Source organism: Sebastes umbrosus, chromosome 3 (genome assembly GCF_015220745.1).
Source record: "Sebastes umbrosus isolate fSebUmb1 chromosome 3, fSebUmb1.pri, whole genome shotgun sequence".
Taxonomy (NCBI): Eukaryota; Metazoa; Chordata; class Actinopteri; order Perciformes; family Sebastidae; genus Sebastes; species Sebastes umbrosus.
The window spans coordinates 10,003,865-10,292,222 of record NC_051271.1 but is presented as its reverse complement, the minus strand read 5'-3'; the positions used below and the strand labels follow the sequence as shown (position 1 = coordinate 10,292,222).

The window sequence follows — 288,358 nt, the reverse complement described above, 5'->3', positions numbered from 1 at the left end:
GTCTCCAGCTTGGTGACAAACGTTGCCTCTGGGTTCTACAGGCCTCTCTGGTCATTCAGAGGTACATCACTGCTTTGCATTTTTAATCCTTTAGCAGTGGTTGATGAACACATTAGAAGACAGGGAGAGAGAGAGAGAGAGAGAGAGAGAGAGTGAATAGAAGAGGAAGATATTAGCCTGCACTTCAGAGGCGGAGAGGGTGAATATTAGCTAGCTTTCATAGCAACCACAGGCTGCTATTCTGGGTGCCAGTGGCAGGCTGATACACAGCTCCACCGGCTGCCCACCCACATCACCCAGAATGCTCCCTCTCCTTATTCCTTCATCATCTTTTCTCTGTATTGCATCAGTACAGGACCTCACAGCTTCATCACACATGTCTCTTTTCTCCCTGCTGAGATCCTTTCAACTCCCTCCTTCCCCACATCCCCCCACCATCAGTCCCTCCCGCCTCCTCTCCATCTCTCTCCTCCTCACCCGTGCTTCAGACTGTACAGCGCCTCATCTACATTCTTCTGGTGGAAGCTGGTCATGTAAGTGTGCATGTCCCGGTAGTTGTTGCGGATGTTGCGCTCCGTACTCCCATTGGGCACCGTGCCAAACCGGAATGGCGGCGAGAATTCGTTAGGATTCTGGAACTGTGGCGGGGAAAAGAAACCACACAGAGAAAATGACAGAGGAGTGCTCGTTAGCATGATAAAAGGGACATGAGCCGCATCAAATAGCCGCTAATGCACTGTTGAGCACAGGGGCTATGCTTTTAGAAACTCAAAATTAATGAAATGCTTAGAGTTGCACTCAAAAAGACAGACAAACATGTAGCCTACTGTACACCAGATGAAGGTCAAAAATAAAGATCATATACAAGTGCTGAAACGATTAGTTAATAGCTGCAACTGATGATTGTTTTCATTACTGATTAATCTATTAAATTGCTGGATTAATCATTTGGTTTATAAAATGTTAGAAAAAACTGACAAGTTCCCATTAGATCTTCTAAAGCCCAAGCTGGCAGTTTTTTGTCTGAACAACTGTCAATCGATTAAAATATTTAATCGCAATTAACCACACGATAGCACATAGTTAATCGTGATTAATCACAAATTAATTGCACATTTTTTATCTGTTCAAAATGTACCTTAAAGGGGAGATTTGTCAGGTATTTCATACTCTAATCAACTTGGGAGTGGGCAAATATGCTGCTTTATGCAAATGTATGTATATATCTATTATTGGAAATCAATTAACAACACAAAACAATGACAAATATTGTCCAGAAACCCTCACAGGTACTGCATTTAGCATAACAAAATTTTCTCAAATCATAACATGACAAACTCAAGCCCAACAGGCAACAAAACTTGACTATGACTTGCCCAAAACTGCATGTGATTATTATAAAGTGGGCATGTCTGTAAAGGGGAGACTCGTGGGTACCCATAGAACCCATTTTTATTCACATATCTTGAGGTCAGAGGTCAAGGGACCCCTTTGAAAATGGCCATGCCAGTTTTTCCTCGGCAAAATGTAGCATAAGTTTGGAGCGTTATTTAGCCTCCTTCATGACAAGCCAGCATGACATGATTGGTACTAATGGATTCCTTAGGTTTTTCTAGTTTCATATGATGAAGTATCTTCACTCTAGCAAGTTGCGTTAATGCGTTACATAAGACAAAGAAAAGAAAGAAAAATAAAAAAGCAGCAGATTCCCACAATTTGTAACTGAGTAACATTTTGTTATTACTGCTTGGAAGTGATTTTAAATTGATGCACCTATTATCAAAACAGCAGCTGATTCGTTTTCTGTTGTTCGACTGATTGATTGATCAACAAATTATTTGGCTGCAAATCAATAGATAAAGTTCAAGTTCATTTGTGGTGCCCAATATTATAAAAAAGCATTTCAAAAAGCTTAGTCCACAACAATGTTGACAATCATTTAATCGTTGAAGTAATCTATTAAGCAAACATGACAAAACATTCTCAAATCTGAGGCTTAGCTGCTTTTCTTTGTCGTGTCTGTAAATAGAGGGGTTTGGACTGTTTGTTAAACAAAACAGGCAATTTCAAAACAATCAACCTGGACTCTTTATGAACTAAACCAATTATTCCCCACCAGGGGTACTTCAAAAGCTCCCTGTAGTATATTTATTGTCACAATAACCAATAAATTATGGGCTTCAACAGGCCGACCGCACAGGACTCTCCTCGCACCACCCTGAAAACCACCTGTTACGATTGAGAGTGCATGAAAACTAGTTAGCATTTTGAAACACGCAGCTCGTGCCATAAATAGTAGTCACACTGAACAAATACATTCATGACCAAACCTACCAAAACACTGATGATTCAAATGATAAAAAAATATTGTAACATTATACACTTTTATATAACTAATAGTGTTAAATAACACTTCAAAATTACTTTCAAATAACTGTAAATAAACATGATGAGTGGTGTCACTCACAGGGCACTTGAGCTCATCTAATTGTGTCTAATCGTAATACATATAAATAAAGTTTAAATAAAATAAAATACATAAAAAAGGTAAGTCATCTTTAGTGACAGTCCTAAATCGGGAACCCGCTCACAGACTCTAATTTACCCCACGTTACGTACTTTCACACACCTGCTCCTCCGCCCCACTACCCCTCACACTGCTTTGAATTCACACCTTTTTATCTGACAGGCCCGACACCTGGTCGACATACTCCTCCTGGATCATGAAGGCAGCCAGGTTGGCAGTGTAGGAGGCCAGGAAGATGACAGCGAAGAAGGCCCACACTGACACCATGATCTTACTTGTGGTACCTTTGGGATTCTGCACGGGTACAGAGTTGTTGAAGACCAGACCCCAAAGCAGCCAGATGGCCTTACCGATGGTGAAGGACGGACCGCCGGGCTCTGGGAGAGGCATAAAAGAAGAGGGAGGGAGGGAGGGAGGAGGGGTACAAAGAAAGATGACAGAGGGAAGAGGATGCAAGAAATCAGTTTCACAGATCCCAGGTGCTACTTCACTTTATCTGCATTTACTCATGACCGCCGTTGTGGGAGGCACTTGATGGATGGTGGTGACAAAGACTGGATTTTTTTCCCATCATTTAGTTTGTCAACGATCGCAGGATGTTGCCGCGCGGTCCACATCCGCTCTTCCAGCCGCTGCCGTGACAACCCACTGTTACAGACTACCTCAGATCCACCTACCTCGATGGCAGCATGACAAGGTAGCAGGATGGAAACACTACCTACTGTAGCTCCGTGGCATCAAAACCAGGGAGGAAGAGAGAGAAGGGGGGAGGGAGTAGATGGGCACACAGCAGCCTACAATTACGCTACAGCTGGAGCAGCAGTAAAGGACAACGGCCTTACGTTACCTAGCGATTAAACCATACATACTGTTGCTGTGACAGAAGACGTTCAGAAAACATAACTCCAAACCAAACACCATTACTCTTCTCCCCTCTGGTCCTTGATAAAAAAAGGCTGCGAGCGGTGATATAACACACCTCTGATTTTATCTTGAGTGGCTGCCGTTGAGGCAGGCTAATGCAATCCTGAGAGTCAAACAGAGCCGGGTGTATAAAACCTGGAGAAAAAAATAGATTGAATCTGAACCATTGATTTTGATGGGCAAATTGATTCGAACGGCCTGCTGCAACCGAATTTGATTCAACAGCGTAGTGTTGCTCCATACTGTCAGACACCATTAAACCTGACACATATTTTCAATGTATGGTAATAGATCTACTTAAGTGTACTCATCGGTTTTACAACCCTCGACGTGGCGGTGTAACAACGTTGCGTAATATTTGAGAATGGCACAATAAAAAAAAAAAAGCCGTTGTAATGCAAGAACAGAGGAGTCTTTGTTCACACAGAGACGCTAAGAATACTTAAGATCACCTATCTGGCTCTTGTCAATGATCCTTTTCATTAGTGAAAGAGCTTAAGTGACTGTAGATGGAGATAAGTACTCCACGGCATCGAGGAGAAAGTCCCAGCGCTCCAGTGGCACTCATTCAGAAGGGATTGTCAAAGTAATTTAGCGCAGGAGAGGCTTGGTTTGAATGGTGCATTCAAGGTAACAAAACGTGCCAACGAGGTCTTCATTTCAGCACATGAGAGCGCCTGAAAATCTACCTCATTGTCACCTTTTTTGGAACATGCATTTGTGTCTCAGCATGTGTGTGTGTGTGTGTATGTGTGTGTGTGTGTGTGTGTGTGTGCAATCCTCTCACCTCGCCCATCTGCCAGGCAGCGATTGAAACCCACCGGGCTGAAGTACTCAAACGCAAACACAGCCACGGCCGACACCAGGAGCAACATCACAAACATCATCACCCAGACGTCAGCACTGAAGGGCTCTAAAACACAGAGAGGAGGGGGAGAACAGGGTGCAGAGGAAGTGGAAAGGGAAAGGGAAGGGAGGGTTGTAGGGAAACAGAGAGAGGAAGTTCATTAAACCAAATTAAAGAAAATGATAAAATCACCCCCTGGTATCAACATGATTATTTGTATTCAGACGTTTATGTACTAGTCAGTGCGCTCACATTGCTGCACATTGATGGATTTGGTCTGCGTTTGTGTGAACACTAACGAGCACTTCTCAAGAGGGGAAACCGAGAGGGAAGTTGGTAGGTGTGAATGGACAGATGTACTCATTGAATTGGGCACATTTTCCACCACTTGCACTCCGCTTTGCAATTTTCACACACATAACAGCCTGTGACAAACACCATAGCACTGTAGCTAATAAAACAATCTCACTACAAGGTCCATTTAGTAGCTGCTCTGGAGCCACATGATCTGTATTGACCCATGTATGTTGATCTACCTCTGACTTTAACACCTCGCCTGCAGGTTTTTAAGCTGTGTGTATGGATCTGGTAAAGCTGCAAGATGAATTCACCCTTCTTGGGAAAAATAAAGATGTCTGAGCTGTAAATGTTCCAATTTTCATTTTACTGAGCACTAAAGTTAATAGTATTAATACTCGCTTTTGAAACTATTTATGCATTTTATTTTACTTTATTTACAATTACCTCTCTATATATTAGTTTTCATTGTTGGTGGCGAAGTCTGCTAATCCCGTGCTGGATTCAAATTGCCTTTACACGCACACGGGGGATTCAAAGGAAACAAAGCAGCGTTGCCGTTTGTAATTTCAGCTCACTGGTAACTGCCTCACTGTTTATACTGTTCACTCTCCTACAGACTTGTAGGATCAGAGCTCTATTAAGTTACTACTGTGGCTAGTTCACATTCAAATTTCATTTTGAAGCAGCGATCATTCATCAAAAATATGTCTACAAAACATTTTTTTTATCTATTTTAAATGTTACAGGGTGTAATTTATATAATTGACATGTACAGGGCGAGGTTATATGTATATTGTATGTGTTTGATGCACATATTTGTACAAAAGTCTTATATTTTTATTATTTATTTATATTTCTCTATATATATTGTGTTATATCGTAGCATTATGTACATAATTTACATGTTACATACAAATTTTCTTACATTTCTTTATGCTTATATATAAGCACAACTAATGTCCCAATTTCCCCACAGAGATCAATAAAATATTTCTGATTCTGATTCTGTAATGGAACAAGAAGGAGCAGCCACACTGAGCTGCGACGCCTCCATCTCCTCAGCAAGGTAACAAACTCTTCTAAGCCCAGCTGTTATCTGGAAAACATGAAATCACATTGCGATAGAAAAAAGGACAACAATTAACTAACCTCCTTATTACGTTTGGCTGCTCTGTAAACAAATAAAACAGCTGTTGTATTTCTGACAAAGTAGCTGCCCAACGAGTGTTTGCTGCCTCCAGTATTCTGGCACCTGTAGTGTCAAACCACACTTGCTGTTTCCACGGCAACAACAGGTGTCGCCAAATTAACAAGGACTGAAATCTTAAAGGGATAGTTCGGGTGTTTTCAAGTGGGGTTGTATGAGGTATTTATCCATAGTAGGTGTTTTACCTACAGTAGACAGCGTGTCCCCAGTTTAGAGAAACAGACAGGATCACCGACACATGAGCAAAACATTGTACTTTTACACATATTTTAGCCACCTAAAAGAAAGGTTCTCCTAAAAAAATCTGAATATTTTCACCACTTTATCTTGCAGTCAGACAGTCCTTTCCTTCTCCTTTCCGACGGGGAAGTGCCAGCAGACTCCGTTGACAAAAACAGTTTAGATATGTTTCATTTTCAGTTCAGTTCGCCGTCCAAAAGTATTCTAAATATAACGTACACTTAAACGGATATCCATTTTTTTAGGTTAACCTTTCTTTTAGGTGGCTAAAACACGCTTTGCTGCCGTCCCCGTCCACAGCACTTTATTGCTTTGCTCTGGTGTCGATGCTCCTGTCTGTTTCCCAATGCTGGGGGGCGTGCTGACCGTCATCTACTGTAGGTAATACACCGACTATGGATAAGCACGTCATAGAATACCACTTCAAAAAACCCAAACTACCCCTTTAAGGATTACAATGTTAAGGAATTTAAAACACTTTTTAAAGCAAAGAGACATCTTTAAAATGTTCAGAAAAGTGGAAATTTGAACATTGACAAGTCCATGACAACTTTTGTGTGTGATATGAATGAAAGCACCAGGACAGCCACTAAATGGACCTCGTGGTGAGACAATTAATGTCACCATGTAACCAAACTTGTTATGTTACGTGCTGCTGGAGCACACTGACAATTAAACAGTGTCATTGTTTTAGGAAAAAACCCGCTCTCACTCTGATTGTGCATGAATTATACAATGTAAGTGTGTTTGTGCATGTAAGTGTTCTCGATCGCGTTGTACATCTGCCAGAAGCACCAGGCGCGTTTTTTCCTCACCAAGAAAGGCAGAGGGGGACACGGTGCCGTTGCTACGGGAGACCATGACACTGATCCCCGTCTCAATGAAGGGCACAGAGAAGTCAATGACCTCTGACCTCTCCTCGTTGATGGTGAGCGAACCCACTGCCATGTGGGCATTCTTCAGCACCACCTGAGGGTCAACCACAGACAGACAGAGACAGACAGGAGGGGGAACGTGGAAGGTCAGTGCTGAATATTCCCAGGACGGCGGTGAAAACAGAGTGGTGAAAGAAACATGATGGGGAAAGAAATTCAGTGCTGCAGTTCATACACGAGCCACCATCTTTGCCACTTGTTTAACACGCTATTTCGGTAGAATGGAAGCAGGAGGAAAAGGGATAATTACTACACTGGGTCAGTATTCGACTCCCCACCAACCCAGCATCCCTCTGACTGTGTTCAGGTATATTTAGCCCGAAGTTTCTGGAGCCTCAGGCGATGAATAAAAACGGAGTACAAGAGACGGTGTTAATAAGGGATATGTATGCCGGAGTGAGCAGGAATCCTACTCTCTGTTTTTTTTCCTGTTTGCCACTCTTCTTCATAGAGGCCTCCTTTATTTCTCTCTCTCTTTCTCATTCAGTCTGTTGTTCTGTTCCCCACCCTATTTAAATTAAATCATTAGCTGCTTGCTTAAGCATTTCAGGACATGGACTAATGCATGCATGCACTGCACATTTGCTTAACCTTGCCTATGCTGATGTATATTTCAGGAATTTACAGTAGGTGGACGTAATATACTGTACTTTTTTTATATTACCCTGCACATCTTAACTCAACTACGTTTTTGAGATAATAATAAAGTCGCTCGTTCTATGCCATAATCAATTAAATTGGACATCACATCGATTTGTAAAGGTTTGTGCTGAATGTCTAATGTGTAACGTGTGCAGGAGAGAAGTGGGTCTTTCCCTGAGGCTGCTTTCTCCCTCTCGCCTTCGCTCCTCCAATCGCTTTCTCTTTCTCTATGTCTTTTTCTTACTCCATCTCTGATTAGGAGCCTCATTGTCCTCCTCCTGAGGGTTTTTTTTGCAGAGCTGATCATAGCTTCCCCCCCAGGCCAGGTTGTGGGGAACAAGTGCAGCTCGATGGCTGACAGAGACGGTGAGTTAGAGACATTCAGACAATATAATTAGCCCTATCGTAAAAATAAAATTCCTATGGGGACCAAAACACTCTCCGCGGTTGCAGTAGTGTTAGCATTAGTATTAAATTACATACTTACTTGCTTTATTAAATGATTTTGAAATTTTGAAAAGCAATTTACTCTGTGCACTGTATTCATATTATAAAGAATAGTGAATTAAAAACTGCTATAAGAGCAGCAAAAGTGATGAGCAAAGGAAAAGAAAGTGAAAAAACAAGAAATAGAACATACGTTGAGTAAATAAACATAAAGCATAATGAATAAATTAAAACGGATTAAATTTAAAACATGTTAATCCATAGCAGTAGACTCTGTGGTGGTGTGTTCTCACAGGAAATATGAAGCACTGCATTTTAGTTTGAATTGCCACATTCTTGTTTTGTTTTTTATGGTTAATATTCGTGTAACCTTGTTTGCTGCTCTCCAATATTCTACTTGTCAACATTAAGTGATTAGTTTCACATTCTAGTGTTAAAAATGTTATAATGACCTCCATCGGGCTCCATTAAACAAATGCAACGAGAGAGAGAGAAGCTTGGTAACCAAATTCTCCGTTACACTACATCTGAAATCACAACTTTTCTCACTTTACAAAAGAACAGATGCTAAATTTGACTCCTGCAACTTGAAGCAGATTATTTTTTTTAAATCACTTTTTCCACTGATTCATAAATAGAGTTGCATGTCTTCAGGGAGGCACACTGAATGCACTACGCTTTTAGGAAAATAGTTAAATGGTGGTAAGGATGCCACCAGTGACACAACACCCACAATGATGAGCTAAACAGATGCCAATTAATAAACAGACCCGCAGTCATAGTGAATGTACTGGTGTACTATACTGGTTCTGATGGAAGTCAGAGAAACACACTATTTTATTTTAAGTATACTGCTGTGTTTAATCACTCTGCTGGGTGAGTAACGGCTGCATGGCGAGGTCTCCAGCGTTCTGCCAGCTGTGAAATCCACGATCAGCTGATGTGCCAGCAGGTCCGTATGAAATCGACCAAACTGTCATTGTGAGTATTTTAAAGCTGTTTACAGCCGATGCAAAGCTGCTGCTTCCTTCTGGTCTGGGCTAAGCTTATAGTAACAAGATCCACCTTTCTTCTTCTGTACAACCTTATACAAAAACATCTGTCCACTACGGATGTTACTGGGGGTCACGACCCCCAATAGAGGTCGTCAAAACTTAACGGGGGGTGACGAGGCCTTCTTGATTTTAAGGGGTGTAAAACAACTTTTTAAAAAAAAATAAACAGTTGGCCTATAGCTCAGCATTTCAGTCATTTATGTGAAGAAAACTAAATTAAGTTGTTCTTTCTAAAGGAGAAGAAAACACTGAATTAGTCAAAAAAGAATCTTATTAAGTATGAATGATTGTTTAAAATAAAAAAAAATACATAATACAGACAGAGAATTGTATTTAAAGTTCCTAAAAATAAGAGGAAAACTCATCTCTGATGCAATATGCACAGGAAATAATCTGCTCAAAATTCCTCCAAATTGCTCGTTTTACAGCAGTTATTGCGTTCACTTTTTGAGTTAAATTGTACGGTTTATCAGTTGTTATGTATCGTTATTGTGATGCATTGAATATAATAAGAAATATCCATAAAATATCTCACTTAGTCAGGGGTCATCAGTTTACTTAAAACTGATAGAAAAGGGGTCCCTTAAGGAAAAAGGTTAGGAACCACTGCACTACAGACCAGTCAAACAGAATCAGAGCCAGTAATTCATCAAGAACATGTGGAATTAACGGAGTGATTGTGTTTATGTGTAAAATAACGAGGAATGTCCTCACCTCCCCAACCATGCCGTTCCAGGTCCCATTAACCTTCTTGCCATGTTTTCCGTTGGTGACCAGGTAGAGGTCGTAAGAAAACTTGACCGCCTTGGCGATCTTCTTCAGGATGTCAATACAGAAACCTTTGCAGCAGCGCTTGATGTAAATCCCTGAATCGCCTGTCTGATTGCTGGTAGGCGGTACAGAGAGGAAGAAAAGATAGGGGAACAGGTGTAAAAGTGTATTTGGGTTCAGGTACATAAAACTAGCAGATTTAAAAGAGAGAGAGGACAGCAGCGAGGATGAGATGAAATAAAAGTTAAAACAATCAGGTGACGTGTTGTTGAGTTTCAATCCAGGATCGGCTGCATTGATTGACGGAACATTAATTGACAAAAATTGTTGTTAATCGATCAATCGTTTCAGTAATTTTTTTAAGCAAAAATGCCAACCTTTACTGGTTGCAGCTTCTCAAATGTGTAGAAATGCTGCTGTTCTTTGTCATATATGATAATAAACAAAAGACCTTTGGGATTTGGGCTGATCTCGGGCTCTGGGATGGATGTTTTTTGGATTTTTTTAGACCAAATGATTAATCAAGAAAATAATCGGCAGATTAATTGATAATGAAAATAATGAAAGCCTTCATGATTACTGAGATAAAATACACTGTATAACATGAAATAGTGTAGGCCGTGTCCACATATTTCACAAATCTGCACAGCTCTGTCTATCAGGCTCATGGAGTATTTCTGGCTGGAGAGAAATCCCGCACATTCTCTGTGGCATATCGCTGCCTATCCCTGAAATGCCGTATGTGAGGCGTCTTTGAAGGAAGAGACGGACAGACGGACAGAGGGAACGAGAAAAGGGGAATAGGGGAATAGGAGAAATAGCGGGGTCGAAGATCAGTCAATGAAAAAACTACTGAGCCAGAAGACTTAGGACACCCTCAGGAGATTTCAGGTAGGCCACTGATAGAAAAGGAGGCCATTGAGAAAAATTCATTACCACACACCAAGGAGAAGTGGATAGAAGAAGCAGAGGGGGGGAGACAACAGTGACAGAAACCAAGACAATGATCTAGTTAGCAGTAGTAAAGCAAGCAGAGGTAATCAAATGACACTGAGTGATTGTGAAAGGATGAAAATCATATCTTTAAAGTCCAGCGAAGAACAAAAAGGAGATTCACTACAGCATGCAGCCGTGACGGAAAAATAATAAACAAAGGGAAAATGTACTCTAAATCATGGCGTACATGCATATTTTATTATAACACAGATTTGTTTCTTTATTTCCTTCGTTTACATTCACAGCTTGCATAATATTCTGCTAAACTACCGATGCTTTTTTATTATACTGGTGATTTGTTTGACTTTGAATACATGCAGACGGTTACACAGTATACCAGGAGAGTTTTAAATTATTCATTTTGCAGCCATATTGATGTATAAATCAATATGTCTCACACTAAGTTTCATTAAGAAAAAATGTTCTATTTTTTCGCATCTTGACTCTACAATATTCATCCTGGATTCACACAGTAAAAACAAATCAGATTTCTTTACTCCCCTGAGACAAAAATGTCTTTAGGAATGAAAGGAAACAAAACAATTTTTTTTCTTATGTCTTAATTCTCACCTGAGTTTGAGCTGTTTGCGGCACGGCACGGTGTTCCTCATGCAGGTCCCACTGAGTGGGTCCACGTCCTCCACGATGACAAACGGCGCCTCCTCCAGAGTCACGATGGACAGGTGGTCCTCATGCTCCTCCGCCGCAGAGTACAGCTCAAAGCGAGGCCACACATGGTACCTCATCGTCAAAGAGCCTCTCTCCCACTTGCCAACCTGCACGAGTGAGTGGGAGAAGGGCTGTGTGATGTACGGGCTACTGTAACAGGTAGTGACAGAGCGACACTCCAAACGGAGAAGTGACAGACACATCACAGAGGGTGAAAAATACTAAGCAGAAAAAATAGATTAGAGGGAGAGAGAAGGACAGGACAGGGCAGAAAGAAGATGACAGTAGAGCGAAGAAAAATAGAAGAGGAAAATAAAAAAGTGAAGAGATGAAGAAGTGGAGTGGAGAGGAGAGCAAGATATTCACCCTGTCCCATTGTCTGTCCTTGTCTAGAAGAATGATGACCAGTTTGGGGAACATCTGGTGACCCTCTTCGCTAAATGACAGGTTTCGGCCTTCAAATGTCACATTCATGAGGTACCTGAGAATGACAATTCAAGTCTGAGTCAGAGATACGAATATCCGTCTTGTAGAGTGAAAGCAAAATGTGCAGAATTTATACTTTAAACATTATTTCTTACCCACAATTTTACAAATACATAATGAATATTCATAATTAAAAGACCCCCCAACAAACTCAAGAGTGTGGTGATCATTTTAATTGATAAATTGATAAATGTTGCCAAACTTTCCATGTGTACCACATTATCTCCATCACTACAAAGAGGAACATGGGGGGTTAGGAAATACGGGTCTAGGATAACACTGTTTCAAACATGTAAAACACTGATTTCTTTATAGTTGTACTGCTTCATTATACTTTCTGTGGCAATACAATTTTTTAATATAAATTGATAAATGTTTCACAGCGCTGACATCAAGATGAACTGAAAATATAGACCGTTTCCACGGAATTGCGTTGCTAGGCAACAGCTTGGGTCCACGTTTACTTCCTGTCAGCTTGGTCACGTCTGAAATGTCATACTAACATACTATTTTGTAGGCTAAAACAATAGTAGGTGAATTGCATACTATTTCTGGTGGAATATTACAGTATGCAACGCTGGACGCTACAGCGGCATAAATATCCCACAATGCAATGTAGTAGTGACGACAATATTCATAACAGATGTTGACGGACGGCTCTGTAACATGAAAAAATGCTTCAATTTAATTTAATTTAATATAAGATTTCACTTTGCTAGGCATAATATATATATTTTAAATTAATTCAGATTAAGATTCTCACAAATCGTCATTTTGGTCACATAAGGTTGGCACGGGTTACCATGGTTACACGTCTCCAACCGGCAAGGAGGCTCTCAGGAAGTGACGACGTAAATTACTGCTCAGTGCGTCCGAAAAGATACACACTACTGTTTATTCGCACAAAAGTTTGTTGACGAAAGTACACCTGTTGAGTATGTAGTGCATAGTATGTGATTTCGGACAAAGCCATAGACATTGCGTTGCTAGGCAACAGCTTGGGTCCATGTTTACTTCCTGTCAGCTTATGTCATTCACATACACTGTAACAGGAAATAAACAGGGACACATCTGGAATGTTTACATTTACAACAAACGGTCTGTAGTCGATTTCTTTAAAACTGCATTCATTGATTTTTTTGGGCCTCTGGAGCAGCACAACAATCACAATGTAAACACCAAAGTTGTTGTGGCTACGTGTTAGCAAACAGCTGCTTATTTACACACCCAGCAGACACACATTAACATTCACATAGTCATCTATCTGGCCACCTGGTGAATGTAAGTCCAATATTTACTCTCCTGTTAGCTCTGTTTTGCTCTCCACCAACTCCTGAGGGAAATATCTGTCTCTTTAGCTGCTAAATGCTCCACTACAGTGTGTTCACCAGCTAGGCGCTAACTGGGTCTGTCTGCTGTTTGGTGCTGAGCAGGTAACGTACAGTAGAGCGGTTTCTAGAGCTCTTCTGATGCTGCTGAAAACAAGGTTCATGAGAGCAACAAACACGTCTGCTATCACAGTATAAGATGCTGCTGGTAACTTCTCTTGTCATAACTCTAACATGCTCACAGTTTAACACAGTGGGAGGGGTGGTGGGAGAAAGCACACACATAAAATCAAAGATATAAATATTCTCAAATGTCTTGAACTATTGAGCCAAAACATTTCAATCACAAACTGTACTTGGCCGGTATTTGTAATGACTCATTTGCGCTGTCGAATATTCAGTAGTGAAATACTAGTAATGTTCTTTTGTGAAATGTGTTATGTGGTTCAGAACATAATGTCTGGAGCTGGCTATGTATAGTATCTGACACCCACTGGTTTTACAGTATGCTTTTGCATTCATCTGCTTTGTTGATCTTTGATTAGACTCTTCGCATTTTATATATTTTTATGTATTTTATTTAGGGCTGTCATAGTTAACGCAATAATAACGTATTAACGCAAAATCGAATCACGCAATCAATCTTTAGGAGGTTGTAGTGGGCTCAGTTTTACAGCTAGAGTGAAGATACTGGTATCATTTGAAACTAAAAAACCTCAGGTTAAGGTTAGTACCAACCATGCCATACTAGCTTGTTGCGAAGGAGGTTAAGGGTGCTTTCACATCAGGGGCCTGGGCCCAGATCCGAGTACACTTGTCCCCAAAGTCCAGTTCGTTTAATTAGTGTGAACGCTCCGTGTCACCGTGTCCACTTGAAAAGGTGGTCTGGAGTACGGTTCATGTGTACTCGGGTACGATTCTCATCAGGTGTGAAAGCCAACCGTACCAAAACACGGAAGTGGAGTGCTAGTTAACGTGAGTAACGACCGAACCTCAGAAATCCGGATACATACAAAATTGTTTCATGTCTATGTCTGCATATGCGCGCATCATATGCCGATCTCATCCTCTGAACTGTATGGCCGTGGGTGACAAAGGAAGGAAGGCAGCTGAGAGGTTCCTTAAAATATAAACAATAGTAGGTATTCAGATTGCGTGATGTTTGTTATTTTATTTAGCTAATTTAATGGTCTGCCTCCAAAGAACGAGAAGTCAGCTGCTCAGCGGGCAGAGAGTGAGAGAGACAGCGGGGGAAACAGAGTGTAGAGCTGGTATATTTTAACATCAAACTCGCTGAAATAAGGGTTTATTTTGACCAAACAAGAGCTGGTGATTGTTGGAATGACTAACGACGATGGTTTTGGTGAGTTTCATTTTATTTCTGTGAAGTTTGAATGAAGTGTTTTACGATGCTCCGCCACTAGAACAGCTGATCTCAACATAAACAAATACACGTGGATGATGACACAAGTGTACTCGGGTATGGAACAACTTTAGTAATGTGAAAGCTGAGCGGCGGGGAAGTGGAGACGGGGGCCAATCGTACTCGGGCACGGTACAAATCAATCGAACCTAATATGTAAACGTCCTAAATAATGCTCCAAATTGTCATTTTTTCAATCATATTTGCCCACTCACATGTTGATAAGAGTACTAAAAACAAACAAAAAAACAAATCTCCCTTTAAGGTACATTTTGAACAGATAAAAATGTGCGATTAATTGTGATTAATTATGGACAATTATGTGATTAATCGCGATTAAATATTGTAATCGATTGACGGCCCTAATTTTATTATATGTCTGTGTTCTTGTTGTTATACCTTTAAAAGACTGATTTTGCAGGTTTGAGGTCTTAAGGTTCAGGACTGCTTGTTGTTGCCATAGTTAGATTTAGGACAAAAACAGGTTAAAACACCCACACTGTGGAATGACCTGCCAGAGGAACTCAGCATCTTCTTCTAAATCGCTCCTGCAAACCCACTTTAACCGAATCAAATGAATTTTTATTACTACTACTACTACTTTATATATAGGGACATTAATTATAGTGCTGCTGTTCTCCGCCTTAATTGACTCATTGTTGTAAAGGTTGCTTAATTTGCGTGTCATATGGCAAAGATGACCCAGTTTGAAGCTTGGTAAAACATATGGCAGCTGATAGACTGAGGGAGGAACGTTGAGGCTGTGAGAGTCAGTGTGAGCAGGGAGGGCGAAGAGAGCAACAAGAAACCAGCAGTGAGAGGTGGAAGAGAGAGGAAGGAGTAGAGAGTGTATTAACCGCCTGTATGAATACGCATCAGCAGCATATATGTGTGTCAACAAGTGCACAGCAGTGGCAGATAAGCTGGAATCATCTCTCTCTCTCTGCCGCCTCCTTCCCTCACTCTTCCTCGTCCTGATCTGTGGGCTGCCATCACCATGGAGACGCTCTGCCTCTGAAACAATCCACCGGAGAAATAAATATCTTGTCTGAATGCAAGGAGTGAGGGGCTGTGTGTGAGTGCAGACTTTTTTTAAAGGAGGTGCCGTGCACATTTTACCCGCCATCATCTCCAACCAACAGTGTGAAAAAACGACAATAAATCTATTCACGAGTGAATAAAAAAACGCAGACAACAGATGAGCAATGGGCCTGAAATTTACCCAAGATTTTATCGCAAGTACCTCCTACTAGAACATTCAGTACCTCTATCTGTAAGGTTTTGTATTTATATCCCACCTCTCACACACACAAACACACACACACACACACATACACAGACATAAGTAGGCTACATGCTTTGAGAAAGCCAATAATATGACTCAAGCCTCCATGAAATGCCTATTGCTGCATCCTGGCTGGCTAGCACACCAAAAGTGCTGTAATGCGCGTGTAACATGGGATTAGCCTCTTAAACATAATCTCAGATTGAATAGGGAACCAAAAAGATCAAGGCGGTGTGGGTGCAGGCTCAGGAGGTCCAACTTGTTGCCGCCCTGACGCCATGGCAACCCACGTGACCAGTAGCGGCATATGTTTGTGTCATCATGACGGGGTGACATGCAAGAAAACCGCAACATAGGGACGCATGCAAGGGAGGCTCTTAACACCAGTATAATGTAATGTGTTGCCATGGCACCCACAACCACAGCAATTTTCATGCAATCAGCTGCGTTGCCATGGGAACAGTAATCTCGCCCGAGAGAGGCTGGTTGAAAGAGAGAAAAAAGCAGTATTTTTCTGTCTAAACCTGAGTGTTTATCCACTTCCCCTCATGCTGTCTTTCACTTTCAGATCAATCTCTCCATCTCACCTGTGAGTAGCGCGTCGAATCACACATCAATAGGATTCATTTGCCCGTACATTAACCTGTGCCTTCACAAAGGCTGACGCACGCTGTGAATTTACAGCAGAGGAGGCTGCTCTGTTTATCATTGTGTATCCCTGTACTATTGATGTAGCTTTTATGTGCCGTTTGATCCCCTCTCATGTCAGAATTCCCCTCTGACTCTGCTGGAAGAGGAAGAAAAATAAAAAAATAAAAACTATTAGGATGGGCTACTAGCAGAGCCTCACGCGGCTTCAGCACAGCCATATGCAGCGCTTGTGTGCGCATTGCTCACCAACTGTTCCCCAACTAATCACTGGCTGTGAGGGGAATTTATTTTTTAGTTACAGAGACACTGAATCATCAATGGCATGGACACAATCCCTGTTTTTTTTTTCCTCTAAAATCTCTTCCAAGCGAATCTCAGAGACATTAAATATGACTTTCTTTTATCTCAGAGTGAAGCCGTACAGGGTCACAAATTCTCTCTGCACGCTGCAATGCAGGGATGCAAAAAAATATATCCCTGCTCTGCATGTGTGTAAGGAAGTGTGTGGTGCACATACACACACACGCATGTACATACTGTATCAGGTTTGGGTGGATGACTCATAATCTGGGATGACTGCAATAGACCTGCCTCTGAAGAGTTACCAGCTACTGATGAACTGCACATTACATTCCAGTGGGATAGAGGCAGTGTGTGAGGAGACTGTGTAATATGTACAACTAGAACAGGTTAAATTGTGGTGAGAATACGTATTACCCAACACAACACAAAAGTAACCATACTAATTAACTACCACAGTAATTGTTAACAAATTAATGAACATTGTCAAGTCATTAAAATTGCAACACCAAACCATCTTATTATTATATTTCTTTAAAAACACATCTGTGCAGCGTGGCACAACTGTTTCTCTTCAGGGCCTGCCAAATTAAGTTGAATTATGTGTTTTGAATCAGACTTTTATTTTTGCTTTTAGTTTGACGGTCTGGTTTGTTTGTGCATCATTGCAACTAAACATAATGATTCATATCTACTGAAAGTTCATTTGTATTTTCTAATATAAAGTTCATGTTTTTTCAAAAATCTAGTTTTGTCCCCTAAAATATGTTTTAAAATGTGTGTGTCATCATGTGTGACTGCAGATATAATGAAACTAAAAATGAGTCCATCATGGAAGAGTCTTAAAAGTAGAATATGAAGAATAATTGTAATAACTCGACTTGATAACTTACATGATCAGCATGAAATTGTTTTCTCTCCAGCATGTCATTATTACACATTTTGTATTATCTGCTTGTCAGCCAGTCAGTTTGATCAAATCTGCAGTCAACTGTCATCCACAAGTGCTCCAATGTAGCCACAAACTAAACTTTCTGCAAGATGATTTTGTGGCTTTTACTTGAATTTCCCCTGAAATAAAACAATAACGTTGGAATTATCCCTTATTGGGACTGAAACAGAATTTTGAAAAACATAAAAAAAAGAAATTAATTGTTTATTTATTGCCTCATTTATTGCTGGTGGCAGCACTGTGACAGCATAAATACAGAGTGATGTGGACTACACACAGGAAAGATGTAAGGCTCTGAGTCTCTTTGAGCCGCAGCCTTTAATAAGTGAGTCCACAGGAGCTCCATGTGATCTGGGCCCATGAGGACCCCTGTAGAGCAGGAGACATCAGACAGATACCTGCGGAGTCTGGAGAGACGTAGCCGTCTATCAGAGAGAGCCCTCTCTCATTTAAAATGTGAACAAGGGCTTAACAGGCAAGGACACTGACCTTCCACAGTCTGCAAACCTCAAATACTGATTTTTCTAGTGGTCGTCTCTAATCTCTGAAAAAATCCTATGATTTTTGTTTTCAAGGTAAAGCAAATGACACGAGTGTGTCCTCAACAGCACTTTACTAAAATATATTCATAGAGACAAGGAGGTAATTTGGGGCATGGTGAGATAGAAAAACGTTCTAATAATTGATCTGATGATCTCATCTTACTTGTGGCATCTTGCCAAGGCATACTTCAACCCAACAGGGAAACTCAAGCTACCTTTCTCCTGATTGGCTATTGTTACCTCTAGGGATGTCACGAGAACAGATACTTCGGTACCAAGTCAATACCAAAATTCAGAAAACGTGACAGTACTTGTTTTTCTACAGTACTGCAGGTACTGTAGGTACCATCAGGGCTGGAGACTAACGCCTTAACGGGATGTATGCCCATAAGAAAAGCCCACATTTCTGATCAGAAGGAGAAACACACCTACTTTTAAACATTATGAAAGACTTAGATATCAACAGGTTTTTGGATATACGCAAATATCACGACACACGAAGGAAAAATATCACCTTTTCAAGAAGGTGGTTGAAGGAATGAAAGACGGAGGCTGTGTTCGCACAGTCGAACATCCGTCACCAGTCACGTTAACCGGAGTATGCACAGCGGCATGTAACATTAGTGGAATATTCATTTTCATTAACCATGTAAACAGCTTAGTAGGATTATTGTCTTTTTCAGAATAAGGGCAAAAACTGGAATATTTTGTGCATGTAAACGTAGTCAACGTGCGGACATTCTTTCCTATAATGTGGGACTGTTTATCTTGGCTGCACACACCTGAAACGACCTCTTGAAAAACCTGGATTCAAGAGCGCAAACCCCCTTCAGGTTTGTCTAGACTCTAACAAGAGCCAAATCATTGACGGTTTGAAACTACTCTATGTTGTATTACTACATACAATGAATGGTTGGACTTAAACATGTTAACTCTAAAATGTTGAGTCAAAGTGGCTTAAAATGCTTAAATTAAAATGGAATTTATTTGAAGTTCCCCACATCTTTCTTTCTTAACTAACTAAGGTTATTATAAAAAAGTGAATTTATATTCCTACATCATAAAATGCATGTCAGTAACAGTCAAACATGTAATAATTCTCACATACGGTTCTGAACATGTAGTAACGATAGTGTTCACAGATCCAATAAGTAAAAGACCATATAACGTATTGATTGGTTATATCTGTGGCATTTAAATGTCCCTCACAGGAATTAGGAAGCGGACACAGTTGACAGAGTGAAATGAGCAAAATTGAATTCATGCTCAATATAAGTAATCCTGTCCTTAAACACACTAATCCTCCCTCCTTACAATGTATTTATAAATAGAAAATTAGGATCAACAGTTTTTGACAGAGGGAGAAAGAGAGAGGGGGGGGGTGGGGTGTGGGGTGGAAGAGAGCCATCGTTGCTCTCTGATTCAACGATTTAGATTCATTTAATTGAAAGAGCTTTTCAGTGAGAACAGACTGCTGTAGGAACATCGAAGAGCGAGAAAAGGAAAACAAAGAAGAACAAAGGGGTGAAAAGCAGAGAATACTCAGGATCAGAAAGTCATGTATCCACGTAATTCAGCAAGAGACCTCGGTGGAAAAGAGGTTAACAAAAGAAAAGAGAAGTCGGAGAGAAAAGAAACAGGAGCTGAGTGACACGAGAGACGGATGTGTAAATTACTGACCCACGTCCATGGAAAGGAAGGGTCTATGAAAAGAGGAGCGCTGAAGTCAACCAAGCAAAGAATCGATTGGTCGCTGAAGAAAAAAAAATCTATATCTCTAGTTATCTCTTGATTAACTAAATTGGCCATAGTGGGCTCTACCTGGTAGTCTAAATTAATTATAAATAAACAAACATAAAAAGCTATTTGCAGCATATTAAATTATTTTCAACCTAATTATTTTATACTTAAAGGTGCAGTGTGTAGGATTTGGCGGCATCTAGAGGTGTGGTTGTAGATTGCAACCACCTGACTACCCCTCCGCTCACTCCTCCCTTTCCAAGACTGATGTAACGTGACCCGCCGAGCGCAAAACCGTGGCAACGCCATTCACCTCGCTCAGAGGCCGTCCATACGATAATAACACTACTTTAGGCGCAACGGAAGTCAGACGGCGGCATCCCGGTTTTGCACTCTGCTTTCACAAGCGTGTTGGAGAACTATGGTGGCCTTCAGGTAACGTAAAAACATAAAAGGCCTTCGTTAGAACCAGTGTTTGGTTTGTATGTTCTGGGCTACTGTAGAAACATGGTGGAGAAACATGGTGGAGACTCCATGAAGAGGACCCGCTCCCTGTGTTGATATTAAGACTCATTCGTTTTTAAGCTAACAAAAACATGATTATTAGTTTCAGGTGATTATACACTAATGAAAATATAGTTATGTATATTATATTCCATTTCTGCTAATAGATCCCCCGGCATGTTACACACTGTTCCTTTAAATAATAACAACAGACTCAAAGCCAACCAGCGCCACCTGCCCAGATTCATATGATGTAGAAATAGAACAAGCCTTCGAAGCTGACGCAAGGGGATGCGCACAAAATGATTAGGCTATTTATTAAACCAAACATATTGAAATATGCCAATTCTGATATGTTCAAAGCCTATCAAGTAGTGACACACCCGCCTGACCCGTTATGATCCACACCACAAAAATATGCATTAATCAACCTCCCGAATCCGGTCCGCAAACCGCCAAATTTATGCATTATAGTAGCACAATGTCAGGACTGAGACAAGGACAGAGACAAGGACTGAGACAAGGACTGAGACAAGGACTCGGTGCTCGACGTGTGTGTGTGCACACGCTCCTTCTGACCCGAAAATAATGGTTTAAGAAAGTGCTTTTCTCCTTATGAATTAACACCAGCGATCATCCGACCAATGAGCTTTTGGTCGGACAGGAGCATATCGGCCGACCAACCAACCAACCAACCAACCAACCAGAAGGTGTCAGCCCTTGAAAGCAAACAACCATTTGTGCTTTGTGTGTGTTCTAGATGCCCCAAAGCACAATTAAATGTCCTGCTTGCCTTCTAATAACCAGAGCCAGGATTTATTAGACACTTTTATTGCACCCATTAAGAAATGCAATAACACCGCTCTACTTTAAAGGTGAAATAGGATGAGAGTAACCTGCTCGCCTTACATGCATGAGAGGCAGCACACGAGTCAATTGGCCCGCAGAAAAAGGGTTTTATATGAGCTCTACCGGACGGGCTCGCTCGGACTGAACGCGTGCAGTCAGCCCACAGACATGAAGACAAACGTCTCGTCAGATCACATGAAAGAGAACTCACTACAAAATATTAATCATCTCTTGCATCATATCTACCAGTGCGGCATTTCAATCAGCACGGGGATTTGAGAGAGAATTTGAACGCAAGTGCACAAACAAATAATAAAAACACATCCCTTTCCCTGCAACATCCACACACACAAAAACACACACACACAAATAAGCCCCTTAGCGCCTCATCCGAAACCACTTGGAGCACATTTTCTCATTATCCAAGCGCTCCTGTCCTCTCTGTCTGGCAGGATACAATGGATGGCCTCTAGAGCGCTGCGTGTGTGTGCTTCTTTATTTGTGTTGAAGCGTGCGGTGTATGCATGTATTTAGATATGCGTGTTTGTGTGTTTGTTGCCCCATAAGGTCAAGTAGCCCCTAAACAAATTTGAGAGCGTGACTCACTGGGGCCTCCCATCACCGTCCATCAGCGCTGACAGGATGGCATGCTTATCCAGCAAGCGTGCAGCCCACTGTGGCCTGTAGCTATACGGGACCACGCAGAGACATATGGTCTTATTACTGCTTTTGTCTCTGGGGGTGAGGGGAGGGAATAGGTGGAATTACTATATGTGTGTGTGTGTTAGGCTGCTTCTAGCCTCTGGGGTCACCACCAAAATCCACCGATCCAAAGTCTCTAGTTTTGCTCAGTCAAATGGAGAAAAATGGAACGGCTAGTAGGAAAACACACTCTCACAACACACACACACCACAGTAGCGTCCCAGGTGTATGGCTGAAGGATGATTGAGAGCTATCCCTGTGTCTGATAGCGCCCTTTGGGGACTGAAATATTCATGGCTGTGGTGTTATTGTTATCTCAGTCGTGTTGGTGGCGGAATGCTACACGGCACGGGTAAGTGCCCCTGATATTAAATACAGAAACACGGGTAAAGACAAGACCAAAATTTACAGTAATACATCAACCTCAACCTGGAGATTAATGCAACAGTGGCAGGGGAGGTTGCATAATGTTTCCCTTAGTTCTTCACATTCCTCAAATTCAAACTGACAGTGAAACAAACAAACAAAAACAGAGGACATATTAAATATTAGGGGGAAAAAAGGAGGGATGAAAGGCAGGCAGGCATAGTTTTGTAGGGGAATACATCTAATAAGGAATAACACCAGTAACTTCTAATCTTGTATTAGATTAAGCCCTAAAGAGCAGTTAAATGTCATGCTATAATAACACATGTATGTGTGTGTTTGCATGTGTTTCTGTGTGCTAGCAATAACCCCACGCCTGTTCTTTGGCTCTTTTTTTTTCATTAATCCGGTTGTCCCCGAGCATTCAATTAACTGTGGAATCTCTGATCAATGTGAACTGTAAAAGCATGCCCTATGAAGTTAAATGGGGATTAATTATTGAATACCAATGCTCCTGTTTGTACTGTTATGTGCCAAAAAGCGAAAAACAAGGAAGTTCAGAGGAAGAGGAAAAGAAGGATGTTTTCATTTAGAGATGGCTGTGGGTTAAGCTAAAGATAATACAAGATTGTTGTTATAAGTCTGAGAGCTAATGTCTCTGTTCATCTTGTGTTTTACGTTTTTATTGGCTAATTAAACAAATTCTGGTTCTCCTTAGGGAACGTGTCTTCATTTCTGTGTGTATTTGTAGCATGTGTGTGTGTGTGTATGTGTGTGGTCGCACATTTGCTGGATTTATTGTCATATTTTCAACCGCGCTTCAGCAACTGAAAACCAAACCACGCATTTTTTTCCCTGTGATTTCACCAGCCGGTACCTCGGGCTCTGACTCATATGAATAAAAAAAAAAAAAAAAAAAAGATTTCATCTGCTTTTGTTCAGCCCGTCTTTTTGCTTTGTGCATGTCGCCCTGCTCATCTTCTGTACCAAAATAAATTTCAAAGCTTATAAAACTAGGTGAACATGGCTCAAACTCAAAACAATATTTAATCAGAAGCACAGGTTGTTTATTTGAAGTCACAGCTTCAAAAGACAAAAGGATCTGTGCTGAAAATGTGATGTAAAAGCAAACCTGTTCAATTTGAGAGGCAACTGGCAGACAAAGCCTTGGACCCTTCCTTAAACTACCCATCACAAAGCCACACTCCACTTAGTGACTGTTGCTACATCTGTCAAGCTTTATGCCACATAAGCAGCGTACAGTGATAACGATGGCAGATTAACCATCAAAATTCCCAGTAATTTCTGAAACAATTGATTTCATACTGTGGTAAACAAAAGCAGCTTCTCTGGATTTTGTCGGCTGAAATGACAACTGCCACTAGCTGATTTTATCAGCTGTAGTTAACAAGTGTAAGCTAATGCTAACACTTAAAACCAGCATTGTCACCAGCTAATTAAAAAGAGCAGCATTGTTCATGTATTGCATATCAGAGCCTTCTGTCATTCACATGAATAAGGCGGCTGGGGTCTGAACATGATTATAGTGCAGTATTACAAATAAAATTGGAATTGAAATGTTTATCCTTGGGTGCTTACTATGAAACAACACATTTGGAGAAGCACCACAATGGTTAGATTTATGACTTATTGTTCATATTTTCAAACAGTGTGCTTCTCTTTTACAAGAGAAAAAGGGTTTGAGGAATCACTGATGAGTTTGGCAAACACAACAATATCTAACATAAATTTGGCTGGAGTTGAGCTGCGGTGTAAACTGCTATCGCTACTCTGATATAGTAACATCTTGGCTCCCACGCGGTAGATGCTCTAGCCCTGAACAGGTTTTTTTCACGTAACATATAACCTCACTAAATAACATAGTTGGCTAATGTCGTGGAAATTACCTGTAAGCACTCAAACACACATAAAACAATGCACAAAACACTAAAGTAAAACAATTATAATGTAATTACAATAGGACAGACCACGAACCGCATCCCAAGAGTCAGTAAGGGGTGTCTCAACAAAAAGTTGTGTACGGAACATTTTTATCGCACTCCGAGGACAAAGGAACCACAGGATTAGCCTCCTATACTGCTCACCCCAGGCGACCGCTGTTCGTGTCCCATGTGAAACTTAAAAGTCATCGTTCACGTACAGTACATTGTCATTTTAAACCAAACCATGATGCTATTTTACTAAACCTAACCAAGTGGTTTTGTTGCCTAAACCTAACCAAGTACTGCTGTTGTGTTTTTTTTTTTTCAATTTACAACTTTAAGCATGTGTTTAACATTGCGACCGTAATCCGGCAGAAATTACGTTTCCCTCAAAATGCAAATGAGAATGCAGTTAAATTGTACGGGATTGTAATTTTATAGGAGCCAGGGTTCTCCCTGTCCTTAGCCTTTACATCCTGCTCTTAAGGTTGACATACAGTGGCATGCCACACACACACACACAGTCAGTTTACTTTAATTACTTTGAATTGTTTTTAACATTGTTCTATTAATGTCTGGCTGATTGCGTCTTGTAATTCGTTAATTATGTTGTGTGTATTTATTCTGTTTTATTGTACTCACGACGTCATTGTAAATGAGGGCATGCTTTTAATAATTCCTCGAGATAAAAATAAACGTGGAATGAATGATTGAATGAAAAACTAATGACATCCACCTTGCCTTCGGAAAGCGAGTGGAAATAACGCTAGGTTACTACTGTAGGTAGTAAGCTAGATAGCCGGGCATGCCAATGATTGCAGTTTACGTTAGAGCAGTTAAACACACTGTTTAATCCATTCCTTGCACTTTTGCTCTTGTGTTTTTAGGATCACTTTAACTAGAGTGCAACAATTCAACAGGTAGAGAAATCCAAAGTTTGACAAGCCTGCCATGGTTCCTACTACAGTTGGCAAACTACGATTGGACAAACGCTGTTCGGGGGTGTAATTTTGCTTACTCATTTTACAGTCTACATTACTAATATTTGTATTTGTCTATCCCAGCCCCTCTGCCCTGCTTTCCGCTGACCGCCCATCCCACTAGCATTGACTCACTTCAGTATTTCCTTGGAGTGGCCGGTGTTGGAGCTCTTTTTGTCAGGTGTCCCGAGGCAGCTCGACTTCAACAGGGTGTGTGGCCCCCGGTCCAGCATCATGGTGGAGGTCGCCGTGGCAATGACAGCCACTGCATCACGTACCCTGGCCTCGATGTTGTAGTCCCATTCGTCATATGACACTGAGATAAGCCCTGGGAAAGAGAGAGAGAGATGGAGTGAGGTGAGAGAAAGGGGTGTATGGAAAGTGGGAAGTAAAAGCAGAAAGAAATATAGAGAATGATGAAAAGGAAGGAGAGAGAGACAGAAAAGTGTGAGAAAGAGAGGGAGGATACAAATCGGCAGGCAGAGGCAGAGTGTAATGTAATATAGCCGGAGGGGGGAATGAAATATAAAAATGAAAGCATTTTGAAGAGGCTGAAAAGTGGCAAAACACTGAGAACAAATCAAGAGTGCAATCATACCTACAACATCTTAATTTGGTTCAAGCCAGAGTGGAGCTGTTTCCTTTTTCTATTTTTAAAAATACAAATGCTCATACAGGTTGAAATCACATGGAAATAATAGCTGAATATGAGCGTCGGTCGAGACCACGGTCATCCCTCAACTCATTTTTGTTATGCTTGGCTTTCCAAGCATGAGGAACTGCTGGCTATCAGATGTCAGCATTCATTTCTTACGCCCATAAACAATGGCGCTTTCGGGTCATTTTTCGTGGCTGGTTGGGATTATGTGTTCACATTTGAAACCTGCACCGTAAATCTATTGGAAAAAGGCAAACCTGCATTTTCAGGCAGCCTCTGTGTTGTTACTGGTTTCACACACATGTTAAGATGTGGAACTACAGGAGTAAATTCTTCAAATAAGTTGTTTCAAACATGTTTGGTGAGGGGAAGGGAGATGCAAGATGACATAGAGGGTCTCTTTTCCTGCAGAGAATACTCTGAAAACAACATCACTGGAAATTCTCTTAATGATGGACTCCAGTGAGGCCATAGCTCAGACTATTATTAGAACTGATGGCCACAATATAATAGTAAAGCTTGTCAGTTCACATTAATCTCATATGTATGTGAGCTATTGCACAATAAATCGTCGTAAAATTTACAGATATGACCAAATGAACTCCCATATACCATTATATAGCGCCTTTCTCGTCTGAGAGGCTGCTATGCATCCTGCCCATCAGGATCTAATTGAAATACTAATTCACACACCGATGGCACAGCCTTCTGGAGAAATTCTGGGTTAGGTATCTTGCTCAAGGACACTTCGACAGAGAGGGGGTCGAACCGATTTTCCAATTGGTGGGCGACCCGCTCTACCTCTGAGCTACAGCATTACTATAAATATAAACTCACTCACCTGAGGTTAACAGAAATCAGTATGCATCCTACCACTGACTGGCACAGCGTAGAGCAAATACACAAGGAGAAACATTTGCATATATGCAAACAAGCCCATCTGTCACTTCTGCCCACATTTCAATACAAAGCTTTTTGAAAAAATACCACATAATAATGTAATACAGATTTTAGTGGCTTGCTCTACAGCACTAAGGAGAGGAGTTGCTTAAATTATTTCGAACCTGGCCCCTCTGGTTTTAAAGTCTGACCTCTGCACCTCTGATTGCCTGTCTACAGATTAGATGAGGTCAGTAAATTACATTCAGCAAAGGTGGAATACTTTAATTAAGTTACAGCATATGTTTAAATTAGTGCTGTCAATCGATTAAAATATTTAATTGTGATTAATCGTATGATTGTCCATGATTAATTGCGATTTAACGCAAATTAATCACACTTTTTTTTATGTGTTCAAAATGTACCTTGAAGGGAGATCAAGTATTTAATACTCTTATCAACATGGGGGTGGGCAAATATGCTTGCTTTATGCAAATGTATGTATAGATGTATTATCGGAAATTAATCAACAACACAAAACAATGAAACATATTGTCCAGAAACCCTCACAGGTACTGCATTTAGCATAAAAAATATGCTCAAATCATAACATGGTAAACTCAAGCCCAACACAACTTAACTAACTATTAGTTGTCTGTTGTGTGTATGGATATATGGACTGGGAATGCTACAAATGAATTGCCCCCTTGGGGATAAAAGAAGTTGTCTGAATCTGAATCTGAATTAACAGGCAACAACAGCTGTCAGTGTGTCAGTGTGCTGACTTGACTAAGACTTGCCCCAAACGGCATGTGATTATCATAAAGTGGGCATGTCTGTAAACAAGAGGCTCGTGGGTACCCATAGAACCCATTTTCATTCACATATCTTGACGACAGAGGTCAAGGGACCCCTTTTGAAAATGGATTTGCCAGTTTTTCCTCGCCAAAATTTAGTGCAAGTTTGGAGCGTTATTTAGCCTCCTTGGCAACAAGCCAGCATGACATAGTTGGTACCAATGGATTCATTAGGTTTTGTAGTTTCATATGCTGCCTTAATTAGCTCCAATTTTTATGTCAGCAATGGTATGAGGTTTCTATTTACCATGTCAGGGGGTGAGGGGGATGGTAAGACTGATGGTGTTTGGGTGTACCTGTAGGGAAGACATCGGGAACGTGGTCTGCATCTCCAGTCACCAACGAGGGCACGATCCAGGTGAAGCCATAACCTGTGAGGCCCACAGAGTGGGCCACTTCGAAGATAGTGGCAGCCTCCTCCTTTGTGCAGTAAAGCAAAATAACAGGACTCTGCAGTTTCTTCAGCTGGTTCTGGATCTTGGAGTCTCCATCGTCCACTGACATATCCAGTAGGAAGACTTCTTCTAGCTCCCAGCCCACGAAGCTGTTATCGATGGTACTTCGGACCTTGATAGGAAAGGGAGATGTGATTTAAAAGAGCGTAGGCTGCACACATACAGTCGAGTTGTTGAGAAGAGATACTGGAACAAAACTGACTGAGATGTCTCCTCCTCCAGCTCCCAGATTGCAAAACTGTTCTGTCTTTACACATCTCTTGGGAGTAGGACGCAGCGGTCGATTTTTTAATGTAACAAGAGCGAGATTAGGTAATCTCTTTTCCCAAATCTTGAGGCTATATCCTCATACACACAGAGGAAACTCTCATGGAGATAGTGTCCCAGAGCACAACACCATGGGGTTAATAGATTAGGTGTAGCAAGAAGTGTTTGTGGATATACTGTAGGTAGGGTTGGTAATTTTCTCCAAAAACATTTTTTGTTGAAATTCTCTGAAAAAAACTGAAAAAAAATCAGGTATCTGTGGCTGTCGCAGGACTGAAATAAGCCCATCCAATCATTTCATTTGTGCCTAATGAAATGATTGGATGTCTGCCTGCCTGCCTGCGCGCACTCTGCCCGTGCACTCACTGTGCGTTACGGGAGTTTTCCACAAGCTGCTACCTTGACAGCTGTGAGTACTAACAATAGCCATGTTGGTTGTTTACGTTCATTATGGTATGTTTATGTTCACTAAATGCGAGATTGGGAGCATTTCTATTGCAACATGGCGACAGCTGAGCCGGCGGCTTACAGCTAAATGTGCTAACAGTGCTAACAATGCAAACAACGACGACAGTGTGCTATATGTGTGCTTGATATTTGCTTGAGAGAGGACAGTAGGACAGAATGAGATTTATGCGCCTGGTAATAACTGGTTTAAGTTTTTCTAGATGCTTAATCAATTGGGGCTTTGAGTTGATTGTTTTCAAAATATTTTTAATATTTTTGCAGATATACAGTAGAGACAATAAACTATACCATGTGAATGAGACTCTATACATTCAACATAAAGCTAATGGACTATGGGCACTAAATGTCCTAATTCATAACCTCCATTTAGATGATTAAAATGTGATTTTTTTCCTTTTAAACCAGATTGTTACTCTAACTTTGTTCAAAGGAAAGACCCTGCCACTGTTGGAATATTATTAAGAAATATGATTAGCTGACTTTCAATAACTTTTTATTCTTTTCAGACGTGTGTCTGATGTTCAAAGTTATTCAGGATCTCATACCATCCCCTTTAAAGAGTCTGTTCTAAGCCCTGGAGATAAGGAGGCTGAAGCCTCACTGAGTGGCTGCATTCAAAAAGACATGCTCGGCCAATCTGCCTTTTCCATTAAAGCAATCAGAAAATGGAACTCGCTACCCACTTACATCAGACTCTGCCAAACCTTATCATTTTTGAAAGCTTGAAATTATGGCTGAAAACCAGACAATCATGTACTCAGAAATACCAGTAGTTGCTTTTGTTAGGATCATTTCATCAATAGTCCTAGCTAAATAAATACCAAAATAAACAAAACATAGAGAAGACACATCTTATCAAAGGATAAGAAAACAATATGAGAACTACAGTATTTGTCAGGCCTCTTATAATGGGTCCCCAAAAGACAAAAGTAATAATACCTAATGTGCCTGGGACCCAGAGCGAAAGTGAATCTCTCATTTGAAACCATGGTTGGAAAAGTTTACGGCCATTAGCTGTATAATAAGTATCCTGCTGCTTCTGGAGTCAGCTTTTATCAAAGGAATACATTTAGCAGATATTATTCGTCCTAATTTTTGGCCTCAACTTATTGCCAAGTGGTATATCATGTATGCCGGTAGTGCATACACAACTACTGCTATATGCCCATAAGTATACTGTATACAGCGCATACTGTATTTTACATGTATGTCTTTATCTAAGTGTCTGTAAAGTGTTTATTTACCTTGTTGACAAAGTCCTGGTAGCCCGGGTAGTACGAGGTGACTATGGAGAAGATATACCAGTCATACTCCTCCATGATGTTCAACATGACGGAGGCCTGCTGCTCGATGGACGGACCAAACTGGAAAAACATGGAGTGGTCGTCCTGGAAACCAGAGACAAGGAGCCAATCAGCAAACAAGGTCATGAGTCATGCAGCATAAGAGAGAACTGGAAGGTAGGGCACAGATGATTGTGGAGCGTGTCCAGCTACTGCAAGCCTCAGGAACAAATATAGTTCTGTTTATAGCTCAGAGTAATACTTTATTCATCTGTGTATGCTCTGTAACTGCAACAATATGACATATTTTTTAATTTATCTATTGTATTTATGATGTTTTAATCAGAGGCGTTTACTTCTTTGCAATGTCAAACAAGGTTTTTCCACTTGATATGAATATTCAAAACGGACAAGGTGAGTCATTCATTACCAACAAAGCTATGATTTAGTATGCTGCAGAGAGCACGACAGGTAGGATGGCCACCTGGTTCGATGATATTAATGTACGGTATCAAACGTGTGGTCAGACATCTCTGTCAAAACATTTTTCTCCAAGGACAGAGGAAGAAGGGACAAAATAAGAAGAGCTCTTGGCGCTCCAGGAGCCTGATGTCTGGTGCCATGGATTGGTCAAGGGCGGGTCGGTCACCCATGTAAAAACTGCCAAGCAACTCGTCAGGACACAGAAGTCAAGATGGATTATTCACAAGTGTTAGTGACTGGAGGCGACATCACAGAGGGGGTGTAATGAGAACAGCAACATGTCTGGGTCCAGAGTGAAATATACTGTTGGAAGGTGACTGAGATGACTGAAGGTGTTGGGTCATGCTTCAACATGGTCGCTGCTTCACTGTTTCATAGTCCACATTGCTCCAGAGGTCAAGTAAATGTTTATATTAAAGGAATAGTTCGACATTTTGGGAAATACGAAGAGTCAAATGATGAGATTGACACCACTCTCATGTTTGTGTGTTAAATACAGAGCTGCAGGATGTGGTTAGCCTAGCTTAGCATAAAGAAGCAGCTGCCCTAGTTCTGTCCAAAGTGAGGCATCTACAGCCATGCTAGCAGCTCTGTGAGGCTGTAAAAAGGCAAAGCCCTTCTTTGAGCTAAATGCTAATGTCAGTATGCTAACATGTTCACAATGACAATGTTAACAAGCTGATGTTTAACAAGTTAACCATGTTCACCATCTTAGTTTAGTTGTATTAGCATGCTAACATTTGGAAATTAGCATTAAACACAAAGTATTTGGTCATAAACTAAAGTATACGATACACTTTTACCTGATGACGTTAATAAAAAGTTAAGGTATCACCAAAGTCATTACAATTCATCCTCTGGAGAAGTCTGTACCCAATCTAATAGCAATCTATCCAAAAAGTTGCTGAGACATTTCACTCAAACCACAATTGTTAACCTCATGGTGACGCGAGGGGAAAGTCAGGGGAACATCAAAGTTATGAGGATTCATCCTCTGGGGAACAGGAATGTCTGTACAAGACGTTGAGATATTTCACTCTGGACCAAAGTAGTGGTGGACAGCCTGACTAACATTGCCATCCCTAGAGAAACGCCACTAGCCTGGCTAGAAATACCTAACCTGACGCGCCAGATGACTTGTTACACAGAACCATCTGAGAAGCAGACAGTCATTGGAAAGAGTTTAGAAAAGGGCAGGCACTTTAAAAAAAATACTTGGCAGGTGATTGGATGAACCATCTGTCAATCAAACTCTTGCTGAAGCCAGTCAGGAAAAGAGCATATTTTACTTTGAGAAAAGCTTTCAGTGCCGTTCTTTGCTCTTCTTTCAATGAATGAAGAAATACTCTCCAGTTCCGATATAACTGATGCTATTGCAGCATTTACATTAACCTCTTTAGGAGCCACCATTGTTGTTTTGAAAGAACAGTCGCCTCCCTGTGTCGCGTCACACACACCTAAACCACGCCTGTAGCTGCAGTAGCTCGTCACAGGACACCGATTGGTCCAGACACTGGTGGTCCGGACACAAACGCATTACTTGAAGCCTGACAAGATAGATTTACGTGTGATCTCTTGATCCTGTAAAGACCAAGGTAACACCTCCAAAGCTTACCTATTTAAACAATGTATAATGTGTAAATACGTCTGCCCATCACTTCTGTGCAACATCTCAGACTATAACTCTGGTTGCCAGATACGATCGGTAAGCAGGCACAGATTTTGGTGTGAGGTTGTGAAATCACAAATTGTCATGGTTGGATTTCTGTTTATGTACGGGTCAAACAAGCATACAACATGTTGATTAGTGAGATTAGAGGTGCTTGTGTGTGTCATTTTTTAACCTTGGAGAGAGCAGGGGTAGCTGTTTCCTCCTGCCTTCAGTCTTAATGTTAAACTAAGCTATCAGTTTATTATTTAATGCACAGACAGTGGTATCAATATTATATTTTAAAGCTGGGCCAACACTGTACGATTTTAGAAATGTTGTTGTGTAATTCCTACTTCTACTGTGCGAGTAGAACGTTTGCGATGTAAAACCAAATCTCACGATTTATGTGCTCACACTGTACGGTCCGATCGTCAGCCACAACCTGAGTGCTCACACTGTACGTGTAAATTAGAAAAACAAAAACACGGCCCGTTGGAAAAAAGAAAACAGGCACTGACATTCGACTCGTGGCTCTGTTTCAACTGTGCGAGAACCTGTGGACGGCCGACCTAAATTTCGGACATGTCAAAAATTCATCCGACTATCCGATGGCCAGTCGGGAGGAGTTAATCGGTCCTTGGTCCCCCCCGTACACTGCACGCCAAACGACGCCCGACGAAGCTGAAATTCGGTCCGACTCTAAAATGAGTCATGTGGCTCAAAGTTCGGGCCAGAAACAGGCTAAAATCGTACAGTGCATGCCCAGCTTAACTCGCCATTAAGTCCATCATCTTTGCTGTTTACTTAATCTGCTGTTTTGATACAGAATGTGATCAAAATCTAGGTGAAATCAAGGACCTTCCACACATCACAGCCTGATTAGTGAGGACTACACAGTAAATGCTTTCTAATCAATTATCTCACTTCACTTGTCTTGAACTTCAATTTAAAATGAAAAGCTAAAGTTCAAATATTCACTCCTCAGTGGTTGTTTACATATACCCCCCAGAGCAGCTTACACTTTCATGCACCGCTACACTCATGTTCACGTTCGTGTGCATTTATACACATGTGTGAACTACGTGTATCCATCCACGTGTGCAATCGGTCATACATGTTAGTCATACAGGAGGCGATCAGTCATCGAGTTACGTGCGCTAACTCCACTCCACATCAAAGCCCATCTCCCCCTTCCTCCACATTTTTTACCCACAGGGACAGAAGTGATCTGTTACCTACTTTTCACTGTAATGAGGTAATAACATTGCAGTGTCAAGTGATGGTAGAGGGATGTCAGTGGTGGAAACGCGGGGGGAAGGAGAGTGAGTGTGTGCGTGTGCGTGTGCGTGTGCGTGTGTGTGTGCAGGCTGAAATCTGACATTTTCCCTACGCTGACAGTAAATACACTCCGCTGTTCAGGAAGGTAATGAAGGTATTATCACGCATGAACGACAGCTAATGCACCATTCGCCTCTAACCTCACACTTCCATCATTGTTTGAGGTTTTCAGCTTCAACATGCATTTAAATGAATTGTCAAGATGAACGCTACATGTAATTTTCCTTGACATTGTTATTCCATCTGTGGATCCAGTCATTTTCTGTAACCATGTTCACCATCTGTCTGTTCACCACACAGACACCTCTTCCTGTCTTTAAAGGATGAAGCAGGTGGTGGTATTCTTTATTTTTCTTATTGTCAACAAATCCCTTGAAAAGACCAAAACCAACAATGAGTTGATCCTTCTAACATGTATTGTGAAGTCAAAGCCTGATATACCTTATTCCTCTGTGCCACAGACCTCCAATGACTATTTAAAATACATCAATGAGCCACACTGTTGAACTGGGTGACTCCTTCATTATGATGGCCACTGTAGCTTAGTTTGAGTCCCACATACACCATCCTGTTGCTGTGAGCACTGTAGTAGTGGAGCACTATGTGTATTAATCCGCGACTGAAAATAGTCCCAAGCAAATGTGCTATTTACTCCTGTTTGTAACATTTGCTAAAAACTACAGTGCCCTGCTGTTTTAGGGAGTAACTGAGCCTTTTTAAAAAACTAAATTAGATATTTATGACCCGTTTTTAAAGATTTGCGTCTTCAGTAGGAACAGATTAGCTTTGGGATGGGTGTCACAGACAGGTAGGTAGGTATGTAAGTTGAAAAGAGTGGACTGGTGGACTAGGTGGTTTCGGTCTTTTCATAGGATTTTTTAAAAGTATGAAAAATATCAAATAACACCAGCCTCATCCTTTAGAGGGTCGGTTCACATAAAGTAGAAAACATATTGTCTCATTTATTGTAGTTTGGGTTTTATTTGCCACAATTTCGAGATATTTCTGCCTCCACTCTTCTGTACAGTGGAGGTGAATGGACTTTGGTTTGTCACGCTCTCAGCAGTAAAACGTTATATTAAACAGTTCAGCAGCAACATCTCTAACCAGAAGGTTATTCTGGATAATAAATAGACCATACTGTTAGCTGTAACAGTTAACATAAGGACTATTTCTTCTGCAGAAGGCAAAAGCCACAATTGAGGACACTAACACATAATTAAAAACTAACACATGGTGGTTATTTTATAAGCTGTTTCCAGTATTCTTAGATTGAATATGTTTAAATTTGACTACTTTATACATTTATTTATGCATTTCTCCGCCAGTATTGTATTCCTGGCAGTGAGGATGACAGACTTTAATACAACATTTAGACTTTTATGTATAATTGAACAGCTAATTGAATGTATAAAATATGAACAATCCAAGTGTACAAAAAAACAAATGAAATGGCACCACTGTATAATTCTGAAAAAGTACACATTGCTCAGTTTTGATAGTTTTATCAAGTTTTCTTTTATCAAATTTATTTTTAAATGTGTCTCGCCCCAGCTGTACTTTGTACATATGTCACAAAAATAAATACCAATAGAAAAGCCACAAGGGGAACAAATGGTAACTGCAGAGTCAGTCATCTTTTTCACTAAAAAGGAGTACATTTTGGGAATGCCCTACCAACGGAAATAAAACTACAACCTGACCTGAAAACCTTCAATGAAAAGGTGAAACACTGGCTGAAACTAAACCAAACCTGTGATCACTGATTACTGATTGTAATGTACAATGTTGTAATATGTGATTTTATGTATGATGTTGTATTATGTTTATTTATTTTTTCCTAAAAGCCTAACCAGGGACAAGGCCTGTAAATTAGCTACGGCTAGAAGTCCTATATACACTGCATCAGTTGCACTTTAATTAAGTGTAACAATGCCTACATGTATGGTCCCTGTCAAATAAATAAATAAATAAATAATTTCAATAAAAGTTGAGACCTTGTTTTTAGTTTCTGATCATTATTGTCTGAGGGAGGTTTGGTGCGTGTTGGGGCGACTCGTGAGTATTTCTAAAATGCTATCTGCTACTGTAGTAAGTTGTTTGAATGAAAACCGCTTTGTTCTGTGGATTATCCAGGGTAACCAGGACACTGTTTTTTGGAAAGACACGTTAATGATGAATAATTTAAATGTAATTTTCCAAAGCTTTCAACCTCCCTTGTATTTGGGTGGCAGCAGAAATCTCAGAGACAAATCAAACCAGAACAATCTGCATGGCCAGATACCACTAGAGGCAACTGGGCGATTTTTATTTCTTATATGGGTGAACCGAAATTCCTCAGCTCGGCTTCAACTCTCTCTTCCATCATTGAGTTACTCTGCTGTTTTGGATCTTGCTTTTTTTCATTTCCTCCCACTTACTTACTCACACAGCATCCATTTCTCCTTCAACCTCCTAAACTCCCTCTTTGTCTTGTTATCGCTCTCTCCTGATTCTTTCTTTCTAAAAGGGGGCTCAGAGAGGTGTAATCACTTGTGAGACCAAACCTGCCATTCAGAGGGATGGTGAGGGCACTACTTACATCATTCTCTCCTTCTTAGATTACAGCTAATCATCACCTCATTCTACTTTCTCTTTCCTAATCACCCCTATTTAATTTCTGTCCTTTATTCACATGGCATTAGTGTCAGTTCTTCTCTCCGTCTGTCTTTCTCTTGACCCCCACCTTATCCTTTTCCTCTTTGTCCTCTGTTTTCTACATAATGTCCTGCAGCTCCATTAGTTCATATCATAGAGGTGTGAAGTGTCCTGCAGGGCGAAGTCTGTGTGTGTGTCATTACCAGAGCCACCCGTATCCCTGCCTGCTTGCTTTCCTGCCTGTCGTTTCACATCATACTTCTACTCAACCACGAGCCCAAGAAAGAGGTTTGTCACCTAATTTTCAAGCTCTGTTTTTGTGTCTCCTCTCTCAAAGTTGCAAGTTGCTGTCTGTGAGGTCGGTTGCATTTTGTAATGTGTGCTGTCAGCTGTGGTTAAAGAGGGGCTGCAGGATGGGCGGGTATGAACGGGCCTCTCTAGTTGTAATATACAGGAGTTTTAAAAAATAACTTATGACAAAAGCTAGTTTAAATGTTGAAGACGCATTTTACAACTCAAAATGTTTTGGTGTAAAGAAATTTAAGGTTATGTCTGAGACTTCTTCTATCTATCTTTGTTAACTGAGTGTTCGCTAAGCCCCGCCCTCCGTTGTTACTGTTGCTGTCAAACTTTACATTCTAGCAAGTATGTAGTTTGCAATAATGGATGCAGATTTCACATTTGCAATGCTTAGTAATTTTTTTTAACAATGAGTCATTGATTTCAAACAGCGGTAGACAAAAGCAGCTTTTCATTACCAGCCGTGACAGCGACGCTGGTATTGTTTGCACCTTGTGAGTCTGTGTGTGTCATCATGGTAAAATGTGGTCCTGGAGACACCTACTGTAGCGGGAACTAACACAGAAGAGGTTTTGAGTACTTTGCCAGGTGTTTTTATGTCTGTCTGTCTGTATTTAATATAGTCTGCGACCAACTATAGATGACAGATTTTATCAGCTCTAACCAACTAGCTAATTAAGCTAACATTAGCTCCATAACAAGACTGAAAAGGGCATGCACATGAGAGAAGTTAGTCTTCCGGGCTTTCTGCCAGAAATCTCCTTAGATTTAGGCAACAACACTAATTGGTTAGGTTTAGGAAAAGATCATGGTTTGGGTTAAAAGACACCCTTTCTGGCAAAAAGCCCTGAAGGTTAACTTCTCTCATGTGCAAATGTCATCTCCAGCTGACTTTTTAATGTTTGAATCTGAGTCGTTTTAAGACAAGAATCTTTTAAAAGATAATCAATTCAATTCAATTTATTTTACTTTTATATAGCGTCAAATCATAACAGAAGTTATCTTGAGACGCTTTTCATATAGAGCAGGTCGCGACCGTACTCTATAATATATGTAAGGGATAATGTACAGCTAGCGGGTCATTGTTGTGAAAGAATCCCTGACAGGTCATTGTTTTCTGTCACAACAATGACCCGCTGGCTTTACATTATCCCGCTTATTACACGGCTACTTACTGAAGAAATCAATATTTTGACACAAAAACGGACCGCCAGAGTCCGACATCTGAATTGCGCCCATAGCAACGGTCTGTTATACAGAAATTACAGACCACGAACATCGTGATTGACCAATCAGAATATAACACAGCCGTGTTATAAATATATATAATATTATGCTAAAAGCTGGTGTAAAGAGGGTAAAGCTGCATGTTCTAGGCAACCTCACCAGTTGATAAGATAACATAAGATACAACTTTATTTACTCTGAAGGGAATTATTTTGCAGCAGTTGCAGTACAAAATAGGAAAGAGTGCAAATACTTTATAAAGAGTGAAAATACAAAATGTCAATATAACTAGAGTTCCTACTACACTTCCTATCCCCCTATTTCCAGCGCCCTTGCTTGGACCACACCCATCTTCAAACTCGGCCTTCATTTTGATCTCAACTACACACCTGTACAATTTCGGAATGCCAAATCAGGCCAGGGCCGTAAAGTGCGGTGGCCAATGGCTGTTGCGGCTCGTAAATATAAATAAAGTGCAAATCCAAAATATACATAATGCCAAAAAAAAAAAAGGTTAAGTGTAAGGATCATAAAAACATAAACTGGTTAGCGATCCATATGGAAGACATGGAAAAAAAGAAGCATTGTTCTTGTATTGCACGGTACAACTAGTTAGTCCTCGAAGAAGTATAAGTTATAATGTAAGAGAACACATTGTTATTTTGTTCGTAACACTGTTTTGTTGCTTAGCTTACATACGTATTTTCTAATAGTATGTTTTCAGTTTTACAAGAGAAAGACTTTAAGATGAGGACTAACGCTGAGTTTGGCAAACGTAACTGTCACAACGTCAGTCAATTCCTAGTCTTATGTTCTCCTTGTGTTTTTTCCCTGCCAAGTACTAAGTCCACTGTCGTTTCAGATCCTGATACTCCCACCTGCCCTTCAGTAACCTCTGTGTTCTCCATCACCTGACCTCTCCCGCCCACCTGTGCCATCAGCCCAGTAGTATACATACCGGCCCACTTCCATTCACTCCCCGCCCGATTATGTACTGCGGTTCTGCCTTCTGCCATTTTCTCTGCCTCTTGACGTTTTCGACCTGGAGTAAACTTTAACTTTGTATTTTACCGACCTGGTCTCAGAGTCCTGCTTTCAGGTTCAAACCTGTTGTTTACTGAGCCTTTACAGTAACACTTTCAGAAATAACGTTTTCCGGAGTTGCTGGAGTGTGAACTTCCCCAAATCCAATAAAAAGCCTACTAAATATAAAAAGTGACCAGAAACAAGAAAAACAGTTGTTTTTCCAAGAGAGCATTAGCAGTCTGGAGTAAATGTTTGATGGGACTTTTTTGACCTTCTGTTAAAGATGTGGTTATGTTTGCTATCTGGTAATTTTTAATTCCATCAACAAAGCATGTAGACGTCCTACAGAATTGGTTGGGTAGATTGCTTTTTTCCCCTTTTCTGCTTTTTGCTTTGTTGTGTTTATTATGCTAAGACGACAGGGTGCAGGTAAATTCTACAAAGACTTGTATCGTGAGCATTTTAATATAAGAAATCATGTAAATTCATGACAAATGTTGAAAAGAGAGTCTCATCTTCCACTGCTGCACTTTCAAATCTCCTTTTTTTCACTGGCAGGTCACGACCAATTAATGTATTATAGTCTCTGTTTCTTTATATCACTAATCGCACCTCCCCTCTCGTATCTTCCCACTGTCTCTTTCTCACCCTGAGTCACATCAAACACCACTGTGGTGTTTCAGCCTCAGCACAGGAATCTCAAAATAGTCTAGGTGTAGTGGCACTGAATCTGCAACAGTTAGTTGTGTGAATTAGCCCCCCCAAAAAAAGTCTGGTAGAGGAATGAATCACTTGGGAGGCTTTATTCAACCTTTGTGCAGATATGGCACCAGAGAGCTAGCTTAGTAACACAAACCTCTGTGTCTCATTCCCGCTCCCTGAGGTACTATAGTGCTGAATAACATGTGAGTACAACCTCCAGTGAAGGCGGTGACTCCACACTCTCGGTGAACTCACCGGAGACCCAGCGGATGATGGAAACACGCAGTATGTTAATGCAGACGCTCATCTAAATAACACCACAAAGTTTTCTATTTTTTTCCACAGATTGATTCCCACAGTGCTGACGTCTCTCCCTCTCAGTGTCATATTTAAATGAAACATGTCTGCCAGTGAAGGGCCAGGGGCTGCTCCGTGATTTAAACCCATTATGACAATAAGTAATGGGTGCGTTTGATTTTGCTCAGATTGTCACGGACACTTCCCTGGATCCGTAGCCGGTGCTGAGCACTGCCTCTGCGGCTGCGGCTGCAGCTGCTGCGTCAGTGCGCAGTACCGTACGAGAGCTGAGGGGAGCGAGCCTCAAGCAGGAAGACTGAAAGGATTTGGAAACTCATCTCCATGTCATGCCAATGAAAGCCTGTCTCCAATTAGATTTGCAGAGGAAGAGCGACATATCGGCCCACTGCTCAACAAGCCCTGGTGGGAGAGGATTGGAGGATAGAGAGACAGAGTGAGAGAGAGGCAGACAAAGAAGAAAGAGAGAGTAGGGGGGGTTGGCTGTTAAGGCTGAGAGAGATAGCTAGGAGTCTCGCTTGAGAAAACAGGCGAACCCTCAGAACTCACAGAGACAGGGGCTCACAAACACACACGCATAAAAACACACACAAAAGTGGCAGTGTACACATCGTTCCCTCTAACACTCCGCTTTTTCCACTTCATCACACTCGTCTTTCTCCACCTTTCATCTTCCTCCCTCCGTCTATCTCTCCTGCTCGCAGTCTGAGCGCCGCCACTGCTGCTGTCAATCGTCCCCAGTTTGAGCCCAACGTGCTTCATCATCATATTTCTAATCAAACACACACAGTGTGTGTTAATTAATCTCATATTCGGCTGTTTAATTATCAATGACCCTGTTTCGACGTCTTTCTCCCGGCTTCATTCAGTACACTTCATTTTAAACATCCCATAATGTTCTGATTGAATTACTCTTGCTATTTTTGTCGAGGAAATGATTTCAGAAGCGCTGAAATATGATTCACTCCCACAGCAGCCAGTGGAGCGACAATGATGGCCGCAGCGCTCTCTATACAGGCCGATCTCATGGAAACAAAGCTGCTTTTGAGAACATAAAATATGGTGAGCAACAGCAAAAAGAGAATAGAAAGATTATTAATATTGAAGATATTAAATCACATCATTGACGATTGTTTTTAAATACAGTGGAAGCTGCTTATAGTGATCACGGTTACAGTGATCAACCGCTTATATGGATCAAAAAGCTTGGGACAGAATCATTTCTATACAGATGCTGTTTAAATAATTTGCTTTTAGTAATCATGTAGTCCGCTTACAGTGTTTATTTGGGATCTTTTCATACATGACAACATATGGAAAACATTTTAAAACTACTTTAGACTAACGCTAATTTAATTTTAGTTTAGTTCTTTACTTTAATACCTTGATACTTTGCCTCGCAGACGGTCCGTCTGCTTTCCGGCTGGATGCCTGAGGCTGATGCTGCGTGCACATTGATATCATAACGGGGAAAGGAAAATCATCTCTGAATGAAATATGAATGTGCACTGGGAAAGCACCCACGTCAAGAGGATTGATAATGCTTCGTCACGTAATACCCCCAAAGTGAAACTTTTTACGATCCTCACCCGGCTCTGCGTCACACATGCAGACCAGGCAAATGTCTCACCCTTGGTGAGGGAAAAGGCAGAAGAATTGGCAGCGAGCAAGTAAAAAGCAAAATGGTCTGTTTCATCACTTTGTATTCATGTAATAAATATAAAAATGTCAATTAGATGGTAATCTGCATGAGCAATGATGCACAACAACAGAAATTTGCTTATAATAATCATCCGCCTATGGTGATCAATTTGAACCGGACAGATGTGATCACTATAAGCTGTTTCCACTGTAGTATCATTTATGATAAAAGTCTGAATCTACTGATTAAGTGCTGCTGGTGTCTAAAATTGTCGTGTTGTGGGCAATACAGGCCGGAATGATAGGCTGTAATTTGCTAATTTTGAGATGAGTGTGTAAACATAATTTAACCCAGCAATAAACACATTCAGTCAGTGGTTTGCCTCTTGTAACATAATTGTAGTTGATGTTCATTCATGAGTACAGCTTGAATAATGTTGATATATTAGGATCAAGATACAGAAGTAGCATTTAGATGTGAGAGAAAAAGGAAAATCTGTAAATAATTGTGTTTGTTTCAGTAATTCAGTTGCTAATTTCATCAAAATTTCTATTTTGTTTCGGCGATAAATCAACTTTGCCAGTGGAGATGACCTTTAACAATCAAACAAGCAATGTTGTGAAGCGGAAATGTCTTTGTTGCATTTAATAGTGTGCTTTTACCTCCTGTTTGTGTAGCAACCCCATGTGAGAAAACAAGACAATAGTCCAGCCAAACCCAAATCCCCAGGACACAACCTGCACCTCTCTGTAGGATTGTAGGAACAGAGGCAACACAGTACAGAGATTAAAGGAAGCAAACCCATTACCAGTCCTAAAAATATCTATATAGAATTATATTCATACAGATTTTAATTTGTAAATTCACAAATATAATGTAACACAGTCATAACTGGCAAACACATTCATTCATACACAAACACACACAAATACTGCTAAGGGGGGAGGGGAAAAACTGAAACAGGCCTCTACCAGTTTACACAATAAAAACAACGCTCTTCAGCTCCAGCAGAGTTTTCACTGTCGGGGTCTGATTCTGACCCAAATTATTATTGAAAAATTCTAAATATTTCTTACACTATTTTTATTGCCCTGCCTTTTCCACTTTGACATTTCAGTACTCTAGGCTCAACAAAATATGTAGGCCAAAAAAAATTTAAAACGTTTTAATGGAAGCAGATTATTACGGTTAAATCTCAAGTGCATGAAATTACATTTTTTATTTAAACCTTTATTTACAATAATGTCCCGGAAAGTGTATCAAGACCTATACATATAATTATACGTTGATTCTCTCTGTAGTTACTGGAAGGCAGTTTTTTCTCGTTTCCTTCCCACCTGGTGAGTAAAGCTCACAAATCAAATCATGCAAATTATGTCCTAGCTACTTATAGTAGGCTCACTACATCAGTCCCCTGCAGAAAGCTGTTATTAGTTTAAAAGCAGCAGATTTCTGCCTATGCTGCTGACTGCCATCAATGTATTTGCATATTTGGTTATATGACTGCCTACTGGAAGATGTCTAATCAAAGTGGGAGATAAGACATGTTTTGTTTTTGTTTTTTGGGGGAGGGGGATGTTCATTATCATCCCAGAGCTTGAATTCTAAAGGCCCTGACACACCAAGCCGACGGTCGGCCGTCGGACAGTTTGTGGCCGTCGGTGAGCGTCCGTCGGCCGAGTTTTTTCGGTGTTTCCCGCACTGTCGGCTCTAGTCTGTCCTTGTTTTTTCGGCCAAATCAGCATGTTGAATTGGCGGCACCGCCCATCGTTGATAGAAATCACTCTGATTGGCAGTTCAGCTTAAACGAATAAGTGCACAAGAAGAGAAACGGAAGTGAGTAAAGCAAGCCAACGAGAAAAGTCAAGAGGAAAAACACAGAAGGCTCAGTTCTCATTTTTCATCTTCATCTCACTTGATCACTCCAACACACGTATATTTTCACAACGATACGTTCATCTGGAATGAAGCTAAGTGGTGAGTGAGAGTAGTGTTAAAATGGTCAGCTACGTCGCTTTGTTTCATGTACGTATCATAACAACGGCTTGTATATCCAGCATCCTCTGTCTTCCGGTTTCCCTTTCTGAATGTCGAATACAGTCTACCGCCACCTACTGATTCGAAGAGTCATTTCCTCTCACGCAGGCGCAGAACGTACGTGCTAACTGGCCATGGGCTGTAGTCTTTGCGGTGTGTTCGAGTGCAACTTTTCAGCCAAAACAAGCCCTTCATCGCCGCTAGGTCTCTGATGTCGGGTTGGTGTGTCCGGGGCTTAAGAGTTGTAGTGACCCTCTGGTCTTTCCCTTCGAACCACCATCAGGTCAAAGTTTACTCCCGGAAAAATATTAAGATCTAATGGGAAAACTGAAATTAAATTTATTGAGAATATTCCTGCTTCCTAGCAGATGAACGCTTTCCATTTTTAATTCTTTCCTATAGGTCCACTCAGCACAACATGTCAATGTCTAGGTCTAATAGGTAGATAGTATGAAAATTGCAGAGCGTAGATAAACCAGTTTGATTTTAATCTCCTCTATCACTAATGGGAGGATGAACAAGACTTCAATATGTTCAATATGTTGTTCAACACACTTTCTTATACTCCGTGATGTACTGCAGTAAATATTGCAACCTCTAGCAGGTCTTGTCTTGTTTAAAAGTAATTTAACACTTTTTGACAACATTTAGCAGCAAACTAGTAACAGTATCTATTACCCACAACCTATCTGACAGCTAGCAGCTAAGCCGCATGTTCACATGCTGTCTAGATGAGTCAACTTTATCCTGATTCATCAAGTTGATATGACACTTAGTAACAATGACATCATCTGCAAATCTCATACCAAGTGGGGAGAAATAAGGCTCAATCACTGGCTGAGGAAATGAACAAGGCAGAGTGCCACATGGCTTATACTTGGCTGAGCGAGCAGTGTTAGCCCACTGCTGACAGACTCGGAGGAGGCGGCTGCATTCAGTCGTCACTCAGGGAATAAAAGTCCCTTGTGTTTCACTCGATTTGAATGTTTTATGTTATGACTTCAAACTTCAAATTGTCACTTAAAAAGCCAATTATTAAATTATTGCGTTCAATACTTCCATTAATTTACTGCCCATTATGAAGTGCAAATATGCCTGCAGGAGGCATGCTGGAGCAAGGAAAGGGGCTCCTGGATGGGTACCAAAACTCTGTATTAAACGGGCACCGGTGCTAAATTATTAGAGACCGGAGAATTTATAAGCTACAACATTATCGGTTCTTTTATTGGTACTTTTTAACATTTCTTGTACCTCGTTATATCCATCCATCCATCCAGACTATCCAGACTATCACAGGGCTGACACATAGAGACAGACAACCATTCATGTTCACATTCACACCTACGGCCAATTTAGAGTCAACAACTAACCTGCATGTCTTTGAACTGTGGGAGGAAACCTGAGAACCCGGAGAAAACCCACGCTAACAAGGGGAGAACATGCAACCTCCACACAGAAGGGACCTTTCTCTCACATGGTTGATGTGGAAGTGTGCGACTGTAGGTTCTGACGTCACATGGTTTCCACAGTCAGGTGACGTGGGCCAGCTAAATACGTCACAGCTGTTTTGGCACAAACATTATACAAAGAAAAACGATTGGAAGTGACGCAGCCACCCACATAAGTATTTATATAATTTTATTATTGATATTTGCTTTTAAGTAATCAATACCAAATGAGTAGGTTCTGAGTATCGATACCACAATATTGATCCGCCCATCCCTAATTCACATTAGCAGAGGGAGGACAGAGGACAGGATGAACTGATACTGACTGATGTCTGTATTCTTCATTCTTTCTAAACTTCCCTCAGTATTGTGACGTCAGCAATATGATTTATTTCATTGAGATTTTAGATTTGTTTCCAGTGAGATATTAATGAGTTTATATAGTGACTTTGCCGTTGTAAACATTACTGTTGCTGCTCTAGAAACATTTAGTTATATTTAAAATATAAATAAATTCAAATCCTGTTCCGAATTATTTTTTTTTAAATAATATATAAAAAAAGAATGAAAAAGAACCAATAAGAATATCTATAAAGAAGCGATAAAAATGATACCCATCCCTAGCTGTACTTTGTTTAATGCAACTGAATACAATTGAAAAAGGTCACATGACAAACAGCTCTGGTAGGATTTCTGCCACACTAACAGGAGCACACAAAACCATCCAACAACCAAAAACATTTAATGACTTATTATGATGATTAATGTGAAATATTTAAGATTTTCGGTATCTTACAGCATTAACTACAGATCATTTTCATTAACCATGCATGCATATAGAGCTAGGACCATGCTCAATGTTAGTTCATCTGTAGATCATTTTCTCAATGAATCATTTGTTCAATGAAATGTCAGAATATAGTGAAAAATGGCACAAAATCACAATTTCCCACAGCCCAACGTGATATCTTCAAATGTCCCGTTTTGTCTGATCAACAGTCCAAACCCCCAAAAATATAAAATTTACTGTCATAGAAAAGCAAGCTGGAACCAGAGAAGCTGGAACCAGAGAAGTCTGGGCTTTTTTGCTTAAAAAATGACAAATGATTAATTATCAAAATTGACACATTAGTTTTCTTTTGATCCATTAGTCCATTAACTAGTCGGCATTAGGTTACAATCCATTAAAACACCAGAGAGTTTCTATTATCTTCTCTAAAAGACGCCATCATGTCTTCAATTCTGCACCACTACTGAAACGTAATCACCAATTGAATGTCTAATCAGAACAAATTAATCTCTTTGTCTAACAAACACATTCACTCTCAACACACACACACACATACACCCACAGGCATGCAATGCCAAGCAAACCCACGCACACACACACACATAAAGACTCCTCTGAAAGCACAAGAAACTAGTATTTGCCTCAAGCTTTCTCTACTACTCCGCCGCTATCGCCACTGTGTGCACCACGAGGAAGATACAATTAATTGTCTGATTCAATCTCCCACTGTTACATCTGACGCTCCGGCAGCACTCACATCATGTCAGTCAAGCCCAAAGCCTTGTTCTAACACAGAGTGGCAGAGATGAAGACGGAGAACAGCCGACAAAATCAAGTTCGCTGAGCAACTGGTAAGTAACAGACGTGAAACAGTTGTAAGTAATGGGGAAGAGCAGAAGAGAGAGGTAAGAATAGAAACCTATTAAAACACTTACACAGGGAAACTTGTCAGAAACAGCAAGCCCAGTAAGACCATGAAGGGAGGAGGGGGGTAGATGAGGGAGTCAATTTAGCACCACCTTTGGCCCAGCAAGTTAATGGAAAACTCCTTCACGAGGAGTTGATTAAGCTCGTTAGCACTGAAGAGAGCGCAGGTAATTAATCACATTAAGACACATGGGAGCTTTGCATGCTGATTGGGCCAGATCCCACCAATCCAAACGAGCCAGAGACCCAATTAGAACTGACCCCGGCTAACACATGACCTGGATAACCAACTGGTGTGCTCGCATCTGTATGTGTGTGTGTGAGAGAGAGAGAGAAAGAGGACACCAAGCCTAGATATAGACAATTAGATCGAATATTGATAAAAACTTGTTTTGCTTCCAGATAAATCCTTAAAGTAAACAGAGCTGCATTTTCTGTTGATTTTACAATTCGTTCAATTACTTTAATCTGTTTTTCAGCCTCACAGGTTTTCTATCAGGGCAGAAGCAGCGGAGGTTGAGATATTCTGACAGACCCAAGCACCAAAATCATTGAATCCTACATTTCCCATAATGCAACAAATAGCATAGTTTCTCCTCAGACTTTAGAGATCTCCTCAGAGCTGTAGACGACAAAATCCATTTCATTTGGTGCCACAACTCTTCATATGATGAGCACACAGGTTAAACCTGAGTATACCTGGTACCTGTTATGGTGCGTGCTTGTTTCCTGGAATGGCTAACTGAGACATCGTTATATGTTATTAGTTGCATCTGCTGCTTTTCCTGCAATGAGTCAAAATGTCTGCAATGAAAAGAAGTCTAACCTGAGACACGTGTCCTCTACTTTGCTCTCGCTGCACTAACTCACACGTTGTAGTAGTCATTATGACCGGGCTCCAGTCAGATGGGTTTCCTTCTCTCCAACTGGTGTGACGTTATTAAAATTACAAACACATCTAAACTACTACTACTACTGAATAACAGTTACTCCCACACAGAGTTTGCTAGCCTGCATGATGCAAACACACACACACAAATCCCTGTCCTGTAACTGTAGGCACTTTGTAAAATACCTGGATTTGTTAAGCTCTGTAGCCAACGAATCCTTCATTCATAATCTCTCTTAGAAAGTCTCTGTTGCCTCTTTCTGACACTACAGACATATGCAAAGAAAATAAAACCTGGTAACATATAAAAACTAGGGCTGTCAATCGATTAAAATATATAATCGTGATTAATCACATGACTGTTCATAGTTAATCGCGATTAATCACAATTAATCGTACATTATTTATCTGTTCAAAATGTACCTTAAAGGTAGATTTGTCACGTATTTAATACTCTTATCAACGTGGGAGTGGGCAAATATGCTGCTTTATGCAAATGTATGTATACATTTATTATCGGAAATTAATTAACAACACAAACAATGACTAATATTGTCCAGAAACCCTCACAGGTACTGCATTTAGTATTTAAAATATGCTCAAATCATAACATGGCAAACTGAAGCCCAACAGGCAACAACAGCTGTCAGTGTGTCAGTGTGCTGACTTGACTATGACTTGCCCAAAACTGCATGTGATTATCATAAAGTGGGCATGTCTGTAAAGGGGAGACTCGAGGGTACCCATAGAACCCATTTTCATTCACATGTCTGGAGGTCAGAGGTCAAGGGACCCCTTTGAAAATGGCCATGCCAGTTTTTCCTCGCCAAAGTTTTGCTTATGTTTGGAGCGTTATTTAGCCTCCTTCTCGATTTTCTAGTTTCATATGATACCAGAATCTTCACTCTAGCTTTAAAACTGAGCCCGCCACAACCTACAATGCGTTAATGCGTTGAAGAAATTAGTGACGTGCAAACGAATTTGTGTAAATGCTTTATTGCATTAACTTTGACAGCTCTAATAGAAACAAACAACATGAAGGATTGCCTTTACCTAAACGTTCCAAAAGTGTGGATACACTTTACTAAAATCAACCAAACAACTGAGAAATGAAACATTTTGCAGGAGGGTACTCATGACAAATGGGGGAACACCAAGTTTGCTTCAATATTTATCTACTTTTAAGTAAGTTATTTGATCATTTCAGAAGGATGAGTGTTCTGCCTCCGCATGCCGCCAGTGTTACACTGTATTCTGTGACCCATCAGGTTCAGTGACCTGTAGCAGTGCAACAATGATTTTGCCTTCAGGTAACCATATGTGCATCATGCATGCAGAAAAATCAGCGACCTATTTAGTTGATATTTGCTGAATGATAAAGTAGAATTAATAGAATTTCCCCTGTGTTGTTTTAACTTTAGCTTCTACAGCTGTAGCACAGCCCTGCAGTGAGGAGCTAACACCATGAGTCAGGAAGGGGTTAATGTTTTCATTTCATCTATAATTATTACCAATCAGTTTTGCTTTGCATTGCTGTTAAACTACCGTAAATGAAATTCAACCCTTCCTGAAGATGTTTCACATTAAAAAGCCTATCAGGAAAGGGAGGGATTATGCCTTTCGAGCTATCGTAAAGCATTTAATGTGACACATTTGTGCAGAAAGTGTTGCGTTTCAATAGCTGTGTTTCCATTCAATTGTCAAGCGAATTTTAACCAAACTATTGAAACGTTATAAAAAAAAAAAATGCGAATGAGGCACATTTTCATCAACTGGTTTGGAGCAAATAAACACGGCTACAACGTAGTTTGGTTGGCGCTATAGACCACGCATGGCTGTAATCTGCCAGTAAACAGAGTAGATGAGGCAGCAAACCGAAAACAAAACAAGTCACCTTGGTATTCTAACCATCTACGAGAGAAAATGGAGAGAAGTCTTCAGGAATTTGTTTCTATTGGGCAAGTTTGAATAGTTCTTTCATGTTAGCTAGTACTGGCCGTGGCCACTTTCATGTTGTCCACAGACGAAGACAAGCAGTCACACATTATGGGAATATCCGAGAACATGCTGACAGCAGAAACAGCTGATCAGTCATGAGTTAAATGTTCGCTACGTCAGAATTTATTCAGCAAAGGCATTTCCATAGTGCCTCATCTCTTTTTCGCTAAAGGTAAAAACCACCTCAAACCAGCCTTTTTTTCGCAATTGAGGAAGTTTTATCCGATCACCGCTTTTCTAATACGATGCTTCAAAATGTGCAAAGAAATATGTCAATGGAAACACAGCTACTGACAGTACATGCAGCTTAAAAAATAAAATGGAAAAGTGGAAACAACTATAAATAATTAATGAATGAAAACAGCATTTCTGCTAAAAAAAAAAGTAAATAAAATAGGGGTACAGGGGGGGTAAGTGTGACATGACTGATGTGCTGGTGGAATAAGTGCTGTGAAAATGTACATCATCCCAAATGTGTCACAACAGCAGGTAAAAGTGAGTTCACATTAACAGCAAATTAAATTCGGTAATAAGACATTAAGTTGTGCTGTGGAATCATTGTTGAAAATGTGAAAAAAAAGAGTATTATGTATGAGCTCGGGCAGTAAGAGTGAATTTAAGACAATGCTCTCCACTGTAGTGCATTAATACCTGTTCCTTTGTTGATCTACAGGTGTTTTTTTTATACAGGAGCTTTATGTCAGCCATTTATCGTGTCAAAACGTACGTTTGCCCTCTCTCCTCCCTCTGCCTCTCCCTCCCAGTTGCGTCTATCTTCCCTACATCTATACACCCGGCCTTTTCAATTCTGCTTCCCTCTCTAACAAGCACACGAGGTGAGAGTGCAGGCTGGAGTCAAGCGCAGCGTGGAATGAGAGACAAGCGGTTCAAAACCTTGTCATGATGCGCTTTTCTTCTGCACGTCTTGACTCGGTTTCCTTTTCTGTGTCTCCTCACGCCTTCCGCTTCCCTCGAAGCATTACTCTCATTCGCCCTCATTTAAACATTCATCAGCACCTGGGGAATGAGGGTGATTTTCTCCACATTTTCATTTGTACACTCAGCCCAATAACTCCCATTCTCTTCTATCTGTTTGCACTTTTTCTCCCCTCTTTTTCTGAAACTCTCTATCTCTGTATGCATGTATCTCTCGCTCTCTCTTCCCTTTATCGCGCCTGCTGTTAAATCAGATAGGCTGGATAAGTGTGGCAGCATGGTTACACAGATACCAGAGGCATCAGAGAGAGCAAAAATCAATCACATCTCCCCTTCCCTTTCATCAGCTATCTCTCTCTCCCTCTCTGTCTTTGTAGCCCTCCCTTTCCTCCTTCAATCTTCCCGCTCTTCTCTTCGCAGCATCCTCCTCGTCATCATTATCTTTTGAATGCCATTCAACATTTCCTTCCTATTTCAATATGTAGCTTTTGATTAAAAACCAAGTCCCCTCACCCTCTAAAAAAGATGCCCTCCCTCCTCTTTTTTTTTTTTTTTTTTTTTTTTCTTGGAGAGCACAGATGCCAAACCATCTTTCCCCCCGTTTCCTCCATTTGTGGTGCACATCTCCTTCGCACAAGATTTTTTGACTGACAGCAGCTGGCCTGTCAAAAGTCGGGGAAGTCAGGAAGAAGAGGAGGAGGAAGCAAAAAGTGAAGGAAAGACATACAGAGAAGGGAGGAGTGAGGGATAGAGAAAGACGTTTCTAATTCAAAGAGACATGCAGTGTTTCCGTGGCAACTCGGTTCCCATAGAAACGGTCTTGCTAAAGATGCCATTAGTATGAAAAAATACCTACTTACACTCTACTGCACTGTATGCACACAAATATAGAAACATATCCATTCTTACGCGTCAAGACTGCATTTGTAGCTGCCGATACAAGAGGAGACGCACATGACTGCATTCCTGCACTGAGTTTTAATCCGCTGACACACCTGAGGTCAATTATAATAGCTCAATTACAGGCCACTTATGTTGGTAGCTCAATTACAGGTTTGGCCCTTTGGGTGGAAGAAGTGACAAATTGTCTTGCTAATATTATTAACTGTACTTGTAGCTTTGAGTTTTGTTTTGACTTCACTCTTCAAATTACTTCCTTCAGATTAGGCTGCAGGGGCCAAGTTCTCCATATATTGTCTCATTGACCGTGACAGTCTGCAGGCTGGGACCACCCACTCGTCTACACACACACACACACATATACTATATATAACTAACACAAGCTAACCCGGGCTGACAGAAGCGGACTGTATATAAAGTCTTGCTTGCTGTGTGTGCTGGAGCAAGGGGGGGTGGGGCGTCATGCCTATAATGAACTGCATGTGCGAGTCGTGTGTGGATGTCCCTCAACCGTCTCCGCGGGTTTGTGGTACATGGCTGATGATTCAACATAATGAGGCCTCCTCACAACAACAAAGACAGATTTATGTCGCTGCTTCGTCAGAACAAAACGTTCCTGAACACCACCACACCCTCCCCTTAGGCACAATAACATACTATGTCCATCGTTTTCTTGATTAATAGTTGAATTGCTTTGAAAAATGCCTGTTACAGTTTTCTTACAGTCCAAGTAATTGACTGATCGCTGCAGCTCTGAAAGAAATATGTTGACTTGAAGCTGAAGTGGGAAGAAATGGAGCAAATCTGATTAAAAAAAAGTTATTTTTATAAAACGGTCACTATATCCTGACATTAGTGCATGAGACAGGTAATCTGAAAAAAAATCACGTGCCTCTGTGTCCTCCGGTGCTCCTAAAGGCAGGATTTCACAGACCGGAGGAAAACGACCAGTCAGAGCTGATCTGGAGTCTGCCGTCCAGCTTCCATCTATGAGAGCCGGCTGTCAATCACTTGCGAACTCTGATCAAACGGTCAAACTTGGCAGCGCTGATCAAATATGAATCAATATTCTGTTACTGTAATGCCTATTTCTCGCCTAAATGTTTTCAGAAACATCTTGTAGTGTACTGTTTAGCTGTAAAATGAGAAAAGTTGTGACCCGGCAGCCATGTTGAGATCTATTGAGGAAATACCAAGCAGCGCCCACCAGCCGGAGCACAGCCAATAGGAACGCTCTCTCTGAAATGACCTGTGATTGGCCAAAGTCTCCCGTCACAGGCTAGATTTTTTAAAGCCTGAAAACAGAGCCATGAGGAGGTGCAGAAGTCTAGTTATCTCTCAGAACACTTGAATTACAATATGCTGAAAGGTTATTATGGAATTTTTGCCCAGAGATGCCAAAAATATACTGCCTATACTGTCACTTAAAGAGTTATTTCTGTAAGTCAACTTACAACAACCTGTGCCGCTGTGTCGATCAAATCAACTCTTTTCAACATTTTTGTGGCAGTTTTTTCTGTTGCTATGTTTCCTGGATGTAGCTGCTGGCAAAGTAACTATCTATCTATGCAGGAAGATGACATCCCCACTCTCAAATAAAATTATAAAGCTCTGATTGGTCGATTTTTTTCTCCAACTGGGGCAAACAACTGTCAACGAGCACAACATCTGACCTATTTGAATCCCTAAACAAACTGATGATGTAGGTTGTGATCTGGAACAAGGCTGTCTGATTTGTACAATGGTCACATAGCCTTATCTGTGGTGGAATAACGTCTGCAATGTTTGTTTGTGTTTGATATATATACTTTATTTAAAAATGTTTTGGTACATCTGGTTACTGACTCTTCAGGGACAGGGACAGATGAAAAACAAGAAATCAGCTGACTTCAGAGATGGGAAACTTATAAGAGTCTCCTTTGTATGACACCTCAGCAGGTCACACATCCTCTGTATCAGTGTACAGCACATTTAGGTTTGTAATCTCCCTGTGATGTTTATCACCAACTGTGCTGTTCAAATATGCAGCAGACACGAGCTGCCTCCTTTTGAATTTGCCAACCAATTGCACAGATCTACTTCCTATTTTCTAGTACTTGATGTAAAGGAGGTCTGGCTTTGCAGAGCTATACAGTTCAACTCTGTATTGTGTGCAAGAAGAGAGAAAATGAACGCATCACCTGCTTTATAACGGCTAACACAATTTTCTGTTATTGTGTCCACTCAGTCATTGACTGAGGATGACTTCCATTCATATTATTCCGCGTTACGTTATGTGCATTTTATCTCAGCGTGTCAAAAATGTCAAATTACTTTTCATTTTTCTTCACTTACACACAAGCGGTGGCTTTGAAGGGTGAGAGGAATGTAAGCTCTGAGCCGGTGCTTGCCGGAAAGCGTTGGCTTACTTTGAGGCAGAACAGAAGAAGGGAAAAAGGGAAAGAGAGGGAGATTAGAGAGAAAAGCCGAGAGAGAGGGAGAGTGAGAGAGATGTGGCATAAAGATAGAGAAGACGGAGAGGTGAGGAATCCACAGAAACAGTGAGAAAATTAGAGAAAGACAGCTAAAAAAAAAAAGACAGGCAGCCCATATATACTGTACTGTAAAGATGAACATGTTGAGTCTGGCACTCCCCACCACTGTGTGTTGAATAAACAGGCCTGTGTGTGATAACACTCTGCAGGGGCTAACAGCTGCAGTGTCACATCACCTCTTGGCTTCGCCCCGGTATAATCAGCCTCAGCTAGTGTACACTCGTACGACCAGCTAACCTTCACAACTACAGCTCTCTCAAGCGGTGCTGCGTGAGAAGAGATCAATAAGATTGAAAATAAACACCAGGTTTCTTCATCAGGTCCAAAACAGGCTCTCATAACACCTACTCTCTGTTAGCATACCTCTGCAGTAGCTGACACTGACTGTAATTCAGGCTTTCCGTGCACTTGCGTTTCAAATCCCTTGTACTAAATATAGAAAGTAGCCCCCGGAGTTGAGAACCACTGATATTTAGTACATGATGTATTATGTGGTAGAGTCATTTCATAACTCCATCATTGTCATTGTTTAGCTGTGTCAGCGACAGGTTGGAGACTCAGTTCTCTGCAGAGTGACAGCTTGATGGCTCCGCGGCCGGCAACTGTGTCACAACGCTGTCCAGCCGAATGATGGAAGTTACCTCAAACACTATGCAGTGCACACACACTGTGTGTTTTCCACCTGAGAGGAATTAAGCAAAGCGAAGTTTACGCTCGTGGTCGACGGATGTTAGTTGTAAACCACAGCAGGAGGCCCGAGCGGTTGAGAATCAGGCCAAGGCTTATTAGAGAGCGAGCGAACGAGTGCCAGTGAAGGTGCCACTCATTGGGTGTCAGTCTCACCGAAGATAAAGACCACTGAGCCGGATGTGTCAGTCTTTGCTATACTGGAGAGACTCGCCAGCTGTCACCAACAGATATTACTTCCTCACTCCTCATCGCTAACACACATACTCATGGACACGGCATAAGAACACACATGGCCTTTAAGCACATTTAAAAAATAAAATAAATCAAAATCAAAATCAGCGCTTGTTTCCATCAACTGATCGAACACATTCAAGATGTGACACGATTACAAAATTATTCGGCGGTAGCTCAGGTGGTGGAGTTGGTTGGTCATTAATTGTAGGGTTGGTAATTCAATCTCTGATTCTTATTGTCCACATGTCCAAATGTCCCTGAGCAAGACCCTGAATACCAAATTGTCCCCAGACAAAATGTCACTTTGGACAAAAGCATCTGCCAAATCAATGCAATGTAATGGATTTGAACACTAGTAACTGGCATGCCATCGCTGCTTCCCAGCTGAGCATGAATTTCTTTCTGATCCACATGTACTAGGAGTTTTTAATAGACACCATGGTAATAGAGGGTGAGGGGGCGGGGGTGACGTGCAATAAGGGCACCCATCTGAACAGAAATCAAAACATTGCAGTTACACACACCCCCAAAATAACCCTGGTCTTATATTCTTTATCTTTTGGGCTTTTGGATGTAGTGGAGGTATGTAACAGAGTGGCAGCCTGACATGAAGGCTTTGGTTACAGCATCAACGTGTAATCAAAAACAAAATCTGTTTCCATCACAGTAAATAAAAAAAATATTTTTTGATATGCCAATTTTTTCACACTTCTTCCTTTCTTTTTTTTCTGGCATTTCTACTTAGGCTTTTTATTAGAGCTGGACTGATAAATCAGCCGGGCCAATATATCAATATATCAATATGCCCAAATATGTTTAAGTTAAAGTCCTGCTGAGTGCGTATCCTGGTCATAATTCTTTAAAAAATGAATTTAGGGAGCTGTCATCACAGATGTTTGTCAATGTTATGTGATAATGTAAAAATGACTACGGGCTATAGTATGTTGGTCCATAGTCATTTCAAAAATCAAGCATCGAAAACGTGCATAAGAACCGGTGGATAGAAATATAACTATGGACACATTGTGGAGGAGCCCTGGGATTGTGTTGATATAAGAACAAAACTTCCCTTCTGCACCAAAATGTGTCCTTCCTCTGCTTCCTGCATTGCTCCTCTCCCTCTTTCCTTATCTCAGTCACAACAAATGGAGGCTCACTGATGAATGTAAATGACTGGTCTCCCCAGCTCCATGCAATTAGAACAAACTCAACCTTTTCTGCCTGTTTGGGATTAAATACCCACAAGTCAGCCAAGCTCTCTCCGTATTTAACAGCCCTTCCTCAGTCTGACGCAAAACCATGAAAACCACCACATTATGTGACAGTTTTTTTTTCTGCACCGGCTCTTATCTTTGTATCTTTTATCTCTAGCTGACTGGTTCTTCTCTCTGTATTCCCTAAACGTAAAAAACACTACATGATGAAGCTCAAAGTCATGAGAGATGGCACCAGAGTTCCCTCTAATATGTACAGCTTCAGAAAAAAATGAATTTAATACAGCGAGAGTGCACTGTGCTCAGCGCTTTAAGTTTGAACCCCTAATGACACTGAATGGTGAAGATTGTAGGAGGGTCATCTTGAACTTTTTCAGGCAACGGCACTGTCTTGAGCACGGGGCTTTGGAAGCTGTGACAAATTAAATGTGCATGAATAGTCTGCTATAGCGGGAGGAAATTATAGCAGAGAGTACTGTTACTGGTGTGTATCGTGTACTATGTATTAGTTATGGCTTTTAGTATACTGCTGCTTGGTAATAAAACAAGATTTTGACTTTAAATTACTGTACAATAGCTTTAATATTGAGCACCTAGGCTTAATGCTCTATGATATCATAACTGAGACATCTGTCAGCATTAATATGTTCAATCCCACTGGCAAACACTTGATGTTCTGATTTGAAACCAACACAGACAGCTGCTGTGATTAGCACATAAACAGAATAGCACAGAACACAACAATCCATCACTCAATCTGATCAATGCTTGTTTTTAAAAGATCGTGGGAAGAAATTCTTTGTCAGTCATCGATCACAACAAATCCCCTAAACTGAACAACAAAATACGTTGGTTGTCATTGCCTTCCAAAACAACACATTTGAGCGTTTCCTAATTTAATATCCCTATTGGCATCATTTGAAGGTTCCTTATAAAGAAATTACCATTAAAAAAATTATTCACCACTATGGTTAAGGCTGCTATAACCAATATTTTACCATTGACAATGTGTCAAATGACTATGTATTAGAAGTCGACTGCTTTACAAACTATCGGCGGAGGTGGGCTCTGATAGTGGCCGATGGTTGCGCAGCCTCTACCGGTTACAAGGATACACAAAGTCAAAGTAGAGAGGAAGAAAAAAGTTATCCCTCGAATATATAACGCAACACTATCAGCTCTTTGTCCAACATACAAGACAGGGAGGGAGAAAAATAAATCATTCACTCTTACTTTAACATGCTTACCAATTTGGTGTTCTCTCTTTCAAATAATCCAGCCACGTAACATGTCGTATCATGAAATGAAATAGCACACTTTAGGGTCTTCCTTACCCCGGGAATACCGGGCACAAACATTAAGGGTTTGTAGGAGTGGCATGCAACAATGTACGAGACGTGCAACAGCAGTAATTCTGGCCAGTCATACTGTAAACCACAGAACGGTGCATCACCCATTGTAAATGAATAGAACATATTCCAATGATGTAATCCATCAAATCACACTTCAGAATAATCTCTTGCGAATGTCTAAATTCAGAGCGACAAAAAGATGATTGTTTATTTATTTATTATTATAAATAAATTATTTATTTATTTATTATATTATTAAAAACAGCATATGCAAAAGTAGTCTATTAGGCTGCTGTAGAAGTAATGATATCTGCTTTTTCCTGCTCCAAACTATCATTATTATATTGGCCTTTAAAAATCCACCATTGGTCGACCTCTACTATATACAGTATAATGTGAAAGGAGTCGCTCGTAGTGACAAACCCACGGAGAATCATCACCTGACTCTTCAGTTCCCCCTCAGCTTCCCCTCATAGTGTTTTTAGCATCTTTCAGCCAATTGTTTTGGTTTGGTGGCCCGCAACTTTAATGTTTGACTCAAGTCAAACCACTCTCATCAACTTTGTTTTTAGTGAAAAAGCTCTGATAAACCCCTTGTACACTACCTTCCCACCACCAAACAACAGAAAGACACAGTTAGCGAGAAGCTGGTGAACATAGTGAAGTATTTAACAGCTAAACAGCCAGATATTTCCCTCAGGAGTTGGCAGACACCAAAAAAACAGAGCTAAAAGGAAGAGTAAACATTGGATTTACATTCATCACGTTGCCAGAAAGACAACTCCAAATGAATGCTAATGTTGCTCCATATCTGCTGGATGTCTAAATAAGCAACTGTTTGTTAACAACAAGTCAACTTTATAAGGCGATAATATGTCAATGTTGTGTTTACAGCTTGTTGCGCCGCCTCCAAGTGGCCAAAAAAATCTATTAATGCAGGGTTAAAGTTTGGTTAAGTTTAGCCACACAAACTGCTTGGTTAAAGTTAGAGAAACATTGTGCTTTTGCGTTAGGAAATACTAATTGGTTAAAGGGACAGTTTGGGTGTTTTGAAGTGGTGTTGTATTAGGTACTTATCCATAGTCAGTGTAATACCTACAGTAGATGAAGGTAGGCACGCCTCCAGTTTGGAGAAACAGACATGGGTTACCGCATGAAAGCAAAGCAATGTACGGCTGTGGATGGGACGGCAGAAAAACGTATTTTAGCCACTGAAAAGGATAAAGATGAGAAAGAAAGGCTCACCTAAAAAAATCTATATCAGTTTAAGTGTACGCTATATTTAGAATATTTTCCAAAGGGGATCTGAACTGAATGTGAAACGTATCTATACTGTTTTTGTCACCAGAGTCAGGCTGCTTTCATAGATCATAGATAAGTTTCACTTTCAGTTCAGTTCACGTCGGAAATTGGTGTCTGACAGCAAGATAAAGCGGTGAAAATATTATAATTATAGCGTACACTTTTAACAGATATCGATTTTTTTACGTGAGCCTTTCTTTTAGGTAGCTAAAATACGGTTTGCTGCTGTTTCCATCCACAACAGTAGCTCCCGTGCCCGTATTCCTGTTTGCTTCTCCAAACTGGGGGCGCACCGACCATCATTTAATATACCGACTATGGATAAGTACCTCATACAACCTCACTGCAAAACAACCGAGCTATCCCTTTCAGGTTAGGGAACGACCATGGGCATGGTTAAAAGAAATCAATGCTTACTAACAAAGAGGATGTGAAAAGCGGTCTAAGTCAGAGTGCTTTGATGACCCCTAGAAGTCCTTGATAGGTAAAGTAAACATAAGTTTGAACAGACACTTAAGGCTGCAGTGGGTAGAAATGGAGCAAATATGATTTTAAAAAAGTTATTTTATAAAACGGTCACTATATCCTGACAGTAGTGCATGAGACATGTGCCTCTGTGTCCTCAGGTGCTCCTAATGGCATCTGCAAGATTTCACAGACTGGAGGAAAACAATCAATCAGAGCCGAGCTGGAGCCTGACATCACTGAGCAGCTGTCAATCACTAGCAAACTTCGATCAACCGGTTAAACTAGGCAGCGCTGATCAAATATGAATCAATATTCTGTTACTGTAATGCCTATTTCTCAACTCAAATGTTTTCAGAAACATCTTGTAGTGTACTGTTTAGCTGTAAAATGAGAAAGTTTGTGACCCGGCAGCCATGTTGAGATCAGCTGAGGAACTACCAAGCACCACCCACCAGCCGGAGCCAATAGGAATGCTCAATAGGAACGCTCTCTCTCTGAAATGACCTGTGATTGGATTAGATTTTTTAAAGCCTGAAAACAGAGCCATGAGGAGTTGCACAAGTCTAGTTTTCTCTCAGAGCACTTGAATTACAATATGCTGAAAGGTTATTAAGGAATATTTGCCCAATGATGCCAAAATCATTCTGCCTACTGCATGTTTAATGTTGTTGTTTTTCTTGTGAGGACAATCCCAGGAATAAATACTGTATGATCTAAATTGAATTTGTCTCAAACACATCAACTGGTGAGGAATCTGAAATAAAGTAGCTCCCTACTGTCATTCTGTGTCACAAAAGTTTAATCTCATTTAATTTGAATAATATGCCAACTTTAAATTACATAATGAGATTAGCTGGGTAATTAGGCCCCATATGCAGGAACGTTAAAAGGCCAGATAGTTACTGCTGGCAGGGAGAAGGCAAGAGACGCTCCCAAAGCCTTCTGACAACCTGTTGTAACCAAGTGCAATGCAGAGAAGCCTCCTGTGATCTCCAAAATTACTCATCCTGTCCACGCACAGCACAGCCGCTGATAAAACGAGCTCATTATATGGAGAGAAAGACGAGAGAGAGAAGGAGAGAAGAGAGAAGGAGAAGGGAGAGGAGAGGATGTGCAGCCCATTTGAAGGGTACAATTAAAATTTAGAAATTTATCAGGAAAAATTGTGAGTCGGAAAAAAGCTCATTGCGTGAGTGTGGACTGAATTCATGGGACGGCGAGGGCGGGACCACATTCATAAACAGTTTAGGGTGTCGTTTCAGAGGACAATGCAATAAAGAATTGAGGAGGAGAAGGAGGACAAAGGTAGGAAAAGGGTGACAAAAAAGTGCATGAGGACGTGTGTGTGTGTGTGTGTGTGTGTGTGTGTGTGTGTGTAGGACAGTATGATGAGCAAATCTGTCTCCTCCTGGGAGCACTCTGAAAACAATCTTACTGGCCTGCTCTCAGGGTGCAGGACTGCCATGACACATTTAGCTCCACAAACTAGCAACTTAAACCTGCTGTATACAGCTCTCTCTGTTGCTGCTGCTGTATACATATTGTAAGATAGAAGAACTGTTTATGCAATAATGAGCAATGGTAAAATCACTCACTCAATCAATCAACACACGATGAGAAGGAGTGAGATGTGAAATTACAACCCTGTCTCCTTGAAATTAATTATACACTACAGTACTAATTTATTTTCCCAAATACGTTTTTAAGGAGTAAAAGTAATTGCTGCATGGATTATGTTAACTGTTAACTATGTTTTACAGGGAAGAAAGTGCTACATTTTTTGTACTGTAGTCCTGAATATAGTTTGGTTTAGGCAACAAAAAGACTTTAGTTAAGGTTAGGGAAAGATCTGGGTTTGGGTTTTACATTGTCATGTTATAACATCGTCATGTTTTGTGCTTCAAGTTACTTCAGTAACTCGAGAGATGGCAATGTCTGGCCGTCGGTTGGTCCACCACTTTGGTCCAGACTGAAATATCTCAACAACTATTGGATGGATTGTAGGGCTGGGACGATTCACCTATCTCTCAATTTCGATGCTATCACGATACTTTGGTGCCGATTTTATATGTATTGCGATTCTACAAGTATTGCGATTCGATATTACGATTTATTGCGATTTTTGTTAACTTTTTTAACACTAGACCATGGGAAAAAGTTGAATCATACACTTCTAGAGACTTTTACTTTGGAAAGTATCTAAATTAATAGAGTAAGAATGTTTGATTTTCAGCATGTATGTAGTCAGAGATGTCCTGAAGTCAAATATATCAGTCATTGTCAGACATTATTTATAAAAAAATTCCAAAAATGTAAGAATAAAGACATTTCCCTCACAAATTAGTGGTATTTTCTTTTTGTATATACAGTTCCCTTTGTTAACATCAGAACATTTTGAACACCAGACGTAGTCGGACGTGAATACCTCCGCTAACATCGCCAAGTCTGTCGCTAGCTCGCCCGTCAGCTCCGTTGTCTTTATACATCCGTGGTCAGCTCCATCGGGGCCGTTTGAATGCATTTAACATAAAAGTCAGTATATGGGTGCTCTACAGTTGTAGCGTCGGCTGATTTGACCACGGAGACGCTGTGCTGCTGTCAGAAGAGCCACTGACTGAGTTTACTCTGAGCAGTAAGTCGCTAAAAGGGTCTGAAAAGTCCAGGGTTATTCATCAAACATTCGGGGTTATAGCCTTATGACGCTATTGTTCGACACTACTAAAATTTGTCGCTCCCCTTTCTGGAACTCCTCTACCGTGGAGCCAGTAGCTATTTCGCTTTAAGCCATACCTGTTGTTGCTGTGGGTAATGATATGATGTTATTACGCCAACAAGTCGGAATATTGCCATTATCACAATATGATTTGTTTTTTAATCATATTAAAAATCATTCCGGTGTTATCATGAACAATAGGATATGTGACACACCTACACATAATAGAAGGATTATATTTGAGGGCCTATTTTCTCCTAAATCCAGACTCCATCTGCTGGACTTTTAAAGGGTTAAATGTACGGCAAAGCCAGGAAAATGGGAACATCAATCAAATTCAGACTGCCACAGCATCTCACAAAGATAGAGTAGGTGAGAGAGAGAGGAAGTGAGTTTAAAGCTGTAATAGGATGGGATTAGTTTTACAGAGAGAGGATGAGCAGAGTAATCATTCCTGGAGCATGTCTGTTGTTTTAGTCCCATCAAATTCTGTCATTTTATTCACTGTTCATGCCTACAAAGTCATCTAAACATGTCCAATAAAGTACTCTAAAAGAAAAAAAGGTAGTCTTGTCATAAATGAAATGTGTGAGACTGATAACAACTGCTGTGTTATTTAGATGAGGGAAGGACCACCAGCCCAAACTGACAGCTTGTTCAGACTTTTCTTTGCTCTTGTCAACAAGCTATATTGTTGTTGTTCAAGTGTATCAGCATCAGCTGTGGAAGTTACATTTGACATATGGAGACGTTTTGTTGCAGTGACAATGCACGAATGGAGCAGACTCTCCCGTCAATGTAATTCCTGAGACCGATCACGGAGATCTCCTGCTGCGCAAATTGTCTTTTCACGTTCCACACATTTTCTTGAAAACTAATCCTGTCTAAATAGGACTTAAAGGAATACTCCACCCACAAAATGACCATTTGTTACCTTGAATTCTTGAAGAAACTCGTGAACAAATTATCATTAACAGCTAAACTACATCAAATCATCCATTTACAAACTCTCACACAACTCGTGATCCAAGTCTCATTTATCCAGTCATACGCTCACTACTTCCCAAACACATGTATCTTCTCTAAAACCTCACTATTTAAAATACTACGGACTTGCGCGGACGAGTAGCGCACCTGTGCAAGTTTGAGACTGTTTATGCAGAAGGGTTTTAAATAATAAGATGTTGCATTTACTTCAATTCATCAAGACTTTTCTCTTTTTTTTTCATTTAATTTCATTACACACCTGTCTAAAAGGAGCCGCAAAATGACCATTTGTATATCAATTACCCTGTGTTACCTTGAATTCTTGAAGAAAGCTTTGTTTTTCTGCACACCTCCACAGTGAACGAAGAATCAAAAAAACGTCTTACTATTTGAAACACTTGAAGCATAAGCAGTCTTGCAAGGGTGCGTTACTCGTCTGTGCATGTCTGTAGTATTTTACATGGTAAGGTTTTTAACGATGATGCGTGTGTTTGGGAAATAGTGAGCATACCACTGGATAAATGAGACTTGGATCATACTGCACGAGTTGTGTGAGAGTTTGTAAACGGATGATTTGATATAGTTTTGCTATTGTTAAACGCAGCCCCCATTAACTTCAATTCATCAAGGATTTACTCTGGTTTTTGATTCTTCGTTCACCGTGGAGGCATGCAAGAAAAACAAAGTTTTCTTCAAGAATTCGAGGTAACACGGAGTGAGTAACTGATATACAAATGGTCATTTTGTGGGTGAAGTATTCCTTTAAGAATGGGAGTGACAGAATATTAAAGAAGATTATCAGATAATAGCTGCATGAGGTGCAATATGATCATGTACAGTTTATTACTGTAGTTTGTTCCTTAATTCTCTTGTCTTTTGGGATTGGTCCTAATTGCAAAAGGGGGCATTACAGAGGCAGTCCATTATCCCTTCATGTACAACCAGCAAGCATAATGGGATACATGGTGCATGCAGGATGAAAGGAGGGGACTCATAAAACCGTAAATTGGGAATGAGGACAATAGGATGAGAAAATACTGTAAAGTGCACCCTTGGCTCAAACAATCATGTCGGCTGCGACAGATTAGCTGGACCTAATGTGTCACTGTACAGCTACTATAGCTGGTCCGGCTATTGTCAAATAATGTCGCTCTAAGTGGCCAAACAAGTCAGCGAAATAATTTACTCCCGTGGTCATGTCTGTCTTACAAGAAGGCCTCACACACTTCTGCGCAAATGATTCCTATTTAAAGACAGAGAGGGTGTATAATTGTAGTAATCAATCAACGGGTGGTGAATCAGTTTTCACTGACAGTGTTACGTCTGAAAAGAAAAAGGGAGTCTTTTCTAAAGCAACACAATGGCTGCTTGTTCTTCTACGCAGTATTTTGCCAAACTTTCGATTGGAGAAATCACACCACAAGAGAGCCACGGCACAGCGATCCATTCATCCATGAGTTTTATTACTAACCCCACCTGACAGACAGTTTTTTCCCCCCCAAGAGAGATTTATATTAAACAAGCAAGAACTTTAAGCCCCCCCTGCATGGTTAAAAGACTTGTAGGCATTTTTGAATGGAAAACCAAACTCCTGGGGGAAAAAAATCAACTTTAAGGAGAGCGGACGGTTTATGAGAAATGGTATCAGGAAGCTGTGCGCCTCTAGGTAGCTTGTTTGCAGTGAAAACAACAGCTGTAATCTCCCCAAAAACAGGCAAAGAGGCTATTATCATTGAACACCAGCATGCGCTACGTGTCCACACACGTGTGCACACACACACACTCGCACACAAAAAGCACGTATACACACAGCTTAAGTCCCAACAATAGATCTGGAAGACCTCATTAGTCTCCAGAGCCGGAGTCGAGTGTTGGCCGGGGCCAACTCTGTTGTCCTATTATGGCAATACCAACACATGGCACGGCGTGAATTAATGGCTAAATGGAAGCGTACAAATTGTTTGGTGCATAATGGGCCTACCTGCATCTGTCACTGATTCCTTATAATGGGGTACTGGAAAGGAAAATAAAGCCAGGAGTGCTGCCAGGAATCAGGCAGGTTTATTTGGTCGCACCATCTCCACTGAGATTGGGAAGTATGTCGAATAATGCGGTTTAAAGATCAAATGCCATAAAAAGGACACACGCGTTGTTCTAAATGGGAATCCAAATGCTCAGTGGCAAGATATAGAGAAATCAAGTGGTTTCCCCCACATAGAAGGACTTCAGGACACGGCACAATAGATTAGACATAATTGTGGACTGATAAGGAATGGACTTGGCAGCCTGAAGGGATTTGAGTTATTGATGCTGGAAAATCACTCTCGCTCTTTCGCAGACGTATGCACACACAGCATGTTCATACAACTCCCTGCCATGACTCTATAGGATTCATGTTCCACCTCATCCACACAGCTCTCTGCCTCTCCATCTGTCTGTCACTCTTTTCTACGCTCTTCAGTCTCCCTTATTTAAAACAGAAGATTGTCTTTAGCTCACAAGACATAAAATCAACATAAAAAGACCAGATCAAAGCATAGAGACAGTAACTGTCAATTGAAGACATCGCTTAATTCAATAAGAAGTGAATCATCACGTACTATTCTTAGATAAAACTACACACAATATATCATTAATCTTAAGGTGCAGGTCTTGTGAGGCGTCCCTAGATCACCAGCTTGGCTTTTTGTCCCATTAACCACAAAAGTTGGTCAGGTACCGGTATTCCAGTGATAAACAAATTCACCCACAATCCAGGAGGTTGTATTATTAGGTTATTCAGCAAAATTAGCAGACTCTATTTTTTGGGGGGGAAATTAGTCCTTATTGATTAATCGGCCAATTATTTTTTCAATTAATTGTTGGGTCAATAAAATGTTTGAAAATAGTGAAAATGGCCATCACCGTTTCCCAGAGCCCAAGTTGACACCTCTGAATGTCTTTTTTCCGATCAACAAAACCCAAAGATATTCAGTTTACAATGTTATAAAACAGAGTAAAAATAGAGAACAGGGCATTTTTTAAATCAATTATCAAAATTGTTGTTGATTGATTTTGACTAAGCGATTAATTGATTAATTGTTTCAGCTCTAGTGTTTAATACTATTTGTTTCTTAAAAATAACTGAATATTCTGCATTGCACTAAATGTGTCTATGTAGGGGTATTTATTAACTTTTGCTGGCTTTAGCTTTTATGCCCACTTTATGATAATCACATGCAGTTTTAGGCAAGTCATAGCCAAGTCAGCACACTGACACACTGACAGCTGTTGTTGAATGTTGGGCTGCAGTTTACCATGTTATGATTTAAACATATTGTTTATGCTAAATGCAGTACCTGTGAGGTACAAACTATTTGTCATTGTTTTGTGTTGTTAATTGATTACCAATAGTAAATATATACATACATTTCCATAAAGAAAGCATATGTGCCCACTCCCATGTTGATAAGAGTATTAAATACTTGACAAATCTCCTTTTAACGTACATTTTGAACAGATAAAAAATGTGCGATTAATTTGTAATTAATCAAGATTAATCATGAACAATCATGCAATTAAACGCAATTAAATATTTTAATCTATTGACAGCCCTAATAATAAAATAATAATTTGACATGTAACATTGCTTGTCATGAAGTATTTCTTTTCTCCTTTTTTATTTTGTTGCCATTTCTTCCCTCTCTTTGAATATTATATAGAGGTGCAACTAATAATTATTTTCATTATCGAGGAATTTCACAATTATTTTATTGATTAGGCAATAAATAGTTTGGTCTATAAAATGTCAGAAAGTAGTAAAAAAAAAAGAAAGAGCTCAAGATGGAGTCTTAAAAATAGTGTCCAAAATTCAAACATTCAATTTACTAATTGAAAAAAACAGCAAATATTTGCCTTTGAAGAGCTTGAATTTTTGACATTTTTACCTAAAAAGATTGATAAACAATCAAAGTTAGTAGTGAGTACTAGTTTTGTCTTGATTAGGTGTGGATATGGGTGCATTGATATCATTTGAAGGGTTTTGTCATGCTTTGATGTTTTTCTTGTTTGTGTGACTGAAAAACTATAAATAAACATTAAAAAACACAGCGACAGCGGCACAAAAAATCACTACTTCACCACTGTGAAATACAATTCACCTCTTCATCCTTCCCTCTCATCCTCACCACCCTATTTTTGATCCTCTTTCCCTGTTTCCACCTCTGTTTTTACGCTTTAATCTTATTCATTCATCTATTCAAAACCTCACCCCCACCCCTCTATGACTAGGGCGTTAAACCCTCTTCTCCTGCAGCACTGCTTTGTCAAACAAAGAAATAATCATTTCTCTTCTCCTTTCCTCTGTAACTGCTTTTTATACAGTATGTAGAGAGAAATATATAAGCATGTGGTTGCCATGCCAACCGTGTCCACACAGATTTCCTCAAGAATTGTGTTAACCACCAAATGATGTCTAATGCAGCCTCCCGCTCCACATACACACATCTTTTCTCTCATGTGCTGCAGCCTCAGCAGTGCTTTTACATGTCTGTTACACTCTTATCTACACTTTCCTCCTTGTCACTCAGAGTTTGTGCCCTCGGTCTCTCTGTCAGCTGTAAAATGTGTTAATTATATGTTGAGCAAAATCCTCTTCCTCCTTCGCACCCACACAAGTTGTGTTATTTCATAACCTTCTTCTACCCTCCCCCCCTCTCTCTCTCTTTCTCTCTCACTTGTTTATTCTCTTGTTTATTCTCTTTCCTTCTTTATCTCTTCAATAACATCACTCCATTGTTCTTTCCCAATCATCTCCACCTCCATCAAGTCCACAATTGGATTTTCTTATGCAACAGTCAGTGAAAACAGTGTTTCTTACACACAGTCTTAAGACCACTGGAGGGATCGCCTTGCTGTGTGGACATTAACGTAATTCTCTTTGAATTGGAGCTATACATTTATTAATTCTGTATTCAAGTTGATTTAAATGTCCTGTGAAGCAACAAGTAAAGCTGGTATATCAGATTTCCAGATTATAACAGTCTGTTATCAGGCAAATTGCTTATTATCCACCATAATCACTGCAATTTATCAAACATAACCAGTTTTTCCAATTAGGGCATTCAGTGAGCTGATAATGACATTTTGTAAATATGTTTGTTATGATACATGTCTTCACATTACACACAAATGTCATTAATGTGAAAGCTTTAACTACAGTAATTTCAAGAAACCACTTGGTCTAATTATCATGCAGATTTATGCAGCAAGGTCTTCCAAAATCTAATCATATCAGACTCAGGAAACGGAGGTGTGAGTTTGTGCTTGTGCTGGAATGCCTCCATACAATAACATAAAGTCCTCTGTAACATGTGTAATGTGTACCATGGTGGCTGGACAAAGTAAAGCCGACAATGACCAATATAATCAAGCAGATAATCCTACAGTGTTTCAATTAATACAGTGCACTTTGTGAAAAATCATTTATGATTTTCTTGTCAGAAGTCAGTGGTCCACTTTCTTTTTCAGAATAATTTCACATTAATTCCAACTGTCATTAACATTATAAACAAGCAGTGAAGAAACACGCATGCTAACACAAACACACATTATTTACTTTGCTTCTTCTTGAACAGCAATATCAACTCCATTTTGATCGAATATGTTTTCACTCTATGTGTTGTTGTTGTTATTTATAAGCCAAAGACAAATGTATGTAATAGAAAATTCAGTTTTTCAGAATCGGATTTACTTTTTACTCATTATTGAACCGCTGTAATTTAATTTAAATGTGTTTTAGTTTGGAGATTTTTTGTATTTGTACCCTGAAATCCATTGCTGTCAATGTAGATGCGTAGAAGGCACGCTCAAAAGCAAGAAAGACGCCATTGCAGCGCTGCATCGTTCCCAAGCGCCTATTTTTCGGGGAGAAATAGTTAAACTTTTGGAACGCTGCAGCGCGCATCGCATATCATGTGACGAGGAACAACCAATCACCACCTACGGTAAATATATGGAGGAAAAGGTAATCATTTTAGTGTAGGGCTACCCAAAGCTTTGCAATCCGTCCCACAGACTTCCGGTTGAAAGGTCAGCCAAATTAACAGAGAAATCGAGCGATAAAACTACTGTGAGGGATATACGGTGCTCGAAATCCATTCATCTTTGTATTTGACTGAGTTTAGTTTAGTCAGTGAGGCTTATATTGCTAAATAAACGCAACTTCATCATCATTGTCATTGCAGCACGCAGGTTTTGGTTGCTTGGTAACAGCAGGCGTGACAATTTTCTACGCGTTTTTTCGACAAATCATGTGAACAGACCCTAAGACGTTGGAGTATATTGAGGTGTTTCTACTGTTAAATATCTCTTTTTAACTCCTCACCAGCCTCCAGCTGCAGAAAATGTTTGACAAAAAATCTTTACTCAAGGTAAACTTACTAGCTTTAAAAAAAAAACTACTTACGTCTTTCCAAAGTGTCTAACCACATGAAGGTTGAACAAATAAGATAAGATAAGATTAGATAAGATAATAAGAGTCAATTTGCCAAACTACTATTTCAAAGGTCAAGAAAGAACTTTCAGACTCAAATATATTGGACCTTCTCAACCTATAATAAATCTACTAAATACTAAATACAGTATGTTACCGATGCCATTACCCATACCAAAAAACAACTGCAGAGCATCTCTAGTGCACGTCCCATTTTCTCCAAGAGGCAGGTTGCATCAAAAAGCTAACAAAAACCCAACCTCAGCATCGTATGGATTCTGTCATTCTTCTGTAGGACTTAAACACTGCTAAGCCTATTAACACGACATTATTTAAGGATATCATTTCAAAGCTATTGTTCCATTTCTGGATCATAGATTCTCCCTGTGCGGCCTGGTTTGTGCCAAATCTCTTGTATCCCGATCCCACAGAGATGTTTTTTTTGACTTGTTATATACTCTTTTGTTTCACGCTGTGAGTCCTTTCAGAGTTGAGTCGACTCGCTGTCAGGAGCTTCAATATGACGTCAGGCTCACAGAGGAGGTCAATTAACAGCAAAATCAATCAGCAGAGAGCCTGGGTTAGAATGAGAAGCAGCGCCGAGTGGTGGGAGGCTGATTTATCTTTAAAAATAGTGTGAAAGAAAGTTCTCCACTTTTCTCTCCATGTCCTTATTATCTTAAATGAAGCAAAAAACAAACTCATACTAATAATAATAGGGCTGTCAAAGTTAACGCTATAATAACGTGTTAATACAAATTCGTTTTAATGCCACTAATTTCTTTAACGCATTAAGGCAACTTACAATTTTTAGATTGTAGCGGGCTCAGTTTTAAAGCTGGATTGAAGATACTGGCATCATATGAAACTGGAAAACCTAAGAATCCATTGGTACCAATGAAAAATACTAGCTTGTCGGGAAGGAGGTTTAAAACACAATAATAAATATATACATACATTTGCATAAAGCATTTGTCCACTCCCGTGTTGATAAGAATATTAATTACTTGACAAATCTACCTTTAAGATACATTTTGAACAGAAAAAAAATGTGCGATTAATCACGATTAACTATGGACAATCATGCGATTAAATATATAATAATATAAATAATATTTCAATCGATTGACAGCCCTAATCTTAAACAAAACTATTATGACTTTTATGGATGAGTCACCCAAAAAACAAGTTGATTATCTTGGAAATAAATGATTCAGCTATTTGTTTTCTGTCAGCGAATCTTGATTAAAACTGTTGCAGTTAACATGATTTTGCAGGTTCTTGAAGGTGGCTGTTAAATTGAATGCAGAGACCCGCCCGTTTTAAAATATTCTAATATAGAAATCACGTCCAAGAAACATCATTGTAACTATCGCTGGATGAAGAAGCAACAAATAAAAAAAAAAATGTCTATTCCCGCTTCACAATTCACCATCAATATTTGGCCCTGGTGATTGTGCAGTGTGGTCAAATGATTGATGAGTGGTTCACAATTCAATGTTGTTTTTTTTCCTACCTTGGCAGCCATGACCATGGAGGAGCCTCCCCTGATGCCCAGGATGGGGATGTGTGTCTGGGCAGAAATGAAGTCCAGGATCTGAGCGATGGCCTCCTGGTCCGTGTCATCTCCGAACACTACGCCTTGCAGAGAGTTCCTCGTCATTTGCGCACAGATCCGATTGATGATGCTCTTCGGGTCGGTCTCATTCATGGTGACCACCTCGACTTTGGGAGGGTAAGGGATGTGGAGGAAGTCCTCTTTCTCAAGTCCAACCCCCAGGGCTACGTCACTAGAGTTGCCCACCAGGATGACGGCTATACTGAGTGAGTTGATCAGTTTGGGATTGATTGGGGGAAGAGCTGGTATGGCAGGAGAGTACTGAGGAGGGATGACAGCGCCCCTCTGGGTGCCGCCTCCCCTCTGGCCACCTTGTCCCCCTGGGGCACCTCCAGGCCCCGTACCTGGACCTCCAGCCCTGCGAGACGCGCAGATGGGCAAGAGGAGTATGGAGAGGAGGAGCAGAGAGACGGAGAGGGAGAGGAAGGGCAGGGTCAGCCGAGGCTGAGTATAAGGATGATGAGAGGGCTGGTCTGGAGGAGGAGGAGGCGGAGGAGGAGGATGGGGGGAGGAGGAGGGGGAGACGAAGCGCTTGTCCTGAAGACGGGAGGGAGAAGGGTGGAGGCTGACAAGCATTGTGGAGGAGTGTAAATGCCGTCCCTGGAGGGAGAGAGAGGGAAAGAGAAACAGAGAGATGATCAAAATAAAGTGTAAAAACACGAGTCCAACCTCTAAACTTCTTGGTTTAGCATTAGCATATCAGAGATATATCCATATAGGATTGTACCATATGTTGGCTGATAAATGACAAGAAATTGCAGTACAGGAATGGCAAAGACCAGAATAACCATTACACAGTTTGTCCACAGGAGAGCACTGACAACTAGGGTTGTGTAAAAGTGTTCAAACCGGTTTGATATTAAAGGTGCAATGTGTAAGATCTGACCAGAAGTTCAGTTTAAAACATTAAAAAAATGGGAACGGACCTTCAATTTGTGGTTAGCTCGCATTCAGCAAGCACAAACCCCAGCGTCGAGAGTCACAGCGGGCTGTCGCTGGTTCTAACCCGTGTAATGGCAGCAACAGAAAGTTTGCTGATCCTGGGAGGGGGGGTCGGGGCAGTCCCCTGGGATCAGACTCCCAGCACTGCGGTTTGCGCTGGCTGAATTTTACCACTAGGTGTCTCACGTGACATTATAAGTAATTCTCAGGCGGATTTCACTGTTTGTGTGCGGCAGTGGCACTGAAACGGGGGAGATGGAGACCGACAGACAGAAGAACATGGCAGCCTGCTGCGCTGCGCCGCAAAGCTTAGTTAGAATATTACTAAATATTACTTAATATTACTAACCGAAGCTTTGAAACTCAAAAAATGGTATTCGGGACAGCCCTAGTTATATTAAACAACAAAGTTGTAGTTGTAGTTTTTATTCACCGACTAATAAACTGTACACACACTGCTTCTGCTACGTTCCCAGCTATAACGCCACCGACAACCCCACACTCACCGCCACACACGCACGCACGCACGCACGCACGCACGCACGCACGCACGCACGCACGCACGCACGCACGCACGCACGCACGCACACACACACGCACACACACACACACACACACACACACGGTCTGTCGGACACTCGCTAAAGTTACGCCGGGCTGACAGACCTTATGTGTGTGACAATAGTGAGCACGAAGCCACCGGCAACGCTTCAGCTGTGAAAGTAGCACAAACACACACAGGGTTTGTCATTCACTCGCTATCGTTACGCCGGGCAGACACGCAGCTGACAACCTGCTAAACTAAACTAAATGATGCGGTGGAGACTTTGGGAAAGTGGCTGCATGTTGTCTGATAATACACGCAGCACTGTGGCTGCTAACTCTACCAGACGGGTGAACTGGGGACTCAGTTTTGCACATATACTGCAGCTGGCACACCGCTGCATGCAAGGCACTAATCTTCTAAAGTCGGTTAACGGTTAATAATCGGTTAACAAGGGTCAGTTATTATTATAAAAAAATACAGATGACTCAACCCCTTAATTGCCAAACCAAGTGACCCACATAGCCGGGTATCAAACCACACACTGAGAGAGGCCTGTAAGCTCTCATAGAGCATCAAGTGACAACGCCACATCCATTATACTGTGCTGTGACTTCCTTGGAGGAACCCTGTGGCACACATCAAAGACGGAGCGGGAAGGAGATTGCATGTGTGTGTGTGTGCATGTGTGTGTGTGTGTGTGTGTGTGTGTGTGTGTGTGTGTTTTGAGAGAGTCAGGACAGCACTCGGTGCATTTTGACAGATTGACAGCCTCACAGCTTCATGGACTAGCTGCCAGGCTAAGTGACCATTAGACACTCAGACCGGGCTCGACTGAGTCTCTCTCTCTCCTTTTTGTCTCTCTATCTCTCTCTCCCCCTCTCTCCCTCCCACACTACTTTCATTGCTTTTCTCCCTTTTACCCTCCAAACCTGTTTTCTTTCAGTTGTTCCCCCACAACCCTCCGAGATCCCTTCGCTGCTCTTTGAAGTCAACTGCAGACCTATTATTTACTATTATTGCTATTATTTACTGCTCCTCTATTAGCAGCCGTACAAAGAGCAGTGGAGTAGAGTTCAGAGGAGAAATGATGGAGGACAAAAAGAAAATGAGAGAGGAAGAGAGAGGCGGAGGGAAACATGTAAGCAGAGGGAGGTGACAGGCAGGGGAAACACAATTAGTCATAGCCTTATGTGAAAATTGTGGTTTCTTACTCCGTGTGTATGTGTGCGAGTTTATCGGGAGGACAAAATTGGATATATTTTCTGCATAGATAAGGACGTGGAATCTTAATGAGTATATGTTCATGCTCAGATCCTAAATTAGGCACGGAGGAGCACTTTAGGAGAGGGATAAATGAAGGGCAAAGTAAAAGGCTTGTTCCTCGTCTCCGCTCGCACAACATCTTTGCTAATCATTTATTTATCAAGCAGCACCCCGCGTGTTGAGGAGCACCAAATTCAGCACCAAAAGCAAAAGTCTAAAGAAAACAATGCAGAAAGAGAGAAGTTGAAATCTGACGGAGGTAGAAAACGGCAACGGAAAGCGAGGAGTAATCTGTGAAATAGGGCGAGCAGAAAGAGAAAAGGCCCAAAGAGTGTGGAAAATCAGAAGAGGAGGAAATGTGAGCTCCACATTAAAAAAAACTGTTTGTCTAAAAGGTCTAATTACCAGAGGTTTGTCAGGCTTAATTGCAGGTGCACATGCTAATTGTAAACTAGTTGAATTTTCCATGGAGGCGCCACAGTGGAGCCAAGAGAGAGAGAGAGAGAGAGAGAGAGAGAGAAAAGGAGGAGGAGGAAACGAGTGGGAGGAAGGCAGCAGAGAGAAGAGGAGAGAGAAGTGGGGCGAGGGAGAGAATAAATAGAGACATACACAAAAGAGATGGAGGTGGAGGAAGGAACAGCAATAAGAAACCCAGAGAGGAGGGAGGGAGGTGTGGAAGGGCAACACAGCTGAAAAAAAGAAAGATGAAAAGAGGACATGATTAGCACAGGATGATAAAAGAAGAGTCAGGGGTGGGGAGGAGGTTAAAGAAATCTTAAGGTAAAAAAAGGAAAACTCAGCAATGAAGAAGGAAATCATCTCAATCCTCAGTGCGTTGAGGAAAAAAGGATGGAAATTCTGCTAAAGGGCTGATGAATCTACTGAGATGAGGCACCGGAGGGAAACCATGAGAGAAAAATCTTTAAAAATAATGCAAGAAGTGTGACAGTGAACGAGGGAGGAGAGACAGAGACCCATTCGGCGTTTCTGTACAACAGCAGTGCTCGGTTTCCATAGTAACAATTCAAATATGCCTCCACATAACACCCTGATGGACAGGAAGATACACACAACTCGCACTAATTCATGCAGTGCGTGCCCCCTCCTAATAATACACAATTTACTTTTATCCAAGCCGGCGCATATTGCTGCGTCGACTCTCACTGACAAAAATAAAACGCTTGTAACATTGAATAAATAGCACGGTGCCTTCGCACAAAACCGTGTGCACGCACGCCCACGTACACACATGCGAAGTAAGTTAATGCACTCCTGCAGATAGAGATGATCCACTACTCCGCCTTTTAGTGTACCTCACATTAAAAATGAATCTCCAAAAGGGCTACAGGCAAATAAACAGAAATAACACGATGGAGGGAGCGCCCAGGCAGCAAACATGAGCTGCTATCAGACCTACATACAACAACTCCACGCTGTCATTAACAGCGTTTAAATGGAGGGTGTCAAGAGTGGATCATATACTCACAGCATAATAGAACAAAAGTAAACCACCTAACACTGCGAGGCAAAGTTGACATACGAATTTATATGCTCTTGTGCGCCCATTAAAGCACTCACACAGCAATTACAATAACATATGCAGCGCAGGGAAAACATGGATAAGTGGCGCCGAACAGCTACACAAAACACCCACATGTGTGCATTGCTCGTATCCAGTAATTTACTGCAGACGTGACTAACCCCCGGTGCAGATAAAGACACACATGCATGAACACCGAGCTGGTCGTGCAAATGGTTTGAGTGAATGCACTGCAGGTCAAGCACTGTTTGGGTCAGACATCTGAGACCTCCTGATGCGTATATGGCTTTTGTTTTTCCAATATGAGAAGTGCCCTTACATGCACTAAATACACACACACACACTAGGGCTGCAGAATTAATCAAATATTAATCGCAATCACGATTTGGGCTTCCCACGATTAAATGAACATGACCGACTGCCATATTGACGTAAAAATGCTCCACTCTGAAAACTCTGCTGCATAAATGAAGCGCTTCCTAAACTAAAAGCTTGAGATGTACCATCGATCAGCATCTGATTGGAAGTCGGACGGTTTTCAGCGGTCTCATATTCATATATCTGAGATTTTGCCGGTCACACACACACATGTGCAGCCACCACATGATGGTTTTGTGTCGGATCACAGCGGCACAGTCAGTAACGTCACACACACACAACACGTTGTCGGTGTGGAAGTTCTTCAGTGTGAAAAAGACATAAAGCTGCAATTTGTCACAACTGTAAGTCCAAAATAAGACGTGGAGGAACAACCTTAAAAACATTTGGAACAACTCACTTAATCAGACTCTTATTATATTGCAATTCATTCCCATGATGCTGCTCAAAAAAATCAGCGACCAGCTCGTCTGCAGACAGCACAGACAACATTATGGTGCATTCAAGCTCTACTCAGTAAAAATGGACGATGCTAAATTATAAGGCTATCATGATGCGTTCAAATATAATCTTGTAAAATGTAGTTTTTGGTGAGTAAGTTGAATTAATACAGATGTTTTCACAGCAATATAAAATAGATATTAGAGAGAGAAATATGATCTCTTTAACTTCCTAACACTAGCTCTAAGCAGCTTATAACATATAATTAGAACTACTAAAGCCAAGATTTTTTTTAATCAAAGTAAATATTTAAATAAAAATACAATCATTAATTGCCTAATCATTTGAATTGTGTGTTTATGCAAATAAGCACTATAGATGAGTTTTTAGCACAACATGGAAGTGAAAGCAGCACTCTGTTTTTTTTAAATGTGAAATTGCAATACAAAATATTTTGTCCCTAAAATCTATGAATAATCAAGATAATAATCGTGATCTCAATATTGATAAAAAATAATCGTGCTTATCATTTTGGCCATAATAGTGCAGCCCTAACACACACACACACAATCAGGTTCATGTGCATACAGCAGGCTCTGGGTTGAGCCGGATCATGCCAATAAGACAGAGGCGTCAGTCATAACGCACTTAACATTTACAAAGAGCATTGATCACAGAAGTCTGTCAAATGGCACAAGCCACCAATAGAATAACCAGAGCTGCTTGAAACGCGCAACTGCACGCGCTCACACTCGTGGACTTCCAATAGGCCAATAAAGAGTCGACACGGATCAATCAAGCCACGAACCGTGTGCCTCGATCAACTCGTCCTCCACAGTAATGAATATGTGTGGACTTTAACGGTCAGATGTTTTTCCTGAATATTGCCGGGGATTACAGACAATAGTGTTTATACTGCAGAGGCTTGAAGCAGCAGCCTGAGAGACATTAAAACTGAATCTGCCACGCTATTTAAAACACACGTAGGCCATCATTATCAGGCTCCACTATATCCCTTGAGACTTGATGGTGGTGGGCTGCGCTGTATAGCATTTGAAAGGCATTGTGGATAACATAAGCTGACAGGCATATCTATTAAGGAGCCCATTTACATTCAGTGGGTGGTCAGTTACAGGTAAGAGTGGTACTTTTGTCATCTCCACTAAAGCACACTCTACATCAGACATGATGTATAAATATAAACAAATCATACGAAACAGTGTGCTTTAATAAATTATAAAAATGCATGTTGGCACTACTATAGATTCAATGTATGCGTACAATGTGACCTGACAAGCGTAAAAAACAGAACAATCTTTGGAAATTGAATGTTTTCATTTCATTCATAGATCTAGATATCCCCTGGAGAGACGCCACAGCAGCTGACAATGTTTGACATTTCTGTTTACTGTTACATATCCAATATATCATAAATAATTCAAAAATGTACTTTATTTTACTAACTAGAGACTGGTTTTTCCTACACATCTACCCAACATGTTTCCTATGACAAATGCTTTGTGGGTATAAGACTCCAACTATTTCTGTTTTTTATTTAAAAAGAGGCAAACAAGTGACAAAATAAGGGCATTATCTGGTGTTAGCATGAGATTTATAATAGTCCTAGCTAGCGCTGTCAAAGTTAACGTGATAATAACGCGTTAGCGAAGATTTGTTTTAACGCCACTAGTTTCTTTAACGCATTAACGCAATCGATCTTCCGGAGGTTGTACCGGGCTCAGTTGGCATCATATGAAATTAAAACGGAAACCTAAGGAATCCATTGGTGCCAACCACGTCATACTAGCGTGTTCGAAGGAAGTTAAACAACGATCCAAACTTGCTAAATTTTGGTGAGGAAAAACTGGCATGGCCATTTTCAATGGGGTCCTTTGACCTCTGACCTCAAGACATGTGAATGAAAATGGGTTCTATGGGTACCCACGAGTCTCCCCTTTACAGACATGCCCACTTTATGATAATCACATGCAATTTGGGGCAAGTCATAGTCAAGTCAGCACACTGACACACTGACAGCTGTTGTTGCCTGTTGGGCTGCAGTTTACCATGTTATGATTTGAGCATATTTTTATGCTAAATGCAGTACCTGTGAGGGTTTCTGGACAATATTTGTCATTGTTTTGTTAATTGATTTCCAATAATAAATATATACATACATTTGTGTAAAGCAAGCATACAGTAGTTGCCCACTTCCATGTTGATACGAGTATTAAATACTTGACAAATCTCACCTTAAAGTACATTTGAACAGATACAATGTGCGATTAATTTGCGACAATCATGTAATTAATTGCGATTAAATATTTTAATCAATTGACAGCCCTAATCCGAGCGTAAAATGGTGTGAGGTCTTTATAATCAACATCTGTCCAGCTGTAGGGCCCTTTTAAAAACAACACACCTGACCTAAACTAACCTAAATATCACAGCAGCAAATGTCTCACACATGTCAGAGTCCAGATGGGCCTTGAAAACACAGTAAGAAGCTGCTATTGAAAATTTGATGCAGTTGACCTCTGCATACAATAAAAGGGAGCAGAGAAAAAGAAAATCAATTTTTGACATTTACATTTTGTTTACTCTGGGTTCAAGCAAAAACATTCTGTTATATCTGTAGCTGTGACAAAAAAATAGTGAGAGATGAAGAGATTTAAGCTCTCACTTATTCAAGAATGAATCAAAATCCTGCTGGTGGTGAGTGCACAGCCAAATGTACTTAGTATTCAAGTCAGCTGCACCAAAAAAGACTGGTGATTTTTTTGGTGAATGACGCTCTGATCAGTCAGTCTGAGCTGTGTGTCGTTGTGTTCAGGTAATCAGACACCATGCAGCTATAATGACTCCCCTGCAGGGGAGGAGGAAGTCAACAAAAGTTCTATTTACATCCTCTGTAATTATTCAATTCACTCTCAGAAAGTCAACTGTCACTGTGAGTTCAAGGTTTGCTGCAAAATATACTGACTCTCCACTATAATGTCCTAGTCAGAACTGAATAAAAAATATACTATACTGCTGTTGAACACGGCATCACATGTAAGTGATGCAAGTGGTGTTATTCTGTACTTTATACCACATATTTCTTATCAACAAAGACATAAAACAATGTGTTAGCAGGTGTTCAGACCAAAAACAGCTATGAAATATGATCCAGACAGACACATTTGAGTAACAGATCCTTGAGTTTCAAAGACTTATCAGAGCCAAAGCACTACACAGGGATTCATAATACTCTTAGACAGAATTTAACAACTCAAGAAAATGATTATGGCTGCAATCATTTTATCTTTCATCGGATGATGTTGCGTCACGGTCCGGCAAAAGCTGAGCCAACTTTTCTTCTAGACGACCCTATGTTTTCTTCTCTACTGTCCACATTCAGATGAATGAGGGGGCTTCTTTTTCACACAGGGCTTACTGTAAATCAATCTGAAAGAGGACTTAGTATGTCTCTCAATACTTTCCAATTTTCCCACCTTGTCTGTGGCTGTTAGCACCAAGCCCATTTGTTCCCACTGAGGATGTAAATCTTTAAAAATGGCTCATAAGTATCTAGTTTCAAAAATGCTCTGTAATTTCCACAAAAAAAAAACAGATGGTTACTAAAGTTTTTAGCAAAAGTTAGTCAAACATTTGTAAATAGAGCATATGTTGGGGACTATTTTCAGCTGTGGATTGACACACATTTGGTGGCCTTGTGAGTATTGACGGCAGCAGGACAGTCATTTTTAGATCAACTAGAAATAAACTCCTATTTTCATCGTAACGGAGGAACACGTCACCCACTGCAACAGTGTGCCTATTTGTTTTTAATAGTTTTTTGAACAACAATGGTAGAATAAACTATATCAGGCTTTTGCTACGCAGAAGATTCTCTTGTTTTGGTCTTATCGTGGGATTTACTGCCAGTGAGAAAAATATAGAATATCTCCCACTTTATCTTTTAAATCACGCTGATTCTTTTGGACGCTTATAGATTATTAATTTAGTAACAGGGTGGGATGAGAGAGTGCTGAGGGAAAAACACAGGAAGATGGAGATACTGGAATAGAATTAGCAGCAAAGCAGAGTAGGCAAAAGAAAACAGACACGGGGAATATAACGTACACACAAACGTGATAGCATTTGAGTAATCTTCTAATACAGTCTTCTCTATTGAATAATCTGTCACCTTGCTGCCGCCTGGAAGAAGGGCCAGAATGGCAGAAAAAAAAAATCACTAGTTTATTTAAGAGGGTCTTGGGTGTATTAAGTGCACTTTAGTCTGGTCAAGAATCCTCTCTCTGCTAATTGCATTTATAATGAGACGCACTATGGATCTCTCTACTGTCGTATCCAAGCTGCTTCAGCTCTCTAAATAACATTATATGGTCTCTTCATCAGAGGCAAATAAACTGACCGAGACAGAGAGCACTGCGAGCGCACACACATACACATGACCGCACCAGTGCAATACATACACACGCAAATATACACAACTAAATATACACATTCAGAGGCACGGGGATGAAGAAAAACGCAGGATTGAGAGTCAAGATCCATCTATCCTCGGGGGTCTTCATTACCTCATTGAAGCCATTTATTCCACCGAGGTTATGTCTCCTGCTCTGGACTTAATTTAGCAGCAAAGTGACGTGTCCCTCGCTGCAGCAACACAGCCTGGACCACCACTACACAGTGCATGTAGACCTATGTATCGTGAATGTTGTTACAATATGTCACAAGAGTCCATACTACAGGTTTCCAGCCTGTTTTTTTCCTTTTCTAAAGGGTATCATAACTCACTCTGATACAATACGTTACCCCTTTATATCTGAGGCAGCACAGCCTATAAAGAGTCGGTCACAAGCTCTCTTCAGCCTCAGCCGATAATGTATTTTCTTTCAGTGGCCTTTCTGAAAAGCTGAAACATGATGCTGGAGTTTTCTATCCTCATTCTAAGCCAATTTGGTATCTACTACTTTACTGGTGGCATTCAACAGCTACAGCTCTCTTGAGGTTTTGATAGCATGCCTGTGGCGCCTCGGTCTCACGAGAGTAGTTGTAATGAAAGACCTGCTATCCACTTTGTCTGTTTTATAATTCCTGTTAATTACCTCTGTAGTTCCCCACGAGGCGCCCTTACACCTCTGCCTACAAGCAAGCCCTCTGTGTCAGGACATGTCATTTTGTTGAAATAATTTCACCAATTTATTTATTTAATCTTAAGTAGGGCTGTCAATCGATTAAAATATTTAATCATGATTAACCGTTAGATTGTCCATGATTAATCGCGATTAATCGCAAATGAATCACACATTTTTGTATCTGTTTAAAATGTACCTTAAAGAGAGATTTGTCAAGTATTTAATACTCTTATCAACATGGGAGTGGGCAAATATACTTGCTTTATGCAAATGTATGTATATATTTTTTACTGGAAATCAAATAACAACACAAAACAATGACAAATATTGTCCAGAAACCCTCACAGGTACTGCATTTAGCATAGAAAATATGCTCAAATCATAGCATGGCAAACTGCAGCTCAACAGGCAACAACAGCTGTCAGCGTGTCAGTGTGCTGACTCGACTATGACTATTTTCTTTCACATATCTTGAGGTCAGAGGTCAAGGGACCCCTTTGAAAATGACCATGCCAGTTTTTCTTTTTTTTTAGCGTTTTTTAGCCTCTTACGCGACCAGCTAATATGACATGGTTGGTTAACAATGGATTCATTAAGTTTTCTAGTTTCATATGATACCAGTATCTTCACTCTAGCTTTAAAACTGAGCCCGCTACAACCTCCTCGAAAGATCGATTGCATTAATGCCTTAAAGAAATTAGTGGTAATTTGCGTTAACTTTGCCCTAATCCTAAAACATAATAACCCCTCTGTCTGCTAGTCACCAACCAAACAACATCCAGAAAACATCTGCTCTGACTTGGAGCCCAGTTTTCAGGAGGTAAACAAAGACACATTCCTGTTCTTGAAATGCGCTCCGTCCATTAGTTTGGTATTTTTGTGTCCTGCAGAGTGTGCATGGCACAAAAACGGTAATTCAAATAAGGTATTTTGTGATTTTTTGGACCAAGTCTGTTTTCAACACAACAGCTCATCATCACATCTTATCGTGATATTTTGATGATTCAAAATGATACAGAATAAAGTTGAATAAATATTACAATATATGTTATCGTCCAATCAGTGGATATATTTTGTCCTGCATCACAAATGAAAAATGTTACCATACTACAGATTCCAGTAAAGTCTGTACCGAGTAAAGATTAATGAAACATGTTTACCAGTATTTGTGCATCCACAACAACAAAGTATGTATCATTATGTATAGAAAACATGGTGACCAACATAGTCTGGCTTTAGCTACATATTTGTGCCGCTGTATATTCCTCTATTTTCTCTGACTCTGCCAGACAACTACATGATTTTCCTACTTGGAGAACCTGGTTTGCACTCTCCTCTCCGTCGGGTGAGCCAAGCATACAAAGCAGCATTATAATCTGCATGGCTGTTTAAAAAGGTGTGACAAGTAATGTGACTGGCTGAGCATTAATTATGAATAGTTACCACACCTTCCTATTTATATTCCATTTAAACCAACCCATTGTGTGCACAGCTTGATGTCTTTAAACAGAAATAGCAAATTTGTTCAGTTATGGTTTTATTGACTTTGAGCATGTGACTAATGCTGATTTATAAGGTTAAAAAAAAGAAAAAAAAAATAATTTCCTAAATTGTTAAGTGCAGTTTTCTACGATTATATACAGTATTTTATAAGTATTATTTTTTTTATTATTTATTACTTATTTAATTTACATCACTTAACATTCACGTCTATAAAACAAGCTCAATTGAATCATAGACTGTTTAAAATATGGACGTAATCTCCGTGATGTTGCCCATAGGTTTCTGAAGAGCAGTTGTGAAGCTCAACATGAGTGGCTCCGGCCGTCGCCATCTTTGCGGTGACGACACAGCTAATCCAAAAATAGGCAAATAGGTGGATCATTGGTGAAGCTGAGGCGCAGCGCAGTAAATAGCTAGCAGCTAAAAGAGGCCACACCCTCAATTATGCAGAACTTTAAGCCTTGATATAATTTAAACAGATGAGTTGTATAAGAATTCACCTCCCGTACAGTTGTAGTTGATATAGAGACCAAACCTGTTTTTGTACCAGGCTGTAAACATGTTTATTTCTGCTGTAAAGTTGGGCATTTTAACATGAGGGTCTATGGGGATTGACTCGCTTTTGGACCCTCAAGTGGTCATTTGAAGAACTGCAGTTTTTTGGCACTTCCCCGTTGGCTTCATTTCTCAGCATCGGAGGTTGCTGCCTAAATAAAATACATGAAACTGAGCACCTGAGCACAAGAGTTGTTTATCTGGACTGAATCAACGTCTCTACACAGCAGCTGGTCCCGGTTTCTCCACTCTTCATCAAGTCTCACAGATTATTAGCTGATGAAATCACTAACAATCTCATTCATTATCATCACGGCCTTACAAGATTATAGGAGCAGTGAATCATGCTATGATTTGCATTTAAATCTAAGTGGATCTACTGATACTATGGACTGCTTCCTCTAAAAAAAAATGTAAGGTTTGTTGCTGATAAACTGAGATTTACAATTGATTACATCCTCGACTTGTCAGTGATCGTCTCGTAAAATTCCTCAAGGTTTTGATGAAGAATTCAGTTCCAACTTTTTCAATTTTGTCAGAGATTCACATGATTATGCAACAAGACTGGGAGCTGAACTAATGTTTATCAGTTGATAATGTATGTAAACGGGGTTACAGACAGTCCAGCACAACACCACTGCAACCCCAATAATAGACACACAGTTTATTAATCACAGTGTCAATCAAACCTGATCATTATTGTCTTTGTAAATGTAGAATTCATGGCTGAGCTGTTGTATTGGGTTGCATTATTTTACAGGTTTTACAATAAAGTGGCCACTGCATGTGTGTGTGTCAGGACTGGGTGTTTGCAGTTTATTATTGTCAAATAAATCTGTCTAGCAAGCGATTTACAGTATCTACTTCAGAATACTACTAGTTTTGCTTTCTTGTCACCTACTGTGTTTGTCAGTAGGTAGAGTGTAAAATCATATTACAGCCTAATATCCACATATTCTTCACATGAACATTAAGTACTACACTGCCAACTAAATTCAAATCAAACTAACGTCTCTTCCCAACATACGGTGACCGAGCGAACTCTGGCAAATGGAGCGCGAAAAATAGTCCAGATGTACTACGAGCGATGTCACTCTCTATTACATAATGTAGATAGAGTGATATTGATTAACTGTCAGTTACTGTCAGTGAAATGTAAAATAGTTTGGAGGTGTGTAAAACGCATAAATAGAGCCAGGGCGAGCGTTTTTTCAAACAAGCGACACGTCGCTGACGCACAACTTAGGAGCAGGTTAGGTCATCTTCATCGGGAGAAACTGAAACAATCTGATGTTCGCTCGTTCGCATCGCTTACAGATAGGAAGAGGTATGAGGCTGCAACAAATGATTGGGTAACACTTCATTTTAAAAGGTCCACAAATTTCATGGTAATTAGGTGATAATTAGCAAGTAACCTATTTGAAATTTCTTTGGAATTACTGCCAAATTACCCCAATATTTACCTCAAAATGTATCGAAAATTACTTTATTATAAACATTATTTCATAATTATATGCTGAAATTTCATATAATCGTTGAGATAGGGCCCTTGGGCTTGAGAAGCGGCTGTGTGCTGCTCTTTATCGGAGGTGGAAAACCAAAACTAATAGAAGACACTTCTGATCAGGAAAAAATCTCACCATTGTGTGACTTACTGTCTACACAAATGAAACCTGGTAGCTAATGTAATGATTCAGGGAGTATTTTAAGAAATTTCAAATAAGTTATTTGCCAATTATCATATATTTACCAGCAGATATGGAAATAAAGCATATCAATTAACTTTGTATTCTTTTCCTGGAAATTAATTAAATTAATTACCAGCTATTGGGAAATATAGGGAATATAGTTATTAAATAATGTTTATAATAGAGTAATTTTTGATACATTTTGAGCTAAATATTGGGGTAATTTGGCAGTAATTCCAAAGAAATTTCAGATAGGTTACTTGCTAATTATCACCTAATTACAATGAAATTTACAGACCTGTAAAATGAAGTGTTACCGATGATTGTTTTCATTATTGATTGATCTGATGGTTATTTTCTCGATTATCGAGAAAAATATTCAATTTACAAGGATATCAAAACAGATAAGCTTGAACTAGGTAATAATGGATATTTTTGCTTGAAAAATGACTTAAATTATCACCAAAATAGTTGCCATCCAACCAGAGCCTGGAGCATTTATTTCAAGATCCAATCACAACTAATCCTACACAAATAAATCTGAGTAACACAAGCCCACACACTCCCCTCCACTTAGGCCTAAATGTGGCAGACACATGGTTACATGCCCTCTTTCTCTCTTTCCTCACCTTCCAATTTACCCCCTGAGAGGTTTGCTCTACCTTTCAGCCTCTCCTCTGTCTCACTGATCACCTGTTTGTCTGCTTCGTTAGAAATAAATAAAAAAAAGTCACTGATAACTGCAGCTCTTCCACAGCTGAGCTAGTGTTGTTCCTTCATGTTGAAGTCTGTGTATGTGGAGGGGCAATTTACTCCTCACCTCGGCAGATGTCTGCTCTCCAAACCCACTCCGAAGTCTCAAGTCACCGCTAATTAATTGACAAGTTGCCCCCACTGAGGGTCAAATGGAGACAGATTCATTGACACTTGGAACGGGTTAGCAAACACAGCCACTGGGGATGTCAAATGGCTGCCACCTGCTAATAACGCTGCAAAAAGGTTGTGAAATATCAACAAGACAAAATCTGGTTTTGACATCTCAGTTTTTCTAATGGTTCCCTTACAAAAGATAGAAATGAAAACAATAACTTCACCCTTACCTCCAACAGGTATTATTACTGGTGCATGGCTGTTTACACAGATGAATTACTTTGCCAACAAGATCCGAACCTGTCAAGATTTCCTGCTCATTAAAGTAAACTATCTCTGTTGATGAGTGGCATCACACAGACCTATTTCTTCTTCTAAGTATTTTTTTGTCCTTCTTCTTTCTCTTGTCATTTCCCTCTCTCTCTCTCTCTCTCTCTCTCTCTTTGAAGACATAATTATCATCTTATCATCCCCTCCAAGCAAAGCTATCAGCATAAGATGATTTCTTATGAGTCCTGATGTCTGTTTCTTGTGGGCCTTTTGAGGACAGTATCATCAAATATTACTCAATCTCATTCAGCTATCAAACACTCCATCAGCTCCTCTCATCTCCGCACCTCGACCCTTTTCCCAGCCAGTAGATCTTGTCTTTTGTTCTATCGGTCCCTTTCATCCGTCTGAAAAATGATGTGAATTACCGCCTCGTGGTTGTATGGCTCCCCCAAAACAGTCAGGTTGCAGTTTACAGCCACGTCTGTCCAAAATGTCACCATTTCATGATTTTATTGTATTAGACATTTCTGTGAAATTGTCATAATTAGCACATGAATTCTTGAGTTATGGCCAAAAACGTGTTTTTGTGTTTTTGTTTTGTTTTGTACCTTTAACCACCCAAATCTAATCAGGTCATCCTTGAGTTCAGGTGGAAGTTTGGGCCAAATTTAAAGAAATTCCCTCAAGGCGTTCCCAGATATCGCATTCACGAGAATGGGACGTACATACTAGGGATGCTAATTTAGAATTTTTTTTCTAACCGTTAACCGACCCTCGTTGACCGATTATTAACCGTTAACTGACAAGATTAGTGCGTTTTATGCAGCGGTGTTGTGGTTTTAGTGCCCAATAAGCCGCCCAGCTGCAAGCCGATGCACAAACAGGTTAAATCCATCATTTATCATCAGCTGTAGTGTATGTTCAAAACAGACAACTGAGCCCCAGTTCACCCGTCAGGGAGAGTTAGCAGCCACGATGCTGCGAGTATTGTCGTGGACACAAGCAGCCACTTTCCAGTAAAAGTCTCCACCGCATCATTTTGTTTAGTTTAAAGTGACAAGCCGCTCCTCACAGTTTTGCTCAGCTTTTAATTTAATTTTCAATAGTTCTTTTAACCGTTTAACCGACAGCATGAATCGGTAAAAATGCTTAATGTCGGATAATTATTAACATCCCTAATACATACAAATGGACGTACAGACAAACCAAAAACATAATGCCTCCAGCCACGGCTGTCGCCGGCATAAAAAATCTATGACTCTCTTCTCCGTCTGTCAGTGGAAGAGCTTCAAAAGGCCTCCCTTTGGCATGACATGAAAAAGTGACAGTTTCTGATGCAATGTCTTCATATGCCAGCCTAGACATTCTGATCATGTTATTAGTGAACATATACAGGGTGAAAGACAGATCTGTAGCTCCATTTCTGCATCAATGAAACATAAAATGACTTATGTATCACTAGCTACAGTTTGTATTGTGTTCAGTTTAAACAAAGCCTGCACAAACAGATCTGGTTGAATGCCTGCTGACTTCAGTAACAGAACAGCACACCAAGAAGCTGAGCAACGTGGGTAGAGGCGGCATCACAGCGTTGGGCCCCCTTTTCTCTATTCTTAGCTCTTCCTCCTTCTCTCACAGTCACACATGACTAGGTATGGAAGAGGAGAGGTAGAAGAGGCATCTTGAGTTTCTGTCTCTAACAAAAACGGGATGGCATCTATACTCCGTTTCCAGTTTATTCAACTACAGTCTGTCTGGACTTTATGTTTTTTCTAACTACCATTTAAATAAGGGGGAAAGAGGGGCAAAATGAACATTAAATCTGCAACCATCTGTTAGAATTCAAAATTCACAAAGTACATTATAAGTGCAACAGGCTGCGTTTTGTACTCTAGCAAGGGGGCGCTTGCATAATGTACTGTCCATGCTCGACCTCAACAAACTAGGTTATTGTTGCGCACACACCTGCACGTCACACAAGCTGACTGGCTGATCCAACGCCTGTCGAGAGGCAGTTTCAAAACAAGAGCAATATAAAATATAAGCGTTACACAAATTGTATGTATAAGTATAAAAGAAAGGGCCATCTGAATGAACGACCCCCGTGTCCTTCGGCTACGTGCAGTCCAGAGAAGCTTGTTTAAGATTTAGATTACATTAGTTTTAGTTACAACTGAGTTGATACTATATTCTTGTTTTTTATAGATTGTATTGCGTGGATCATTTCTTTAAAAAAAATCTGAAAATGCATGGATGATCGAGGCTTTTCTGAGGCATTGTGTAACTACTTTGCACTTCTCTCCCTCCCTCCCTCCCTCCCTCTCTCTCTCTCTCTCTCTCTCTCTCTGGCTCTGAGTAAACAATAAACAACACCAGGCTGCTCAGCACCTGTAATCCTTCAACGACTCAATCAACATTTGTAAAGCTGGTCACATCAGGCTTGCATCCAAAACTGAATCAGCCGGCTGTCTGTGAGTCCCAGCGTCAACATCTCGACGCCCATATATTCACTGCCGCCACGGTCTACCGATCAAAACGGGGACCGTGCTGCCCGCCTGACAAGAGAGCCAACGCTCTTTTCCAGTAATCCCCTCTACCCAACCCACTCTCCAAAAACATGCAGCATCACGACACTGCAACAACACGCCCCTCCTAGGCCTTGTTGCTTACGCACTCAGAGCTACATCTGTCTACAAAGCTGCCTCCTTCATCCACTGTCAGTGAAGCTCCCTCTGGATTTACCGCCTGCGCCTGGATCTTTGCCTGTCTGTCTCTTTTTCTGTCTGCCACGCCTTAACCCCTTGCTCACTCTGTCATGTTCTCTCCCCTCTTTTTTTTCAGATGGAAAATCTGCCCTAGAAACACAGTTCAGATTGCAGCCATTTCACGCCTGCAGTGTCAGCCAATACCCAATTGTCGAGGCGGAGGGTGAAGTTTAGATTGAAATATTGTGGTGAGGAATTCGGGAGCCGTAGAGTGCAGCGTGTGTGTGCAGCATATGTGAGAGAGGCGTTGAATGCAGTAGGTCTAACTCAGTGTTGAAGCTGTTGTGTTGCGAAGGAGGGACATAACCAGCTGTCGCACACCTCCTCTAAGTCACGCTTCAACAAAGAGGCGCATCATAATTAGATAGTTACATCAGATCCTATGAGTCGGTGAATGCAAATGTGGAAAAGCTCAGTTTAGATTTGCGAACATTAACTAGTCTCACCCAAAGCTAAAAAAAATCCTGCCAAGAATCGGATCCGCGATGCCACCAAGAGACAAATCCTGGACTTGCTCCATTGGCAGCAGCAGGACACTGTGACAGAACGTGGGATTTTGAGCATTTTCTGTAGCAAAAATGTTCAAACACACAATGAAAATGTCTGTAAACTGGTCTGAAAGTTAATTCTGTGCACATTAATGTCATGTGTAAACTCTCCTTTTGAGCTGATTTTACTTTTATCTCCTCTCTTGTACCCTTTTCCTCTTCGACAAGTCTTTCCATTATCTTTACACGCTCTTCCAACTTTTAAATGTGCCTTTTATCAGTCAAACTCCTGAGCGGCTGCTGAAAGGAGCACAAGCTCAGCAATAAAATAGGCTCCAGTTTCCCCATTCTTCTGCTTTATACAGTTACTATTGTCTGGACCTGTTTTCCCTTGTGAAGCAGCACAACGCGTCGTTTTGATGGGCTTATTGAAGCTGGCGCCTCGTTATCCGTTATCTCAACACTGGGCTCCCTCGCAATGCACTGCGAGAAAGAATGTGTGACTAAAAAAAAAAGACAATTTGTCCTTTCTTCTTTAGCACGATGAATGTTCTTCATCCTTCTTGTTCCTGTCCTCCGTTTGTCTTGCTCAAAATCAAGAGCTGCCATGAGCTTCTGCACAAGATGTGTGCACATACTGGGCTTTATTTGTCAAACAATTTACTGATTTTTTTTTTACAAACTTAAAAAAAACAATAAATACAAATCATTCCAATACAGATCCTTGAAAAGAAAAATGTTTTTGTTGACAGCCAATTTCTAGAATATATGATTATGAAGTGATGTGCAGGATCACTGTCACAAAATTGTACAGTCCAGCGAACTGCTCCCAGCTTTATTTATTTTCCGTTATGTGAAAAATAAAGCCCAGTCATTCCATAATTTGATCAAAACAAACCATAAGGCAGATCCTTGAGGCTATTATCTGAAGAAGCACCAGATGTGTCATCACAAATTACAAAATATTGTATGATCTAATATCCAACATTAAACATCTGGAGATGTGTTTCAGCCAATTATTTCCACCTCCTCTGATTTTTTACGCGACCTGTAATTATCACGAGTGAGGACGATTTCAGTTAAATTAGAGTCAAATTAACGGACACAGGAAACAAAACACAACTGTTGAATATTGTAATATTTCAGATTCTAGGACACAGTAAGGACTAGAGCTGAAACGATTAGTCAATTAATCGATCGATCAGTCAGTTGTCAGAAAAATATTAGGCAATTTTGATAATCGATTATCAAGCAGAAATTCCATCAATTCACCAACAAGCAATTTGAAGATGTCACCTTGGACTCTAGGCTACTGTGAAAGGCATTTTTCACTATTTTCTGGCGTTTTATAGACTAAATTGATTAATCAAAAACTGTCTATAATAGCCCCAGTTAGGACCATTTTTAATACAAGATTTTTTTAGCAAAAATTCAGCTGAAATCCACATCAGCAAATAAAAAGTGAGTGGATTTTGGGGGGTAAGCGTTTCATGTAGGGCTGTCAAAGTTAACGCAATAATAACGCCGGAGGTTGTAGCGGTCTCAGTTTTAAAGCTAGAGTGAAGATACTGGTATCATATGAAACTAGAAAACCTAGAGATTCCAATGATACCAACCAATAACACACGCTAAATTTTGGTGAGGAAAAACTGGCATGGCCATTTTCAAAGGGGTCCCTTGACCTCTGACCTCAAGATATGTGAATGAAAATGGGTTCTCTGGGTACCCACAAGTCTCCCCTTTATAGACATACCCACTTTATGATAATCACATGCAGTTTTGGGGCAAGTCATAGTCAAGTCAGCATACTGACACACTGACAGCTGTTGTTGCCTGTTGGGCTTGAGTTTGCCATGTTATGATTTGAGCATATTTTTTATGCTGAATGCAGTACCTGTGAGGGTTTCTGGACAATATTTGTCATTGTTTTGTGTTGTTAATTGATTTCCAATAATAAATATATAAATACGTTTGCATAAAGCAATTATATTTGCCCACTCCCATGTTGATAAGAGTATTAAATACTTGATAAATCTCCTTTTAAGGTACATTTTGAACAGATAAAAAATGTGCAATTAATCGCGATTAATCATGGACAATCATGTGATTAAATATTTAAAACGACTGACAGCCAGCCATTTCAGGACACACAAATACAATCGATTACTGGAATCACTGGCCTACCTTGAACATTGCCAGCCCGGATCTCCTCTCTACTCTTCAGAACTGGCATGATGGAGTGATCTGGGATTCGACTCCTCCTCTCATAGCCTCGGATGAAGGGATGGTAGACAGATGAAGTCACAGAAGACTGAGGTGGGTATCTTGCAGGGCGAGGGGTGAGCGTTCTTGGGTTGAGGTGGGCGATGTTGGGGAGTTATCAGTGTGGGGAAGTGGCAGGGGTGAAGATGACTGTTTTTAAAAGTGTAATAATATGTACAAAGGACACTTAATTGCTAAGAAACAATGATTTTTACATCTAAAGAGGTAAAAAAAAAAGATTAATCTGCTGTTCTAACCTGGTTGAAATAGGATTTTGACTCAGATCTTATAAGACTTTAAAAGTCGACCATCAACTCAAAATGTCAGCGTGCGTGTGAACTCAATAAAAGAAACTAAAAGATGATAGATGGTGAGTGATGAAGGGACGCGCTTTCATTCGTCTCTTTCCATCCGACTCTCTTTCCCCTTCCTCCAACGCTGGTGATGCAGCTCGCCAAGGTCTCCTCCCAGAAGTCTGCGAGCGTGTGAACACAGTTGCCGTGGAGATGAGGAGATGTGCAGCAGTGGGTGTGTACGTACTCCTCTTCTTCTTCCCTCCCTTCCTTCCTCTTCTTTGGCTTTCTTGCCTTCGCCTTGCTTTAGCCAGTCATGATGATCAGTTTTCCGGCCCGCTCCACGCTCTCCTCTATCTCAGTCTGAAGGGGAGAAGAAGAGAAGGACAGAGTCAGATGGCGGAGAACGGTTGTGGATGGATGTGTTGCTGGTGAAGGCTGAATGCCACTGGATACACAAGTCAATTGCCTCTGAGGTCGAGGCTTAACTCAGTCAAGCCGCTGTGTCTACATGCCCCCTTTCACTGCAATCTCAATGTGTTGAATGCTGTTGCCTAGTAATATCACTGTGCTATTTTCTTCATTGGAGATGCTCACTGCGCTTTTGTTTTATCATTGCTTTAATCTACTGTTTCTTAAACTATGTGGCTGACTCAAAGTGAGATTTTTGCCATACTGTTTATATGAAAATATTCTTCTTTAATATCTCTAGTTATATTGGAACACTTGTTGCAATATAAGGAGAACAACTGCGTTTATTAGCTTAATTGGCTTTTTATATGATTTGATGTGATGTTAAACTGTTTCTCAATTTAAAAGAGAAACTTTGCAGATTTTTAACTGGCTTGGTATCGTTGCAATGCGGAGTTCCCCGCTCACCTGCCGGCAAAAGCCCGCCAGATGACGCAGAATGACCTGTTTCACGTCATCTGGCGGACTCTCGATGGCCAATGAGCGGATGGAAGACGAACATCACGACGAACAACTTTCATTTGCACATAGCACATCACAACGATACAAAGCCAGTAGAAAATCTGCATCCCTTTAATTTTCGGATAATTTACTGTGTCACAATAAATATATATCAATATCACAATATATAATCACATACACTGTGATCGATTTTATCCACTCCACTCAATCTACTTTCACAGATTTCAAAATATGGCCCTCCCCTTGCACTGGTATCAGCTTATATTATGTGTTACTGGGACACTTTTTTCTAGGATTTTTCCCTTTAAGTTAATCATCGCACAAGGTTTGACATGCAAGATATTTAAATTTGCGTACTTTAATCAATATTTGTGCGTTTATTGATAGTAGGCTAATGTATATATTAAGGTAGTTACAATTTTGGGTCCCTAGATTAAAAAAAGTTTATGGAATTTAATCCAATGTGGAAAAAAACAACTTGAGTGTAAAGAATACATATAATTTGTTATTATTAAGTTAAAATCGGATGCTATTAAAGTATAAATGGATTTCACAATTTAACAGAGGTAGGAAGTAGAATTAGGCAACTTTATATTTGCTATGTTATCAAACATTTCAGGACTTTCTGTGGTAAGTGAAAATAACTTTGGTCTGGCACTGTAATCTCTCTCATGGAGCCGAAATGTTGAGTTGATAAATTGATCAGTCAATCGGCAGAAAATTAAACAGCAACTATTTTGATATTTGATTATTTAAGTAATTTTTCCTTAATTTTCTGGTTCCATCGTCTCAGAGGTGAATATTTGCTGGTGATATTAGACTTCTACAATAGTCAGTTCAGTTTTCAGGTTTTGGACTATTGGTCGGAGAAAAGAAAACATTTTAAGACGTCACCTTGAACTCTGGGATATTGTGACAGACATTTTTCTCTATTTTCTGATATTTTATAGACCACAAAATTAATTAAAAGAGAAAACAATCATCAGATTAATCAATAACGGAAATAATTGTTAGTTGCAGCCACAGTAATGTATGTTCTGTGTAATATTTCATCCTTTAAGTCTTTAACAGATCATTTTAACGTGTATATGCTCACAGGGATATGTCTGCATCTGTGTGCGTGTGTGTTTATCTGTATATTTTGAGGAAGTCGGATATGTAGGTAAACACAATTTAGCCTTAGGAAAATTGTCAGAGGATATCTGCATGTGTAGAATTTTAATCCTGTCTGGCAGTGTAATGAATTATTCATTCAACAAATTTTATTTACTAAAATCCATCTTTCTCTCTCTGACTCCTTCAAAGTCTAATTATCTCCGACTCTCAAAGTAGTATTAAAATGACACTGATAGCTTGACTCATGCAGAATAATACAGTATTTCCTTAAATAAACCACAGCCGAGAACAACCGAATAAGGCTTGTTTGTTTGTTGAGTTCCCTCGCTAGGTTTACGAATCAACAGCTTTTCAAAATGTTGAATAATGTTATTTGGTGCGAGTTTTTCCAGAAGACATTTTTACTGAAGCAAAGGTTTTAATGTGTGTATGTGTGTTACTCCTTACTTTTACTTCCTACTGCTAAATTCTTCGTGCAAATTAAACAAATATACTTCCTTCTATGTTTCGGTACAACGTTTCCTTTATGGACACCGACGTTTTGATGTGAAATCAACGAACATGTTCGTTCTTGATGTGCTCAGTATCTAAAGATCTCCACAATCTTAACGCAGTCTTAATGAGTCCTCTTTTGAACATAAATCCTTCATTAGCCTGAAACCCAAGAGGTGAGCATGCCCTTTTAAGCCTTTATATTTTAAACTACTGTGTGCTCACATCGAGGCAACATCACACCACTCTTTTTAAAGATGTCCTAAATCATTTAGACTGTTTGGGCTTAAAGACGCTGCGTTAAAATCTACTTGAAACTTTTAGTGCAGGGGGCCAACTCTTTCACTCTGTTAATGGTGAATATTTAAGAGGAAGCCGCCATAGTTATGTTTTAAGTTTGCATATTTTTAAATAAGTGACAGCTTAATGACGCAAATGTCTTTCGACACTGGAGTATTTTGTGTTGTTAAGGTCAAGTCCTGACTGACGGGAATCAACTAATTTACAAAGATTTTGAGGAGTCATACTTCAGTTTGGTTAATGTATAATGATTTGCTTTTTATGTGTAAACAGTTTGTTCTCGTTTTGTCTAATCATCTTTAGGATAATTACGCCGTTATTAAGTAGCTATTTAGCTGATTAGCTAGTCAATCAACATAATAAGACATCTGGTTGTAGAAAAGCTAAACACAGCATTGGCTCACTTATCCAATATATGATGCACTCTGAGAAATGCAGCCTAAGTATGTCATCTATAGTGTACAGTGTTCTCATTAAGGTCATGCTGAAGAGTCTGATACAGTAACGCTGGTGTATGAGTCACATTAGATTATATGTGATTCATTTCCAGAGATCTGGTCATTTTTAGAGATCTGTTGCAGATCCATCGAGCAGGAGAAAAGAAGAAATACGATGGAGGAGGAGGAGTAGGAGGAGGAAGAGGAGGAGGAGGAGGGCATCCACAAAGCATTGGTTAACAAACCTCAACCAACTAAAGTGCACAATAAGGAGGGGGAAAAGGGCTAAAATGAATGTAAATGCATGCACCTGCACACTGCACTGGACTAATTGAGTGAGTCAACTGGTGTAAGCCGATGAGGAGAGAGTCAACCAAATTAACAAGAGTATTTTGAGCCGGTTTCTGCCGTGAATAAGGAATCGTCCTTGAGTGGGGGAAATCTCTGTTGCTCAAAATCCCTATTGAGAGGAGTGATAATGCGTGAAATTCTTAGATAGAAGAGTACGTATATAGAAAATGGATAAAGATCAAAGGCATGGTCTGATAAACAACCAATTAGTCATAGCAGGGTGAAGAAAGGTTTAGCAGCACAAGCAAATGTGGTGGAAAAATATAAGAATACCCTTCACAGAGAACCTGCTGATTAAAGTTCATGCACAATACATTTCCATCAGGATCATGCAGACATTCAAATGCACACACGCGCGCACACACACACACACACACACACACACACACACACACACACACACACACACACACACACACACACATGCACACTCGATTAGCTGTAGTCTCGCACATTCATGTTCATGCATGTGCATACACTCAGTTGCGAGGAAGAAGTGAGTGCTATATTAATTCACTACTCACCTAATTAACTCTTTTCTGTAACACATAATTTATAGACTGTAGTGGAGATGTTTTACAGAGGAGCAGAGTTGAGACACAAAAGCAAAGACAGAGCAAAACGAGTGGTCCTTCATATTCCTTCATGACGACATCCCACTCTCAGAACAATCAAAGAAAGAGGTATTTATTAAGCCCCTTTATCAGTCCATAAGAAAGGGGGGAGGAAAAGGAGCCTAAAGTGGCTGGTGTGGGCCTACGCTACTGGGCGGAATATTTCACCTTAAGTGCACAGGTAGATGTCCGTGGATATAAATAGGCTAAAAACTTCTAGCAGTTAATGTAGGTAATGCTTTTAAAACAGCGCTCCCAAAACGGTGTGGCAGTGAGAAGAAGAGACGAAGCATCAAACACAACGTAAAGAAAGAAGGGAAATGTGACAGAGGGAAAGAGAAAGGTAGAGTGATGATATGGGATAATAACTTCTATCTATTTTTATCTGTCTATCAGTCTGTCTCTATCTTACAACCTGCACATCGTCTATTGCACCTCAAATCCACCGCAAGGCATTACCCACTTAATCCACCGTTCAACATCCAACTAATGCCAACCGGTCTCTCTTGCCTGACAAGAGGATGAGAATGAAGACAAGTGGAAAGGGAACGAGCTTCAGAAATGAAAAATGGCCAGTTCTGGATGAAAACCAATCGAGGCGAGGGAAGGGGAAATTGAAAACATGCGGAAGGATTCAATTCTGATAAATATTTTGATGATAATTTAAGGTTTTAAGATTGTGTACAGGGTGAGGTTGTATGAGGACTAATGGCAGAATGAAAATAAGCACAAATCAAGCATGAAATGGGATGCACTCTTGATGACTTGAGATGGCCATCAGCTCCCAACTTTGAATGCAGCTCAATAAATAGCATAAAGAGAGTATCATTTAGACTGAATATTCCCAACTTTGCCAAATTATAATCAAACATTAAAGGATGCCAAAGTGACAAGAAATGAATCTCATTCTCCCTTAGGACAACATTTTTTTTTCTCTTGTTAATTCACAACAGGTTGCAAAACAAATTGATCTCTTTATTAAATGTAAAAAGGGGGCATGACATGTACACACATGAAAAAGATTTCTCAGAGACAACAATTAAAAATGGGCGCACTTTGCCATGATGAGAAGAACGAGATGAGGAGGAGGGTGTGAAAACGGTGCGAGACCAGACCGATATCGACTCACTGTTGTTTTAGGCATAGTTTAGTGTGCGAGTGCATGTGTGTGTTAATGTGTGTTTTATGTATACGTAAAGCACACACAAATACACACAGACAGACAGATGGACAGACACTAAACGATAGTTAACCTACCTAGAGTAACATTTAAGAATCCCGCAAGAGTGTGATGCAAAGAAAATGGGTGTGGAGGGACCAAAAGAGAAGGAAAAGGGAAAAAAAAGAGTCATTCATGAGGAGTTTTTTAGTTGTCTTTGAAGAAAATTCATCCAAGTTCATATAACATCAGACTTTAGAGACAGAAAGAGGCGTAGGGTGGGGAATAATGAACTGATGGCAGCAGCTAGAAATGAGATGGCAAGGAGGGACTGACAGGTATGATATGGTTTGGTGAAAGGGAGGGAAGAGTGTAGAGAAGGAAAGAAAGGACAAAAAATGAAATCAAAACTCCTTCCTCCTTCCTCTCACTCATAGATAGAGGAAATTATACACCAGGTAGATGGAGAAATAGATGAGGAGGCAAATGACGGAGAGAGAGACTATATGAAAAGATGAAGCACCTCCCAGCAGCGCGATGAGGAATAAGAAAAATATAAAACGAAAGAAAAAATTGAATACTCCAAAGCCTTCCGTTTTTGCTCTGTTTAGTGATGCGAGGGGGGGATTGTCAGTTATATCCCCCCTCTCTCTGCAACTGGTCAGTCTTCTTTTATCTTCTGTCCTCCTCAAAGCAAGGTGCTACCTTCCCCTTCAGATGAGCTGTAACCCTTTGCCAACACAGCTGTTAGACATGGCACTCAGGCTGGCTGCACGGTGGGGTGCTGCTACCCAGAGATACTGAGAGTGGAGCCGAAAACACACCTCTGGCTGGCATAGAGCGCAGAGCACAACTCCAACTGCACACATTCGCTCTCCTCCCCCTCTGAGAGAGAGAGAGAGAGAGAGAGAGAGAGAGAGAGAGAGAGAGAGAGAGAGAGAGAGGGATGTGGAGGTGGGTCCCTCTATAGGATTGTAAATTGGAGAGATGCTACAGTAAAGAAGGGCTGCTGCAACAATTGTCAAGAAAAGTGTTTCTACAGAGAAAGCAATGGCTCCCTCTGTTGTTACACTGTGCTCATAGATGAAAATAAAAAGGAGGTTTAATTAGAGATTATCAATTTAGGAATAGCATCTCTGCAAACAATACATTTACCTAAAAGGCAGTAGGGCTGCACGCTTATGGTCAAAATGCTAATTATTTTGATCAATATTGATATCACGATTATTTATCATGATTATTTATTCATTTTAGCGACAACATATTTTTTATTGAGCTTTCACATTAAAATAAAGAGAGCACTGCTTTCACTTCCATGCTACATATTATTATATTATGTAAAAAATAAAGGCTGCACGATGTTGGAAAAAACTGACATTGCAATATATTTTTTCTGCTATAAATATTGCAATATGAAAAAATACAGGAATATTCACCCTACTCTTTTGTTGGCTACTTTTTAAAGTTAAATGCTTCAATCTGGTGCACTTCCAGAGCAAATTTAGCAACATTAAGAGCTAGATAAATAATGTTATGCTCTCAATTTAATTATAAACTTAAGACAAGACAAGACAAGTCAAGACAAGAAAAGTCAAGAAAAGTCAAGACAAGACAAGACAAGACAAGAAAAGTCAAGAAAAGTCAAGAGAAGACAAGACAAGACAAGACAAGTCAAGAAAAGTCAAGACAAGACAAGACAAGACAAGACAAGACAAGATAAGAAAAGACAAGACAAGTCAAGAAAAGTCAAGACAAGACAAGACAAGACAAGATAAGAAAAGACAAGACAAGTCAAGAAAAGTCAAGACAAGATAAGAAAAGACAAGACAAGACAAGACAAAACAAGAAAAGAAAAGTCAAGACAAGTCAAGACAAGTCAGGACAAGACAAGTCAAGACAAGAAAAGTCAAGAAAAGTCAAGACAAGACAAGACAAGTCAAGAAAAGTCAAGACAAGACAAGACAAGACAAGACAAGATAAGAAAAGACAAGACAAGACAAGACAAGACAAAACAAGAAAAGAAAAGTCAAGACAAGTCAAGACAAGTCAGGACAAGACAAGTCAAGACAAGAAAAGTCAAGAAAAGTCAAGACAAGACAAGTCAAGACAAGAAAAGTCAAGAAAAGTCAAGACAAGACAAGACAAGTCAAGAAAAGTCAAGACAAGACAAGATAAGACAAGACAAGACAACTTACCAAAGGCAAAAGGGACAATTCTGCATAACAAATATATTTTTTATACTTTCAGTGCATTTTTCTGCTAATATGTATGTACTTCTGAACATTTGAACGCAGTAGTTTTATTTGTCAGTATGTTTTCATCGTGGTACTAACCTAATAGTTTTATTGAAGTAACGTTAACTGACGTCACACAGGTTCATCACTTCCGGTTGACGTTAACGTTAGATATCATAAATAACGTTACACCATCTTTAGTGAACCTTTCCGCTGTGACAATAAGTTACAAGATTGGTTGAAATGCTAAAATTACTTAATACTCCTTAATTAAATCAAATGTCACAGAATTGTATTGTTTGTTGAACCGAAATATAAACAAACGCTTTGTAGTTTGTACAAGCTAACTAGCTACTTGCTAAGTTAGCTTTCAACTTTTCACAATTAGCTAGCTAACTGTTAGAAGTAGTAGTGATGTGTCGTCGCGAACGAGCCGGTTCAAAGAGCCAGCTCTTTTAAGTGAACGATAAGAGCCGGCTCCCGTCCGAGAGTCGTTTTTTTTGGGGGGGGGGTTTTATTAATTCAAGGCAGAATGATAGGACAATCTTCTCCGCACCACGGGCACTCCATGCACTGACTGTGACTGAATGTTGTGTTAATGACGTCCGTGCAACCAATCAGGTGATGACAGACAAGGATCATCACCATCAAGCAGGGAGGGGCGGGGGTTGCGCGGCGAGCTGACGGTCTACAGGTAAAGAGCAGGAGGGAGAGGAGGAGAGAAAGAGAGAGAGGATTGCAGTGTGCGAATAGCAGACAAGATGAGTGACAGTCGGAAACAATACAGCATGTAAAATTATGGTATTCTGGAAATTATAAGGTTTAGTATAATTATATTGAATAATTTAAGTGATATATGTGCACACATACTAATCATAGGTCAAAACAGCGCTAAATTTGGCTGAATTATAAAAGGCAGAAGTGTTAATAGGAAGAGCCGTTTGGGAGCCGAAAGAGCCGGCTCTTCTTGGTGAGCTGAGCCAAATGATCTGGATCACCAAAAAGAGACGGAATTCCCATCACTAAGAAGTACCGTTAGGTTACGTTAGAGGTTAGACACACGTGCAAAACAGACTTACTTTGTGTTGTTAATGGTCTTGAACGACGATGCGGTTCTGTTGGACACTCAGCATGATCCAGTTTTCCACCTAACACATCCCAAAATGATGAAAATAAGCCAGCTAGAGCTGTTAACTTGTAGAACAAACTGAGCTGAAAGTGACAGTTAGTGGGCAGAGCCGTTGCTGCTGGAGACGTTAGTGACGTATCGCTAACATCTAGCCCGTGACGGGAGACATTGACCAATCACAGGTCATTTCAGAGAGAGAGAGAGAGAGAGTTCCTATTGGCTGAGCTCCGGCTGGTGGGCGGGGCTTCTCCTCTACTGATCTCCACATGGCTGCTGGGTCACAAACAGCTAAACAGCTAACAACACTACAAGATGTTTCTGAAAACATTTGATGCTTCTGTGGAGCTGACACCAGAATAAATAGAGTTTACAATCAATTCATAACTTTACACTTTTAAAAAAGTTATTATAAATCTGTTATTGAAATAAAATTTACAACAGATATAAACATCATCAAATTATTATTAATATATTTTAATTAAATGTAATTTTCGTCTTAAAATTATTATTATAACTAAATATTATTATTACAACTGTCAAAAAGGCTTTCGAATGAGAAATTATTTTTATTTCATTATTTCATTCGTGTCTGATTAATGATTAGATCTAGAATCTATCATTAAAACTGAACTAAACCCTCTCACCATCAACACTTCCAGACGTGAACGCATCCCCCCGTACTTTACTCGCTCCATTGGCTTCCAGTTCGCTTTCGATCGAATCGATTTTAAGCTCTTGATGTTTGTTTTTAAAGCCATTAACGGCCTCGCCCCACATTATTTGTCCGAGATTTTAACTCTCCGCGAGCATAACGGGGCTTTGCAGTCATCGGGTAAACTTTTTTTAGAAGTCCCAAGGTCGAGGTATAAGCTGTGGGGTGATCGTGCTTTTGCTGTCGCTGCTCCTAAACTATGGAACAAGTTACCCCCTGATATACACACTGTCACTGACCTAGTGCTTTTTAAATCTAAGCTCAAGACTTTTTTATTTAGATTGGCTTTTAATACCTAGTAGCGCTCTGACATTTTTCCTGTGCTTTTTATGTCCCCTTTTATGATTTTACGATATGTTGTGTTTTTATTCCTGTTATTTCTTGATGTTAACGTAAAGCACTTTGGGTACCAACCACTCCATAGCCTTACTGTAGGTTGCACTGTCAATCATCCAGTTGGCCACCCCTGGCAGTCCTCCAGGTGGCCCTTTCTCCCTTGCTACCCAGTTGACTCTGCTTTATTGTCGGCTTGGTCTAATGCACTTCAACTCGTCAATAACAGGAACTGAACTTCTCTGTTACCTACCAGCTCAGATCCTCTAGGCTTCGACAGGTCCCTCAAATTGTGTTGCCCCCTCAGAGTCTCTCTCTCTGTTAGATCCTGTAACTTTACCACAGTCCGTGTTGCACCACTTCCCAATCTTCCCCTAAACCAGGTTCTCACCAGGGCTCCCAGTTTGTCCGTTGGTTTTGTTGGGGCTGTGTGATGATCTTCATTGACCCTTCTATGTATTATCAGGCCACCACCACCCCCACCCCCCTGAGCTAGTGCTGCCAGTGGTTCCATCTGTTTCTCATGACTCCTGGCGATCCTCCTGACAGATTCAGGTCAGGATGATGTGCCCCAATATATAACATGTTTAAATATTGGGGACACAATGTTGTTGCTTCAGCACCACCGTCAGACCAAACTCTAAATTGTCAATTGAACATGTTTTCTGTGCTTGCGCCACTATCAGGTCTACCTTTTGCTTTTCAAAGGACTGTATCATCCTACCTGTTGTCCATGAGCATGTGTATTTGCTGTGCACATTCATGCACATTCAACATGAATGGTCCTTTTGATTTTGGTGACCTAATGAACTTTTCTGTAGATCCACATTAAGGAAAATCTTTGAACGCTCTTATATAACTATACTTTATTCAACTAGTAGAATGTTGACTGTAAAAGTCAGAGCTATTTGTTATAGTTAAATTACTATCCATGTACTTTGCAGTACAATATTGACCACGAAAGGAAGGGCTATCTGGGTATTTGGCTTTTAGTATGAGTTCTGCAGATTTGTTTGATTTCATGCTTAACAATGTGCTTGCATTCTCCCCTGCTTCTGCAGTTGAAGCAACAAATGAGATGTGCACCAGTATGCTAGACACTGACGTCCTCTTGTGGTCTGTGTGCAGCAAATTAAAAGATGAGAACAGTAGTTAAAGGGGGCCTGTAGCGTTTTTATTGTGAACAAGCAAGTCATGTTTACATTGAGTGTTTCTCACCAAAACATATTGTTTGTCTTGTTGATATCAAACAAACATGTCAAGTGCTCATAAAACATTTGCAAATTACATTTTTTAACGGTGCTAAATTCAACATACAGAGCATTAATATAGCAACAAACAACTATTTGCTATTTAAAGATATAGAGGAGTAATGTCTATCTGAGCAGAGAACGAAGTCGCTCTCCCTCTGTGTGTATTGTAATCCGAGCTTCTCTGTGCTTTGTTGACAGCGCTAGGCCGGCCACGCATGCGTTTTAGTGCATGCTAGTGCATGTGAGTGTGCCCCTCTGGCTAGCTCAGCTGATAACGCCGTCCCAAACGACTTCGTCACGGAAGCGTAGCAACCACCCTCTGGTCCCCCCTCAGGCAAACACTGTTATCTCTGTCACCACTGTTAGCAGCCGTCACCATGTTGAGAGCCGTGCAGAGGCCATAGAAATGCTCTGAATTCCCAGCCTGTTCTCATTCCCATGCAGGGCGTCAAATACTGACGTCTTGTCACGGCCGTCGGCGTTCGATACCGCCGCACAAGGCACCCTTTCGTGGCGGTATTAGACGCAACAGGCTATCCATTAACCACAATGTAAATCCAGCCGCTGCAATAGTTAACGCACAGGCAAAGGGCTGCGGTGACATAGTTTAAGGAGGGAAAGAGACACACCGGGAGGCGGGAGTGGAGGTGGATGGGCCCAACAAACACAAGGCTTTCATCCAGGAGACCGCTGATTGTGTCCCATGTGTTACATTTCACTTTCACTTTACAATCAGCTTTTTGTTCTTGTCCCGTGTTCACGTAAAGTCACATTTACACTGTAATAACGAAGTAATTTTAAGCCCAACCATGTTATTTTTCCTAAACCTAACTAAGTGGTTTTGTTATCTAAACTTAAGCAAGTGTTTTTGTTTAATTCACAATGTTAAGCATGTGTTTACTGCGACCGAAAAGTGACGCTGAGGGGTCTGACAAAGGGTCAGTATGTAACGAGTTGAGTAGAATAGAGAATCTTTAACCATTGTTTACATGTTTACCAGCTTGTAGTCTTCTTCCCTGTCTTTGCTGGCGCATTGGTCACCATTGGTAGGACTGTGTATCAAGTCGTGATTGCACGGGAGTCCTCATGCGCATGTAAAAAGTAAACAAACAGGGAAACCACTCCTAGAAGAACTCCATAGAACCACTACAGTCTAAAACTCCACAGGGACCTTTAATTGTAACTACCAGTGTTGGCAGTTCTGCGGTTCATAATTGGCTGCCAGATATGTAGAGCAGCTTTGAGATTCCGGAGGAAAACAAGGCTGCAGCAGATCAGCTCAATTATCTGGATCACCATGCAAGGGGAATAAAAAGCCTTCAGTTCTTCTGTACAAAGTACTGTATATCCATTTGGAAGTAGTAAAACATGGGACTTCTGTCACAGACATCTCTGTATCCGGTTACCAAAGTGCCAATGTCTCTGTGGGGCTCTGTTGTATTCAAGGTTGTAGATTAGTGGTGTGTATAATTGCAGTGAATAGCTACGAACTGAAAACAGAAGATGAAATTTGTCACAAAATCAGTAAGCCAAGACTTTAATAAAACCTTTTATTGTGTTTGTCAAAGTCTGGTTGCCAGACAAAACTTACAAAAGTCATCATTCAGTTTCTACCACACATTTATACATTACTGTGCAATTCTGAGTTTACACGGATAATCCTGTCACCTATTCTCAAGTAATGCAAAAGTCATCCGAATCAGAGTAACAAGAGACAACAACATAAATATCTGACTTGGTAGAGGGGTAAAGTAATTCACTTATATACAACAGCTTGAGTCACAAAAAATACATTACGTACATTAACCAGACAAAACCAACCGTTCGCCTCTTCAATCCTCCAAACTCAGTCAGAAGTCCAGTTGTTATGCAGAGAGATATTTACAGATACTGTATGTTGTTCAATGCACAATATTTGAGTTCCTAACACAAAAAAAGAAGTAAAAGAAGTTATGAACTTTCAAATGCAAAAAATTGAATTCTTAACTGTTCAGCTAGAGCTGGGATTGATGACATTTGTGCACTGAGGTTCACAGAAGGAGCCAAAGCGCCCATAGATGTCTTTGGCTCGAACGGCGAAATGATAGGTGGAGCCGGACTGGAACTGGGTCAGCGTACAGGCCATAGGCAGAGGAAGGGCTTTGACCTCCCCAATCTTCTTCCAGTGCTGCTGCGCCGCGCTGCTGTTTGAGTTGTCTTGATGGAAGGCATAGAGGTGATAGCTGTCTACAACTGCACAGGTCCGATCGGTTTCTGCCACACACCAGGACAGCACTATACCGGTCTGACTTGGCACCAGCTTCAGCTGAGGCTGCTGAGGAGGTGAGGATCGCTCAGCCTCTGGGGGTAGGCGTGAAGCTGCGGGCGCAGCGGGGAGAGGGGGCAGTACCATGCTGGAGGCCCGTTGGGTTGGCGTACTATTGGTTACGGTGCGGGCTTTCACTGGAGAGTCCTAAAAAAAGACAAAACTGTTGTCACAAGTTGTTCCTCTAGCAAAATAGGCTAAATATGATAATGACCACTAATTCTTGAATAATATAAAAAAGCATCCAGTGAATAATTTATATAGAAACTGGGTCTAGGAAGGTGATGGAGAATGTTTTTCATATGCTGAGATAAATAAATGCTCAACTTCCAAACAGCTGTGAATTGAAGCTTTTTACAGTCAAAAATCTATTTAGTGGGCAAAGACAACAAGACTAGTGATAGCCTTGAAAGCAGCCTTGTCAGAATAAGAGCAACATATTTCACATTTCATACTATGTGCAAATACCAATTACCCAAGACTTATAAAAGTTATAGAAGTTATAGAATTACAAAACTACATTGGTGCAAAATATTTAAAATGCAGTTCTATCTCCTCACCAGTGGGGGGCGGTGGTGGACTGTCACCTGAGGATTGCTGGAAGAGTTCTGACTGCTTTGCGGGGACGACCTTGCTCCAGCACCTGAGGGCAGAGCACAAAGAAAAAAAACTACAGATCTACTTTATAGGTTGGATGTCAAACACAAAAGACATACATGTTATGACTTTAAAGGAGACCTATAATGCTTTTGTGCTTTTTCCCTTTCCTTTAGTGTGTTGTACAGATTTTTTGTGCATGTAAAAGTTACAAAGCCTAAAGTCCACTCCAAAGGGAGTTCCTCTCCTCCACAGAAATACTGCTCCTGAACTGCCTCGCTTGAAGTGAAGCCTTTTCTTCTCTAACGTTGTGATGTCACCAAGTAACACATTTGCATAATGGATAGTTTGGCACACCCTCAAACAAAGCTTGTTATAGCGGAGCTGGAGCGGAGTCTGAAGAGTTTGGTTCAGTTGACCAATCAGAGCAGACTGGGCTGCAGCACAGCCGGTATGAGAAAAGTAAAGCGTTTTTTGAACATTACAGCATTTAAACGTTTAAATGTTCTTTTAGATATCCAAAATACAAATATGAACCTGAAAATAAGCATAATAGGTCCTCTTTAATTACGTTTTTTCAAGTTTAAAACTTGATTTTACCATAATATTTCCCCATAGCCAGGATGAAGTGTAAAGCACTGGGTTATGTGTTTGTCACAGTATCACATGAAAGCACAAGATCACCCTTTCAAGCCTTCAATATAATGTGGTGGTCTTACTATTGGGAATGCTGGCGACTGGGTTAGGACGTTGGGTAGGTGAGGGAGCTGCAACGGTGGCGTTCTTCACTCCGGTCACTGGAGAACATGGAAGTAGAACATAATTAGACTAAGGGCTGCTTTTCATTTCAGTGTGTGACTTTGTTTTGTGTTGTTAATTGATTTCCAATAATAAATATATACATACATTTGCATAAAGCAAGCATATTTGTCAACTCCCAAGTTGATAAGAGTTTTAAATACTTGACAAATCTCCCTTTAAGATACATTTTGAACAGATAATGTGTAATAAATGTGTAATTAATTTGTGATTAATCACGATTAACTATGGACAATCATGCGATTAAGTATTTTAATCGATTGACAGGACCAATTTTATTATATGGGGAAAATAAAAGCAGTGCCCTTCAACCTTACCTTGTACATCATCGTCGTCCTCAGTGAGATCAATGACAGAGCCTTTGGGTCGTGCCCCTGGAGCAGCTGCTTTGGATGGAGTGGATCCTGTAGCTTGGTTGTCTGAGAAAAGAGAGAAAAAAAGATAGAGATAAATGTTGAGGTAACTTCCAAGAAAAGAAAAAGCCAAAACACCTGACTCTTCTTTGGCCAAGACAAGTTAACCAGTGAGATGACACACATAAAAAGTTGTTGAAACATTAATAATACACACAAGGGTCTTATGAAACAAGGAAGGTCATGTGTCTTTACATCCCATTCTTACATTTCTGGGACTAGCCGAATGACCAAAAACAAGCTGCTTATTGCAGCGGAGGTCTTTTAAACACCTCTAAAGACAACAGCCTCGTCACTCAAAGTACTACCCCACCTGTCTTTGATGTCAGAGACGTCCCTTGTGGCGGTCCTGGAGCGGTGGAACCTGTTGCTGCCGGCCCGGAGGTTGCAGGTGAAGAGGCTGAAGACAGAGCTCCTGCTACAGACACAGATTGAGCCGGCGTCCTGGCTGTGGTCACGGATACCCCAGCGTTGGGTGTAGTTATCCCCCCAGCGCCACCCTGGTACACAGCACGGGCAAGAGAGATCTGGGTAGAGGATATCTGGCCAGTGGAGGCCTGGAGCGCTGGGACAGTGGCAACAGCCGGGGCACAGAGTGGTGAAGTGGTCAGGGCGGGGGCAGGCTTGAGTATAAAAGTGGCGGTGGGAGTAGTGGTTTTGGCCTTGCTGAGTGAGCTGGCTGCAGACAAAGAGGAGACAGGGATGTTGACCAGCGTTCCTGCCTGGCCATTAGTCATTGATAAAGGCAGCTGGATGAGGAGCGGCTGGCCCGCAGCCATGATGCTGCTCCCGCAGGTCGTCTTCAGCAGCAGGGTGCCTGTGTGACTCTGGGTGGTGATGCCACCGGCCAAGGTGGAGCCAGCATTAGTGGTGGTGGTGGTGATCAGCTGGAGGATGGGGGCATGTGAAACCATGGCAGAGGAGGTGGGTGTATGGGCCAGAGCTGTGACGGTAGCTGGCGGACCTAGCGGGGGTGCATTTGCTGAGGAGAAATAGGAAAAATGGCTCAGGTTTCAGAACGTGACAGAAAGCGTCACTGAGATTTTCAAATGAACTGCATTTTGTTCTCCTTTACTCATCTGCTCCTTATTACTTAAAGTCAACAAAAGGGGGCAGGAGCAGATTAGTTGCATATATCTATGCATTGTTTATTGCTAGCGACGGTCATATCAAATGCAAACATGCAAACATGCAAACAAACACAACTTTAGGAGGTGACACTGCGTACCATTGTGTCTCTGGTTACTCCATTTAAAAGAAAAAGACCAACACCATAAAAGCATAAAGGAAATCCTGCTACTCACCAACCATGCCGGACGAAGAAACAGTTGTCGGAATCTGCTTTAGCTCCATGGAAGTACGGACTGGCCTGTTTAAAAAGATTGCTTATGCTTAGAGCTGTTTTTTGTCCACAAAAGGAAGGACGACTGAATGTGGTAAGGTGCTGACATGTCATTTTATTAAACTTGATACAGTCATAATTGGACAACTTGAAATGAGATTCCATCTCATAACTGAAGTACATGTCTGAGTTTTCATTAAAGCATTCATCAGTATATAAGTATAGTTCAACATATTCAAGTGCGGCGTCAATTTTTGCGTACAACTCACCAGGGATTCACATCCTTTTCAATATGAAATTAATTTCTAATGAACGCTGACGAGAAACTAAATGCAATGAGAATGATATTCAGACAAAATGTCTTGATAATTTCAATGACTCATAATGACAATTGTCCCAGTATGCTTCTGTTTCTGTAACGTAAGACTGTCAAAATGACGCACCAGTTCTTTCATCATACTCTCGAAAAAATTCCGGTCTTCTCTTCACTCGCAGTATTTCATTGATAACGTCACGGATCTCTCTCCAGCTCTCACAAGTTAGTACAGGGAATCGACGCTCGATGTACATCCTCATTGTTCTCCTCAAGTTCGCGGGCAGTGCCTCCTTGCCCATTAGTCCAACATAATTGACCTTTGCGACCCAGTCACAGTAGATGTCGTATGGGACTAGGTAGCGGAATATGTAAGATGCGTAGCGGTCAGGTCGGGGATTCCCTGAGCTTCTCTGGCAGTTGTGGTACAGCCCTTTCTCCAAGTTGGAAGTGATTGGGCGGAGTTTAATGTCTGCTCTGCATTTTCCCTCATTGTATTCTGCCAGTTTCTTTGCCATGGCAATATGACGTGACATATCTTTGTACTCTTCCTCCTCCATTTCCTCTTCTTCCTCCTCCTTCTTGACAGGCAGTACAGGCGTCTTACCAACAGGGGGAGCCACTCCCTCTCTGGCCACCTCAGGCTGTGGCTCTACTGTCTGCCGACGCAGCACGCTGTTGGGAGGAGAGGTGCAGTTTTAACTACACTCTGCACTGCCTGAGGAAACAGCTTCACATTGTAGAACGTCACAAGACTCAGGACCTGGACCCATGCAGGGTTACTTTGCAGGTGCAAAACACTGACATGTGTGTTTGATTATTCCAAACGAGTCTTAACGATTTGGAAGTCAAGAGTTTAACAAAAGTTGATCACGACAAACCGAACAAGGGACATGGAATCTTGGTTTCCAAAACGGTATGGATTTGGAGGATGTACGGATTCTTTATTCTGTCCATTAGTTTTAGATTCAGTCTCTAGTGATTACAGATAGCAACCCGGGACAATGTCAACTATTCACGCTGTGAACGGCTCCATGTGTAGTACTGGCTTCAGTCCGGTATTGTCACGTTCATACAAAGGCCAAATTATATTCACACAAAATACCAAAGTGCACAGACTGCTGTATGGTTCAAAGGTAACATGTTTTAATACATTTATGCTATGAATTTTGATAAATCTAAATATTTTGTCATAGGATGAAATGGTCAGGCAAACATGAGTTTGCAGTGAGGTGATAAAAATCACTTCCAAGAAACCCTGAGAACCTCATTTCTTAATTCAAAAATTAATATATATAGTATGACTGACTGGGATTTAGAGGAGAAATTGCACTGGGCATGGACACGCTTACCGAACTGTTATGGGGCTGTTTGCAGCAGTCGCAGTCTTGGAGGCGGCAGCAGCAGCAGTAGCAGCAGCAGTAGCAGCAGCAAGCGCCTGTGGAAATCAGACAGCATGCTGTCAGAACATTTTCAGACACAAGCACTTGCACACCAGGTACAAAGATTTTAGCATGTAACAGAAGGAAAAGCATTTCTTACCTCCTGTTTCCTTTTGTTCTCTGACGCCTGATTGGCCTCTCCAAACTTTTTTGTTAGTCGGTTTATCTTGGCCTAATCAAACGGTAGAGAGAGAGGGGGTCTTTAGATTTGGGCCTTGCCAACTGTGGGGAGTCAATTTTAGCAGTTCCTTAACGACATAATACTAATCATAGACTGTATAAAAAGATGGACGACATGACAGCTCCCCAATAGCGAAGCCAAAACATGTTGATCGCCCCCTGGTGGCTGGCTGCAGTATAGGTCTAAAAGCCCGTCCCCTCCATGTTAGCGGATGGGACATGAGCCAAACTAAAAAGTCAAAGTACACACCAAATAAATGTTTCCCAAAGATGGTTTCTTTCATTTTAGGTAGTTCTTATTACTCTTATGTATGTTCAAGTGTTCATTCTGATAAGTTTGGTTTTAATTAGTTATTTGATGCTATAAAAAGGGGGTGAGACGTCATGATTGACAGCTGCTCTTAGTGAAGTTACAGTCAAGCAGCCGTAGAGTTGGGAATAAGTGTTGTCATGATATTGTAATTTCTAACTTCGATACAATACCTAGGAAAATACTGATATTTTATACCATTTTCGATATCACAACATTGAGGGGACACTGGTACCCGTGTATCGATACTGTGGAAAATGAGGATTGAAACCGCTTCAAATTTTCAGTATCAATATGTATCGACACTTCAATATTTTTGACAACAATACTGGGGGATTGTACGAGGAAGGATGTAACTTTAACTTTCCATAACCGTCACGAGTCTGTGTAATAGAACATGTGTCATTTTGATCATAAATGTAGTTATAGAGATATTATGGTTAGTTGTTGTGTCTTTCTAGCCAAACAGCTACCATGGTGCTAACGCAGCAGCTAGGTGGCTCACGCTAGCAAGCTGCGGCCGTGCTTGGCTCGTGATTGGCTCGGTCTGTTGTGTGACCCAGATACCGCGGCTCCAGCCCCCCGATCACTACTGCACAGACTCTGGTTCCAAATTATGTCAAAATCTCAAGATGGCAGCTCCCGTAACCAGGGTATTTTGGCTTCATTTTTGTACAGTGGGAGGAAGTGCAGATGCGTCGTCCATCCATACACACAGTCTATGGTACTAATGAATATTAGATCATCTTCCAGTGCGTTCTCCTTATAAGCAAATTGACAATGTTACCGTCTACTTACTTGGAGTGTGGAAATGGAGGTTTGGTGTTTAGTGGCACAGTCGATCTTGTCTACTCTGTCCTTCAGCTCTTGGAAATGTTTTTCAAACATGGTCAGCTCCAGGACCCTCAACCGTTCATCTACTAGCTGTTGTACAATCTGAGAAAGCATATCAGGTAAAGGGGTAAAAAAGCAAGATTAAGTAACGAAATATCCATTGGTATTAGCGAGACAGACTTTGGGAAAAGATTCTGTGCTGCAGGATAGTTGCATACAAACCTTTTCAAGCTTATGGTGACTGCCAGCTTTTGCAGTAAATTTCAGTTCCAGTTGTGCCTCCAACTCCTGGCGCTCCACCTTGGGCCTCTTCCCCTCTCTCTTTATGGTTTGTCCGTCCTTTTCGAAACCCTCTGATAAAGTGCGCTTCAGTCCCGAGGTGGAGCTCTTCTCCTCTTGCACTCCTTGGGAAACAAAGACAAGAACAGACTTGTACCCCATGTGTGTGCCAGTCATTGCCCTGAATCTTTTATGCATAATATGCTTTCTGGCACTATTCTGTTTTAGGTCAGTCACTCTCTGTTGAAGCTAGATGAAACAGAACATGCAAAACAGATTTCTCAAACAACACTAATAGCTTTTAAGGATTTCTTGTGTCTAACTAAATGTTCATGTTTACAGTTGATGTCTTACTCTATACTTCACAATGTCACCTTTGTCATGGAAAACCAGTTAGCGTGACTGCATACAATCTTTAGTGATCTAAGTCCAATTATGTTTAAACTGAACCACTGGATGTGTAAGCAACAACAAATTGGGCCCCTATCAGAAACTATGAAGAAACATGAGTATAAACAAGATCTGTTTGTGGTTTGTGGTTTTTTGCCAAATCAAAATGTTGCAGTTTTTTCCAAAAGTGGTCAATATTGCTTTACACTTACGGTATAACTCAAATGAATAAAGTTCCCAACAACTTACACTCGGAGATGTTCTGTTACTGTTACTTTTCTATCAAATCTTAGCTATAACGCCATTTACATGAATACTGTACACATTAAATACACCAATTTTTCTAGTTCTAGTGTTCTAGTTCTAGTGCTTTGGGATGCTCTGGCCGAGATACATTTCTGAAGCTCAAGGTACATTTTCTGGCCATCATTTCAGTCTACCTTATTGTCTTGCACTGTGTAACACTTGCCGTTTAACATAACATGAAAGGTTTCTTAATATCCTTAAAGTGAGGCTCAATTTTACATGTCAAAATCAATTTACAAATCACAGTGGAGCCTGTGGAAACGGCTTTATCAAGTCTGTGTGGAGACTACAAATATTTGACAGAGAGCACTTTTTGACAAAGTGTGGGCATATAGTTTAAAGGTCAAGGCTATTTACCAGACAGGGGGGATCTAACAAAAATCGTTGTTTGAGTACTAATTTAAATGATAGCTTATTAACATGTAATACAGCATACAACTGTAAGCAGAGTCTGTCTGTAATAACTATGAAACATGACATTTCCATAGCTTTCCATTTCAGGTCAACATTGGTTTAACTAGAGAACATTAAGCTCTACATTAATACAATATTGAATGACATATCTTATATTAATGCTTTTAGTTAATTTCCTTTGGATTTCTACTGAACTTTATCAATATAAAGAAATTATCTTGAAGCTATCTGCCGCAATGTCCACTCTCACATACCTGTATTAGATGGCGGAGTGGAAGATGGCCGAGATGGCTTCTTTGTTTGTCCAACTTCAGTTTTTTCCTTTTTGATCGACTCCACCTCCATCTTTTCCTCATTTATTGATCCTTTCTTCACACCCTCTTTTTTACCCTCCTCTTCTTTTACGACCTCCTCTTTGATTTCCTTTTCTTGTTTTACATCTTTAGAAGAGGAAGCTGGATGAGACAAGGAAGGAGAAGGAAGAGAGGAATCGGAAGTGGTAGATTTGGGGCACGAAGGCTTTTCATCTTTTATTTTGGCTGTGGAGGCCTCAGGGTCCTTGGCCTTTGTAGTTTCACTATCTGTATCCATAGGTTCTGTGGAGTCAGATACCGGAGCTGGTACAGGTGAACATGGAGCCAAACCTTTTAAAGAACCCTTCGACAAATCCACAGCTGGGTCCTCTGTCGTAGTCTTGTCCTCCTGAGGAAGAGCATAATAGACTGTTGATTAATTAAAAGGTTTTTGGACTCTCAGTTTATCCACACTTCAACCTTCACACTGGCAGTCATATGTGACAATTTCTCAAAAGATTCTAAGAAATTACCTCTTTCTTTTCCGTCTCTGGGGTCACCTCAGTGTCTTTTTCGTGGTTTTCCTTGGCTTCTGTTGACGCTGGTGTAACAGACTCCTTTGACGAGGACAACGATGAACCTGTCTTCTCCTTCTTCCCCTTCTTCTCCTCCTCCTCCTCTTCTTCCTCCTCCTCCTTCTCCTCCATCTTTTTCAGTTCAAAGTTTAGAGAGTGGAATGGTGATGTGGGAGAAGAAGGATTTTCTTCCTTCCCTTCTTGACTTTGTGAGGAGGCCGGGGAAGGGGACAGATTTAGGGACAGGAAAGGAGTAGGAGAAGTAGGGGATGCAGCTTGGGGGGAGTTTGAGTCCGAGATGTTGTTTTGCTCTTTGTCCCCCGCTTTTGGTCCATCCTCCTTGTGCGTGCCATTCATCAGAGGTGGCGAAGATGCGTCGCCCATACCTGGAGCTGCTGTCAACAATGTGCTGTGAAGATTCTCCAGTTGCTGTCGATCACTGATCTTCATGGTTTTCCTAGCACGGAAAATTTTCTTCTTCTCCTCTGTCACAACAACTTCCATTGCTGCCTGTGAAGGAGAGATTAGATGTTATCAAAGGGCATGACGAATCTGGAAAAGATCTACAACACCCTTGTGAAAGCTACAAGAGTATGCAGCACAGTCTCTTCCGCTTATGAACCTGTCCTGGACTTTGCGCACTGCATGAAAGAAATAAGGAAATGGCTGCAGAGTTTCTGAACAAACACTAGGTGTCACTGTAGAGCCCTATGGCTTTCCTGTTTGTTCTTTTCTAGACGGTTCTTCTTTCACAGAGGTCTGCATACCAAACTGGTCGGTTCCCCGACTGCCTGTCTTTACTAAAATTTGACTCAGTATCCCAACCAAATCAGACAGATCCTTATTGCCCGATTACACATTGATGTATCTGTCCTACAGTGACAACAGTCAAGCTGCAGCTCAGTAAGCCAGAAAGGCTTTTTCATGTCAGTCAGAAAAGCTTTAACTGCTCTGACAATTTCCCCATTCCTTAATTTTCTGGTTAACCTATAGATTTCATGTTTACCAAAAGCCCCGATCCCGAGAACAGAAATGACATTGAAGTTAACAGCAGCAACCCAACCTTCCTCCCATCCCCCCACGTTCCTATTGGTTCAATCCTCAGCGAATCAGAACGGGCAAATCAAGGCTGTGTTGGCAGCAGTAAAGAGGTTATGCAAAACCTGAAGGATTTTTCCGTACATAGTTCTGATTGTTGCACACATTGTAGTGTTGAGGCTAGTTGTCATATTATTAAGTATTCTTTTCATGTATATTAATTTGATATGCATACATGCATGTGATGATTTAAACTTCTTTTTAAAGGAGTCAAACACAATTAGATATGCATTAAAGCTGTGTGCTGCACGAGACTGTGCTTAGCTGCAGTAAAAATCTAATTTTACATATAGTAGCAAACAAGAAATGTGCTATTATAATAAATAACATGTGACGCATACGCTAATCAAATAATCTATGAATAACTCACCTTCAACCCGAAAGGTCCTTGGTCATGGATTTACCACGGAATTCTTCGACAACCTGAGGGAAATAGAGATGGATTTTTTTTAGTAAATTTTATAATACTGCTTCAAACTAGGAAGACAACATCAACTATGTATGAAATCCACAGATGACGCATATGAAAGTGTAACCCTAATTTTAGCTCCTCTGAATTAAGCAGTGTATCTCCATCCCTTGAGCTGTAACTGAGCCCTTGGCTTCAAAAGTAGATATTTATTTGTGGGGTCACTAAGAATTTCATCAAACTGGAGGTACAATTATGTTGATGACCATCTGGACACAAAAGACTAGTATATATATATATATATATATATATATATATATATATCGGACAATGATATGATTCCTTAGAATTCATCTGACTACTTTTCTTTGCCTACAAATCTTTACAACAGGATACTTTTTTCTACTTTTTAAAACTAAAATGGATGTTTAAACAATGTATTTGCTGACTTCTAAGATATTTGCAGGCTAAGAGAACCCAATTAGAGACGTGACATGCTAACCAATGACATGAAAAGGTGAAGAAGAAAAAGATTCAAAACAGGGAAATGGTTTGCCAGAACAACGGACGGAGAGAGGCGTCAAACTGCAGGAAAGAGGCTTTCATACACTTTCCAAACCCTCTGCTTTACTGAAGATGAGCTCGAAAATATGCAGCCACAGGGGGTTCATTTTTCAGTTCTAGACATGTTGACAGTATTTCTAAGATCAATTAGTCTGTTAACATACCTCTTATATTATAACAAAAAGCAGACATATTCAAATGGTAGATACTGAGTGAAATTAAATCTGTCTGTTGGTTTCAACGCAGGAACCGAACACGAAGCCAGTTATCATTCAGGTAACCTTTAAAACCGTATCTGGTGAGAGCAATAAGCTGCTTCAGTTTAACTGTAAAGTTGGTTAGCTTTACCGTTACGGCATTGCTGGCCTGCAAGACTGCAGCTGACAGAGCCACCGGAAAAGGCCTCGATCTCCAACTATGTTTAATTTAGCCATGTGTATTTTGCAGCCTGGCAGGATGTCACATGTGTGGGGAAAAATGCAACTTCACAGATCTGGACTTAGTGTATACTTTACACTGTAAAGCTGAGCAGCACTCTGGGATACTGGCGCATAACTCCTACTCTGCCCTCATATCAGTAATCATGCTTCCTGCCATGATAATAAACTCCTAATGGTAAAAACAAGTGAGGAGATATTTCAGCATAATTGCTTTCAATGTAACCCGAGAAAAGCAGCAAGCAAAAAGTCAACATAAACAAGGTAACAATAAATAAATAAAGAGCGGTGTAAGTTGTAAGCACGATCACGGGTACCTCACATTCCAATGTTATTGCACACTGCGCAGAGCACAAACCCTCCCCTCCCCCATCCTACGGCCTCATTTACTGCGCCTGGATTCAGTGCAGAAACTCAAAATGGCCGTCAGCTGTGCTGTGTGCTGCCAGACGGGGCTCTCAGTAGCTAGCTGAACTGGATTCTCTATCAGACATATTAGGTTGCAGCATCACCCTGCTGAAAAACAATTTTCTGTTCAACCTGATGCTTCAGCAAGTTGGCAAAGTACACAAAATGTAGAATACATAAATGTGATTATGTTAAACAAAAATGTTACATAAGCAAAAGTTGAACATTATTAAAATGTTTATTTGTCCAACCCATCAACTCCTATAATACATGCTATAACTAATACTAGACCATTTTTATTGCACTGGGTGACCGTTTTAATATGTAGATCGTTATGGTTTAAGTCATGTTTTTTATGGTTTATACATTATATGTACATTAACTATAAAACCACTGCGGTAAATATAAGAACTCATCCTTTTATCGAGCTTATAGAAAGCTCATCAGCCCATATTTAGAAATAGGGCTATCTGCAGCTACGTCAGTGAGTGCACTGCTGAATCTGACTTGGAGAAATGCAGAAAACAATCATTACACGTGTCAGATGAGTATGCACGTGCTGGGTGTGGCATTTACTGCGCAACTCAAGTTAGGTCCTCAAAAGCTAAATATTAAAAAAAGGAAAAACAAGGAAAAACACCTACTCGGAGGTAAACGTGCATGGGTCTGAATCTACCCTCCATAATGCTGTTGCAGGCAAGTCACGTGTTTCCTGTGAGACTATCCACTGACTATTGACACAAAACAAATAGACTTTGACATTAATTCTGTTTTACTCTTTACAAAAAATGATGCATCCTCTGTCAAATTTATCCCTCGCAGGATTGCGTGTAACTGGAGACAACAATTCAACATGATCCGATTTTAACGCACAGAAAAGAGGGCTTAAACAACATCCAGCTCATTTTAATAATTCATTTTAAAATCTTTAAATTATTTCTTGACTAGATTGTGTTTATTGTTATGTCTTTGATAACTAAAGAATGAAATTTCCACATATGCCTTCATGTGACGCTGGAGGCATCAACAAGACGAGGCAAGGAGAAACGTCCACTGTCTCTCGCTGGGTTTTGACAACTGCTTTTCTCTCAAGTTGCAACATCGGTGCTTGTTGTTGATTCAGAACTTTGCCTCTGCAACCCACTGTTTCAATACCAGGCAACTAGCCATTCAATTGCTGGTCAAACGCCACAAAGCCGCAGCAGTAACTCTGTCGAACTAGACATGCAAGTCTCTCCAAATAATCAGAGAACAGGGTGACCAGGGAGTCAGTCAGGAGTCAGGAGTCAGGAGTTTAAGCCTCTGTGACGCCAAGCAAACAACGAACTCGGCATTCCTACCTCACAGTTCAGAGGAACATCAAACCTTTCTCTTTCACGACAAGCGGATCGAATTATTGGTTCAAATGTGGAAGATGCAACCATATTTCCACAGTATGACACTTTGCCCACCATGATTCATAGCTGTTTAGAAGACAATGGGAACGTTGATCACAAAACCAGAAGAACAAATAATTTCTGGTTGGGGTACAAGAACATGCATGTGCAACTTGCCAGAACATGTTGGCCTCCCAAGAACAGTATCCAGACTGTGATACATGCTTTAAATGAAGCATTGTTTATCCCTGAGAGCAGATATTCCTAAATATGTCCCTAGTTGAGAAACTAGACTGGAACAAATGCAAGCATCGTATCTGACGTACGGCTACCAATCCATTTCCAAAACTTTGTTTATTGCATACCACTTTGCTCTGGCTACACCAGCTTTTAAAAATGCATCATTGTGCTCCCATTAAAACACTGGAACCTATTCCTCAACACGCAAAACTGTATGCGAGTGAACCACAGAGTGGCATGAACAAATACACAGCAACAAGCAAGTTCAATTAAAGTGTTCACACTGACAGTGTGCATCAGCTACTGCAGCCGCGAGTAGGGCCACCATTTTACAGGTGCACTATGACTCCAACATGTTGTTGATTGAAAACTGTATATAAATGCTTCTAAAATGAGTTTGTGTCGGGGATGAGAGGATGCCCAAATCCTGTTTCTAAGCTTTCTGCCACAACAGCATACATGGATATTATATACTCAACACCATATGACCCACCATGGGACCCTAGTGGTAGCGATTGCACTTCTATCTGAACGAATGCGATCTTGTGGGTTTTATGTGCAGCCAGAAAGTGCTGCATGACGATAAAACAAACAAATAGAAAATGAATTATTAGCGATGGAGATGCTTTACACCTGTGTGACGGACCAAATATCGCACAACTACAAATGTGTTGACAGTGTACATGTACAGTAAATTGTGTGTATGGACACATGACGCAACTTCCGATACTGAGCCCAAAGATGCGAATGCAACCAGGAACAAACGATGTTTAAATAGCACGCGTACACCTGGTGTCGCGCTCAGTATTGCAGGTAACAAGGCATCTCTACCGATGTCAGCTACATTTGTGAAAATTTACAGCAAACTCGCTGACATATAAAGGATGTCTGCAATTAATGTTTCCTGTTAAAAAAACACAAACAACAAGCCAGAACTCGACCTACTTGAACTAGCATAGCACCCTCTACATTTATCAAAAGCTAACCTTGAGGAGAGTGCAAAACTGCAATGACAAAAACTGAGTTAGATTTAACCTGCAGAGAGAAATGTTAAACATGCTTTAAAACAAAAGACATATCAACCTTTAGCAGGATGCGTGGGATTGAGGCCTTCCATGTATTTGTTGATTGTGGGAGCAGGCTGAGAGGCCAGCAGGAGAACATAAAAGAAAGGAGGAGGGGCTCACTTAGGACTAGTCCATTTGTTCCTAGCAGGGGTATGTACTATAAAGGGTGTGTGCCCTACATGAGCCTATAATGTATATTAACTTTAAAAGGGGAAAGTCAGTTCTCCTGACACAGCAGTCTGCCATGAAGAATAATCTAAAACACAAAAAATACATATTTTTTCTTTCTGATGACACCTATCAAGTGCATGCTATTTCAGCAGGTACCACAAATGCAAATCAAATCTTGTGTCTACAACATTTTAAAGTACAGCGTGGTGATTATAAATACCAGCCCTAGCTAGCAGCGCACAGGCAGAGGGGAAGTACACGGCACAGACTGTTGCTTAGCAACACCCATCCCCCAACTCTAGCACAAACTAGTCCACAGTATGGAAATCTACAGCCAGCACGGACTAAACCATTCTGAAAAAGGGCAGGGGGGGACTCTCCTTTCTAGAATAACACCATAGGCAGAGAAAGGTTAATGATAAAGAAGGTCAAGGACAATAGTGTAACACACAGGAATACTACTGGAGTGCAGTATTTGACCTTTATTGTCATTCTATGTATGTTGAGGGTTAAAATGTAAAGCTGTGTTTCAATCCATTATTTCTATGTCATTGTTTTAAGATGGCTTCTGGTGCTACAATAGTTTATTTTCACCATAAACAAAAGACAAAACCCTGAATTCCTTACATAGCTGTAAATAAACTCCTTCAGTGAAATGTATATTGCCTCCCCTGGTCTTTGACAGATTTTGTCTGAACTGCATACATATGACATGGTCACTCGAGGCAATACGTGCAATAAACTGAGCACTCGCTGCCGCTGAGCACCACGTTAGCCTCAGCCAACTACTATTCCTCTAATGACTGGACCAGAGCTTCCTCAGGATGTAATATGAGCTCACATATCAGCTCTCTTATAGATCACGCTAAAGGGCTAACAAGACTCTGCTCTTAGTTAAACTGCAGAAATAATAAACAAGGAGGCTAAATAATATTCGTGAATGCTTTGTGTAACAGAAGCTCAATTATCAGGCCTTGATAGAAGGCATTTGACGGTTAGCATATATTTAAACACTAACTATAACTAGTTTAACCCCATTTATTTTAAACATTAGAAATGCTAATAAGGATCCCGTACTGGCTGTGTATCTCAGCAGTTTCAATCAAGAACTGAGGAAAATCAGTGGCCTCGATGGTTTTACAGTTTGCTTTAATGTTCTATTTGTAAAAACAGCACAAAACCACATCCTCCTTTATCTTCCTGAACCATCCCGTTACACATCCTAGCTTCTTACACTAATGTCTCTCGCTCTTTCTCCACTGTGTTACCACTTTCAAAAAAACGACATAGGTATGGAGAATTTATTTACACACCGGTATGTATATATACAGTAACAGGAAATTAACTAGACTAAACAAAGATTTTTGCAATATACTCTTAAGCAAATCCATCTCCCACTTCTTCCCACTTGTAATGGGAGCAAACTGGATGAACAGAAAACAGGTCTAACTAACATCTAACTAAAAAAACAGGATCTTTTTAAAGCAACTATACCTTCTATAAGACCTATCTGTGGCAACAATGACAAACCAAATAGTAAAAATCTATCATTACATGTGCAATCAAACAATAACTACTAAAACACATACAAAATAAATGAAGCCACTTTTACATGACATGGCAGCACAACGTGCACTTAAGTAAGGGCCTAGCTAGCCGCGTACAGACAGCGCTAAATTGCACACCCACAGCACACTCAACCGTGAGGCAGCTGCACCCACCCTCCCCCATCTCTCTCCATCTCTCTCACTCTCACACACACACATGCACGCACACACACACACACACACACACACTCACTCACTCTCTCTCTCTCAGCTTCTCCAAGTCAAACATGGACTGTACCATTCTGATGGCGGGAGGAAGTGGGGGTGGGGCGTTCACTACAATAGGGAAAAGGATAAAGTATTCAAGTAGTCAAACAGTTAATTTTCTCTGGTTTTCACAGAAAAAGTTATTTTTTGTTGTTTTTTTAAATGGAATTCCTTAAAACAACTTTTCTCAGAAACATGAATATAACTACTTCTCATGGTTAGCTACAATGACCGCATTGGAGATATTGGAATATTATCTCAGCAAAAACTGTACCAACAATATTTTTTGTTAAGCAAGATATGTCGCTTTTTAGCCACAGAGAGGCCCATGCTAGCTGCGCACAGCAAAAAAATTAGAGCACAGCTTGACACAGTAAAGCAGCCTCGATCCGCCCAGCCTCTCCCTCAGGAGGGAGGGCTGCTGTTAAACAGACTGAACCACTCCAACACGGGGGTGGATCTTTACTCAAGAGGAACAAAGAACACCCACCTAAAAACTAAAAAAATAAACTTTGAGCATTACTACTTCCCCTATTGAAGTTTTCACCAGTGGATTTTTCACAAAATAGTTGATTTAAAGTAATTTCCTGATTTGACTTTGAGACTCAAAACAGAGAAATGTATTGTTGAAGAAGTACTAGAAATGTAATGTGTAATTAATTACAATAAACTTTTGCAACCTTCAACGCTCTTCTTTAAAAAGCCCTGTTGTGAGAGTCAATAAAACCTTGCTGTGCGCTCTTTGACCAGCCCCCCTTTCTGCTACTGCAGAAACACAAAATGGCCACCAGCGCTGCTGCGAGCAGCATGCTGAGCACAGGCTTGAACAGATCCTATAACAAACTCCGCCTCCTAAAAAAAAAGCACAGTATCTGCAAAAATCTCCATACTCATACATGGATCTCGAGGGAAAACTGAACAAAAACGCAATTCTAAAACAGCTAATGTGACTTAATGATTTAATAATGTTATCTCTACATGTCATTGTGATCACCTCTAAATCCTGGTTTCACTGTTGTTGCAAAGAGCCCACATGTCTTGTGCTCACTGTTCAGCAACACACTAAGCTATGACTGAAGAGTTAACTGAAGCAATTCGTTTTTTTTTGTTTTTTTTACCTCACATGAGTTTTCTGCTAAATGTTTTATGAACCTAAGTCTAGATAACTGGGTAATAAAAATAATGCTTTTTCTCCTTCCCGGCTGCAGATGGTGCTTCAACCGATACGGCAAACAGTAAACCTGACACTTAGCTCAGTCACAGAGGACGCTGTTGGTCTTAATTTGAAAAAAAAGTTATCTAATATTAGACATTTTCTATGGAGGCTAAATACTGAGTGGAAAAAAAGCTGTCAGCCAGCGAGAGCAGAGCCTGCATTCCAACATTACTGCGCACTGTGCGCAGTCTTCCCCTCCTCCACCCACACTGCCTGCATCTGGATTCACTGAAACTCAAAATGGCCACCTGGTCTGCTGTGCGCAGCCACACAGAGCCCTTCGAGCCTGCTGTTATCTAGCACAACATCCTATCCTGTTGCGGCAGCACCACGTCATTACAAGTAATTCTTATGTGCATAATTCTCACCAAGACATTTAAGTTCAGTTGAATGGACCTACTAGAATATTTAGCTAAATGAAACAAAAGCAAATGTCGCACTATTATGCGAAAGCAGGTAGCATTCTTAGGAGGCTGTTACACATACCTGGCTTTCGGTCTATTTGAACTGTTTGCGAAGAGCTGAAGCAACTCGTGACACATTCACTTGCTGTGTGTGCTTTTAGACTGCTGTTTATATTTCCCATTTAGAACATCAAATTACTATTATTATTATTATACTGACTTATTGTACATAAACTGTTTCATGTCTCGACATGCTCAAAAACATGATTCCAGTCAGACTAGTCTCCCTTGATATTCCCTTGCTAAATGATTTTAAACCCCTCTGGTTACAAGCAGTGATTGTGTAATAAGGAAGGACGTCTTATCTGGAAAATCATTGTCAAAATACATGCAAGTCAGGTGGAAACTGCCTCTCCCCCATGCGTGCAATAGAGGCTGCGGTCTCCAGGGTGCGAGGGTTCAGGGTAAGAGGTACACAAAGTGTTTTGATGGATGCACGTAAATGTGAGATACCACAAGCAGTTTAACCGACAAATTTAAAACAGTTATAAATAGATACAGTGCAGTTATTGTATCTTAATAATATCACAATTTTCAGGGTTTTACATTAAAAGTAGGGCTGTCAACGTTAACGCAATAATAACGCGTTAACGCAAAATTGTTTTAACACCACAAATTTTTTTTAACGCATTAACTAGGGATGCTAATTTTGAAAAAAATTCTTAACCGATAAGCGACCCTTGTTAAACGATTATTAACCATTAACCGACAAGATAAGTGCCTCGCATGCAGCGGTGCGCTAGCTGAAGTGTATGGAGCACAACAGACAACTCCAGTTCACCATCAGGAGAGCTACAATAGCACCCACGGTGCTGCGCGTAGTGTCGCGGACATGCAGCCACGTTCCCAGTAAAAGCCTCAACCACACATTAAGTTAAGTTTAGCAGATTGTTCGCTGTGTCTGCCCGGCGTAACGATACTCTGTCTGCCTGGATTAACGATAGCGATTGTCCGACAAACAGAGTGTGATCTACGTTAGCAGCTGTAGCTCTGCTGGTAGCTTCGTGCTCGCCACCACTATGTCATTGCGGCGTAACTTTTGCGAGTGTGCGACAGACCGTGTGTGGCGGCGGGGAGTGTGGGTTTGTCGGTGTCGTTATAGCTGTGAACGTAGGTGTAGCAGACAGTGTGTGTACAGTTTATTTCTCGATAGATAAATACTACGAGCCTACAACTCGCTCCGCTCAAGCGAGCCAGAGACCAGAGTCAACTTTCTGTATTTTGCAACTCCGGCTCCGCCTCTTAAGGTGGACCAGCTTTTCTCCTTAAAGAGACGAACCGCTCCTGAGTTTTGCTCAGCTTTTTAAGTAATTATTAATATTTATTTTAACCGTTTTAAAGGATAGCGTTAATCGGTTAAAGTTCTTAACGTTAGTTAACGGTTAAACGGTTAATTATTACCATCCCTAGCATTAACGCAATCGATCTTTCGGAGGTTGTACCAGGTTCAGTTTTAAAGCTAGAGAGAAGATACTGGAATCCTATGAAACTAGAAAATCTAAGGGATCAATTGTCATCTTTGTCATACTAGCTTGTCGCAAAGGAGGCTAAATAACGCTCCAAACTTGCGCTAAATTTTGGCGAGGAAAAACTGGCATGGCCTTTTTCAAAGGGGTCTTTTGACCTCTGAGCTCAAGATGTGTAAATTAAAATGGGTTCTTTACAGACATGCCCACTTTATGATAATCGCATTCAGTTTGGGGCAAGTCATAGTCAAGTCAGCACACTGACACACTGACAGCTGTTGTTGCCTGTTGGGCTGCAGTTTGCGACGTTGTGATTTGAGCATATTTTTTATGCTGAATGCAGTACCTTTGAGGGTTTCTGGACAATATTTGTCATTGTTTTCTGTTGTTATTGATTTCAAATAATACATATATACATACATTTGCATAAAACAAGCATATTTGCCCACCCCCATGTAGAAAACACTTGACAAATGTCCCTTTAAGGGGATTAATCACGATTAATCATGGACAACCATGCGAATAATTATTTTCATCGATTGACAGCCCTAAATAAAAGATACTAAAAGTTTGTTGAACGGGAAACATTGTTCAAGTAGATGTAATCTTCTGATATTTCCAAGAGAGACATTAACTTATACAGGATTTTAACAGTGAAAATACATTCTAGATATGCTAGCAAGTGTCGACAATGCAGGCTGTCTCAGCGTGTAGCATAATCCTCAACAATTAATATACACAAACAAACAAAGTGAGCTGCCTGGCAAAGTAAATATTAATCAGACATTTGAATGTCTTGGTGAAGTGGAACTGCTCCCATTTCATTTGCACACACTGCACTTCAAATTAATCTCACTCATGGCCTGCAGAAAACTGAACACAATCCCAATACGCATCTTCATCTACCACCTACTGCTCTGCCATATGATCAGACAGTTTTACGTTTGCTGCTATTTGACAAGCAGGAAACCAGGGGGAGCAGAGACATTTCAAGTATTATTTTCTACATATTATTCAGAATTTTGATTCCAATAAAAGAGACACAAATTAATCTTCGCATCTTAATGAATTAACCTGTTGCTTTTACTTTAGGCTACTGTTAAATTCTGTAAAATCTAATAGTGTTTTAAGTAGAGAAATGACAAATGGAGGTAAGGGTTAACTTTTCAAAGCAAAATATTACTGTCAAAGGAAAGTTATTCTCCAAACATTGTTAACCTGTTCAGCAATATTGTATGAACACTGCTTCTTAGCCTGCCATTGCCCAAACATTGTACGCGTGATTTCTTATGTTTTTTTTTCTTTGCTTTTGAATACGTGGAGACTAGCAAGAGATGAAGGAAAAGAGGGAAGAAAAATACGGCGGGGGTGGGGGAGGGCAAAACCAGGAGTTTCCATGTGAATCAAGCAAGCACATGGTGATTATTCTCTAGCCATGCGCTGCTGAGGGAGGCTCCTGTCATGGCTACAAAAAAGCCAATAAATGTTGATTGGCATACCACAGAATAAACAAAAAACACCAGGTACAGAATAATTGTAACCTAGGTTCCCTGAAGACATAATAATAATAACACTTTGGTTAATTGCAGAACTGAAATATCTGCATGCAGTAGCTCCCTCCTTTTTCTGGTAAAACTCTGATAACCTAAACACATTATTTGGAGTAGCTACAGTTTAAATCAGATCCCATAAGCTATAGCTAGCACCACGCAGTCAGAGCTGAAGTCCACAGCCTTTCACAGAGCGCCAACACCCCTCCCCCACACCAGCAGTCTGCTCCAGTCTGGAGCATGGACTAAACCATTGCAGGAGAAGGGTGTTTTCACCAACAAGGGAGGGAGCTAGAGAGGTGAATGACAAATTCAAAGCTCCTTAAGCGATTCGAACTCTGTGGTTTGACGTTCAAAACTAAATTAGCCTATGTTGAACAGGAAAACACTCTTGGTGAGTTCTACTTACCCTAAATTGATAGAAAACCCTGGCCCTGAAAGAGCAGCTTATTCTCCTTGAGCTATCAAATTTTATTTTTGTCTCTGTAGCAACAACGCATCTTTGTTTATGTCTAAACATGGCACATTTCTCAGACGTTTGTTACATGAAAATCAACGCTAACATTATGATATTTTTATGGAAGGATAAATCCAGTGCTTTAAGCTGCTGTTTTCCTCTCTGCTAAAAACACACATTTGGGCATGAGTAGAAAGTAGCTATGAGAAAAATACAGATTGTTTTCTGTGAAAATCTGACATAACAAACAGCTAACATTAACTGAGCTTCATGATTTGAATTAGTCAACAAGCTAGCTACTCGACACTTTCCCCACCCCCACTCCTTTCCCTTTGATAGAGTGCTTGCAGTGAATGCTACAGCACAAAATGGCTGCTGCTGCTGCTGCTGTACGCAGTTACAGCAGAAACAATCCCTTTTATCAATAACACGACTGACTGGCTGCTTATGACTATTCTGCGTTACTCTAGATAAAAATACTGCTACTTGTCACCCTGCTGGTTTGTTCCCTTGAGATTTTTGATTAATTTGATCTGCAAAGAGTAACATACTGTATTTTTGTGTTTTGTATTTTAACCTGCAATGTTTATTATCATATTATTTAACACGTCTGTGTATTATGGGACTACCATGTTCTACACAATATTAACAAAAATCATTATTGTTATTATTAAAAATGTATAAAATACAACTTCACTGTGACTTAATAGTTACATTTGACCTTTTTTGTGGCAGTTACGTTAACAATTATATCACTAGTTAGCTCAGCTAAACCAGAACATCAGTCCGCACTCATTTTAGACACCACAAAACTAATCCAAAACATTGGAAATAGTATTACTGTATTTATCATAGTTTTAAATGTATCGTTAGGAAACCTTCTTGAAGCGGAGAGTTTTGTTGGCCATTAATTTATTTTAAGAGATGTGGCTTAAATGATTGAATGATCGCAGTGTTACTCAATTTATGGCCCGCAGGACAAATCTGGCCTGCGATTGGGTGCCGGGTGGCCCGCCGACCATTTTCTAATTTATAATGAAAATAAATTGATTCACAATGGGATTTTTCTTTTACTTTTAATGTAAATAAGATGCCAGAGTGCATAAATAGCATTGAAATAGACTCATAGAGCTTGTTTATCAAAAGAAAAGTGCCAGGGGAGGATCCTCCGACAGAGGTACGGCTAAAGGCCTTTACACACCGGGGGCGTGACGAATAAACAACACGAAAATGTTAAATACTCGCCTGCGAATATTATATTTCTAGGGCTTTCATTGTGAAAGGTAAGAACGGAAGGAGTGGATCTGGTCTGGGCTACCTTTGTCAAGGTTGTAAGCAGTACTAAAGTTTGCTGTTCTATTTCGGAATACAGAGCCTCCGTGTTGTTTCATAAATAAAGGCACAACTCAACCGGTTCCGCACAACTTGATTGGTTGATGCCTTCACTTGTGGTGCGAAAGCACAGAAAAATCGGCCTCGCTCCATACGAATGAAAAGTATGTGGCTTTTTGCCGCGTAATATTCATGATCTGTGTGAAATTTTCATTACAAAAACAACACTTTGAAAAAATATTGATGTGCCAATAGCGAACCAATCACATTAACTAGATATGGTTTCCATTTAAGATAGTTTTAATATGGACTTATTATGGACTATGTAACTAGGGCTGGGTATCATTTAAAAAAATACTATGCCAGTAACAATACCTCATTTGATAACCATCATGTGAATGAAAGCAGTGTGTCTATCCCACTGGCTAGCTAAGTGCCGCAGCACTGCACAGCGCTCATACATCGCTTACCGCTGATAATGCCGTCCCTCGACTAGGGGTGTGTGATATGACAATATTAGATCGTGAACGATTAAAATGTCTCTACGATCTGCCTTTACAGCAAGATCGTAGAACCGTGCTACAGTGTACATTCTACCAGTTGCCGTTGCTGGTAGTTTCAAGATGGCGGCGCGCCTCAGTGCAGCGGCTCTTTGCTTCCTAGTTTGGTGCTTAGTTGTGTGAATGCTGGATATGCTTGTAGAGTTGTGTCAGGCAAAGTATGTGTATAGTCGTCAAGACTTAATCAACGTCGAATTACAGCACAGTATCGCGGTTACAAGCGACTTTCAAAGGACTAGCAACATACCGGCGGACATGTCCGGATCACCGGGGTCTACGTGGATTGTTATCGGCTCCGAGAAGCGACGTAGGCGGCGTAGAGAGAAGAAGCAGAAATGGGGATGCTGGCCGGGGCTGCTGGCTAGGCTAAAGAAGCATCCACACAAACTACCGCTACCAAGCATCTTTCTCTCTAACGCCAGATCTATCGTTCACAAAATGGACGAATTGGAGCTACAGAAGGCAGCTAACAAGTCCATCAGGGACTGCTGCGTGATGTTAATAACAAAGACCTGGCTTCACCCGCTGATACCCGACGCTGCTGGTAGCAGGCCACACAATCCACCGACTGGACCGAAGCCAAGACTGGTACAGTAAAAGCAACGGGGGACAGACTCTGTATTTATGTGAATAATGGCTGGTGTACAAAAAGCAAAAGCCCACATTTGGTAATGTTTCGGATTTAAACTCAATGCTATAAGGGAACCATAATGTTAATGAGGCAATTGCTGTGCAGAGGACAAAGGGTTCAAAGCCGTTGTGCACGGCGCAGAGGCGCTAACTGGAAACCTGCGGCCATGCAAAGAAAGCTCGACCAGAGAGTCCAGACACACAGCAATCCGATCCGATCCGTTAAAGATCAAAGTAAGCTACATCGGTAGCACCGGTGTTGTCAGAAGTTTATTAACCAGTGGGAAAATTTCCTCATCGTGACATGCCTAACACCTGCCAAACGTGGGGAAATTGTTGGCAGTGGCGGGTAAAATCGTCAGCCCATCCGCCACTTTGGTGGACAGGGACAAAGCACCAAAGAAAGGCAAGTTTAGTAAGGTCAGCGTACGATTGGATAAAGCTAGGCATTTGAAAGTAACTTGCAACTACAATATAAAAGCAACGCTATTGGCTGTAGAACCTTATTCTTTTTGACTGACAGTTGAAGTTCACAGAATTCTGACCACAAATTTGAAAAGTGGCAGATAAAATATTAAAGACTTGCCAGTGAAAAAAGTTAATACCAGACCCTGCACACATCACTGCTTTCCTTGCAGGTTTCTCTGAGTGGATGCCAAGGTACCACCTGAATAAAACGGACATTGTGCTCCTTCAGGACAAAAGAATTCCTGCCGAGACCAATTATCACCATTAACAATATTGTGGTGATGCCAACTTGGACAGCAAACTGGGTGTGACCCTATCACAAATGACTGATTGCAGCAGAAGGCCGCTCTTGTAAATTCCTCCTGTACAAGGAGAATTCACTCCTCTTTATTATTGATGCGGCCCAAATGCAGGGGCTTGCTTTTGGTCTGAGCCACCACTTGGAGCAAGTCCAGATTTCTGCTACCCATCTCGAGTTTAACCTCCCAAAGTTTTCCCACACCACGCCATTTCTACAACAATGGCTTCCGGTTTCAACCAATATTCAGTTTAATACTCTTGGTGCTAACCTACGGGGAAGTGAAAGACACTGCTCCTTCCTACCGCCAAACCATGTTCAAACCCTCCTCTCCGTAGTGACAACTGCATTCCTCTGCCTTTGGGTGATTGGCCGCACTACCACTCAGAGGACCTTGTGGTCTAGCTCTGGTTCCAATCCTTTCCTATCTGTGAACACAGCAGAGTGCTCTGGTAGTGGTTTATTCTGCTTTGCCAAAAGTGTGCATCTTTCTCCTTATCAAACAGTGGCAGAATGACCACAGCAGGGCCAGTGAATCAGGCTCCTTGTCTTTATAGCTGTACTTACTGTGGCCATATCTTGCTATGCTAACATTTCGTCGTCAACTTTAAGCAAGAGACAGCAAGCATTTTACGTGACTGACAAAGAAGACACTTGCTTCCTCAAGATCAAGCTTATAACGTTCTTCATCATGAGTCAGCTTCAGTTTTGTTCTTGGCAAAGGTTTTCATTTAGCTCTGGTGAGTCACACTGATTCCAATACTCGATCAACGATGGAGAGCGAGAGCGCATTTGTTGCATTTGTCTAGTGTGGAGGTAGGCAGCGGTGATAGTCGCTAGTAGAACCCCTTATGGCCTTCACACACCGGCCGCAGCTAGGTACCCTGCGACACTTCACGCCACTGTCCTATTTCCAGCCCCGCTGCCCCTGAAAAAACACATTTTCCCCTACATTTTTGGAACAGGTAGGCCGTCGTAACAATGGGCAGTCTTCTTGGAGGTGTGCCTTTTTTAGGGCGGCACTTGACGCGCGTCATATGTGCGTTTTCGAATCAATCATCATCTCACGTAGGTGCAGGACGTACGTGCTAACTGGCCGTCGGCTGTAGTCTTTGTAGTGTGTTCAAATGCAACTTGTCGGCCAAGACAAAGGCAACATGAGGCGACGCAAAAGTCAGCCTTCATCACCTCTTGTTCTTTGATGTCGGCTTTGTGTGTCTGGGCCTTTAGGGAAGCGTCTACCAATATGACCCTTCACTTCCAGATCAAAGTGAATCATATGTTGACTTGCACACTGAGTAGCACTTTTGTCGTCAATTTAATTCCTTACATCACTATTACATTCAGTGTGCAAGACCACCATCACAAACATCGATTGACAAAGGCATAGAAATCTGCACACTTAAGACAGAAAGTTAAGCAAATTTTAGACAGCACAATGGCAGAGCCATTGCCACGCACACATCCACTCTACTCACTCTCTCACACACACACACACACACACACACACACACACACACACACACACACACACACACACACACACACACACACACACACACACACACACACACACACACACACACACACACACACCGTGCGTTGCTAGCTAGCTTACAGCTAATGTCTGTACTATTGGTACATTTGGTGTTTTGGACATATAAACATACTGCACAAACATTCCAGTGAACAAATTCGACTAAACAATGCGAGGCAAAAATTTCAGGCAAGGTTCCGTTGGATTGGTAACCTGATCCATCGGATGGTTTGTTACACAGAACCATCTGAGAAGCCGTCATTAGAAACTGTTTGGAAAAGGGCAGGCACTTTCAAACAAGACTTGGTCAAAACCGAGTATATGGCTGGACCGTGTATGGTCAGTATTTTAATTTGTGGCTAAATTGTTACACAAATAGTCAGTGGTCATGTCTATAATGTTAAAGCCAGGGGTACATGGCCACCAGATCCAGCGAGGAAACTAGGGGACGCGCTGCTCCACTCAACTGGCCGTTAAAGTGGTGACGTACCCTGTCGTAGAATGACCTGACTGGTCCCTGGTTTTCCTGCTTGCCATTTCAAACAGAAAACGATATTGCGGCCTGCTCGTAAACTTTCTGTTATTCCGTCTAAACAATCCACCAAAATCTACTTCTGAAAACATTTTAAGCCAGGAATAGGCTATGCCACTGCTGAATCTCGTTCATTTTAGAACTACATTGCCTAGTTTCACAGCTTGGTCCAAGTATTGTTACTTCATCACTCACTTTTTAGGGCTGACCCTCTGCGGTCCAGCCTAAAATTCTTGGCAGGTGATTGGATGAACCATCTGTCAATCAAACTCTTGCCAGTCAAGAGAAGAGCGAAAACATCTTGTCCATTGAAAAAAGCCTTCATTGCCGTTCTTTGCTCTTCTTTCAATGGAGAAATACTCTCCAGTTTTGATATAATTGATGCTATTGCAGAAGATATACCTCTGTTTGAGTGGCTAGAACTACAAAATCACTCAGACCACTCGTGATTGTACAGTTTTAGAGTTTCGTCTCTCACAAACAATCTTAGACCAAGTACTGCTGCAGAAAACACAAAAACCCGACTCATCATTTTAACTAGCGAAAGCGTTGCTCAGTGCCAGCTAAAAACCAGAAGTTTCTACCTGAATGTTTCGTACACTACTCTTTGCTAACAGATTTAGCGGATCTGTTAGTGTTGGAATTTACTGAATCTGTCTGCCAACCTTCACTCCCACTGGCATGCCCAAATAGTTTTTCACATTCACACACACTAATTTTCACTATTTAAGTAATGGCATATTGTAATTCACACGTGACACTTAATTGAAACACCACAGGATATTTAATCCCAATATAGCCAACGCTTACGCAATATTTAGCACATGTAGCACACTGCAGTAAGTTGGAAATAAATAAAGGAACAAGAGTGTTTTCTGTTCTTTCTCAGGCTGCATCAGTGATAGATTTTAAATCTTATTTTGTTATTGAAGATCTTAAATTATCACCATTGTGATGCATGAGGCACGCTCGCCCCTTCTCTTCTCACAGTGAATCCATAATGTATTTTTTCCATAATTTTAATCATTTATCATATAGGCTGGAGAAATTGTCTGTCTATTTTATAAAAAAACGACAGCACACATGCACAGAATGGCAAGATGCTAACTCTTGTTAAATACCTATTTGCTCAAATGCTGTATGTAACGCATTATGCTGGATATTCATTTAATCATCCATGCAGTTTGCATTAGTAGAAAGTGAAATTATTAGAAGGGAGTGTGATAAATGCTGTGGTTGTACGTGGATGTTTTTTTTCCTTCTTTTTCCTCACACTGCAAGAGGGGGGGGAAAAATCAATTTTAAAGACTGATCCGACATTAGAAGAATCTCCTCAACAACTTAAAATGGGCTCATTCACGGTGTTTCGTGGTTTATGAAACAAATTTTATTCTCTTTATGCAAAAAGGAGACGATAACTGAGTGATCATTTGTAAAGTGCTCTTGATAAGGCGAACAAGAAGAAGTGTGTTTCTTTCTGTGCATGTTTTACCTTGCGTTACTGTGGCCTTTACGTTAATGTAACAGCAATTCAGATTTGTGTCAGAAATAAGATTGCTGCCATGACTTGGGCACTTAATATGCCATCTTGTTCACATAAAGTACATGTCTGAAAGTGGCTAAATAGTTATAAATAGGGCAATATTGTGCAAAGGGGATCGCCTTAGCGCTACAAAATTCAGGCAGTGGGCTCCCACAACTAAAGCAGACACACTGAAACATAATGCACAAGTTAATGGGAGTGGGAGGAGACATTGCATAGGTGTATATATGTGCAAGCCTGAACATATGTGAGACATCTACTACTGTGCAAAGCTCTCACCAAAGCCTTAAACGCTGAAAAATTACTAACGTCTGTTAAAGTGGCAAATGAATATAACATTTTTTGAGTGGGGTTTTATTGAATCAAATAGATTTGAAAAGACATGATGAATTGTCAATGTATTGCATGTATAAACGTATGTGCACTAGTTTACTCCAGAAAAATGACAAACAAGGATAATGTTTGTAATAGGGCCCACTTACAATAGACACACAAGTGTGTAGGCCTGGCTAATTTATTATGGCCTATGTAAATGCAAAATACTAATTTAAAACAATGCCGTCTTTTTAATTATCAGCATGACAAGCCATACAGTATATGAATAATAAACACGAGGTATTTTGAGACTGAGCCAGGATCATATTTCTTATCACTCTCATTTACAGCCTGAAGCAAAGAAACCGGCTGTAACTGGTTGAAACCGGTTCTTATGGACTTGGTTTGAAAAACTTAAAAAACAATAGATACATTTTAGGTATGGACTTTTCCATTATCAAAAATATAGGATCGGAACCTGCTATCACTCCCAGATTGATTTAGCCTACATCAACAACATTTGTAAAAATGAAGCAGACATTTTCAATTATTGTTAGATGGGAAACTCACAACTGCAGATTTTTATGTTACAAACAAATCAATTCTGTATGTAAATTTACTCAAATCTATATGGTCAAAAAATATGGATTGGGTTGACATTTTAATCAATATTTACATGCTGATGGAAGCATTTCTATTTATGTATATATTATGTTACTTACATTCAGACCATTATGGTTTTTGAATCATTATCATCTCGAAAGAGCACTGCTAAATAAGTGTTTAAGTTGCATTGCATTAAGAGGCATGTTCACAGATGTTTACGCGCACTCAAGCTCTCTTCTAGTAATAGGAAATTGCTGTTTCTCATCCATGGTGAGGGATCATTTTTTAATAGTAAAAGTTAGAGGTAGGCTACAGAATATATTGCAAGTCGATTAGTCCACTAATCGGTCGTTTTGGTCTTTGTCAACTAAGATTTCTTTAGTTGATTAGTCTATTTGATATGCTTTTTTCATGCAGAATGACTTATTTCCGAGAAACTTATGAGCACATCTCTGGTTAACATAAGATTTAAAGTAGTGCTTTTGTGTGATTCTTTGTGGAGAAACTCTGTTTTACAGATCTGTCGATTACATCAACTAATCGTTTAGTCAACAAAATCACATGAGTGTTAGTCGACTAAGAATTTCTGCGACAGAGACGCATCTCAGCTGAAATGAATGTATTATAATCCCCTTTTTAATACTGCCTAGTGTGAGCAAATTTAACATTCACATGCATCTCATTTATGTGGTTGAATTCACTATAATGCATAACTGATAATACAGATGCAAAAGACTCAGTAGGGCTATGGTGGCTCATGAGCCAACAGCTGCACAGCACTGATTTACATTTGGCACCAAACCTGTATAAACCAGGACTGAGAAAGGTGCCACCGCCCAGCACATTAACTCCTATTTTTCTCCACATAAAGGACATTTGGAGATCTCATTTTTAAACTAAAGCTAGACAGAACCTCAAATTTTCCTACAATCTCATTTAGTATCAACTTGAATGTAGCTAGCCCTGCAAATTGTTGTGCGTAGCAGTTGTGCGATAAATAGTAAATTGTCATCGATTGTATTGGATGCAAGGTAAACTAATGTAGCCTTCTAACATCTACACGAAAGCTTCTGAAAAATGTAGGAGGAGCCTTTCAAAGCTGCTTCCTCTTCAGCAGAAAAAACACACAATGAATTGCAAGTGCACCATGTGAGCACTGCCACTGGGTGAAGTGGGGGAGGTGAAACCAGAGACAGGAACGTACCATGTTCCCAAAAGGTAAAAGCAAACCTGAAACCTCGCTTTGGATCGACTATATTGAGTCCATTTTTTTTTTAAACATCATGAATAAGATGAAACAGTCCAATTCTGCAGACTGCCAAATTCCCCAGACTGTGACTGATTTGTGGTTATCAGGTTCATAGAGGAAACACTCAGTTGGCCACTTATCTGTACATCACTTCACCTATATAAAAAAAGCTGATTTTTTTTCTCTTTTGGAAATCCACAGGACAGGGCAAAGAGGAAAAACTGCTAAACTCTTGTATTACCATTGACATTAAGCCACACCCACATCCTGGGACAGTGTGGTGCATGGAAAATTACTGGACTGTACCACTTTCGACCAGAGGGGGGTTTAACTGCACCCTGTACGTAATGCAGCAGTTTCCCCCTCACTGTAGCCCATTTTGTGTTCTGCGCTATTTAGGCCTCAATTTAATGTTGATTTTCAATTTGGGGATACTCTCTAATAATCTACATTGAATTATAGTTGTTTTTAAAAGAGGCAACAGACTTGTCATTAAAGCTCTACCAAGGTCAATAATTAAAGTGACAATGCTAAAATATTATTTTTCTATTACCCACAATACTTATTATCCCAGGGTAGACAACTTATCATTAAATCTGTCTTCCTTTTTGCCCCTCGGTCAAACTGTCACCTCTGGAGTATGCTGGACGTGCTTGCTGCTTGTTTTAGCACCAATATGGCATCGACGCTTCAGCGACTTGGTAGGACTTTAGTGAGGTACAAACACATCCAAGACATATATTTCCAGTTGCCAAATAGGGAAGTCACTTCATTACATTAAATAGTAGTTTGATTACTTGTATCAGTCAATGGGCAACATGAGTGGTATGAGGGCATATCAAACTTGAATCAACAAAGAACTGGGTCACCTTTTTTCTTTTTGTTCATATGCTTGTGTGTATTTGTGTACAAGCGTTCTTCAACCAAGTCACCACCGCTTAGTAGCAAGAAGAGTGTCACGATTTAAGAGTAGCTATGTGCAAAAGAGAGTTCATTTTCAAATAAAAAACAAACATACCTGTGTAATTAGTAAAAGTCATCTCAATGTAGTATTTATCAATCAGAATTCAATAATTTTACAAAAGCAATTTACGTAATTGCCAAACTCACGAGTGCTTTCACAAAAGAGAAAACCTCAGAGACGTCAGTTGTGATGTTTGTAAAAAAAAAACGTTCGACTGATAAAGTGAAAAGAAAAAACATTGTTAAAATGTCATCGATGTAGCCTATAATCCATGAAGCTGGCTTGCTAACTTTCCTTTCAACGCCCGCTAACGTTACAATCCCAACCCGTAGGGCTCACTATAAAATGTACCATACCACGTACCAAAAACAGAAAAAAATATTTTTTATAACTGGCGAGACTGCTTTCACAAAAGAGAACACCTCAGAGAGACGTCAGTTGTGATGTTTGTAAAAAAAAAACGTTCAACTGATAAAGTGAAAAGAAAAAACATTGTTAAAATGTCATCGATGTCGCCTATAATCCATGAAGCTAGCTTGCTAACTTTCCTTTCAATGCCCGCTAACGTTACAATCCAAACCTGTAGGAAAAATATTTTTTATAACTAGCGAGACTGTTTTCGCAAAAGAGAACACTTCAGAGAGACATCAGTTGTGATGTTTGTAAAAAAAAACTTATACTGTTAAAGTTAAAGAAAAAACATTGTTAAAATGTCATCGATGTAGCCTATTGTCCATGAAGCTGACTTTTCTACGCCCGCTAATGTTACAATCCTAACCTGTAGGATTCACTGTAAAAATGTGCCACCCACGTACCAAAAACAGAAAAGAATATTTTTTATAACTTTGTAAAAAAAACAAAACGTTCTACTGTTAAAGTTAAAAGAAAAAAACATCGTTAAAATGTCATCGATGTAGCCTATTATCCATGGAGCTAACTTGCTAACATTCCTTTCAACACTCGCTAACGTTACAATCCCAACCTGTAGGATTCGCTGTAAAAATGTGCCACCCATGTACCAAAAACAGAAAAAAATATTTTTTATAACTGAGACATCAGTTGTGATGTTTGTTAAAAAACAACAACTTTTTACTGTTAAAGTTAAAAGAAAAAACATTGTTAAAATGTCACCAATGTGGCCTATTATCCATGAGGCTAACTTGTTCCTTTCAATGCCCGCTAACGATACAATCCCAACCTGTAGGATTCACTGTAAAAAATATTTTTTGTAATTCATGACCAAATGTTTGTATTCATAAGTTCAAAAGATGCATATTTGTGTTAAATATAAATATATATATAAGTGCAGTGAGAACTACTTAGCTAGCATGCTAGTTGCAATACCACGACTCACCGACTCTTCGCGTTGCCAAGCGATACGTTCCCGCGATTATCAGTAGTCTCGGGTCTGTTGCAGACTGTCTCACTACTCCTCCTCTTCCTCCTTCTGCTGCTGCTGTCGAAATCTTCCAGGACGCTTTTGTGCAAGTTTTACAACCCGTTTGTGGTCTGGTGGTTTCAGTACACCGGTTTCAGCAGCATTCACAGGATAAAAACTAGGCTTTGAGCTTTGTGCCACAACAAACTGAGTAGTCGCGTCGCGTCGCGGAGGACTCAACCGACTGCTTCTACCCGTTGGTTCGCTCGCTCGCTCACAGATTAGACTCCTCCTCTTTCTCGCGCACGAAAAAAGAATCCTCTCGGAACGGTTGGTCGGCAAGATTCGGCACGTGACCAACCGTCGTGGTCCGAACGTTCTATCCGTTGTGTTTTAGTCGCTCTGCTGTTGAAGTCGGTAGCTTAAAGAGTCAGTAGTTTAAAGCCGGCAAAAAGGTAGGTTATGACCAGCTCCCAGGTTATGAACAGCTCCAGCTCCCAGTGTCTGGTAGGACTGACACTGTGAGTGTGTTTTAAAAGCAGCAGCAGCAACTACAACTCTTGCTTGGAGTAACTGCAGTGGGGTTCAAACTAGCTCACAGAGCCCACGGTTGGAAACAACAGGGAGCAGAACGTTAGCATGGAGAGGGAGGGGTTAGTGATTTGTGGAGAGAAACTGAGGGGGGAGGAGCCAAAATGGCGGAGGAGGAGTCAATAACAACAGTCTTGTCTGTAAACTGAACTACAGACCGTAGTGTCATTGTAGTTTATACCTTCATAGAAATGTTTTATTTGTACTGTATAAATACCCAGAATTTGAGTGAGCTTGAATAGTTTGCGCTTTGATTAATGATTATTTTTTAAATGGCACACATGAGATGAGAAAATAGTCCAAACCAAGGTTAAAGGAACATCCCAGCTAGAGACTGATCCTTTTTCTAACCTCAGGGGCTACAAATAATACATTTTTGCACTATGATTTTATACATTCTCACAACAACACAAGAAGATTTAATTTTTTTTAGCATCCACAAAATCTAATCCATTACATTAATATAGTTTTTTTTTTTTAAAGCTCTCTTCTGACATAATACAGCAGTCAGCCATTTTGTTGACTCACTGTGTTTGTGTAACTTGTAGTTCCCCAGGCGGCCAGCAGAGGGCGAGTTACAGTGATGTACTAATCATCAGCGGTTGAGATGTTCCTGTCTTCCATGGATAAATCCCTTGCACCTACTGGTGTCATAGTGAATCCCCTTAGAAGGTTTTATGTCCATATACTCCAAAATCCATGTGATGTGGAGTAGGAGTTGTGCTCCTTCATACCCTTCTGTCACACTCTTGCACACCAGACAAGCTCTGCAGTGCTAATGTAAAAGAAAGAAGCCTTGAGGTCAGGGTCAGCGCCAGAGCATTGGGAAAGGACGGGCAATCAACTTTGACAGGGAGGCATTTTCACCTCACATAACCTTTATTAAGTGTATAATTAACATTATCATGTTTCATGAAAGAAATAAACTATGACAAAGAGGCGTATACATAATGTCACTTTTGCGCACATGCATAGACATGCCATTACGTCCACATAACCAAAGGTTATAAACTCAGATATACAGCGGGAAATCTGTTAAATGTTTTGCATTAATAAACCTGTAACATTGGGCCACTTTCACCAGTTACACAACGAATTAAAGGATAAAACAACATCTTTAAGCCGCATCAAGAACCGGTTTGCAATCACAACAATATGCGCACTCATCCAGAAACGTGGGTACAATTACAAATTGAAAAATAATACCACTCACAGTGTAGCCTACTACAAAGCAGAGGAGATATTTTATCAAGGTGCATGGAGTCTCCAACTGTGAGCGCAGAATCTCCTCAACACAACTTCCTTCCATTCGTTTTGCAACTTTTTCCAAACTGTATGACTTAATTTTACTTGCAGCTGTAAAAGTATTTCAGTTTATTGTTTTTGTCAGGAGAGAATTCAGCTGAGGGGGCACAGTGACCTTTTTGGCCCGCCCCATAACACCGACACTGCTTGAGGTTTGGCACGTCTCTTTTGTCATCTACACGTGTGAACAAATCTAGCTAGGCTACATTGTAAGAGTGCCTCTACATTGACATGGAAGTGTTAAATTAATTGCCATTTTTCAATATGACAGTATGTTTAGGGAACACTGTATGCAGACCATAATGCTCCATTAGACAGCACACAAAGCAAGGATCGTCAGTAAGCGATGATAAACAAACAAGTAGAAAAATTCACACATACATTGCTGCACAAAAATGAGTACTCAGACATTTATTGTTTAATGCTTTTAAAAATGGAAAGTCTTTACTAGGGCTGTCCCGAATACAATTTTTTGGGCTTCGAAGCTTCGGTGAGAAATACTCGAAGGTATTTGAAACTTCGGGACGCTTCGGGACGCCCTGCGACATCTCCCCCCGTTTCAGTGCCGCTGCCGCACTACTGTACACACACACCTCTACACACAACAAACAGTGGTATCCGTCTAAGAATAACTAATAGTAATTAAGTTGGATATGAATAATGAATAATGTTGTGGGATTATTCCTCATTCCGTGGGCTATTTTTGGAGTTATACATTATTAATACATACAAAAACGAAGTATTTGAATAGTGATTTGGAGGTTGAATATCATGGCAACGGTCGGAGCTTCAAAGCATTCGGATCAGCCCTTGTCTTTATGTGCATTTTCAAATATTACATAAACACAATGCAGTCTTATTATTGTAAATTAACGCACCTGTGGAACAGATGAGCTACGTAAGCTCCTTATTATTATTTTTTTTGCATTTATTTGACAGCTCAATTTAGAGCTAGAATTCAACATGATGAATTAGCCAAAAGGCCACAGATAAGGGCAGACGAGTGCCAGACACTGGCGGGTGATAGTCAGCCACAGACACTTGTGGTGCGTCACGGCCTTTAGACTCTCAGTAAAACACAATTTAAGAGAAAACAACAAAGAGTTCCCCATCAGGGCAGCTGAGGGCGCAATAGTTCACAATAACAAATTGGACAATAATTTGGACAATGACAACAACAGGATGATAGTGACAACTAATAAAGAGAAACGCTTTTATGAATGTTGTCTGACTCATTTCAAGCAGGGCAGCACCCACCTCAACCGCATCGCTGTCAAAATGAGAGGTGAACACACCACACAACAAACAAGTGACATTAGCTCTGCCCGCTAACATACTGACTGACTATAACCACCACCAATTCTGTATTGTCCACATTAAGGAGGTTGTGAAAAATGTAGTGCTCCTCTACAGTAAACAGAACTAGCCTTAACTCAAAAACACAGCTCCGGGGTAGACTGATCAAATATACATTAGCCAAGTTTCTACAGGCAAGACACAAATAAGTGTGAAAGTAAAGGATTGAATGCATATACAGAAAAACTGATGACTGCAAATCCATTCTGCCCAAGCACGTAATCCCCACAGGGGATGTGGATCTCATGACGCGCCTCTCCATATTTGTAATGACCAGTAATCAAAAGCCAAAAACTCCTCTCAATATTCAGTGTTGAACCGACTCCAAAGCACACTGTATGGTCACTGAACTCTTTCTGCTTCCTTGTCAACATGTCAACCCGCAACTGTGAACACAGCAGCTGCACATAGCTCACGAGCACACGCCTAATTTTATGATTCTTCCACATCCTCTGCGCGCCAACATGCACAGTTTATCAGTAACAGGACTACGACACAAGTTAAACACAGGCTGCGTTCCAAAACGCATACTTTTTCTTTTTACTTTTAGTACGTACAGCAGCTGCCCGTACAAAGTACGTACTGTTGCATGCAGTATGCAAACAATTGGGACATACTACTTTGTCAAAACATTGCGCCTTGAACTATGAGGTCACCACAGGTCATTTTATACAGTGAGGTCAAATTTCAAAAAATTGTCTCACTATGTGAAATGGCTACTATGGAGACTAACACCATCACACGTGAATACAGAAGGGCTCATTGGATTCACACGAGTCTCAGCTTTCCAGTGATACCCTCATCTCCACCTGTCAGTGGATCACAAACTTCCTGACAGACCGGAGATGAGGCTGGGGGAAATCACATTCAGCACCCGGACCACCAGCACTGTCTGCTGTCAAAGCCTTCAGGTTTCTGGGATCCACCATCTCCCAGGACCTTAAGCTGGGACAGTGAGCTGGAGATGGGATGATGGTGTTGAACGCCGAGCTGAAGTCCACAAACAGGATCCTTGCATATGTCCCTGTGGAGTTGAGGTGTTGCAGGATGTAGTGTAGTCCCATGTTGACTGTGTCATCCACTGAGCTGTTTGCTCTGTTGGAAAGCTGCAGGGGGTCCAGCAGGGGTACTGGGATGGCCTTCAGATGGGTCAACAACAGTCTGTTGAAGGATTTCATGACCTGTGTGAAGATGGGGGCCAGCTGGTCAGCGCAGACGTTCAGGCATGATGAAGACACACCATCAAGGCCTGGTGCTTTCCTGATCTTCTGTCTAGCCCCGTTTCCACCGCAGTAACTTACCCCCGGAACTAGGAACCTTATGAGGAAGTCATTACGTGTCGACCGCAAGGACCAGGGTCTAAATTAAGTTCCAGGTACATTTTCCGGGGCCTTTTTAGCCCCCCAAAAGGTCCTGGTCAGGGGGTTATACTTTCTGAAAGCACCTGAACTTTCGGGGCGGGGTTTGTAGGGAAGAACGACATGGATTTGTCAAACACACACAAACACACAGCGCCGCTGCTTCAACTGTACCGCTTTATTCATAAAACAAGGAAATTCTCTAGTATCGATTTAGGATTTAATGAGAGAAAAATAAGTTATTTTCTAAATTGTTTCATGTTATAAAGCACAAATAAATAACCATCAAACACTCAACAGATGATTTACTGTGGAGACAGACGCTCTTAGTTTCATTTACCTCCTCTGCATTTCATTCATGACATCCAATGTGCATCAGTAAATATATGCAGCAGTGAATATCTTCGCAGTGAGACAAAACGTTTTTTTTTCCAGCGTGTTTTTTTTTTTTGATGAAACGGGCGGACACACTGAACTGCAGACTGCAGAGTGTGTTTACTGCTGTGACCACCAGCTGCCCTCATCACACGTCATGTTGCTTTTTCATACGTCAGCGGACTAATATGCCTAATCTTTGCAGGTCTTTAGACCGCGGTGGAAACGCACATAACAGTGGGCTGAAGGAACCTGGGTGTAGGCGGTTGTTTGATGTTGGAGTGGGTGAGGGGTGTGAAATGTGGGTTTATCAAACCTGCAGTAAAACACATTCAGGTCGTCGGCTAGTTGGTGATCCTCCAGTGTCGGGGGATGGTCCTCTGTAGCTGGTGTTGTCCTGCAGGCCCCTCCACACGCACAATTAATTATCAAAGTGTAACATTTTAACTTGTTAAACATATTGTTTATATTGTATTACCAATCATGATGTAGAGCGCCTTTTTTTTTTTAAAAATGCTCTATGTATGAAGATTAAAGCTCTATAAGAAACTTAGCTGGAATGGGAATAGAAAAAATACCCAGATGTCCTCAGTCTAGTGACATCTAGAGGCAGTGGTGGGCATTTTATATTGTTCCCTGTATGAGCATCACAGGCGCAGTTGGTTCAGGGGGCTCACTGAACCCCCTAGAAATACTTGCTCTCTTCCGACGTTTGTGTTTTTAAACAGAAAACACAGGTTTTATACTGTGATATATTTACTGAAAATGATACAATACAGCCAACAGTAGCTTCAGTAAATTTTCAGGTGATCTCCTAGCGATCTACCTCCAGCAAGCTGTCACCTTATTTAGGTGTTTGTAGTGAAATGAGGAGGTGTCGTGTCAGATCCTCATTTCAACTTCACCAATCAGCCATTCCTTATCCGTTGGAATAAGGACTAAATAGAAAGTGCCAGTTAGTTCATTCCAATAGAAAACAATGCAATCAAACTGATTTTGTCACTGACGCTCGCTCGCGTCACATTCTGTTTGTAGGCTGTAATATGTTGGCTACATACATCTCAATAAATTGGACCTCTCTGCGTTGTACACATTACATTCCCTCTAGATTTTTTTTATGAACCCCCAACCTTAAAGTTCAAACTGCGCCTTTGGTGAGTATGTGACTTTCTGTGGTATGATAAAAATTAGATTGAACAATGAAATTTAGTGTTAAGATGCTGCCCAGTAGTTTTGTGCTTCTGCAGAACTACGTTGTTGGGATTAGTAGTACTTGTTGTCCAGAAGAAGACAAAGCAGTCACTATCTCCAAGTTTCTTTTCCTCTTTTTCGTTCTCGGCAACACAAAAAAGCACCTGCCGTTTCTGTGAAAGAATGATTCAATAAGCATACAACGACATCTTACACATATGTTTTTCTTATGTCGTTATGATTACTGGGGTTAAAAAATGTAAAGGGTGTGTCCCCTTGGATCATGAACATGCTCGGCTACTTTTCTGGCAGTTTGCATGTTCATGTTTACTTGAATCAAGGAACAAGAGATAAGGGTCAAAACCAGGTAGGCTGTCTAACACGAAAACTTATCCAAAAGGTGGCAGGCAGATATTAAACCGTGCATCAGGAGAACAAATGCTGGAAAGGTAACGTGGATGCCAACTAGACAGCCTGACAGGGAATAAGTGGAGATGGGCCTGTATATGATCTACGAGGCTGATAAGGGTAATGGGAAGCTGGTGAGTAAGTGGGTGGGGAAGGTCATGTGATGTGAATGGCGGGAAAGCTTGCTGCTGCAGGGCAGGAGGGAGTGGCTGGATCTGAAATAAAAGGGAGTGTTAGTATGGGAAAGTAAACAGAGCAGGCAACTGATTGAATAGGGGCTGTCACTCAAACATGGATTGTAAATCTTACACTTACCAAAATTTAAAGTTGTAGAATAAAATTTACTTGTGCCACCTGTTTAGGAGGTTTGAGCCCTGCCCATTAAATTTGGTTGCTGTAGCGCTTGCTGCAGTTGCCAGAAAAAGAAAGATTGCTATAATAAAGAAAGGTGCCTGGACTCTAAAACCTTGCAAATTGGCCTTGGTTAATTTTTTTGATTGTCTGTGTAGATTAGATTTTGCTTCACTTTGCTTTCAATGTTTAAAAAAAAACCTTTGCAAATAATGTATGTCATTGCTCTCATAGGGCATATTAAAAATGACATTGAGTGGTAGGCATAGGAGGAAGCTACATTGTTTAATTATTTAATTTAATAGTCTGTATGCAACATACAACATCTGAAACACTGCTTATTGGATTTTCACAAACCTCAAGGGAAAGATATAACTCACAGACAAGATTTTGTAATTAAAGGCAGGGTTGGTGATCTTGGGAAACCAGCAAGAGTACACAAGATTTTAAAAAAAACGATACAACCGAAAAACCAAACCAAGTGTTGCCAACTATTTTCCAAAAAAAAAAGTAGCTAGCAGCTCTAGCCCCAAAAGTCCCTAAATCTAGAGAGAAAGTCATCAAGTCTGCAACACTGACAGTCCGTCGCTTCAGGCCTCCCTCCAAAGCCACTTACCCTTAATTATCATTATGAACGTAAACAACGAACATGGCTAATGTTAGTACAGCTTGTGGAAGACTCTGGTAATGTTCTATGAGTGCACGGGCAGAGTGCACACAGGTAGACAGGCAGGTCATCCAATCATTTCATTCGAGTCTATTACAGTCCTGTCACAGATACCAGATTTTCTTTTTTTTTGTCAGAGCATTTGATTTATTGATTGCTGTTTGAATTTAATGAGAATTTGAAGAAATATTTTCCTAAAATCTTTACCAACCCTACCTTTAAGCTGTTGTTTTTCTCAAATAACCTTTTTCTTATAATTAAACAATCGCAAATAATATGAGATTCATAATCCCAGCCTGAGACATCTGATACGACGATCGTATTATTTGTAACCTGTTTTTTGGCATAAAGACCTTTGCTTAAAGAAACTATGTTGTATTTTCCTGAGAACCAATGCAGAGCTCTGATGTCCAAAAATGTTTGCACTCTAGGGAGACATGACATTTAATGCAGCTAGCACCACAGCGCAGTACATCAACAGGCACACACTGAATATCAATCAAATCTCAAATATCAAAATTAAAATGCTTTATTTTAAAAGTTTCATATGTGTATTTAATTCCTGCTGTAAACTGACAAGACACAATGACTGTTGAGTGTAAAATGTTTTCAAATATGATGTAAAGAGTAAGAAGCATATATTCAGTGACAATCTAAGGATGATTAAAAGGTCATGGCCTGATAATGATGACGCTTTAATTAATTAAGTGTTTAATAATCTGCCCAAAGAGAAGCATGTATATTTGTAGACAAATGTGTAGGACCCAAAATGGAGCCCTGTGGCACACCACAAGACAGAGAAACACGTAATGACAGACGGACGTAAAACCCATTGGAGTGCCTTTCCAGAAATACTCCCCCACTGATCCAGGTAGTGAGCTGCACAGACACATGCGGTCAAACACCGATCAGTAATTTTTTTAAAGGATATCTAAAGTAATTTTCTGTACAATACCTGCTCTTTTCTTGACTGGCATTCCCACTGAGCTCTACAGTTTGTCCTTGACCCCGCGGAGGACTGGACCCATGGATGTATTAAGAGAATTGGATACAGCGTTTGAGGCGGGGCCTCGACTAACACCAGCTACGCCCCTGCACCATCAGTGTGGAGGAGCAGAAGGTCGTTTCCATCCTCTTCGAGCTACACCTGAGAAAAGCTTCCGGACCGGGCGGATTCAAGCATGTTGTACTGAAAGAGTGCGTGGCACAGCTGTTCCTGAACGCCAGCGTCGTCCCCAGGGCGTCATACCTGTTTCCAAAAAGCCCAATGCCAAAGCCATGAACGAATTCAGGCCTGTGGCACTCACCACTGAAAAAGCTCGGGGAGGGTGCTTGCTGGGGAATTTAGCACCATGGTGGATGAGAGTCTGGACCAGATCCAGTTGGCCTGAAGGCTAAACGGGGAGTTGATGAATGCCAGCCAATCTCTTCTGGATACAGTGGCGAGGCACCCTGACTCTACTACCTCATATGTCAAGATTTCTTTCATGGACTTTTAATCTGCTTTTAATACAGTAAACATAAACACACATCTCCACCGCCTCCAAGGACTACAAGTCAACACAACACTGGATTTATGGATTAAGGATTTTTTAAAGGATACACCCCAACATGTCAGAGTGAACGGTTTTAAATCCAGCAACATCACCCGGACATCATGGTCCTGAAGAGCTCCCTGGAACTGAACATCAGTAAGACCAAAGAGCTATGCTGCAGGGGGTGCCGTGACCCCTGACCTCCCCACACCCTCTCTCTGGACCCCTCTGACTGGAGGGGCAGGTGGTGGAACAGGTCGAGATCTTTAAGTGCCTGGATACTGAGATTGACCACCGCCTGTCCTTCACACATCATGCGGACGGGGTCGACAAAAAGGCCCAACAGTGCATGTTTCTCTTGAGGAAGCTGAAAAGTTTTAATGTCAGACAGGACATCTTAAAGCTGCAGTGGATAGAACTGGAGCAAATATGAATAAAAAAAGTTATTTTTATAAAACAGTCACTATATCCTGATAGTAGTGCATGAGACAGGTAATCTGAAAAACATCATTTGGCTCTGTGTCCTCCGGTGTCTCCGGCGTCCTAATGGTGTCTGCAGGATTTCACAGATCACAGGAAAACAACCAATCAGAGCCGAGCTGGAGTCTGCCGTCTATGAGAGCTGACTGTCAACCACTCGCGAACTCCGATCAAACTAGGCAGTGCTGATCAAATATGAATCAATATTCTGTTACTGTAATACCTATTTCTCGCCTCAAATGTTTTCAGAAACATCTGTTTAGCTGTAAAATCAGAAAGTTTGTGGCCCGGCAGCCATGTTGAGATCAGTTGAGGAAATATAGATTTTTTAATGCCTGAAAACAGAACCATGAGGAGGTGCAGAAGTCTGCAGAAGGGATAAGGGTTGGTTCAGGTTTATGTCGGGGGAAACACATATTGACAGGAAACAGTACTCAACATAACACCGGTCACTTGTCGTAATCAGTTCTCACATTCAAGATTGCATCCTGGTGCAACTTCCTCACTGAGGAAAGCAAGACAAAACTCACAAGAGTCATCAAGTATGCAACCAATATCACTGGCACCCCTCAAACCCAACTCTTTTCAGAGCACCTCTGGCCCACAAGAAAACCTCAAACTCTGTCATTCCCACTACAATATCCATTGTAAACAAGGCCAAATGCCACTGCATTTTAATGCAGCGTTGCACACCTGCTCTTATTTAAAACGAAATTGTTTGCGTTTTCATGTAATTTCATGGGTGTATAGATACCTGCAACTCACACTAACAGGAAATGATGCATATTACATTACATGAAGAGCTGTGGTTTTATATATTGACATTTTAAAAAGCTTGTCATGTGTTTTTCTTAAGATTTACTCACCACATAAGTCTCATATTCATGATATACTATCATTTCATTACACACCTGCAGGAATGTCCCTATTTACAATTGCGAGACAGTTCCACAACTGAGAGCCAAGTTTAAATCATTGAGTTTGAGGTGGCAATCTGTGTGTGCACAGCGTCTGGTTTACTAAGAGAGCAGCTCATTACGCTTTCAGCTGCTGGGACTGCCCTCCAGACGCACACTGTGAGTGAAGTAGAGGTCAGCAGACGCAGTTCAGCGGTGGGATGAGATCACTGCAGCCTGGAGTTATTTTACACTTCATTGTCAAATTCAAATTAAAGTTTGATTAAAGGAACAGTGTGTAACATTTCAGGGAATCTCTTAGCAGAAATTCTATATATATTATATATATATATATATATAATATATATTCATAACTATGTTTTCATTAGTGTATAATCACCCGAAACTAAGAATCGTTGTGTTTTCGTTAGCTTAGAATGAGCCCTTCTTATCTACATAGGGAGCGGGTCCTCTTGACGGAGTCCACCATGTTGCTCCGCCATGTTTCTACAGTAGCCCAGAATGAACAAACCAAACACTGGTTCTAGAGGGCGTCTTTCACATTTTCACGTTACCTTAAGGCCACCGTAGTTCTCTGAGCGAGACAAACGGCGTTACCGCGGTTTTGCACTCGGCGGCTCGCGTTACCACAGTCTTGGAAAGGGAGGAGTGAGCGGAGGGGTACTCAGTTGGTTGCAATCTGCGACCACACCACTAGATGCCGCCAAATCCTACACACTGTACCTTTAATTCAAACCAAAATTGTCCACTATTCGTCTGCGTGAGAGTAATCATATTTTATATTATTAATTAAAGCCTAATTGCCTCATTTTTGTTTTTAATAATCAGATTTAGTTATATACCAACCTATATTTAATTCACGTTTATTTCCTCCACTACAACCTTCCTTGTGGCTCTTGACTTTGGGACTCTTGAGGGTCATAAGTTCAATATGAGGTGTCCTAAACAACAACTACTACTACTACTACTACTACTACTACTGCTTCTACTACTACTGATAACAATAATAAAACTATTACAAATATTAATTTGAGCATTTTTGAGGGATATAAACCGTGTATTCATTGTTAGTACATTAATGAAAACAGCTCTTTCAAAAACAAACATGGGAATGTACTTTTATTAAATAAAGAATAAATTACAATAATAAGACATTAATGTATAAATAACTCAATATAACACTGTAAATTATATCTCAATGTGTCACAGCAACTTTGAGAAAAGTGGTTATTAAACAAATGTACACTGTGAAGTTCTACTGATTCAAAGGGATGAGTGATACGTGAATAGTGGGCTGTCAGTTTAGTTACAGGAGTTAAGACAGCAGCGTTTTTACTTCATGAAATAGCGATTTAACATACACACACATTCAGAAATGGTTGATAAGTTGATGTAAAGTTGCAGTGATGTGTGAACTGATCGCAATCAGGCGATATGGACACAAGCATGCACACATAAACACTGTTTCTGCTTGAAACCTGTGACTGCACTAAAACCACAGACAATAACTATCAGTTTGTTGCAGACGTCACATTTCATATCAAAATCGCACACGTGTATGATTGTATAAAATGATGATTCAACTTAAAACAAAAAAAGATTGATAGATATAAATTAGAAAGATTTAATTACTTGTAGTTTTGGCATATTTGTGCTCTACTGCAGACTTTGAGCTCCTGAAGAAAACTTGGTAAACATGTTTACGACTTAATAAATCAAATTGAATTGGAATAATCACACCAAAACTTTTAGTGCATACCATCAGGGTAATATAATTAAAGCTTCTTGTAAACCTGACCTGGAGAGATATATTAGTTTCACTGACAGCAGTGGAGGGTCCAAACTCTGTAAACGTCATCAGGAAATATCACTGGACTGTAAAAATATACCTTAAAATCCCAGCAGTCAGAACATCTGAGGACACAAAGCTGGTCCGGAGGGCCTATTTCTTGTTCTACAGACTCACTGCTTATACGTGGCAGAGTGCTGCCCTCAAGTGGCGAACAATATGAATTTAATTTTAAAATACACAAATACTGGGCACCACACCAGAGAAGTGTTATGTTCACAAAAAAAAAAAAAATTGCACAAGACATCAAACAAGTTTACTGTTCACCTATTATCAGCACCATGCCATTGGTCGGATTTCTTATGGGTCAGAAAATATTCTTTTTATGAATGCCCAGAGGAGAGAAATGCGTTAAATCTACCGAGTCCAACAAAAAACATGAGTTTTTTCTTTAAATGACATGCTGCAGGCTTTTATATTAACATTAAAATGGTGTGCATGTTGTCCAAAGTTAATCTGAATTCAGGACAAAAAATATGTAATATTTATTAAAACCACTGATCTGTTGTATAATTACCCTCCGGGGTCATTGCAAGAGCATACACAGCTAATGCACGTGAGCACAAATCCACTGGACCAAATTTGTTTCCTCTACACCCACTGTGGCGTATCAAAGCATGCTGAGCTGCAAGTGTGCAGCTTGTGTGCACTATTACGGTGAATCATGGAGTCACAGCATCTGCAGTTTGCATCTTGTGGACTCTTTAATTACACACACGCGCTGCCGCCCACAGAACTGCATTTCCTATGTGACTGATATGTGTCATTTTAGTATGCAGGTCTGTGCACGCAAACTATTTTCAAATGGAAAAACAAACATAATTGGGGTGGGGAACATTCGAGAGATTTGTTTTCTTTGTGAGGGTGGAGTATAAAAGAAGACAGCTCAGCTCGCACTGTTTTGTTAAGCCTTCCTGACAGTAACGCCATGGGGTTTCTTTCTTTGAATTAACAGTTTAAAAAAAGCTAATTTGCACAGAGTCAACTGCAGATCTGTCTCGAGCTTCACTACTGCACAGGAATTATGATTTTAATATTTTGAGCAGACATCATTTGCTACACACACTAAAACTTAAAAATTTGCCTCTTATAGACATAATAAAGTGGCACTTTCTAATCGTATACTACCCGCTTAATGATAAAAGACAAGGCATTGGCAGTTGATCAATTTTATAATGGCACTAGGTTATCTGTTTGGGGCTGCCCTTTCATCCAAACATTCATAGGGATGATTTGGAATGAAAGCAGAGGGGTCTGATATGTGTTTGCGGGGAAGAAAGTGTAGAAGACGATGAACGGTGGAGTTAGGAATCAGAAAAAAAATTTTTTGTTTAAATGACACCGATTTTTACAGATTTTAAATGTTTTCCAAGCATGCAGCGATGCCACGGTGACGATGATAATAGTATTCTGTAGATTCATCTATCAGCTTCATTTGCACTGTTTTCATTCTCACTGACTGGACTGACTACAGGTTGCTCTCTTGGGTGCCGTTGGAGGATATGGGGTGGAGACCTCCGTTGTCGTTCAGTCTCTTGGCACGATAGGTTTCATAGTGAATGTTGTGAGTGACCTCCTTCAAATCCTGGAGGTGAGACCTGAGAAAGAACACAGAGGGGACATGCTGCTAGTTAGGTATATATCTCTTTGACAGGGATGTATTGGCATTATTGTGTTTTTTTTAAATATGATTCTTATGTTTTGGTTTAATACAGCGCAAAGAATTATACAGAATATATACAATTCAAATCAAAATTTAAGTCTTTAAGTTAGTATATTTAAAAGACTATTTTACCTGATCAGGAAGTCTCTCAGCTGAGCAAACTCACAATGGTTGGGATTTTCAACTGCAACAAAAAAAATGGACAGAATCAAATGTCATATCTTGTCCTTTACCTGACACCATCATTATCTATATATTATGACTGGAAATGTTACTTATTAAGGAAGGCCATATTATCACTCACCTTCTACGATGCCCCACGCCGTCTTCCTCCCCAGAACCCGTTTGCTATTCACTTGATATTCTTTGTCGCTGCCCACCACAGCAAAGGGCATCGCCTCCTATGCACGGAGACATTTCAGCAGGGTTCAGTGTACCGAAGAGCACTGCACAAGGTTTATGAGATGAAACAAATACACAACATGCCCCAGTGCCCTGACATCCTGCTTGGAGGAGGGAAAGACTCATTGGACATAATGTGTGTGTGAAAGGAAGAACAGAACCACTTACTCTGATCTTGTCGTTGTCGTTCTTGTCCTCCATGTCCTCATCAAACTCTTTCTGTGGGTAAAACTCAATCCCGCCCATTTCCAACTCCTTCCTTACCTACAGAACAAAACAAGCCAGGAGACAACACACATCTGTGAAACACCTTCATCTGAGTAATGTCTTCAAATCACTCGTGTACCCAACACTCTGGAGAGGGTATTTATTAATAATCCATGATCTGATATCGGCTAATATAGTCTGCTTTTTTTTTTTACATAACATGAACATTTTTGGATCCCTGAAAATTTGAGTTTTTTTTTAACACTGCATTGTGATTTTTTGGCCACTTGGGGGCAGCAAAAACCAGCTGTAAACACTGACAGATGATCACCTTATAAAGCTGATGCACTAAAGTTGATAGCAAACAGCTGCTTATTTACACGTCCAGCAGACAGAAATCAACATTAGCATTCATTTATCATTCCTGTTTCTGGTCACCTGATGAATGTAATATTCATTCTCTTTTAGCTCTGTTTTTGGTCTCTACCAACTCCTGAGGGGAATATCTGACATAACATATCTTGTCACTACGAGCATTATCTTTCACACTACACATAGTCATTTCATCCATTGTTAATACAGATATATTTATAAATGCAGCTTTAAAGGGTGACCCTATTTTCTCATGTTTTTGTGTCCAAGTGACTAATGGGGACAACACTTTTTGAAATGGGTCCAGTATTGAGAGATAATGCTGTAACTGGCAGCCGTGTAAGGAGCTGTGAGGACAAGTGAGCAGCATCAGTGTAACGTTACGTCCACTAAAAGTGCTTGTTTTTTTTTGCCACTGATAGGCTCTGATTGTTATTATATGTGTCTGACAACATTATGGGATAGGACCCTACAGAGAAATAAAACACTTTTCGTACCTTTCGCTTGATCCGGTCTGTTTGTTATTGTGTCCAAGTCCCGCTCAAGAAGAAGTCTCGTTGTGAAATCTGAATATCCGTATTCTCTGGCTCAAATAAATACGGGCGGTCATCGAATTCAAAGACCTCATCCACATTGTCGAAATCATCTAAATATTCAGCCATGACATTGAAAATATTTAAGATAACACTAAGCTACGTTTTCTGTACTCCAACACAACAAACTCTGCCTGGTTGGCAGTCGCGTTTCCACCATGGATGTAATCCACTATTCCACCGTTGTCTTCTGACAACATGTCACCTCGCCAGATTTCAGAACGAGACTTCTCATTGAGCGAGACTCTTTCCATAATGTCAGACACTTATACTAACAATCAGGGCAGAAACAATCCCTTTTAGTGGACGTATGTGACGGTGCCAGCTTGCCCCAATAGCACCATATTGCAGCCCGTGAGCAGCTGCCGTCTACAGCGCTCTCCCTCCATACTGGACCAATTTCAGAAATTGTTAGTTAGACACAAAACATAGGAAAATTGGGTCCAGGTTGAAAAACACTGAAGTTACCCTTTAAAGGCCAAAATATGAACTGAGTAGGACATTTTGAAGTTGAAAAATAAACTTGTCTCTGTAAAGGACAACGATGTAATGGAAAATAACTTAAGCATATCTTTGGCATTTCTTGATAACTATAGGCATTGACATCGACATATAAATGAATACTGTTACATAGAAAATAAGCCTATATTGGCTGATATATAGGCCTGGCTGATTTATCAGCCGAGCTTTAGAGGGATTATCATTGACTCACCCGCTGTTTGAACTCCTGTCTCTCCTCAACGGTCATCGTGTCTGCCTTTGCTATGACGGGAATAATGTTGACCGAGTGACTTAAGTGCTTCATGAACTCGACGTCGATAGGCCGAAGACTGAAGGACAGACAGACAGAGAGAGAGAGAGAGAACAGAAAAGACAGAGAACGTAGGTTGATTTAGGAGCTGTGTGATTCTCCCAGAAGGCTCGTACGCGACAGTGAAAAGAGGATCAGGATAACAAATAGCAGAAAGAGCCACAGGGATTTTAGTTGTCATGTTTCATACGTCTTATTACCTTACCCGAGTCTTGTAGCAATTACAAAAGACTTACAGTGTGGATGCTATTTGAAAAGTGGGCTTATCATTGGACAAAGGTTGTGTCCCAGTTCTTGTTTGCCTGCACACAAAACACCCTGTCGGTCTCAATTACCTCGGCTAAGAAGGATGGGATACACTGGCTGTAATACACAAAAGACTGAATCCGTTTATCCATTAAAGAGCAATTTCACAGCTGTCAGCAGGAGCTAATTGTGAGGTGTTCAGAGGAGAGAGTGTTGTCTTCAATATAAAGTAGCTCCCTTGATTTAAGGCTTTGTTAATATGAAATGACATGTTTTTGGATAAAGGGACATGAACACTGTATGTATGCTGCTCTCTTTGCCAACAGATCACTGAAAGCACATTTAGATCAGATACTTAAAGACGGTTTGAGTGATTACTTTACTAATCTCTAGTTCACACAAAGATTAACTCACGAGTGTCCAGTAGGGGTGATGAAATACAGACAGCAGTGCACCCTGGTGTCAGGGATGCGCTTCTTTCTCGTGATGTTGACCTCCTCCTTCAGGAACTTCTCATACTGCTCATTGATGTACTTGGCAATGGGCTCCCAGCTGTGGATACGACAGAAGAGGTCAGCTTGAGAGAAATTGAATACTTGATCAAGAAAAGAGAAGGAGAAGAAGAAGACTTTACTTGAGTAGGACAATTTTCAATGTAATTTCGGGAGGAACTAAATAGATTGTCGCATTTTGTAAGGTGACAAGTGATAAATAGTTCATGGTAAGATAAGGCAGTAATGATTTATCATTCATGAGGCTTTAATGATGCTGGAGTTGGAAAACCCACCAGTTGTCATTATTGATTAGGTCTCCAAAGCCTGGAGTGTCGACGACTGTCAGCTTCATCTTCACACCCCCCTCCTCAAGGACTGTAAAAATAAGATGCACACACAAAGAAACAAACAACATAAACCACAGCTGTTGCTTTGTATTTGGAAACACTATCAATTCTATGCAACTGATGTGTATTTCATGTATATTATTTTCTATCTGAATATTCAACATATTGAATTTATGTTAGGAATAAACAGAGAAACAGTATTCAAGCTAGAAACACAGCAAAGTATAAATGATCTGACTGAGATATTTTTAACACATCTGCTGTGTCTCTCTGGCAACGCCGCTCTCTGGCAAGAGCGTAATAATGTCAGGTCACTGTCAACCGCAGGCGATTTGTGCGCGCAACCACTGAGCTCTGTCCAAGGGTCTGACATATCCCCACTGTTTCCCTGGTGCTGTTAAATCATCGAGGATGTAGATGAGTTCAGTCACTTCTCCAGTCCCAGATGCTATAATGAGCACACTGCTGAATGCTACATACTGAAGAGTCCCCGAATGAATCCATAAACAGCCCACAGAGCTGTCTGCCACAGCCACTGATTTGATACTAACACCGGGGGAGGGGCGCCAAAGTCAGATATTTTCAAATACCACACATAGTGGCTTTACATAGGAATAATCTGCTCTATTTTCTAGCTACTTAGGACTCTTTTCGAACCAAAATCATGGCTTATTCTCGCTGCTCAGTTGGGTTTATTCCAGCAGAAAGCTTCGGGAAGAATATCACAACATGGATGTTTCAGTAATGAGTGAAACAAGTCAAGACTCCTCACTCTAAGACATTGTTAGCAAACCACAAATTGAGCCATGTTTACCTCTTTGTGTCAGCAGGGGTCATTCATTGTTACCATGGAAACACAGCTCTCAGTTCAGAGACTGTCTGGCGTTATGGTAGCAAACTTTTTAGGCTTTAAATGAGATAATCTTTACCTTTATGCAACTGTCTAACTGGTGTTAGGCTAAATAATCTCTCATCTCTCTGTGAAAGTAGCACCTGATATTACCAACTCTAAAGCTAGTGTGTCTCGTCTGAGATGTCCTATTATAATGAAAATGTAACAGACAGAAAAAACATAGACTGGCTGTATAGCTGAAGTCTGAAGGTGGGAAGAATTCGAGACATTTTGTCCGAGGTTTGCGTGAGACAAAAGAGACCATTTCAAAAGCTCAGTTTATCTAACAAAAGTCAAATGAAAATGAAAAGAAGCTCTGATGCATCCACAGTATGTGTGTGAACAAATATTATCTGGGCTGAAGATCAACAAGTCTGTCGACAGGCCGTGCGTGACAGAAAAACACTTCCTCATAGTTACAGACATTACTCCAAGGACTGATGGATTTGTGTCAAGTAAAAGCTGTCAACGATCCAGTAGCAGATCGTAGGCCCAAGAACAATCTGTACTTGCCAATAATGTAGTCAGAGTTTTAGTCGTGTTACTTCAGTGGGCAACTCCAGGTCTGAGAAGTGAAACCAGTGCTGAAGTGCCTTAAACTTGCATTCTTTCTAACAGCCAGCAGGGGGCGACTCCTCTGGTTGCAAAAAGAAGTCTGATTGTATAGAAGTCTATGAGAAAATGAGCCTACTTCTCACTTGATTTATTACCTCAGTAAATATTGTAAACATGAGTTTATGGTCTCAATCGCTAGTTTCAAGTCTTCTTCAATACAGCATGATGTTCATTTAGTAAATTATTTAGAGTCAAATAGACCATAAAGCAGGGGATGATTTAGGGCGTGGCTACCTTGTGATTGACAGGTCGCTACCACGGCGTTGTCCGGTTTTCTGTCTTTTTGTCTTACAACTTTAACCCTTTCACAGTGTGTTTTCAGTTCATGAAAGTTAATTGTAAGATTTTGGTCACCTAAAAATGTGTTATTCAACATTCGGTTGTAGTTAGCTCCACCCTCTCGTGTCAAAAAAAAAAATTATGGCGACGGCCAAAATGCCGAACTTAAGGCTTCAAAATGGCAGTCCACAAACCAATAGGGTGACGTCACGATGACTACGTCCACTTCTTATATACAGTCTATATGTTACTTGTTCTTTTGGACCTTTTGCCTCCCTGCCTTGACCTTTTTGATTTGGTTGCCTGTCCTGACTGATCACCTTTAAACAAACTCCACTTTGTGCCATGGACACAATAAACTTCTAGAAATCCAGAATTTTTGAATTTATGTTGGCACATTGACACTGTCAGATTATCAGATTATCACAAAATCTAGTTACTTGATCCTTGAACAATCAGTAATCTGTCAGTGATCTGTCCACTAATTTCAGCCTAATCCATTTATTCATTTTTAGATATGTTGCAAACAGACAGATGAACACATAATCTTCCTCCTACTCTGTTGGTAGAGCTAACTACTCCAAATAGACACAAATCAGGCAGTTTTTTTATGATACATAAAGTATAAATATTCCAGAGCAATGTAACCAGGAGGAACATTCATTCTCAGTACCAGCTATGACAGTAAGTGAGCAGCCACAGTAAACAAATCATCAGAGCCTCTCACACAGAGTACCTGCAGAAGACATAGAAGTTGGCCCGTGCATTTGTAGCTCAACTAAAATAAATGGGAAAGCTCACTTGGCAGCTACCAGGGTGCACTGGGACTTTTAAGAACGCGGTCAAAGATCTTTAATTTCCTCTGTCAAATGAAATGCTGCTATAAATGTCTGGCTCTAGAGAAAGAACAGAAGCTCTCTCCCTGGACTCACCATGAGACACCGCCTTGATCTCCACAGTTTTGGGGATCTTGTCATCACGGCTCCATCCTGCACTCCTCCTGCTCACCTGGGACTTGAACAGGGTGTTCACCAGAGTCGACTTTCCAAGACCGCTGTGACCTGAGACGAGAGGGAGGGGGGAAAAAATGTAATGAACAAGGCCGAAGAGGGGGTAAAATTACAGAAAAAAAGAGAGACAGAAAGTGTCCAGGTATGAAAGAATTTAGATTGTTTCGCTTTGTCTTTCTGTGACTTACCGACGACCATGATATTAAAGTCAAAGCCCGCCTTCATGGTCTTCTTCCTCATCTGCTCAATGATAGTGTCAATACCAATATACCCCAGCAAAGTGGATCCGCCGCTGGAGCTGTGGGAGCCTCCATGAGCATGACCTCCATTATGTGCTGCAGTGTGACCCCCAACATGGCCCGCACCGTGGCCCACACCGTGACCCACATTATGACTCACACCGTGGCTGCCGTGACTGCCGATCGCGACTGGAATGGCACTCGGAGGAGGAGCTGAAACGCCGCCACCTCCGATGCCCGGGCCCTGGGGTGGGAAGGGGCTGGAGGGGGAAGGAGCCCCCACATTTGGGGGCTTGGCGGGGACGGCCGGTTTGGGTCTCACCTCTGGAGGAACTACGTCTGACATGTCTACAGGAGAAAAGGAGAGGAGGATATATAACACAAGTTCACATTGACAGGAAACACTGTCACATTAGGAAGTAGGCTAGTAGAGCAAGCTGGAGCCTCTACTCCCTTTCACTTGTTCTACATTGAATAAATGGGTCGTTACAGTAGTCTTAAAGGAACAGTGTGTAGCATGTCGGGGGATCTATTAGCAGAAATGGAATATAATATTCATAACTATGTTTTCATTTGTATATAATCACCTGAAACTAAGAATTTCGTTAGCTTAGAATGAATCCTTCATATCTATATAGGGAGTGGGTCCTCTTCACGGAGTCCACCATGTTGCTCCGCCATGTTTCTACAACGGACAAACCAAACACAGGCTCTAACGAAGGCCTGTCGTGTTTTTACGTTACCTGAAGGCCACCGTAGTTCTCCGACACACTTGTGAAACTGCTGTAACATGAGCCGCAGAGTGCAAAACCGTGGTACTGCCAGCCGCCATCTGACTTCTGTTGCTCCTAAGGTAGTGTTATTATGATAAGGATGGCCTCTTAGTGAGGCGAACGGCGTTACCACAGTTTTGCACTCCGGGGCTCACGTTACCGCAGTTGGAAAGGAAGGAGTGAGCGGAGTGGTACTCAGTTGGTTGCAATCAGCAACCACACCAATAAATGCTGCCAAATCCTACGCACTGTACCTTTAAAGGGTTAGTTCACCAAAAATACAACACAAATGTTTAATTTTTTCTTCACGTGCATAGGCACACAGAGTTTTAGCATTAAGATATCTGTCTTCAGACTAACTGTTGACCTTATTAAATGAATTGGGTATTGACCAGATCTCACACAGAAGACCTCAAACAGTTTCAGAAAGAGGGAGAAAAGAGGTGCTGCAGCACAGCCGGTATGAGAAAAGTAAAGTATTTTATGAACATTAAAGCATGCAAACATGTTCTAGTAGAATCCCCAAATTAGGGATGCTCATTTTGAAAAATGTAACCGACAAGATTTGTGCCTCGCATGCAGCGGTGTACCAGCTGCAGGTGACCAACAGATATTCGTTGACGGGAGTCCCCAGTTCTCCCGTCCGGGAGCGTTAACTTAGCAGCTACGATGCTGCGAGTAGTGTCGCGGACATGCAGCCACTTTCCCAGTAAAAGTCTCCACCGCACATTTAGTTTAGATTTGCAGGTTGTCAGCTGTGTGTCTGCTCGGCATAACTTTAGCGAGTGTCAAACAAACAGTGTGTGTATTTGTGCTACACTAGCAGCTCTAGCATCGCCGGAGGTTCGCTGCCACACATGTAGTCTGCGTAACTTTAGCGAGTTTCCAACAGACCGTGTGTGTGTGTGGGCGGTGAGTGTGAGGTTGTTGGTGGCGTTATAGCTGTGAACGTAGGTGTAGCAGCGTGTGTACAGTTTATTTGCCGGTGAATGAATGCTACGTAGCTACAACTCCTCCGCTCCGCTCAAGCGAGCTGGAGCTGTTCTTTTAATACATCCATGGAGAGACCGGAGCCGACTTCCTGTATCCTGCGACTCCGGCTATGCCTCTTAAGGTGGGCTGTTAAGGTGGACCAGCTTTTCTCCTTAAAGAGACGAAACGCTCCTCTGAGCTACTCTGCTTTTTAATTAATTATTAACATTTCTTTTAACCGTTTTAACCGATAGCGTTAATTGGTTAAAATGCTTAATGTCGGTTAACAGTTAAACGGTTAATTATGGACAAGTATGCACCTGAAAATAAGCATAATAGGTCCTCTCTAAGTTAATTGACATTAAACCTAGTGAACACCATAACTGAAACTATATTCACCTCTCTGGTATCAGCATAAATCTCAGAAATGGAAACTAAAAATCCCTATCTGCATGACTTGACACCACAAAATATGGTATGTTTTAGTGGACTGATCCTTTAAAGCTGAAGTAGGCGAGATTGGAGCAAATATGATTAAAACAGTCGCTGTATCGTGACAGTGGTACATGAAACAGGTAACCTGACAAAAATCATGTGCCTCTGTGTCCTCCGATGTTCCTAATGGCACCTGCAAGATTTCATTTACCGGAGGAAAACAAGCAGTAAGAGCTGATCTGAGGTCTGCTGTCCAGCTGCCGTCTATGAGAGCCGACTGTCAATCACTCGCGAACTCCGACCAAACGGTCAAACTGATCAAATATGAATCAATATTATTTTACGTTAATGCCTATTTCTCGCCTCAAATGTTTTCAGAATCATCTTGTAGTGCACGGTTTAGCTGTAAAATGAGAACGTTTGTGACGCTGCCGCCATTGTGAAATCTGGTGAAAGAACGCCAAGTTCCGGTCACATGACCGGAGCACAGCCAATAGGAACGCTCTCTCAATGAAATGACCTGTGATTGGTCAAAGTCTCCCGTCACGGGCTAGATTTTTTAAAGCCTGTAAACAGAGCCATGAGGAGGTGCAGAAGTCTAGTTATCTCTCAGAACACTTGAATTACAATATGCTGAAAGGTTATTATATTATTATATATTATTAATTATACATTTTTGCCCAATGATGCCAAAAATATACTGCCTACTGCCACTTTAAGTGAAGCAAGCAGTGCAGGCAGATGGTAACAGTAACAGTTACATGAGGATGAGCACCTCATCCCTGCAGGGTGTACACACATGGATCAGCCTGCTGCCATGCTTTATGTCATAAAGTGCATCCACAATGTGCCAGATACAGATGATACAGATGATACAGATGATACAGGTCACTGGGGCAGTGGCTGTCTCCTCCTGCCTCAACACATGAATACAGTCACGGATAAAAACAGAATTATTTCAGCATTAATGTGCAGGCAAATCACATTAGAAGACTGCTACCAGACAATAGCTGCTGACATGAAAGCTACGACCTGTTTCCTCACAAAGAAAAGCCTTTTACTGTTGTTCTGCGTGCAGCAGATTAAGAGACAAACACAACCTCTTCGTGTTTTAGCTGAACATATTTCATCTGCTTTAATACAACACGGCTATGTTATCTCCATCACAGCCCGTCGACCTCCTATTGTCTCTCTCTCTCTCTCTCTCCAGTCAGGCTAGCTGGTTAGCTGCTATCTTACAGCTCGTTAGAGGTTGTTGCTCGACGTCTGATGTAACCATCACAGTGTCACACTCACCGATTCCTGTTCAATTGACCCAAAAATCTGCTTTCAAGTTGACCGACTGATCAATTTGCTCGCTCTAGGTCCGAGAACAACCGACGTTTTATCCCAACCCAGAGGTACCAAGAAGAGGCCGGTCACGTGATGAGTGATGAGTGATGAGTCTGGGTACCTCTCCTCTCTGAGCCCCCCTCTGCTCTGCCGTTACCACGGCGACGAGAGGAGAGGGAGTGGGGAGATGATGCAGCGCGCATGCGCAGTACAACGATACCTCAAAGGGACTTTTTTTTGGTTCAGTGTCTTCTGTCAGTGATGCAGACTATTTTTAGGGAATATTTTGGATTGCATTATAATTAGATATGATGAAAATACAGTGATGAAAGCAGTATTCAGATCCTTTACTTAAAGTACTTCAATGTGAAATAACAATACACTATTACAAGTATAAGTTCTGCATTCCTAATTTTACTTAAAGGGACAGTTTGTAACTTCTTACATGTATAAATCACCCGGGTCGGTTTCCAATGCGCGCTCGCACGCATATGCGCGCTCGCGTGTGGCTACGCTGTTACAACAGGATTTACAGGGGTATAGCTTAACTTTAATCAGCCGTAATTAGAAGGGATGCATTGATCCGACTTTTTTAAGGCTCGATACCGATAGCGATACCTGGGCTTTGGGTATCGGCCGATACCGAGTACCGATCCGATACCAGTGTCTAATTAATAAGCTGTATGCCTCACTGTGTGGAAGTGACTGGGATCATTCATTTATGTGTTAGGCAACATCAGGCTTGACTTAAACATTGCTTTCCTACCTTTCTAAAACTAAATATAACAAATAAATACATAGATATAAATGTACTGAATTATTATTTATTATTAAAATAATAAGTCGTACACCAGAAACTTGGTAAAAAAACCTTCAAAATGAACTTTTATTATTAATAAAATGTACAATTCAGGTGTAAACCTTTTTCATGCAGCAAGAAATTGGTCAAAACTTAAAAAGGAATTAAAACTCCAGTATATTATGTATATAGTATATAAACATCAAATCAAATTGAATAGATCGGCCCCATTGTCAACGATATCCGATCCAGCTATTTGAGTCAGTATCGACCTGATATCCAATCTGGTATTGATGCATCCCTGGTAATTACACAGCATTTGCAATTGTTGTGATATTGTTTAGTAAAATTTTCCTTTAAAGTTTAACAGGAAGAGAACCTCAACTGCTCCACACTACTCACACTTTATCCCTGAGCTGCTCTCCTGTCGTCCTTCTTTCGTTTTCCTTTCTGCATGTTTCGGTTGTGTGCCTGTTTGTCTCTGTGGAGGGCTGTATTGACATGTCCTCCTGGACTACTCACTCTGATGGAGTCTGCTAACCAACGTTGCCGTGTCTATCTTCAGCATGTCTGTTACTCAACTGATAAGGAGCGGCGTCTTAAATCCCTCCGCTATCCTCTTTGACCACCCCCTCGTCTGACTTTCAACCCCCTTAGAGAGAAAATTATTGAACTCTAAAAAGATTAAAAACAAGAGATGAAAGAGTCCCTATCATGTGGGCTTTGAGGAATTTATTGACTTTGTTCAATTAAAGTTTTCCAAGTAGTTTGTGTATCTCTGTACTCACCCACGTACACTGAACCCGGGTAATACATGGTGACGTAATAGGGGTCCTCTGGCTCCTCCATGATAAATGCTCTGTCTGCTGGAGAGTAATGTGGTTGGTGTCGTGAAGGGGAAGCTGTTGTTGTTGTCTCGTCTGGTCTCTGGTTCACTCTGTGCTGTGGTCGGGATGGCAGGTCAAAGACCCCCTTTGAACTGATGCCAAAACTGTTTGTGTTGAATAGGCAGTATTTCTCTGAGGGATATTCTGGTAGCTTTGCCCCGTGATGGTCAGGTGGTGCAAAAATATCTGTTTGATCCATTCCTGTGTCACTGAGGTTCACCTCTTTGTGGCTTTTATTTTGTTTGTGATCGAACTGATGTTTGCGTGAGATAATATCAGGGTTTGAAAGGGCAGTTTTTGATGCGGCACACTCAACAGAAGCAGGTCGGGAGGCCTCCTGTGTCTGAGGTGCAACCAGACATGTCTTAAATCGATCTAATCTATGCGCACACTGAGTAGACTCTGTTTCACGATCAATGTCTCTTAACTGGCGGCTGTAATCCTTTGAAACACAGTCGGACTGTCTTAGTGGGGCCAGAGCCTTCGACCAGAATCTGTGTTTCTGAGGAGACTTGACGTTTTGAGAAGCGCTGGTTTGTTGAGAGACTTTAGACAGATTTCCTGTAATTGTCCGTATGCTGTTTTCTTCTTTAGGTCTCCTGAGATTTGATGGAAATGTTGTATCCATTTTTGCGTCATTGCTGAAGTCAAATCGTCGTCTCCTGGTCTCAATATTGGGTGACTGATTCAAGAGAGGTTCTGTGGAAAACGACATTTTGGGAGTCGTTGGTGAAGTTGCACTTCTCTCAGAATACATGTGTTCATACGATTGGGGACTGGAGGTATAATTCCTCCTCTGAGGGTAGTCTGTACGCTTCCTGTGAAGGTTCAGGCTCGACTGAGTAGCCAGTACATCAAACGCTGACTGAGACTCTCTCTGAACAACATTAGCAGACATAATCCCTTCAGACTCTGAGAGCGAGGTTTGTGTACCTGTCGTTCCACTTGGCACAAATTCCTGTTGCTGTTTGATGTTTGACTTTGGTTTAGGGATTGAAGTAGTGTCTATTTTCCTTGGGGGAGGCTTTGGTTTATCTTTTGCAATATTTTCTTCTTTTCTACTTAAACCAACTTTGCCTTGCATTAAGCAGGAGCCCTGAGACGTGACTGCTTGTCTCTGGGACTCAGTCTGATATCGAGACATGGAACAAGCTCTTCTCAACGCAGGATGAGTAAAGTCCAGTAAAGCTACTTGGTCAAGGATGTCATGCTTTGCCTCATTTGAAGACGTCTGTTTGATGGACTCAGGCTCAGCTTTAGTATTCGATATGGTGATCGATCTAGCGCGTCTTTCTTTAGCGACAGGAGACGGCTGCTTGTCACCTCGGCCATCCAAACTCATCCCTTGGCACAGGGAAGTCGGAGATGGACTCAGTCGAGGTGTTGGGACAGTCAGAGTTGGAGATACACTTGGCTTGGGCTGAGGCTGGTGCGGTAATGGAGGAGGATCAGTGAACTGTGAGATGGGGAGATGAAGAGAATCCTTTGGCTTTGGTTTCAGAGTGGGAGAGGAATTTGGCATTGGTGCAGGAAATATGGAGATGCTGGGCTTTGCAGGGAGAGTTGGAGAGCTGTATGTTTTGGGCTTGGCTCTTGGGAGGGTTGAAGCTCTTTCTCCATAGTTTCTCTGTGACTGCTGACATGATTTACTCCAAAAGGGCTGACTGGACGTCTTGGAGGAACATATTGGGAGAAAAGATCTGCAGCCATAAGCGGGAAAAGAAAGTGTAAATTCATTCAACACAATATCAAATATATTACATAAAGCTGCAAATACAAGCTTAATTTACCTGTCAGTGCTTTGTTTTGTGTTGTGCTTTTCATAGATGAGTCCCTTCTCATCAAATGATGGAATTTGAATAGCTTTCTTTTTGATGACAGGAGAAGAGAGGGACAGCGGAGGAGACAAACAGACTGGTGGATGTTCATCTGTTTGTCTGGAGGATGCAGATACGGGAGGGATCAAAGGTGCCGGACGGTCAAAAACACTCATTTCTGTTTTAAGTTATGCTGAAAGACATGAAAAGAAAGACGGATTCAATCGATGGGAGTGGAGAAATGAAGGAAAATCAGGGTTGTTATATATATTCCAAACATATATACCTTAATCTGACAATGGTGGTGGAAGCATTTAATCTTTTATTTGTGTAAAATACCACAATATAAAAGAGTTTCATTCAAAATCTTACTTGAGTTAAAGCACAGAAATATCTGCAAGTACTAACAGTGAAAGTACTCATTACACAAGAAATGCCCCCTGTGAGGGTTCTATTGCCATATTTAATATTATTAGATTATTAATAATAAATGTGTAGGAGGCATTTTACTGCTGCAGCTGGTTGAGAGGGAGCCAATTACTTTATATACTGTTGGGTTGTTTAAGCCATATGCATCATATTCTATAAATGTTTTATGTATTTTCTACATTTCAATCTGCAAAGTAACAAGTAACCATAGCTGTAAAGTGGAGTACAATATTTCCCTCTGAAATGTAGTGGAGTTAGTAGAAGTATAGCATAAAATGGAAATACTCAAGTTAAGTACAGCACTTAAATAAATGCACCACACTACGTTCAAACACTGCAGTCTGAAACCATCTGACAGCTATGCACCGACAAATAACAAACAACTTTTTAAAAGTCACAATGGAGGAAAACAAACACTAACCTGAAGCAACGTCTGTTGTCGACACACTGAGAGAGTAAATAAGTCCCAGAGTGTGAGACAGGGATTTCAGCAGTAGGAAGTAGTGGGCACAGAAGTGCCATTCTCTCCATTCCTCCACACTGAAGCTGCTCTGTTTCACTCCCACTCTTGTCTCTCTTTTTGTTTGGCTCATGGGAAGACGTCTGCAAAGTCTGAATGTGGTCTTATTGTAGTAGTCTGTCTGATTACAGTGCAGGTGGTAGAGTAGGTGGTGGAAGAAGTACTCAGATCCTTTAGTTTTTCAAGGAAATGCAATTAAAAGTCAAAGAACTGGGCCCTGATTTCACTATGTATCACATTATTAGATTGTTAATACTGATGCATCAAATAGTTGGCAGCATTTCACTGCTGTAGCTGGCCGAGATGGAGCTATATGTAGTTTATCTACTTTATATATACAGTAGTTTGAGTGGTTCTCAACATAGGGGTCGGGCCCCCTCCAAAGGGTCACGGAGTCGTGAGATGATTAATGGGGAAACAAAGAAAAATACAAGTTCTCCACACAAATTTGTATTATTTTTCACTGCTTTTTTGTGAAATATTGGGCCACTTTTAACTCTTCGGCCCTCAAACGGTTATTTAAAAAATAAAAATTTAAAGGGGAAATGTCTCTTTGGTGGAGCTGCCAGCAATGATTTTTTGTGAGGTGTTTTGTATTGTTTTTTTAGAAGCTTATCATGTTTTTAGTGTAAATTCTTCATTTGTAACTCGTAACTACAGCTGTCAGATAAATGTAGTGGAGTAGAAGTATAAAGTAGCGTAAAAAGGAAATACTCAAGTACAGTACAAGTAACCTTCACATTTTTACTTAAATACAGTACTTGCGTAAATATACTAAGGTACTTTCCACCACCGTTGTAGATATTATTTTAATCGGATATGATCAACTTCATAATAACACGCAGAGAGTAAATTGAGGATTAAACAGTTTTATTTTGTATCACCAAAGGAAGCATATGATCATCAAAAGAGGGTCGTTACACACCCACAGTTTCCTCACCATGCTGTCAAGTAAAAACAATGAAAACAAAAAAAATATACACTTTGAGTATTACCAAACACCAGCTTTCTTGTAATCTTGGTCCATCTCGGATAATCTTGGCACCTTGAATAAATCAGTTAGTATTTATTCAGCACATATTATTTTAATAATAAAGTCAACTACTAACACCATTTTGGCATATTGGCACTAACAATCCTCATGCTTCTCAGCAGCTGCCGTGCCGACATCACCAGAGAGAGAGAGGATTAAAAACCCTTCCCCGCTGGCAACAAATTCATTGCACTTCTGTCATTCACTTCACTAATTAAATGCACAATATAAGTAAACTTCATGATTCATGTAAAGTGATTGTCAAATTACAAAACGTATGTAAAAGTTGGCACGAGTATAAGATGGCGTGGAATTTACATCATGTTTTAATCACATTTCTAAAGGGCAACATGTCCTCCAACCGCCTCACAATCTCATCCTGCGTGAAGTCTTCTCCTCCTTGTGCATTTGGCTTCCTCCTCTGCTTCGCTTTTCCCTGATCTCGACACAAAGTGTGTTAAGAGATCAGAGAAAAGTTGGAATGATAGGACAGTGGCAGTCTCTCCTTCACCTTTCTCATCCCTCCTCTTCCATTTTTCTGTCTCCATCTTTAAGGTGTTGGCTCCCGACCCACCGGTGTCCTGGCAGCACCCCTGTCCAGATGGCCTCCCGCCCTGCTCCGCCTCGCCCTCTCTCCGTCTCTGTCTCCATCATATCAGGGCATTGCTATCGTCATCTCTGCAGTTCACACTGGCCACCAGCGGGTGATGCCGGACTGTTTTGTTGCTCCACTTGTGGGCATCCTGCAGCCCGGGCTCGAGGAAGTAAAGGCACGCTCCGAAGCCTGCCAGCACCAAAACCGACACCAGCAGGTAGAGGGGGACGAACCAGTCCAGGAACAGCCACGACATCACTGCTGTTGGACGGAGGGGAGGGATGGGAAGGGTGGATGGAGAATGGATGAGGAGGAAAGACATGATGGAGAAAGGGAAGGAAAGGAGGAGAGTTTTTCAGGTTTTAAAAAAAGTAATCCTTCAGGGTGAGATATCACGCATGACAGACTGCAGCATCTCGTCATTTCTTAGAAAGCCTTCATCATTACAATCACAGTCACACAGACATCACACAATCAGCTTCATGCAGACAGAACACTGTCTGTCACTGCTTCTGAGATGCACAATCATTTTTGTTGCACTCTAAAAATAGAGCTCAGTAGTAAATAAATGCTTACCTGCAGACGCTGCTGACTCAGTTGGTCTCTTGGTCGTAGATTGTACGTGATGTCAAATCAATCACCAGATTATTTCCAGCGCCGCAGCTCCGACCGTTGCATGTGCTCTCCGAGAGGCACAAGAGACAGAAGCTGCATGCATGCGGCTTCATCCTCCGAGCTCCTGGCTCTGACGTTCAAAAAAGGAGGGGTGGGTGTTGCTATGACAACACCCCTGCTGCTGATGGTGGAGAGGATGGAGGGAGTGGGAGGGAAACTTATATAACTATAATCATTTTTCTTTGCGGGGGGGGGCTTCAGATGTCTGTGGATGCTCGCCGCCTTGCTGCTCGCTGCGTAAAATCAATTCCACTCCATTTAACAGCAAGGCCATCACACAGTTTATGTGACATTGAGAGGAAGAGAAGGGGGCCATTTTTGTGTGAGCTGCACCTCTAATATCTGCTCTGACTGACGGCAGCTGCAGTGTTTTACGGAGTCACTCCCCCGAGTAAAAGTGGAGGCAAAAAGATTTTTTTTTTTTTGTCTTGCTGGCTCCAAGACAAAAGCTGAATACAGAGAGGATTGGCCTACATAATGAGAAGTTGTCAGAGGATGTCATCTCTTTTAATGACCGCCATTTTTAGCTCCGTTCCGCACAAGAAGTCAGATTCATGAAAAGCAGTCGAGTTAAACAGATCAGCTTCAAATGAAATGATGAAACCGTACAAGTTACATGAAGAAATAACAGATTATTTGAACAATGTGGGATTTTATTCAGTTTAGCACTTTTTACAAAATATGTTCTGTTCTGACAGCTGAAACTGATTTGAGTCAGATCTTGGTTTGGTTAATTGACAGCATTGTAATATATTTATTTACAATTAAATGTATTTATCATTTATCACACTTTGTCAGGGATCGAACTAGGACGTTTTTTTTATTTAATATTACAGAAAATGGTTTTGTTGATTTTAATTTACAGCCTTGACTGAAGCACTTTGTAACTTTGGTTTTGGAAAGATTATAATATTATAAATTATTTTTATGATTAAAGTCTTTTTACAGTCCACCAGTCTTTATCAAGATGCAGAACAGGCACTCAATGACTTAAAAAACATTAGAAAATAAGAACTACAACTAAGCAAAAATACATCATATGAACAAACAAGTCATCTTTTTTTTCAAGAGGCAGACAAGAAATAAGGTATCATAATGCAATCATTGTGAAATGATTTTAACTAAACCCAACTAAGCACAAAAACAACCTTGATGCGAGGAGGTCTTGCTAACTATAGATATATTTTGCTTCTATCTGTACGTGTAAAGTTTGCAAATGTTTAGTATTTCTAGTAAAAGCAGCAATTTCAGCAATTCAGTGGAGGTTTACACATTTAGATTATTCAAAGTCACTGAAGAAACTTTATAGCAGTGTTCAAATAATAACATAGAATTATGTAAATGACTTTTCTGCGAGAGATGAGAGCAGCGTACTGAGACTCGAAGTGTGACATTTCACAATGAAAATGTGTGTGTGTGTGTGTGTGTGTCCACTATGCCTGCAGCTGCTGTGGGAGCACTTTGGGCTGGAGGAAGTCAAAAACTAATGGAGCGACGACTTCAGGGTCGTTCAGATGGACGTGATGATCGCCTGGTACCATCACCACCGTGTGCTGAGAGAGAGAGAGAGAAATGATAATGAACATTTAATTAAGTATTACCACCAATTGCCAATTAAGAACGAAAGTTATCCAACCATGTAGAGGTGTTAATCTAGAAAGACTCTCACATGAAACTTATTGGATTTTCACATTAAATGTCTCCATCTAACTGAAACGAGGAAAGTCTCCTTTCCTGTAATGACTTGTAGAACATTTACATTTTCTCACACTGTGATTTCTCTTAAACTAGAATGACTCATGATGACCTGATGATGAATTTTCATTGTAGTGTACCACGGATATGTTTGTTCATAATTGTTTTGTTGTTGTTCATTTTAGTTTGACATTGCCCGTATGGTTCACATGAATATATGTTATTTATAGGGCTGTCAAAGTTGACGTGATAATAACACGTTAACACAAATTTGTTTTAACGTCACAAATTCTTTTAACACATTAACGCAATCGATATTTCAGAGGTTGTAGCTCAGTTTTAAAGTTAGAGTGAAGCTACTGGTATCGTATGAAAATAGACATAAACCTAAGGAATCCATGTCATACTAGCTTTTCACGAAGGAGGTTAAATAACGCTCCAAACTTGAGCTAAATTTTGGAGAAGTAAACCTGGTATGGTCATTTTCAAAGGGGTCGCTTGACCTCTGACCTCAAGATATGTGAATGAAAATGGGTTCTCTGGGTACCCACGAGTCTCACCTTTACAGACATGCCCCCTTTATGATAATCACATGCAGTTTGGGGCAAGTCATAGTCAAGTCAGCACACTGACACACTGACAGCTGTTGTTGCCTTCACTTTGCCATGTTATGATTTGAGCATATTTTTTATGCTGAATGCAGTACCTGTGAGGGTTTCTGGACAATATTGGTCATTGTATTGTGTTGTTAATTGATTTCCAAAAGTAAATATATACATATATTTGCATAAAGCAGCATATTTGCCCACTCCCATGTTGATAAGAGTATTAAATACTTGACAAATCGCCCTTTGAGGTACATTTTGAACAAATCAAAAATGTGCGATTAACTATGGACAATCATGCGATTAATCGGGACTAAATATTTGAATCGATTGACAGCCCTAATGTTAACATATGTTTGCTTGTATAATCTGTACATTGTTTTGTGAACGTATGTATATTTTGTTTTTTGGTTGATAAAGTTTGGTATTTAATGTTGGATAGGTTCCCTGTGAGGTTTGACTACAGGGAGCCACTTGTGCACCTGTTGGTAGTAAGGTTGGCTGACACTCTACATGAATTTTAAGGACTATAGACCTTTTTCACAGCTCACATCTTGACTTGTCATAGCAGGAAAAGCACAAGTAAAACTAATGTTGTTAACAGCGTCTCAGTAAGCCAGAGAGCCAGCATGCACAATACCAGGACCCTGAATGCAGTCATATATAACGTTATTAATGACACCTGTGCTTTTCCTGCTTTGACAAGCCAACATGTCTGCTGTGAAAATTGTACACTGAAGAGGGCACATCTGTGCATTTTATCCCCCTGTACTAAATTTTGACATTGAAAATTTAAGAAAAAAAGGAATCTGATTTGTTGTGTGAACTCTTTTTGCACTTTAATACTCACATCTATAAATATCTCTGCTCAGTCTGAGACAATGAGCTGGTAGTATGGAGCTACTTTTAGATCTGTGAAGCTGCCTGCCACAATAGGTTTTAATAGATCAACACACAGGCACAAACACAGCCGACCAAACAGTGTTTAAAGCACTAACATAGTGGGTTTAGGTTTGTCACAGTTTAGAGACTTCACTCCAAATGGATGATGTGTATTTTTACTGTCTGTATATGCTCAACACTCACCCGCCTGGTACTACGATAGTTAATTATCATCATAAACTTTTTCCAGCATATATTTTGATTTTTTCCCCCGAGATTCAAACTCACATTTCTGTCACGATATCCTTGGAGAAGCATGGAGCGCAATCTCTGTCGGATTGGGTCTGGAGATGTTGCACCAAAGCCTTTGTCTCCTCTGGAAACAAAACAGATTTTGAGGTTAAGTATGACATGCTTTGATAATTTTATTATTAAACATCCATTTCAGTGCAGTGATCAATATCTTACAGAATAACTAGAAGAGGGGCTTGAATCTTCGACTGCATCTCCAGAGCTTGCTCCAAACTGATGTGCATTATATTTATCTGAAAACATCAAATAAAACACATGTACTGCACCAGCTGAAAGCTAAAACATCTGGTGTAGAAAATGTAAGTTAACAGACAGGAGACGGTGAATGTGTAGGAAGGTCTGGGAAGTTAAAAGAGACTTACAGTATGAACTCCCAAGTCTCTGGAGAACACAAATCCTGCAGAAGAGAAACACATTCAGCTGAAAGCAAAGTGAGATTATTCCTCTCTGAGAGGAGGAAGAAGAGATGAAGACGTACCTCCTTCAACTTGAACTAGACCTCGCTCTAAAAGGATGTGCACCGACTGTTCAGACAGAGTCGGGTTTGCAGCCAACAGCCTGAAAGAAATAAAACACTGACTTTACTAGTAGAAATCTAATAGTCATATTTGTTTTGGTCTGTTGTATCTTTCTGTGTGATTTATTATATTAAAAACCTGGCGCCTACATTACCCACAATGCAATATGGACAGTTGGATCAGAGATTCGGGTCTATTGGTGCCTTCAAATGAAACTCGTGAGCTCGTGTTTACAACATGGGAAGTCGTGTACACAATATGCTTGGCGTTCAAGTGGTTAAGTCGTGAGAACACCGCTGCTAAGCAACGGCAATGTTAACGTAGCAAGCTAGCAAGCGGGTACCGTAATTCCAACTACACAAACAAACTTCGTAAGCCCCAATTGACACCGACTCAAGTGACATCACTTGAGGTAATTTATCAGATTTAACGCAGCTCCACAGGAGCCACATGTGCAGTAGTACTTTCCAATGCGTGTAAACAGTTCTGAGGTGTCAAATCATTTGAGTTCCCCCCTATAAACACTCTTCAAATTAGAACAAAATATCCTACACAAATGAAGGATTATTTCATTTGAATTGGCCATAAACTGGAAGATAGGCCATTTAGGCGGTCGCATAGGGCGCCACCTTCTGGGGGCCGCTGGTCGCCAGCTAAAAAAGAAATTATAATAAAAAAATTATAATAATTTAAAAAGAAATGCCTGTGGGCGCCCTTCCTCATTTTCTGCATTAAGGTAACAAATGAACAAATAAATAAAGAAAGAAAGAAATACACTTTTCACCCCTGTAACTCTCTTTCTCACAATTCCTCATCTGCCCGACAGCTAACAATATCAGGGACCAATTGTTTATTTCTATTATAATAAATACAGTATTTATGAAAATAAAAATCTTAATTTTTGTCTTAAAACCATCGTGATGTCTGATGTGTGTTGCGGAGGGGGCTCTAAATCTGAATTTCGCCTCGTGCACCGAAAGGGCTGGAGCCGGCCCTGGTAGTAGTACCTCTCAGCTGCCTTCTCAAAAGTGTAAACTTTTTGCTTCTCTTCTCTTTTTTTTTCAAACAGAAGCATCTCATCCATCGCCTTCCTCATGTCATGGGATGCTCCTTTCTGCAGGAAAAGAAACAGAAGCGTTATAAGAAGACAACCGAGGAATAATGCTATACTACTGCAGCAATCATGGACATTGTTACTATTAGACCATCTTCCATTTAAAAGGCTTGTCACATGTAATATAGTGATAATAAAAACTGCTGAAGTACCGGATCTATAGTTACAAATCCAAAGGAATCCAGCAGTACGACAACATCCACCATCTCAGGATACAGTGCACTGAACTGTGGATAACACAACATGGACCATGTATGACACCGTGCAAGAAAATACAGTGAAATATTCTCTGCACATTGTGTGAAAACAGTGATAAGTTGCATGTGATGAATCTAAGTTACCATTGCAGCCGTGTTGCCACCTGTAAGAGTAAAGAAACGATCATGCTCAAAGCTTTAAACACTCGTCAAAGTAAACTTTTATTGACTTACTTAAAACGTTGATTTGATTTGTTGAAACGTTTTTAGATTAATCAATTAGTCATTTAGTCTATAAAGTGCTGGGAAAAAAATGTGTCCAAGGTAGCATCTCCTAATTGTTTAGAGATATTTATTTTGCAATTATATAAAATGCAAAAAGATAGCAAATCCTCACATTTGAGCAGATAACTAATAAATGTTTCTTTATAGATGATTTAAATGTTTAAATCAATTACCAAAATAGTTGGTGATTCATTTTTTCTTAATCGATTAAATTATTTATTATTCCATAATTGTTTGATTGATCACTCAACACACAACACAGTATAATATAATTACACCCCAGTGGCAGATTTATTTATTTGCAGTTTTATGGTAGAAGATGTGAAAATGCACATTGTCACTAAATGTGAACCAGGTGTATTATATCTATATTTTGTGTCTGCACTCACCCATACTGTGGCCTATGATGGAGAATTTTGTCCACTGGAGACCTGTGGGAGTTATTTCATAGAAAACAGATCTGATTAAATCTAGTTTTTCACTTACAGCTGTACTTGAGATGCACCAGAGTCCTGATGAGATCCAACCTCTTGATACAGTCAGATTTGAGTGGCTAAAAAAGATCCTGCAACTTCCTGAGCTCACACACCGTCAACCACTCTGCGTACGTCCGCCACGTATGAAGGAATTGAATAAAACACTCCAGGGGGATAATGGGAGGACAAACCGTGACCTGCCATGTCCACCGCCACATATCTGCAATCTGAGAAGAAGTATAGAAAGAGAGGTTGAAATGAGCCAAACTGTAGAGAACTCCTGGAGGAGTGGAAACACCAACAGGCTTCAGTCTTGAATTCATCATCCGTTCAAAAGGTCATAAGTTTGGTTTGCGACCAAATTCCTGCAAAACTAATAACATTCCCTTCAGCCTCAGCTGTACTTTTAGTGTTAATTAGTTAATGTTAACATGCTAAACTAAGGTGGTGAACATGGTAAACATTATAGCTACCTGCATATATAAATATTAACATACTTTACCATTTTATACCTATACAGGAATGATATGTGTGCCATTTGGAAAGAAACCAAAGAGACATGAAAATGTTATTTGTAAGATTCAATACTCTTTTGGAGCTGTTTCCCAACCACCCACAATTTATCTTCATTTTGTCCAGCTGTGAGCTGCTCCTCCATTTCCTTTGTGTATTGCATTGTGGGAGAACAGTATGAAATGTCATTTCATTCATTGGGAGCATTTCTATCAAAGAGCGTATATTGCCAAGAAATAAAAGTCAATTGTTTGTTCCATTGCAACGTCAGCGCCCGGCAGTAGATCTATGCTTCCACCATTTTGGACTGACTCCAGTAAAACGTCCGCCTACAAAGTGCAGTACAAAAGTAAAACAAAATTATTTCGAAATGACCTTTGTCGAACAATCAAAAGAGCATAAATATAAGAGTTTCAGTCCAAAATGGTGGCAGCGGCTGTCAAAAAACCCCACAGAAGTTTTGTCTCTATGCTTCTATAGGCTTTGTTTCTATTGCCTCCATACGGCTCTCAACATGGCAACGGCTGAGCTGACAGCTCACAGCTAACGGTGCTAACAGTGCAAATGATGGCAACAGTGCTGAGAGCTGTCTGGGTTTATTTCACAACAATGACCCGCTACCTGTACATTATCCCGCTTATTACACGGCAACTTATTTAAGAAATCAATAATTTGACACAAAAATGGTCCTCCAGGGTCCGACATCAGAACTGCGTCATACATTTATACTATTTACACTATATATATATTTACACTTATTTATATATTTATTTCCTCGTTTATTTATTTCAGGATGTATCTTATAGGCCTATTTATTTATTTAATCCTGAATGACATATAATATATTATGCAGCACACTCAAAAGTCGACAATATTTAGTATGCATGCTGTCTGCTTTGAGTATTTTATTCTGTCACTTTTCTAGTGTGAAAACACAACCACCACATACTAAAAACCTGCTCAGACTCAGTGGGGTAGTGTGGATTTGAGACACAGCTTTAGTCTTGTTTAAATGGAGGTATAAGGTGGAGGGTGTTTGACTTAGTTTAATTACTCTCGTCTACTCTGTCATATTTTACCTTTGGGTAGAAGGGGAATGAGGGTGTTGAATGTCCCACAGTTGTCAGCCCTGCCATGCAGGCACAACACAGGACGACCGTGATCAGGACCCCAGACTTTCCCTATGATGTGCCCCCATGGCACCGGGAGAGAGAGCTCTGAAACTGGACACATTAGACAACAACACCTCAGAAAACAGGTAAAAAAACAAGGATCTGACAGACTGTTGATAATGAACAACTACAGGATTTAACTATGTCCATGACTCCTGAAAGTGGTAACATATTAAAACAAAGAGAGAGAGAGAGAGAGACCTTCTTGTTTCATTGTAGATGACATTACAGCATCTGGTGATCACCGGCAGAGATGAAACAAGGTGACTACAATAAAGTTAATCTAAACAAAGCTGCAAACAAATCCTGAAATGACTGTTTAACAAACGAAACATGAACTCTGACCTTTGGAACCTGAAGGCAACACAAATATTTCCTGCAACCAATGATTTGATTGGATATTCGTGATGACGGGCTGCTGTTATGGCCAATCATCACACTGCAGAGGGCGGCGGGTTAAACCAGGTGACAATGGAAAACCCTCTCCTCTGCTGTGTCTGTGTTCCCTCAGTAACACCTGTCAGACAGTCTCCTGCAAGGACAATAAATCTGGGAAAGAGTGACATATGTGTGGCCTTCACAGGCTCAACCACTCAGATGTTTTAGAGAATAATCAAAAGTAAAGAATAAACTTAAACCACACACACACAGTACAATCCAGCCCCTGTGCAATCACCTTGAATGCATTGTCTTTATTGTTTTTCTTTAAGGGATACTTTTATTGTTTATTATAATTTGGTATTATATTTTACATGTCTTTTTATATATACTATTTGTTTTCTTTTATGGAGCCCCCAAGGCGAAAGCATTTCATTTGATTGTATAACCGGAGTGACAATAAACATCTTGAGTGAATCTTCAATCTTTGACAGCACAATGTCATGTACTAGTTTATATGCTTGGTGCCCAGGATGTCAGTAAAACTGTCCACGTTGAGACAAGCTGCACTGCCCACACTTTTCTGAACCCAACGGTCGCCTCTGCGAGAGGAAAACTAATTTTGCCGTTAACATGCACAACACATTCTCCAGCGTTGTGTCAACATCTTTTAATGTTTCTTGTAATCTGTAACTAAGGTCTCTGAGAGATCAACTATCACAATGGTATGTGGTGTAACGTCCAAAGGTGTGTAATTTACAGCCAGTAATGTGATAAAAACCTGAAGCCAGGTTGAAAATATCTTCACATAAAGAACCTGTAAATGGATTCTGTAAGGTGAACATTAACTGGTGGCTCGGGGGTGTTTCTCAGCCTAAAGGGTTAAAGGGTTTAGTCGTTCATGTCACTTTTGTGCAACACAAAAACACCAGCAGCATTTCACACCTTTGGAAGTGTGTCGGATTAAATATAAAAGTTCATCTAAAGATGAAAGCGCTAAATTGGAAATTGGGAAATATACTTGTTTTCTTGCAATTAGATGAGAAAATTGACTCCACTCTCCAGTGCAGAAAATATGAAGCTACAGCCAGCAGACAGTTAGCTTAGCTTAGCATAAAGACTGGAAACAGGGGGGAAAGCTAGCTGGGCTCCGTCCTAAACTATGTATGGATAAGAAAAAGTCTGGCACTTAATAAGGGATACACAGATACCGGATCGGATATCGGGACGATACTGACTCAAATAGCTGGATCAGGTATCGGAGACAATGGGGCCGATCCATTCAATTCAGTTCTATGTTTATATACTATATATATATATATATTATATACTGGAATTTTAATTCCTGTTCAAGTTTTGACCAAATTGTTGCTGCAATAAAAAAGGTTTACACTTGAATTTTAATTCCTGTTAATTTTGAAGATCTTCTTACCAAGTTGCAGGTGTACGATTTATTATTTTAATAATAAATAACAATTAAATACATTTATATCTATGTATTTATTTGTCACATTTTGTTTTATAAAGTTAGGAAAGCAATGTTTAAGTCAAGCCTGATGTTGCCTTACACATAAAAGAATGAGCCCAGTTACTTCCACACAGTGAGGCATACAGCTTATTAATTAAACACTGATATCGGATCGGTACTCGCTATCGGCTGATACCCAAAGCCCAAGTATCTATCAGTATCGGGACTGAAAAATTCGGATCGTTCCATCCCTACACTTTATCCACCGTAAAACCACAATTTGTGAAGGGCAGAGTTGCTTGTTGAATCTCTTCATAAATGAACCACAGGCTTCATATTTTCTTTATATGTTGCTTTTTTTTATTTAAGCGAGCATGTTTGATGAAATATTCTTTTATGTTATATAACATTAACTTCACACATTGTGTTGTTAAGATCGTCATCTACAGACTAAAATGATGATGAGACGGGATGCATCAGGATCTGGGCAGCATACCTCCTCTGCTCAACCTGAAGGGAAACCCTGAAGAGGTCAAAACTCCAGAAACATTTGCAGTTATACATTAAATACAAGTATCAACCTGGAAATGAGCATGATATGTCCCCTTTAACTCTTACAAAACAGTGATTCTGCAGATCTCACTCTGCACTTATGGGAGAAACTAAAAAACGGGACAAACAAATTAAAAAAGTAAAAAACTGTATAGCCCATTGGTCTACACGCTGGCCACGCAGGACACGTGAGCAGCGTGTGACGGCTAGCTCCCTTAACGCGTCTCTCACGCGTGTGATGTCCACACCGACAGTGTTGTTGCTGCTGCGTTGCTGCTGTCAGCCCTTTCTTTCTACATAGAGTTTGCCTTTCACAATGGCCATTTAATTACATTAGAAATGTAAATTATACTTATTTTAGACAGATAAAGGTGAAGAAGCTTGTGCTCAATTGTAGATAATAGTAAAAATAATCCACGATTAAAAGCCGGTACTCTTTTAATTTATGGAGCCGTGCAAGTCACTACATATTCCACAACACTGTCTTGCAAATATTTCAGAATAAAAGCCTTGTGTTAACGAATGAAGGAATTTTGTCCACAGAAAAAATGCTAAAGGACTTTTATTTTGAAATGTAAATGGGAAATGTTGAGTAAAAAAATAAATGTTTACTTGTTTTCCTGTCTGTGACATATTCTATAGATGTAGACATTTAAACTATAGTAATATCGCTGGTATGATGTTAAACGATCAAAAGATCATTTTCACTGCGCCGCTCACGCATCCTGTGTGACCCGGGCGTTACAGTTAAGGCTTAAGATGCTATGTATGAGCAGAAGTGTGTCCGTCGCCTCCGATGTTCTGATTTGTCAATAAAGTTGTAAGGACCTTTACTAATATTGTTAATGTGAACATACAGTTTGCTCCTATAAACAGCACAATATGACTTCAGTGTGACAGTGCGAGTGTGTTCGTAGCTTATAACTTGTGCTTTCCGTTGTTTGACTGGGACAACACTTTGGTTCGCAGAAAGTCAGACACAAATGGAGCGACGACTTCAGGATTATTCAGATGAACGTGATGATGGCCTGGTACCGTCACCACCGTGTGCTGAAACCAACACAAACAGGGAGGGACATTAAGTGCAGTTATACACAATCAATAACCATGAAGATGTTTAAATAACAATTCAAACATGTTGGTTGTATTTTCATTCTGTCCTGAGTTGCAAACTCACGTTTCTCTCCTGGAAGCACTGGAGAAGTGCTGAAGTGAATTTTCTTTGAGCTGGTTCAACATATATTCTCTTGTAGCCTCGTTCTGCTCTGGAGAAAGAGATATTGAATATACAATGTGAGCAAAGACCATTTACTGTAAGTGGAAGAGTATGTTATTGATAGAAAGTTATGATATAGATTGACCTTTGTGGCAACACATCAGTGGGGCGGGTTATGATTTTCACAATGTTAGCTGTATTTCTGCTCAGACAGTGAGCTACTGTGCGTCAGTCAGCTGTTATAAAATGTCTCTGTCTGCTGTCACATAGTTATACTGCAGTCAAAACATAATGCAAACATCCATTTCAATGCAGTGATCAATATCTTACAGAACAACCAGAATAGAGGATTGAACCCTCAACTGCATCTCCAGACTCTGCTCCAAACTGAGCAGCAACATGTTTTTCTGAAAACATAAAATAAAACACATGTACTGCACAAGCTGAAAGCTAAAACCTCTGGTGGTAAAAAATTATAAGTTAACAGAGAGGAGGTGGTGAATGTGGGGGGGAGGTCTGGGAGGTTAAAATAGACTTACAAAATTAACTCGCAGGTCTCTGGAGAACACAAATCCTGCCGAAGAGAAACACATTCAGCTGAAAGCACAGTGAGATTATTCCTCTCTGAGAGGAGGAAGAAGAGATGAAGACGTACCTCCTTCTACTTGAACTAGACCTCGCTCTAAAAGGATGTGCACCGACTGTTCAGACAGAGTCGGGTTTGCAGCCATCAGCCTGAAAGAAATGAAACACTTTATCCGACAGCTGCCTATAGAGACAAAGTTACTAGAAATCTGAGAGAAATCTTTGAAAATGATACCTCTCAGCCGCCTTCTCATAAGTGTAAACTCTCTTCTGTTCGGTCTTCTTTTCAAACTGAAGCACCCCGTCCAACCCCTTCCTCGTCATTTGGCAAAGATCTTTCTGCAGGGAAAGAGACAGAAGCTACTGACACGGGTGGATAGCACAGCAGAGCTCGGTTTTATATGATATGAGAAACACAGTATATGAATAAAAAGACAGGATGGAAATGAAGATAATTGAAACACAATGTAAAAATATTTTTCACCACCTGAATGAAAATAATTTGAAGTTCTTTCTTTGATAGATATATTATACAGACATTTCATACATAGTCTACATTGAGGACACTGAGGTCAGGTCCTCTGTATTTGTCTGGGGAGTCGAGAGATTTAACAACCATGAGGGAGTTTTACATTCTGCAATCAATGAATTACAAATGGTGGGCATTAAACGGTTGGGAATCACCAGAGGCCCCATGATATGATATTATTACCATACTTAATCTTGATCTTATTGCGATTTTAAACATTTTGCGATACGCTGAGCATTGCGGTAAGATATATTGTGATATATTACCTTCTGTTCAACTGCAAATTATGCAGTTTGTCAAGATTTGTTTCATCTAAGAAGATATTATTTTTCCTTCTGTTCATTTCAGGGTTTCCATTCACATCTTGAGGTCAGAGGTGAAGGGACCCCTTTGAAAATGGCCATGCAAGTTTTTCCTCACCAAAATGTAGCACAACTTTGGAGTGTTATTTAGCTTTTCTTCCCGACAAGCTAACATGACATGGTTGGTAACAATTGATACCTCAGTTTTTATAGTTTCATATGATACCAGTATCTTCGCTCTAGCTTTAAGACTGAGCCCGCTACAACCTCTGAAAGACAGATTAGCAGACAGGCTCACCTTCAGATTGTTAAGAGGTTAATAGATTATATACTAAAAGATTGATACTTGACGTCTGTGTATCAATACAACATTGCCACGCAAAATATCGCAATACTATGCTGTATTGATTTTCCCCCCACCCCTATCAAACGGCCTGATTCTTGGATTTTTAGAGTCAAATTGTTTTGACTATTTACAGCCAACAAAATAAATAAAGAAGTAAATAAAGGAATCAATATCGCCCCTCAGAATGTTCTTCCTTGAAACAACATTTAGATCTGCTTTTTTTGTGAAATTAAATTTATAGAAACAGTTGAATAAATAAAATATGAAAGGCTTTTTCTTTTAGTGTCTTGGTCAGACTGTCCTAGCCGTACATTTAAACCATTAAAAGCTTCACAGTGAGTGTAATCTGGGGAGTCAAAATGATTCGTACTGAATCTGTAGGCAGGAATCCCAAAGAGTCCAGAAGCACGAGACCATCCACCATCTCCGGGTACAGCGCGCTGTACTGTGGAAGACACAATTTGGACCATGTGATGATACCCCAAACTCTGCAAAATGTATTTTAATTAAGAGAGGAAAGAGATAAGACAATGACACTCACTATTGCAGCAATGTCACCACCTGTAAATAAAAAGAAGCCGCATGTGATTAGCACTTTAAATGATTTTGTCGCACAGCAACACAGATAAAGATAATCCTGCTGTAAAGCTGCACTCACCCATACTGTGGCCTATGATGGAGAATTTGCTCAGCTGCAGAGCTGTGGGAGTTAATTTCACAGATCATCAACCGGGTTCAGTATCTCATCACAGAACACTGAGCTAGTTTTTTAGCTGCCATAGGAGCTTCTGTGGTTAACTTATATGCATAAATAGGAACATTAAGTCCTGTAGAGGTCTAAACTTACACTGATGTTTGGCAAAAAAACTACTGTATAACATTATGAGCTCACACGCACCATCAGCGACTCTGCGTACGTCCGCCACGTACTCGAGGCAAGAGTAGAAACCTCCTGGAGGACGGTGTGATGACAGACCGTGACCTGCCAAGTCCACCGCCACATATCTGCACTCTGAGAGGAAGTACAGAGAAGAGTTGTGTAAAATACTCACACAAGACACACCAAATCCCAAACACTTCCATCACAATCGTGGGTAATAATTTATTGGTGCCTTCAAATGTGGTCGTGTTTACCGTGTTCACGAGAAGAGTTCATATGAATGCCCCCCTCTTGAGGTATTCACAACCTCGTAAGTGGAAAGTTTTTTGAAAGCTCAGAGTTCACGAGTTGTGACTTGTTTGTTACGGGTCCATATTTTCTTAATTGTTTCCGAATAATTTCCAAGGAAGTTTCCTGGAAAGAGATCTAATTTGGTAGCCTACTGATTATATTAAAGAGATAGGGTTCTGAGATATTTATTTGAGTGTAGTGAGTTCAGTTGAGTTTATAAGCACTTGAAATAACTGCTTAATTGAAGCCAGAGTTAACACTAATTAATCATTAATTTATTAATGGAAACTTTATTATCCATGAGTGTCAAATTGTATGCTTGCATGTTCAGCTGACCTGCTCTGCACTGACTGAGCAGGTCAGCAACACCTGCTGGCACAGTTCTATAGCAGTTAAACCACAGATGTATAAAGAGATACGGCGTTGGGGGCGGGGCCCCGTTCATTCCTATGAAAGTTGCTCAGTGGCGCATGACGCCAAAATGGCTCGACTTCCGTGTGGAAAAGTACGGGGTCCCAACGTCACGCTGTCGTCACGGCTTGTGCTGTCGTCTCGGTCTAGGTCTCAGTCACATGAACGGAGGAAGGGAAATAAGTTGAGTTACAGACGTCTCTTTCCCTATGTAAAGCCTCCAAATATTATGACTTTTTTCCTCGTAACATTACGACTTTTTTCTCATAACATTACGATTTTATTCTTGTAATATTACGACTTTATTCTCGTAATATTACTACTTTATTCTTCTATTATTACGACTTTTTTGTAGTAAAATTACGACTTTATTCTCGTAATATTACGACTTTATTCTTGTAATATTACGACTTTTTTCTCATAAAATTACTACTTTATTCTTCTATTATTACGACTTTTTTGTAGTAAAATTACAACTTTATTCTCGTAATATTACGACTTTTTTCTTGTAAAATTACGACTTTTTTCTTGTAATATCACGACTTTTTTCTCGTAAAATTACGACTTTATTCTCATAATATTATGACTTTTTTCTAGTAAAATTATGACTTTATTCTCGTAATATTACGACTTTTTTCTTGTAAAATTACGACTTTATTCTTCTATTATTATGACTTTTTTCTTGTAAAATTACGACTTTTTTCTTGTAAAATTACGACTTTATTCTCGTAATATTATGACTTTTTTCTAGTAAAATTATGACTTTATTCTCGTAATATTACGACTTTTTTCTTGTAAAATTACGACTTTATTCTCGTAATATTATGACTTTTTTCTTGTAAAATTACGACTTTTTTCTTGTAAAATTATGACTTTATTCTCGTAATATTATGACTTTTTTCTTGTAAAATTACGACTTTATTCTCGTAATATCATGACTTTTTTCTTGTAAAATTACGACTTTTTTCTCGTAAAATTACAACTTTATTCTCGTAATATTACGAAATCTCAGATTTTTTTTCCCTCAATGTGGCCCTAATACTCTGTCGTATTTACTTAAGTTAGTTCGCTGATCATTACCAAATTACAAAACTCTGTCCAGGAAATGTCCTGGAAAGTTATTAGACATAAAATAAAGTGTTATTTTCTCCACAGAAACTAGTAAAGTCTTACCTTTGGGTAGAAGTGGAATAAGGGTGCTGAAGGAGCCACAGTTGTCCGCCCAGCCGTGCAGGCACATCAGAGGACGACCGTGATCAGGACCCCAGACTCTACCCGTTATCCGTCCCCATGGCACCGGGACCGAGAACTCTGAACCTGGACACATTATCATTATTATTATACAGTCTAAAGCTCAAAAACACAAGAATGACTGAGAAATAACAACACAAACTGTTAAAACTAACCACTATTATTAACATGATTTTATATTAGAGAACCAGGAGTAAGAAACTATTTGATTAATAACTTTATAACTAACTTATAAAGACCACATAAATGAACAGCAGCATTACAGACCAGAATATACATAAACATAGTCTGACTTTGTTACCTTCTTTAGCCATTGTAGTGGATGTTGCACAGTGTCTAACTCCTCGTAAAGTTTGCAGTAATGCTCGCAACTGTAAACAAACATAAACAAACACACCGTGAAGACATCCAACAGATCAATGACCAATGACAGGCAGTAAAACTAACTTCCGGGTTCTCTTCAAGGCCTATTAAAAGAGGATAGAAAGAGAAGACTCTACTGCGCATGTGCGGTACCCCGAGTATATAGTGCGCATTGATGACGCGCGACCCAACCTCCTTCAATAGGCCTTGGTTCTCTTGTTTTTTTTTAGTGGTTTCTTCCAAAACAAACCACCATAACTATCACCCCCCCCCCCACCACCACCAGCACCAATGTTAACCCATGATTACATTTAACTCCAGTTACAGTCCACACACCACATACAACCACATCATCCTTTTTTATCCATCATTCTCTTTTAAAACATCATCTTTTATCCATCACCCTATTAAACACCCTCCTTTTATCCATCATTCTGTTACTTCTATCTATCTACCTATTTATATTTATTTTACTTTATTTGATCTTTTTCTTTTTAATCTTGCCTTAATTTGATTTGCATCCTGACCGACAGCCAGCCACCCCCAACACTCCTCTCAAGCGCACTCACACACACAGTCACATATTGATCTTGCCCAGTTATGTTGGCTTTTTTAGAGTTTTCTTTATTTATTTGTTTATTTATTTGTTTATTTGTTTTTTCAAAATGTATTTTTCTCTCCATTTTGTTTTATCCATATTTCATTTTATTTTATTTTGTTATGAGGAAAAGAAAGAGGAAAATATATATATACTGTATATATATATACAGACGTAGGCAAAGTATATATATATACAGACGTAGGCAAAGTTGTTGGTACTATATACAAAACTCCTCAACTGGCCAGTCATGGGCCATGCTGCCTCAACACCAACTGGGCTCCTCCTCCATCTCCTCTCTCCTCCCTCCAATGATTGCCTATGGATAGGAAAGGGCATAAGCCTTGAGCTTTCAAACCAGGCTCACGAATTTACGATAAGTTTTCTAGTGGAGCAGTAGAACTGGACTTGTAATGAGACGTGTTATGATTTCCCTTTGTAGAGTCTGTCAGGCAGTGACACTATTAAAGCCACAGTCGGTAGAAATGGAGCAAATATGTTTTAAAAAAGTTATTTTTAATAAAACGGTCACTATATCCTGTCAGTAGTGCATGAGACAGGTAATCTGAAAAAAATCTGCCCTCCAGTGCTCCTAATGGCATTTGCAAGATTTCACAGACCGGAGGTAAACAACCAATCAGAGCCGAGCTGGAGCCTGCTGTCTCTGAGTAGCTGTCAATCACTCGTGAACTCCAATCAAACAGTCAAACTAGACCGCGCTGATCAAATATGAATCAATATTCTGTTACTGTAATGCCTATTTCTCACCTCAAATGTTTATAGAATCATCTTGTAGTGTACTGTTTAGCTGTAAAATGAGAAAGTTTGTGACCCGGCAGCCATGTTGAGATCAGTTGAGCAAATACCAAGCACCGCCCACCAGCTGGAGCACAGCCAATAGGAACGCTCTCTCTGAAATGACCTGTAATTGGCCAAAAATCTCCCATCATGGACTAGATTTTTTTAAAGCGTGAAAACAGAGCCGTGAGGAGGTGCAGAAGTCTAGTTTTCTCTCAGAACACTTGAATTACAATATGCTGAAATGTTATTATGGAACTTTTTCCCAGTGATGCCAAAAACATTCTGCCTAAACGGCAGGTTTCAGTGGACAGATGTTGTCACCTGTGGCTATTTTTCCCATGGAGAGGTTCATCTTCTAAACTGTCAATAATCTTTTAGCAAGTATCTCCGTCTGCATTTACCCAGCCTTTTGAATCTGGAGCTTTGGCTATTATCCAATGCAAATATATATATATATATTTTTTTAATTTAGATTATAATTTACCTGGAAAACAACAAAGGTACAACAATAACATTTCAGAGTAAATATTGACACCAGTTAGCCTGTAAAATACATTAAAATGCTTTTAATATTTAAAATTAGATCACAGAAAAAGCAACCATACAAAAGATGATGATGGTCTACATTAAAATGGTCAAAGATTAAATTATTAAGATTTAAGGATTTGTAGTTTCCAACGGATAATCCTCCAAAATAAACATTTAAATGCTGTATAACTGAAAACAAGCTGTAAACAAGATATTGTGTAACAGACGTTGTGAGTCCAGACTCATCCTCTGCTCTCACTGTGGCACTCGGGTACTCTTTTCTTCACAGCTCACTAACTTTTGAGATTAAACATGAGGATACACAAACTTCAGAAGACGTCGTGCAACTGCTAAAATATTAACAACAGTCAGCAGACTTCTGAGACGCCTGACCTGCCACATTGCATTTCAAACAACCCTCAAAGGCAGCAGCTTGGAGGTGATATAAATACTATGTGCATACACACTGCAGTCTGTACTGCAGGTTAGCAGGAAGTCAACAAGCTAAGAGGAGAGTTCAGCAGCCTGAATAACTCAAGAACTTTATCACCTGTACAATATAATGCAGTCCAATACAACAACTCAGCCATAGAGTTTTTGTTGACATTGTCGGAAATGTGTAAATTCAATTATATGTTATTAGTGAGGTCATAAGTAAAGGAGGTGTTGCATTGGACTACATTATAATGAGAGTTTTTTTCTCATGTTTTTGTCCTCCCAATTTAAAAACACGAGGGGGGCAAAATATCTCATTGTTTTTATTGTCATTTGTAGAGTGGCATCGATTAATTGGTAAGTTGTCAACTATTAAATTAATCGCCAACTGTTCTGATAATCGATTTGAGTAATCTTTTAAGAAAAAAAAGAGTAAAACTTCTCTGATTAAAGCTTCTTAAATGTGAATATTTCTGGTTTCTTTACTCCTCTATGACAGTAAACTGAATATCTTTGAGTTGTGGACAAAACAAGACATTTGAGGATATCATCTTAGGCTTTGGGAAACACTGATTGGCATTTTCACAATTTTCCGACATTTATAGACCAAACAACTAATCAAGAAAATAATCAACATATTAATCGTGCAATAAAGCACACTTCTGACCACACCCAACCACATCTGTCAGAGGTGAAACAGACTTTCAACATTCAACCAGAGGGCAGAGAAAGTCTGCTTTTTATCCTGGTATTACTTTTCTAAAAGTGTCTTTTTAAATGGCAATTTATCTATTTTTAAACATGAAACTGTGTCCATGTATGGATTATAAACTTGTCTTGCCTTAGATATATTTGTAGTCCCTAGAAGATGAAACCAAGAGGCTTAAATGACCCCGACTTTTAACCTAACACCAGGTTAAAATGTACCTGTCCAACACGTCAGTTCATGACGGGACACCTTGAACATTATTGACCAGATTCCCTTCATTGCCACCTCTACTATTAGATAGATAGATAGATAGATAGATAGATAGATAGATAGATAGATAGATAGATAGAAAGAAAGATAGATAGATAGTAACTTTATTGATATTAGTCCTACTGGCAAAGTTTGTTGTTCAACAAAACAATTTCATTCAACAAAAAGAACTGTCCGTGGTCAAGTTACATTGTGGGTAATGTAGGTGCCCGGTTTTGACAAGGAAGACGAATGAGTGGAATAGAGTAAAGATGATATCTCTGATTCTGCTGCATCAATTTTGATCCCTTTTTTTTTTTTTTTAAACTGTCAATCGTGAATCCAACTGTATTTTAGGAGTGCAATGCTAAATAGGTGGAGTACACTTTTGAGAAAATGTCTCTCTGTTACTTTTCACTGTTTCTTTGTGAAGTAAAGTGATGTGTTACATCATTGTCATTTCTGTTTAGGTACATACAACACCATATGAAAACATCTGACCAACACAGACTTCATATGAACTCACTGAATTGATTGAAACTGGTTGTGAATGATATATGTTTTGGCTGTTTTTTTACATTAGTTGATGCTACGATAGCTGGATGACAGATTTTAACACCGAAGGTATGTGTAAACAGTACAGTATGAATACAAACAATTTTTTAAAAAGTTATTAAAAATCAGCATTGTAATATGACTTAAGGCAAAACGGAAATATTTTTTGTGTCTTGGCTATAGCTTCGAGGTCTTTCCGTTGGTTAGTCATGCTGGCTGTGTCAACACTTTGGTCTGCAGGAAGTCAGACACAAGTGGAGCAACGACTTCGGGATCATTCAGATGGACGTGATGATCGCCTGGTACTTTCACCACCGTGTGCTGAAAGAAACAGACAGAGACAATTAGATGAGTGTGAAGGATTTAAATGTAACATTTTAACTTGCAATAACGGATTTATTTAAGGGGAAGCGGAAACAAGTTGTGAACACAACAATGACATATCATCACCTTTTAAGTTGATCTGGGGAATTTGTTAGCAAACAGTTATGGATCAACATTAGCATTCATTTAGAGTTGTGTTTATGGTCACGTGATAAATCTAATTCCGATATTCACTCTCTTTTAGCTCTGTTTTTGGTCTCCACCAACTCCTGAGGGGAATATCTGTCTCTTTGGCTGCTAAATGTTCCACTATGTTCACCAGCTCGTCGCTAACTGTGTCTGCCGTTTGTTGTAGGTAGTGTACAGCAGGTTTTTAGAGACACTATGAGAGCGGTGAGAGTGAACCAGAACAGTTGCAACAGCTAAACAAGGAGCTGAAAAACTATAAAAGCTGCGTAAAGCCGAGGGGAGCTGCAGATTCAGGTGATAATTCTCTGTTGGTTCATCATAAGGCTGGGCGATAAGGAGAAAATCTAATATCACAATATTTTTGACCTAATACCTCGATATCGATATTGCGATGATATTGTAGGGTTGACTATTGGTGCGTTCAAAAAAAGATCCTATTTACACAATGAGATTTTTCATGAATAATCATCAGTAAAACCAGGAAAAGACAATACTTATGCCATATTATGTTCCAAAATCTAAGAGGATATCTAGTCTCATATTACGATATCGATATAATATTGATATATTGCCCAGCCCTAGTTCATCACCACCAACGACCCCTTTCAAAAGGTCATTTGACACATTTTTTTATAGAAATATTGATTATAGCCACTTAGTATTCTGACATCCCGAGCTTCTCTTTTGTTGCACAGCAGCTGATTTTTTTGTGTGTCACCATCTCACTTGGAGAGAGATCCTCATTAGAGAGTTGATGCACATCTTCTGTTCTCTCTCTCTCTCTCTCTCTCTCTCTCATCAGCAGCACTTGACCAAGCTCCATTATGTAGGTCAGCGTTGAGGTTCACAGCTATAAAAGATTTCTGCTGCCTCTGAGACATTGAGCTCGTACTACGCAGCTACTTTTTGCATCTGTCTGTCTACTAGGCACAATTACACATAGAGGCTTAACGGCTAAAAATAAACACAACGATGCAAAGCATACCTACTTAACAGAAACACCCTGTAAAAACACACTCACATTTCTGTCCCTATAGGCCTGGAGGATTGCTGATGTAAATTTGTTATCTGGTTCAGCATATAGTTTATCAAAGCCGTCCTCTGCTCTGGAAAGACAAAGAAGAAAGAAAAGAAAAAGATTGTATGCATACTAAGTGAGGTACAATTTACTAGTGAGATTAGTACATGTAATAAGGAAGTGTGAGGTGGAGGAATAACTTACAGAACAACTAGAACGGGGGCTTGTATTGCCGACTGGAATTCCAGACTTTGCTCCAAACTGATGCGCACTATATTTTTCTGAAAAAAAAGACAAAACAATACAATGTACAATACTGTAAATGTGTTTTATGGGCTGCATACGACACCTGTGGGAGGGATGAAAAGGCAAAGTGTTGAGTTGGTGCAGTTCAGCAAAAACCTACCAGATTAATACGAACGTCTCGGGTAAACGCCACACCTGCAAGAGAGAAATACATTATATTTTCAGCATAAGAGCAAAAACGTGTTCAGAGAGTGAACTAATTTTGTTCTATGTGGAGCGTTCATGACAAGAGAAAGATAATGAGGTATAAGAAGATAATGACGTACCTCCTTCCACTTGAACTAGACCTCGCTCTAACAGGATGCTCACAGACCGTTCAGACAGAGTCGGGTTTGCAGTCGACAGCCTGAAAGACATAAAAGGCTCTTTTATAGTAAATGGACTTGCATTTATATAGCGCTTTTCTAGTCTTCCGACAACTCAAAGCACTTTACACTACATGTCAGCATTCACCCATTCATCCATTCACACACACATCTAAACACTCATTCACACACCGATGGCACAGACTTCAGAGGCAGTTTGGGGTTAAGTATCTTGCTCAAGGACACTTCGACATGTGACCGGAGGAGCCGGTGGGATCGAACCACCGACCTGCTCTTCCCTCTGAGCCACAGCCTCCCCCTTTTTTTTTTAGAAAACAGTTGTACAAACAACATTACTGGATGAGTGAATGTTCAATAGTGTGTTTAAAACATGAATAAGAAAGTGTCACACCTCTCTACTGCGTTTTCATACGAGTAAACTCTTCGCTTCTTCTCCTCCGTCGTTTTTTCAAACTGAACCATCTGATCGATCCCCTGCCTTGTCACTTTGGACATTTCTTTCTGCAAGAAAACACACATAAATGATGAGGGACGCAATTCAAAACTACTGACAAGAGTGGGTTGTACAGCACAGATCTTTGTGAAATATTATGGAGTCAGGCAAATAATATTATATGAATGCTTAGCACCGTCCCAAAGGACAAAACTGTGTCAGATTCAATTACTCTAGTGACTAAAAGCTTCACTTAAATGTGATGCCTTTCAAAATGTTAAACAACCTGTACAGTGTTGCCAGATCAGATTGACGGTTTCCAACCCAATCACTATTTAAAAACCAGCCCAATTCAATCAAACCTTGTCAGAAACCAGTATAAAATCGTAAAACCATAACTTGCGCACAGAAAACACATCATAGGCATACAAAGCTTCATATCTGCGTCAAATAATTAAAGATAAAATGTTAGATAAACAGGCTATCGCAACCCACAAAGAATGCAGTCAGACAACCAAATATAAAAAGTCCCATGTGAATGTCAATGATGATGACGTCGAGGTAACTAGTTCCTCCCTTATCCCTAAAGACGATTGAATACAACTCATTGAGACTTGAGATTTTTTAATATCTTCTGAGGCCTTTTTTCAGGAAGCTAAATTCAGTGATTTTTAAGAATTGTATTCCTGGAGAACAGCAGCTTTCTCCTTACAGATGAGACAGGAAGCCATGAAAAATATGTCTATTAAATCTGTCTGTGCTCGAGGCTTTAGGTTTGCCAAGAGACATTTTCGTGACTGGTAGTCGTGCAGATAGTTTGGTGTGAAATGTGAAATAAAAAGCCAACTTCTATGGTCTGATTTTAAATGATTACTTCTGTAGTAAAAGACTGGGGAAAACCTAAAATAACAATAAATTCTCAACATGAGAAGACTTATGAATATGTTCTGAAGCCTGGTGTAAATAAATGTAATGATATTTTGCATCACAACGTCAAAGTACATTGTATTTTTCTTCACCCTCAACAAACTACAACCCTGCAGTAACTGTAGTCTGGGATTTATAAACTGTTGAAGTACCAGATCTGTAGGTAAGAATCCATAAGAGTCCAGCAGTACGACACCATCCACCATCTCTGGATACAGAGCACTGAACTGTGGAAGACACAATACTGAATACCACACAGGAAAGCAAAACAGAGTCTCTACAGTCAGTATAAATATAAATAGTAGCCTGTCATGACACCGTCACTTACCATTCCTGCAATGTTACCACCTGAATTGGGGAAAAAAAAGAAAGTTTACATATAAATATAACAAACCACAAACATTTTAATTGCTCTAACTCTGCTGTAAAGCTGCACTCACCCATACTGTGGCCTATGATGGAGAACTGGCTCCACTGCAGAGCTGTGGGAGGAATTTCACAGATCATCAACTAGGTTCAGCATCTCATCACAGACAATACTGAGACTGTTTCTTAGTTGAAAGACAACAGCACTACTGTGGTTTAACTGCAATACAGATGCACCAGAGCTATAGATATATATTTAAAACACATCACAGTAATAATCAGTTTTTCTTTCAAATATTAATATATATTTGAATGGAAAATGTGTGCAAAATCACATAATATCTTTGATTTGACAAAAAAAAACGTCAATTTAAAATCAATATCTTAACAGGAGCTTTAAACTTCAGTCTTCAGAGTTTTATTGGACATCACTTGCCATCATCATCTTCGAAAAAACTGTAAGATGTGGTTGACAGCTCAAGAAAGAGTTAGTAAATGGACCTTGAGTTAATATTTTTTTTTGTCAAATTACTATTTTCAAGGTCATGAGTGAATTTTCACTCTAATTTAATGTTTGATGTATTAAACTGTGTTCAACTGTTACACATTAATCAGGCAAAGCTCTTAAAATCTGTAAAAGAAAACCCTTCAGTAACTAAATAACTCTCAGTTTATAATCAGAATCTGTTCAGAATCATTCATTTTGGTTCATATGTTCATATAATCAAGATATTTTGCCACTGAAAGTCAATGAATTATCACCGAGCCCCAGCACACACTATATCCCCACAGAGCTCTAGCTTGGCTGCCTGAATAAACACTGATGTTTGATTTGAATTAGTGGACTCACACACCGTCAATGACTCTGCGTACGTCCATCACATAATAAGGAAATGAGTAGAAAACTCCAGGATGACGATGTGATGACAGACCGTGACCTGCCAGGTCCACCGCCACATATTTGTACTCTGAGAGGAAGGACAGAGAGAAGAGCCGAGTGTCAACAAGTCATTGTCGCATTATTTCCTTAAAGCTTCAGTAGATTAACAAGTTTTTGGCATCACTGGGCAAAAATTCCATAACAACCTTTCAGCATATTTTAATTCAAGCGTTCTGAGAGAAAACTAGACTTCTGCACCTCCTCATGGCTCTGTTTACAGGCTTTAGATAAATCTAGTTAAATACGTAAGTAATGAATTGGTATTCTGGATTGATAATGAATTTGTATTTTGATAAGGATAATTATATCAGTAATTAATTTACATTTCTGTATGACGGAGATAAAAGGTAATAATTATAGTTAGACAAATTTAGGAAAATTAAATAGAGTATATGTATAGCTCAATAAGGAAGCTGGTTAATTATTAATGAATGATTTATGGAGAAGGGGTGGGATTAAATAACTTTGTAGTTCTTCTCACTCCTTTTCGAATATGTAAATCAAGGCATCAAGTGATTGACAATTTCTTTTTCTTATGCATTTCATTGTATGTAAATACTACTTCTTTCCGGCTGTCCACATGTTCGAAGTAAGTTTTGAAATGAAATGAAAAAAAAAAATACTACATTCCTGTTTACACTTCTGTGTACTTATAATACCTCTCATCATGCATATACATACTATATCCTGTTTACATTCAGTTTTCCCATCTGAAATACTGTCATCAACTAAATTACAAATTTACATTACTATCTTATATTTACTTATGTTTATATTTATTTTAACTGCACTATTTTATGCCTTAGATTATCATTTTGCTTTTACGTTTACTTGTGGGATTTCTCCTTTTTTATATGCTTATATTATGAGCATCGTTGAAGGAAACTGAGACCAAAGATTTTCATTGCCAACGACTGCTTTGCTGGAATTGACATAAGACAAATAAAGAACCTTGAACCAGAAAGAGAGGAGCAGTGTCGATGTATACTTCTGTATGTGTTCACATGAATTAAAGGAGAGAAAGTGATGAAAGGTTCAGACTTCAGTTTCAATGACATTGATTGAGAGTTTGTCTCTTAACAATTAAGGTATAAAGCGCCAAAACTGTGAGTTTTGTGGGTTAGATTTTTACTTTTTGAAATAAAAAAGAGACATGTGGCCAAAACTTTAGGGTACAATATCAGTATGAAGAGTTAAAACTGGGGTGTTGACAGTAGTGTTAGGTCTGACATGAACAACAATTACCTTTGGGTAGAAGGGGAATGAGGGTGTTAAATGTGCCACAATTGTCAGCCCAGCCGTGCAGGCACAGCACAGGACGGCCTTGATCAGGACCCCAGACTTTCCCTCTGATCTCTCCCCATGGGACCTGGATGGTGAGCTCTGAAACTGGAAGCACAATTAACACTCTGGTTTAGTGATACTCATGAACAGCTGGAACCACTTCTGTCGTCTACCCTCTGGAGACCCAGTCTGGTGGCAATATTAGTTTTCATCTTACCAGTAATATTAATAAATATTAATATACACTCACTTCTCCAAAAAGAAGAGGTTTGTGACCAATGTTTGCTTTTAGGAGCTTCTTTTGTTTACTGCTGAAACAATTAGCTGATTAAGTGATTAGTCAGCATACAGAAATTCATTATCAACGTTATTGTCATCAGGATTTGCTGCTTTTCTCTGTATATCTGTATATCTGTATGATTATATGAAATGTTCTGGGCTCAAATTATTTAGAAGGGCACAAGTTGTTGCCAACCCTCTTAAATTCAAAAATATGACTTTTGGATTCCCAAATTAGTGCTGCAGCAGATCAGAGGCCTGTACTACAAGGTGAGTTCAACATACCCAAGGTATCTTCTCGTTATCTGGCTTCACTTACCCTAACAAACGAGATCTCGCTAAACTGTACTACGAAGCTGGTTATCAACTCGGTAAGTCAACCAAGAGTTTCTCTGTCTCGTTACTAGCGCGTTCACATGAACGAGGAGGTGTTTGCAGCATCTGAACAATCACAGACATGAACAAGACTACTGACAGACAGGCAGAGCGACACATTTAACAGAGAGTGAACTATATTAGACAAATACGAAGAAATTAAACACATAATCCAGACTAATAGTAACACAGTTGAAGCTGCCAAATGCAGGAAGAACAGCTGGTAAAAGAAAAAACTCCAGATGTGTGAATGCACTAATTAACAGATTTATTAATTTAACGGGATACTCAAAAATAAAGTGTACTTATCTAAATATAAATATCTTTTACGAGAATAATAGAATACTTCTTTTTAATCTACGCATTTCTACTAGCGTCTATGAGTATTTAAACATCCTTTCCCCTGCTTTCCCCTCTCTGACGGTGTGAAACGGACTCAAGAGCAAGTACAAATAAATACATATAAAAACATAATTCAAAGCGGTAAACACCCCCAGCATAAAGCCAGCTGTCCTTCCTGTATTTGTCAGTTTAAACTGTGTTGTTTTTAGTCTAAACTTCTTCATATGTGTGTGATATTATCATGCAATCACCGCACAGAGCTCTGATTGGTCAACAGGAAGTGCTTTCATGGGAGTTCATCTCTTATCTGGAACATGACCTTTAGCCGTTGAGCATCAGTAACCATGGTGATCTACCTCGATAAGAAGTGAACCAGCTTCGTAGTACTGAAAACCCAAAGTTAACCCTGAAGTTACCTCGATAACCGCAAATCCTGCTTCGTAGTACAGACCTCTGCTCTTACTGCTTGTTTTCCTGCGGTCTGTGAAATCTTGCAGATGCCATTAGGAGCACCGGAGGACACAGAGGATCATGATTTGTTTCAGGTTACCTGTCTCATGTACTACTAAAGTGACCATTTGTCACATTTGCTCCAATCTCGCCTACTTCAGCTTTAATATGTATACACTGGTGCTATTTCTCTATCCTCATAATAATAATAATAATTAACAGTCTGTATCTGTCTATAGTGTTCACTGTGTGTCCTGTATCATTAGTTTGAAGTTGCCTCAGTCTGCAGCTCACACAGAGGCATGTATAAAACTACTACTAACAACTCCAATTCAACCTACATTAAGCTACACACGAGTTTTATCTTGTCTGTAACAGTCAAACAGTCTGCTAGCTAACAATCACTCCTCTGTTACAGATATATACAGATAAACATTAGTTACCTGCTTGTTTCATTGCACTGGTTTGCAGGTGTCTGACTCCTTTCAAAGCCTGTAGCATGTTGGAGAACACCTCTGCTGAACAACGGATGTAATTTAAACCTATAAAAGTAAGAATATGTTAAAACTTGGAGCTTAAATAACCTTATTTAACAGCTTTGTTTTGAAGGGTGAAGCTCAACGCCGGTTTTCCGGGTGTTGAAAGCCCACGTGACGCTTCCTAAAGATCCTATTGGATAAACGGAAATCTCGAACTCCTGTCTGGACCAATCAGCGTTAAGAAGAGGCGGGACTTACCTTTCACACTAGAATACCAACAGAACTTATTTTATTTTAATACAATTTATTTCAAAAGTTCAATACAGTAGATTCAGAAATATTTTCAGATTTATCATTACGATTCTGCAAATATATTTTACAGAATTAAAATAATAAAAAAATAGAATAAATTATACAACAAATAAAATATAAGGAAAGGAAAAAAATGAATAAAATAAAAAATATATATATATATTTGTTTATTTCAAAAATAAATTTGAAATGTCTAAACAATCTAATAGTTTTTGCCAATTTAGAATTTTTTAGTTTTAGGTTTTCAATTATAGTCAAATATGTTTTTAAAACAGTATCTTTAAAAATATAAAAGTAGTAGTAATATAAAAGGAGGGTGTTCTTTTAAGACATATCATTTGATGAATATAATATTTTGCAAATTAATTATATAAATCTCATCTGCCGAAAAACTGTGATTGTTCAAAGTGAGTCATATTTCAATTACATGTTCACATGTGTTTTTTCTTCAATTCTTTTTAATTTTCTTCCTCAGTTTTTCTTCAATTCTTCTGTCTGAGAGTCACTTTACTTCTCCAAGTTCAGATAGCTCAGCTGATAGAAAAGCTGCTCCATGATGGTCTGAAGGTTGTTAGTTTCAAATGTGCATTAATTATAGAAGCAGTCATTGTCAATAAAAATCTTGGGTCTCAAGCTCCCCCCAACATTGCTAATTAAAATATGTATAAAAGAAAATCACATAAGTAAAAACAAAATGAGAATCTAAGACATAAAATAGTGCAAGTTAGAATATAGAGATAACATAAAATGTATTCACCAATCTTATTAGTTTTAAGATAAATGTGTTCCTTACAGCTTCTACTTTGCACCTAAAGAGGTGTATAGCTGAATATCATTAAAGTTTTGGTGTATTTGGGTTGTTACTGACCCTTTCATTTTAAGTTTATAAAGTATAAAAAGCTATCACTTCTATCCATTATTACTACCATGACATCAGCATTATGTTATCAGCTGTGTGCATCTGTATATCTTGCCCTTTGTCACCTTTCTGTATCTATAATAAGCCATGAAACAATGGTTGTACTACATATTACAGTTAACAATATAGTTACCATGAAGTACTTACTGTAAGTAGTAAAACCTTGGTCAAAGTCAAACAGGCCTTATGAATTATCAGTAGTGCAAAATACTGTACATACACCTGCACAACATTATAACATAAAGAAGTATTTAATCAATGTTCAGTAGCTGGTATACTTGGTGAAACAATAACAACATCTAGTATTAATGTATGTGCTAATGATTAAAAAGAGATAAAGATTTATATTTAGTAAGTTATGTCTTTCTTTTATGCTCAGTAGCCAGTCTAGATCAAGCTAAAAGTGACATAGCTTTATTAATATAAATGTTATAGACAAAATATTAGAAATTCCTCTTTGAATGTCTTTAACACAAAACAATTCAACAGCACCACAAACTACAACAACCTCCGAGTTGACCAAGAAAGTTGACACTATGCTCTTTAAAATGGTTTCAACAAAAACATTATAATATATAATAATACATTTAAAAAAAAGTAGGATTTACTGTATTGCAGGACTGTTATATTAGACTGCATTAGTTTCAGCTAGTAGTTTAGTACAGTCAGTACAGTCAAACCACTTCACAACACTTTCGATCTATCTCCTTTATTCAGAAGAAATCAGATGAGATTTTGGACACATAAAGGCTCAGTGAGGTGCAACAGAAAATAAAAAAGATTCACCAGAGTGACACATAATCATATCAGAGACGAAGTGAAGAGACGTGCGGTAAGAGAGGTAGATGGACAGGAGGGAGGGCTGGAATAATTTGGTGACAGGACGGAGAGAGGGCGTATAAAAGGTCAGCTTTGAGGGGGGAAGTCAGACAAAGAATAATTTAGTTTAATCACACAGGATATTTTACATCTTGGCAGGTAGGTACTGTCTTTCTTTTTAGTTGTTTCATAATTGAATCTTAGAATAATTCCCATTTATTGATCAAAATGTGTTGATTTAGGTTATACTTACATAGGATAAAGCTGATAAAAAAGTAAATATAACTGGAAAAAAACACAATAATGGGTTCATTAAAGCAGAATTTGATTATAATTTGACATATAATGCTTCTTTGGTTATTTATCACACATTCAGGATGCAGAGAAATGTTTTTGAAGAAATACAGCAGTTTTTAAAGTCCAAGGTCATCACATCAGACCTAGTATAAACAAGAAAAATACTGTTTGGAGAAAGAAACTGTATATTGAAGAGAAAATATGACATGCCCTTTATTACCATATGATAGTGGGCAGCTGAGGTAATGTATTTTTCTAGTTAGGACATGTCCTTAAAATAAGTGGTTCATGGCTGCTGGCTTATCTGATCCAAAAGGAGAAATACTGGAACAACAGGTGTATAATCATGTGTTCACTTTGTTTGTCTTAGATTGATTGGTAGACTTTTGTGTACTGTGACAGGAACTGTTTTTACTCCTCCAATCAGTGTTTTTGTGACCCGTTTCTTGATCTCCACAGATCATGACTGACTTTGACATGGTGCTGAAGTGCTGGGGTCCAGTGGAGGCAGACTACACTGCACATGGGGGCCTGGTACTGACCCGGTAAGTGCCTCTGACAAGAAAAGATAACTCTTTCCGGTTGGCTAGGTGGTTCTCAGCGCTGTAGAAAGTATTTTGGAAACCTCCCTTAACTGTTTAATCATGTTTTGTATTCAGTTTTATTTCACAATGTGAGGACGTGACAGTGTGCTCAGTGGTTGAGTGTGTTATCTTCACAGTTTGTTCACAGAGCACCCGGACACCCTGAAGCTGTTCCCAAAGTTTGCCGGCATCGCCCAGGGTGACCTGGCTGCTAACCCGGCTATTTCTGCCCACGGTGCCACTGTGCTGAAGAAATTGGGTGAGCTGCTGAAGGCCAAAGGCTCCCACGCTGCAATCCTCAAACCTCTGTCCAAAAGCCACGCCACTAAGCACAAGATCGCCATTAATAACTTCAAGGTGAGCCGGATGTACATGAGGAAATGTTTTAGTGGTTTGATCGATCCTCAGATAGTCTTTTTAACAGGAAGTCCCATCTGTTGCGTCTCATCTTTTGTTTCCTCCAACCTGATTTTAAACTAGTTTGTGTGATTTTTCTCTGTATTTTCTCTTCAGCTGATTACAGAGGTCATTGTTAAAGTCATGGAAGAGAAGGCCGGACTCGATGCCGCCGGACAGCAAGCCCTGAGGAACGTGATGGCTGCCGTTATCGCTGACATTGAGGCGGACTACAAAGAGCTGGGCTTCACCGGCTGATATCACACAAAGTCATGCCAACGTCAGATGAAAGACGAGAAAATGGCCTCAGATATTACTGTAGAGTTCATAGGAAACATAATGTATGTTTTATTGCAGCCTGATTGTGTTAGATTGTGTTTGATGGTGCTGTTGTGTCCACCTCTATAGCTGCTCAGTAATAAACATTTTTTTGTTTCAGTTAAATGAGATTGATCTTTTGTCCAGGATTCTTGACTAACAACAAACTTCTCATATATGACCAATAACAAATCTGTTGCTCTACTCTGCTCATTATTTTTTAGTCACATTTACGAGGGTAATAGAGTTGTAAATCAGTTCTGTTAAAACTAAATGCTACTCATTATAAATAATAAAGGGTGACTTCATTAAAACATGTACTCTTAAAGCCAATCCAGCGTCCGACAGATAGGAATAAGGTCAAATCTAAAACTCTTAACGTCAAGTGTCTGGACACACACACACTCTCAACCTAATACACTTCATTATCTTTAGTCACCTGATCCAATGTGGACATGACTCCCGCTGCTGCTGCTCATCTTTTAGATGATATTACAGTCCTATATGAAGCCAGTCAATGTGAGGTTGTAACCCCCTGAAAACAAAGCAGCGTCTACTTGTAACCCCTCGTCACAGATGGCATGAGACTATTCATTTTGTCTATTAGTTGTGAGTTTTGTGCAGGTCAAAGAGATATTTTTCCTTCACACGTTTCAAATAAGAGGCCTAAAGAAGTGAAAGGATCCAGTATTTCACATAAAAACACACACAAATAACATGATTAGTTTCAGTCATCTCATGACCCATCAGGTTTATTTTGGGATCCCTCTTTTTCAGCGGTGAGAGGTTAATCTGATAATGAGTGCCATCGAATATGTGGGCGGTGATTAAAGCTTCAGTTGGCAGAACGTTTTTGGCATCATTGGGCAAACTTTCCATGATAACCTTTTAGCATATTGTAAGTCAAGTGTTCTGAGTGATAACTAGATAACTTAAATGTGTAAAAGAGGGTGAAAGATGTTATCTTTGACATTCACATCCCGCTGACCCCTTGTTGTCCTTAAAGTTTCTGACTTGATGCCATAACAATGTTTGGTTGGATGATGGATGATTGCCATGATGATAATCTAACTATTAATAGTGTTTGTGTGTGTGCAGACGTGACTCCAGGCACAGAGCCTCTGATCACGCTCTGGAGGGACACACCTCTGCCTCCCAAACTCCCCCCCTCCCCTCTGAAGACTGAACAACAGAGGTCAAACACCTACTGGTATTCAACAGGACAGAGGACTCAGGTCCAATCTGTGACAAACACAACATTTATTTTTTCTTTAAATGAGCATTAGTCAAAGGGCTGGGACCACATGTACTCTAGATTATTTTTAAATATAGAAAGTGATATTTTAATATATTTTTCGTATCATAAATGTTTAGTTTCTTTAGCTTGGTTCTCCACTGTTGCTACAGTTGAGAGTGGGACTGGGTAAGAAATCATTATTCTATCATTATTATTATTATATCATCACTATTTTGACAGATATTTTGCAATGTCCATGCATCACAATGTGATAAATTTATAAAAAGAAATTCCACATTAAATAATCAAACTGAGGTTTGAAGTAACTTAAACATCAGTACCTTATACCAGTGGTTCTCAACCTTTTTCGTGCCAAGGACCCCTCAATTGAGACACATTAGGTCACGGACCCCCACTTGATAAGATTTTGCTGCAGGGACCTCCAACTGAAAAGATTTTGGTTGCCTATGATCAGAATAGTCACTCTTATGACTCACACTGGACTCACTTCTATTGTGAATAAAATAGTTTCATAACATGAGACACAATTATTCATATAAAACAAAAAATGTAAATAATAGTGTATTCATTAGCTCGCTCAGGAGCAGCCGGTAGATACAGTATATAACATTCAGCCATCAAAGAGTACATTTAAATAAACTGTAAATTCAAAAATTCCATAAATATAACTTTCTTCAATTCAAAGTTTTATAAAAAAGATAAATGATCAGTCCGGCTTTTATTGATCATAGACATCTTTAATTTCCTTGTATTGACACTCCTGTTAAAAGCATCCAGTAGATGAATCAAATGTCTGTGAACCATAAACAAACACACACTATATACATAGAAATCATTGTACTGTATTATAATTATATACACTATGCAATACAGAAATATTCTGAATGAAGCTGTGCAGCATCATGTTCTTATTGGCCCTGATATACAACAATGAGCAGACTGATACTTGTTGATACCACTGATAGCGCAGTAGGCTATATACTGTAAAGGCCCTGCACACCCACACAGGTGTTTTCAATCTGGCTGATTAGACCTCTGTTTAGGTTGAAGGTAAGCGGAGCTGTGTAGTCATTGAGGGAGACAGACTGTAAACACCCACGCAGTCCAGAGAAGAGATCTAATCAGCCAAAATCATTAACATCACCTGTGCGGGTGCACTATGAGTCTTTAAATGATGAATTATACACAAAGAAATGTAGCTATAAGCCAGTCCATTAGATGACTGTTACAGTTACAGTTCAAAAGGTCACTGTATCGGTTAAAATACTCTGCTTCATGTCAAACTGTCAAAAACTGAACAGAGTTTAGTTGGTCATTTGCTGCAGAGAGGCCTTTTGATTCACCATAACAGGAACAGCACAGGTGTTATTAATAACATTAATGATAGCTCTGTTCTATTCAAGTGTCCCAGTGAGCCATGACAGTGTGCCAGCATGAACAATGGCTGTATCCGTAACCGCCTCCTACATACTACATACTACTGATGAATGCAGTATGCAGTAATGTAAAACTACAAATAATCATATAGATGAAAAAGTCAGACAAGACTAGCCTCCGGAGAAAACAGCGAACAGGAACTAATCGAAGCTCGGCTGGTCGATGTCTGGGGGCACAGTGCAGCGAGTCAGGTTGGACAGGTAGAGAGCCGTAGCCATGGGAACAAGGCCGCCTGCCACCTTCAGGATGGTCAGCAGCCTCTCTGTAGCTTTGCTCACATCATCTGGTGTCTGGAGGGAAGAACATCACACAAGGCTGCTTTTAAAGACACACAGAAACACACTATAGATAGACTTTTCAAGACCTGCAGATAACCCGTTTCCACTGTGGCCATCAATAGCAAAAATAGATATCTTCTCTCATGCTACACATTACTGTGTCTCTGAAAGGATGTATTAGGCTTAAACCATCATCAATGTTTTGACAAAAATTGATACCAACCTGATCCTCTGCAAACAGCAAGGGGCAGTGCAGCGATGCAGCCAGTTTTCTGACAGCGTCCAGGCGCTTCATGGGGACCAAGGCGTTACGAGCTACAAGAGACAGATTCATAAGAGGGCAGCCAATCAGAGAGAGACACAGAAGCTGAGCTAAAAGTCATTTTCCAACAATATAGGGAGGGATGTGGCACATAAATATTGACAAATTATCCATCTCAGAGAATTTATGCTCCATTTCATCCCTTTTGCTCCCGTTCTGTCCTTCATGTGATTCAAAGGCGAACAAACACTTAAAGAACTGAACTCGTTGCCATACCATTAGTGACCATGAAGCAGACTTTTCCAAGGAAATAGCCAGGGTCCAGATATTTCAGGGAAGCTTCTGCTGACTGGAAACTATGACAAAACAAAATAATACATGTCACACAATTAACTATTATATCATATATTTGAACATTTTAATAATATTTGGAGAGCACAGTAATTATTACTAATAAAATACATAGACCAAACCATGCTAGAGAAATTATCTTCTACATAATGATAGAATCAGGCCTTAGGTAGTTTAATACTAGTGTAAAAGTATGTGTTGACATCACATTTTGATTTTAAAAGAGAATAATCAAGAAGCACTGGATAGTTCTAGTTAACAAAGCTGTGGATGCCATGCTACTGATTTCAAATGTATCTAATAATCAAATAACAGATGGAGTACGTTTTACACATATATATGTGTGTGGTTTAAAGGGTAACTTCGGTATTTTTCAACCTGGACATGTGTTTGTGTCTAACTGACTGATAGGGACAACAATTTCTGAAACTGGTCCAGTATTGAGGGAGAGCGCCATAGACGGCAACTGCTCATGGAAGACAACGGTGGAATAGTGGAATACATCCATGGTGGATGTACTGGACACAATAACAAACAGCCCGGATCAAGCAAAAGGTAAGAATAATTTTATATTTCTCTGTAGGGGCCTTTCCATAATGTTGTCAGACGTTTATAATAACAATCTGAGCCTGTCAGTGGCAAAAACAAGTACTTTTAGCTGACGCAATGTTATATTGACTCTCCTCAACTGCCCTTGTTTTGCGGCTGCCACTCTTCCTCAATACTGGACCAATTAAAAAAATTGTTGTCCCCATTAGTCACTTTAGTTAAACAAAAAAACATGGGAAAATAGGGTACAAGTTGAAAAATACAGAAGTTACCCTTTAAGAAAAAGACAAAATAATTATTAGTGGAAAAAATACACCTGTGACTGAGAGACTTATTTGACATACAAGTAGAATTCACTGAGTTTCATTGAGGCAAACTAAAACTACAATGCAGAGTAGATATTTATACATATAATTGAAAGATAAGGATTTTAAAGATACCTGAGCTCTGAGGTCAGGTTGATGATGAACACCACCAGGTCTATCCTCGGACGGCTCTCCTCATTCTCCATGGGCAGAGGCAGACTCTTTGCTAGTCTCCTGATGGGTACAATAAACATTATTGTCAGACTGAATATGGTCACAGATATATAGCAAACAGAGGTGGTAATTCTGTGTTCACGTCACATAGGATGGATGGTACAGATGTCTACGACTTGCATGCGTTCATGTCACTACACAAATCAAGACGGTTGAATGACGGTTCCAGGGTGTACCCCGCTTTCACCCAATGTCAGCTGGGATCAGCTCCAGCCCCCCAGCGACCCCACACGGGATAAGCGGTTACAGATAATGGATGTATGGAATAACGACTTGATGTGATAAATTGGTACAGTTGCATTGGTTAAACATAGTATATATAAAATAAATGTAGTTCCAATAGCAGATGGTGTTTCCAGTTGGGTGCTTAATGACCATTTCCTCTAACACACAGCTCAGCTGACCTCAGCAGTTTATAAGGACCAAGCAGTACTCACACATTCACAGTGACGGCGGTCTCCTCCATCAGAGCATCTGCTAAACTCTGCTGAAACTGCTCCTCGCTCTCCACCAGCTGCAGGGAAAACACTTCAGGTCAGCACAAAACTGGATCATGACACTTAGCACTATAACACTGCCATAAAAAAAATGAGTATAAAGGAATACTACATCTAAAGATGTATTTTAAAAACATGGCTTCATATGTACATGTGGTGGAAAGTAACACAGTAGCCTAAATTTACTCAAGTAGGTGCTGGTACTTTTCTTAAGTGTTTACCTGGTGTGCAACTTACTCCTACTCCACTATATGTCAGAGAGATATTATTTTTGACTTCATCTGACAGCATACAACTTCATTAAATTTAATGTATTGGTATTATTATTTATTTGTTGTATTTTACCATGCACTTTAACCTGACAGCAATTGCACTTTGAACTGCATTTGTTTATGATAATGCACATGCCGACTGATTATACTATTTATCATGTATTTAATTATGTATTATAATCATTGTCTTTTATATTGTTTTAGATTGTCTACTTACTTTTACTGCCCTTTATGACAGTTTGCACATACGACACTGGTCACTAACCTCATAGCTGTCTTTATATAATACCCTATATTTATAGACTGTCTTTTAATGCATCATGTATGTGATGGAGAGTTGCAACCTCAATTTCGTTGTACCTGTGCATCTAATCTAATCTAATCTAATTAGGGGTGTAAGAAATTATCGAAAAAATATTGAGTATTGCGATATCATGCGTTGTGATACTGTATTTTTTTCCTCAGAAACACTATATTGATTTTTAATTAATAGTTTACATGCAAAAATCAACTCAGAAAATACTTAATTTCATTTGCAAAGATACACGCGCTCTCAGTGTATGCGCCTCTCAAAGTAGTGCTATGATGTTGGGTGTGTGCAAATGCAAATGTTTTGATTGCATAAAAAAGTTTTTACTCAAATTGTATGCATATGGCGGTGTGATGTTTATACAATGACAGTTTTCCTAAAATTAGATTTTTTGAAATTGCAATATATCGCCTTGCCTTACAGTATCGCAACATATCGACTAGTAACCCCTCGTAACTTGCTGCTTTGTTTGTCTCAGCAGCTGTCAACAGATAATAATGAAGCACAAACTCACCAAGATGCTCGTTGTGTTCAAACCAGGCAGCTTACTAAACGGCTTCAGCAGCGACATCCTCATATAATCACTTTAAACAGCCTCCCTGTTTCATAAATGTAGTAAACTAATAACCCAGTCTCTGGTTCATTTCAGACATGTATTCATGTTTACTCGTCGCGCTTCTTTTCCGAACGTGCGTCTGACGTCATGACGTTTTCACTACATGTGCAGTTGACGTCGTGACGCTTTCTCTCAGTTGACGTCGTGACGTTTCCCCTACAAAAGCAGCTGTTTACTGCCCCCTATAGGCTACTGGGTATGTGAGCACAGATTGCGCTTTTGACTTGAATGCAGCTGGTCTTCCTCTCCACAAGGAGTCACAACAGCAACTGTACTTAAGTACTAATTTTGAGATACTTGTACTTTTTATTTTCCATTTTATGTACTTTAAGCTTTACTTCTACACTTCCTGCAGCTGTCAGACTCCACAACCACCACTACTCCCAGTAGACCACTTACACTTACACACCAAAAAACTCACAATAACCTGATATTTTCAGGTGGAATTTCATTTCATTCTCACTGTGCAATATAATTTTCCACTTGTGCAATTTTGTTAATAGTCTGTTTATTGTCAATACTGTATATACTGCTCCTATTTTTATACTTCTTTCTATTTAAATGGTTCATATTTTGTTACACTTTGTTTAGCTCTTTTTTACTGTGTTAGCTGATGCATCTTGTTTTTTGCACTATCCCCTTTGCTGCTGTACACTGCAAATTTCCCCACTGCGTGACTAATAAAGGAAGATCTTATCTTATCTTACATCTTGGAGGCAAATATTGCACTTTTGAATTCACTACATTTATTTTGACAGCTTAACTTACTAGCTACTTACTACAGATTCATATTATTAATGCAAAATAAAATCAACTAATGCATTTTTATGTATTTTCATGGATATTAAGTCACCTGGCAGTACATAAAGTAGTTAGCCCCACCTTTACCAGCTGCCACATTAGTGATGCTTTCATAATAAATTCCTATAATAAATATATTATTCTGAAATGGGCTGTTCTGCACGAGTACTTACACATTTGGTATTTTAGTATTTTTAGTATTAACACTTTTGTATTTTTGCGTTAGTAAAGTTTTGAATGGAGGACTTTTACTTATAGAGTATTTCTACCCTGTGGTAATGCTACTTTTACAGTTAAAAGAGTACATCTGAGTACGTCTTCTACCACTGCACGGATGATTTGTGCCATGATCCTATACGATTCATTTTCTGGTCGTATCGGGACGATTTTTTATAAACTAAATAGCCAAAAATATATATATATTTGTTCGCATGTTCATATTATTAATGCAAAATAAAAATAAACTAATGCATTTTGATGGATATTAGGCCACCTGGCAGTACATAAAGTAGTTAGCCCTGCCTTTACCAGCTGCAACGTTAGTGATGCTTTCATAAAGCATCAATAATTATAATCCTATAACATATATTATTCTGAAATAAACTGTTAAAGTCAATTTATATAAAATAAAATCACAAATTTCCCTAATTTGAAAAAGTACTTTTACTGTTGGTACTTTCAACTATATTTGAATGCCAATACACACACATCTATTTATTAACAGCTACCTCCTAAATGTGTAAATTCATATTTAAATTAACTAGCTCGATCTTTTTGCTGCTATTACTGTTTTTATCTCTGCTTTTATTTGTTTTTTATTCTTAACTACAACGAGAGAAGCTTGCAAAATGTTATTGTACCCGAGTATGACAATACAGATCACTGTTATTCTAATACTTTTGTATTTTTACTTAAGTAAAGTTTTGAATGCAGGACTTTTACTTATAACAGAGTATTTTTTACCCCCATGGTATTGCTATTTTTTACTTGAGGAGATACATTTTGTGTGTAAAACTAAATGGCCAACAAGCCAAAACTGACATCAATAAAGCTAAAATAATACAGGATGCTTAATTTGTCCAAACTGTATGCATAAAGAGGAGGCGAAGTTAAAGAGACATTTGTATAAACACACTGTATTTGAATAGAAGCAGAACATTTTATTCACTTAATGGTGGCACAGCAAAGTAGATTTTCCCCAGTACATCCAGGTTGTATCACAGCAAACAGGACACAAGTCCCTGGGTCTTTTAAGTGTCGGTATGTAAATATGAACGTCATCTATATGCATTCACATGTCAGGAACTGAGTGGAAATATTTGGATGACTTCTTTCAGGGGGGACAAGTGAGTTTATTTTCAAAATACGAGCTCATCACTGCATCCTGGATTAAAGGCGGGCTCGGGGATGTGTGTCGGATTTCCCAAATGAGATTGTTATGGCAGCAAATAAAACACAAACATCAGAAGTGCCTTCAGTCGTTCACAGCTCATTTCAAACATGACTGCAAGGGACGCCACATTAATGAGTCCAACCCGAGTAAATGAATCCACAGCTACTGAAACGGATTGATTCCTAATGGAAGAGGAAAAGCAGTTATCAACACTGAAGGTCACACTAAAGATAAAAAAATAACAGCACTTTATGTGAGTAAAATAAAAACAGACTAAAAAGTAGGACTGCTGTCTCATCACTGTCAAAACAACTGTACATAAGATCGACAAGATGGCATAAAAAATGACCGTACTGTTTTCCAGCCTCACAATTCAGTCTTATAAAAGTAGGTTTTGCATGTTTTCCTTTACCGCCACCGCTGAAGTTGTTCCCTCATCCCCCATGTTAAGTTTGCACCATCCACCCCCGTTAATGTACCACTTTTAACATGAACACACATACAAAGCCGACACACTCATTCGCACCAACACACACTCGTCTCTCCATGCTCCTTTTAGTAATTAATATATCCAAATCAAAGACTTTGGAGGCGTCCACTCCTGTTCATATCTCCCCGGACTCTCGCTCCCCCGAGCTGGAGCGCCGGTCTCGCTCGAACGACAGGGATCTCTCTCGTTCCCTGCCCCTGGCTGTGTCCGCGGAGGGGGACTTCTGCCTGTCCTGCCTGTCCTCCCAGTCTCCGCACTCCGGCCTGTCCTCACGCCAACCCTCTCCTGCTGCACCCTCTCTACTCCTCTCCTGGGACGGCGAGGGCTCTCTGTCGCGAGTGGTAGATGATCTCTCTGTGGAGGACCTGAGGAAAAAAACAATCAGCCACAGATTGATCATCATCATCATCATCATCATCATCATCATCATCATCATCATCATCATCATCATAAATAGTACGCTTCCAGCACAAGATCGAGGACCTGATGTCCTTGATTTGAGTTTGACATTTTGTTTTTGCGACAGGGACTGAGAGCTAAGAGTTATTGTCCACATCTAGAAAGATGGTTCTCACTATCTGGGAGCAAATCAGACTAGCAGGGGTGTAGCCAGTGAAAGTTCAATTTGTGAAAACTGGATATATTTTCAGTGCAACAAAAATAAGGAGTTCATGATAATGTCCCTCACATGTCCATATTCAACTATATTGTAAAACTATATTTTAAATTTTTGGATGCTAGTCGGTAGCTGTTGCGTTAGCGCTACAGTAGTGATGTTAAAATTAGTTATTAGATTAATTTATAAATTAAATTAATCTAATAACTAGATTATTAGTTATTCATTTATAAATTATTAATTTATAACTTAATCTAAAGCTGAGCTATGATTATTTTAACTATTGATTAATGTGTGGAATATTTGTGTACTTAATTGATTATTTAGCTCAAATAAATAGCAGAGATTTGTGGAAAAATGCACAATTTATAATTGGACAGAAGGACATATTCAAATTGCTTTTTTGTCCAAACAGTCTAAAACTTAAAGATATTCGATAATAATGATAATGATAGAATTATAAATGATATAAGGCTGCAACTAACAAATATTTTCACTGTTGATTAATCTGTTGAATAGGTTCTTGATTAATCAATTAGTTTCATTGTTCTATAAAATGTCAGAATACGGTGTCAGTGTTTCCCAAAGCCAAAGATGACATACTGTCATAGAGGAGTAAAGAAACAAGAAAATATTCACATTTAAGAAGCTGGAATCACAGAATTTTAACTTTTGTTCCTTAGAAAATTACTCAAACCGATTAATCACTGTTGAAATGACCTCAAGGTTTCATTCCATTATGTAAATAGCTTTTGATTAATATTCTGATTATCGGCTAATTAATCAATTGTTTCAGCAACAAATTAATTTATAAGCCCCTGATCAGAGTCCTGCTTGCAGCTGATTCCATTTTGCTTTGCATGTCAGATGAATCTCTTAAAATATTAGCATCAGTTGACACTGCTGTATCCAACCAACTTCATCACTTCCTATTGATTGCATCACTTGGTTCATGTGCTGTGAATGAATGTGACAGCTGATATCTAATCACTGGTTACATGATGAGTTTAATGTTAGTTAAGGAGGTGCACTCTCAGATCACTCATCCTGTCCTGATGATGCTTTATGTTAAGTTTCTGTGATAGATAAAAAGTCACACCTCTTCCTTTTGCGCCTGTGAGAGTGGGAGCGTGAGCGATGCCTCTCCTTGTGTCGATGTTTCCTCTCTCTCTCCCGATCCCGATCCCGATCTCCACCTCCACCTCCGCCTCCACTTGCGCCTCCGCCTCCAACTCCAACTCCACCTCCACCTCCGCCGCCACCGCCACCGCCACCTTCTTCTCTGGAACGAGACGAGCGGTGGCGTCTTGAACGATGAGAGGACGAAGTCGAAGTGCCTCCGTCCCTAGAAAAATGAGTTTATGGAGAAAAACAGATTTTAAGGTTTAAGTAAAACAAATCCAAAAAAGGTAGGCTACACTGTTATAAGCTATAAATTCTTGATCAAGACTTTATACTGATGCATCCTGATCATCTTGTCTTGTAATCAATTCAGTTGGTAGATGACGGCCAACACAATCAGTCACTTTTCAAGGCATTTGCTGTGTGACATAGCACTGCTGCTCTTTTTCAGATTAAGTTTTATTTAATAAAATTATAATATTTTTGTATGATGTTAGAGGTCTTCATTTCAGGCAAAGTAAACCAGTAGTCGTTTTCTTTCAGGTCCTCTACTGTGACCATTTTTGTAACTGATACCCCAGTAACACTATTACCACAGACAATACTCCCTTTTGATTAAGCCGATGGGTGCATTATTTTTTTGTATGAATCTGAACAGCAGCCTCATTACATTACTAAATTAATGTTCACAGCTTTTACTTCAACAGCTTCTACTCAAACTACATAACGTGTGCCGTTGCAACTCATGCATCATACCTGTGTAGACCTCTGAAATATCAAATATATCGAGACTGCTGTATCACAGCTGGCTTTGTATACCATTACAACCATGTGTTAATATTTTTGTATTGCTAAAAGTACTTCAAATAATTTAAGACTGTATTCTTAATAAAACCACATCATGGCTAACAACTAGCCTAAAACTACGATACAAAAACACTACATGCCCGATCTTGTGTGGAGTTTACACAAATGTTTAATGTGTGAGAAGTTTTTTCAGCTAAAGTGTGAAATTATAAGTCACTCTGACAGACAAAACTTATAAAGTGATTCTGGTCGAAGCAGACATACCTGTATCGTTCTCCACTTCTAGATCTCGACCTAAGACAGAAACACAAATCAGACAGTTTCCAGATGTGACACTGAACTTTTTCTTTGTACTCAGTAACAACGGAGTAGGGATGTCACGATACCAGAAATTTAGTAGTCGATACCGTTAACAGTGAAATTCCACGATTCTCGATCCGATACCACAGTAAAAAACAAAACAATAAACCCCATGTACTTCAACATATACCCAATATCAATCATTTTTTACTCAATAGAGATTGAACGCATCATAATGTAACTCAATGCAACCTCTGCACGTTAGCTGTTAGCTCCGTTATTTAGCCAAGCAGGACTGTGCTGCCCACTGGCTGCTTACAGCTAACGTTACTAGCTCTCCTCCTGCGAGTTTCAACACAGATTTGTGGTTCACAATGTAGTATTATCAGGATATTTCCTACCTTCCCCGGGACAACAGCGATGCTGTTCGTCTTGAACCCTGATCCCCGGTGTCTGTGGTACTGTAGAAAAACGAGTACCGTCACGTTTTCAGAATTTCGGCATCGACTTGGTACCTAAGTATCAGTTCTCGTGACATCCCTACAATGGAAGTCGGACTGTTTCTTACCTCCTACGCTCCCTCTCCCGTTCTCGTTCTCTCTCCCATTCCCGCTCTCTTTCCCGTTCTCGTTCCTGCTCTCTTTCTCCCTCTCTTTCCCGTTCTCGCTCCACTTCCCACTCCCGCTCTCTCTCGTCATCTCTTTCACGTTCCTCTCGTCTTCTCGTTCGCATTCTTTCTTGCTTCTCCACAACTGCTTTCTGGAGGAAACAAAAATAGCACAAAACTGAAAAATGCCAGCAGCTGATTCTGTTCTACGTTCATACATCACAAATAATGGTAACATAACTGAAATTTCTTTCTGAACAATAATGGTGCAAATTAAAGTAGTTCTCTACGTGCTCGTTCCAGTGCAGTCCTTACCCTTAGCCTGTCGAGCTTCTCGCGGATTTCAATGAAGCCGATGTGCAGTTTGCCCCCAAAGTGGTCAGCTAGACGCCGATCGTTGTCGTGAAGACCCAAGTAGGCAGAGCACACCTCGCACACCCGTAGTTTTTGTTGTTGAAAGCTGGAGGCTGGCATTGAATTTCTGTATACATCCTACAAAAACAAAAGGTTATGAGACTCTAGAGCAAATTCACTAAAGACACTGTAAAAAAACAACAGATTTTAGCTGGTATTTCATCTATCTACATGATCGAGTCTGGACTTGAGCGTAAGCTTTGTAGGGAATTACAACACCTAATAAAAGCTCTTTGTCAACTCAAATTATTGATATCCATCTTATCCATTTTGAGAAGAGATTGTGTGTTTAACTGCCTCTGGTTACTGTTAACGAGTCACTGATGAAATTTTTTACTAATGAATTTAGTAGACGAGTAAACCTGGTTTGAAACTAATATTTCAGGTCTAGTTGGTGACATGCAAGTAAAAACATGTATTTATTCTAACACAATAAACTAGTCACAACAAAGCAGTTATCAACTTTCTGACCTCTGCTTCTTTCTTCAAGCCTCGTGTCTTCTCCACCATTTCCAGCAGTTGCTGTGCTTCGTCTACATTCCCCTCGCCCCCGAGCTGCTCCGCCCGGGCAAGCAGCTTCCCGATCTCTTCGTTCAGCTCGTGGACACGTTCAGCCTTTTCATAGCAGGAGAAACAGACACAAAAAAATGAGCTCTAGGCTGTTTGCTGTAGGCTTTGCTCAGATTCATGATAACCACATGGTGTGATTGTGCTTTTTTTCCAGGAGATTAACTATTCCGTTACAAAGGGCACAGAATTCATAAAGACCGGATGATAATCTCATTATTAGCAACAGTGACTTTATCACCTTTGCAGCCACTTCAGCGCTGATCTCATCCTGCGTCTCGGCTAGTCGCTTCTTGGCCAGCTCAGTCCTGCGGTCGCAGTCAGCGATGAAAGACTGAAGGTGTTCAGCAGCCTGCGAGCAAACACATGAGATAAATGAGTTTTTGTGTGTGTAAAATATATAAATTTAATTTACCAGATTAAATTTAAACTAAACTTATTTTCAAGATAAATCTGATATGCATGCATCTTTTTACAAAACGTTCTTAAAGTGACTGTTTGTAACTTTTTAAGCGTATAAATGTAGTGGGTCGGCACACATGCGCGTTCGCATATGCGCGCTCGCGTGTGGCCGGACCCTCGTCTCCGCTGCCTGCTCTCTCTCTCTCACCTCTAGACGTGAACGCGCGCTTAGTTTAGAGTTAGTTTAGCTCTGAGAATATCTAGTGAATGCACAGTGGACGTTTGTGCAGAAATAAATGCTGCAGCTCCTCCAGACCAACAGAGGTTTTCCGTGTCTTGTGAAGTGACGGAGCTCTTCAGAGAGTTACGTTGTCTTCTCGTTACCGACCGGGTGCCGGTGTCTCCTCTGCTCTCTCCGGCTGCGGGCAGAGAGAGCAGGGAGACACGCTGCAGAGCCCCGCTGCCTCAGTCTGCACTTAGGCAGGAAAAGCCAACACTAGGATCAGATCTAAATCATGTTCATGGAGAGACCTTCATCTGGTCAGCTAACATTACTGCCAAGCAGCTGAAATATAGAGTGATATTGTGGTTTTAGCTGACGTGTGTCGCCTCACTGTTTTGAGCGACGCTCGTTCAGGTATATTTAGAGCGAGCAAGCGCGAGCCCGACGCTGACTTTCGTTGATTTCACGGCCACAGGTGTCGCTGTTAACAAGCATTTCTGAAAGTTACAAATAGTCCCTTTAAACAACAAACTCTTTGGGAATTTCTTTAATACTTTGTAGAATTCTTAATTTAAAATGTATTGCTAGTACTAAATATATATATGCACAGTTTCTGCCTGTTATTAAGTGTGTGACAACAAGGTTTATCTGCTCTCAATCATCCTATAAATTAGACCTCCAACTTCTGCGCACAATTCAACAGTACCACTTAGACCAAACTGTAGAAAGTCAGAGTTTGTCTTACTTATAAATTAGACCCTTAGACTAGTCAAATCAATTTCATTGCCAAAAATCAAAAGTGTGTCACAGACGGCTTTACAATCTGTAAATCATACAACAACACTGATCTTTACACTCTCGATTTGGGCGAGGATAAACTCTAGGGCTATAGCTAAGGATTATTTTTATTGTCGATCATTTTCTTGATAAATTGATTAATAAAATGTTAGAAAAAATGTGAAAAATGTCGATCATTGTTTCCCAAAGCCAAAGATGACGTCCTTAAATGTCGTGTTTTGTCCACAACTCAAAGATATTCAGTTTATGTCATAGAGGAGTAAAGAAACCAGAAAATATTCACATTTAAGAAGCTGGAATCAGAGAATTTTTACTTTTTTAAAAAAGGACTCAAACCGATATATCAATTATCCAAATAATATCATATAAAGAGTTGTATTACTCAGTGACTGAGTACAGTGGAATCATAGAAAACGACTACTACTTTCTCGAGAGCTTTACATGATGGTGTGTGTGTGTGTGTGTGTGTGTGTGTGTGTGTACTACTCACATCCAGTTCGAAGAAGTACTCCTGCTCTTTAGAGGCAATCTCGTAGTCTGCTCTGAGGGCCAAGTCGTGGACTTTCATACACTCTCCCAGATCCATTCTCTGCAGAAATGAGAAAGACATCCATGTACTGTGTTCGCTTCATCATTTCACTCATCTTGACAGATTTGTCAAGCCAGCAATTCCCTAATGTTAAAATATCACCCTGTCTTAGAGCGTTTTAAATGGCATCACATTAGGGACAGTAAATGTGATATCATTTGAATCAGTGCTAAAAGGCCAGGTCTTTGACACGGACTGTATTTCTTTACCGCATCCATACTATATGGAGACAAAAGCACCTTTTTTTATTAACAGTCTCCCAGTTTGAGGGGACAGAAAGTAATTGGACAAGTTAAAAGTTGCATTCAATTCTTTACAGACAAAATCTGGCTGCAGTCCGTGACCCAAACCGTAGCTGACACTTGATACTGTTCCTACTGATTCTATGTCAGGCCTACTGTAGCTAACTTCCCTTCTCATTATCAGGGCTTTTTGCCTTCAATCTGATCCTGAGACAGTGAAACATTTGAATGGGGGGTAAGATGTGTCCAACACTGCTCACACAATATAAATGTACACCCTGAAAGCATATTGACATTGTGTCATTATGTGCTGGAGAAGACCCAAAACCAATGACAACAGCTGTCCTAATACTTTCTGTCTGCAGTGTATGATAGATGCTTTCTCTGTACAGATGTGTGTGTGTGTGTGTAAACAACATTGTACTCACGGTGCCAGACAGAATATCATGAGGACATGAATCCAGGAGGTGACTTTTGCAGACTCGCTCATCTGTGAATTTGATTCTCTGCCTCATGGTATCTCCTTGAAAATAGAAAACACACAAGAGCAGAAAGAACATGTTAACTTGTCAGAAACATGGTAGAAGATCATTGAGGGGCCATTAATGAGTCAGACACATCTGTTACCTTACACCAGTATAAATCCTAAAAAAAAGTTAGCTGCTCTCTAAGATAGAGTCTGATAAAATGCCAACATCTGGAGCCAAGTAGAAAACAGCACATGATCAAAATAAACAGCTCAAATGTTATTTGTGGGGTATGTTGGCAAACAACTTAACTTGCCATGAATAAGTCACACACATCTGTTACCTTACACCAGTATAAATCCTAAAAAAGTTAGTTACTCTCTAATCAGATAGAGTCTGATAAAATGACAACATCTGGAGCCAGGAAGAAAAACAGCACATGATCAAATACTTGTTATTTGTGGTGGTATGTTAGCAAACAACTAAACTTGCCATGAATGAGTTCCACACATCTGTTACCTTACACCAGTAAATCCTTAATAAAGTTAGCTGCTCTCTAAGATATAGTCTGATAAAATGACAACATCTGGTGGCAAGAAGAAAACAGCACACTGACCCATGATCAAATACACAGCTCAAATGTTATTTGTGGGGTATGTTAGCAAAAACTTTACTTGCCATGAATAAGTCACACATCTGTAACATTACACCAGTATAAATCCTAAAAGAGTTAGCTGCTCTCTAATCAGATAGAGTCTGATAAAATGAGAACATCTGGAGCCAGGAAGAAAACAGCACACTGACCATGACCCATGATCAAATACACAGCTCACATGTTATCTGTGGGGTATGTTAGCAACAACTTAACTTGCCATGTGCACTCAAACTCAAACACAACAGGTAGCTAGCCGGCTAGCTCTATCCTCATGTTAGCTACCCTCACTGTCACAGACTGGCATATTAGAGGTTAGCTTTCCCTGCTAATGTTAATAATGTTGACTTGTAGTAGATCATTGAGGTGCAGCAGACTTGCTATGAATGAGTCACACACACATCTGTTACCTTACACCAGTATAAATCCTAAAAACAAAGTTAGCTGCTCTCTAATCAGATATAATCTGATAAAATGACAACATCTGGAGCCAGGCAGAAAACAGCACATGATCAAAAACATGTTATTTGTGGTGGTATGTTAGCAAACAACTTAACTTGCCATGTGCACTCAAACACAACAGGTAGCTAGCCGGCTAGCTCTATCCTCATGTTAGCTAGCCTCACCTCACTGACTGGCATTAGCTTCCATGCTAATGCTAACCACACTAACTCATGCCTGCTCTGTGTATCCAGATCCGATTCAGACATATAGATATCTCCACCACACAGCCTCCGTCCTCACCGTCTCTCCCCGTCCCCATGAGCTGGTCCAGCATGGCTCTCATCTGAGCCTGGGCCGACATGTTTTGAAGCTAGCTTAGTGTGAGTCACTCCTCTCCAGCAACAGTCTTCTTCTCCTCACACCATGCAGCAGCAGCAGCCTCCTCCTCGACGGCAGGCCTCGTCGCCTCCTCCAACACACAAACCCGCGGTTAACTTTCTACTTAAAGGAGAGTAAACCCAGTCCAGGCTGAGAGCTCAGCAGCAGCGAGCTGGGTGTGTTGGTAGAACTGGCTGGTTGTAACAGCACTTTAACAACCGGCTGGATGTGAGTTTGTAACGGTTAACGGTTGGCTGTTGGTCGGTTCGGCTAACGTCTGTTTGAACCGTTGAGTCCCGTGTGTCGGTGGTGTGTCGAGTTAAAGCGGGACTGACTGAATATGAGGTATGTTGGTGGGTTAGCTGGATCAATCTGTGTACAGTTCTTAACATAGCCTCTGTAGCGGTGTATGTTTCTAGCCAGTCAGGCTAGAAGTTGGCAAGTTTTATTCAACGTCCTCGTTTCTTCCGCCTTTTCCACTTCCTCCCCCCTCTCTCTCTCTCTCTCTCTCTCTCTCACTCTCTCTCTCCGTCCTCCGTGCGCGTACCCGCCGTGGAGTCAGAGCGCGCTCTCGTCACCTCCGCCGCCTCGAGGAAGAAGAAAGTGCGGCAGTCAGCCTCCTCGCGCGCTGCTGGCATTTTTTGGTAACGTTACACACGTCACTATGAAAATGTTAGGAAATATATGTTTTTTGTTATCAAGAGACAGTTGATATGTACAAATTAGCTTGAGATGAGCCCTGTTTCTTTTATTTAATGTGATATATATATATATTGACTTTTTTTATTCATAATTTTTGTATTCACATATATATATATATGTATTTTTTTAACTTTTATATATATATATATATGTGTGTGTGAATGAAAAAAAATATGAATAAAAAAGTCAATATATATATATTTTTACTTGTATATATATATATTTTTTTATATTTATATATATATTTTATATATATATATATTCTTTTCTTTTTTTATTCATTTATTATTATTATTTTTTATTACTTTCTCCTAGACCAGTTTTACTTCATTTCTATTTACTTTTAATGTTAGTTTTGATACATGTTGTTGCCCATGCTCAACCTAAAGTTGTTTTTCTTACTGTTATGATAATTTACAGTGCCTTGTTTTGTGTATATTGTATTTTTATATCTGGTATATTTTTTTGTACTTAGTACTTTGCACTACTAACTTTTTTATTGCCTTTTTACTAAGATGTTTTTGCACTATGGAACTGTGATGCTGGAAACTTGAATTTCCCTCGGGATTAATAAAGTTACTATCTATCTATCTATCTATCTATCTATCTATCTATCTATCTATCTATCTGTCTATCTATCTATCTATGTCTTCAAAAAACAAAAAACAATAAAAAAGATTTGAAAAAAAGAAAAACAACAACAACAAAAGAAACCTTTGAAGTTGTTTTAATTTGATTAATGGATAATTTACTTCCCTGATACAAAATTGCATTGTTTTCACTATGTTTTTTGTTGTTGATGTTGTACTTCTTTGTTGTTAATAAATAGTACTTTTTACATTTTTTTTGTGTGAAAACTTGTTTAATTTAACAATGTCTTTATTGTTTTTTTTTGTTATACAAACATCAGCATTATTATGCAATATATTCAATACAGGATTGACTTTAACAAACATAACATACCCCACAAACCCACCCGTTCTCTCTCAACCTTTCCCTTTCTTCCAGGGCCAAAATCAATATACAGCTTCACAGTATCAATCATACAGTTAAATGGCACCTCTAACAAAATGAAGATACACATAAACAGAAAAAAATATATATATGAAAATAAATAATAAATAAAATAAAAGATTTTCAAAAAACAAGAGTCCATTCCCTTCTGAGGGTCTACCATTATTGTGAATTTTTACGTAACCTATCTTAATTATTCCTCCTGTAGAAGCTCACCAATATCACTACTTTTTCTGAAATCATTATCCATATTCCCTCATAAACTTTGTGTGAAAACTTTATTTAAATGACATAGCAGTTGGTGAAGTCACCTGTGTATGGCTACTTGAATTTAAATGAGGTCATAACGTCTACAGATGTAATAGTTACAGGAAACAGACACATATTTTAATTTTCACTATATAACTAATTAATTCAATTAATGCACCACAATTATTTATTTCTGTTGGTCATACGTCACGTCGTGCCCATATAAGGCGTCCCGGTCCCGCCCATAGCAACGCCAGCCTTCCCCCTCTACCTCTATCACATTACTGGAGAGAAAAATGGCGAGTATACTGCGGCTCCCGCTGCGACTTTTCACCCAAAATGCGGCGAAAATGAGCCGAAACACGGGCTCTAAAACATCCAACATATCCAGGACGACTCAAAGCAGGACGTTAGTATCAACGGCGTCGGGGGCAATCCTACCGAAACCGGATAAAGTGAGTTTTTACTCTGCCTTCGGTTACCGAGTAGAAAAACTGACAAGAAATATGAGTGACAGCGTGGGCGGGACTTAAAGCTGGATTGACAGCAGCTGTAGCCAATAGAAAGACAGAAGACGCGCTGGGGTTAGTCCAGTCAGCCAATCAAACGCATGTTTACACCAATGTAGGTGCACTTTCAGGAAGTAAAACCTCTTATTTGATCAGTTCAGTGGATTCAAGTGGACATTTTATGTTAGAAACTGTGTATTTAGAACATGAAACTCTGATGAATTGTTTAGTTTGAGCTAGCCAAACACTACATATCTTGGTGTCTGTTGTTGTCAAGGTAAGAAAGGTCGAGGATAATGTTATACAGTATGTTTTTGAAGCTGTAATGATGTCCAATACACATAACATTTACACAGTCAACATTAGCTCTAAGTCTCCCTAACATCTGAATGTTATGATGTGTTGATCAAGTTGACTTATTTGACCTTTCTCAGATATTCAATGCAATTGGAACAAAACTGGAAAAATCCCCCTCAAGGCCATGATAAAGGGCCAGATTGAAAGAAATATGTTGTCCAAAACAACATAAGAAATGCTCAGTTCATGGCTGGATAAAACCGGCGGTGGGGCCCGAGGACAAAAATGAGTTGATGGCCCCCCATTTACCCCATATTCCTCCCATCCTCTCTGCAAGGTTTTCTATCTTTCTCTGCTAGAATACTAGCTGGTCCACGATTTGCTGTGGTTTATTTGATTAAGTGCATTAATGTAGGAATATACACTGGGACAATGAATGATTTTAACACAGGGCCCCTCTTCAAAACAGGGCCTCTTCAAGTTAGTAATTAGGTAATAAATCAGGAACAATCATAAAGCGATATTGTGCTTTAATTAAACGTTTTTCCAATAAATATACTTAGAAATACTGTTTTGAACTTGAAAATGTATATAAATGCAGCACACTACTTTTGTAAGATGTTTTGCCCAGCCTTATGACAAATTTTGGCTTTAGTACACCCGATGTCAAGTCAAAAAAGGGAAAACGTCCAGAGTGCTCGGAGGTTCAAATCAGTGTGATGAAGGTGCTCTTTGGTACACAAAGGTCAAAAAAAGGGGGAGTCCAAAGCACTCTTCTGGCAAAAAATGAAAAGCCTTTATTCAAATTGCTATGAAATGCTAAAAACAATGCCGGTACATGTTCAGATTGGGTAACAACCCACGCGTAGCGGCACAAACAGCCTTCTTCAAGGTGTGTTCAAGTCATGTCAATTTCATTTATACAGCCCAATATCACAAATCGGCCTCAAGTTGCTTTACAATCTGTACAGCATACGACACCCTCTGTACTTTGACTCATGATTCGGATAAGGAAAAACTGACCCCCAAAAACCTCTTTAATGGGGAAAAATGGAAGAAGCCTCAGGAAGAGCAACTAGGGAAACTACTGGATCCGGCTGCCCGACAATCCACTGCAATTTTTGTCAATATCCACCAACCCAGTGAGCAAGGCATCTTTTCTCTGCTATAGTAACTCTGGAGATTAGATTTTTAGTATTTGTCTTACGGAGAAACAGTTGTCCAAAATCCCAAATCTGGACCAAAATATCCTAGAGCAAACTGAGGTGGGGATTAATATTGTTTGTAATCTGAATAGCTCATGTGTCACACCTTAATTAAACTAATTTTCAAGTCACTTGACTATTCCTCTTTATGTTTTCCAGACACCATTTGGTCTTATCCGCATGACAATAGTGGTGGTGCCTTTCCTGTATGTGGGAACTCTGATCAGCAAGAACTTTGCCGCTCTCTTGGAGGAGCACGACATCTTTGTCCCTGAAGACGACGATGACGACGACTGAGCCAACTCCAGAAAATGAATGGTAAAGTCAAAGTGTACATTAGCCGCACCTTTTTTAACCCTTTCAACACTGTTGCTTGGACCTTTTTATGCACAATCGTGTCCACGTGTAAAGGGTGTGTAAGGGTGAAGTTGCAGTGATGACAATAAGTAGAAACAGTAGAAAGCTGATGACTTTTTTTTTTTATTCACATCCACAGGGTGCTTTGCAATATTGAATGAGAGCACACCAGCCGGCTCAAGGAAGAAGGGGAAGATGGGGCACTTTGACATCTAAACACATCCACCCATCTCCTCCCTCTCTCGTCTGCTATTTAGGTTGTTTTCGCTGAATTCATTTTTTTGGAAATCTCATATCATGTGAGGCTATCAAAACTTATAGTTATGCCTTCACTCTTGTTTGCATGTTTGTCTGTCAACTCAATAAAGGGAGTCGATTACACATGGATAAACACTTGTTATTGTTTAATCTTCGCACAGTGGTTTCCAAGTACACAATAGTTGCCATAATTCGCATTCTGACTCTTCTAAGTCATATCCAGTCATAATAACAGCACATGTTGTTATTGTAATGTCTTGATTTTGTTGTTGTTTGCTGTCATTATTCTTCAAGGTAAGTTTTTAGCAGTTGTCCTCATTGGTCAGGTCTGTCTCGCCCCCTCCTGAAGTGCAGCGTCGGCCAGTCTCAGGTGTTCGTTGAGGGAGCTCGTCTCCAACTGGCTACGACCCCTCATGTCACTTAGCTCTACATAGGCCTCCTTATAACGCTCATAAGCTGCTTCTTTCTCCTAGGGAAACAAATATGGAAGAGGCATCAAAGTCAAGCAGGGGGGACAGTTTACATCAACGTTGTAAATGTTCAACATGTAAGATTGTATTAATTTTGAGAGGCCAGATCATAAAACATACCTTTGTAAGAGACTGCACTTCATTCTGCAGACAGCTGATTTCTTTTTTAAGATATTGCACCTCGTTGTCTTTTGCTCTTAGTAATGTCTGAAAAACAAAATGTGACATCTGACTGCTGCCATTTTAAAAAGATATATTATGGAAAGTCACAATGTATGTGGGACAGTGGTGGAGAGTAACTAATAGAGCTGCAACATTTAATCGATTAGTTCAATTGGGAACTATTTTGATAATTGGTAAGTTTGAGTATTTTTTTAAAGAAAAGTCAAAATTCTCTGATTCCAGCTTCTTAAATATGAATATTTTCTGGTTTCTTTACTCCTCTATAAGAGGAAACTGAATATCTTTGAGTTGTGGACAAAACAAGACATTTGAGGACGTCATCTTGGGCTTTGGGAAACACTAATCATCATTTTTCACCATTTTATGACATTATAGAGCAAACAACTAATCAATCAATCATTTGAAATATCGTTAGTTACAGCCCTAGTAACTTAAGTACAATTACTCAAGCACAGTAAGTACCATTTTGAGGTACTTGTACTTTGCTTGAGTGCTTCCTTTTCATGTTACTTCATACTTTACTCCAGTACATTTCAGAGGGAACATTGGTGTTTTTTACTTTACTACATTTATTTGATCGCTACTGTTAAGTTACTTTGCTGATTACGATTTTACGTACAAGAAATATGATCATCTTATAAAATATGATGCATTTTTATAGATTAAACTACTCAACATCATACAATGCAGTTAAAAGCGACCACCCAAAAGAGTAAAATGCTACTTGCACATTAATGCATCAGTAACAATAATCCAATAATAACAAATATAACAATTACAGGGACAATTTCTCTGCATAACAAAAACGTACATTTTGCAGATAATACTTTGAATGCAGGACTTTTATTACCCTGGTGTAAGAAATTATCTGAATACATCCTCCACCACTGAAGCCATGCTGGTATTCAGGCAGTAGATGGCAGTATGTGCTTCACTATAATGTGACCAACCACAGATGCTCAACACAAATGAGGCCACCAAAAAAAAAACAGCAGGTGACAATGTTGCTATGGGGAGCTATTACTGTGTACGCGAGAAAAAACAGTAAAAATGCTATGATCAATTTGTTTTTATTAAAGTGGGTTGAAAATCCCACAGCACATTTGTCAAATGTCGCTTTCTGCTTCCCCCATGATGACAGTAATGTCAACATTTTTGTCCTTCAAGCCCAAATTAATACTTCAGGTGCAATAAATGAAACTGGGTTGGGATGCAGCGATAAGTTAAGATGTTTTAGTATTGCCTACTTTCACATGAGTTGACGTAGAATCTAATTTAGTCACAACTTATTGCTATCAATACCTCTACTTCTGACGCAGTGCGCTCAGCGTTGCCAAGAGACGCCGTGTCCGACCTCTGCCCTGTGATGAAATAACGCATGCGGCTCATCTCTTCCGCCAGTTTGGCCTTAAGCTCCTGAAAAGAGATTTTTAGCTCAAGTTACGTCATGGAGAAATAATGTGAACTAGTATGCTTATGAAAGTTTCCTTATTAGTTTAACCCTATAAGAACAAGGAGAAACAGAATTTTCATTATTTTAAACAATTAATAAGGTGGTATGGTGCTGTATTAAAACAGAATCAAATCAGACGTGTGTATAAACCTGGTTCTCTCTTCTGAGCTGCTCCAGCTCTCTCTCCTTGTGACTGAGCTCCGTCTCTCGGCCCAGGCTGCTCTGCTCGGTGCGGCTCAGCTCCAGGCACTTCTGAGAGTAGCGCTCTGACAGCTCATCTAACTCACTGTGCAAGACGTCCGCCTGTGGCCTGACACACACAAACACACGAGATATGGTGTAAATTATAATGCAAGGAGATGGGGGAGAGGTGTCACGGTCGAATGTAGAACATCTTAAGCCTCCAGTGAGATGGAGAACACTTTCAGTATGACAACTGTAATAAACTTACATGTGGCCTCTGTGTGAAGCATCCACGTGTGCAGCTCCTCCAGCCAACCTCCTGGCCTTCTCCACCTCTCTTTCCAGCTCCTCCCTGTGAGCTGCTCTCAGCGCCTCCACAGCTTTGATGAACAAGTAGTTAATTTTTTATTTAAAGGTCCCATATCATGCTCATTTTCAGGTTCATAACTTGTATTTTGTGTTTCTACTAGAACATGTTAACATGCTTAAGTATAAAAAAACTCTTAATTTTCCTCAAACTGTCTGCCTGAATATGCCTGTATTCACTTTCTGTCTGAAACGGTCTGTTTTAGCTCATTTCAATGAAATTGCAAAGGAATTGCGCTGCTCAGCAACAACTTGGGTCCATGTTTACTTCCTGTCATTGACTTCGTCCGAAATCGCATATTATGCACTATATACTCAATATGTGCACTATCGTTCAACAACTTTTCAACTTTTGTGTGAATAAACAGTAGTATGTATCTTTTCGGACGCACTGAGCAGTAATGTACGTCGTCACTTCCTGAGAGCCTCCTTGCCAGTTGGTGACGTGTAACCATGGTAACCTGTACCAACCTCGTGACCAAAACGACGGTTTGTCAGAATTAATTCAAAATATATATCACGCTTAGCAAAGTAAAATCTTATACTATAAAGTGTTATTGATGTTACAGAGCTGTCCGTCCACATCTGTTGAACGTTGTCGTCACTACCGCATTGCATTGTGAGATATTTATGCCACCGTAGTGTCCAGCATTGCATACTGTAATATTTCACCGGAGATAGGATGCAATTTGTATACTATTGGTTTCATACTAAGGTTTCGGACATACAAAAAAATCTGACGATGAGGTCGTTGGGAATATCAACATTTTCCTCAGACATATTATAAAATGACCAAGAAAAACAATATAAGTCTAAAATTACAATATATTTACTTATTACTCACCAAAAAATGTACGTCCATAGGCTCTGCTATTTCTCACAACGTCAACAAACACGTCACGAGTCGTGAACTCTGAGCTTTCAGAAACTTTCCACTTTCCAAGGTTGTGAATACAACATGAGGGGGGCGTTCATATGGACTCATCTCATAAACACGGTAAACACGACCCCATCTGAAGGCACCATTAAACTGGTACACATTTAGGATGTTTACGTTTAAAACTATATAATATTGTATATTTGTGACATCACAAAATTATAAAAATCCTGACAGCTTGTTTCAACGGCACAATTTCTGAAAACGGTCTGTGTGTATTTCTCCATGGATTGAGGGTTTCGATACTTTCACAGTATTTATATAACACTTAAATCTGCTTTATAATAAAAAAAAACAACATGAAAATCTAACTTTTCACAATATGGGACCTTTAATTTGTCTTCACCACACGGCATTAAAAACAACGCAAGACAGTTAATTGAGAACAGGCATCAAGACATAGCATAAACAAACATGATCTTAAAAGACACAAATATAGTTATAAAATCATTAAGAATACAGAGAGGCACTGGTTGCAAGAAATATTTAACTAAAGAGGCATAACAAGGAAGAAATGCAAACTGCCTCCAGGATACTGTTATACTTCATGCTTTACCTTTAGCAGTTGCCTGGCTCTCCTCCTGCAGCATCCTGTCTCTCTGCTCCTCCAGCTCCCCGATCTCTCTCGCGTGTTTCTCCTGCAGCTCCTGCAGTGCTTTCCGATGGGCTACTTCCATGGCTTCTAGTCTGGCCCTGCAGGGGGCCCCGGGGCCACACGGGCTGTCCACCTCGATCCCCATGGCTGCACGCTCCTTCTTAATGCTCTCCACTTGCTTCCGAAGAGAGAGGGCCTGATAGATGGATTTATAGAGAGTGTAATGGGGAGGGAAAAGATTGAAATGTACACCATTTCCTTGCATTGAAAACACTTTAAAGGTGTTGCTAGTGTTTCTGCTCATCACTTTTTAAACTTTTTTAATGGAGTGAAGTTCTTTCTTACCTCCTTTTGAAGTGCTTCCGCTTTATTTGTTTGAATGGTTTGAGCTCCATTTATAGATGGAAGAGCCCCCTTTGAGCTCGATATATCAGTTTGTGAACCGGTGACAGGGTGTTCAGCCTCTTCGGGGCTCGATTGATACGCCTGGGAGCTAACGAGAGACTGCGATGCCTCCGGGGTGCTTGACTGATAAGCCTGGGCTCCAATGAGAGACTGCGCGCTCATGTCCCTAAATGACAGCGTCTCAAATTCTACCCACTTCCTGTTGACCTCTGAGTCCAAGGTTTCAATAACAGGCACAGGTACACTCCCCCTTTTCAGCTCCATTGAGTCCCACCTGCTGCCCATCTCACCGAGAGGGACCCCCTCCTCAAACCACTTGTTCCTCTCCTCCAATCGCTTGGCTTGCTCGCGGTCCCAGCCCTCCCCTTCTTCTCTCTGACTGGACGGAGATAAGTCCAGGTCTACACCTTGGTGGTGGCGGTGGTCGGCTTGATGGGAGTTTGCAGCTGCGGCGTTGGAGTTGGAAGCGGTCGGTTCATAGCCGGAGTCCTTGCAGGTGAACCAAGCAGGGGGTTGGCATGACGACGGTCTCCGGGAGAGGGGGTTCTCTTTCTCGCTGCCGGTGTGTGATTGGCTGAGGTCAGCATGAGGGAAAGACAGGGGGATAGTGTTACACATCAGAAGAAAGATGATAGAGGGGGCTCGCTACAGACGGACCACCCAATCACATTGTCTGCATTTCCTCACAGTGTTCAGGAATTTTCAGGTCAATAAGACGCCTGTTTTTTAAAACCAGATGGAGAATTTTATCAGATTTTGCTGGAATAACATGATAAACATCAAGTATTCACCATGAAGGATGTCCTGAATTGTAATTTGTACACATATATTATGATATATATTATGATTCGGTAAGCATTGTCAGCCAAAGTAGAAGTTTTATAAAAGTATTTTACTTTTGATTAAAGGCTCCGGAATAACTACTAAAAGGACCTTAAATTAAGTGAGATTATTTAGTCTGTTTCGCAGATCAAGAATGAACTTTGTACCTCAACAATCTTAATTTAATTCAGGATTTTTTGGCTTCATTCTCTCTTTCTCATACATATATTACATTGATTTGATTCCAGAAGCCATTAAGAGTGAACAGCCAAAGTAAATAGCAAGTTTAGTCTGTGTATAGAATAATAGAATTCAAAATAATGAATGTACTTGCATTTTTTTTTACATTGCGTGTCCTTGTAGTATTGGGCAATGTTGGTCAGCTATAGATTGGTCACTGCTTTTAACTCTTGTGTCTTTTACATTTGTATTGTTTATATTGAATTGATTTTATCTTTATATGAATATATTTGGTATTTTTACGTTATTTTGTGCGTGATTGGCATGATCTTATATTTATATATTTGCAAACTAGCTTCAAATTGCCCCATTCACTGTGTTATGTTCTATGTTTGTGACTGTTCTTGTATGTCTGTGTTTGCACCTTTCTGATTGTAGTAAACAGTAGTCTCTCAGCAGGAGTTGATTGTATCTAAGTACATTTACCAGTAAAGTAATGTGCTTCAGTGCAAATTTTAGGCACTTTAATTGAGTATTTACTATTCATGCCACTTTATACTTCTACTCTAATACAATGCAGATGGATACTGTACAGTGGGAAAAATGTTAATTTTAATCCACTACATTTATCTGACAGCTTTAATTACTGGTTGCTTTACAAATTAAGTATGACACAATGTTATTTAACTACCCAACAGTAGTACATTTTTAAAGGCATCAGCAATAATAATCTTATAATTTATTATATAATAATATAATTTTTATCTGCACTGAGTACTTTTAATTTCTATACTTAAGGTAGATTTCGCTAATAACACCTATGCAATTTTACTAAAAGGAGAAGTGTGTAGGATCTGGCGGTATCTAGCGGTGAGGTTGAGACTGCAACCAATTGAAATGGCTCCGTGTGCCAAGCGTGTAGAAAAACTACGGTATGCAACGCAAAAATGCATGTATGCAAATGTAAAAGTAGTGAGGGCATTTGGAGCAGAGCCAGTGCGTTGAGTGTGTGTGTACGAGGGAAGTGAGTAGTGAAGAAAGATGGGAGCGAGTAAAGTTATTGACTCCGGCCCAAGCCGTTCTGGGCTACTGTAGAAACATGGCGATGCAACGTGGCGGACTCCGTGGAGAGGGGACCTGCTCCCTATGTAGATATAAACGACTCATTCTAAGGTAACGAAAACCCAACGATTCTTATTATCAGGTAATTATACACTGAAGAAACCATACTTATTAATATTCACTTCCATTTCTGCCGATAGATCCCGCTAATTGCTACACATCGGTCCTTTTAACATTTTCAATGTAGGACTTTTACTTGTAACAGAGTATTTTTACAGTGTGATATTGCTACTTGAGTAAAGGATGTGAATACTTCCTCCACCACTGTCTCCCAGTATAAAGTCAGACTCACTGCGTGTTGTTCTGGATCGCCTGCTTTAGTAACTTCACCCAGTTCCGTCGTATTCTGGAGGTCATAACAGAGAGGGTGAACACTGCTCTCTTTGTCTGGACGAGATCAAAAGACAGACACACACACACACACACACACACACACACACGCTGTTAAACAGGAAGCAGCCAAACATGTAATTGATGTGGAAACGGGGGTTAGTGTGGGGGGTGTCTGACTGTCCATCTGTCTGATGGTGTACTGTATGACACAAGAGCAAAACACAAGTACAGTAAATACGTACTTGTAGCTGGAGTCCATAGTTCTTCTCTACATCACAGTCTGACACGTTCACACAGGACGTCAGGTTGATCTCTCCGTCCAGATCATCGGACTGCAGCACAAATAATACGTATTTATCCCAAACAACAAACATCCCAAGACGGATGAATTGGTTCCATAGAATCATTTTAGGAAAACCGATGATATTGGTCATGTTATGGTTGCAAAATGTGCACAAAACCCTTTCAACTTCCTGTATGGTTGAAATGAAGTGCTATAGATTAACATGAAATAAATGTTCTTACAAATCAGGAATTACTTTAATGTCACACATCAGCTCCTACCTCCTCAGCCTCCGAGTCTCTGTAGTACCTCAGCGAAGTATCACCCAGAACAAACCAGTGTTTCCTCCACTGAGCAAAAACACAGTAAACATGGACAACATTAAATAGTATGTGGACGTCTTTATAGATAGTTTCTGGGTCAGTTTTGTGCCCTCTTTCTGGTGTATGAGATTGTGGTAACAACAGGAATTAGAATAGAAAATGACAATAACTTTTATTAAAAAAAAATATTAGAATAACTTAAAAATTAAAAATGTACCTTGCCATGCTCATCCAGTCTGGACATCCACCCCTTCCAGTATCAAAACCTGTAATTAAAGCATAACGATGAAGCTCTTTGAAAGCATTCTGCAGCGGTTTCTGTCTCACGCATGGTTGTGAAATATAGAGGAAACGGAAACTGTCAGAACAGACGAACGTGTCTGTGTGAGATAACGACATCATTCTGAAGCACGCATACAGAGGGGGCGGCAGGCAAAACTTTAAAGCACGAAAAATGGGAAACATGGTGCAGAATGGGAACATAAAAAAGGAAGAGGTGTAAACTGTGATTGTCATTGTTAAACAGTGGGAAAGAGGAAGAGAAAGAGGAACTGATGAGCATTATTAGACTGACTTGAGAGTAAACAGGTGCTATTAAAGCATAAAATAACATACTTACCATGCATGCATCATATTGTGCGAGTATATATTGTGAGGAGGAGAGAAAGAAAGAGAAAATGCATGATGTGAGATGAAATGGGGAAGTCACAAACTTGAGATCACATGTAGCTCTTAGTCATGTCATGTCAAGCTTTCTGAAGTAGAAAATGGTTTCTGTGGTTAGTATTGGATTCAAAGCATTGAAATAACATTTTGAATGTTTCATTGACTCAGCAGTTTTAGGCATGACACTGTAGCGCTGACACTGCAGGATGCATTGGCTTGAACCATCCTAGAAACTATTAATATATAAATGATAAATCATATGAACATGCTGCCCTAAAACATAGAGTGCTAACGAATGGCTTTTTTCTCCCTGCAAGGTGCTTCTGTGAGAGAGGAGCCTGAGGTAAAAGACTTGAAATAAATATCAGGGATCTACTTTAGAATGAATGTATGAATGACCCATTTTCCTCCAAACACTCGTGTGATTTATGCAGATGCAGAAAAGTCACGGGACCGTGCTCACCTGTGTCTGCGGGAGTTCAGGAGGAGCTCGCTCCTTCACCTTTGAAGATCTGTGTTTCCCACTTTGATTATCTGAACTCTTTGGTAGAATAAACACACAGGGGTTACAAGCTCTGTTGTTTCAACGTTTAGATTTCCTTGTTTATTGCTTCGTACCTGTGAATGAAGAGATGCAACTGACTGTCTTCGAGACAATCGTCCGTTCTCAGAGTCCCGACATTTCTCTCGTCTGTCTCTGCCTCTCTCTCGGCCTCTCCCCCTCTCGTCTGACTCGAGCCGTGAACTGTAGATGTCTATTTCATCTTGGCACCTTCAGAGAAATTAAATTAAAGTGCAGAGAATGATCTGACAGACACATAAATTCACCATATGCACAATTTATATCCTTTTTTTTTCTTACTGTACTGTCACATTCCTCTGCAAAGGCTACTAGAGTACTCCTCTTTTCTTTGACCATAACTAAGGCAATTACATATGGTCAGATGAAAAGATATCTTCAAAGTCTTTTTTATACTCGCTACACTACTTTTTTTTACGAATCTTCCAAAGGAACAGTTTAAAGAAACACATGCACTAAGAATGCAGACTCGATGCATGGTCATGGGACTATCTGTTATGGCTATCCAAACACCATACGGAACCACCAACCTGTAAGTCTTAAGCCTCTGTTCCCTGCACGGGCTGGGACTCTGGTTCCTCCTCCTCATCCCTGGCAACTCTTCCTCCGACTCCAGCTGGATAGTTGGAATATTAGCCAGGACGATGTAGTCGTCTATGGTCATCACCACCTTCAGATTCATAAAGATTGATCAACATTTACATGTTATGCGGTAGTAAGAGTTGTCTCTGACACGAAACATACCAAGAGTCTACATCATGCTAGCAGCTCTGTGAGGCTGCACCATACACTGTATATATAGATGGACAACGCGTCTCCACATCCTCTCACTGTACAAAAGTGAAGGCAAAATGTCCCGATACTGGAGCTGACATCTTAAGATTTTGAATCCGCGGTATCGTCATCGCGTCCACACACCTGCCCGGTCCAATCACGAGCAGGGCAGGGCCGCAACTTGTTAGCGTGAGCCACTTAGCTGCTACGTTAGCACCACGGTAGCTGATTGGCTAGGCACAACAACTAACCATAATATCTCTATATATAATTATGATCAAATTGTCTTATTACGCAGACTTGTGACGGTTATGGAAAGTTAAAGTTACATCTCCTCTACTACTTCACTCAGAGCAGCTGTCAATCATGACGTCTCACCCCCCTTTTATAGCATCAAATAACTCATTAAAACCAAATTTATCAGAAAAATGAACACTTGAACATACATCAGCCTGATAACAACAACCTGAAAAATATATTTGACGTGTAGTTTTGACTTCTTAGTTTGGCTCACGTCCCATCCGCTAACATGGAGGAGGCGGGATTTATGACCTATACTGCAGCCAGCCACCAGGGGGCGATCAAGATGTTTTGGCTTCACTTTTGGGGAGCTGTCATGTCGCCCATCTTTATATACAGTCTATTCTTCATATGTGGGCTGTACTTAGGCACAGTGGTGCTTTGAGCTAAATGCAAACGTTAGCAAGCTAACATGTTCACAAAATAGACTGTATGGTTCACAATGACAATGCTAATATGCTGGTGTTTGGCAGGCATAATGCTCACTATGTTCATCAACTTACTTTAGCGTGTTAGCATGCTAACATTTGCTAATTAGCACTAAACACAAAGTACAGTTAAGGCTGATGGGAATTTCATTAATTTTGCAGGTGATCAGTCGTAAACAAAAGTATTAAACAAATTGAAATTTTGACCTGATGATGGCGCCAGATGAAAGGTCAGATAAAAGGTCAGAGGATCACTAAAGTTATTATCCTGAAGAGCTCACAAATGTGTGAATCAATATTCATGGCAATCCATCCAATAGGCCCTTTTCACAGCATGGCATCACAGGGTAAACACAGCTGTAATTGATAAAATGAATGATGGTCCCTGTCTATTTAGTGTGTCACATTCCAGTGAGCCAGCATGCACAATACCAGGGCCACAATTAATGTTATTAATTACACCTGTTTACCCTGCAATGATATGTCAAAATGGCTGCTGTGAAAAGGGCCAATAATTGTGGAAACATTTGACTCTAGGCTTCATCCTCTGGGGATCATGAATGTCTGAACAAAACTTCATGACAATCCATCTAACCGAGTGACAGACAGACTGACATGAGCATCCATAGAGCCACGCCGCTAGTTGGCTGCTCCCTGATATACGTACCTCTTCCGCTTCTACTGCAGCCTTCTTGGGTTCAGAGATCAGTAAGGCCTCCATGCCTCGCCTTATGTTGCTCCTGCTTCTGTCGCCACTGACCTGCGTATTCCCCTCATCATGGCCTTTGTCAGTTTCTGTGATTGCAACATGTGACAGTGAACCACCAAGCGTCTGAGAGTCCGCACCTCGTCTTGATGTGGAGGAACCACGAGAGGGTGGGAGGCTGAGTACAGAGTGTGAGGACCCCTGCCAGGAGCCTTGAGAAGGACTCAGTCTGCTGTCTCTGGAGTGCGGCTCCCTTTGTGGGGTGTGGCTGTGCGTACTGTAGCCGTTCCTGGTCGGTGATATTTCGCGGCTGTTGCGTGTGCGAGTGTCGGCCGAGCTGTTGACGGTTGTTCTGGTTCGAGGAGATGCTTGAGATCCCTCATATGAGTTTTGCTGGACGGCTGAGGAGCCGCGGCGGGAGATGGACTCCAGATTCCTGTACAGCTTCTCAGAGTCCAAACTGTGTTTGTTTGAAGCTTGCGATGTACTCCTCGAGTCTCGGCTGCACCTCTTTTGAGCATCGTATTCACCGTTCTGTAAATGGGAAGAGTCTGTGCGCCTGTGAGAAGGGGTGGCTCTAGAGGGCGAGACGGTCCGAGAGGCGATGGACCCCCTCCTGCGGGATGGACTGGACCTGCCGGATGTGTGCCGAGAAAGACCGTGTGATGGAAGCGGAGAGGTGGCATGAGACGAGGCATGAGACCGAGCCTGACTCCTAGAGAGGGAGCTTTTACGTGGAGGTTCAGTTAACTTGTAGCGATCTGGGCTCACAGAGCTGTGACGTGTTGGTGAGTTATTCTGTGAATCAGCTCCCCGTCTGAAGTTGGAGTGGTACGTGTACCTCTCTGGGGATTCACTTCTCCACATTTCCTGCATATACGTCTCCTGGTTCCTCCTCTGGGAGGGCACGCCAAGGCTGATGTTCCTGTAGGGGACGCAGGCTTTGGGCTCAGGAACATAGTTGCTGGGAAGAGGATGCCCCCTCTCGTAGTAACGATACGACCGTTTGTTGACTTCCTCCGTCGGCCGCTCACCATCACCTCTTCTGTCTGGAGAGAAGTAGCCGCTCTCTTGTTCCCTGTCTCCTCTGGACTCTGAAAATCATACAAGCCTGAGGTCAATGTAGCCCGTAAGAGAGCATGAGATGTTTAATGGTGCAGTATGTCTGACTGTACCTGATGTCCGTTGGGACCTGTCTCTGCCCCTCCTCTCATCCATCCAGGTGCTGTCGGCTTTGGACGGGTCCAACCGGGTCATATCTCTTTGGGCCACACAGTGCCTCTCTGAGCTGAGGGATCTGCTCCTCTCTGGACAGTCCCACTGATTTGGAGAGCTGGGGGAGGCGGGAAGCACAAGGTCATCACAGATATATGGACAAGGAAGCTGGTGCAAAACACCGAGTTGTCAGTTGTGTTTACTAGAAAGTCGCCTACAAATTCTATAAGGAGTTTGAAAGATAATAGTGTAATGCTGTTAACTACAACATATTTTCTGTTCGCAGGTGAAAGTAAAATCACAGGATCAGCTTCTTTAGTGCAACTTGGCCTACTTTAATACTTCTGACTCAAACATAATACTTCACTCTCTTCTAACTTGCTGCATATCACTCCGCCAGCTTAACATAACCTGCCCATTCTCATTGTCAGAGTGTCAAATACATCCCAACTCGTCACGTACCGACGCTTTGTCACGCCCCTTTGTGTCATTTTATTTTTCAGCATCAAAACCACTATAGTTAGGTTTAGGAAAAACAAATGGTTGGGCTTAAAACTACTGCGTTTGTACAGTGTGAATGACACTGAACGTTGTGAACATGAGACACGAGCGAACCGCTGATTGTAACGTGACGCACAGGATACGAACAGTGGCCTCCTGGATGAAAGCCTTGTGTTTGTTGGACCCATCCACCTCCACTCACACCCTACCTGCCCATCCGCCCGCTGTGTTATGCCGCGGGTGGGTTCATACAATGTAAACCAATCCGGCAATAGTAAACGCTCCGAGAAAGTGGGCCGGGAGTGACTGTGGTGACGTAGTTTAAAGCCCAATCATGTACTTTTATCCTAAACCTAAATAAGTGGTTTTGTTGCCTAAACCTAAATTGACACCAAAGGACGTGACAAAGCGACACTACGTCACAAGTTGGGATGAGAACGTGTTGCAGCAACACTGCAGGTGTGCCAAGTGTTATGTAGTTCCTATCTAAAGACAAAAATAAGGGTATCTTAAACTTTGCAATGATATAGTTACCATTCCTTCTGTCATCATGATAAATTAATTAAGAGAAGTTAATCTACAAAATAAATCTTCACAAAAATAAATCTCAATTTACAACAGGATGCGATGATGAAAATATATATATATATGTTTTAAATTTTATGGCAGCACAAGGAAACATTTTACAGCCAATAAAGCCAGTAAAAATACAGCCAATCTGATTAATCAAAAGTAAGGCTGCAACAGAAAAGAGTACAACAGAGATCCATTAGATTTGCCCTGTTTGCCCAAATGAAACACAAACAGTCACGTGAATGCCAGCGAGTGTGCAGTCCATCAAAAGAGAGCTGGAGTTACAAACATTAGATCGTGCCTCTGAAATCCTTTCATATACAGCATCACAAACCAGCTCTATTGGTAGAAATGAGCGTAATGTGTTCAGCTTGCAGACGAAACTTTCCATGATTTCTGGGTATTGAAAAGAGAAACATTCAAACATTCTTCTTCCTGCTACTGGGTTTAGAGGATTGTTAATTTCCCTATAATGCAAGCTTTGTACTGATTATTCTACTGCAACATGATATGAGCAGGGTTTTTTAGGATGAATTGTTGCCAAACAGTTGCTTATTTACACAGCCAGCAGACACGAAGCAACATCAGCATTCATTTGGAGTCGTCTTTCTGGCCACCTGATGAATGGGAGTCCAATATTCTGTCCTTTTACCTCTGTGTTTTTGGTTTCCACCAACTCCTGAGGGAAATATCTGGCTCTTTAGCTCCTAAATGCTCCATTAAGTTCACCAGCTAGTTGCTAACTATCTGGTGCTGACTGGGCAGGTAACATACAGTAGGTTTATTAGAGGTTTTTCCGCTGAAAACCCTATGAGAGGGGTGAGAGCGAACCAGAACAGTGAAGTTGTGGGCCATAAAATAAAACCAAGAGGAAGATGCTCACATGCTCTGTCGAGGGTGATAAGTCGTCACTGGGGCTGCAACTAATGATTGTTTTCATTGTTGATTAATCTGACGATTATTTTCTTGATTAATTCGATTGATTAATCGTTGCAGCTCTAGTCGTCACTCTGAGCGACCTCTTTCAAAATACAGTCATTTAATCCATTGTTTATCTAAAAATACGGAGCTCTAAGCTTATTTTAGATGAAACTAATTTAGATCCTTGAAAGATAGGTTAAGCAGCTCATTCATTGATAGGCAAGAATGTTCTTGGTAAAAAAAAAACTAAAGTGGTTTCTAAAATCAGGTTACAGGATACAGTCACCTGGGTTGTATGTCAGTGTCACAGATATTAAGTTCCCACTCAGGACTCAGACTGCGGACCAGACTCCACTCGTAGGTCCAACCACCGCTGACGTCATCACTACTGCCACTTGTGGACACCTCATACAGGGCGCGAGTATCATCATCTGCGTCCTAGTCGGTGCAGCACAGAAACACAATTTTTAAGCATTTGGATAATTCAGGGAAAGTTAAACTATTAGAGTATTTCAAACAAAAGAAATTAGGTCAAATTTGAAGAGTCAGAATAGTGAAGTTGTTCCTAGAGGGAATCTTCGTGGCACTGTTTCATTTGATTGTGTCTGTAAATTAGATATTTATTGAGATTTCTTATCACCTGCTTTCAAAAGAGAATGTTTTGATGCTTTTACATTTGATAATTTATATTATAGAGCAACAAAATCACTTACATTACATTATGAGCCTGACAAAAGTACAGTCTGGTGTCTTTTATCCCATACATTTTAAAGAACAAACTTGCTCTGTAGGCACTAACATAGAGCCAACTAACACCCCGAGTCTAAACACAACACACATTTCACTTACTGTGACTGCTCGCTGTCCTTCAGCTAAATCTGCCGTTGAAGCTTTCAGCAGCTCTCCTCCTTCCCTCCTTCTTTCTCTCCCTTCGTTCTTCTAGCTAAGCCAATACATTTAGACTGCACAGGACGTAACTCAAGCTAGTCTCTGGCCATGCTCATCATTATTTCATTGCTCTAGTGCTTTTGCATTACCAGAACCGCCCACTCAACTTCTTTTCTCATCATTATCTTGATCCCTCCTTCAGTTCTACCTCTCATTAACAGGCAGACGCCAAAAGTTTTGCTCGTCTTGATCTCTTGACTGGATGCAGGTTTAAAGAGTGTAAAGTTTCGTCTTTTGTTTCCAGTTCAAAATATAGTCCACATTACAGTAATAACTTTTTAAATAAAGACCTTTCTTGACTTTATTCCCCCGTATAGATGACCTTGAGTGGGCCAGCGCTGTGTGAGGGGGCATGTTTGAATGTGTCATATGGGCATATCAGATTACAACCCATTCCCTGAGGATTGTAATGAGCTTTCATTAATTAATGATACAGAATCAAATGCCACCTTGTTGTATTATCCTTCCCCCACCTCCACAGTAGTTTCACTTGGTGATGCTGTTATAAGTTGACTTCATGACCTTAGTGTGCAACTTGTGGGGCAGTTTTAACAAACCCGTCAGTATTGAATGGAAGCAAGTCATTAAAAAACAACTGACCCTAATGTCAATAGAGTTTGACCTCAATATGTAACTTGTAATCTTGATGTACATATATATTTGTGTTTCTATTAAAACATGTTTACATGCTGTAATGTAAAAAAAAACCACTTTATTTTCCTCGTACTGTCTGCCTGAATATACCTGTATTTACTCTCTGTCTGAAACGCTCCGTTTTAGTGCATTTCAATGGAATTGCAACGGAATTGCGTTGCTAGGCAACAGTTTGGGTCCATGTTTACTTCCTGTCAGCTGATGTTATATACATACACCGCAACAGGAAATAAACTGGGACACATTTAGAATGTTTATGTTTAAAACCGTGTAATGGTCTAAATATTGTATATTTGTGACATCACAAATGGACAGAAATCCTAACGGCTTGTTTCAAACGCACAATTTCTGAATACGGGCTGTGTGTATCTCTCCGTATATATTGAGCTTTTTGATAGTTTAACAGTATTTTTATAGCAGTTAAACCTGCTTTATAATGTAAAAGACCTGAAAATCTCACTTTTTTTTTACAATATGGGACCAATGACAATGATCACTGGTCACATAAACGTGACTGTTGCTGATTGTGAGCATCAGGGAATTTATCATAATCTGCTACAAGCGAAATTTTGGACAATGATAAAAGCAAAATCTTCACTTCTAGCAAATTTACGATTGAGCTACAATCAAATAGCTCTACCCTGAAATGCACAAACAATGTTGTTTCTTTGGTATTCTTTAAAGCCATATCATTTTATGTATATAATATTTTGCCTGGATAATAATCAAATTAATTATGTAAATCTCATCTGCCGAAAAACTAGACCCCTGCTGCCACTCGCAGGTCATTCTTTCCACTAGTCTGTGTTAGCATTATCGCTGCTACTAGCTAGCTGCTTTTTCTTACTGCAAAATGTGTCATGTTAGATTGACTAGCAAAACTATTGAATGATTCATGTACATAGTCTACATACCCTCTCTTGTGACTCGTTGTGTTGTGCATCAGTAGTAACGTTAGTAGTGTTGGTGTTGAGGTGCATGTGATCGGGCCTCAGGCAGGAGCTGCAGCGGGAGAGGTCAAAGGTGTTGGGCTGGAACTGACGGCAGTAGCGGTCCTCAGCAGGGAGTGCCATGTCCATCTCTCATCCAAGGTGTTTGGCTGGGTCTCCTCAGGTACCTTAGCACTAAAATAGCCTTTATTTTCATTAGATCTGGTGTGGTTATTTCCCAGGAGGCTCTTGGTCATTAGCATGATATGAATAACAACTATCATCAAAACAATTAGTTTTGATTAGGCAGGCTCTTGGAGATTAAAGCTTAATTCTTTAGATATCTATATTTGAATTGCATATAAGCATAATAATACTAATATACATTGTTAAAAGTATGTTCTTACTATAAATAGAACTCAATGAGTCAGGCCTCCATGTCACTAACAATGTAATATCTCAATTAGCAAAGAAATACTTTTATGCATTTTAGTTCATGAAAGTATACTTTAACTTATAGTACTTAGCCAATGATTTATGTATTACATAAAGAGACTTGCTCCTTTTGCTATTTGATTTGATGATATGTGATGAGATTAAAAAAATAATAATAAAATGCATTGTGCTCACATGCCTCTACGGTGAACGGATAATCCAAAAACTTGATGAATTGAAGTAAATTCATATCAAAACATCCTTTTACAAACTTTCACACACTTTAATAGGCTACTTGATCAAAAAAGTAAGCACAACTACAAGGAAAGTAGTCTTTTCTGTAGACCTATAAGGCAAGAATACTTAATTATACTTTTCTTAAGTATATCTTGATCAAAAGATTAAGTAAGTATAATATAAGTATACTTAGACTTTTCTGTATACTTGTTAGTATGAGGTAAGTATACTTAGACTTTTCTGGATACTTGTCAGTACAAGTCAAGTATACTTAAACTTTTCTGTGTACTTGTCAGTACAAGTCAAGTATACTTAAACTTTTCTGTATACTTGTCAGTATAAGCCAAGTATACTTAAACTTTTCTGTATACTTGTCAGTACAAGTCAAGTATACTTAAACTTTTCTGTATACTTGTCAGTATAAACCAAGTATACCTAGACTTTTCTGTATACTTGTCAGTATAAACCAAGTATACTTAGACTTTTCTGTATACTTTTCAGTATAAACCAAGTATACTTAGACTTTTCTGTATTCTTGTCAGTATGAGCCAAGTATACTAAGACTTTTCTGTATTCTTGTCAGTATGAGCCAAGTATACTAAGACTTTTCTGTATACTTGTCAGTATAAGCCAAGTATACTTTTAAGTATACTTGTCAGTATGAGCCAAATATACTTAAGATAAGGTATCTATAGATGCACATGGACAAAAGCCTATCTAATTGTATATGACAAGCCACTCTACCTCATGAATGCGGTCCAAGGTCGTCATGTTCACCGAGAAAAGTGTTGTAAGTTTTATTTCCAAGAGAAGATCCTTCACTGAAAGCTCAGTTTCTTCACACCAGGATGGGAATAGTCTGGAGTAATCATGGAGGCTATAGAGGCTGGGGTCCTTTATCAGAACAACAAACATTCATTGGTTCTCACATTGGCTCAATATGGTGACAGTGTCCTATCAAATATCATCGCCTTTAGAAAGTGAAACGTAGCGCTGACTCCTCTTGACAGGTGTCTAATGGACGGTAGTGGGCATCCTGCACAGATGGTTACTGACAGTGCAGTCACAAAAAGGAGAGATAAAAGAGATGGGTTCACTTCTCACTACACATCTCTTCTCTGCTCTATAACGTCTGGGATGCTGTCAGGCTGTATGTAACAGAGGGTAGTAATATAACAATACTGAGGATATATTGGTTTTATGTTGTTACAGAGCTGAAATGTAAAGTGCTAAATTCAATAGCTCTACTTTATTTTCTGTACCAAACTCCTCTGAGCAAGTAGAGTGTGTTTCTGAAAACTGTCGGCATCATTAGTTGGGTTCATTCCCAGCGGGGGACAAAGTGCTGAGGCTGTTTTTCAGTGTTTGAATGAGCCACAAGAGGGGGCCTTTTGTCTCAACAGAGCCATCGGTGTCTGTGTGTGTTCAATCATAGATACAGTACAGGAAGATACACAAACTGAGGACAAACATGCACATTTGAATGTTCACAAAGACAACCTCTGCTTCCCTCTCTGCTCATCAAACCTCCACAGATAGTAAAGTGTACTTTACTCTGACGCTTTAGAGAATTGAGTGCTAAGGCCCAGTTTACTGCCTCTCTGTGTGTGTAAACATATAACATGTCCTTAGTTTGTGATGATTAATTACAGTTTTGTAAGCCTACATTTTGTCACGCAACGCTATCAAATGAACCTTCAAGACGAGGGAGTATAATTAAACTTTTTTGGCAAAGTCAAATGACAATTAAGGGAGGTATATTTTTGTCTTCTGCTGTGTGCCACGTGGTCACCGGAGCTACATTCAGCTTCCCTGGCAGCCGTTGCTATAATGAGCGAGTAGAGCTCAGTATCCATGGAAATGCAGACCGAAAAGTTCAGCTGACACAACTTAAAACAAACATTTTAATGACTGTATTGAAGCTACTTGGACATTTTGTCATCACTGCGAAACTGTCAGAGCTCCACTTTTTTCTGTTTTTTGCTGATGTGAAAATTAAATTGCTCCAGATTGCTTTTATATATAACTGATAGGGAAATGAGGTCACCATGTACTGACGTCATCACCTTCAAAACTAAGTCTGAAATCACTCCCTCGTTCACTCTTTCACTCCCTGTAGACGATCAATAGTGAGACATCTATCAATTGTCGTCATTTTGCATCATCACTGATTAGTTTGGTGTCACATGACTGTAATTTTTGCATCTATAAAACGCATTGCATTGTGGGACTTTTAGAAGAAAGTACTTTTTCTCTTCCTATATTGTAATTTTGAAGGCTCTATATATAGTGGATAGATTTACACATTTACAATTTACAATATCAAAAGATTTACAACAGAATTGCAACAGAATTGTGTTGCTTGGCAACAGTTTGGGTCCATGTTTACTTCCTGTCAGCTGATGTTATTTACATACACTGCAACAGGAAATAAACTGGGACACATTTAGAATGTTTACGTTTAAAACCGTGTAATGTATATTGAGCGTTTTGATAGTTTAACAGTATTTACAAAGCACTTAAACCTGTTTTATAATATAAAAGACATGGAAATCTCACTTTTTACAATACGGGACCTTTAAGTGTCAAATAAATGTAGTGAAATAAAAAAGTACTAATTTCCCTATGAGATGCAGTGGAGTAGAAGTATTACATAGCATGAGTAGAAATACTCAAGTAAAGTACTTTAAAATTGTAATTAGGTACAGTATTTGAGTAAATGAAGAATGAAAGAATGAATCAATGACTGGGTGTTATATGAAAGATGTCTCTCATCGAGGATTATCACCTGATTCTGCAACTCCTCTCAGCTCGGTGGAGAGTTGTAGCATGTTTCAGCTCATTGTTTTGGTTTTACAGTTCACAACTTTATTGCTTTCTCATCATTCTTCATCCAAAATACAACAGTTTTTGAGTATGGGTTGTAAACCGTGTTCGACAATGTCCACATATTAACATTTCTGGATGTAGGAAAACTCATCACTTAACAGGTTATGTTACTTTTCATGATAGCCAGAGAGGCGATGCTTTTCCTTTCCGTAACCTGCTGGGGATTTACTAGTGCAGCTGCACATTATGATTTACTTTTATGCCATGTTATTTTTCTGATAATTCAAATTAAATATGGAATCATTTTGTGAGCTATAGTGGGAAATTAATTTCAACCACCTGGCCTGTTAGGAACTTGTGATTTTAAAGCTGGTACATCACGCTGCTACTTGATAATTAACTGTGCAGGTGTATTTTTTTTAACTGAGTCATCTAAAAGTCTTTCTGTTTTTCTTCAGTTAAACTGATTTTGTCCACCTCTCAGCTTCATGGACATGTGAGGTCACATGCTGTGTGCTAAGCTTTTAGTGTTGTGGCTTTTACGTCAGAGTTACAAACGTTATCACGTGTGATTGATTATTCCTCTCTGCATCACTCTGTTTGGAAATAACATGGAAATAGGTCCACTTTGATAGAAAAACAGAGAAACTATCTCTGTAACAGAGCCTCTCATAATAAGACCAATCATGATGGATGATTAATTAAATCCACATCAGCAATCACATCAGTATAAAGGGCAAAAATTGATCCAGCACTCCTAACCTTGATCCTACGCCCGTCACCCAGGGCAAGTATTGATCGTTACTAGTATTCCTGCTCAGAACAACTTTCTGAACACAACAACTTGAACAGCGTGTACATTCAAGTTTTACATAGAAACATATATTCTCTATTCCTTAAACGCTTCTTTTGAGCCATGCTTTGACTAAGATAATTATCAACAATTAAAAAGCCAAACCATTAAACTGTTGCAAGGTTTACATTTTTCACATTTGATTGCGATATCACTTTAACCATCCCATTTATAAGCAGTATATAGACAAGTCACACATAATGAGATTGTGAACACATGTAAGGACAGTTTTAAGTGTTCATTTATGCGTTATTTGTCAAAAGTTTTCCTATGAGGAATCCACAGCTGGTGTATAAACAGTTAATGAATAAATTACCTTTTATAACATAGCTGCAATCATATTTATTTTTACATAATCACACACATTATCAAATTCTTATTAAACACTTATTAACTGTTTTTTTTTTGTACAAATCATTCACAGGCAGGTTTAAAACTGTTTGCAGATGTGTTCATAAACCAAAGTCTTCATCAGCGAATGGAGTTTGCTCAGTTGTCATGGAGAGTATTTATAAATTAATTAATTATTTTAATATATTTCATTCATGTTTCAATGTTTAAATTAAACATAAAAATATTTAGATTAAAACTATTAAGATAAATTTTATTGTCACTCATGTCTGTTATGTATGCTTCTCAAGAGGAGTTAATAATAATAATAATAATAATATTAATAATAATAATATTAATATTATTATTATTATTATTAATAATAATAATAATAATAATAATAATAATAATAATAATAATAATAATAATAATAATAATAAACTTGATTTACAAAGCACTTTTAAAATTAAATATATTTAATTTAAATATAAAAAATATAAATTAAAAATATCAAGACATATTTTATTGTCACTCTGTTACGGATGCTTCTCAAGAGGAATTGATAAAAATAATAATAATAATAATAATAATAAAAAAAACAACTTTATTTATAAATTGCTTTTCAAAGCAAAGTTACAAAGTGCTTTACATGATTGAATCAGGATTAAAACATTTCAGGACTTTAGGCAAATAAACAAATAAGACAAGTTGAAAATAAAACAGTGTGCTAAAATTAATAAAAGGCTTTTTGAAAAAGATACATTTTGACACATTAATAAAGACTTGAACATAACCTTATATCTGCTTACAACAACATTATGATTGCTTATAAATATTAAATAGCGAGGGAAAAATAAAGTGTTACCGCATATAAATCAAGTTAAGGATAGGTGTTTTAAATCACTGTGTAGGAACACAGTGTGCAAAGTTGGTAAATGTCATCACAGATATTTCTCTGTTTCAACAAGAAATGCTTCAGTCTGGTCCTTTGTGTTGTGAATAATAGTTTCATTATGTAAGTCTGTCTGGGGAGAAATTAAAGTACTGCTTGCAGCACTTTATTTATACAAAACCTGCCAACAATGAGTGCACATTATTGGAGTTGTTTTGTGTTAATTTCATAAATTGTTCAAGAAGTCTCTGTTGAGCAAAAGCCACAGGTTGAAAACAAGATACACAAAACAATAAAGTGTATACGTGGCATGTTGGTGTTTCTAATGCACAGAGCGTCACTGTATACAGTTCTTATTTAGAGTAAATTTATTCATCCGCTGGGAATGACAGCCCCCCCTTCGCCCTCCTCCCGCCCCCATTGGCCTGCTTTTCTAAAAACATGTTGACCTGAATCAGCTCTCACGGTGAGAAATGAGGCGTCCGCCTGCTTCTGAGTAAATTGGCTCTCGTGGCATTCGAGGGGGAGTCATCAAGCGGGGCCACAGAGACGGCCGGCACTACAGAAAATAGATCCCATCATCTGCTTATCACATTTGAGTTATTAGAATAATGTTTTCTGTCATTGACCTCCTCAAAGAGGTTTGCTCTGAGGAAAAAAAACGCACTGTAGGTGTCTAAGTGTGTATGCATGTGTGTTTTTATACGTGTGATAAGGAGAAATGATGGATGCTCCCGATGGAGACAGAAATACAGGAGCGCCTCCAGCAAAATATGCCGCTAAAATGCTTTAATATCTCACTGCCACCTAGATCAGAGCTATTTCTATACACAGATGGCGGTGTTGGCAGTGAGAATGGTCTTACCTTCACCTCAGTTTCACGTCCTGATGCATGTTTTAACACTTAGAGGGTTTTCTATGTAGACACCACAGTGTGCTGAAACACAGCTATCTTTGTGCTTCTGCAGTATTAATTTATTATTTTTACATATTGTACTATCATGTGTGAAACCCGCTTTTCTCAAGTGTAAGTGTCACCTCGTATTTTATTGTAAAACTTTACATGAATCATCAAACTGCTGCCTTCACCAAACACAACAACGGTAACAACTCTTTCATTCAGACGTGTCATGGAGGACATTGTGTTCCTTCGACTGTGAGTTATAGTCAGCCCACTCATTCCCACTGTGTGCCCACTTAGTTAATCCCCTATAACCTCTGATCTGTGCCCACACTGATCAGACCTACAGTATATTATTATTATTGTACCCACACCTCCTCCCCTCCTACGCAAATACAACACCCACCTGTTGTCTCATGAAGCTAAAAAGAAAGGAGGTTTAAAAATAAACCACGTGGAGAGAGAGAGGGAGTGTATTTATATGCGAGAGAAAGAACAGAAAGAAGAGAGAAATAAGGTTCCCATGGAAACTAAAGAGTTGTGTCTAATTGGCAATAACACCTCAAAGAGGTCTGAAATAAGAAACCATAAAGTCGCCCTCAGTCGCGCTACCGTGCTCAATCAACATTTCCTTTCTTATTTATTAATGCTTTTTAAATTTATTGACTGATGGTTTTCAATCTGTGAAACAAGTACAAAAATGGTTTTGGCCGCAGCAGCAGCCATTTCTCTGTTCAGTCTATTTCTGGGATGAATGGTTATCAGAAACTAAAGCAGGAGAGATTATTTTGGCTCCCCCCCACACACACACACAAGCAAACAAATCAAACGTCAACCAGGCTGCCAAAAGAAAATCCCTCTTTTTCTGAGAGATATTAAGACCGGAGGGACTTAAACCTGCAGTAGGCAGAATGTTTTTGGCATCATTGGGCAACAATTCCATAATAACCTTTCAGGATATTGTAATTCAAGTTTTCTGAGAGATAACTAGACTTCTGCACCTCCTCATGGCTCTGTTTTCAGGCTTTAGAAAATCTAGCTGTGACGGTAGACTTTGGCCAATCACAGGTCATTTCAGAGAGAGAGAGAGCATTACTAATGAGCGTTCAATCAACGAAGGTAGCTGTCAATGACTCGCAAACTCCGATCAAATGGTCAAACTGGGCAGCGCTGATCAAATATTAATCAATATTCTGTTACTGTAATGCCTATTTCTCTCCTCAAATGTTTTCAGAAACATCTTGTAGTGTACTGTCTAGCTGTAAAATTAGAAAGTTTGCTCCGGCTGGTGGGCGGTGCTTGGTATTTCCTCAACCAAGCACAAACTTTATCATTTTACAGCTACAAGATGTTTCTGAAAACATTTGAGGTGAGAAATAGTCATTACAGTAACAGAATTTTGATTCATATTTGATCAGCGCTGCCTAGTTTGACCGTTTGATCGGAGTTCGCGAGTGATTGACAGCTGCTCAGAGATGGCAGGCTCCAGCTCGGCTCTGATTAGTTGTTTTCCTCCGGTCTGTGAAATCTTGCTGATGCCATTAGGAGCACCGAAGGACACAGAGACACATGATTATTTTCAGATTACCTGTCTTATGCACTACTGTCAGGATATAGTGACCGTTTTATAAAAAAATACTTTTTTAAATCATATTTGCTCCATTTCTACCCACTGCAGATATCCACTCGTCATCTCAGTGAAAAACGCTTCTCTCAACATCCCAGAGCCAGAAAGTGACGTCCTTAATAATCATCACATTTGAGAAGCTGTAAGCAGCAAATATGTGTCATTTTTGCTCAAAAAAAAAAAAAAATGACTTAAACAAATAATTATCAAAACACGTTCTCATCCCAACTCGTCATATAGTGGCGCTTTGTCAGACCCCTCGGCGTCACTTTTTGGTTTCAGTAAATACGTGCTTAATGTTGTGAATTAAATAAAACATTTGCTTAGGTTCAGGCAATACTCATCCACCAAAACCTCCCACCCGCCCTGTGTGTCTCTTTCGCTCTTACGTCACCAAAGCAGCAACACTTTCCCTGAGCGTTTTATATTGACGCGAATGGCTTTACATTGTTGTTAATGGAAAGCCCGGTGCGTCTCAAACTGACGCTAAAGGGTGCCTTGTGCGGTGGTATTGAACGCAGATGGCCATGACAAAGCGTTGGTATTTGACGCCCTAGGGAATGAGAACAGGGTAAAATAGTAGCTGATTAATTCTCTTCCTATAGACTATTTGATTAATCGACTTATCGCTTCAGCTCTGGATTCTCTGAAAATTGCAGGTCAACAACGGATGTTTTAATTCCTCATTTTAAGAGTTACTCACCAAATTAAATTTCCAGTAATTGCAACAGAAAGTAAATACAAATCACTATTATGTAACCTGTGTTTAACGAGACGTAACACATGACTTAATCACCTCCCTTGGCATGGGATTACATCTAAATGAGACGGATGACAATGAGCTGAGATTAAAGTTCACCACCATTTAACCTCTCAGTAAAAAGCACCGCTAATGTTAGATGTAATTTTTACTTTTCATCACAACTATTCGTGTAATGAGAAGTAAAAAATTAGATAAGAGCTGAGTTGAAAAAAAGTAAGCAGTGCAGTTGTTGGTTGGGTGCTGCTGCTCGAGGTGAAGATGCAGGACAGAGGAGGAAGAGGAAGAGGAAGAGGAGGAGGAGGAAGCAGTGAACTGGTGGAAGTTGCAGAGATTGGAGCAATTACTCTCTTCCGCCTCTCTGATTATCTTCAGGAGACTGGCGATTCACTCATCATGGTTGACAGCGCAAGTAATCTGTGTCTTTAAAAAAATGCTAAATTGCGAAATCCTCTACTGGACTCTGTAGGATTAAGTCAGCATTGATTAACATTTTAACAATGGTGAGAATATTGTAATTATGTAGAGAATTGAGCAGAGGTGGAACAACCCCGGTCAAGACGTCACAAGTCAAAGTCCTAAACTTTGTGTTTTCAGTCCTAAATAAGTGCCTTTAAACTATCACTCTTTCAAATTACTTCCAAATAAACATTATAACATATAAAGTCAAACTGATCAGCTGTTTTCCCAGGTGGTAGTCTTGTGTCACAGTTTAAATGTTGACCGCAGCAGAGTCTTTAAATCCAAATGTGACAATCTGATGCCTGTCTGGTCTGTAACTGACAAACACATCTGAACGTGATCGGCTGCTGCTGGATTGATTCAAACTTTATCCATTATCAGGAAAATTAAAAGTTGATTGTCTTTAAACAGTTTTTAAAGGGGACATATCATGAAAAATTTACTTTTTCAGTGCTTGTGCACATCCATCTGGGTATGTGGAGAGAAATATGACAACCATGTCAGTTTTTTTGTGGGCTGTCTAGATCAGAAAACATGTGATTCAACAACATTCAGATTTGGCTCCTCTTCCAATGTCACATAGGCTCATTAGAATATATCACCCTCAGCTTGAGAACGACCTTTGCAAAGGTGCACCATATTTTTCTCACAAGCCAATCAGAGCAGACTTGGCTTTTTCAGGAGGGGCTCTTAAAAAGACAGACGCTAAAACGGAGCGTTTCAGACAGAGGCTGAATACAGGTATATTCAGACAGAAAATATGAGGAAAATAATGTGTTTTTTGAACATTAAAGCATGTAAACATGTTCTAGTAGAAACACAAAATACAAGTATGAACATTAAAAATATTTGGGTTTTATTTGGTTAAAGGGGCACTCCACTAATTTTACACTTGAAGTTCAGTTTACTGATCATGGAGAGTACTACTCCATTATATCAGAAGGAGTTTTCTAGTCTAAAAAAAACAAACTCTGGTGTGGATATTTATCATTTATAACAGATGTCTAATAGAAGATGCTATGGATGTGCATTATGGGAAATGTAGGATCCAACGTTTTTGTAGCTTTACAGAAAACTCGGGAATAAAAGTCAGGATAGCCCCCCAAAATCACTGGAATGCCCTTTAAAGTCAAAGCCGAGTTGCAAGTCCAAATTCATGATTTGAGTCTGACTCAACTTTAAGTCATGTGATGCAAGTTCACACCTCTGGAATTGGGTACCAATACAAGTCTCTCTTTGGAATATACTGTATATCTTAAAGTATAATCTTGAACATTTTCATTTTAATAAATACCTGTTAAGTAACACAATGGTGATTGAGCCTATGGCCCACTGATGAAAGCCCTTGCAGTATTATCAGTGTCTGTGGCGACAAAGACGACACTGTTTGGGTCTCTGGGAAGTGAGATCCAAAAACACACCTGCAATTACCACTAATCACCATAAATGCTGCCAAACAGAACGAAACGGAGGACATCAAGATTGTAACTTTAAATAAAAAGAGACATAAAATAAAAACAATTCTCTCCATAAGAAGGCTGGATTACGTCACCATACAGAGCACCATTATGTCACCATATAGAGCACCAATGACGCATGACCTCTCTGTCCAAGCCAGCTGTCTTACCTGATGATCTGAAACCATCAAAATCTAAACTAAAATCAGTCAGCTTTTGTATGAAAAAGGAAAAACTCAAGCCTCAACTGTTGATCAACGGCTGAAGAGCCTCTCCCCTATTGTTTGGTCATGGAAAAGCTGACGTAAGGCCACCAACAAACACTTTATGATTAAGAAATGCAGCTTTTTATATATATATTTTTAAAACATTACATTCAAAATCATTATTAACTTACTGTAGATTGCCACAGTTATACACTAAGTATATTTAATACTTGTCATAATGCAATATGAGACCAGAATAAACCCCATTTTGTACCATAGAGAGTCAATACAAACACTCTGTAAAATGCCTCAGAAACACTCCTACAGAGTCTTGTAGGATTACAATAGTCTTCACTGGTGTGTTTTGTTGGATGTCAGAGCAAGTCTGAGTGGGCTAAAGTCTAAATTATACAATCCACATCTCCACACTCTGGGGAAAACAATAGCATATATATAAATAGGAACATAATCAGAGCGCTCACTCTCTCTCTCTCTCTATCTCTCTCTCCCTCTCTCTCCCTGTCTCTCTCTCTCCCACACACACACACACACACACTCACACACACACACACACTGGCAGGGATCGGAGCAGATGCACAACCATCACCACCACCAGGCAGGAGCGACTCTGTTCAGCCACTATGGAGCAACAAGACAAAGCTCACACTGGAGACATGTACAAGTTTGTGCAACAGAAATCTGGGAGCACATTTATGGAAAAGCTGTTTGTTTATTGAAGGAAAAAACAAGGAGGAAAAGAAGAGGAGACAACAACTCAAACATCTTTATTATGAGGATGAAACCAATGTTAGTCTCCGAGTGATTCAGTCTACTGTAACACCAAGGTAAGAGTTTACAGCTTCATATTCTTATTTTTTATTTGTGGTAACATCTGTTGGCTCTACGGGGAAGATTTGAAAATACTTATAACCCCAAAAAGGCATTTTTTATTTTGTTATGATGAAGAATTATAACTTGTTTACTTTCCTGAATCCACTTTAAACTGCAATAATAAGAACCCTCCACCTCAGTAAGTCCTGCACTAGTTTGTGCGTCCCTGTTCTTTCTAACTAACTCAGAAAACACAATCAATGCTTAAACAAAACGTTCATGTGGCTGAGTAAGTCGACTGTAAAAAAAAATCTGGGGAGTGTAAACAAATAAAGGAAAAGATTTTAAAGGCCAAAATCATTTTCAAGGTTAGGGTAGTACTCGGCTCCTCTCCCGACCCCCACCACCTCTCCGCTCCGAGCTGTCGATTATTCCTGCAGGCTTTGGATTGATTTTCAGCACTGGACAGCTCCTGTGGCCTCAATGAAACCAACACACACGTCACAGCTGCTGCTGCTGTTTATAGTGTGCAAACTTGCCCCGTCATAACTTCTGGTTGCACCATTGACTTCCTGGAAACGTCACTTTTATCCATATTATTTTAAATCAGTAATCAGGGTCCACATCCAAATCTCAAAACACCTTTTAGAACTGCTTTTAATTTGTAATTAATATTTATATTTACGTTGTTTTATGACAATTTTTACTCACGTAAAGTGTTTAGGGAAAAGAACTCTATAAATAAAATGTATTATTATAACATATTTTGGGGCTGAGGCAGCTACTTGTGACCCAAATTCATAGTGTGGCTCAGAATATCTTCTATCAAACTGATTTGAACATATGCATAACTCATTTTTTGCAGTGGTGCAAGAAGAATTAAGATCTTTTACTTCAGTAAAAGCAGCAATACCACACAGTATTTATCATTAAGCAGATCTATCTGACAGGAGTTTCATTTTGTTTTCTGTTTTTCGCTTTATTAGGAACTACACAATAATTTGTTTTGTACAATAACAACACGATGTTGTACATATAGATGATGCACAAAGACTATATAAGTATTAAGCATTCAAATAAAAAAATTAAAAGTACTCATTATGCAAACAGTCCCTATTCAGAGTGTCATATGCATAGATTTAAAACAGTTTTTTATAATATAAAACTGTATATGTATCATATATGTTTTACAGGAATGTTATTATTACCTATGTAATAACATGCAAGCACATTTTTAAGGAGAAACTAATTTAACAACTGGATTCTTTAATCAATAACAATGCATCACATTTCATTCACAAAACATATGTTTTACATGTAAAGTCTTAATCTGAAAAGTGGCGTAAGAAGAAGTGCAGTATTTATTTGCACCTGGACTTTAGTGCAGCAGAAGTATAAAGTAGCAGAAACTAAAAATACTCCAGTAAAGTTCCTCAAGTAAGTTTTATTAAGTAAGTTAAGTACAACACTTGAGTAAATGTACTTAGTAACATACCACATGATTGTTTTTGCCCTGTGAAGAGAACTCTCCATTGTTCATCTATTACTGTTTAATGTTATTTGTGGTGTGTGTGTGTGTGTGTGTGTGTGTATATGAAATTCTCCTAGTTATAAATGCCTGTTACGCACACAGGTCCCTATTTTTACTGTGGGACACTGTGTGTGGATCCACTGCCGTCCTTAGGGACATGTAGGCCCAGAAATCGCCTCCGAAAAACTCACACATTTTCACTCGTTCCTTTGTCTTTTAGAAAGATATTTACACTTTTGGTGTGTGTGTGTGTGTGTGTGTGTAAATCTACTTTTCTGTAAATGGCATTACACGTTGTAGTAACATTATCTGACGTCATAATCTCTTCATCTTAATCTGTATTTTTTTCTCACACTCTGTCCAACATGGAGGACCTCACAACCTTTCTGTCTTTCTCTCCTTATCCCTCCCTCCCCTCTTCATATCATCAGATCTCAGATTACACAAAAGGGCTTAAACCGGGTCACACAGCAACTACCATCCACCTTTCATATTGTTGTTTGGATTGGGAGATTAAGGGACATAGTAATCTGGTATTTGACAGCGTCTCCCTCCCATCCTTTTCCTTTGCGTGGGATTATGTTGTAATAACGGTTCCTCTGACGTACCTGAATAAGAGCTACGTCAGAGTCTTCGTAATAATGATAATCTTTATCTGTAGAGCACTGTGGTGTACTGCAGGTCTCGGTGCTTCTTTATGAGTACAGGTGGTTAATTTAAAGGACCAGTGTGTAGGATTAATGGCATCTAGTGGTGTGGTTGCAGATTGCAACTAACTGAATAACCCTCCGCTCACACAGCTCGTTCTCATCATCAAATACCGACGCTTTGTCATGCCCCTTGGCCTTTAGCGCTTGTATGAAACACACCGGGCGTTCAATTCATCATGGCAACAGTAGATGCTCGAAGAAAGTGCGCTGGTAGTGTGATGACGTAGTTTAAAGAGTGAAAAGACACACACTGAAGTGGGTTGGTGGATGAAACAAATACAGCACAACACAAGGCTTTAATCCAGGAGACCGCTGTTTGTGTCCCGAGCGTTAAGTTTCACTTTAATGTTACAATCAGCTGTTAGTTTGCTTTCCAAGCGTGTCGGAGCGCCACGGTGGCCTTCAGGTAACGTAAAAAAGATAAAGTCTCTCTCTAGAGCCAGTGTTTGGTTTGTCTGTTCTGGGCTACCGTAGAAACATGGCAGAGCAACATGGCGGACTCCGTGAAGAGGACCCTCTCCCTATGTAGATACAAACGGCTCATTCTATGTTAACAAAAACACAACGATTCTTATTATCATGTGATATATACACTAAAAAAAAAACAGAGTTTATGTAGCCAAAGAAACTGACCTCGAGTAAAAGTACTGTGACTTTGCTCGGCTCTCTGATGTACTGACTTCAGACCAACCGTTCACAACCGGAGCCCGCCGCACTGTGCGCTGTTAGCTGCTAGCGCTATTTGAAAGCCATAACATTAACGGTACTTCCTGCTGTAGCTTCAGCCATGCTGCTTTGAACGGAGTCACGTGAAGGTGCGGCTGCCTCTTAACGGATCATGAATGCATACAAATAATAAATAAAAGTAGCGTGATGAGTAAAAGTAATGATTTTTCTCTAAAAATCTACTCAAGTAAGAGTAAAAAGTATATGCTGCATTAAAACTACTACTATGACAAGTACAATTTACTCCAAAAGGTTACTTGAGTGACCTGTCCAGGGTGTACCCCGCCTTCGCCCAATGTCAGCTGGGATCGGCTCCAGCTCCGCCACAACTCTGACTAGGATATGCGGTTACAGATAATGGATGGATGGTACTTGATGGAGTAATGTAACTTGTTACTACCCATCTCTGGTAATGAATATTATATTCCATTTCAGCCAATAAATCATCCTAAATCCTACACACTGGTCCTTAAGGAAAAGCCTTTTTACCCCTTTCCTCTCGTCTCCTCTCGTCTCCTCACAAGTTGTCTCACATGATAAACCATCACCACACACACAGTAAATCAGCCCCATAGAGAGAGAGAGGAGAGATGTTCCTATGGAGACGGCTAATACAGTAACTATGATCAACCGTTACTGTGATTACTGCCGCTCTCCCCCAGGGATCCCTTCAGCTGAGGAGTTAAGATATCATAATGACAACAGGTGGCTTCATTAGTGGAAATATTGAGTTAATGACGTATTTCAGGCATACAGTTATTCATCCATGTACAGTTTTGGCAGATTCACACAAGATATTTACAATCATCAGCATTTATTAAACAGCATTTAGAGCCACAAACATGAAAAGCTAATTTTAGCTTCTACATACTGGCAGCTCTTTTGTTTTCGTTCTCATAAAATTACAATGTAGACGAAGCGTGAACTCGTTTCACTGGGGAGGCATGAAGCAGATATATGGATTAGGTCTCTGATGAGTCACAGATACTAAAACAATAACATGAAACCAGTAAAATGAACCAGTATAATGCAACACATGCTACATAATGTTATGAAGCTTTAAGATGGAGTTTGCTTGGTTGTCATGGAGATGAATCACAACATGATTTCACACATAGGACTTTTAGCAGTGGTGAAATGTAAATAAGTACATTTACTCAAGTACTGTACTTGAGTAAAATTATGAGGTACTTGTACTTTACTTGAATATTTACATTTTATGTTACTTTATACTTTTACTTCACTCCATTTTGAAAGCAAATATTGTACTTTTTATTCCACTATATTTATTTGACAGCTTTAGTTACTAGTTACTTTGCATTTTCAGATTATTAATAGAAAATAATAATAAAAAAAGTACTTCAAATTAGCTCAACCGTTAGCAGCTCCAACATTAGTGATGAACATATTAATGCATCACTAGTAGAGTACTTTTGATACTTTAAGAATATTTTAATGCTAATACTTTTGTACTTTTTAAATAAGACTTTGAACGTGGGACTTTTACTTGTAACAATGTATTTTTACAGTGTAGTATTTCTACTTTTACTTAAATAAAAGGTCTTGATACTTCTTCCACCACTGACTTTTAGGACTTCATGTCCACGTGGGCCCAAAAGCCAAGCCAGTAAGTGGGCATTGAGTGTGGATGGTTTTGTCTTGGTATTTTTTTTTGTTTGTATAAAATACTGTAAACCTGATGGTCACCATGGCAACAACATTATACTATACTGCGTTATATTATCCGGTATCACCCCTATTTTGACCAACAGGTAGACAAAACAGTTTCAAATTGAAACAGTTCAATCAACACCTCTCTGACATTTCATTTCATTACATATTACAGTCAGCTTTACAAAGGTAGTATTTGTTACAGTATAACTATAGCGTGCTGCAGGGATGACGTATTTTTGTAGGCCAACCAGGAAATTAGCATCGCCCTGGTTCCCTCAACAAAAAGCCAATGGGACTTTTCCATACGGTTTTGCATTGTTGCAGAAACTGAGCTCTGTGGCGAACACACGTTTATGATACTTATACGTTTCGTTCAGCAAATGAACAAGACTTTTTATTTTTTTATTTATTTATTGATGTATTTTATGTCGTAGAACAAAACGTTAAAATCTCTTAAGCTTGTGTTAACCAGAGACCTTATTTCAGGCATCCAACTAAAAACCCATTAAAAAAAACCCATTGACTTCCAGACGAGGGAACCAGAAGTGCTAAAATGCTAACTCATCTCCAGGTTTTAGGACTCATTCCTGTAGCACTCTATCATATGAATTTTGAATCATGAAACTACTGATGACAAACATTAATATCATTCTTCAGAATGAACACTGACTTATTCTTGGAAAAATACAACAAAACTTTATTGACCACACCTTTGTCCAATGAGCCATTTCAAATATATAATAAATCCAGTTCCATTTGGTTTTCTATTTCCCTCTCTCTGGGAATGACGCAATGCTTTGTTTAGTAAGGTAAAAACAGAAATTGATTTTGTGAATATGAAGAAAAAAAAAACATATCAGGATGAACTTTAGGCTTGTAGCATTTCTTTTCTTTCTTCTGCTATTCGGTGCGCAACTTATTTTAAAATGTTATCATAAACATGTTATTCAAAATTATATAGAAGTACATTTAATGTTGTAACTGATGGTTTTTACTTTTGGTCTTGCATACCAGAAGAGGCATGTTATATGTTTTTGATGTTTAATTCATAGCTGTGTCTTGTAATTCCATGTGGGATGAACCAAATGTTTGGCATGACACGGAAACAAACAAACAACATTAAGACATAGAACATTAGATAAAACTCCAACATGTAAAACAACAAAAATAAAATAAAATAAAATATAATAAAACTAAATTAAATTAAATTAAATTAAATTAAATTAAATTAAATTAAATTAAATTAAATTAATTAAATTAAAATAAAATAAAAGTAAATGTAAACTTCAGCAGCGCTACACCAGAACAATGTAGTCTGACATGTGAACTGTGTTGTTCTGTCCTGATCCCACACATAACGCTGCTGCTGGCGCTGACGTAGGACTGACCTACATGACCATATTGACATATTGGCAGGCGTCTTTAAGGACTCTATAAGAAACTTCATGTAGAGGACACTCTACTCCAGCTGTGGGAGTTATCGAGTTGATGTAATCATCTGCCCTTTTGGGATTATCCAGTCGAAAATCACTCTTCATCCAGCCAATCAGCAGCCAGTTCTCAACATCTGTCCTTGGTGTAACAGGAAAAAGAGTCTGGAAGCATCACACACACACAAGGGTTGCACAGCACGGCACATTACATGACATCAAATCCCATCAAAATCTGACTGTGTGTGTTTATGTGCATAAGTGTGTTTCTGTTTGCGTGTACTTGTTATTGACGGCGATATTGAACAAAGGCGTTTAAACTGCAGTTATCAGAGATTTTTCCATGACTATCTTTCATTGTCAACTAATTTATATCAGCCAAAGTGATTCACATACAATAAAACATAAACTACTGTTGCCTTTTTGTATTGCGTACGATTGGCCGTGTATTGGTTACGCAACCCGTTGCTTTTTGGTTCTCTTGATTCCCAGCTTGCTGACATAATAAGCCGGGCAAAATCGCCCTCCAACCTTGTCATCAGGCCAAACAGCAGATCAATTGTTCCTCTAACAGTAGATTACCACTGATTCATGTCTTTTTTAGACCTTTGTCCCTTCCACTGCCTGTCTGGTTTTCCACCGCTGGTTGGCCTGAAGGTCCCTACGGCTAATCACTAGCAGTGACCTGATCAATAAGCTTTCATTACACAAAACTGTCTGGTCTGCTCCGCGCATTAGGGCAAGGCCAAAATTTGCAGGGAGAGATATTTGATTCTTCAGATTTTTAGCCACGCTAGCGGCGTGGCACTATGGATGACAGCGTCAGTTGATCCAGAAATGAAAACTGAAATATCTCATCAACTATTGGATGACATTTGGTCCAGTTATTCAGGTCACATTTTCAATTCAACCAATACTTTGGTTTGTGGCCAAATTATAAAAAATGAATGCCATTCCCATCAGCCTCAGCTGTAGGCGACTGCTGCTTATTATCAAATGTTAACATGCTAACATGCTAAACAAAGGTGACCATGGTAAACACTACCTGCGCTGTAAACATCAACATGTTAACATTGCCATGGAGTGATGCAGGAATAAGTCCTAAAACCCATAAATTAATTAACATTTTAGCACTTCCGATTCCCTCGTCTGGAAGTCGATGGGTTGTTTGAATGGGTTTTTTGTTAGATGCCTGAAATAAGATCTGTGGTTAACACAAGCTTAAGAGAATTTAACGCTTTGTTCTACGACATAAAATCAGTAAATACCCCAATCATAAATTTTGAAGATTTAACGTGTCTTAAAAAAGGCAGTTGCTAAGAAGCGGCTAAATGGGACTACTAAACGTCATCACACCGACTCGTTCATCTTTACAGCCTCTTTGTGTTTATACTCGCGCTCAAGCGACCGTGGTGTAGTTCGTTTATAGCTTCTTCTTTTTTTATAACGTTAGCTTTTTACTTCTGCCGATTCCATTTACACTTTAAAAAATTATAAAAGTGGTGTTCATTTTCCCAATGGAAAAATCCCATTGGCTTTTTATCGAGGGAACCCGTGCGATTCTAACTTCTGGGTTGGCCAACAAAAATTCGTCATCCCTGCACCACTCTATTGTGAAAGCATGTTGACGCATTTAGCTCAAAGCACCACCGTGTAAGTACGACCTCACAGAGCTACTAGCATGGCTCTAGACTCTTAGCATTGTTGATTTTTTTGGCGGGGTCCAGGAATTAGCCATCTTTGTTAAACAGTTTTCTTTTGTCACCATTCTGATGATTAAACTTATGTCTCCTTTGTTCACAGAAGATGTATCATGAGAAGGCAGCGCTGATACCGAATGCCAGACAGACCTGAGCTCATACTGCCTCCCTGTCCAGCAACAGTACTTTAATGGTTGGAACTGCCCGCCCCAACCTACATTACTGCCCTCGCAGACACAGCCTGATGATCACCGGTGCCATGGGAGCGGTGCGAGTCAATAGGTAAGAGAGGATGGTGGAATCAACTCTGTCAATGGCCACAACTGCTTTATTGAAGAAAAGAAAAATACATTTTAAGTTATTTCTGTTCTTTTCACGTCATGAATTACTGCTGCGATCACAAAATTACCGCATATATTAAAAATATCTGTATCACTTTTATATCAGACCCTTAATAAAGGGTTTATAATGGTAAATATATTGTTAACTAATGCTTAATAGATCAATTATAAGCCATTTTTTAGAACAGCATTTGGGTTGCCAGGTTATGAAAAATGTATACTCTGTAGTTCATCAGGTAGACCTTCAATTAGACCATTTAACCTCTCTGACCTTATGGAACCGGCTGCAGGGCCTCTGGATGACAACCCATTTATTAACTAACTATTTATGAACATTTACAACTGCAGATTTGATGGATTATCACAAAAAAACTTTATCAATAACATATATACTTCTATGCAGATGACTTACTAACTTTTACCTATCTTTTATTGAGTTTAGTGTTAGTAGTGCTAGTTTATTATGCTTTATAAATAGCTTATTAAAATGTATTTCTGCAGATTTTATAATGATTTACAACTGATCAATAAAGCATAAAGTAAATGGTTTATAAACCTTAGTTAAAATGTATAAACCCTTTATAAAATGTGACCTATGAGAAAGGGGTACCAAAACATCCAATTGACTGTTTGCTATCGTAGCTTAGCAACCGTATCTAGGCAATGCAGGCCTGTCAAGCGATGGATTTCTCCACATGTTGAAGCAATGTGCATGGAGCAGTAGGAAGAGAAATACTCTATATTTAAAGAGTTTGGAGGGTAATGTATATTTTTCAAAACCAAAAACACAGTGGCGAAAGTGTAAAGAATGAATTATACAGTGTGTTTGTCTGATATAACATAGCAGCAACTGTTAGCATGTCCAGTAGTAGTAGTCCAATACTAGCTTGCTGCCAACATACGTTTGTTAAAAGCTCTGTTCACCAGTAGTACACACATGGTGTAGTATTTCCCCCATTGTGTGCAAGCCAATCCTTCGGCTGATGTTGGTGGCTCTGTCGTGTTCTTTATTGGATTTGGGAAAGTTTACACCCCAGCAACCCCAACCCAATGTTACCCAAGATGGCGTTATGTTCACCAAACACATGGGTTAGTTATAAACTGTAGGCCTGTAGTTATAAACTGTAGGCCTATATAAGAAGTGGACGTAGTCATTGTGACTTCACCCATGGCCATTTGTTTCTAGACTGCCATTTTGAAGCCTCAAGTTTGGTGTTTTGGCCGTCGCCATCTTGGTTTTTTGCTACCAGAAGTGACAGGAGAGGGTGGAGCTAAGTACAACCAAACGCTCAATAAGACTTTTTAGGTGACCAAAACGTTTCAATTAACTTTCATTTACTGAAAACACACTGTGAAAGGGTTAAAGTTGTAAGACAATAACACGGACAACGCCGTGGTAGCGACTTGTCAGTCAATAGGTAGCCACGCTATCCTGCTTTATGGTCTATTTGACTCTAATTTTGACCATAATTTACTAAATGAACATCATGCTGTATTGAAGAAGACTTGAAACTAACAATTGAGACCATAAACTCATGTTTACAATGTTTACTGAGGTAATAAATCAAGTGAGAAGTAGGGTCATTTTCTCATAGATTTCTATACAATCAGACTTCTTTTTGCAACCAGAGGAGTCGCCCCCTGCTGGCCATTAGAAAGAATGCAGGTTTAAGGCACTTCAGCATTGGCTTCACTCTTCAGACCTTCTCATCCTAAAAGCCTTTTCTCTTGTAAGTCAAACATGTTAGCTAAGCAGCCAAACAGGTCTGATGTTAATTTTTTTTTTCTTATCATACTTATAAGAACGGGGAGTTTGACAGTGGTGGCAATAGTGACCGGCTTTATAATCTGCCAATGCCCCTGAACTAATCCCCCCCCCCCTTCTGTTCTTCCAGATACAGCATCGTTGCCACAGATGAAGATGCCCTGAAGATCTCTAGCCTGGGCCTCCACAATGGCCACAGTCCTCTGACCCAGCAGACGCTGTCGGGGGTTTGTATGCGGGGTGAAGAAGGAGGAGGAGAGTGTCCAGGAAGTGATGAAGGAAGAGGGGCTTTGTCTTTGAGAGTCACAAATGAGCCCATCAACCACAACAGCTGTCGTGCTTCACCTTCATGTCGTCTGGGCCTGGATCTGGGCGTTGGCCGCCTGCGCAGCCGCTTCGTGAAGAAGAACGGCCAGTGCAATGTGGTGTTCAACAATATGGAAGATAAACCGCGACGATACCTGGCTGACATTTTCACCACCTGTGTGGACATACGCTGGCGCTACCTGTTGCTCATTTTCACCACCACCTTCCTTCTGTCTTGGCTGGTGTTCGGCCTGATCTTCTGGGGAGTGGCGCTCATTCACGGAGATTTTAACTTTCGAATTCCTGTGAAAGAAGGGGATCCTCGAAAAAACATAGAGAATGGAAAAGACGAATGGCGGCCATGTATTCTGCACATACAAGGTTTCATTGGGGCGTTCCTCTTCTCCATAGAGACCCAGACCACCATTGGATACGGTTTCCGGTGTGTCACTGAAGAGTGCCCAGTCGCCGTGGCGACTGTGGTGGTCCAGTCCATCGTGGGCTGCATCATTGACTCCTTCATGATCGGCACCATCATGGCAAAGATGGTGCGGCCCAAGAAGCGGGCGCAGACCTTGCTGTTCTCGCATCATGCCGTCATAGCTCTGCGAGATGGTAAGTTGTGCCTCATGTGGCGCCTGGGGAACATGCGAAAGAGCCACATCGTCGAGGCACACGTGCGTGCTCAGCTCATTAAGCCGCATGTGACGGCGGAGGGCGAGTACCTCCCTTTGGAGCAAACAGACATTGACGTCGGCTACGACGACGGGCTGGATCGGCTGTTTCTGGTGTCGCCGCTGGTGGTGGTCCACAAGATCAACAAGAGCAGTCCTCTGTATGATCTGAGCCGCAACGACCTACTCAAGGAGGACTTTGAGATCGTGGTCATCCTGGAGGGGATGGTGGAGGCCACCGCTATGACCACTCAGGCCCGTAGCTCCTACTTAGCCAAGGAGATCCTGTGGGGTCACCGCTTTGAGCCTGTGGTCTTTGAGAAGGGTGAACGCTACCAGGTGGACTACTCCCGCTTCCATAAATCCTACGAAGTGCCATCTACGCCTCATTGCAGTGCGAGGGAACTGAGTCAGATGACGGGTCATGGCGGGCAGTCCTCATCCTCCAGCTCGAGCTACTCTCGGTCTCCATCACCATTCGCCCCGAGGGCAGCCCGCCACCTCCTGGGCCCTCACTCCCCCAGCGCTTTCTGCTACGAGAACGAGGTAGCTTTGTGCTGCGGGGACGACGAGGACGAGGAGGATGTGAAAGAGGAGGCGGTGAGCCTGAATGTAAGAAGTGACAGAGAGGTAACGATGAGAGATGACATTCACTTGGGTTTCAAAGAGACATTTGTGGAGGAGCAGACGTTGGAGATGCTGTGTGTTCTGGACACAGAGAATCAGATCAGCCTTGACAGACTACCGCCCACCCTACCTTTATACATCAGCAGAGAGTCAGGAGTTTAATCAATGGTAATGGCTGCCCTTCCATTTGTTTCCTCTCTTTGTCTGTGTGCATCCAACCAAATACTGATAGTTTAAATATAAAAGATGGAGGACACAATTTAAACTGTACATCTGAAGGAAGAAAATGTTTGTCACAGAATCCACTCAGCTTTAGATCATAACTTGCTATGGTTTCAAGTGTTGTACCCTTTAAGTTGTAACGTCAGCATCTAAACAACGCACAGCTCGTCTACTTTTAAACATGGCGACCGGGTATTTCTCTCAAATCATGAGGTATCTTGAAAACTTGTGTTATTCAATATGATAGTGTGATCATCAAGTTGTTTTTTCTGGATTTCCATTAAGTTTTTGTAAATATGATATGCTTTTGTTTTAATTTTAAAATGATTATGCATCAGATAAATGTTATGAGATTTATTTTAAGGGAGGCATAACACAAATGCACAACTTCAACACTCTTATTTTCTCTGTGTAAAAATAAATGATTTCTGTATTTTGAACTTCTGTCTTCCTGCCTGAGTTCTGTTACTTTTCACATTTGATTCCATGATAGACAACAAGTTCAAATAAATTGAATGAGCCGTGAAACAGAATTCAAACGACTAGTCCAACATGTACAGTTGAAGAACAAGCACTTTATTCTTACTTTTATCAATAGATACAAACACTTTGCAACAGTGTGTTGTTTTGTATGAACAAAGCACCTAATAAACAACACTATATACTGTTAACGCTTGAATTGTCTCTGTTGAGTCTCTATTGCACATTTTCTCACAGGTTCAACAGCCCAGCCATGCTAATTACCACCCGTTTCTTATCACACAAGATCTCTTCACTTTGGATCAAAACATGGGTGGTTGCTCTTTCTCTGTAACGAGCATGGCTGTACTACCAACCGGGCCTGCTCCGAGTCCCCAGACCTCCAGGAGTCCTAAAAGCCCCGGCAACACAGTCGCTCGCAAGATGGATAAGGTTAGGCATTGACCTTGAATGGTTAAGGTTAAGATAGGTCGTCAGGCAGCAAGTCTCGCGAGAGTTTTTGCAAGTTGTCGTAATTTGAAGGTTACCTTCTAGGCACGACCCGGGTACACTTGGTGTCAGTTGGTTTTGGCTGCTCAAGGGATGGCAAATTCCGTCAATCGGTGTGTTGGTTGGTTGGTTGGTCCACCACTTTGGTCCAGACTGAAATATCTTATTAACAACTATTGGATGAATTGTCTGTCATGAGACTTTCTACAGACATTCATCCTCAGGATGAATTGTGATACCTTATTGTCATTCTTTATATTTTCATCTGCCGCCATTGTTCAAAATCTCAAGCCTGCAGTCAATCCTGTGAGACCAGGTAGAGGGAGCAGAGTCACCTTAATCACAAGGGGAGGAGTCTAGAGAAGAGGAGGCTATATAAAGGCTGGGTGTGTTCTGTTCAGATCCCTTTTGGCTGAGACCATGCTGCCACACCAGCAAATTGTTTGCACAAATCCGTTTGTTTGAGACCATGCTTCCAACCCAGTAAGTTGTTCACAATGATTTTGATAATTTGATTTTGGACAACATATGGTCTATTTTTTATTTCAACATATTCTCTATCTTAATTTAATGTGTGTATTCACCTTCTTGATAGATCTTGTTACTGTTCTGGAGCAGTGTAATATAGGCCACTTACCTGTGAGTTTAAGTCAGATTGAGTAAGTAAGTCAATCTGTTAATTTTGAGAAGGAAGTGTTTGTATATTTTGTTAAATTGTATTAACTTGTTTGTTATAATTGGGTTCCAGATGGAGAATGTTAAAGTCTTTCACCTTTAAGAAGCCGATGCATTAATAATGTAAGATGACTACGTACCTCTTATTTTTATTACAAATTGTGGTAAGCATGGTACTATATTGAATTAATGTGTTTATTGCACAGAACAATCAACAACATCCACATCTTCATCCCTTATCCATCCTTCAACCTTCAACCTCCACCCATTAACCTCTCTGAATAAATGGTTAACTGGCTCTTGGATCCTGGTGTTTAATGTGCATCTCAGCTAGAAGTTAAATGGTCCAGCATTAATACTCTCAAACAAGGCAACAATGATCTAACTTAGGCCTAGATTATTAAGTCTTTTTTTTCAGCCATCATAAGGTCAAAATTTGAATTTGTCCAATATTTTGGTTTATGACCAAAAATCTGCAAACTAATGACAATCCCTTCAGCCTCAGCTGTACTTGTGTTGGACCATCGGCCATTCTGGGACGTCCTTCTGCCTCTCCTGGCTGTGGTGCCTCATTCCACATGATGGACCTGGACCTCCGTCCTCCAGGAGATTCAGCCTCTCTATCAATGTAATTCAGTCCAAAGGGGGCTTACTGGCATGGGAAACATACGTTTGCATTAACAAGCAACTGTGAACTAAAAAAAAAAATCTGGTCCTCTCTATAGGTTCCATTTGTGGAGAGGAGGTCGTGTTGCTCAGACTCTATCTGTTTGGCGATGCCAGAAAGCTGCTTGACATCCTCCTGGATCCACCTTCTCACATATGTTCACATTATATGTATTCATTTTTGTCATATGGATTGTCTATGTTGTATTTTCATTATGTTACTCTGTACACACGACATCTATTGCACGTCGGTCCATCCTGGAAGGGGGATCCCTCCTCTGTTGCTCTTCCTGCCATTTTTTTTCTGTTTTACCTGTTAAAAGGGTTGTTTTGGGGGGAGTTTTTCCTTATCCAATGAGAGGTTCGCACTGTAAAGGACAGAGGATGTCGTATCCTGTACAGATTGTAAAGCCCCCTGCCAAGGCAAATTTGTGATTTTGGGCAATACAAATAAAATTTACTTGACTTGACTTTGTATTTAGAGCTAATTAGCAAATGCTAACACACTAAACTAAAGGCCTTTACACACCGGGGTGCGTGACAAATAAACAACCCAAAAATGCAAATTACTTGCCTATGAATATTTTGCATCAAAGCTATTCGTACCGGAAGCAATGCTAATATGCGACAGTTGCATCACTTTTTCAATTTCAGTGAATGGGAGGTGAACGTTAATTTTGTGCATGTGTGATTGTGCCTTTAGATACGTATTCGCTCAGGGTGGCATTTGAAAATGTTTCAACTTGAGCAAAAATTCACATATTATTCTGCTGCTTTCTGAATCTGCTTCAAAAGACAAAGGAGAGTGACTGGTGAGCTATTTATTTTAATTTTCTTATTCACAACATAACATTGGGCAGTGAGATATGATACAAAGATGCATATTTTTTTAGGGGATTTTTTTTTTTTTTCAGGCATTTTCACCGTTATTACCCTGAGACAGGAAACAAGGGGAGTGCAAAGGGTATTGCATGCAACAGAATCAAGCATTGTGGTTACATGGCGTGCACTGTAACCATGAGTATGCACCATGAGTCGTGCATTTCTAATGTCATTGAGAAATCCTTGGAAAAGATGGTCAGAACTCAATAAGCCTTTCAGATGAGAGTTAGTGTCTCCAAGAACTTAAAGCTCCCATTGATCTACTTATATATAGATATCTTTCTGATTTCCTGTTGCTATGGGAAATGGATCCCCCCATGAACTCTGTTGCTCAGCAACCATGACAACACATTATACAAAATGTCATGAAGCTGACCTTTGTAGCGTGCGCTGTCTACTGTACTTGAAAGGAAGTTGGACACAGCGGGGGCCAAACAGCTAATTTTTGCCCTGGGGCTCCTAAACATGTTAATCCGGCCATGGAAACAAGGACAAACACTACAACGTCCATCACACAGACACGCTGGGCGGACGGGGATGAAAGGAGGAATGTTTTGGCAGGAATAATAAGAAAGACAAAACGAGAAGTGTAGAGGACAGAGGGAGAGGCACTTATTACAAAAACACCATCAGGAGGCACTGATGTCCATGTAACTGTAATGTGGAGGACAGAGTGTTTCTGGCTGTTGTACAAGCTCCCCCATGTGGTTGAACAGCGACACCACACTGAGCAGCAGAGCCACAGGACCGTATGATGCTGCTGTATTGATCACTGAACTAGTCTCTGTGGGTTTGTTGATTTTGATTATACTTCCCTGTACCACAATCAGCATCAGGATGTTGGAAATATGACTGATATTCAAATTTTACTAGTTTCAAGAACTTTGGAGATTTTTCTGGTTAATGGGCACTTTGAGTACTTCAGGACAGCGGGTCCCAAACCTCTCCAAGAGGCTGCAAGATTGGATAAGAAAAAGAACATTTTGACAGACTGCCTTTTTCAGGATGAGTGAAAACTGCAAATTTGCAACATCAAATTATGTGTATCATGTTTTGAAATCCGTAATCCTTCCTTTTTATAATGAATTATTGTATAGTTTTTCCCATAGACTGTATATAAAGATGAACGACATGACAGCTGCCCAAACTCGAAGCCAAAACATCTCAATCGCCCCCTGGTGGCTGGCTGCAGTATAGGTCGTAAAGCCCGCCCAAGCCAGCCCACTCTGCTCCAAACTAAGAAGTCAAAAGTACACGTCAAACAGATTCTTCCCAAAGATGGTTTCTGTCATTTTAGGTAGTTCGTATCACGCTGATGTATGTTCAAGTGTTCATTTGTCTGATGAGTTTGGTTTTAATTAGTTATTTGATGCTATAAAAAGGGGGGTGAGACGTCATGATTGACGGCTGTGATTCTCTCTCGTTGACAAACTGCGGCCGGGCTTGGCTCACGACTGGTTCGGGCGGTTGACCTCAATACCGAGGTACCAGACTCTGGCTCCAAATGATGTCAAAATCTCAAGATGGCTGCTCCCGTATCCGGGATATTCTGGCTTCACTTCTGCACAGTGGGAGGAAGTGGAGATGCGTCGTCCATCTATATCTAAACTGTATGGTTTTACCACGCCAGGCTCCTAACAGTTATTCAATAAACAATTTAAGATGGTTTAGAACAGGGGTTCCCAAAGTTGGGCCCGCGGACCAAAGGTTGTCCGCCATAAGGTTCGATTTGGCCTGCCAGATATTTCTAGCGAAAAAATATAGAAAAAAATAAGCAGTTTTATTATTTTTTGAGGTGAAAATGCTCTTTAAATATGTACGATCCCTAATTAATAATTATTTTTCATAATCTGAGTGATACTTTGCACAGGGAGTCAGTTTGGTAAAAACAAAAATGGAGAGGCAGAGGCAGTAGCACGCGGACAAAAGGCATTTCAATAAAGGGAACTTGGGACCTTAGTACGCTTTTCCATCTTAACAATACAATTAAATACAGTAGGTGTTTACTTTTGGCCCGTGGTCCAGCATTAAGTTTCAGTTATGACCATCAAGGGGCAAAAGTTTGGCCACCCCTGGATTAGAGGGTAAAATCACATAGATTTATGCAACCACGCAAGCAGACACTGCTTTGTTTTAAAGGGATCACGCACCATAATAAACTGGGAACCACAGCTTAATGATATAAACCCAAAAGATATCACAACATAATTTTGATTTAACGACAGGGGTGGTGGACAGGGAACTCATATTCCTTCACATTTTGAGTAATGTTCTTGTACTTTACAGGTAATAGAGGACAAACTTATCAACTTTAATAATCCTCTTTGGAGAAATGAGTCCAGTCAAACTATTTAGGAGCACAGCACACAGGGAGACCAAGTCCAGATCTGAGGCCAGCGCCTTGGTACGGCTACTAATACGTAGACTAGAAGGAAACACCTGGAGGAAAGCCACACCTCCACGCAGGAAGTACCAGTGCTGAGACTCATATCCAGGACTGTGAGGTGACAGTACTAACCTCTGACTGTTCCTCATTAACATGATTGATAATTAGAGCGATGTCACGCTCTAATGTCCCCTGCTGCTCTTTACAATCCGTCCCAAGACCAAACCAGGTGAGAACTTCTTGGCTGAAATCGTTGGAGGGAAACTCCTTAATTTTTTATGTGTTTAAACATCGTCTCCTGGCGACTATAACAGGTCATTTCCCCTCCCATTAATCTGCCGCTCTCCCTGCTGTCATCCCATCCTTCTCTCTTTCTGATGCTGGTTAATTAACCGGACCGTCACACCCCCCTGTCAACAGCGTCCGTGAGGCAGAGCAGCTGGGCGACCTCAATGACCTCTGTTAAGACTTCTAATGGCCGACTTGGATCTCGCCTAATAAGGTGCTGTGTGTTCATCCTCATGTAGGTTAAGTGGGTGAGTGTGTGCGCGGGCTTTCATGTGTGTGACACCCCGTATATCTACGTGCCCTCTCCCGGCCTCACTGGCTGTTTGTGGCCTCGGGCTGTGCGACCAGAGCCGGTGACGGTGTGTGTGTGCTCAGCAGGGGACAGTATTTAGGCACTGGGAGCTGTGGCCGGGGGATCTCTGGCTCCATAATGAGCTGTTGTGTGTTGTGGAGCTGTGAAGCAGCTCGCTGGGGGGGACAGAGGAGCATTGTGCGCTGCTCGACACAGCTCCGCTCAGCAGAGGAGGCCTGACTGATCGAGGCTGGGAAGCACCACAGGGCAAACATCTTCTGGATACTTCTGTCTGTCTGTCTGCTGCTTCTTCTATCTTGTCTTTTTTTGTCTATCTTGTTTTTTCGATTACAGACTGACGTCAACGCAGTCAGTCACATTTCAACAGCTAAAGAAAGAAAAAATATCTAAAAACTATTTTGATAATCGATCAATCAACTAATGCCAAATATTTTCTGATTCCAGCTTCTTCAATGAGAGAATTGGTTGCTTTTCTTTGTCATATATCATTGTAAACTAAATCTTTGGGTGTTGGACTGTTGGTCAAACAAAACAAGATATTTGAAGATGTCTCCTCGGACTCTGGATGTTTTAATGGGCTTTTTTTTACCGTTTTTTTGACAATCCGATAGACTAAACAATGAATCGATGAATCAATAAAATTATCAGACGATTGATCGATAATGAAAATCAGGGCTGCAACTAACGATTATTTTCATCGTCGATTAATCGATTAGTTGTTTCGTTTATAAAATGTCAGAAAATGGTGAAAAATGTCGATCAGTGTTTCCCAAAGCCCAAGATGACGTGCTCAAATGTCTTGTTTTGTCCACAACTCAAAGACATTCAGTTTACTGTCACAGAGAAGTAAAGAAACCAGAAAATATTCACATTTAAGAAGCTGGAATCAGAGAATTTTTACTTTTTTTTTTCTTAAAAAATGACTCAATGCAATTAATCGATTATCAAAATAGTTGGCGATTCATTTGTAGCTGACAACTAGTTGATTAATCGATTGATCGTTGTAGCGCTAATGAAAATAATGGTTTGTAGTGGTGGTAGTAGTAGTTACTAGTGTTATGTCCTATACTGTAAGTCTTAGATGAAGCTGTCTGCAGTCTCTCATCAGTTGGACTGTGATTGAAGGCCTGGGAGTTCACCTGGGTTCATATTATTTTACTTGACTTTTGCTTACTTTACTTTATTCTAATGTATAATAAAGAATCACAGAGAGACACTTGAGCAATCCAGGCAAGAAGATATACAACTCAGGAATATCTGAAAATGTACAATTTCCACACGTTCAACAGAACAATTTCACATGAATTGTCTCAATGAATTGAATTTTTCACAGTTTTTTGACAATCTGATTAACTAAACAATGAATCGATTAATCGATAAAATAATCAGCCGATTTATCGATAATGAAAATCAAGGCTGCAACTAACGATTATTTTCATCGTCGATTAGTTGTTGTCAGAAAATGGTGAGAAATGACCTGACATCAGCGCAGTCAGTGACGCAGGCAACTGACCAGAAGTTCCAGCTTTTTAGTGTTTGTGTTATAAAACACTACAACACAATATTATATTTGGGGAAATATGTTTCTTCACTCACCCACGTAAAACCACGTCATTGTTACACTTTGATTTTTATACAATAAGACACAATGCATTAATTATGAACTTTAGAGATGTTTATTTGTTTCACACCCAAAAAAGACAGTAAAATACCATTCACATGAAAGAAATATAAAATACGTGTGAGGGTGTGGTAGAAACCTATAATGGCTTATATAAAAAACACACCCAAAGGACATACAGTAGGTAAAAATATGATCATGACAGATATATTGATAGATATTAGTGTTCCAAACATTTCACATATAAAAGTATACAGTGTAAAGTGTAGGACTAAAGTTCAAACAAAACAAAAAATACAGAGAAGCAGGAGTAATTGCCATATTTACAATTTCTAAGAGGAATCTTTTTTTCCAAATCAAACGTTTTTGTCAGCAGTGCATTTCTAATTCTCTTTTTATACATAGACAATGACACAGAGGAATCTATTAAATGGACATTTTCTTTCAAATCTTTTTTTATTTTTTATTGTAGACATAGCAAAAGTCATTTTAACAAATGTAGAACGTAACACATTGTCCTTAACATGAAATAAAAACAGAAAAGGGACCACCCCTCCCCCCATCCCATGTTGGTCTTGATAATATGAAAGGGAAAAAAATTCAAATTAAAAAATTAAAAAATTAAATAATTAAATAAATAAATAAATATAATAAGTAAATAAATAGAACAATTTAATTAAATAATAAGAGAGAAAAAAAAGTAGATGAAATCAGATAATGGACTTAGAAAAAAAAATAAAAGTAAAAACAGTAAAATAAATACAAAATAAAGTGAAATATGGAAATAAAGAGGGTTGTAGAAAAGGTGTAGTGAGAATGGACATTTTCATTCCATAAGATAGCTCCATGAAATTTTATAGAAAACAACAAAATAATATCTAAAACAATGAGGTAAATCTGCATCCTTATATCTCGCCTTAAAGACAAATGTACAGATTTGAAGAATGTTGATGTCAAATATAGTCAAAGAAGAAAAAAAAAAAAGGAATAAGGTGGATTTGTTGAAGAGTGTGTAATTGTAGCCATATAGAAAGTATGACAGTCCTGCTATTCTTATCTGTATTATTGATTGATAAATGTTTGTATATGCATTTTTGTATACATTGTTGTGTGTTTTTCTTAATATACATGTAAAGTTACCTGTGTGTTTATATGTGGGATATTTGGGTCACTGTCGGGATCATGTGACTATCATGTGACCAGAGGTTTACCTTTCAAGATGGCTTCTCTGTGTGAAGAAGAGCATGCTGGAAACATCACTAACTAAAATACAACTTTCACACCTGAGGACTCAACCAGGGTGGAACCAGGGTAAGGTTACCTTTTAAAAAGATATCTGTCGCCTGTTTTATCTGCTATAAAGTAACAAACCCAGTCCAAGTTCATTACATTATCAAACAATTAGCAAAATAAATTAAATATAAACTCATTTTATTACATTTGGAAAAGTTCACAGTTGAACAGCAGTTAACTTTTTCTGGGATGGTGGAGTGAGTGAAATAAACATTTCAGTCTTCAGAAGTTTCTGTAATACTTTTGTAAATAGCCTATATTATCATATTAGACAGCACGATGTAGTCTAATAGATGATAAATGGGTACCGCAGGTAGACAGAAGAAAAAGGTTCATGTCGATGAATACTGTAAATCTGTATGTTTTTTGCAAACATTACAGCTCCATACATACAACAAAGTTAAACATTTTATAAAGCTAAAAATGCTGTATGTATTATATTTACACTGTGTCCCAGAAACATGCATCATTCTGTGACATTTTATGTTTTTGCACACATTGATGATGTCACTATCATCCTCCTCTCTCTGTAATCCTCCAGACCTGTAACCCTCCGCCCATTCCTAACACCTGAGCTCATTAGTATGCTAAGCTAATTGGCTGCTGGTTAGGTTACAGCCTTATGTTGAATAGATATGAGATAAGAGAGAGGTCTCCATCGTCTCATCTACTCATGGCAGGAAAACAAATCAGCTGATTTCCAAAATAACCTGTTATATTATCTAGAGACTATACTGGTGCAACAACGGTTCAACGAGCTGCACGGTTCGGTTTGTATCGCGGTTTTTGGGGTCATGGTTCCAGTTTCAGTTTGGTTTGTTTTGCACATTAGAGAGAAGAAAAACATAACCATTTCCAATGTGTTTGAACTCCAAAATAGATAGATAGATAGATAGATAGATAGATCGATAGTAATGAATGATGAAGCCATAACACGGATTGCATGAAATAAGGCAGGCTACTTCATGGTCCAGTAGGCCTATGTTCAGATAATTGCCTCTTGTATGTCTCTGGAACCTCATCAAATAATTAGCAAGCCTGCGGTTCGGTTTGTACGTCATTGAACGATTCACTTCTTTTACGGTTCTACTAGAGACCCTATAGCTGTCTCGAAGAGGGGCCCGGTGTCGAAATCTTGTTTTGAGACTTTCATCGTTTCAGTTTTGTGCCTATATGTTGCATATTCAGTCGAGGCACAGCATTTCATTTTTGACTGTGTAGCAGATGAATCCAGTTCTGTGAAATATTTGTTTCAGTTTTCAGAGTTTTGCTGAAAGAGTGCAATTTGTAAACAAGTTTTTTTTTACTTCAAAATGTAATCTCTTTTTTGCATGTGTGTAAACAAATAATTTCAAAATGTCCTGCTATGTCTCTCTGTTCATTTTATTTTCCTCCATTTCTCTCTCTGAGGCTCAAGTTGTGGCAAAGAGATGTGAACAATAGGCCTTTCATGACGCCCTGCAATTCAACGATGATTCCTTACCTGGAATTTTTAAGCTTTTTAATTTTCTTTAATACAAAATTTCACATTTAATCACGAAACATTAAATTTTTTACTACCTCTTACATACAAATTCGGGATGTAGGCCTAAGCTATAATTCAGGTTTTACACCATATTTTATGGAGATTTCAAAATTTTGTATTTGTAACGTGACCAAAGCGAGCAGCCCACCAAGCCGAATGCATTACACTGACTGTGATTAAGATTATCACACGCTTTCCACTTGTCTGTCCGTTCGTCTGTCTGTCTGCACGCCATCCTGTCTGTCTGCTCTGAGCCTGAACACCTGTGTGTGCTCCTCTCTGCCTGTCGCCCTTTCAGCTCGTCTTAATGTATGTATGTATGTTGAAACCATTTCTTTGTGAATCTGACCAACAGAGAGCTCTCTAAGCTGTGTGATATACATTCATCTACTATTGTCACACAACAGGAAAAATCAAGTTGCACATGTTCATTCATGTCCACAAGAAACAAACAACATAAATAAATAATAAATACAAATGGCAGGCATGAGTGAAGTCATAAATCAGCATACTTCTCACTCTCTGCTCCCTAATGTCCCATCCATCTCTCTTGTCTTGTTGCCTTTTATGTCTCCCTCTGCTCCGACAACAACAGAGCCTTTCATGTAGACATCTTTCCCTCCGACCCCTCAGGCCCTCTCCCTCTTTCTCTTTCCTTCACACAGACTAATTAAATGTTCTGACAAGAACTCATGATTGCAAAGTCTGCACTACTTTCTCTCTGTCTGTCTCTCTCTCGCCCTCTTCCTCATAAAATATCTCATAAAATCCATATACTTGAGTTATTACACCTTGATTGAAAATCAAAGTTGTTTTAAAATCAAGACACAGATTTTTTGTTTTCATAAAAATATATATCGCTTTATTTGTGGTGTTAGATCAGTTCGCCACACACAAATACAATACCATAGCAGAAAATGTTTTACATCAGAGTTATTTCCATGTTTACAATCGTCTTAAACGTTGAGGAGAGCGTACAGTCGACAGGTGAAAGGTTAATTCTTTATATAATAACAGTTCTTGTAGATTGCCTGTGCTTCACTTTTTAAAAAAGTTACAAAGAGCTTTAGAGGAGGAAGAAAAGAGACTAAAAGAGGCAGAGAAAGCAAAGTATAAAAACAAGGAGAACTAGATGTACAGCCCATGAATAAATTGTTAGAAAATCAATAGAAAGCTAAAGAGAACAAATTAGTTTTAAGATGCTTTGTAAAGATCCAGAGTCCCACAAAGTAAAGCACAAATATTCATAAACAACAATTCATGTCAATGTAGTTCAACACACACTGTGTTGTTAATATTTTCTACCAAAGACGTCACACTGAGTACCAGAATAAGAAGGCATAAGTGATGCCAGCTCCTCAGACAGGTCGGTCGATCAGTGAATCAGTCAATTAATGAATTAGTCAATCGAAAGAAAAATAATCTAAAACTATTTTGATAATCAATCAATCGTTTCAGTCATTTTTCAAGCAAAGAAAATGTGAAAATAATGCCAAACATTCTACGATTCCAGCTTCTCCAATGAGAGAATTGGTTGCTTTTCTTTGTCATATATCATTATAATCTAAATATCTTTGGGTGTTGGACTGTTGGTCAAACAAAACAAGATATTTGAAGATGTCTCCTTGGACTCTGGATGTTTTGATGGGCATTTTTTTCACAGTTTTTTGGCAATCCGATGCATAAAAAATTAATCGACAAATTGAAAAAATAATCAGCAGATTAATCGATAATGAAAATTAGGGCTGTAACTAACGATTATTTTCTTGTCGATTATTTTTCTTGATTAATCGATTAGTTATTTCGTTTATAAAATGTCAGAAAATGGTGAAAAATGTCGATCAGTGTTTCCCAAAGCCCAAAATGACGTCCTCAAATGTCTTGTTTTGTCCACAACTCAAAGATATTCAGTTTACTGTCATAGAGGAGGAAAAAACAATCTGAAAACCAGAAAATATTCACATTTAAGAAGCTGGAATCAGAGAGTTTTTACTTTTTTTTCTTAAAAGATTACTGAAACCGATTAATCGATTATTAGAATAGTTGGCGATTAATTTTATAGTTGATAACTAATCGATTAATCGTTGCAGCTCTAGTGAAAGTAATGGTTAGTTGCAGCCATAGTGTTATGTCTTATAGGTCTTAGATGAAGCTGTCTGCAGCCCCTCATCTGTTGAACTCTGATTGAAGACCTGGCTTCATATCTCCTCTTTATTTTACTTTTGTTTACTTTACTTTATCCTAATGTATAAAAAAAGAGTCACATAGAGACACTCGAGCAATCCAGGCAACAAGTTATAAGACGACAACTCAGGAATATCTGAAAATGTACAATTTCCACATGTTTAACGTCACAATTTCATATGAATTGTTTCAATGAATTGAATCTGACAGAAACACAATATTAGTGGAATCATATTCTCACAATTAAAAGAGTAAACTTTTCCAACTGTGGATTTTATCTTTGCACCACTGCAGGGAATAAAGTGTAGCTAACAGCCGACATATATGCATGACTAAACAGCGTGCTGGCACGTATGACTGAGGGGCAAAACCGTCATAGAGTCCCAATATGAATGCCACCATTGTCCATGTCACCATCATCACCATCTTCATCATCACCATCACACTCTGAGTCTCAACATCCTCCTGCATCTGAGTCACAAATATGAGGTCTATTTCTGTTTTGTTTTTTAAATTCTCTTGCTCTGTTTTTTTCCTCTCCATGTGCTACTCATCTCTCTTTTATATTTATACCACCAATTACTTCTAAATTTATTTCTTTATCTCTCTGTTCATTTTATTTTTTGCTCCATTTCTCTCTCTAAGGGCTGAAGTTGTGGCGAAGAGATGCGGACACAGCAAACTGGCGAACAATAGGCCATTCATGATGCCCTGCAATGCAATGATGATCCTGCTCTGCCCTCCACCCCCCACCCTGCACCAGCCTCCACAGCTGCACAAGAATGTGGTCCAACAAGTTACCCGCTCCCCTCCTCCTCCTCTTCCACACCGCCCGCCACCATCGCTACCACCACCACCACTTCACCAGTGGCTGCGGCCATCGCAACCGAAGCCCCTCTTCTCCCAAATAAAAAAGACGAAGAAGGCAAGAAACTATAGAGGGGGGAAACTCTGCAGACGGAGCACAAAGAGAGGATTCATGGTGGGTCACATACACTCCCACAGAAAAAAAGAGGGGGACCCATTTAAGTGTGGTGCAGCTGCACTAATTTACTGGGTGAAAATGGGAAAAAAAAGAAGGAGTGACAGAGGTCAGATAGCAGAATCATTTTTTATTCATCCCCATGGATGGCGTGTCACTGCATCATCAACACTTGCAAAGTCTGCATGATGCATAAATCAAGGGATGAACCCAGAAAACACCTGCTGCCCTCAGTGTGAACAAATCCACCAGTTTCTTCCAAGCATCATTTCAAAATAAAAGACTTTGAGCCACTCAACTGTTCACTAAACGTATCTCATGAGCTGTTAGAAGTCCCAACACAACATCTTTTCATTCCCTGTGAAAATACTTAATCCAGCCCTTATATAGTCACAGCACCTATCACTGCTCTTGACACACAAAACCCGCGAGATGGAAGAAACGTTGTCTCCCTTTTTCGAGGATGTCTTGTGAAATCACAACCCGGCTCTCAGATGTCAGCTGGAAGAGACGTTCTTAATCAGATGTACAGCACAGTGTGAAAGTCTGAGTCAAAATATTTGAGTCACATGAGGTTCAGTTTTATTGATAGTCTCGTTTCAGAGCTGGAATTCCCCTCGGAAAAAGCACTGACCTCAACTGTTTCTCACACACAAACCCTGAGAGGAAATGGCGTTTATGAATTAAGTGCAGTGTTTTAACGTAAAAGGAAGGCCAAAGCATGAGAAGGGCCCCACAGATATACATTTCCAATCTAACAGGGACATTTTGTGATGAAATCTGAGACTTAAAAAAAGAAGAAAACACGCCTCTGCTCCAATCCTCGCCATTTCTGACCTAAAATTTCAGACCCTTTTGTCGAGTTCGTCATCATTCGGAACAAATGACGGCATTCATGTCGGGCCAAAATGTGCCTATTGACATGGGAATGAATGTTTTCCACCAATTATACATCAGTTTAATGCAGAATGTGACCCAGCATGTGAATATTTGACCGCTGTGCATGCTTCTCTTATCTGCATCCCTCTCACTCTCTCTCTCTCTCTCTCTCACACAGACTATCTGCATCTCTCTGTTTTTCCCTCTCTTGCCTTTTCTCTCCATCCATCGTCAGATTTCAGGAATTTCCCCCCGGGGGTTGTTCAAGTATTAAGGCCAAAGCAAAAAGGGCGTTCTCCTTTTCTTTCCTCTCCTACTTTTCTTTGTCCTCCCGCCACCTGATCACCTAACTTTCCATCTGAAAACATCTGTAATATAAAATATTCTTCAGTAAACCATGAACTCTTCCTTTAAGATGACTCAATTTCAACGTCTGTCCATGACTAAGTGTGCACCTGAAGTGTGACTCTTTGACCTCCCTGCTGATCATGGGACCTCGTCCTCCCATCCTCTCCCCCAGAAGCCGCAGGAAACGGGCTTCTTGTGATCCAGTGGTCTATGCAGCCATGGAGAGGCCTATTACAGCAGTCACATGGCAGGTTAGCGCAGGGACTGATGCAACCATGTGAGCTCTATTTTCTAACAAGCTACAGCTGCCCCGAGGGCCCATGATAGTTTCACACAGGACATGCAAAATGTCTGAAAATGCATGGAGAGTTTAGACTCCAAGCAAAAATGCGAGATCACTGTTCAGCTTTAAGTAACAAACAGATGATTTTTCTTAGTTTACATTTGGGTAACAGGTGGAATATGAGTTGTATCTTTTCAGTTGGCTACATTATCTTTAAAAAAGAGATTACTATGAGTTTGAAATGAGCTTTTTAGCTTTGAGATATTGATCATTAAGCTGTTACATCTATCCTGTCAACTATACTTTTAAAAATCTTTTTGGAGTATTCAATGATAGAACAAAACGTTTTTTAAAACTTCTAAAGCACATTCAAAGAATCATGAATATGCACAAAACACCTGTGTGATTGTCAAAATCTCATATTGAAGCATATGATTTTAAATTGTGCCAGAGGAAGAAATGTGGAGGTTATCAATGATATTAAATAAATAAATGAGTTATGCCTTTTATATTAAATCAGTGCTGGGTGCTCATATCACTAGGCTACTGTGTGTTAAACTGGAGAAGTTTGACATCCACTTTTTCATTTTAGTTTTAACCCAGACTGGCTAGTTTCAAGTTCATAATTTTTAAATAGTCAAATTGTTCACAATCACTGAACATTAATAATACAATTAGGCCGAAAATAAGGTAGAATAGGCCATTTGTCTAAAAGTCTAAAGAAAATGTGAAAATATAAAGTCATTTGAAATTAAAATATTTCTCAGACAAGTATCTGAAAAATGAAAAAAGACAAAACTCAGCTGAATTAGAGAATATTTCAGGCCTATTTTGGCTGAACTCCAGCTGAAGAACAAAGACCTGCAGACGAACAACGAGGAGGAAGTGGCAAAATACTGTAATCCCAAAACCACATACAGTCTTTATCAAAATTAACATCTTCAAAGATTAATCAGGATTGTCAGTCAGCAACGAAAATATGACACTATGAGCACTTCACGACTATCTGAGGCCTCTTGAGACACATGTATAATCACTAGTGATTAAAAAACTGACCGTTTCATCGCCTCTTTCTTCGCATTTCATTCGTTAAAATAAATAGATTTCAATGCGTAAAATAACATTTTTAACACAATTCAAGACATTGGATAGAAAAAATGATAAATAGTGAAGGACAGCGGACATCTCGTTTAGACGATATTTATTTTAAAGGCCACTTTATTTTCTTCTGTTTGTTCGATTATTGGACTACATATTTCAATATGTGTAAATTACATTGTAGCTACATTAATGGTATATACACACGCATACATAATAAAATGACAATCTCATATAGCTCCAGTTTTGAATATTTTGCATGGTAGTCCGTTTGAGCAAATAAAACGTTTAAAGAAGTTCGTTTGATTATTTTGTCTCAGTTACAAACATTTGATCTTTTTTTTAGCACACAATAATAATTATGAAAAATAAAGAAATATGGCCAGAATACAAATTCTAATGTCTTTCAAAACCATAAACAGTGGCTGCATATTATTGTTTTCAATTTGAACTATTTTTTCAAATATAAAAAAAAGGATTCTAACTTTCTAAACCTCTTTTTTTTCCAAAACACTTTCTTTAATTTCCAACATCTCCAACCAAACTAATTTAATATGAAACGGAACAACTATAATCACTATTGTAAAAAAAATGTACAGCAACAATACAGTAACCACCACGAGAAATAAATAATAGTCAATAGTGAGGCGATAAGAAATAATAATGTCACAGAATTGTGCATCATTAAGCATTGGCACATATAATAATAATAATAATAATAATAATAATAATAATAATAATAATAATAAGTTTATTTGCAGGCCACTTTTTAAGCACAAAGCACAAAGTGCTTTCCAAGGAAAATCACATAATGTACAACAGAATACACTGAAACATAAATGATTAAATAAAAAACAATAGAATGGGAAAATAAAGACACATATACCATAAAGATTATAACGCCTTATGATGAAGTTATTAATAAGTCGAGGAATATACCCTTTATTATAAGGCTATTTTACTCAGTAGATTAAATGCTATAATTAAGAGATTTTTTAAAAATAATTAAATGTGATGTATTTCTTCAGTAGAGACTCTCTGATGGTCTAAACGTGTCTCGGTTTGACAGCCTCCCTGGGGGGCCACATTACAGCTGCACTAACTAAACAGTCTGCGTAAAACCACAGCTTCCTGCAGCCCTCCAGTCTGCTCCAACCTACTGCTCCACCTTCCACATCGGTCTGCATATGATGTAGGCCTATAGGCCCAATAACAACCTTAAACTGGTTAAACTGGTGATTTCTAAAATGCTGACTAACTCTGCAGGACTTCCGCAGCTGTGGGACATTTAAGCATCTCATTGTTTTTGCCATTTGACTCACTGGAACCAATAATTCTAGGCTACATTTTTCTTTAAAACACTATAGCCTATACCTATTACAGCTGCACTAACCAAACAGTCTGTGCGTAAAACCGCAGCTTCCTCCAGTCTGCTCCAATCTACTGGACGACATAAACACATATTCCTGCAAAACAATCCTCCTCATATGGACTAGTACAGAATAAAACACTCACTTGGAGAGCCTCGAAAGGCCTCATGAAGGATCCCAGTGGTGCTGGTTGGTCGGTGGGATGCAGCATGGAGGTGCCCCCCCCCCACCTCCTCATCCATCCTCCTCCTCCACCACCATCCCATCATCCCCAAACACGACCCCCCAGATCCAGGTGTATTTTAGAGACAGAAAAAGTGTCTTGAGCTTCCAGAAACAAGAGAGATCCGTCTGCTGCTGCTGCAGAGGGGTTTTCTCTATGTGTGCTCTGACTGGTGTCTTTGCTCGGACATAAGGCTGAGAAAGAAAGACGCACACATCGCTCTCTGTTATCAATTTTTTCCATGTTTGTTGCAGCACAAAACTGCTTTTTGTTCCCCCATTTTTTTTTCATTTACGAGGGTTAATGGATAGAGGCTTGGGCGTTTGATCACATGGCTACAATTCACCTGAGATGGAGACAAAGAGAGCAAAGAGAGAGGAGAGAGAGAGAGAGAGAGAGGGAGAGAAACCCAGAGTCCGGCTCAACATGAGAGGCTGCGGACACACAGGGGTTATTGTTGCATTCATTTTCACTGTGTGTGTGTGTGTGTGTGTGTGTGTGTGTGTGAGTGTGTCCATCAGATGTTGCTGAAGTCGATTCTCTTCCTTCCCATCAGGCCATGCTTTAACGGCACAAATCAAGCATGTAGCACAAATCAACTATTTGCAGTCTTGGCTTTTACGCACAAAAACATGACGACAGGGAAAAAAGTTCTTAGACGGATTTATCATTAAATTTATTTTTAAGAAAAAAAGTGACTTGTATTTGTTTTTAGAAACATTTTCAAGCTGAAAGAGCCACTTTACTGTTTTTATCTACATGTCTTCATCTCTTCCAGCAGTTTGTATTCAGAAAGCAGCTATAGGTTAGACTATTATAGGCTAAATCAGAATCAGAATCGGAATTGGAATCGGAATCAGAATTAGAATCAGAATCAGAATCGTGTTTATTGCCAGGTGTAAGAGGGATACACTAGGAATTTGCTTTGTTTTTGTTGGTGCAAGTAAACAGTATAATAACAAAAGAATAGATAAAAACGTTAGAATAAAATAAGAATAAAAAATGGAACGTCTACCAATATACAATATACAAAATAAGCTATAAACAAAAATAAACATGATAGATTTAATTATTGATGAATTAATTCTGGTTTCATTTGCATTGAACAATTCCACATTGGTCTGCATGCTGTATAGGCCTATAGGCCTGATAACAACCTAAAACTGGTTAAACTGGTGATTTCTAAAACGCTGACTAACTCTGCAGGACTTCAGCAGCTGTGGGGCATTTAAGCATCTCATTGTTTTGCCATTGACTTACTGGAACCAATAATTCTAGGCTACATTTTGTCTTTAAAACACTATAGCCTATACCTGTCACTTAATTATTTTTTTTACCTGTGTGACATCACCATTGTGGGCGTGGTTGAAAGTCAAACAGAAACTGATTGGCATGTGTTCAGGAGCCTAAAAACACAAGTGTATTTAAGTTTGCTAGCTGTTTTAAACATTAAATAATGTCATGTTGTCTCTGATCACGTTTCAAAATAAAAGTAACACAACGTGATCTTCTTGGGTATCATACTGCAGTGAACAGTAAACAGTGTTTCCAGGAAAAGTGGAACACTTCTCTAAGTATGTTTACATCATGCATAAACATAGGCTACATAATAATTCAATAATGTAGATGGACGTAGGTGGCTCAAGATGTTAAAGCTGCAATCTTGAGGTTGGTAGTTCACATCTGATCAAGGATGTCAAAATCATTGATTTTCTGAATAAATATTCTGATACAGTTCATAAAGAAACAATGTGTGTTAGTGAATATTTGTTTTAGTAATGCACGAATCGGACTTTGGCTGAACCTATCCTTTCAAATCAAAACTGCTTAAAAGATTATATTATTATTTGGTCAAATAGAAAAATACTGATGCTGGATTAATTATCATCGACTTTATGACGACATCACTAACCCAAATATAGCCTTTCCTACATAACTGATTAATTATTATTTATTTATTAGCCTACATTTTCTTTTGAAAAATAAGATCTTTTAATTAACTTGATTTTATTTTTATATAAAGATTATAGCTCAAAGCTTTATTTCCTGTATCAAACTGCTTAAATCAGAGCTGAACTTCAGATTTTTTTTTTTTTTTTAGAGGAACGTGACCACACGAGGCAATAACTCTCCTCATGATTGTTTATTTGTTTGATATAACATGTCAACACGTCCAACAACGCTGGCCTTCTCCTGCCTCTAAATGGGCGCACTGTAGAGTCATTTAAGCCACTCCGATGTAAAAATCTCACCTCTTCTCTGTTGGAAATGCTGCAGTGATGGACAAGACGCGCATTAAACAGTGCGTTGCTCTCGTCCAATCAGAGAGTAGCGGGATAATTAGCGGACCAATCAGAGCGCGGTGCGCAGCCCGAGGGGGCGGGGCTTACTGTGTGCTGGAATGCTGCCTCTCTGGGAATGTTTTCCACTTTCAATCACTTTTTTTTTCTCCCAGTCCTCCTCACAAGGCGCTCTTTAAGCTCCGGTGTTGCCACACAGAGCAGCCATTCATCGGCTCTACAGTCAGCCACACACACTCCCAATGTTGAACCACTGGACATCTAAATTGGTAAGTTATGTAATTTTTTTTTTTTTTTTAAAACAAAATTTATATCAGAAAATGAAATATTTCATATCAGTATATCTTGTGCCAGGTGTATTATTTTTAAATTGGAGGAGGTTTGTTAATTTGGCTTCGATGAAAATGTATTTTCTGGATGCGGTTCGTCCAAATAGCATTATCATTATTAGGCTATATTAATATTATTATTGGCTAGAGATACGCAGTATGGTCACATTTAATCCGCTAACTCTCTTTATCTGTTAAGTAAACCGGGCTTAATTCACAGGAAAACTACAATTATATTTGTTTTTCCTTATTTGTGGACTTAATTAGTACTGAATTGTTTGTATTATACTTAATATGTCTTTTAGGTGTAACTACTTTTTGCTGAATCGGATTTGCAGCCGACGGTGGAAAAGGATTTGGACACTTTTTACGCATCAGTATGGCTTTGCCTGAGAAGAGTCAGCAATAACTGGAACAGACGTCTTATTCAGAAAATAATTAATTAAAACTGAATAGTTTGGACTCTCTCTTTAAAAAAAAAATCATTTGACATTCATTGGTTGTCTTCTTATTAGTTGAAAGTTAAAAAAAAAAAAAAAAAAAAAAATGTCCGGTGAGGATCACAGCCTGTCCGAGGCGGAACTGAGTCCCGGAGGTTCAGACGACGGTCACTCTCTGTCACCGACTCAACCCGGAGCTCCTCCACCCGGCCAGGAGTCACCTCTGAGCGGACCTCCGCCGCAGCTCACCTCGCTCTGCGCCGCGGACGGCAGCGAGGAGGATGGAGATGGAGAGGGAGGCGACGTGGCCAAATCGGAGATAGAAGACGATCGATTCCCGATTGGCATCAGAGAAGCGGTCAGTCAGGTGCTGGACGGATACGACTGGACTCTCGTGCCCATGCCGGTGCGCGTTAACAACGGAAACAAAGCGAAGCCCCACGTGAAGAGGCCCATGAACGCCTTCATGGTTTGGGCTCAAGCTGCGAGGAGGAAACTGGCCGATCAGTATCCACACCTGCACAACGCCGAGCTCAGCAAGACTCTGGGCAAACTGTGGAGGTTTGTATGGATGGAGGGGGGTGGTGGTTGTTTTCCACAGAGAAGAACAGAACAGTGTGGCCTTACATACAGTGGCACGTTTCCTCCTGTGTCGCCTGTGCGTAAAGGATAAGTGGGGGAAGTAGATGTGGAACTCAAAAAAAGTAGAAAGTGGGCAAATTATAAACTCAAACTGGTGATTGACACATAGAAACAGAAATCATGCTTTTTTTGTTGTGTTCTTTTTATATAATGTCATGTAATATGAGCCTAAATGGCGAGTTTTAGATTCAAGATTCAAGAGTTTTATTTGCCATTTGCACCTAATATAAGTACATTGGAATTCTGAGCAGTTTACACCGAGTCAGCTTTAAGAAAAGAAAAATCAGAATACAAATATACAGTATATATGCTCCATGACCATGTTCCACAGAGAAGAACAGAACAGTGTGGCCATACAGTGGTGCACGTTTCCTGTGTCGCCTGTGCGTAAAGGATAAGTGGGAGTGGAACTCAGAAAAAGTAGAAAATTGACAAATTATAAACTCAAGCTAGTGATTGTAAACAAAGAAAACACCTTGAAACAGAAATCATGCTTTTTTTGTTGAGCTCTTTTAATATAATGTAATGTAATATCAGCCTAAATGGCGAGTTTTGCCCTCCATATGCAACACACACATACACACACACACACACACACACACACACACTCACACACACACATACACACACACACTTATCTTATAGATGTGTAACTCAAAAAAAGTAGAAAGTGGGCACATTATAACCTCAAGCTGGTGATTGTAAACAAAGAAAACACATAGAAATAGAAATCAAAACACCGAGTCAGCTTTAAGAAAATAAAAAAGGTAGAAAAAAGCACAAGATAATTACAGTACAAAAGAGTAGCACATCCAACTCAACACAATAAATAAATAATTATTTAAATATAAAACGCCCTCAGTGTAGTCAATAAATAAACTAAACTACCCTCTGCATAGGAACGATACCCCCAGAATACAAATATACAGTATATATATGCTCCATGACCATGTTAAAAGAACTTGTAACTAAAAAAATATTTTAAAAAAGAAATAATTAATATATTTCAGACAATTACACAGTGGAAGGCAGCATATTGCACAGCATTACAGTCCATTCAGTTCAGGTGTACTGTGTGTCAATAATGGTATGGAGGTGAGGTGTGGGGTATTTGTGTCCCTCTTTAACGTCCTTCACCCTCCATATCCTCTGCGCACGGTGCTTGAATGCCACAATATTTATAATTATCACACATATTCTAAGAAAATACTTTAACATTAATTCATTAGGCTAAACTCAGTCCTTGTTTTTCTCCCCTCCAGGCTGCTGAATGAGAGCGACAAGAGGCCATTCATCGAGGAGGCGGAGAGGCTGAGGAAGCAGCACAAGAAGGACTACCCGGAGTACAAGTACCAGCCCAGGAGACGCAAAAACGGCAAACTAGCTACTACTGGTGACGCGGACAGCCAGGGGGAAGGGGAGGCCAGCCACTCCCAGTCCCACTACAAGACCCTGCATCTGGAGCACAACGGCGGGGCTGGGTCTCCACTGGGTGACCTGCACCACCACCACCATCACCACCACCATCCTGCTGGTATATAATCCTTTCAGATTTCAAGAGATATTTGGTCAAGAAAAAAAACATAAAACTAGTTTGATTTAAATCAAAGTAACACTAAAAGGAGAGGTCAAAGTTCACCTGACCATGTTGTCCCTTCTCCTCTTTCCTCTAGGTCAGGGTCACAGCCCGCCCACACCTCCCACCACCCCAAAGACAGAGCTCCAGTCTGGGAAACTGTCAGATGCCAAGAGGGAGGGGGCAGCAGGAGCGGCCGGAGGATCAGGGGGGTCCAGGGGAGGCCTCGGGGTCGGAGCTGAGGGGGCATCCGGCGGTCCGTCATCATCGAGCGCTAAACCCCACATCGACTTTGGCACCATGGACATCGGCGAGATCAGCCACGAGGTGATGTCCAACATCGAGCCGTTTGACGTGAACGAGTTCGACCAGTACCTTCCTCCGAACGGCCACCCGCAGAGCGCAACCGGGGCCTCTGCGGCCGGATCCTCGGCCTCGTCTTACGCCTACGCCCTGGCTGCTGCTAGTGGGCACTCCGCGTGGCTCTCCAAACAGCAGCAGCAGCAGCCCCAAGCCTCTCCGTCGTCCTCCGACCCCTCCAAGGCCCAGATCAAGAGCGAGTCTGCGGCCGGGAGCCACTACGCCGAGGCCTCGTCCTCTCCCTCCTCAGGCACCCATGTCACTTACACCCCGCTCAGCCTCCCCCATTATGGCTCTGCTTTCCCCTCGCTGGCCTCCAGGGCTCAGTTCGAGTACGGAGAGCACCAGGCCCCCGGGGCGTACTATGCCCACTCCAGCCAGGCCCCGGGGCTGTATTCAGCCTTCTCCTACATGGGCCCTACACAGAGGCCTCTGTACACTACCATCGGAGACCCCTCCAGCGTGGCCCCCTCTCACAGCCCCACGCACTGGGAGCAGCCTGTTTACACCACACTCACAAGACCTTGAGGGAGACCAGCTGAGCAGAGGGAAATATGGGAAGTGTGTGAGTGGATCTGTGTGTCTGTGGGTGCGCAAATATGTGAGCGTGTGATTGTGTATGTGTGTTTGTGTGTGTGCGCCCGTGCCATATTGATGTTACATTAGAGGTTTTTACTTTTTTAGCCAATATAATGCAAGACGCATCCACGGGGCCTTACAGAGTAAAAACAAAAAAAAAACAGCCACAAACTCACACAATATAAAGTGTGAATCAACTGCCAATCAGAAATGAAATTAACAAACGTGTGCCATCATAAAATTGTATAAGTTGGGATGTACATACATGAGGTAGAGGAGTGAGACACTGAGAGTGAACAGATGTTGCATTGATGAGTGACTCTGATTTGACCCAGACAAACGACGGGTTTAGACTGACATAATCAGATTTTATTAACCAAACTAAAGCAGATGTTTTTGATGTTATTGTGTTATTTTATATGAGTAGTAAGTTTATTGTTGATATCCTAGGGTGTAACTTTATTGTGACTGATTTGATATTACACTAATACATCT

The 288,358-nt window shown here is 40.0% G+C and overlaps 13 protein-coding genes and 2 long non-coding RNA genes across 33 annotated transcripts in view; 6 read left to right on the top strand and 9 right to left on the bottom strand.

Moving 5' to 3' along the window:
- grin2bb (glutamate receptor, ionotropic, N-methyl D-aspartate 2B, genome duplicate b) overlaps window positions 1-101,132 on the bottom strand; it is a 122,012-nt gene extending 20,880 nt beyond the window's left edge. The window contains exons 1-14 of one of the 2 annotated variants that reach the window (XM_037763870.1): window positions 100,977-101,132; window positions 97,762-98,546; window positions 91,891-92,624; window positions 71,208-71,909; window positions 30,441-30,584; window positions 28,303-28,573; window positions 25,748-25,940; window positions 11,927-12,041; window positions 11,462-11,667; window positions 9,839-10,010; window positions 6,861-7,014; window positions 4,239-4,364; window positions 2,675-2,904; window positions 478-638 (exon numbers count right to left, since the gene is read on the bottom strand). In XM_037763870.1, the coding sequence (XP_037619798.1) occupies window positions 478-638; window positions 2,675-2,904; window positions 4,239-4,364; window positions 6,861-7,014; window positions 9,839-10,010; window positions 11,462-11,667; window positions 11,927-12,041; window positions 25,748-25,940; window positions 28,303-28,573; window positions 30,441-30,584; window positions 71,208-71,909; window positions 91,891-91,899 (2,483 nt within the window). In that variant the 5' untranslated portion in view covers window positions 91,900-92,624; window positions 97,762-98,546; window positions 100,977-101,132. Of the gene's footprint in view, window positions 1-477; window positions 639-2,674; window positions 2,905-4,238; window positions 4,365-6,860; window positions 7,015-9,838; window positions 10,011-11,461; window positions 11,668-11,926; window positions 12,042-25,747; window positions 25,941-28,302; window positions 28,574-30,440; window positions 30,585-47,010; window positions 47,269-71,207; window positions 71,910-91,890; window positions 92,625-97,761; window positions 98,547-100,976 lie in introns of those variants that run through there. The other variant, XM_037763871.1, reaches the window with a different exon arrangement.
- Window positions 101,133-104,860: 3,728 nt separating this feature from the next.
- LOC119484881 (activating transcription factor 7 interacting protein) lies at window positions 104,861-138,927 on the bottom strand. Of its 4 annotated transcripts, XM_037764055.1 has the most exons (15): window positions 138,262-138,927; window positions 115,605-115,657; window positions 114,095-114,646; window positions 113,913-113,970; window positions 113,523-113,723; window positions 112,102-112,283; window positions 111,844-111,981; window positions 110,656-110,727; window positions 110,466-110,551; window positions 108,763-108,827; window positions 107,772-108,440; window positions 107,363-107,464; window positions 106,946-107,023; window positions 106,190-106,299; window positions 104,861-105,776 (listed from the first exon to the last, which is right to left on the bottom strand). In XM_037764055.1, exons 3-15 carry the CDS (start codon window positions 114,638-114,640, stop codon window positions 105,315-105,317), a joined length of 2,769 nt encoding a protein of 922 aa, XP_037619983.1. In that variant the 5' UTR covers window positions 114,641-114,646; window positions 115,605-115,657; window positions 138,262-138,927; the 3' UTR covers window positions 104,861-105,314. The 4 variants fall into 4 exon arrangements, with proteins under 4 accessions (XP_037619983.1, XP_037619980.1, XP_037619982.1 ...); XM_037764052.1 differs by having other exon boundaries at window positions 113,523-113,970; window positions 138,262-138,926; XM_037764054.1 differs by having other exon boundaries at window positions 106,190-106,272; window positions 113,523-113,970; window positions 138,262-138,920.
- A 10,994-nt stretch (window positions 138,928-149,921) lies between these two features.
- Window positions 149,922-164,500, bottom strand: sept3 (septin 3). 3 transcript variants are annotated; one of them, XM_037764930.1, is made up of 10 exons: window positions 163,938-164,500; window positions 158,788-159,186; window positions 158,522-158,650; window positions 155,750-155,831; window positions 155,377-155,514; window positions 154,618-154,735; window positions 152,902-152,997; window positions 152,636-152,732; window positions 152,464-152,515; window positions 149,922-152,266 (listed from the first exon to the last, which is right to left on the bottom strand). In XM_037764930.1, exons 1-10 carry the CDS (start codon window positions 164,233-164,235, stop codon window positions 152,137-152,139), a joined length of 1,539 nt encoding a protein of 512 aa, XP_037620858.1. In that variant the 5' UTR covers window positions 164,236-164,500; the 3' UTR covers window positions 149,922-152,136. The 3 variants fall into 3 exon arrangements, with proteins under 3 accessions (XP_037620858.1, XP_037620861.1, XP_037620860.1); XM_037764933.1 differs by lacking the exon at window positions 163,938-164,500 and adding an exon at window positions 163,552-163,666; XM_037764932.1 differs by lacking the exon at window positions 163,938-164,500 and adding an exon at window positions 162,315-162,492.
- A 3,155-nt stretch (window positions 164,501-167,655) lies between these two features.
- LOC119485374 (serine hydrolase-like protein) lies at window positions 167,656-178,748 on the bottom strand. 2 transcript variants are annotated; one of them, XM_037764934.1, is made up of 13 exons: window positions 177,076-178,748; window positions 176,782-176,925; window positions 175,303-175,416; window positions 175,103-175,144; window positions 174,573-174,592; window positions 174,384-174,458; window positions 174,125-174,231; window positions 173,078-173,157; window positions 172,962-172,996; window positions 172,756-172,832; window positions 172,576-172,663; window positions 169,007-170,658; window positions 167,656-168,691 (listed from the first exon to the last, which is right to left on the bottom strand). In XM_037764934.1, exons 1-12 carry the CDS (start codon window positions 177,098-177,100, stop codon window positions 170,539-170,541), a joined length of 927 nt encoding a protein of 308 aa, XP_037620862.1. In that variant the 5' UTR covers window positions 177,101-178,748; the 3' UTR covers window positions 167,656-168,691; window positions 169,007-170,538. The 2 variants fall into 2 exon arrangements, with proteins under 2 accessions (XP_037620862.1, XP_037620863.1); XM_037764935.1 differs by having other exon boundaries at window positions 167,656-168,688.
- A 309-nt stretch (window positions 178,749-179,057) lies between these two features.
- Window positions 179,058-185,529, bottom strand: LOC119485340 (serine hydrolase-like protein). The gene is made up of 12 exons (XM_037764869.1): window positions 185,385-185,529; window positions 185,006-185,149; window positions 183,149-183,262; window positions 182,909-182,950; window positions 182,792-182,811; window positions 182,621-182,695; window positions 181,309-181,412; window positions 181,144-181,223; window positions 181,028-181,062; window positions 180,819-180,895; window positions 180,450-180,537; window positions 179,058-180,322 (listed from the first exon to the last, which is right to left on the bottom strand). Exons 1-12 carry the CDS (start codon window positions 185,395-185,397, stop codon window positions 180,191-180,193), a joined length of 924 nt encoding a protein of 307 aa, XP_037620797.1. The 5' UTR covers window positions 185,398-185,529; the 3' UTR covers window positions 179,058-180,190.
- A 3,344-nt stretch (window positions 185,530-188,873) lies between these two features.
- LOC119485339 (serine hydrolase-like protein) lies at window positions 188,874-197,531 on the bottom strand. Its single transcript, XM_037764868.1, has 12 exons — window positions 197,324-197,531; window positions 195,396-195,539; window positions 194,065-194,178; window positions 193,285-193,326; window positions 193,173-193,192; window positions 192,997-193,071; window positions 191,876-191,985; window positions 191,425-191,504; window positions 191,259-191,293; window positions 191,057-191,133; window positions 190,856-190,940; window positions 188,874-189,642 (listed from the first exon to the last, which is right to left on the bottom strand). The coding sequence occupies exons 1-12, from the start codon at window positions 197,379-197,381 to the stop codon at window positions 189,529-189,531; spliced, it is 954 nt and encodes a 317-aa protein (XP_037620796.1). The 5' UTR covers window positions 197,382-197,531; the 3' UTR covers window positions 188,874-189,528.
- Window positions 195,391-201,135, top strand: mb (myoglobin). Of its 5 annotated transcripts, XM_037764874.1 has the most exons (5): window positions 195,546-195,701; window positions 195,952-195,983; window positions 200,166-200,251; window positions 200,428-200,647; window positions 200,804-201,135. In XM_037764874.1, exons 3-5 carry the CDS (start codon window positions 200,169-200,171, stop codon window positions 200,942-200,944), a joined length of 444 nt encoding a protein of 147 aa, XP_037620802.1. In that variant the 5' UTR covers window positions 195,546-195,701; window positions 195,952-195,983; window positions 200,166-200,168; the 3' UTR covers window positions 200,945-201,135. The 5 variants fall into 5 exon arrangements, with proteins under 5 accessions (XP_037620800.1, XP_037620799.1, XP_037620802.1 ...); XM_037764872.1 differs by lacking the exons at window positions 195,546-195,701; window positions 195,952-195,983 and adding an exon at window positions 195,391-195,526; XM_037764871.1 differs by lacking the exons at window positions 195,546-195,701; window positions 195,952-195,983 and adding an exon at window positions 195,471-195,520 and having other exon boundaries at window positions 200,165-200,251.
- Window positions 201,136-202,963: 1,828 nt separating this feature from the next.
- Window positions 202,964-207,496, bottom strand: pane1 (proliferation associated nuclear element). The gene is made up of 6 exons (XM_037764870.1): window positions 207,272-207,496; window positions 206,116-206,192; window positions 205,580-205,678; window positions 204,516-204,595; window positions 204,201-204,292; window positions 202,964-203,989 (listed from the first exon to the last, which is right to left on the bottom strand). Exons 1-6 carry the CDS (start codon window positions 207,332-207,334, stop codon window positions 203,840-203,842), a joined length of 561 nt encoding a protein of 186 aa, XP_037620798.1. The 5' UTR covers window positions 207,335-207,496; the 3' UTR covers window positions 202,964-203,839.
- A 1,798-nt stretch (window positions 207,497-209,294) lies between these two features.
- On the bottom strand, window positions 209,295-219,228 carry zgc:158803 (LUC7 domain-containing protein). 7 transcript variants are annotated; one of them, XM_037764733.1, is made up of 12 exons: window positions 218,608-219,227; window positions 217,173-217,267; window positions 216,404-216,502; window positions 214,732-214,842; window positions 214,395-214,538; window positions 213,825-214,001; window positions 213,471-213,661; window positions 213,304-213,363; window positions 212,867-212,896; window positions 211,942-212,018; window positions 211,773-211,911; window positions 209,295-210,422 (listed from the first exon to the last, which is right to left on the bottom strand). In XM_037764733.1, exons 1-12 carry the CDS (start codon window positions 218,666-218,668, stop codon window positions 210,173-210,175), a joined length of 1,434 nt encoding a protein of 477 aa, XP_037620661.1. In that variant the 5' UTR covers window positions 218,669-219,227; the 3' UTR covers window positions 209,295-210,172. The 7 variants fall into 7 exon arrangements, with proteins under 7 accessions (XP_037620661.1, XP_037620662.1, XP_037620660.1 ...); XM_037764734.1 differs by having other exon boundaries at window positions 211,773-211,905; XM_037764732.1 differs by having other exon boundaries at window positions 211,773-212,018; window positions 218,608-219,228.
- A 1,689-nt stretch (window positions 219,229-220,917) lies between these two features.
- Window positions 220,918-223,409, top strand: smdt1b (single-pass membrane protein with aspartate-rich tail 1b). Its single transcript, XM_037764739.1, has 3 exons — window positions 220,918-221,105; window positions 222,821-222,979; window positions 223,158-223,409. The coding sequence occupies exons 1-2, from the start codon at window positions 220,947-220,949 to the stop codon at window positions 222,956-222,958; spliced, it is 297 nt and encodes a 98-aa protein (XP_037620667.1). The 5' UTR covers window positions 220,918-220,946; the 3' UTR covers window positions 222,959-222,979; window positions 223,158-223,409.
- LOC119485271 (TRIO and F-actin-binding protein-like) lies at window positions 223,400-235,390 on the bottom strand. The gene is made up of 15 exons (XM_037764731.1): window positions 234,347-235,390; window positions 232,708-232,847; window positions 232,216-232,369; window positions 232,061-232,138; window positions 231,149-231,181; window positions 230,890-230,958; window positions 230,568-230,657; window positions 230,285-230,379; window positions 227,809-228,442; window positions 227,425-227,659; window positions 225,834-225,945; window positions 225,533-225,692; window positions 225,232-225,345; window positions 223,867-223,953; window positions 223,400-223,745 (listed from the first exon to the last, which is right to left on the bottom strand). Exons 1-15 carry the CDS (start codon window positions 235,259-235,261, stop codon window positions 223,599-223,601), a joined length of 3,063 nt encoding a protein of 1,020 aa, XP_037620659.1. The 5' UTR covers window positions 235,262-235,390; the 3' UTR covers window positions 223,400-223,598.
- Window positions 235,391-251,635: 16,245 nt separating this feature from the next.
- LOC119485877 (ATP-sensitive inward rectifier potassium channel 12-like) lies at window positions 251,636-264,092 on the top strand. 2 transcript variants are annotated; one of them, XM_037765696.1, is made up of 3 exons: window positions 251,636-251,960; window positions 259,821-259,999; window positions 261,954-264,092. In XM_037765696.1, the coding sequence occupies exons 2-3, from the start codon at window positions 259,908-259,910 to the stop codon at window positions 263,590-263,592; spliced, it is 1,731 nt and encodes a 576-aa protein (XP_037621624.1). In that variant the 5' UTR covers window positions 251,636-251,960; window positions 259,821-259,907; the 3' UTR covers window positions 263,593-264,092. The 2 variants fall into 2 exon arrangements, with proteins under 2 accessions (XP_037621624.1, XP_037621625.1); XM_037765697.1 differs by lacking the exons at window positions 251,636-251,960; window positions 259,821-259,999 and adding an exon at window positions 260,705-260,817.
- On the top strand, window positions 259,536-283,057 carry LOC119485879. Its single transcript, XR_005206394.1, has 3 exons — window positions 259,536-259,630; window positions 264,173-264,174; window positions 283,043-283,057. It is a non-coding gene; the product is annotated as an uncharacterized LOC119485879 (long non-coding RNA).
- Window positions 264,930-266,079, top strand: LOC119485878. Its single transcript, XR_005206393.1, has 3 exons — window positions 264,930-265,104; window positions 265,217-265,280; window positions 266,022-266,079. It is a non-coding gene; the product is annotated as an uncharacterized LOC119485878 (long non-coding RNA).
- Window positions 283,058-283,756: 699 nt separating the features above from the next.
- LOC119485691 (transcription factor Sox-10-like) lies at window positions 283,757-288,117 on the top strand. The gene is made up of 4 exons (XM_037765418.1): window positions 283,757-284,206; window positions 284,572-285,267; window positions 286,611-286,882; window positions 287,022-288,117. Exons 2-4 carry the CDS (start codon window positions 284,813-284,815, stop codon window positions 287,810-287,812), a joined length of 1,518 nt encoding a protein of 505 aa, XP_037621346.1. The 5' UTR covers window positions 283,757-284,206; window positions 284,572-284,812; the 3' UTR covers window positions 287,813-288,117.
- Window positions 288,118-288,358: the final 241 nt, after the last annotated feature.

What these genes read in the sequence shown, in the direction of transcription:
- sept3 (XM_037764930.1), bottom strand. Translation starts at nt 164,235, where the DNA reads ATGGATCAAACAGATATTTTTGCACCACCTGACCATCACGGGGCAAAG. An exon ending in CTTTAATATCATGGTCGTCG is followed by an intron (nt 158,651 to 158,787) that starts GTAAGTCACAGA and finishes CTCTCGTCTCAG; the next exon opens with GTCACAGCGGTCTTGGAAAG. An exon ending in GGCGTGGGGCATCGTAGAAG is followed by an intron (nt 152,516 to 152,635) that starts GTGAGTGATAAT and finishes TTTTTGTTGCAG; the next exon opens with TTGAAAATCCCAACCATTGT.
- LOC119485339 (XM_037764868.1), bottom strand. Translation starts at nt 197,381, where the DNA reads ATGCTACAGGCTTTGAAAGGAGTCAGACACCTGCAAACCAGTGCAATG. An exon ending in TATGAAAACGCAGTAGAGAG is followed by an intron (nt 191,505 to 191,875) that starts GTGTGACACTTT and finishes TATGTCTTTCAG; the next exon opens with GCTGTCGACTGCAAACCCGA. An exon ending in GCCCCCGTTCTAGTTGTTCT is followed by an intron (nt 190,941 to 191,056) that starts GTAAGTTATTCC and finishes TTGTCTTTCCAG; the next exon opens with AGCAGAGGACGGCTTTGATA.
- LOC119484881 (XM_037764052.1), bottom strand. Translation starts at nt 114,640, where the DNA reads ATGGAAGTTGTTGTGACAGAGGAGAAGAAGAAAATTTTCCGTGCTAGG. An exon ending in GTCACCATAAGCTTGAAAAG is followed by an intron (nt 111,982 to 112,101) that starts GTTTGTATGCAA and finishes ATGCTTTCTCAG; the next exon opens with ATTGTACAACAGCTAGTAGA. An exon ending in GGACGACGATGATGTACAAG is followed by an intron (nt 107,024 to 107,362) that starts GTAAGGTTGAAG and finishes CATGTTCTCCAG; the next exon opens with TGACCGGAGTGAAGAACGCC.
- zgc:158803 (XM_037764732.1), bottom strand. Translation starts at nt 218,668, where the DNA reads ATGTCGGCCCAGGCTCAGATGAGAGCCATGCTGGACCAGCTCATGGGG. An exon ending in GCTTGAAGAAAGAAGCAGAG is followed by an intron (nt 214,002 to 214,394) that starts GTCAGAAAGTTG and finishes TTGTTTTTGTAG; the next exon opens with GATGTATACAGAAATTCAAT. An exon ending in CACAGGCGCAAAAGGAAGAG is followed by an intron (nt 210,423 to 211,772) that starts GTGTGACTTTTT and finishes TTTTTTCCTCAG; the next exon opens with GTCCTCCACAGAGAGATCAT.
- LOC119485271 (XM_037764731.1), bottom strand. Translation starts at nt 235,261, where the DNA reads ATGCAGGAAATGTGGAGAAGTGAATCCCCAGAGAGGTACACGTACCAC. An exon ending in GAGCCAGGCAACTGCTAAAG is followed by an intron (nt 225,946 to 227,424) that starts GTAAAGCATGAA and finishes TGTTCATCAAAG; the next exon opens with CTGTGGAGGCGCTGAGAGCA. An exon ending in AGCTCAGAAGAGAGAACCAG is followed by an intron (nt 225,346 to 225,532) that starts GTTTATACACAC and finishes ATCTCTTTTCAG; the next exon opens with GAGCTTAAGGCCAAACTGGC.
- LOC119485340 (XM_037764869.1), bottom strand. An exon ending in TATTCCACTTCTACCCAAAG is followed by an intron (nt 183,263 to 185,005) that starts GTAAGACTTTAC and finishes ACTTCCTCTCAG; the next exon opens with AGTGCAGATATGTGGCGGTG. An exon ending in TATGAGAAGGCGGCTGAGAG is followed by an intron (nt 181,224 to 181,308) that starts GTATCATTTTCA and finishes CATTTCTTTCAG; the next exon opens with GCTGATGGCTGCAAACCCGA.
- pane1 (XM_037764870.1), bottom strand. Translation starts at nt 207,334, where the DNA reads ATGAGGATGTCGCTGCTGAAGCCGTTTAGTAAGCTGCCTGGTTTGAAC. An exon ending in AACCTGACCTCAGAGCTCAG is followed by an intron (nt 204,596 to 205,579) that starts GTATCTTTAAAA and finishes GTTTTGTCATAG; the next exon opens with TTTCCAGTCAGCAGAAGCTT. An exon ending in CTGCTTCATGGTCACTAATG is followed by an intron (nt 204,293 to 204,515) that starts GTATGGCAACGA and finishes TGTCTCTTGTAG; the next exon opens with CTCGTAACGCCTTGGTCCCC.
- mb (XM_037764871.1), top strand. An exon ending in GGGGGCCTGGTACTGACCCG is followed by an intron (nt 200,252 to 200,427) that starts GTAAGTGCCTCT and finishes TTATCTTCACAG; the next exon opens with TTTGTTCACAGAGCACCCGG. An exon ending in TCGCCATTAATAACTTCAAG is followed by an intron (nt 200,648 to 200,803) that starts GTGAGCCGGATG and finishes TTTTCTCTTCAG; the next exon opens with CTGATTACAGAGGTCATTGT.
- LOC119485374 (XM_037764934.1), bottom strand. Translation starts at nt 177,100, where the DNA reads ATGTCATCTACAATGAAACAAGAAG. An exon ending in CATTCCCCTTCTACCCAAAG is followed by an intron (nt 175,417 to 176,781) that starts GTAAAATATGAC and finishes ACTTCTTCTCAG; the next exon opens with ATTGCAGATATGTGGCGGTG. An exon ending in GAGACTTGGGAGTTCATACT is followed by an intron (nt 172,833 to 172,961) that starts GTAAGTCTCTTT and finishes TGATGTTTTCAG; the next exon opens with ATAAATATAATGCACATCAG.
- smdt1b (XM_037764739.1), top strand. Translation starts at nt 220,947, where the DNA reads ATGGCGAGTATACTGCGGCTCCCGCTGCGACTTTTCACCCAAAATGCG. An exon ending in TCCTACCGAAACCGGATAAA is followed by an intron (nt 221,106 to 222,820) that starts GTGAGTTTTTAC and finishes TATGTTTTCCAG; the next exon opens with ACACCATTTGGTCTTATCCG.
- LOC119485691 (XM_037765418.1), top strand. Translation starts at nt 284,813, where the DNA reads ATGTCCGGTGAGGATCACAGCCTGTCCGAGGCGGAACTGAGTCCCGGA. An exon ending in ACTCTGGGCAAACTGTGGAG is followed by an intron (nt 285,268 to 286,610) that starts GTTTGTATGGAT and finishes TCTCCCCTCCAG; the next exon opens with GCTGCTGAATGAGAGCGACA. An exon ending in TCACCACCACCATCCTGCTG is followed by an intron (nt 286,883 to 287,021) that starts GTATATAATCCT and finishes TCTTTCCTCTAG; the next exon opens with GTCAGGGTCACAGCCCGCCC.
- LOC119485877 (XM_037765696.1), top strand. Translation starts at nt 259,908, where the DNA reads ATGGTTGGAACTGCCCGCCCCAACCTACATTACTGCCCTCGCAGACAC. An exon ending in GGAGCGGTGCGAGTCAATAG is followed by an intron (nt 260,000 to 261,953) that starts GTAAGAGAGGAT and finishes CTGTTCTTCCAG; the next exon opens with ATACAGCATCGTTGCCACAG.